We start from the raw sequence: 214,380 nt of genomic DNA on the forward strand, positions 1-214,380 counted from the left end.
AGCCAGACTGAGTAAGGGCTGAGCAAGATGATTGGCCAGAGACAAGACAGAAACTAAGCCCATTATCATAAACTGGAGACTTTGAGCCACGTGGCAGAGCAGATCTCCTGGGTTCCCTTACATGGCTGCTCTCTCCCCCGGGAACTCCCTCCCAATTAAGTCTTTTTTTTTTTAGGATTTTGGAATAAAAACCTTATCTTTATTTATTTTTTATTGCTATTTCCCCAATACATTTTTTTTCTACTGTACAGCATAGTGACCCAGTTACACATACATGTATACATTCTTTTTTCTCCAAGTCTTTTGCTTTGTCAGCATGTGTGTCTCCTCGGACAGTTCCTTTTGGAGCGTTAGACAAGAGTCCACTCTTGGGTCCTCTTCCTGCAACAACAAGACTCAGGCCATGCTATCTGGTGGCCCCTGCCTTTCTCTGCATGCTGGCAAGTTGGTCGATTGCACCGGGCCTTTGTTTTCTCATCTATAGAACAGAGATAATAATACCTTCTACTTTGTAGTCCTACCGAAAGGTTTGAAAGAAAGAATGTATGTAGATGGCCTCAGCAGTGCCTGATGCATGATAAGCGTGTCAGTGCTGGCTTTACTTTCTGGGAGAAGAGGTCAACTCCTAGCCGATGGTCCTGTATTTCTGATGGTAGCTTGTGGCTGGGCAGAGCCAGGGATGACTCAGATTGACAGGACCCAGACTCAAACTTTGGGACTCATCTCTGATTCAAGGCTGAGCCCTAGAGGCAGTGGAGTGTTGAGGGAAATAGGAGAGACCAGAGGAGGCAGGAGGACAGCTCCCAGCCAGCCTTCTAGAAAGTTCCACCATGCAGCAATAAGGCGTGGCCGGGAGATTGCACCAGCAGTAGCTGCAGTCCAGCCAGCACATAGCCCAGAACCCCTGAGAAGGAGGGAATGGGGCCTGGGGGGAGGGAAGTCCAGGATGGAGCTGGGATGCAGGGAGGGGAAGAACAATGTCACTAGGCCTCGCTGCTGGGCAGGACCCTTACCTCACACACACCCCCGCTTCTCATAGAGACATGGCAGCACTGGTTCTGAAGGGGATGGGGACACTGGGAATGGGACACTGGTGCCCAGAACAGTTCTACCTAGGTGGGTGGAACCCATCCAAGAAGTGGTCCCAGCCATGCATCCAGGCAGCATGAGGTGGTGCCAGGCTCTGAAACGTTCCTGTCACATGACACTGAGAAGGTCACCTAAACCCTTCAAATGGAGGTTGACCAACTTTGAGGTCAGAAGGTCCATTCTGAGGCTCCTGTGAATGGAAGCCCTGGCCCATGGAAAGCACCCCTCCTCCACCCCAGAGCCCCACTTTAGCCAAGGTTGGGGGTTGGTCTCCTGGCTGTGGACAGGCCTCTTTGCTGCATCAAGTTGATTCCCAGGCATCTTCCTCCCCTAGCAAGCTCTGAGTGAACTCCCCAGTAGAAACACTGACTCTTTGTTTTGGACAAGAAACTTCCAGTGTTGTCAGAAAGTGGCTGACAGGCCCCACCTGCTGGCAACAGGACAGGGGTGGGGATGGGGGCCCTGGGAGACATGGAAGCACTTGCCAGCTGGACCCGTACTGGTGGTGATCAGGGTACCTCCTCACCCAGAGCTCCCAGGGCTCATCTCTTCTTCCCTTTCAAATCCCTTTCTTTTACAAATGAGCTTATCTGCGGAACAGAAACAGATTCACAGACACAGAACAGACTTGTGGTTGCCGAAGAGGGTGGGGGATGAAGAAGGGATGGACTGAGAGTTTGGGATTAACAGATGCAAGCTAGAATATTTAGGATGGATAAACAAGGTCCTACTGCATAGCACAGGGCACTATATCCAACATCCTGCAATAAACTGTACGGAAAAGACTACGATAAAGAGTATCTATGTATAACTGAGTCACTTTGCTGTACAGCAGAAATTAACACAACATTGTAAATCAACAAGATAAATTTTTTAAAATCCCCTTGTTTCACTCATTATGAAAGCCACACTCACATGCACACATGGACGACACAAATTTAAAAGAGAAACCAAGACCGGTTTTTGCTCCATGTTAACTGCTGCGCTAAGTTATGAGCTTCCTTAATGGAAAGAAAACTCTGAGAAACTGTGAGCTTATGTTTCACTTCCGTTTCTCTGCAGGCATGAGAAAAGGCCCAGGGGCAGGGGACTGCTATGTCTGAGTTGCCAGGCAGGCAGGCTAGGAGTCGCTGCCATCTCCTTTGTGCGTGGGTCTTGGCCAGCAAAGGGAGGGGCCACTGGTAGCCAAGGACATTCCCTCCACAGTTGCTCCCCAGGAGCCTGTACCTACCTCGGCAGGGCCAAGAGCTCGAAAAGGCCAGTTAGAACAGAGGTCCTTGACCCTTCGGGCCAGAGCAGTCTGCCCCAATGACAAAGATTTGGGACTATGATGTCACAGTCGTGGGTCTGGAGTAAGTGGGCGGGGCGGGGGGAGAAAGTCTGGGATGACTATTCTTGCCTCAAAGCCAAGGCCAGCAGTGGGGGGAGGCTGGGGCCAGGCTCACCCCCTCCCTGGGCTCCAAGCCCACCTCACTTGGAGCTGCTTTATAGAAGGAGCTTCTGGGCAAGGCCGTGCTCAGAGTGTGGATCCCCAGGGTCCCTCCTCATGTGGCCTAATGAAAGTCATGGAGGAACTGGGAAGAATCCCCTACACAGGGGAGGTTCCCCGAGCTTCTTCCATGTCAGGCAGACTGATGCCTGGGTCTTCATTTTGGAGGAGATTTTCCAGCTGATGTCTTAGCCAAGGAGTCAGGGCTCAATCAGAGGAGATGAAGGGGGTGTGTGGTGACTGGAAGGCAGACAAGAGCTTGGGGAATGAGGCTGACAGCAAAGGGGTCTTCATTCTGTGTGGTTGTGAGAAGTGTCCTCTGTGAGGGCTTTGGGAAAACATGCCCTCCTGCCCTGTTTTTCAGTAAGTGTGTAGATGGCCATTTGGGAAGATGTGATAAAATATAGAGAATGACACAAAGGTGCAGGTTCACCCATGGCTGGCTCCCCATATCTTGGTTGTGTTTAAAAGACTCATGAGTTTCTTCACTTAGTATGGGGGTCTCTAGTTCCATCCATGTTGCTGCAAATGGCATTATTTTGTGCTTTTTTATGGCTGACTAGTATTCCATTGTGTATATATGTCACATCTTTTTTTTTTTTACATTTTTTTTAGGGCCACACCCTTGGCATATGGAGGTTCCTAGGCTAGGGGTCCAATAAGAGCTACAGCTGCTGGCCTACACACCACAGCCACAGCAATGCAGGATCCGAGCTGCATCTGTGACCCACACCACAACTTATGGCAACACTGGATCCCCAACCCACTGAGAGAGGCCAGGGATCAAGCCCGTATCCTCATGGATACTAGTCAGATTTGATTCCGCTGCACCACAATGGGAACTCCTATACCACATCTTCTTAATCCATTCATCTGTTGATGGACATTTAGGTTGTTTCTGTGTCTTGGCTATTATGAATAGCACTGCAATGAACATAGGGGTGCATGTATCTTTTTCAGTGAAAGTTTTGTCTGGATATATGCTCAGGAGTGGGATTTCTGGGTCATATGGTAGGTCTATATTTCAGAAAGACAAAGACAAATACCATATGATTCCACTTATCTCTGGAATCTAATATATGGCACAAATGTACCTTTCTAGAGAAAAGAAACTCATGGACTTGGAGAACAGACTTGTGGTTTCCAAGGGGGAGGTTGGGGGAGCAGGATGGACTGGGAGTCTGGGGTTAATAGATGTAAACTATTGCATTTTGAGTGGATAAGCAATGAGATTCTGCTGTACAGCACAGGGAACTATATCTAGTCACTTGTGATGGAACATGATGGAAGATAATGTGAGAAAAGTAATGTATATATATTTATGACCGGGTCACTTTGTTGTACAGCAGAAATTGATGGAACATTGTAAATCGACTATAATAAAAAATAAAAATCTTAAAAAATAAATAAAATAAAAGGCTCATGAGAAGTATGTGAATACTTGAATGCCACTTACGTGCACACCAAAAGCAGGTGCTCCTTTCCAGGCGAAAGAGAAATGAGTTCTTTGAGACACTGAACCCTTGAGGGTACCACTCAGACACAGTTGTTGATATAGGGCCACATGGCGGATCCCAAGCATCTGCTAACCAGGAGGCACAGGCTCTGCTGTGGGAACAAATCACTCTGGAATCTCACGTCTCAGTTTGGCAGTTGGGGAAGAGGCAGGCAGTGCAGAGCTCCCCTGATCCCAGAGTGGGGCTGCCTCATCCCAGATCACTTCCCTCTCCTCATCTCCTCTTTCAGAGTCAGGCCAGAAAGCTGTCAATGACCTTGACCAAGAGGTCCCTCAAGGGAAAGGTGAATTCAGAAGGTCTCCATAGGCAGGTCTCCATAGGCAGGTTGAAGAAGGTCTGCATAGGCAGGTAAGAAGAAGTGGAGCAAATAAGTAGACAGAGAATGAAATAGAGAGCTGGGCAGACCCTGAGGATTCCTTTCAAGACGTGTTGAAGATGAGTGGCTGCAGTGGCTAATGACTCAATCCTTGAAGAGCCAGATGGCAGCAAGTGACAATTTTTTAGTCATCACTTTCCAATTTGGATGTCTTAGTCTTCTTTTTCTTGCCTATTAGGTCTGGCTATGACTTTCTGTTACCCCATTTGTTGCTAAAACTTGACCTCTGTCCACTGGTACTGAATGGAAATGCGGAGACAGAGTTTTGGGCAAAGGAGGAAAGAATAGCTTTATTGCTTTGCCAGGCAAAGGAGGTCACAGCAGGCTAATGCCCTAAAGACTGTACCCTCCTTTGGGAGAGGAAAGGAGATGATCTTATAGTTTTGGGAGTGGAAAATAGGACCAACAGATAAGGGTCAGGGTAGATGCAAGCTTGCATTTTTCTTCAAAGCTGGTGTTTAGTGACCCTGGGACTTGTTCTGGTGGTCCTTGAGATTATCGGACAGTGATCTTCTTTCTGGAATGAAAAGTGCTTCATCAGGTAATTAACATCTTCCATTTGATGGGGGTTTTAGTTCTGCAGAAGAGCTCCAAGATATTTTGATATATATTCCTTGAGGATGAACCAGGACACTTCCCCAAGGCTGCACTATTTTTTCTTGACTGCTTCTCCCTTATCTCTGCATCCCTTCCCTTCCCTGATTAACAGCTGTTTGAATCTACCTTTTGGAACTCAGGGAAGCTCAAGGAAGCAGGATGAAACCTAGTTGTCACAGATGTGCCCAGGAGCTCCACAGGTTCCTGCTGGGTTTTAGTATGTTGCTTAAACTCCACCTATTTATGAAACTCCCAGTTTTCCTTCTGTTAACTGATTTCTAAATTCATCCCTTTTCTGGTCAGAAAAGATACTTTATATGATATTTATCTTTTAAAATCTATTGGAATTTGTTTTGTGGTGTAACATATGGTCTCTCCTGGAGAATGTCACTTATATACTTGTGAATAATGTGTATCATGATATTGTTAGGTAAGTTCTATTCATGTCCGTTAGGTATAGTTATTTGTTGTGTTGTTTAAGTCTTCTCTTCTTTATTTATCTGCTATATGATTATTCTATCCATTATTGAAAGTGGGATATTAAAGTCTCCAATTACTACTGCAGAGCTCTCTTTCTCCCTTTAATTTTGTAAATGTTTTATATCTGGGGCTCTGATGTTTGGCCCATGTATGTTTGTAATTTTTATGTCTTCTTAGTGAATAGACTATTTCATAATGCTCTTCTTTATCTCTTACAACAATTTTTTTTAACTTAACATCTATTTTTAGATAGTAGTACAGCTACTCCAGCTTTCTTTTGGTTATTATCTGCATGGAATATCTTCTTCTATCTTTCACTTTCAACCTTGGGCCTTTGATTATAAATAAGTTTCTCATAGACAGCATATAGTTGGATCACGTTTGTTTTTCCTTTTTTTCAATCCATTCTGCCCATTCAAAGGAAAATTAAATCCATCTACATTTGAAGTGACTATTGAAGGAGTTTTCATCATGGCTCAGTAGAAACAAATCTGACTAGTATCCATGAGGATGTGGGTTCGATCCCTGCTCCACTCACTGGATTAAGGATCCAGCATTGCCAGGAGCTGTGGTGTAGGTCACAGATGTGGCTTGGATCTGGTATTGCTGTGGCTGTGGGTAGGCCAGTGGTTACAGATCTGATTAGACCCATACCCTGGGAACTTCCATATGCCGTGGGTACAGCCCTAAAAACCAAAATAAGAAGAAGAAGAAGAAAAAATAAGTGACTATTGATAAGGAAAGACTTCTGTCATTTCGCTATTTGTTTTCTGCATACCTTGAGATTTTTTGGTCCTCATTTTCTTCAATATTCACTTCTTTTGTGTTTAGTTCATTTCGTTAGATGAATGCTTTGGTTTCTTTCAATTATCTTTTGTGTATATTCCACAGATATTTTCTTTGTAGTTACCATGGAGATTTTGTTTAAAGTACTAAAGCTGAAACAACCTAATTTCCATTTACACTAACATTTTCAATATGTATATAAACTCTGCTTCTATAATCCTTTGTCCCCTCCTCCAGTTATTAATGTAAAAAAATACATCTTTATACATTGTGTACCTAATAACACTGATTAATAATTGCTTTCCATGGATTTGTCTTTTAAAACATGTAGAAAATAAAAAGTACAAGAATAAAACCTGCGTCCTCATGGATGCTAGTCAGATTCATTTCCACTGAGCCATGATGGGAACTCCTGTCTAATGCCCATTTATTACAACCCGAAGTACTCCCTTTAAGCATTCTTGAAGGGCAGAGCTAGTGGTACCAAACTCCATCCAGTTTTTGTTTGTCTGGGAATGTCTTAATTTCTCCCTCATTTTTTGAAGGACAGCTTTGCTGAATATTGAATTCTCAGTTAATTGTTTTTGTTTGTTTGTTTGTTTGTTTGTTTGTTTGTTTTCACGATTTTTACTGTATCATACACTGCCTTCTGGTCCCAAATGTTTCTGGTGGAAAATTCACTGGTGATCATGTTGAGCATCACTACTTGTATCTCTGGTTCATTTCAAGATTCCCTCTTTGTCTTTCAAAGGTTTGATTGTAATGCATCTTGGTGTGGGTTTCTTTAAGTTTATTCTACTAGGAACTTACTGAGTTTCTTGGATTATAAATTTTCTTTCATCAAATTTGGGAAGTTTTCATCCATTATTTCTTCAAACAGTCTTTCTGGCTCTTCCTTCTGCAACTCCTATAATGCATATATTTGTCCTCCTGGTGGTATCTCATTGATGCCTTAGGCTTTGTTCACTTTTCTTCATTCCTTTTTCTTTCTGCCCCTCAGACTTGATCATTTCAGTTATTTAGTCTTTAAGTTTGCTGATTCTTTCTTTTCTCTGCTCAAAACTCATTTTTCATCTATTGAAATTTTCATTTCAGTTATTGTATATTTGCAGTTCCAGAATTTCTTTTTTGTCTTTTTTTTTTTTGCTATTTCTTGGGCCGCTCCCGCAGCATATGGAGGTTCCCAGGCTAGGGGTCAAATCGGAGCTATAGCCACTGGCCTACGCCAGAGCCACAGCAACGCCAGATCCGAGCCGCGTCTGCAACCTACACCACAGCTCACGGCAACGCCGGATCGTTAACCCACTGAGCAAGGACAGGGACCGAATCCGCAACCTCATGGTTCCTAGTCGGATTCGTTAACCACTGCGCCATGACGGGAACTCCCAGAATTTCTTTTTTAATTCTTTTTTATAATTTCTGTCTCTTTATTGATGTTCCCATTTTGTTCCCACATTGTTTTCCTGTCTTTGTGCATCTCTTCCTGTAGCTCACTGAGCATAAAGTCTTTACACAGTATTTTTTTAAGTTTTATTGAGGTGTAGTTCATTCATAAGGTTGTGATAATTTCTGCTGTACAACAAAGTGACCCAGTTGTACATAAACTCATAGCCATTCTCTCTCAGATTATTTCCCACATAGATTATCGCATAGTACTGGTTAGAGTTCTTTTTTTTTTTTTTTTTTTTTTTAAATGGGCTGCATCTGTGGCATTTAGAAGTTTCTAGGCCAGGGGTTGAATTGGAGCTGCAGCTGCTGGCCTATGCCACAGCAACAGAAATATAGGATCCAAGCTGTGTCTGTGGCCTACACCATAGCTCACAGCAATTCTGGATCCTTAACCCACTGAGCAAGGCCAGGGATCAAACCTGAATCCTCTTGGATACTAGTCAGGCTTGTAACTAGCTGAGCCACAACAGGAACTCCCTGGGTAGAGTTCTATAATTAGTATTTATCTAGTTAGTTCACCATCTGGACTTACTCAGAGAGAGTTTATATTATTTTGTTCCTTTGGATGATCCACACTTTCTTATTTCTTTGTATGACTTGTGATTTCTTTTGTTCAAAAATAGGTTTTTGTTTATTTGTTTGTTTTGCCATACCTGCAGCATGTGGAAGTTCCCAGGCCAGGGATCAAATCTGTACCACAGCAGTAGCAATGCTGAATCCTTAACCCACTGAGCCACAAGGGAAATCCAATATTTGGTACCTATAATGTGATAACTATAGAAAACAAAATCTCCCCCTTCTCCTGGGTGTGTGTGTGTTATTATAGGTATTGTTGTGGTATTTCTTTGCTGCAATTAGCCCACAATAAAAGATTTTCTCAGGTCTTTTCTGAGTCTGTGCCTTTTCCTTGGCATGCATGTAGTGACTTTGTAACACCCATCCCCCTCATCCATATTGAGTTGTCTTTGAATGTCCTAAGCCTTAAATTTCTGGATCCCAAAAGATGAAAAAGAGAAAAGAGGGGAGGAAATCAAATTCTGTTCCTTTAAATTCCCTAGAAACCACATCAGCTGGTAGGGGTTGAAACAATAGATAACACCCAGTCTCTATGCTTGCACCTCGGCAATCAAAGGCAGCCATCAGCAATCAGAACACAGAACTCTAATATTTAGAAAACAGTTTTATTGTTCACCCTGGCTCTGGCAAGCTATATCAGGAATGTGGACACAGTGGCCTGCCACAGGGTAGGGGAAGCAGGTGGAAGACACATAACCGATACCTACATTTAAGGCTGAAATTGACCAAAATTAACCACAATTTACCAGCCAAGATTTCCCTGGTAATTGCACATGTTCAAATAGACTCCAGAACTCCCAGAATAGTTGTTTCAGAATTGTTTCTGCCAGTAGAATTGTTGTCTAGGTGGAGAGATGGATTCTTGGTACTTCCTATTCTATTATTTTCCTTTAATTCATTTAATTCTTTTTTTTTATAACTTCTATTCCTTTGCTTATATTTACTTTTTCTTTTTCTTTTCTTTTTCTTTGTCTTTTTAGGGCTGCACTTGCAGCATATGGAGGTTCCCAGTATAGGGGTTGAATCGGAGCTGTAGCCACTGGCCTACACCATAGCCACAGCAACACCAGATCCAAGCTGTCTGTGACCTACACCATAGCTCACAGCAACGCTGGGTCTTTAACCCACTGGGCAAGGCCAGGAATTGAACCTGCATCTTCATGGATGCTAGTCAGGTTTGTTTCCACTGAGCCATGACAGGAACTCCCCTCTGCCTATATTTTCTACTTTTGATTTTTTCAAGAGCACTTGTATGGTGGTTGCTTTAAAATATTTGTCAAAATATTTTTAAAAACTCCAACATCTGCTTCATCTCAGTGTGGGCATCAGTTGATTTTCTCATTTAAATTGCGGTTTTCCTGGTTGTTCGTATGATGTGTATTTTCTGTTGCAGCCTGAACATTTTGACTATCATGTTAAGAAATCCTGGGTCTTTTTTCAAGTTTTTGTCTTAGTAGGCAATCGCGCTGTTCAGATTTAGTCATGCAGGTATGACCTACTTTTGTGGGCTGTGTTGCGATGACAATCGAATTTTCCAAGGCTTTGTCATGAATCATGCTTTTTTAGCCTTCTTGGTTTATCTCATGCAACTGGGGCTCCTACTGGTTCATCCCTATTGGTGATGCTTGAGAAGGAAGAAAGAACTTCCTCAGACCAGACCTCCTGGTGCCTGTAGGTGAGGGAAAGGGCTAGGTATTTAGAGTGGCAGGAGAGCAGTTCCCTTAACTTGGACTCCCCACCATCAGTGTGGCCTACTGCCCCTTGCATCTATCTCCAACTCAGGGGGACACAAAGGCTTCCCTACCAGGCACTTGTTAGGGTGGACCCTTTCTGCTGATGCCCACACTGAGATGTCCAGGTACAGGAAGGGAGGCCTGGACTTTGCAGGAATAGGGTCACTTCCTCTGCTGTTTATTGACCACAATCTTCTATCAATCCCTCTTGCCAGTCCTGCTGGTCTTGCCTGGTGCCGCTGGTGGGGTGTCCATTCAAATCAGGGGAGGAAAGAGCCTACCTGGGCCACTTCTGTTGCTAGATGGTGGACAGGAAACACTGGGCCTAGGTCATCTTTTTCTATTGGGGGAAGAGGGTCCTGTTACAGCCCACCTCTAGTCCTGGAGCCCCCGATCCGTTTGCCTTCATCTTCTAGCTGTTCAGAGTTCTCATTTGATTGTCTTTTGAGTCATTTCCAGGATTTATGATTGTATTTCACAGGGAGGAGTGGAAAGAGACAACTATGATCCATCTTGTCTAGACAGGACATTTGGGTCTGATGATTGTTTTAAGCTACTAAGTTTGGGGGCTATTGATCCAAAGGAACTGGGACACTCCTTAAGAAAAAAAAAAAGTAAAGGAGTTCCCTGGTGGCCAAGTGGTTAAGGATCCTGTGTTGTCACTGCTGTGGCAAGGGTTCTATCCCTGTCTGGGAGCTTAGATATGCCATGAGCATAGCCAAATAAAAATAGCACACTTTTGTAAATTGAGGCAGCAAAACCGTGTGCATGTATGGTAAGAGCCCTCCTGGGGCCTGGGGAGTGTCCTGGGCAGGTGACGGGTTCTGGAGGGGATGTTCCACCGGTTTCCTAGGGGATCTCTGATGTCTGTCCCTCATCTTTGAAGAGCAACAGTGGACCATTTTTCCCAGGGCCCTTGTGAGGGTGTATAAGTAATACACAAGGAGTACCAGGCACATGGGTGATTCTTGGCAAATTAGTGCCCTGTCTTTTGCTCTATGTAGGTTTTTTTTTTCCCCATGCCTGCAGCATGAGGAAGTTCCCAGGACAGGGACTGAACTCACATGATAGCAGTGATTTGAGCCATAGCAGCAACAACACTGTATCCTAACCCACTGCACCACCCAGGAACTCCACTCTTTGTGCTTTTTAAGTCTCTCATTTATATTTGTAATTAAGTATTTTATGCATGGAGTACATTTTGAGACTCTTCTAATTAAATCTCATTTTTTTTTTAATGGCTGCATCCATGGTATATGGAAGTTCCTCGGCCAGGGATTGAATCAAAGCCACAACTGTGACCTATGCTGCAGCTGTGACAACTCCGATCCTTTAACCCAGGCCAGGATCAAATCTGAACCTCCAAAGAGACCCAAACTGCTGCAGTTGGATTCTTAACCCACTGTGCCACAGCAGGAACTTCACATTAAATCTCAATTTAACCTGAGATTGATTTCACTGAGTGAGAAGCATTAGAGGCCCTTTCTATCTAGTCTACCTCATGTTCCCATTGGCGTCTCTCCTGTGAAGGATTTCTTATATATTTAGCCAAACAAATCCCATAGGGGATTATTACTTAGAACTGCATTTGAGAAAACTAGAAAATAGTGATATAACAAATGGGGTATTTTCTCAGGTAACTAGAAGCCTGGAAGTATGTGTTTCAGGGTGGAAACAGTGGCTCAGACACTCTTGGGGGCCAGGCGTCCACTGGCTCTTTGATCCACCATGTTTAGTGGCTGTCATCTGCATGCTTCAAAATCAGCCTCCCCACCCACAGGTATCAGATTGAGTCTATGTTCTGGGCAGGTAACAGGGGAGAAGAAGAAATGAAGACATAAAACATAAAAACCAAAAGGAAGATGGGCATTCATCAGGAAAGCAAAGGAGTTGCTCTTGATGCCTATCCCTAGCAGACCTCTCTTTACATCTCACTGGACAAAACAGATTCTCCCATATCAACCTGCAACGGGAGTGGGCACATGCTGCCCTAAACAAAAGCTCAATTCTGTGGCTACTAAATGGAGGAAGAGAAATGCTAGGGTAGAACTTAGGAGTGTTTGTGCAGCTGGTCTTGACAGTTTCGCTCAGGGCCGAATGACTTAGCCTGTCCTGAATCCTCCTGGCCAAAGCATCACATAGCTCCTTGTGGCTCACATGTGGTCCAAGGACCAGCAGCCTCAACATCCCTAGGAGTTTATTGGAAACTGAGTATGCAGCTCCCCAGGAGACCACATGCACATGCTGTTGGAACACTTTTGTGAGCTGGTTCATCTCACTTATTTTTCTCTTCTGAAGGACATAGAGGGGTGGTCCTGCGATCCTGCGTTCCACCCAGATCACAAATTGGAAGCCATCAATTCCACTTTGGCATTACTAACTGAATGCTGTGCATAGTTGGAAAGCTGTCTGGCTGTCCTGTCTCCTGGACATGGTATCCCTGGGTTCTGATGATCACCATCTGAATCTGCCTTGTTGGAACAGTAGAGTGTAGATGATAGGGTGCAGGTAGTAGGTGTAGACAGCAGGGTGCAGACAATAGATGTAGATGCTATGGTACAGGAAATAGGGGTAGACAATTACGTGTAGGTGGTGGGATACAGGAAGTGTGTGTAGACAGAAGGGTATAGATGTTAGCGTACAGGCAGTAGGTGTAAACAGTGGGATGTCACTGTAAATGTCACTCCGAGGCCAGTGGGAGTAGAATAAATATGAGAACACAGATAGGGTGCCAATGCTGGGCTGCATATTTTACTGTCATCACATTTTAAGCCCATGATTATAAACACAATTATTACTATTATTATTATTGTCTTTTTAGGGCCACGCCCATAGCATATGGAACTTCCCAGGCTAGGGGTCGAATCAGAGCTACAGCTGCTGACCTACACCACAGCTACAGCAAAGCCAGATCTGAGCCATGTCTGTGACCTATGCCACAACTCACCACTGGCTTAGAATTGGCCTCCTTAACCCACTGAGGGAGGCCAGGGATTGAACCTTTGTCCTCATGGATGCTAGTCAGATTTATTTCCCCGAGCCACAATGGGAACTCCTAAATAAATTACTATTAATAATTCATTTTATTCATTTATTATGTAAAAATTTAAAAATTAAGTATAGTTGATTTACAGTGTTGTATTAGTTTCATCAATACAGCCAAATGATTCAGTTATACATACATATGTTCTTTTTAAATTTTTTAAATTTTTTATTAAAGTGTAGTTGATTTACAGTGTTGTGCCAGCATCTGCTATACAGCAAAGTGACTCATACATATATATATGTATACATTCTTTATTCTTAATTAAATAATAAACAAGTCGTGTCTTTCTATTTACTTTTGTATTTCCCTTCATTTTCCTTTGCTGAATAAGCTTGTTTTGTTAGAGACAACAGGCCAAAATGGAGTCACTTGTGCCAAGCTCCTGTTACCAACCTGAGACTTAATACCTAATTTAATTTCAGTTTCAACTTCTCCCAGGAGTGGAATCTTAAACCCATCTGTCAGGAATTACTGGGTCAGCATTAGTGAGGTCCTCTGCCCAAAGGACCCCCTGTCATCCACTAAAAGAAGGTGGTCTTGCTACAGACAATCCTCTCTTTGCTAGGAATTTCCTTGTCCTGTCCCTTCTGCCTATAAACATCTTTCCTTTTGTACAAGAACCTCCTTTCTCTCTGCTGGATGAGATGCTGCCTGATTTATGAATTGTTGTACAAAACCAATAAGGTCTTTAAAATTTACTCAGTTGAATTTGTTTTCTAACCAAACACTGTCCATAGTTGGAAAACTGATTAGTTGTGCAGGGTAATACTAGCAGAGAGGGCAGCCGGACAGCTCTTTCAGGAAGCAAGTAACACCTCTTTTTTTGTTCTCATTGCCAACCTGTAACATCTGTGGGGCTCCTTGATGGCTCTTTGACTTCAGACTCCGGTATCCCTCTTCTGGCTCCTCCGTGTCACCCCCAATTTTTGTGCCTGATACCCTGAGTGAGGGGCCTAGCTCAAGGACTGGAGCTCACTGGCCCTCTACTGGCCGTGGTCCCAGGTCTTGGTTGGGGCAGTGCGAGCACCGCCCTGGTAGCCCATGAAACCCTGGAGCCAAACCTTCCTCTAGGTCCCTGGATGTCTCCACACCTCTCCACATGGGGGCACCATCCTGCCCACTGCTCTGGCTATTCTGGGGAGAGAGGCAGGGTTTTCAGGACTGGTTCACATGGATAGTGCCCCCAAGTTAAGGATCAGTCACAGCATGTGCACCTAGGGAGGATGACCAGCGCTGTCACATCTTGGGACACTTGAAGTAATGTTTCTTTTCTCCCTTTCTATCTGGGTTTCATGCCTTCAAAATAAGGCATTCCAGTAGTGGCCCAGCGGAAACGAATTTGACTAGGAACCATGAGGTTGCAGGTTTGATCCCTGGCCTCGCTCAGTGGGTTATGGATCTGGCGTTGCCATGAGCTGTGGTGTAGGTCTCAGACACGGCTTGGATTTGGCATTGCTGTGGCACAGGCCAGAGCTGTGGACCCCTAGCCTGGGAAACTCCAAGCAAATAAATAAATAAATAAAAATAAAATAAAAAGACCTAGTGCTTTTAAAAAACCCCGAGTCTTTCCTGGTCATGTCTTATATAAAATGCTCATCTGGATTTTCCTTTTTTTCTTTCTTTCTTTCTTTCTTTCTTTCTTTCTTTCTTTCTTTCTTTCTTTCTTTCTTTCTTTCTTTCTTTCTTTTTTTTTTTGTCTGTTTTGGGGCCGCACCGCAGTATATGGAGTTTCTCCAGCTAGGACTTGAATAGGAGCCGCAGCTGCTGGCCTACACCACAACCACAGCAATGCTGGATCCGAGCTGCATATACAACCTAAGCTGCAGCTTGTGGCAAAGTGGATACTTAACCCACTGAAAGAGGCCAAGGATCTAACTTGCCTCCTCATGGATATTAGTCAGGTTCTTAACCTGCTGAGCCACAAAGGGAACTCCTGGATTTTACTTTCTGATAAACAAACAAACAAAAAACAATGGGCAATATGTCAACGACCAGACTTTTTAAAGCATTCATTCGAATTATGCTGTCTTTACAATGAGCTTTTCTGCTGCTTCTTCATGGAGAGGACACAATTATTAGGTTCTGGAAAAGTTAAAAGTGGGTGTTTTCATGGATTTTGCACACAAAAATGTGTGTGTGTGAACTATGCAACCCTCAGAAAGGGGCAGGAGCCACTCTCTCACTGCACATGTCACCAGGCATCATGATGACCTTGAGCCTCCTGACTCAGGGGGACCCTCAGCTCCTTCTTGGTAGCCAAGACTCCCCCTCTGAGACATGGACCACTTTTCAGGCTCCCAGTCCATTTCCCAGTACTCACCATGATGGCCACACAGCAGAGACTCAGTGAATACCTGTTGATAGTAGAGATGAACAGAGGGACTGGTTGCTATTTGTCAAAAAATTCTAGGAGTTCCCACAGTGGTGCAGTGGGTTAAGAATCTGACTGCAGCAGCTCAGGTTGCTGCGGATGTGTGGGTTTGATCCCTGGCCCAGCACAGTGGGCTAAAGGATCCAGCATTGCCACAGCTATGGCATAGGTCACAGCTGTGGCCAGGATTCAATCCTTGGCCCAGGAACTTCCATATGCTCTGGGTGCAGCCTAAAAATATCAAACAAATTCTAGGGCATCTACTGCATCAAATTCAGCCTGCACCAGAGGCCGTGCACACGGAGGTGGGTGTCCCTGGGGCACAAGAAGCTCAAACTCAGGCTGCTCACTTGTATGGCCCCTGCCAAGGCCCTGCACCTATATATGCAATTGTCTGTAACAGTTTTCTTCAAGAGGTTGCCCTCAATTGTACAAGCTTCAGGCCTTGCTAAAGCCAGACCCACCCTTTTAGATGTACATAGAAGCACAGGGAAGGGAGGCTGCGAAGAGCAGCTGTCCCAGTCAGCTGTAAACCTGGAGTCCACTGAGAAGGTCCCTAGCCACCTCCCCCCTTCCCTGGGCTCTCTGCCTGTGTGGGTGGGGAGGACGAAACACCATGACAACTGCACCCTGCAGCACCCACAACTGTGGGTGAGAAGGGGAGGAAAGGATGGGAGATTGGCTGGCCTAGAACAACTCCACGATGGCAAATGGGACTGCAGAGCCCCTGCTCCAGCCTTCCTGCCATACCGTGTGTCCACCAGGGTCCTTGGAGGGAGATCTAGGTTGACAGCTGGCCTTGTTTCATTGTTCCCTACATGAAAAAGGCGGTGGAGGGGGAGGTTGTCTACAATCCTTTCCATGCTCCATGGCAACAGATGATAAAGTGAAACATCAGCCTTGTGGGCTATGATGGGCAGGAAAATATGATGTGGTGTGGCCTGGTCTGGTATGATATGACATCACTATATGTTATGGTACAGTATATAACATGATGCGGTGTGGTATGGTGCAATATATAACATGGTGTGTGTGACAGGACATGACATTCTTTAACTTGGAGCTTTTAGGGTGATGGAAATAGCAGCTCCATGTAGCCGGAAGGGTTTCTCTGGGATTCTCCTTGGGTGCTAATCAACCCCGGAATCCAGAGTGACAAGAGGGTCCAGTCTACACTGCCCACAGTACACCAGTCTCCTGGCAGATGATATTGAGTTGAATGTGTCTCCTCCAAAATTTTGTGAGTCCTAACATTACTCTGGTATCTCAGAATGTGAACTTATTTAGTAAGAGAGTCTTTTGCAGGGGGCGGTGGAGGCAGGGGCCCATGCCCATGGCATGTGGAAATTCCTGGGCCAGGGATCAAACCTGCACCACAGCAGTGGCCCAAGCTGCTGCAGTGACAATACCAAATCTTTAACCTGTTGTGCCATTAGAGGGTCTTTAGAAAGGTAGTCAAGGTAAAAAGAGAATGTTATTTTTTTATTTTTTGCTTTTTTTTTAGGGCTGAATATGGAGGTTCCCAGACTAGGGGTCGAATCAGAACAACAGCTGCCGCCTACCCCATAGCCACAGCAACACAGGATCTGAGCCACGTCTGCGACCTACACCACAGCTCACGGCAACACCAGACCCTTAACCCACTGAGCGAGGCCAGGGATCAAACCCGAAACCTCATGGTTACTGGTTGGATTTGTTTCTGCTGAGCTACAAAGGACACTCCAATGATTTTTTTTTCTTCTTTTTATGGCTACACCTGTGGCATATGGAAGTTCCCAGGCTAGGGATCGATTTGGAGCTGCAGCTGTGGTCTGCGCCACAGCCACGGCAACACTGGATCCAAGCCATATATGCGACCTACGCTGCAGCTTTCGGCAATGCTGGATCCTTAACCCATTTAGTGAGGTCAGGGATCCAACTCGTATCCTCACAGGGACAAGTTGGGTTCTTAACCTGCTGAGTCCCGAGAGTGTTACTTTAGAGTCGGTTTTAATCCAGTAAGACTGGGGTCCTTATACAAAGTGGAAATTTGGGCACACATGCACACAGAAAGAAAGCTGGATGAAGAGGAAGGCAGAGGCGGGGGTGATGCATCTAGAAGCCAGAAACAGCAGAGAAGCCTGAGAACCACCGAAGCTGAGGGAGAGGCCTGGACCAGATTCTCCCTCACGACTCAGAAGGAATCAACCCTGCTGGCATTTTTGTCTCCAACATCCAGACTCCAGGGCTATTGTTTAAGCCTTCCAGGGAGTGGAACTTTGTGATGGCCACCCCAGGAAACCAACACAGGGGGAATACAGTAAACCAAGGCGTCAGGCCCTATCGGCTCAGGTAAGGGCAGCAGCGGGTCTGGGGCCTTTCCTAGCACTGCCCCCCGCCCTGCTGATCCTACAAGCACTTAGGAGTCACCAAGCATCCTCCATTCCACCCACACCTCCATGCCCACAGCTGCCTCTAGGAAGCCCTGACCTAATTTCCTTTCTCCCAACATTGATCAAATGCTTCCTCTGGTCCAAGCCCCTGTGATGAAAGTCATGAGTGCAAGCTCTGGCCCCTCTCAGGGTCAGGGAGAGGGGACAATATGTGGCTCCAGTCTAGAGGAACATGTGGTCCATGTGGGGCTTCAGAGGAAAACCCAGCCAGCCAGGACTTGGAGCCTGAGCCAGGCAGCCAAGACCTCCAACTGACCCTCAGCCTCCCCCACACTGGGGTTGACCATAGCCACCCAGATGGGCCCAGACTTTGTCCCCTGTGTGTCTAAGCCAGTCCTGCTAGGTAAAAAAGCCCTGATCACCCCCAGGCTGCTAGAAACAGACTTGGGCAGCACCCTGTCCTCCTTTGAGCCAATTTTGGTGATATGTTGCTCTCCTTTGCAGGAGAAAGGACTTAACACCAACACTAGGCTAAATATTCTCTGCCTTCAGAGCCAAATTCAGGAGCTTTGTCCTCTCGCACATTCCACGTATAAAACCCATTTCTTTTTCTTCTTCTTTTTATGGCCACGCCTGTGATATATGGAAGTTCCCTGGTAGGGACTGAATCAGAGCTGCAGCTGCCAGCCTATGCTGCAGCTTGAGGCAGCACTGGATACTTAACCCACTGAATGAGGCCAGGGATTGAACCTGAATCCTCATAGAAACTATGTCAGGTTCTTAAGCAGCAGAGCCACACTGGGAACTTCCAAACCCAAGTTTCTCATTCTGGACACCAGCATTTCCACTCTCTTCCCCACATTTTAAAGGCTCACCTACAACGCCAAATTTCACATTTTGTTTTTGTTCATAAAGTAGGTGGGACTGCCCAAAATGGTGAGTGGAGGGCTGGTGTCTTCTCACAGTGAAATGTAACCCATGCTTCAGTAAATGCTTGACCTGCTCGCTCGCCTGCTCACTCTCAGGCCAACGCCCTGGGCTGGGTCATAGATGCCCAGAGCCAACACCGCATGGGGCCACTGTACATCCCTCCAGGGACTTGGAAGCAGAGTGGCAACTGGCAGCATGACAAGCCTTTGGGGAGTGGCGCTTGCAGGACTGTGGAGCTGGGGAGACACACCTAATGGGGCTGGGGTGGGGGAAGAGAACCACCTCCAGGGGTGCTATGGAATAAATTGCTGCCCCCTATATCAACTGGTTGAAGCCTCAATCTCCAGCATCTCAGAATGGGACTATATTTGGAGGGAGGATCTTTAAAGAGGTGATTAATTTAAAGTGAATTGTTTACCTTGGAGCCTAATCCAGTCTGACTGGTGTCCTTACAAGAAGAGCTTTGGAGACAGAAAGAGACACCATGGGTGCACACGGGTGCACACAGCTACACAAGGACATGGCAATGGGAAGGGGGTCTGCCTGAGGAGTCCAAAATCCTGGTGCACAGATGGGCCTCATGTCGCTGCCTGGAGTCATTCCCAAGGGCGTGCAGGACTGTCACAGACGGGCACAGCTCCCAGAACAAAGCTCAGGGACACACAGCTTTCAGCGTGAGGTTCTGGGGTTCACAGTTAGATGGAGACATCCCTCTCAGTCATTGTAACCATGCCCTAGTAGCACAAACAAATGTCAGCAAATATTTAAAAAGTCATTTTCCCAAGGGTATGCTGTTGGGAGCCCTCCAGTTGCCCCTGTTAGTCCCACAAAAGTGAACTAATACGCATGTGGCATGCTGTGCTCCAAAGCCTGAGGGAGCGGTCCAAGTCCTGCGCTGTCCCTGGGGCTGGCGTCTGGGGCAGAGCAACCAGCGCCTGGAGGATGCAAGAAGGCAGAAGAAGCTCCTGGGAGCCTACTAATAGCACAAAGTACTTGTCTCTTTGGAAAAGAACGTGTCAGGCCTGTGAACTGGTGAACTCTTTGGATGGGCAAGGTGGAGATATCTACCAAAATGTGAAAACCTAAGGAGTCGCAGTGCTGAGAATTCATCCTGCAAAAATATCATCTCACATGTAATTGAAGAGAGTCGTACAATTAGGTTGATTAACAGGAGAAAGATGTCAGAGATATATGGATAAATCAAAAAAGCTGGTTTCATCTAGTGGCTCATAATCCCCTTCAGGCAGATCGAACAGACAGAAAGCTTGCATAAGCGTCAAATATTTCTCCAAGGAGTCATGAGAAAACTGGGGCACAGTAGATGCCTCTGGGAAGGGGTCCTTTCCATCATAAATCCTTCCTTGTTGTTACTTTTAAAAAATCCACCTTTATTATAAACATTAAGAAACATATCAAGAATCAAAAGAAAGGGTGTTCCCCGGTGGCTCAGAGGGTTAAGGATCCACTGTCGTCACTGCTGTGGATCTGGTTACTGCAGTGGTGGGAGTTTGATCCTTGGCCTGGGAATTGCTGTAGGCATGGCAAAAAAAAAAAAAAATATATATATATATATATATATAAAATATATATATATATATATATAAAATATATATATATATATATATATATTATATATATATATATATATATATATATATGAAAAAGTTCCACCTTATAGACCTAAACCTTGAACATCTCTCCAGGTTGCTAAGTCCTCGCCCACAGCCTTAAGCTCAGCCGCAGCAGATTGTTCTAGGTCCCATTGGCCCCCCTGCACTCCCCCAGCCTGTAACCGAGGCTCCCCAGGTGACTCTTCTGCTGGCTCTGTGCCATCCAATCCCCAGCATCCAATCCCCAGCAGAAGGATCTCTCGTAGACACCCCTCGTGCCAAGTATGAGGGGCTACAGCACAGAGTTCTGTCTGAAGCTTTGCCTTTGCTGTTCCCAGGATCCTCCAGGCCCCTTCACTCCCCCTCCCAAATTATTCATAAAAGTCAGCCCTGCCCACACTATACTGTCATCAGCTTTGGGTGACACTGATAAAGTCACCTTGTTCTTCCCCACAGCTCCCCAACAAATAGATGTTGAAAACAGTGGGATGAAGAAGGCTGTGTCTATGGGCGACGGTGGCCCCATTTGTCATGGTAAAAGCCTGGATCATAGCAGCAAAAACTTGGGCCTTACTTTATGGCGCACCCTGCAGTTGACAAAAGACTTCCTCCTACCCAGATTGAGGGCCACTGGGGCTTTTCCTGCTACAGGAAATAAACATGCCCAAAGGCCTACAGCTGCCATGTGGCAGGGCCAGCCCAGGGCCCAGGTCTCCTGGCATAGAGCAGGCAGCTCCCTGAGAGAGCAGGGCTACCCGTCCTGTGCCCTGCAGCACAGGGGCAGGTGGGTGGCCAGATGGGCCATAGGGTTGACAAAGACCCCACCCCCACCCCTTTGGGCTGCTGTTTCAATACAGGTGATGATCCCTAGCTTCCCTTTAGGGGCTCAACTCTGGCTGGCCCCGCACGCCTGCCTTTAATCCTGATTTAGGGTACTCCTAAATGCAGGACGCTTAAGCCCCAGGGAATGGGGCAGGAGTAATAACATTTGGGCTTAGCATAAAGCCTGGAAAATGTTTACTTATTTTATTTTTGGGGAAGGTCTACAAATGAGAATCTTTTTTTTTTTTAATGAAGTATAGTTGACTTATAATGTGTTAGTTTCTGTTGTATGGCAAAGTGATACAGTTATACACATACATATTCTTTTTCATGTTCCTTTTAAATTTCAGGTCATTACAAGCTATGGGATACAGTTCCTGTACTATACAGTAAATCCTTGTTGTTTATTTTATATAAAGTAGCATGTATATTTTAATCCTAAACTCCTAATTTTTATCCCTTCCCCCCTTTCCTCTCTGGTAATCATAAGTTTATTTTCCATGTCTATAATCTATTCCTGTTTTGTAAATAAGTTTATTTATATCACTTTTTAGATTCCACATATAAGTGATATCATATGATATTTGTCTTTTTCTGTCTAACTTACTTTACTTAGTATGATAATTTCTAGATTCAGCCAAGTTGCTGCAAACAACTTTGACTTTATTTCATTCTTTTTTATGTCTGAGTAGTATTCCATTGTATATATGTAGCACATCTTCTTTATCCATTCCTCTGTCCATGGACACTCAGGTTGCTTCCTTGTCTTGGCTACTGTGATAGTGCTGCTATGAACATTGGGGTACTGTTTTCTCCAAACATATGCCCAGGAGTGGGATTGCTGGATCATATGGTAACTTTCTTTTTAGTTTTTTAAGGAAACCCCATATTGTTTGCCATAGTGGCTGTACCAATTTTCATGCCCACCAACACTATAGGATGATTCCTTTTTCTCCACATTCTCAGCAGCATTTATTGTTTGGGAACTTTTTCATGATGGCCATTCTGATCGGAGGTGATATCTCATTTTAGTTTTGATTTACATTTCTCTAATAATTAATGATGTGGAGCATCTTTTCATGTGTCTCTTGGTCTGTCTTTGGAAAAGTGTCTATTTAGGTTTTCTGTGTGCCTTAAATATTTACATTTACTGCCCACTGGCAGAAGGTAAGTCCTTGGGGGCAGGGATCTTGTCTTTAGGAATAAAACTGAGCTAGCAGTGTCTAAACAATGGATGGCATCAATCATTAGAGCTCATTCTTTCTGAATCAACCCCTCCCGCCCCCGCTCCAAGTTCAGCACCTCAACTCACAGATTCCTAGAGCTGAGAGATGGACCACACCCCCCTCCCCCAGAAGATCCTGATTTTCCTCATCAGTGACCCTGGGAAATGGACCTGCAAAATCCTCCCAGTGAACTGGGGTGAGTGCCCCCACAGTGTCACCAGGGAGACTGGTTTGCAGGCAGGGAAAGCATCAGAGGATCAAAGAAGGGACAGCTCAGTTTCCAGAGATGCAGCTATTGGATCTGTCCATCTGTGCCAAGCATAGGTTTGAGTCTCTTTGGACCAGCATTAAAGTAAAAGAAATTTATTGTTGAATACTGAGAGTCTAAAGGCAGCAGGGTTGTAACTGGTGTGTGTGTTAAGTATTTAATCATCAGCATTTGTGATTCTTAACCAGAACACACAACTGGGATAGAAGAGGAGGATTATTCCTACAATTATGCCTCTAACTGAAAACTTCAGAACCATCCATCCCCTTTAACCACTAGACAAGGTCCCTAACACTGGGTGTAAGGGGTAAGTCCTCTCAAATTCCTTCTGCTTCAACCCTTGTTTTTTCCCACTCTGTTTCAGGTTGGGGATAAACTTTTTCTTTTTTTTAACTCTAAACAAACAGGTCCCATATCATCCACTTTGCTTATTTTCTTGAGCTCACCTAGAACAAACATGATCTTTTCTTTACCTCCTTGATTCAGGGGTTATTTTGTGGGTGTTCCTTCCCAATGCCACAGGCAAAGTGGACAGTGGTCACTCTCTTGAGCCAGCCTTTAGGAAACTCCACCCAAATGCCACATCTTCACTACTCCAGAGTTGTCTGGAACATTCTGGGGTATTACCAAAATATTCAGACTCAGCGGCCAGAAAATCAACAAGGTCCTACTGTAGAGCAAAGAGAACTATATTCAATGTGCTATAATAAACCATAATGGAAAAGAATATTTTTAAAAAAGAGTGTTGTGGTTCCCGTCATGGTGCAGCGGAAACGAATCTGACTAGGAACCACGAGGTTGCGGATTTGATCCCTGGCCTTGCTCAGTGGGTTAAGGATCCACAGCATTGCTGTGAGCTGTGGTGTAGGTCACAGATGTGGTTCTGATCTGGTGTTGCTGTGGCTGTGGTGTAGGCTGGCAGCTGCAGCTCCGATTGGACCCCTGGCCTGGGAACCTCCAGATGCCGTGGGTGTGGACAAAAAAAAGAGTGTATATCTATGTATAACTGAATCCCTTTGCTATACAGCAGAAATTAATACAACTTTGTAAATAAATTATACTTCAATTGAAAAAATGAAAAATAAAAAAACAAACTCAGCAGCCTGCCCACAGGCCCTGGTTTCTCATGACTGCAGCTGGGTTTATGAGGTGTTATTCTGTAAACAACATAAAGGAAGACTTCAGAAGGTCACAGTGTCAACACTTTGGAGACCAGCTGTGGAGAATAAGCCGTAGCCCAAGGCTCTGCTCAATGGCTCCAAAGTAGGAAGTGCAGGAGACACAGACCCACCAGGACCTGGCAGGCAGGTGCCCCAGTGGTTGCAGGCTGTCCCTTTGTAAAGAGTGTCCTAGCATCTTATCCAGATACCCTGTTCCAGACACCGTGACCTAGGCTATGCATGTCCAGCAGGCTGAGCTGAAATCAGGTGGCTGCCCATGACTGCCTGCACTAGGAAAGAGGGTGTCTGACCCCTTGGCCTCTGTAGCAGCGACCAGCAACTCCTGGAAGGCAGCCCTCTAAACAAATGGATGGGAGTCTAAGAACAAAACCCCAAACTGCCCAACCACCAGTGCTGAGCATCACATTCACACCTCCAGAACCTTGCCTTCCCCAGCTGTGTCCAAGACCCCTGGTGCCTGTTCCCGCCCTTCTCTTTTTGACCTCTTCTGTTTGAACCAGAGAGGACTGTGCTGGTCTTGGCTCAGCTCCACTCTACTCCCCATTGCAGTATTATTTTTACTCAGGTTCCAGACATCATTCCTGTCAACATTCTCCCCCCTTTTTTTTCTTTATTTTAGGGCAACACCTAGGCATATGGAAGTTCCCAGGCTAGGGGTTGCATTAGAGCTGCAGCTGCAGGCCTACAACACAGCCACAGCAACAACAGATCCAAATCACATCCACCAACTTCTCCACAGCTCATAGCGACACAGGATCCTTAACCCACAGAGCAAGGCCGGGGATTGAACACGCATCCTCATGTACACTATGTTGGGTGCTTAACCCACTGAGCCACAAGGGCAACTCCCCTGCCATTTTTTTAAAGTTTTTTTTGAATTATAATTGATTTACAACATTGTGATACTTTCTGCTGTACAACAAGGTGATTCAGTTATTCAGTTACGCATATATACACCTCCATTCTCTTTCAGATTCTTTTCCCACATAGATTTTCACAGAATATTGGGTAGAGTTCCCTGTGCTACACAGCAGGTCCCCACAGGCCAATCACTCCATACACCTCATATGCCAGTCCCATACACCCAGCACACCCTTTCCCTGACCTGTCCACTTTGGTAATCATAAGTTTGTTTTCAAAGTCTTTGAATCTGTTTCCACTCTGCACATAAATTCATTTTATCCGTTTTTTAGATTCCACATATAAGTAATATCACATGACGCTTGTCTTTCACAGTCTGATCACCTTAGTATGATAATTTCTAGATCCATCCATGTTGCTGCAAATGGCCCTTTTTCATTCTTTTTTTATGGCTGAGTAATATTCTATTGTATACATGTACCACTTCTTCTTTATCCTTTCCTCTGTCAAGGACATATAGGTTGTTCCATGTCTTGGCTGTTGTAAATAGTGCTGCAGTGAACGTTGGGGTGCATGTATTTTTTTGAATTATGGTTTTCTCCAGATAGATGCCCAGAAGTGGGATTGCTGGAGTTCTATTTTTAGTTTCCCATAAAAACATATTTCTTTGGAATTCCCTGCTGGCACAGTGGGTTAAGGATCTGACATTGTCGCTGCTGTGGTGTGGGTTCAATACCTGGTCCAGGAACTTCCACATGCTGCAGGCACAGCCAAAAAAAAAAAAAAAAAAAAAAAAAACCCAAAACCAACCACATTTCTTTTCTTTACAATCACAGATTGTAATATTTCTTCTGCTCTTGCTGACAGTGGATTAAAAATACAACTCAGGACCCAAGAAAGACCTGAGATGCAGTCCTGAGCCCAAAGTCCTCAGCAGGGACACCTGCAGTAACCTTCACACCCCAGGAATCCCATGGACCTAGGGGACCCTGGGGTCCTGTCCTGTCCATTGGTCTGCCTAGTCTAGCTCCCAGAGAGGTCTAAATTGTGAGATTTGGAGTTCCTGTTGTGGCTCAGTGGGTTAAGAACCTGACATATCTCTACAAGGATGCCAGTTTGATCCCTGTCCTCACTCAGTGGGTTAAGGATCCAGCATTGCACAAGCTGTGGAGTAGGTCACAGATCTGGCTTGGATCCTGTGTTGCTGTGGCTGTGGTGAAGAATAGCAGCTGTACCTTCTGTTTGAGCCCTAGCCTGGGAATTTCCATATGCTGCAGGTGCAGCCATAAAAGAAAAAAAATAAATTGCAAGATCCTTGGAGAGACCCAGACATGACCATACCCAGGGCCTCTGGCTCTCTCACAAGGCCACTAACTCTGCCCCAGCTTCCATCCTCTGGGCTCTGCCCACCTGGTTCTCATCCACACTTTCCCAGGGGACAGGCTTCTCTGGCCTTTGCACTTTGAGGCTCTGCTGGACACAACTTCGTGTCCACCCTTCACTGTTCTCCTTGGCCTGGTATGACTTGCCCAGCCAGGCCACGGGAGTCTTCTCTGCAGGAGGGATCGGCATCATGAAGATCACAAAGCAGGACCAGGTGGAGCTTTCAGCATCAAAAGGGAGCCCCCCCCCCCAACTTCTCCAAAGAAGATAGACAGATGGCCAACAGACACATGAAAAGATGCTCCACATAATTAATTATCAGAGAAATGCAAATCAAAGCTACTATGAGATACCACCTCACGTTTGTCAGAATGACCATCATCAAAAAGTCTACAAACAATAAATTCCACAGAGGGTGCAAAGAAAAGGGTACCTTCCTTCACTGTTGATGGAAATGTAAATTGGTAAAACCACTATGGAAAACAGTATGGAGGTACCTCAGAAAACTATACATAGAACTACCATATGACCCAGCAATCCCACTCCTGGGCAGATACCCAGACAAAATTTTCATTGAAAAAGATACATGCGGGAGTTCCCGTCGTGGCGCAGTGGTTAACGAATCCGACCAGGAACCATGAGGTTGCGGGTTCGGTCCCTGCCCTTGCTCAGTGGGTTAACGATCCGGCGTTGCCGTGAGCTGTGGTGTAGGTTGCAGACGCGGCTTGGATCCCGCGTTGCTGTGGCTCTGGCGTGGGCCCGTGGCTACAGCTCCAATTCAGCCCCTAGCCTGGGAACCTCCATATGCCGCGGGAGCAGCCCAAGAAATAGCAACAACAACAACAACAACAACAACAAAAAAAAGAAAAAGATACATGCATCCATATGTTCATCACAGCACTATTCACAATAGTCAAGACATGGAAACAACCTAAATGTCCATCAACAGATGAATGGATTAAGATGTGGTGTGTATATATATATAATGGAACACTACTTGGCCATAAAAAGAACCAAATAATGCCATTTGTAGCAACATGGATGGAACTAGAGACTCTTATACTAAGTGAAGTAAGTCAGAAAGAAAAAGACAAATACCATATGATATCACTTATATCTGGAATCTAATATTCAGCACAAATAAACCTTTCCACAGAAAAGAAAATCATGGACTTGGAGAACAGACTTGTGGTTGCCAAGGGCAAAGGGGAGGGAGTGGGATGGACAGGGAGTCCGGGGTTAACAGATGTAAACTATTGCATTTGGAGTGGATAAGCAATGAGATCCTGCTGTATAGCACAGGCAGCTATATCTAGTCACTTGTGATGAAACATGATGGAGGATAAGTGAGAAAAAGAATGTGTGTGTGTGTGTGCATGCACACGCGTGACTGGGTCACTTTGTTATACAGCAGAAATTGACAGAACACTGTAAATCAACTATAGTGGAAAAAATAAAAATCATAATAGAAAAAACTAAAATAGAACTACCATATGATCCAGTAATGCCACTCTTGGCCCATCTGAAGGAAACTGTAATTCAAAAAGAAACATGCAGCCCATCGTTCATAGATAGCAGCACTATTCACAATAGCCAAGACAAGGAAGCAACCTAAGTGTCCATTGACAGATGAATGGATAAAAAGTATGGTGTATACATACATAATGGAATATTACTCAGCCATAAAAAGACCAAAATAATACCATTTGCAGCAACATGGATGGACCTAGAGGTTATCATACTAAGTGAAATACATCAGACAGAGAAAGACAAATATGGGATATTACTTATATGTGTAACAAGTGTGACACGGTAATGTGGAATAAATATGATACAAATGAACTTATTTACAAAACAGAATCAAAAAACCCCCAAAGAAATGAAAAAATGAGCCCCCAATTTTAAAACAAGGGCTAGGATGCAGGGTCAGGAGAAAAAAAGCACAGGCCACATGATGGACAGATTCTGGTAGATGGTCCCCTCACCATGCAGACCTAAGGGGCCATCAGTCAGGATGCTTTCCTGTGCAACTGCCTCTTTGTCCACAGGGGGATGCCAGGCTCAGACACTGTGGTCTGGCTGATGTGCCAAGGATGAGAGAAGGCAGAAAGATGAGGCCAGGCAAAGGCCAAGGCTCTGCATCACCCTTCTCACCTGCTTCCTTCAACCAGAAGAAGTAGGACATATGCATGGGGCACCCCTTCCTTTTCTTTTAAAGCAAAGGAAAAGACCATTTAAGCAACAGGGGCCAGTTCCTTCTCTGCTGAGTAGAAGCAACTGGGCATCTTGGAGCAGATTTTGTTTGTTTTTCAGATATTCTGCTCAGTAGTAGCCCTGGAAGGAAGCTGAACAAAGGCTGTGCCTGCCCTCCACTGCAGAGTCAAAGGTGCAGAGCAATGTGGGTGGCAAATTGGAGGGGGGCTGAGAAGGACAGTAGAAAAATCAGACTTGATATTCTGACAGCTTCCCTCAAAAAGGAAAAACAAATATGTAAAAGAAAAAATGTAAGGCGTTCTCACTGTGGCACAGCAGGTTAAGGATCTGGTGTTGTCGCTGGTGGCATGGGTTTGATCCCTGGCCTGGCACAATGGGTTAAGGATATGGCATTGCTGCAGCTGGCCTGGGAATCCCTCCATATACCACAAGTGCAACCGAAAAAAATAAAACCAAAAGAAAGAAAAAATGTATAATTCTATACATATGTAATTATTTTCTCATGACATAATACCCTAATATGCTCTATTTGTGTAAAATCAAGCAACAGGGGAAAAAAAGCAAAACTCCAACTTGACTATCCTCCCCATCCTCTCTGCCCCAGTCCTTGGCCCTCCTCCTGGGACCTACTCTTCTCAGTGGCTTTCTGGCCTCTTGTCACACATTCAGGACCAACAGAAGGTGTGTAAACCCACAGGAGGATGCAGTCTATTTATGAAAATAGTATCAAACACTTGTCCATGTACAACTTGCGTATCCAATTAAAAGTGTATCTGGGAGTTTCCTGGTAGCCTAGAGGTTAGAGACTCACCATTGTCACTGCTGTGGCTCAGGTCTGATCCCTGGCCCAGGAACTTCTGCATGCCGAGGGAATGGCCAAAAAAACTGTATCTGGGAGGCCTTTCCACGCTCAGGCATAGCCCTACCTCGATCTGCAGTTGCTGCCTAGTGTTTTAGCATATGGATATCCCACCATATACTTACCAACACTTTAGCCACAAATACCTAGGTGGTCTGCAGGTTTTTTGCTCTATAAGCAATGCTTCAATGAGACTCTTACGCATTAGCTTTGTATCCACATGTACAAACGTTTCTCGGAGGTAGATAGCCAAGAAGTGGATTTTGAATATTCACAGATGTAAGCCATTTGCTTTCTGTAAAAATAGCAAATTTCCGTGCCCATTTAAATTTTTTTCATCCAAAAATTTTTGAATAAGAGAATAAGTAGCACCTGAAATCTCAACACTCGAAGATAATAATAAACATTACCATTTTTTAGACTTACACGCACATGCATACACACACACACATTTATATTCATGGGGATTCATCAACATGCATTATAGAAACTTAAGTACCCTTTTAATGCAGTCATTTTCCTTTTGAATTTCTCTTTCCTTTCAACCCCCCATCTCCCTCAGGGACTAATCTCTTTAATCTAACATGGACCTCTGGTTAAACATGCTGGATTGAAACTATGCATTAACCTCTGCTCGCTTCCAAAACTCCACTAAAATGACAGTAAATGGATGACAAAGGCATTATCCCTAAGAGACAAAGAGATCAGCAGAATTCTGTACAGCACTCAAGAAAGGCCCAGAACATGTGGGAAGCTGGAAAGCAGCTGGATTGACGGCTGGCATTGATTTAGCAGAGTAGGGAGAGCTGAATATCTAGCTGCCTTCAGCAGGAAGCTAAGAGCACATAGCTGGTTTGTACCTGATGAACCCAGACATTTACGTAAGTGCTGGAAGACATCTAGAATCCTTTGGGAAAGTGTGAAATCAGAAGCTGCTGCTGGTCAGCCTAATAGTCAGCTCAATCTCTAGACTGTCTCCTTCACCCCTCAAGTGACTTCCCTCCCCTCTCCTGGTAGGGAACAAAGTGTTCTGTCTGAGAAGGTGGAATCATATGGCCTACAGATGTGGGGCTGGAGGAACAAGCTCCATTCTGAACACAGGGCACAGCAGATGTGATATGCTTGGAACCACTCTTCCTACAGCTCAGGGAACCTTAGCAGCCAAGCTTATCCTCCCAAGTAAGAGGCTGGAGGGGTTCCCTCAGCAAGAATTACCTTATAGAAAAGAAACACAGAGGGCAGGGCAAGATGGCAGAGGAGTAGGACATGGAGCATGCTTCCTCCCACAAATATATCAAAAATACATCTATATGTGGAATGATTCTCACAGAACATTCATAGAACATATACTGAATGCTGGCAGAAGACCTGAGGTTTCCAAAAGGGCAAGAGAACCTTCATGTAACTGGGTAGGACAAAAGAAAAAAAAAAGATAGAGGGAGAAAGGAATCAGGATGGGACCAGCATCCCTGGCAGGAAGCTATGACAGAGGAAGGCACCTCACTGGCAGAGAGACCAGCAAAGACAGAGGGGGAGCTTTGGAGCCCTGGAGGAGACTGCAGCAACCAGTCTGAAGAAGGCAAACCAGAGAAAGACCTACATAATCAGTTTACACTCCCACCTAGCACACCCCAGCCAGAAGCACTCTATCAGTGAGGTGGGTGGGGGCTTGGGGCTAAGACTCGGGCTTTGGAGGTCAGATCCTGGGAGAGGGCTGGGGTTGGCTTCTAGGAAACAATCAGGGAACTGGGATGGGATGTACTATAGCCGAGGGAGACCAGGAAGAAGCCTAGGCCCACCGGAGAGGCATGGCGCCATTGTTGGAGGGTGCGAGAGGGGAGGGGTGGGACCACGGTGTTTCTTTCTCCATCATGGGCTCTTAGGCTGCAGGGCACCACTTGCATGAGCTCCGGGGTGGGTGTTAGCCACTGCAGTCATCCTGGACTCCAGAGGCAGGAGCAGACTACTGTCTCTACTGATGGCCTCATGAGTGGGTGACAGTCACTATTCCTTCCTTCTCAGGAATGCTCAAGGCCCATTGCTGCCACTGCCCCCAGAGGGCCTGAAACTGTGACCAGTGCTCCTCTGGGGAGCACACAGGGCTCACTGCTGCTGCTCCCAGGAGTCCTGTAACAGAGCATCAGCCACTGCCCTTGGCTCCCTGAGAGCTCATACAGCCTGCTGCTGCCCCTGAGGGTTCTGTGACCCTTACTTCTTCATCAGTGTGCATGGCCCACAGCCACCACCAAAAGGGCTTGTGGCTGGGTATCAGCAGTGGCCACCACCAGATTCCAGGAGGGATTGTGTAAGCACCACCACCTCCCTCATGGACTACACCCTTAGCCATGGCCCGGCTCTGGATGTGCATGTCAGCTGCTATCACTACTGATAACTTCAGGACTAGGCACCAGCTGCCTTATTTGCATACCTACCACCAAGGGGATAGTGGCTAGCACACACTGAGGAAAGAGAAAATAACCATTCATACTAAGAACAGCCTTGCAATTAAGGAGAAAAGGTTGAAATCTCTCCTCCCAACTGTGTGAATCATGGATTTACACCTCTGCTTCCAACCTTATCAATTCATTGCTGGCAGAACATCTGAGTAGACAACAAGGGCCTCCACACTTGAGATAGGTCTGGCTTTAGCAGCTGTGGGCTTTGTGGGTATATACACTGGGGGTTGGACTAAACCAGAGTCTGAACTGTTACCATAAATCCCACAGCAGTCTCAGGAGCATAAATACTGCAATCCTGAGTCCTGACCACCATTGCACTGGTGGCCTGATGAAACAATGCCTGAGAGACACTGTAGGCATACCCACAGGTAAGATATGGGGGCAAGAACAGTGCCAACAACAGTGTAATCTGTGAACCTACGCAAGGAGGAAAATGTGACACAACAGAGCACATTTACAGGTGAACAGCTCCAGCAGAGAAATACTCAGTGCCTCCTCTCCCAGTGGGAGTACTGAAAACCCACCTACCTTGCACTGAAGATCAGAAACAGCTCAGAAACAGATCTGGGGGTTTGTATTCCAACAACTAGAGAGCAGATCCTTCCCCTTACAGGACAGTGACAATCACAGGGCAAGTAGGAGGCCCTGCTCAATATTCATTGCAGACTCTGGTCATCACTACATCAGTCACACCTCTTATCAGGGGGATAATGGCCAACACACACTGAAGAAAGAGGTGACAGGATGCCTAAAGTTGTTCTGAGCCAATAGCCACCTCTAAATATACCCCTTGACATAGCCCTCACCAGCAGAGGGACAATACCCAGCTCCACCTACCAATGGGAAGACCTCAGCCCTTCCAACCAAGAAGTCTGCACAAGCCCCAGGCCAACCTTATCCACCAGACTGTAGACACCAGAAACAAGAGAAATTAAAACCCTGCAGCCTATAGAAAGGAAATCACAGACAAAATGAGAAGACAAATATGTTTCAAAGGAACAAGATAAAAACACACAAAAACAACTAAATGAAGAGAAAGGCAATTTACCTAAAAAAGAACTCAGAGTAATGATAGTAAAGATGATCCAAGATCTCAGAAAAAGAATGGATGCACAGATCAAGACATTACAAGAAACGTTTAACAAAGAGCTGAGGATTTAAAGAGCAAGCAAACAAAGATAAATAACACAATATCTGAAATGAAAAATACACTAGAAGGAATCAACAGCAGGATAAAGGAGGCAGAAGAAGTGAGGTGGAAGACGGAGTGGTGGAAATCACTATCATGGAAAAGAATAAAGACAAAGGAATGAAAAGAACCAAGGAGAGTCTAGGAGCCCTCTGGGACAATAAACATGCCAATATTCATATCATAGGGGTCTCAGAAGGAGAAGAGAGAAAAAAAGGTCCAGAGAAAATATCTGAAATGATAATAGCTGAAAAATTCCCTAACATGGGAAAGGAAACATTCACTCAAGTTAAGGAAGCACAGAGAATCCCATTCAGGATAAACCCAAGAAGAAACACATCAAGACATACATTAATCAAACTGACAAAATTAAAAACAAAGAAAAAATATTAAAAAATACAAGGGAGGACATTCCTGTTGTGGCTCAGTGGTAATGAACCCAACTAGTATCCATGAGGATGCAGGTTCAATCCCTAGCCTCGCTCAGTGGGTTAAGGATCCAGCATTGCCGTGAGCTGTGGTGTAGGTCACAAATGCAGCTCAGATCCTGAGTTGCTGTGGCTGTGGCTGTGGCCAGCAACTGCAGTTCTGATTCGACCCCTAGCCTGGGAACTTCTACATGTCACAGGAGTGGCCCTTAAAAAAAAAAAAAAAAAAAAAAAAAACCATAACCAACCAACCAAACAAAAACCAAGGGAAAAGCAACAATTAACATACAAGGGAACACTAATAGGGCTAGAAGTTGGTTTTTTAGCAGAAACTACAGCCTGAAGGGAGCAGTTATCTAAAGCAGTAAATGGGAAAAACATTCAACCAAGAATACCCAGCAAAGCTCTCATTCAGATTTGGTGGAGAAATCAAAAGCCTTACAGACAAGCAAAAGCTAAAAGAATTGAGCACCACCAACCCAGATTTATAATAAATACTAAAAGAAAGTCTCTAGATTGAAAAGAAAAAAAAAATGCCACAACTAGAAACAAGAAAATCATAATAGAAAAGCTCACCAGTAAAGGCAAACATAAAATAAAAGTAAAAAATCATCCCACAGACAAATATGACATCAAAATCAGCAATCATGAGAAGAGGAGGGGATGAATGTAGAATACTGAAAAAGCATTTGAAATTAAAAGACTAGCACCTTAAAACAATTTTTTTTGTGTGTGTATATATCTATATATATCTATATAGATAGATAGATAGATAGATAGATAGATATACACACATATATATATATAAACTCTATTATATATATATCTCTATTATACATATATTATATATATATATATCTCTATTATACATATAGCTCTATTAAAACCTTATGGGAACAACAAAACAAAAAACTACAATAGACATACTCTATTTTTTAAAAAATTTACAATTTTCTTGTATTTTTTTCTAAAAAAGAAAACGCAACCCAAATACAAAACTAAAGACTGTCATCAAATCACAAGAGAAGAGAACAAAAGAGGAAGGGAAGAAAAAAGTCCAACATTAACAAATCCAAAACAATTAAGAAAATAGCAATAAGTACATAATATGAATAATTACCTTGAATGTAAATGGATTAAATGATCCAACCAAAAGACATAGACTGGCTGAATGGATGCAAAAATAAGACCTGCACATACACTGTCCACAAGAGACCCACTTCAGACCTAGGGACATATACAGACCTAAAGTGAGGGGATGGGAGAAAGTATTACATGCAAATGGAAATCACAGAAAAGCAGAATAGCAATACTCATATCAGACAAAATAGATTTCAAAATAAAGAAGGTCGCAAGAGACAAAGAAATAAGAACAAACAAAACCCAGTTCGAAGAAGGAAAAAAATCATAAATATCAGACAGCAATAAATGAAAGAGACAAAATAATAGAAAAGATCAATGAAACTAAAAGCTTTTTCTTTGAAAAGATTGACAAAATTGATAAATCTTTAGCAAGACATCAAGAAAAAAAGAGAGAACTCAAATCAATAAAATTAGACATGAAAAAGGAGAAAAAAGGAGAAATTACAACTGACACCACAGAAATACAAAGGATCATAAGAGAATACAACAAGCTACCATGTATAATAATGGAATGGAAAACATAAATGGACAAATTCTTATAAAGACAAACTTGCAAGATTAAACTAGGAAGAAATAGAAAATATGAACAAACCAACCACAAGTTCTAAAACTGAAAATGTTCTTCAAAAACTTCCAACAAACAAAAGTTTAGGACCAGATGGCTTCACAGTTGAGTTCTATCAAATATTTAGAGAAGAGTTAACACCTATCCTTCTGAAACTCTTCTAAAAATTGCAGAGAAAGGAATACTCCCAAGCTCATTCTGTGAGGCCACCACACCATCACCCTGATACCAAAACCAGACAAAGACATCAAAAAAAAAAAGTAAGAAATAAAGAAAGAAAGAAAGAAAGAAAGAAAGAAAGAAAGAAAGAAAGAAAGAAAGAAAGAAAGAAAAGTACAGGCCAATATAATTGATGAATTTAGATGCAAAAATCCTCAACAAAATATTAGTAAACTGAATCCAACAATATATTAAAAGGGTCATAAACCATGATCAAGTGAGATTTATCCCAGGGATTCAAGGATTCTTCAATATATGTAAGTCAGTCAATGTGATATATCACATTAACAAACTGAGGAATAAAGACCATACAATCATCTCAATGGATGCAAAAAGAGCTTTCAACAAAATTCAATACCCATTTTTGATAAAAACTCTCCAGAAAGTGGGCATAGAGGGAAACTACCTCAACATAATAAATGCCATATATGACTAACCCACAGCTAACATCATTCTTCATGGTGAAAAGCTGAAAGCTTTCCCACTAAGATCAGAAATAAGACAAGGATGCTCACTCTCACCATTTTTATTCAACATAGTTTTGGAAGTCTTAACCACAACAATCAGAGAAGAAAAAGAAATAAAAGGAATCCAAATTGGAAAAGAAAAGTAAAATTATCACTGTTTGCAGATGACATTAAACTATACATAGGAAATCCTAAAGATACCACCAGAAAAGTACTAGAGCTCATCAATGAATTTGGAAAAGTTGCAGGATACAAAATTAATACACAGAAATCTGGAGTTCCCATCATGGTACAGTGGAAATGAATCCAACTAGGAACCATGAGGTTGCGGGTTAGATCCCTGGCCTCACTCAGTGGGTTAAGGATCCGGCGTTGCCGTGAGCTGTGGTGTAGGTTGCAGATGTGGCTCAGATCTGGCATTGCTGTGGCTGTGGTGTAGGCCAGCAGCTGTAGCTCCAATTCAACCCTTAGCCTGAGAACCTCCATATGCCATGGGTGCAGTCCTGAAAAGACAAAAAAGACAAAAAAAAAAAAAAAAAAAAGAAATCTCTTGCATTTCTATACACTAACAATGAAAGATCAGAAAGAGAAATTAGGGAAATTATCTCATTTATCACACATCAGAAAGAACAAAATATCTAGGAACAAACCTACTTAAAGAGACAAAAGACCTGTACTCTGAAAACTCTAAGATGCTTATGAAAGAAATCAAAGATGACACAAACAGGTGAAAAGATGGAAGAATTCTTGGATTGGAAGAATCAACATAATTATGCCACCCAAGGCAATCTATAGATTCAGAACTAGAACAAAAACTTTTAAAAATTGTATGGAAACACAAAAGATCCTGAATAGCCAAAGCACTCTTGAGAAAGAAAAACAGAGCCTGGAGGAATCAGGATCCCAGAGTTCAGACTTTACTACAAAGTATTGTCATCAAATCAGTATGGTACTGGCACAAAACCAGAAATATAATCAGTTAGACAGCATAGATACACACAAGTAAACTCATGCACCTATGGTCAATTAATCTACAATAAAGGAGGCAAGAATATATAATGGAGGAAAGACAGTCCCTTCAATAAATGGTGTTGGGAAAAATGGACAGCTCCCTGTAAAAGAATGAAATTAATACCATATACAAAAATAAACTCAAAGGGGTTAAGGACCTGAACATAAGACCAGATACTATAATTCTCTTAGAGGAAAACAGGCAGAACACTCTTTGACATAAATTGCAGCAGTATCTTTTTTGTCCCGTCTCCTAGAGTAATGAAAATAAAAACAAAAATAAACAAATGAGACCTAATTAAACTCAAAAGCTTTTGCAGAGCAAAGGAAACCGTAAACAAAACAAAAAGACAACCTACAGAATCAGAAAAAATATTTGCAAAGCAACTGATAAAGGATTAATTTTCAAAATACACAAACATCTCATACAGCTTTACACCAAAACACCAAACAACCCAACTAAAAAATGGTCATAAGTTCTATATGGACATTTCTACAAAGACAGACAAATTTCCAAAAGCACATGAAAAGATGCTCAATGTTACTAATTATTAGAGAAATACAAATCAAAACTACAATGAGGTATCACCTCACACCACACAGACTGGTCATGACCAAAAAGCCAACAAACAATAAATGCTGGAGAGGATGTGGAGAAAAGGGAACCTTCCTACACTGTTGTTGCAAACATAAGCAGGTGCAGCCACAATGGAGAACAGTATGGGGGTTCCTTAAAAAAACCAAATATAGCACTACCAAATGATCCATCAATCCCATTCCTGGGCACATATCTGGATAATATTGTAATTGGAAAAGATACATGCACCCCCATGTTCATAGCAGCATTATTCACAATAGCCAAGACATGGAAGCAACTTAAATGTTCCTCAAGAGAGGATTGTATAAAGGAGAAGTGTACATATATACAATGGAATACTACTCAGCCATAAAATGAATGAAACAGCACCATTTACAACAACATGGTTGGACATGGAAATTATCATACTAAGTGAAGTAAGTCAGAGAGACAAAGGCAAATATCATATGAGATCACTAATATGTGGAATCTATTGAAAATGATACAAAGGAATGTACAAAACAGAAATAGACTCAAATAGTTTGAAATCAAATTTATGGCTACTAAAGGGGAAAGGTGGGGGAGAGAGAGATAAATTTAGGCGGTTGGGATTGACATATATATATTACTATATATAAAATGGATAGATAAAAGGACCTACTATATAGTGCAGGATAACCTACTTAATACTGTATAATAACGCACATGGAAAAAGAATCTGGAAAGGAATGGATATATGTATATGTATAACTGATTTACCTTGCTGTACACCTAAAATTAACACAACTTTATACGCCAATAAAATGTACTTTAAAAAAAGAAAAGATACACATATGCTGGTGTTACCAAGGCTGTTAACACAGAATTATACCCCTGCCCACCCTTAAATGGAAAGCAGTTACACTTACCTAAATTTCAGGAGGAAGCTGCAAAGAGAAAAAAACCCAAGCACTGGGTAAAACCAAGATATCATAAGATGTGACTTCCATTTGACCTTGAACCTCATTACACGCTCATTGTAATGAATTAGCTAAATGACACACCCACCAGCACCATGACAGTTGACAACTGCCATGACAGCAACTAGAAAAGCCCATACAGAGAGGACAAGATGGCGGAGGAGTAGGGGGACACGCTCACCCTCTCCCACAAACACAACAAAAAAAGCACATCTACAGAATAAATGACTCGCACAGAACAGCAACCAATCGCTGGCAGAGGAACCTAAACTCCAATAACGGCAAGAAGTTCGTGACATTACTGGGCAGAACGGGAGAAAAGAGGAGAGTGAGAGAAGGTGAATCCGAGCGGGACGGGCGCTCCCGATGGGGAACTGCGGAGGAGAAAGGGATCCCGCACCCTGGAAAGTCACCTACCGGGGGAAAGATCAAACAAACCGGAGGAATCTCCAGATGCAGAGAAGAGTGTAGCAGTAAGTTGGAGTACGGAAAAGCCGATCAAGAACCCAATGGACCATCTGAACTACAGGCACAGTCACCAAAAATTGAGACGCCTGGGTGGGGGCTGGGCACCGAATCCTCGGCTCCAGAGGTTAGTCCCTGGGAAAGGGCCGGGGGACCCCTGGGGGGGGGGGCTGGGAACCGAGACCTCGCCTCCGAATGTTAGTCCCCTAGAGGGGGCCGGGGGACGCCTGGGGGGGGGCTGGGCACCGAGACCTCGCCTCCGAAGGTTAGTCCCCGGGGGACGCCTGGGGGGGGCTGGGCACCGAGACCTCGGCCCGGAGGTTAGTCCCCGGGCTGGGGGGGCGGGGCGGAGCGGAAACTGCTTGGGAGGTCTAGAAACCATTTGACGGGGCAGAGACTGCCTGGGAGACTAGAAAACAAAGCTGTTGCAGAGGAAGGGAACAATACTCTAGGGGCGGGGAAGTGGAAAGCTGCATCAGAGGGTACCTGGGAGAAGAGCCTGGTCTGCGCCCATGCTGGGGAGGGGAGAGAAGAAGGGGTGGGTCCCCATAGAATACCCCCCACGCCACAGCAAGCTTACAGGCCCGCTAGCTAGCAGAAAGCTGTGCTTCCCAGTGCATCCCCTCCCCCCACCCCCAACACCCCCTAAGCTCTCACCGGACCTGGGGCTGCCTGCCATCCGGGAGGGCTGGCCTCAACAATTGCCTGAAGCCTACCACCGCAGGGGCTGTCCCTGCACAGGCCTGCTTGCCCTTTGGAGGGGCTACACTTCCACAGAGCAGCACCAAACACCACCAGCCCCTGAGAAAAGGCCTGCAGCCCAGAAAAGCTAGAACAAGCCTAGCCAGGCCATGAATAGATCGGCCTAATTCTCGGACGGTTTTTCTGAGTCGGGCTGCCCCAGGGAGGAGCCTCTTGGGTTTCCAACGGCCCTGCTACCCGCCCAAGTCCCCAGGGGGTGCCCTAGTGGATCAGCTGCATAGGACTGCACTCCAGGCAGGACCCCCTGCATCCCAGAAAAGCTGCAACAAGCCTGGCCGAGTCAGGAAAAGATCTCAGACGGTTTTTCTGAGTCAGGCTGCCCCAGGGAGGAGCCTCTTGGATCTCCAATGGCCCTGCTACCCGCCCAAGCCCCCAGGGGGTGCCCTAGTGGATCAGCTGCATAGGATTGCCAGCTCCAGGCAGGACCCCCTGCAGCCCAGAAAAGCTGCAACAAGCCTGGCCGAGTCGGGAAAAGATCTCAGATGGTTTTTCTGAGTCGGGCTGCCCTGGGGAGGAGCCTCTTGGGTTTCCAGTGGCCCTGCAACCCACCCAAGCCCCCAGGGGGTGCCCTAGTGGATCAGCTGCATAGGACTGCCAGCTCCAGGCAGGACCCCCTGCAGCCCAGAAAAGTTGCAACAAGCCTGGCCGAGTCAGGAAAAGATCTCAGACGGTCTTTCTGAGTCGGGCTGCCCTGGGGAGGAGTCTCTTGGGTTTCCAGTGGCCCTGCTACCCGCCCAAGCCCCCAGGGGGTGCCCCACTCCCACGGAATAGCTACCCGCCCAAACCCCCAGGGGGTGCCCCAGCCCCCTGGAAGAGCCCCTGCAGCCCAGAAAAGCTGCAACAAGCTCGGCCAGACTGTGAAAAGATCCGCCTACATTCTCAGGCTGTCCTTCTGAGTTGGGCTGCCCTAGGGAAGAGCCTCTTAGGTTCTCAGTGACCCAGATAGCTGCTCCAGCCCCCAGGGGGTGCGGCACTCCTGAGGAACAGCTTCCCAACACCACCAACCCCCTGCAAGAACCCCACAGCCTAAAAACACCAGAGCAAGCTCTGCCTGACCGAGTGAAATGTGCTACCATCGTGGGGTGGACCTCCCAGTCCTGTCTGCCCTCAGGAAGCCCTCCTTTGCTTCAAAGAAACACTGTTAGCCCCATCAACACTCCAGAAAAGCCACACTGCCTCAAAAAAGATTGACCAACAACGCCAGCCCTCAGGAAATATTCCACAACAGTGACAAGGCAAACACTGCCCAATAACGGAGACTACAACTCCCTCAGGAGAACGAAAACAACAAGCAGGATGAAGAAGCTGAGAAACCACCCCCAGTCAAACCAACAGGAGAGCTCACCTAAAGCAGTCAACAATGAAACTGATCTCTGCAGTCAGACAGACCTGGAGTTCAAAAGAGAAATAGTGAAAATACTGAAGGAATTAAGAGAAGATATGAACAGTAATGCAGATACCCTCAGAAAGGAACTAGAAAAGATAAGGAGGAGCCAAGAAAAACTACAACATTCATTTGCAGAGATGCAAAATGAACTAAGGGCAGTAAAAACCAGAATGAATAATGCAGAAGAACGAATCAGTGATATGGAAGATAGAATAATGGGAATCACTCAATCCGGTCAACAGACGGAAAACCGAATCAAAAAACTGGAAAGCAATATAAGAGACCTATGGGATAATATAAAGCGGGCCAATCTATGCATAATAGGAATTCCAGAAGGAGTAGAAAAAGATAAGGGGATGGAAAATATATTTGAAGAAATTATCGCTGGAAACTTCCCAAATCTAAAGGATACTGGATTCAAGATACAAGAAGCACAGAGGGCCCCAAACAAACTGAACCCAAACAGACCCACACCAAGACACATCATAATAAAAATGGCAAAAGTTAGTGATAAAGAGAGGATCCTAAAGGCAGCAAGAGAAAAACAGAATGTTACCTACAAGGGAACCCCCATAAGAATATCAGCTGATTTCTCTACAGAAACACTACAGGCCAGGAGGGAATGGCAAGAGATATTTAAAGTGCTCAAAGGAAAAAATATGCAACCTAGAATACTCTATCCAGCAAGACTATCATTTAAAATAGAAGGGGAAATAAAAATTTTTCCCAACAAACAAAAACTTAAAGAATACAGCAACACAAAACCCAGGTTAAAGGAAATATTGAAAGGGCTTCTCTAAACCAAAAAGAAAGGAAGGAAAGGGAAGAAAAAAGGAAAGAAAAAAAAAAAAGAAGAGGAAGAACTAGGACTGAGGAAACCGCAATCAGAGAGCAGTCACTCAAATAAGCCAGCATACAGATTTAATCATGAACATGCTTCAACAAAATAAAATTAAAAAGAAAAAAATAAAAAAGAGTCATCAAAACCATAAAATGTGGGCAAGGGATGTTAGGAAGTAAATAACACTTTTTGTTTGTTTGTATGTTTCTCTTCTTAATTTTAATATAGTAATGAAGTGTTTGAACTTACAGGACCATCAGGTTAAAACACACAATTATGGGAAGGGGTTAGCATACTTAAAAAACAGGGCAACCACAAGCCAAAACCAAATATTGCATTTGCAAAAAAAAAAAAAAAACACTCAAGCAGAAAATAACAGGAGATCATCCAACCAAAAAAAAAAAAAAAAAAAGAAAGGAAGAATGGAGAACCATAGAATCAACTGGAACACGAGGTTCAAATGGCAATAAATAATCATCTATCAATTATCACCTTAAATGTCAATGGACTGAATGCCCCAATCAAAAGACATAGAGTGGCTGAGTGGATAAAAAGGCAAAAACCTTCAATATGCTGCCTACAAGAAACTCACCTTAGGACAAAAGACACATATAGATTGAAAGTGAAAGGGTGGGAAAAATATTTCACGCCAATAGACAAGACAGAAAAGCAGGAGTCGCAACACTCATATCAAAATAGACTTTAAAACAAAAGACATAAAGAAAGACAAAGAAGGACACTACTTAATGATTAAGGGATCCATCCAACGAGAGGATGTTACTAGCGTCAACATATATGCCCCAAATACAGGAGCACCCAGATACATACAACAAATATTAACAGACATAAAGGGAGATATTGATGAGAATACAATCATAGTAGGAGACCTAAATACCCCCCTCACATCAATGGACAGATCCTCTAGACAGAAAACCAATGAAGCAACAGAGATCCTAAAGGAAACAATAGAACAGTTAGACTTCATTGATATCTTCAGGACACTACATCCAAAAAAAGCAGAATACACATTCTTCTCAAATGCTCATGGAACATTCTCAAGAATCGACCACATATTGGGACACAAAGCGAATCTCAATAAATTTAGGAGCATAGAAATTATCTCAAGTATCTTCTCTGACCACAATGCCATGAAATTAGAAATCAACCATGGGAAAAGGAAAGAGAAAAAACCTACTACATGGAGACTAAAAAACAATGCTACTAAAAAACCAATGGGTCGATGAGGAAATCAAAAAGGAAATTAAAAACTACCTTGAAACAAATGATAATGAAGACACAACCTCTCAAAATCTATGGGATGCTGCGAAAGCAGTGCTCAGAGGGAAATTCATAGCAATACAGGCCTTTCTCAAAAAAGAAGAAAGATCCCAAATGGACAACTTAACCCTCCACCTAAATGAATTAGAAAAAGAAGAACAAAAAAGTCCTAAAGTCAGCAGAAGGAAGGAAATTATAAAGATCAAAGAAGAAATCAATAAAATAGAGACTCAAAAAACAATAGAGAAAATTAATAAAACCAAGAGCTGGTTCTTTGAAAAGGTGAACAAAATTGACAAACCCCTGGCCAGACTCACTAAAAAGAGGAGAGAAAGAACCCAAATAACCAAAATTATAAATGAAAAAGGAGAAATCACAACGGATACAGCAGAAATACAAAAAACCATAAGAGAATACTATGAACAACTATATGGCAACAAGTTTGACAATCTGGAAGAAATGGACAATTTTCTAGAATCTTACAGCCTGCCAAAACTGAATCAAGTAGAAACAGACCAACTGAACAGACCGATCACTAGAAATGAAATTGAAGAGGTCATAAAATCACTCCCTACAAATAAAAGTCCCGGACCAGATGGCTTCACAGGTGAATTTTATCAAATATATAAAGAGGAATTGGTGCCCATCCTCCTTAAACGCTTTCAAAAGGTTGAAGAAGAAGGAATACTCCCAAAGACATTCTATGAGGCCACCATCACCCTCATTCCAAAACCAGACAGAGATACCACCAAAAAAGAAAAGTATCGGCCAATATCATTGATGAATATAGATGCAAAAATTCTCAACAAAATCTTAGCCAACCGAATCCAACAACATACCAAAAAAAATATGTACCATGACCAGGTTGGGTTCATCCCAGGTTCACAAGGATAGTTCAACGTATGCAAATCAATCAGCATCATACACCACATTAACAAAAAAAAGGTCAAAAATCATATGATCATCTCAATAGACTCAGAAAAAGCATTTGACAAAGTTCAACATCCATTCATGATCAAGACCCTCGCCAAAGTGGGTATAGAGGGAACATTCCTGAATATAATCAAAGCCATTTATGATAAACCCACAACAAATATAATACTCAATGGGGAAAAACTGAAAGCCTTCTCACTCAAATCGGGAACAAGACAGGGATGCCCACTCTCACCACAGCTCTTCAACATAGTTTTGGAAGTCCTAACCACAGCAATTAGACAAACAAAAGAAATCAAAGGCATCCATATAGGAAGAGAAGAGATCAAACTGTCACTGTATGCAGATGACATGATACTATACCTAGAAAACCCTAAGGACTCAACCCCAAAACTACTTGAACTCATCAATAAATTCAGCAAAGTAGCAGGATATAAGATTAACATTCAGAAGTCAGTTGCATTTCTGTATACCAGCAATGAAACATTAGAAAAGGAATACAAAAATACGATACCTTTTAAAATTGTACCTCACAAAATCAAATACCTCGGAATACACCTGACCAAGGAGGTAAAGGACCTATATGCCGAGAACTATAAAACTTTAATCAAAGAAATCAAAGAAGAGGTAAAGAAATGGAAAGATATTCCATGTTCCTGGATTGGGAAAATCAATATTGTAAAAATGGCCATACTACCCAAAGCAATCTACAGATTCAATGCAATCCCTATCAAATTATCCATGACATTTTTCACAGAAGTAGAACAAACAATCCAAACATTTATATGGAACCACAAAAGACCCAGAATCGCCAAAGCAATCCTGAGAAACAAAAATCAAGCAGGAGGCATAACTCTCCCAGACTTCAAGAAATACTACAAAGCCACAGTCATCAAAACAGTGTGGTATTGGTACCAAAACAGACAGACAGACCAATGGAACAGAATAGAGAATCCGGAAATTAACCCTGACACCTATGGTCAATTAATCTTTGACAAGGGAGGCAGGAACATCAAATGGGAAAAGGAAAGTCTATTCAGCAAGCATTGCTGGGAAACCTGGACAGCTGCATGCAAAGCAATGAAACTAGAACACACCCTCACACCATGCACAAAAATAAACTCCAAATGGCTGAAAGACTTAAATATACGACAGGACACCATCAAACTCCTAGAAGAAAACATAGGCAAAACACTCTCTGACATCAACATTATGAATATTTTCTCAGGTCAGTCTCCCAAAGCAATAGAAATTAGAGCAAAAATAAACCCATGGGACCTCATCAAACTGAAAAGCTTTTGCACAGCAAAGGAAACCAAAAAGAAAACAAAAAGACAACTTACAGAATGGGAGAAAATAGTTTCAAATGATGCAACCGACAAGGGCTTAATCTCTAGAATATATAAGCAACTTATACAACCCAACAGCAAAAAAAACAATCAATCAATGGAAAAATGGGCAAAAGACCTGAATAGACATTTCTCCAAAGAAGATATACAGATGGCCAACAAACACATGAAAAAATGCTCAACATCGCTGATTATAAGAGAAATGCAAATCAAAACTACCATGAAATATCACCTCACACCAGTCAGAATGGCCATCATTAATAAATCCACAAATAACAAGTGCTGGAGGGGCTGTGGAGAAAAGGGAACCCTCCTGCACTGCTGGTGGGAATGTAAACTGGTACAGCCACTATGGAGAACAGTTTGGAGATACCTTCGAAACCTATACATAGAACTTCCATATGACCCTGCAATCCCACTCTTGGGCATTTATCCGGACAAAGCTCTACTTAAAAGAGACACATGCACCCGCATGTTCATTGCAGCACTATTCACAATAGCCAGGACATGGAAACAATCCAAATGTCCATCGACAGATGATTGGATTCGGAAGAGGTGGTATATATACACAATGGAATACTACTCAGCCATAAAAAAGGATGACATAATGCCATTTGCAGCAACATGGATGGAACTAGAGAATCTCATCCTGAGTGAAATGAGCCAGAAAGACAAAGGCAAATACCATATGATATCACTTATAACTGGAATCTAATATCCAGCACAAATGAACATCTCCTCAGAAAAGAAAATCATGGACTTGGAGAAGAGACTTGTGGCTGCCTGATGGGAGGGGGAGGGAGTGGGAGGGATTGGGAGCTTGGGCTTATCAGACACAACTTAGAATAGATTGACAAGGAGATCCTGCTGAATAGCATTGAGAACTTTGTCTAGATACTCATGTTGCAACAGAAGAAAGGGTGGGGGAAAAATGTAATTGTAATGTATACATGTAAGGATAACCTGACCCCCTTGCTGTACAGTGGGAAAATAAAAAAATATTTTAAAAAATATTAAAAAAAAGTAAAGCCCATACAAGGACTGAAAGGAGAGATGCATCAGTTTCAGGTCCAAAAGCACACCCCAGTAAACTCATGAATATTCCTCCCACTCTTTCCAAACTCCTTTTACCTGGATCTTTCTATACATTTGGTGTCTCTGCTGGAACTGGGTTGAGAAGTTAATTTGCAACTAGGTTCCTTGATTCTCCATTCTTTGGCCATTGACTAAAGCTTATGCTGTTTTAGTCTCAGCATTAGTTTATTGACTACATGGATCTGATCAGGAAAAGAACATCCTGGGATGAGCCAGGGGGTCTTGGCCTGGGCTAGGACCCCAGCACATGTGGTTTTTTGCTTTTCTTTTGTTAATGTGGTGTATGGCGTTGATTGATTTGCATGTGTTGAACCATCCTTGTTAACCTGGGATGAGTCCCACTTGGTATGGGTATATGATCTTTTCCATATGTTGTTGGATTCAGTTGGCTAAAATTTTGTCGAGAATTTTACATCTATATTCATCAAAGATATCAGATTACAATTTTCTTTTTTTGGTAGTATCTTTGGTTTTGGTATTAGGGTGATGGTGGCTTCATAGAATGTCTTTGGGAGTGTTCCTTCCTCAACCTTTTGAAAAAGTTTTAAGAAGGATGGGTATAAATTCTTCTTTTTATGTTTCATAGAATTTGCCTGTGAAGCCATCTGGTCCTGGACTTTTGTTTGTAGGGAGTGTTTTTTTTTTTTTATCACATATTCAATTTCATTTCTAGTGATTGGTTTGTTCAATTGATGTATTTCTTGATTCAGTTTTGGCAGGCTGTATGTCTCTAGAAAGTTGTCCATTTCTTCTAGGTTGACAAATTTGTTGGCATATAATTGTTCATAGTTTTCTCTCTCTCTCTTTTTTTTTTTTTTTTTTTTTTTTGCATTTCTGCAGTATCCAAGAGATTTCTCCTTTTTCATTTATTTTGTTTATTTGAGTTCTTTCTCTCCTCTTCTGGGTGAATCTGGTCAGAGGTTTGTCAATTTTATTTACCCTTTCAAAGAACAAGCTCTTGGTTTTATTGATTTTTTCTATTGTTTTTTGAGTCATTTTATTTATTTCCTTTCTGATCTTTATGATTTCCTCCCTTCTCCTAACTTTAGGTTTTGTTTGTTCTTCTTTTTCTAATTCTTTTAGGTATTAGGATAAGTTGTTGATTTGAGATTTTTCGTCTTTTCTGTGGAAGGCCTGTATCACAATGAATTTCCCTCTAAGCACTGCTTTTGCAGCATCCGATAGGTTTTGAATGGTTGTGTTTTCATTATCATTTGTCTTGAGGTATTTTTTTATTTCCCTTTTGATTTCCTCATTGAGCCATTGGTTTTTCAGTAGCATGTTGTTTAATTTCCATGTAATCAGTTTTTTCTCAATTCTTTTCCTGTGGTTGATTTCTAATTTCATGCCACTGTGGTCAGAGAAGATACTTGAAATAATTTCTACACTCTTAAATTTGTTGAGGTTAGTTTTTTGCCTCAGAATGTGGACAATCCTTGAGAATATTACGTGTGCACTTTAAAAGATGTATATTCTGATTTTTTTGGATGTAATGTCCTGAAAATGTCAATAAAGTCAAACTTTTCTATTGTGTCATTTAGGATCTCTGTTCCCTTATTGATTTTCTGTCTAGAGGATCTGTCCATTGATGTGAGTCGGGTGTTAAAGACTTCTATTCCCATCAATTTCTCCTTTTATGTCTGTTAGTATTTGTTGTAGGTATCTGGGTGCTCTTATATTACAGGCATATATATTGTTGGTTGTAATATCCTCTTATCAAATGGATCATTTTATCATTAAATAGTGTCCTTTTTTGTCTTTCTTTATGACCTTCATTTTAGAGTCTACTTTGTCTGATATTGAGTATTGCAACTCTTGTTTTCCTGTCCTTTACATTCACATGAAATATCTTTTCCCATCCCTTCACTTTCAATTTATATGTGTCCTTTGCCCTAAGGTGAGTCTCTTGTAGACAGCATATTGTAGGCTCTTGCTTTTTTATCCAATCTGCCATGCTATGCCTTTTGCTTGGAGCATTCAGTCCATTGACATTTAACGTAATTATTGTAGATATATTTTTATTGCCATTTTAAACCTTGTTTTCCCATTGATTCTATGTTTCTCCTTTGTTCCTTTCTTTTATTTTTTCTTCTGTTTTTTTTTTTTTTGGTTGGATGATTTCCTTTTATTTTATGCTCATGTCCTCTTCTTTTTCGTTTTTGTGGATGTAATGTTTGGCTTTGATTTGTGGTTGCCCTCTTTTTCAAGTATGTTCACCCCTTCCTGTATCTCCTTGCTTTACTTTGATAGTCATATAGGCTCAAACACATTCTAAAAAAAAAAAGAGTCTAGATTTTCTTACTTTCCTTCCCCACATTTTATGATTTTGAAGTCCTTCTTTAACATCTTCATGTTTGTCCTTTAGCTGTTTCTTATGTTTATCAACACTTTTACAAATTGTGGCTTTTTTTCCCCCTTTTAGATCTTATGCTGGCTTATTTAAGTGATTGCTTTCCAATTACAATTTCCTCCATTCTATTTCTTCTTAATTCTTTTATATTTAGAGAAGCCCTTCAGCATTTCTTTTAGAATGGGTTTAGTAATGCTGTACTCTTTTAGCTCTTGTTTGTTGGAGAAATTCTTTATTTCTCCTTCTATTTTAAATGATAATTTTGTTGGGTAGAATATTCTAGGCTGCAATTTTTTCCCTTTTAGAACTTTGACTATACCTTGCCACTCTCTTCTGGCCTATAGTGTTTCTTTAGAGAAATCAGCTGATAGCCTTATGGGGGTTCCCTTAATTAACTCTGTTTTTCTCTTGTTGTCTTTAGAATCTTCTCTTTAATTTTTGCCATTTTATTATTATAATATGTCTTGGTGTGGGCCTGTTTGGGTTCAACTAGTTTGGGGCCTTCTGTGCTTCCTGTATCTTGATATCTTTTTCCTTTAGATTTGTAAAGTTTTCAGCCATAATTTCTTCAAATATATTTTGATCCCCTTTTCTTTTTCTTCTCCTTCTGGAATCCCTATTATGCATAGATTAGCCCACTTTATATTGTCCCATAGATCTCTTATATTGCTTTTGTGTTTTTTCATTTGGATTTCTGTCTGCTGTCCTGATTGGGTGATTTCCATCATTCTATCTTCCAAGTCACTAATTTGTTCCTCTGCATTATTCATTCTGGTCTTCAATGCCTTTAGCTCAGTTTGCATCTCTGCAAATGAATTTTCTAATTTTTCTTGGCTCTTCCTTGTATTCTCTAGTTCCTTTCTAAAGTAATCTGCATTACTATTCATATCTACTCTTAATTCCTTCAGTATTTCTACTATCTCCTTTTTGAACTCTATGTCTTTTAGACTGCAGAGGTCTGTTTCATTATTTGCTCCTTCAGGAGAATTTTCCTGTTCTTTTAACTGGGAATGGTTCCCAAGCTTCTTCATTTTGCTTATATTTTTCTTATTTTGTGAGTTTAGGGACAACAGCTACTATAGTCTTGAAGGGCTATTTATATGTGAGGGTTCCCCTGGATATTTTGTGAGGGCTTACTTTTTATTTTTAGTGTGCTATGTGTGCTTCCAAGAAGATGGAGGCAATGGGCAGGGCTGGTAGCCAGCGCCTGGTTGCTGGGTCCTTGACAGTGGCAAGGACCCACAAGAAGGTGGCTTAGGCTACTCCTAGTTGCAAGGCCCTGGAAAGTGATGTGCAGGCAGTGCCCAGAGTGTTTGGCAGTGGCAGCAGCAGGGCAGATGTGTTCCCAGGGGAGTGAGCAGCAATGGGTGGTGTTCGGTTGCAGTGTCCTCTTCTTTGTCAACCTCTGAGGTGACTGGGGCCGCAGGTGCTGCCTGTTCACAGACCCCTAGTGGTGGTGGCCATGTTACCCTCTGGTGTTTGAGATGACTGCTGTGGTTTGTCCCTGCCACCTCTAAATAACTCAAGAGGCACCACATCATGCTTAGCCACCTGCTGCCTTTGGCCCACACAAAAGGTGCCCCGCCACCCATAGCTGGCATAGAGGTGCCCGGTCGTCCATAGCCTGAGCAGGTGGTACTTTGCCACCCATAGCCTGCGCCAGAGGCGCCCCACCCTCTGAGAGTCTGTGTGTGTGTGCAGGGAAAGATATTCCTATGGCAGCCCATCCCTCTTCCTCTTGCCCTCCCCAACAATGGTGCCTTGCTTCTCCTGAGGACCCAGACCTCCTCCCAGGTCCCCCTGGCTGGCGTTCTACTCTCCAGCCTATGGTACACCACTCCCTAGCTCCTCAGGCTGTCTCCACACAGTCAACCCTCATCCTCTCTTCAGAACTGCCCTCCAGAGCCTGAGTCTCAGTGCCCAATCACCACCCCCCAAACATCTAAGGCTGTGGTGTCCGGGGCCAGTGGTAAAGATTGTCTGTGTGGTCTCACCTTGCTTTGCCCTCCTCAGTCCAACTGCTGTGCTTTTCTCTGCAACCTTGAGGTCCCTCTGTCTTGGCTGTTTTCTGCTTCAGTTAGGAACCCAGGGTGTGGGTTCCTTTCCTCTTTCATTGCTCCCTCTCAGGAGTACTAGTACCAACTTGATTCCTTTTCTCTCTCTCTTTTTTTTTTCCTTTTGCTCTACCCAGTTATGTGGAGGGTCTCTTGCCCTTTTTGGAGGTTTAAGATCTCCTGCCAGCATTCAACAGATGTTGTGTGCAAATCATTTTACAAGCAGATGGTTTTTTTTTAATGTGTTTGTGGGAGAAGGTGAGCACCAGGTCTTACTCCTCTGTTATCTTGATCCTTCCTCAAGAAAAGGTGTTTTTTGTTTTTGTTTTTGTTTTTTTAAGCAGAGGATCAATGTATGAGGCCCAATATCTGAAGAAGAGGAGTTCTAGAAGAAAAAAAAAAAGCAGAGAAAAGAAGGGGGAGAGAAATTTAAGATCTACCACTATAATTGTATGGCTGGACCACACTGAGCTAATGTTGTCAGCTCCATCTGCAGCCCATAGTCTAAACCCCACCCCTCCAACCTGTGTGACTCCCAAGGAGTGTGCCCAAGCCAGGTAAGTTCTCTGCCAACTTTTACCCTTGCCTTCATCTGATGCAAAATTGGAAGAATGCCCTTTTGTGATGCAAATGATTGATGGGGTTCAAGCAATGATGGTCAAGAGACCCCTGGTAAAGGAAAAATAACCCTGGTTTCTTTTGGCCTGGATGTACTTCTCCATAGTAATCAGATTCTATATTTCACTTTGGCACCTTTATATTCCCCTGTACCCCTTTCAGTGGTGCAGTGTGTAACCCTGAATGCTTCTAGATCATGGTCTGCCCATCCAACCCATATGTAGGTTATCCACAATGAAATTCATAATTATACTTTATGGAGTTACCTGCTTTGATTTTAGTCTTAAAGTTCATTCTCAGTTCTGAGGATACTATTCAATATCCCTACCTTTGAATAATAATGTTTCTTAGAACTGAATGACATCACTTTCCAGATTGAATGAACCCATTAAGTTCCCTCCATAATATATATTTTTTCAAACCATACAAAACCATACCAAGGGACATCATACTGAAATTTTAGTACACAGGAGATAAAGTAATAACTCCCAAACAGGAAGAAAAATCACATTCAAAAGATCATGAATCAAAATGGCATGGCATTTCTCAACAGAACATTGGGAGCTAAATCTAATGGAGCAAGTTTAAGAATTTCCAGCCTAACATTTTATACCCAGTCACACTATCAATCAGATATGAAGGCAGAATAAAAACATTTTCAATTACACAATATCTCAAAAAGTGTATCTCATCTGGCCTTTAACAAAAAGGTGCTGAGCACCAAGTGAGGAAGTAAACCAAGAAAGAGGAAAACATGGGATCTAGAAAACAGGATCTCGCATAGGAACAGGGTGAAGTGAAATCCCAGGAAGATGGCAAAGACAAGTCCTAGAACTGGGTAGCTACCCTAGAGAATGACAAGATTGAAGCAGAGCTGAGTCCAAGAAGAAAATGAAGGAAAATGGAAGGCATATATAACCAACTTGACAATACTGAGAGTATTATCATAGATCTGGCTTAGAGTTTAGATGCAAGTTAATAAAAAACACAGAAAACTAATTAAATGAAGAAAAGTTCAGTAAGAATCAACTTCAAGAAAAATTAAATGCTAAAATGAAATTATAGTAACACTACATGAATTAGAAATGAATTCTCTCATAGTCAAAGTAATGAAAACACTATTGATGTATTCCCAAACTGTGATATCACCCTATAAGGAAGACAGCAGGAGGAGAAATGTGTGGGGGGGGGGGGGGCGGTGGTCAAGGTTGACATACCATATATAAATCTTTTTCATATTTAACAAGTCATCAAACTGGAGCTCCCATCATGGCTCAACGGAAATGAATCTGACTAGTATCATGAGGATGCAGGTTCGATCCCTGGCCTCGCTCAGTGTGTTAAGGACCCAGTGTCGCATAGGTCGCAGACATGGCTTGGATCCCATGTTGCTGTGGCATAAGACAGCAGTTACTGCTCTGATTCAACCCCTAGCCTGGGAACCTCCATATGCTGTGGGTACAGCCCTAAAAAAACAACAAAAAAAGTTTTTTTAAATAATAAAAAGTCAGCAAATAATGTCTAAAACCTAATATTTCCTTATGTATCTGTTTTGTTTTATTAAAAATTGCATAACATTATATTAACCTTTATACATCTTGTTTTCTGTAATAATATATTATGGAAATCCTTCCAGGTCAACTGGTATTGAGCCAACTTTTTATTCTAATGGTTATATATTATGCCATGATTTATGTAACTATTTCTCCTTTGAATGACACTGATTTTGCTGCTAGGTTTTTTTTTTTTTTTGCTACTACAAACAGTGCTTCAGTTAATATATTTGAATATACATATATATTCATAAATATATAAAAATAAATATATACATATTTATACATATATACACACATATGTATGTACACATTTACATTAGATAGAGCTTTAATTTCTGTGGGACAGGTCCCAAGAGAAGGGTTGCTAGTCAAAAAGTATGTGTACCTCATTTTAATAATATAGCTAGACTGACTTCTACAAAGTACTGCAGCAATGAATGAGAATATACAGTTTTTGAAGGTCTCCTTTCATATTCTTCTATTATTTTTCTCACATACATCTTACAAATCTGCTGCCATGCTTATTCCTAGGTGGTATAATATTTCTTTAGAAATTTGATGGGAATTATTTTTTAAATGAATATGCTGGAGAATAGGAAACCTATTATTTTTTCTGTGTTGATCTAGTACTTGGCAATCTTACTGAACCCTTTATTAATTCTAATAGCTTTTCTGCTAATTTTCTTAGTTTTTTCTGGGCAGATAATTTTTCTACTCCTTTCCAATATTTATATAACTTTCCCCTTTTTTCTCATCTCACTATCTTTCTGCATGGTTAAACCCTCAGAAAAATGTTGAATAATGGCAGTATAAGGAATCTTGGCCTTACCTTTGACATTTATGAGAATATTTATAATATTTTACTACTGAGCATGACAACTCTGTATGTTCCCAGTAACTGTCATCAAGTTATGGAAGATTCCTTGTGTCCTTAGTTTGCTGAGTTTTTGTTTTCTGTCTTAATAAGGGATGATTACTAAATGTTGTCAAATGTGTTTTTCAACCCTATTGAAATGGACTATATGGTTTTGGCAACTATTGAGATGATCATATGGCATTTCTTTGTTCTTCTGTTAATATGCTTAATTAAACAAATAGACTTCTATTGCTGAGCCATCCTTGCATTCCTGAGAATAGAGGGTACCCAGACTGGTCAGATAGTGGTGTTCTTTTAGAGCAAATTCCACTGGATTCATACTCTTTATGAGTTTTCTATCTATTTTCACAAGTGAACTCACTTAAGGTGCCCTCTGCTGATCTGGCTTTGTGGTTAGGATTATTCTGGCCTCATAAAACAAGTGGGGTACATTTCCATATTTTTCTATTCTCTGAAACTTGAAGAAATGATAAAAATGGAACACAATGAGCAAAACAGATCTGGGGCTGGCCCCAGGGAGGAAGGCACACATTAGTCAAGGACATCACACATGTGTGCAGAGGCCAGTATGTAAGTGCTGCTGAGGATAAGAGTATGCTCTCCTTGATGCCCAAGGGGTGTGGCAGGCAGAGAACAGACCAGAGCTGGTGAGACTGGATGCTGCCTCAGCAGAGACTGATCCTTAGAGGTGGGTGCATCCCAAGTCCTGAGAAGTTTGAAGCAGAAGCATTATATGACCATGTATTTTTTAAAAGATGACCTTTTTAGTTTAGGTGTAGATAGAAGTAGGGGGCAGGGGTGATCACCCAGAAGGGGCCATTAGCACAGCTGTTTTGTGAGACTTCGTGGGTGTCTGGACTTGGTGCTGGGATGGTGGGGAGTAGATGGACATACAAGCTGTCCAGAAGACACAGTAAGGGGGCCTCAGGGCACAAGTCATCCCAGACCCCTGGATTTAGGCTGATATGGTGCCATCACTGAGACAGGAAAGCTGAGGAGATCCAGGTCTGAGAAATAGATCCAAAACCCATGTCTTGGATGAGACATACTAAGGTACATGTCTCAGAGCAGTGCAGATAAGAAGTCAGCTTGGGAGCCCACTATAGGTGCAGAGCCCAGAGGGGCAGTTGGGGTTCCAGGATGCCATTTGGCAATGATCAGATGGCAGTGAAGTTGAAGGCCCAGGTGGTCTCACCTGGGGTGGGGGTAAGGAGAGAGGAGGGCTCAGCACACAGCCTTGAGGAATGGAACAATTTGGGTGCAAGAGACAAGACCATCCAGGGCCTTGAGGATTTGCCTGGGGACAAGCCAGAACTCTTGGGGCTGTAGTATTCATTGCTTCTGCAAGAACAGAAATATAGGACTGGAAGCACTATTAGGTTTAGCAGCACAAAGTCTTGGAGTCTCTCTCCAAATCCATCTTGCCCACAGTCTTCTTGGACTCACTTGGGGCAACTCCATCCCTCCAGAGGCTGTGGCCCAAAGTCCCCTGACTTTTCTCCCCTATTACCTCCACGTCCAGGCCTCCACACATCCCCTTGGCTCTGCTGTTACCATGTCTCCAGGGTCAAGACACCACCTACCATGCTGCTGCCACCACCTTGCTCCAGGCTGCCACCATCTTGATGGCTGGGTTCTCTGCTTCTGCCCTGGCCCCTCCAGCTAGTCAGGACCACAGTGGTCCTTTTAAACTGCAAATCAAAGCATGCAGCTGAATAAACCCTAGATCTTTAGTATGGTTTCCCAGCCTTGTGTAATCCCCACCACACATCTGACCCCCTTTCCAGACTGCTGTGTCTTCTGGCTCTTCATCAAACATACCAAATGCACCCCCACATCAAGCCCTGCTCTGGCTGCTGCCTTGGCCTGGAGCCTCCTCCCAAATTCCTGACCAGCTTATTCTGTCACCTCCCCCAGGCCATTGTCCTTAGCTTTTCGAGGTCTTCCCCATTCAGAACTGCAGCCGTCACCACCTCTCTTGTCCTTGCTTTAATCTCCTCCCTGGCCCTTAAGGCAACTGCTCCCCTTGGTAAGGCCAGCTCCAGGACAGCAAGGATCCTCACCACCTGTTCCCTGCCAGGTCCCTAACATCTGGTGTGCATAATATGGAACTCACAGCAGGGGCTCCAAAACACTGGTTGAATGACATTCAAGGGTTGTAAGAGGAGAAGGTGGGAGCAGAGGGATGGCCCCACATGGGGGGTGTATCTTCCAAGTGAGGGATGAGGCATGTGTTGGGGAGAAGCCAGAGGTGGGCCTCCCCAAGATCCTAAGCCATTCCCCAAGAGGATGAAGTGTCTCCAAGGTCAAGCAGTCTCTTGGGATAAGAAACCCAACACCAAGGTAGAGTCCTGTTTTGGACGGGATTGTGTGGGCTCCAGAAGCTCTGTGGGCTCCAGAAGCTATCCTCTTATTGTACTGATTTAGAGCCTGTCTGTCCTTAAAGAATTCATCCATGACCTTGGGAATACATCATTGTCTTCTCTGAGACTCAGTCTTTGGGTGCAAGAGGCCAGAGTATCCATGTCTGCAGGTCATGGTGATGCCCCTGCTAATGAAGGGGAAGGGAAGGGAGGGTGGGGGACAATGATGTCGACTTTTGGACCAGCTCAGCACAGACCTATTAGCACAGCTGCCCCAAGCAGCCCACTGGGAGCACCTGCCACGTGCCCATGCAGAGCCCTGTGCCCAGACCTCAGATGCCACCTCCCTTGAGGAAGTGAAAATTCCTTTATAGGGAGCAAGCCAGGCACCCATGAAATGGCAGGGACAAAGCTGCACTCACAGGGACAGCCATCCCAGAACAGACAAGCAGTCAACATAGGATGTACACAAAAGGCCAGATTAATGGAGAGTGGGGTGGTAAGCGCACACCCAGGGCTCTGAGGGAAACAGGACCCAAGGGGCCTGGCCTTGGTGCTGATCTTGCTTCCAGACTCCCAGGTCTGGGCGCTGCCCTCCTGAGGCTCAGCCTGCAGCTGTGGTCTGCCCCGATTTGCACCTTTCTGCTCTGCACACCCAAATCCCTCCCGTGTGACCACCCTTTGCAGCCACCACTTTCTCAAAGTGGATTTACTTTCAATCACCATTTGCTAAATCTGCCCCCTCTAAAGCTTGGGGGGATGGAGGGATTAAGCCTGATTACAGATGTTATAGAAGGGCCCAGGAGTAGCGGGATGAGAGCCGGGCAGGAGGGTGGCTGGAACGGGCACCTCCTCAGCTGACCCAGCGGCCCGTGTGGCCCCAGACTCTGGACCTCCTCGCCGGGCCCTGAGGGGCCACAGTGGGGTCTGTGCCTCTGTCCCCCCAGGGACGTGGGAGGCAGGCTCATGGGCTCCTTGAGGAAGATGAGCAGCTCCTTCAAGAGGGGCTCACTCAAGAGCTCCACGTCGGGGTCACAGAAGGTGAGTGAGCTGGTGGGCTGCCTGCAGCAGGCAGGTGGACTGAAGGACAGGAGATGTTGGTTTCTCTTTGCACCATCTCGGAGCACCTGCGGTGGGCAGGGAAGGGCATCCTGTGGTGATCAGAGCTCCTGCATCAGGACCCCTTCTCAGGAGGAGGACTTGATGCCCATCACCTCCTGGCGGCCCCACCTTGCCTAGTCCCCCATAGCACACGCAGAAGGTGGTTAGGGGTGTGAGCTACGCTGACCTTTGTGCAAAGCTCCTGATGCCCTGTGGTATGGAATTTCACTGCACCCCCCACCGTGCTGCCACCACATTAGCTCTTCCATCCTGCCTCAATGAAGCTCCCCTGTGTTTTTATCTCATTTGTGGGAGAACCATGTGGACTTTGGGGAACCCTCGGGGAGGACCTGGGGCGGGCCAGGAGGATCCCAGGACTCAGAGCAGACTGAAGTGAAGCGGCTGTGATGCTCTTGCCCCTGGGCCCTGGACAGGACCTGGCAAAAAGTCTTGCTGATCTGAACCCTACATGTTCTTTTCCCATGTGACTGAACAGGAGGCCCTTATTACCCAAGACTACCTTAAATGACCCTCTGAATGCAGAGAGCCTGGACAGGCCACCCCTCCCACACTTCTGCCTCTCAGAGGGTTAGTGAGATCTACCCAGCAGCCCAGCCTGGGCCATGGTGAAGGGCTCTGGATAGCTCCTTACTCCCTGGGCTTGGTGGGGATCTTGGCTTCTCCCAGAAGGCAGAGGGCAGAGGGTGGGGAGGCAGTGGAAGGGCCTGCAGTGCAGGAGCTTGTGGCACACATCCCGCAAGTCCTCACTAGCACCCACAGGCAGGTGGTGCTCTGGGGGCTGGGGACCCGAGCCTGGAAAGCTCACTCACCTGGGCTAGAAGCAGAGGGGTCACCTCTCGGCTTACCAGGCTTCCGGCTCCCATCTGTAACCCAGGTGGGTGCAAGTCTCTGACATCCCACGGGCCTGCAAATGCAAATGGAACAAATTAAAGGCTTCCTTTTTAAATAAAGAGTTAAAACTCACCTGTTTCAGAAATTGGGCAGACCTGTCCTTTGGGGGTTCCATGGGGCACCTAACTGCTTTTGTGCATGTGCAAGTCAGCGAGCTTTTCAGGGACAGCACACACCAGTGCCTTGTGCAAATCAATATCTGCAAACCCACCACAGCATTTGGCAGGTCATGTGGCTCCATGTGACACCCTTGCTCCCCTGAACAAGCTGGCCTTACTGTTCTTGCTGATAAACTCTGAAAAGAAACAAGCTTTTGCTCTTCTTGAACTTGACGTCTCCTATTGACCTGGACCTGGCATTCTGCCTGATGCTGGTGATGGGATGGGAATGGGGGAAGCCCCAAATTATAAGGGGTGGGGTCTGAAGCAGGGAATTCAACTAGAGGGTAGGAGGAGGGAAGCACTTGAATTCTTCTCAAGACTGAAAAACAGCACCTCATTTGTACACACACACTCATAACCTTTGCAGAAGGACTACACACTGTCAGTTACAAGTCTAAGAACAAAGATGTGTCCTCCTCCCCCTTACCCCCCACCTCGGAGGAGACCCTGCCAAACTCCTGTAGAAGCTGCACACATTTGAAAGTCTTAATGGCATCATTTGCCCTTTGGCCTATTTATAACAGCCCTCAAGCTGAGGAGTAAAACTGCTGATGGAAGAATGAATGACAATAGCTATAATATACAATAGCCTTTAAGGAAGCCATCCTTAAAAGGAGGTGCTGAGAAACATCCATAAAATCACACGGGCAGCAAGTGGACTGTTATCATTGTTTTCTTGCATACTTGGCTCTCCTTTGACATCACTAGCTCAGTGCCAGTTCCCTATTTCCCAACCAAAAGCCACATCCCTCTGCCCAGTGTTCACTGAAACACCCCAGCTGCCCCTGTGAGAAAAAAAACCAAAACAAGGTACAATATGTAAAAGGCTTCTGAGGGTCATCTCCTCCGGACTTCTTGTAAAAGGCACATCTGGCCATTAGTCCTCAGCTGATCAGCCCTTCCCACCTCTGAGGTTCTTTCTGGTCTTAGACAGGGACTGCCAGCATGGCATCTTGGGCAATGAATAAAACCCAGTGGACTTTGGGGCCTCTGAAACTCCATCCTCAACTGGCTAGTGGGATGGTCCTTCTTCCAGAAAAAGCCTCCACTATTTGTGTGGGAGATGGAAAATGTGCCTGGGAGTCCTGGTCTGTACTTTCATCCCTGTGCATATCTTAATTATCCAAAAGATGCAGATGAAGTTTAGAGTCCATGACCGAAGTCTTACACCCAATTAAATAATAGTACAGCCCAGCAATTATATCCTAGAGTCCATGTTGAAAAATCCTAGCACATGTACTCAAGGAAATGTCCACCACTGTTCATGTCAGCCTTGTATGCTGCAAAAAACAGCAAGAACCAGAAGGTAAGGAGAAGCTTTTGTTTATTCAAAGGATGGAACACTATGCAACCCTTAAAATGAATAACCAAGCCACATGTATCAACATGGATACACTGAATGAAAAAGCAAAACTGGAAAGCGCACTATTTATAGAAATTCTAAAACACAAGGAAATGCCACATAAATACATGTATTTCTTTAGGGTCGAAATGGTTAGATGTAGCTGCAATGCACCCACTCTCTCTCTCTCCCTCTCCCTCCCTCCTTCCCTCCCTCCTTTTAAAGAGTGAGAGAAATATGAAGCACATATGGAAAGTCCTAACATCTATAGCAAGACTCTGGGTCTTCACATATCTGTTGTTTTAGCCTTGTCTCTGATTTTGAAATCAAAGGAATGTTTTCATGCTTTTTTAAAAAAAAAAAATTGTAATACTTTAAAAGGAGGTCACGGGGAGAGTGAGGGTAAAGCTAAGTGTCTTGACCTGGGGTTGCCCCAGCTGCTTCCATGGAGGTGGAATTCTAAATAAGGACAAAACACATTACAAAGTCAGGCTGAGGAGGGACTCCTGTGAGCTCACCAAGGTTGTCTGAGCTTCCTTCTCCTGGTCAGTGTGCTCTGCTGGCCCTCGAGCTATAGACAGGGATCTTGTCCTCCCAGGCTCACCTTCTGCAGCCTCTCCCCTCAGAGCAGTGGTGGCAGCAGCCATGTGGCCAGCTCAGGGATGGGGATCTCACCTTGAAAGCCCTTAACACTGGGACAAGATCCAGCCCCCCACGGGGTCGTGCCACCCCCCAGAGGATGTTGCTAGAACCCATTCTGTCTCTGTACACCCGCTGAATTTGGAACCCAATTGAAGGTGGAATTTCACAAGTAAATCCCAAACCGTCCCCATCCTGAAACAGGAGGGGACCCGGGCTGCCCCCTGGGCTCCCTGCTCCTTGGTGCCCCAAAGGTACAGACACCATCCCACCCTCACCCACTGCTTTACGGCTTCTCTGTCACATGCCAAACAAAATGTGAAGCCCAGTGGTGGTGAATGTGCCCGTTGTTGTCTTGTTAAATTTTCAATCCACTGCAGACCAGCATTTTCAGAGAATGTGGTAAAAATGAATTACTACAAATGAAATTTTTAAAAGGTGTACAAAATATAAGCCTTAAGGTTTTTTAAAAAAATTATTCAATTTAACAGACATTCACTGATTCTTTCAAATTGCTGCAGTGATGCTGCCCTCACTTTCTGCAGGACAAGTCTGCAGTTCCGCACTCCGAGCGCACTTTCAGTACAAGGGTCCAGGAGATGGCATATCCAACGTAATCCCTGCCCCGACCCCAGGGAGCAGGGGCTCTGGGCCCCTTCAAGGTTGAAGGAGGGTGGGAGCTTCCCTGGGGATCCTCAGTCTGAGCCCTTGGTCCCAAGGCACTGCCATCAGCTCCTTGAAAAGAGCGGCTCCAGCAGCTGGCGGGTGCCTGACCCACTAGACTCTGAGCTGGCTGGTGGGCTCCTCCCTGTGCCAATACAGGACTTAAGGGGCACCTGGGCCCAGGAACAGACCCCAGACCCCATGCCCATCCCTGGGCAGATTTCCCAGGCAACCACCCATGGGAGAAGGGGCACAGGGCCTGGGTGATGTGGGCAAGGGCCCTTGAGTCGAGGTGGGATATGCCATGGGGGCCCCAACCTGCGGACAGGCTAAGCTGGCTGTTCCCTTCACCCTGGTGACAATGGGCAGTCCCAGGAATGGTGTGCCCAGCCACTCTCTGGGGCTCCTCAGTTCACCCTACCTGTTGGCAGGTTCCAGCTTCCAGTTGACCTGGATTCTTTACTGTTCTGTAACCTCCACTTTTACCCAGTGGCAGAAAGGCCACTGTCTGGCTCTTCTCTGAGTGGCAAAGATCCCAGACTTGGCCAAGGGGTAGGAGGGAAGGCAGGGAATGGGCTCAAGGTCATGTGCCCAAAGGATACTGCCCCCTGCCAGACCAGAGAGCAGGGAAAGCACTGTCAGGGAGACAGGGAGATGTAAGGTGAGATGTGGTGGGCTGGCTGCAGGGCCTGTGTATGGGGAGGCTGGAGGGGGCAGCAGGTTTGAAGTTGCCTGACAGCACTCAGAGCCTGGGCTGATGCTGCATCCAGGCTGGCGTGAGAGGCACTGCTGGGCTGGTTAGGCGCCAAGACCTTGCCAGGACCCCTCCCCCCAATGACTGCTGAATGGTCCATCCAGCCTGCACTTACCCCTTAGGGCAAATGCTTGAGGGGAACCGTGTGACCTCGGGCAGGCCATCCCCCCAGGATGAGGGGGACGCCAGGGGAAGAGACCCTTGGAAGACAGCTCTGTGAATTCTGGGCAGGAATCTGGCCTGGAAGGTCAGGAAACATTTGGTTGCTTTGTTCAGTTGGCCCAAAAGTGAGAGAGAGGGATCACAGGCTTGAGTAAAAATCTCTGCCAAGTTGGGAGTGGCTGTAAGCAACTGAGATGTACTCTTGCTTCAGGACCTCCAAGGGGACCAGTCCCAGAGCATGCTGAACCCCAAACTAGAGGGACCACAGAATCCACTCTTAGAGATTTGAAGTTACATTAATTAACACATTTAAGGTTCTGATAAGTCCTGCAAGAAAGAAACTTCCATCTAACTCAGAATACTCTATAGAAACCATTTTCAGGGAGTTCTTTGTTGTGGCTCAGTGGATAACGAACCCCACTGGTATCCTTAAGGATATGGGTTCGATCCTTGGCCTCACTCAGGGGGTTAAGGATCTGGTGTTGCTGTGAATTGTAGTGTAGGCCTACAGCTGCAGCTCTGATTTGACCCCTAGTATGGGAACTTCCACTTTTAGGGCACGTGTGGCCCTAAAAAGCAAAATAAAAATAAAAAAAGAAGGAAAGGAAAGAAAAGAAGCCCTTTTCATGTAAAATGGGTTACCATTTCTGGAGCCCAGGTCTGAAACACCACATTAGGCTATAGGAAAGTCAGAGGTGGGCTCCTGGGGAGGAAGGAGAGCATCACCTCACTCCTGATTCCTGCCCCACCTTCATCCACACAGGCCCCGGGGGTGTGGCCATCACAGAATGCTGAAATGTTTGTAAAAGAAAAAGATTTTGCCACGAAATGTCACTATCAAATCATTGAAGTCCACCTACAGAATGTTTTTCAGTGCAGCTGACAAACTTGGAAGAGTGTCAGAAGAAAAAAAGGATTTTTATATATTCCTGGCCATCTGTGGCATATGGAAGTCCCAGGGCCAGGGACTGAACTCAAGCCTCAGCTGTGATCTGTCCTAGAGGGCTCCGTGCAGCTCTCAATCCACTCTGAAAGGCTCCAAAGATAGCACCTGGTTCTTTGGCAGGCTCCAGTTACACAGAATGTGTTATTGCTAAAATTCTTGCAAAAATGTGGTTTCTTAAAAATAGCCAGGAGTTCCCAAATGGCACAGTGGGTTAAGAATCCAACTGCAGTGGCTCAGGTTGCTGCAGAAGCTCAGGTTCCACCCGTGGCCCAGTGAGGTGGGTTAAAGGATCCAGTGTTGCTGCAACTGCAGCTTGGATTCAATCCCTGGCCTGAGAACTTCCATATGCTACAGGTGCGGCCATAAAATTTTAAAAAGGAAGGAAGGAAGGAAGGGAAAAAAATTGCCAAAGAACACTACCCACTTAATCAAAGCTGGAATGCTGTCTTCCTGGGGATTTACATGATGTAACTGGGGGAGATAGCCAGACGTGTCTCCTCAGAGACCAGGGTAACTCCTGTGGCTGCAGGGACTTCTGAAAACCGCCATCTCTTACCCATTCCCACCTCAAAGTCCCTGGCGGCCTCTGGTCTCGCACTGTCCGTTCCTGTGTTTCTCGATGCCATCCAGTATCGCTGAAAGCCGCAGCTGCAGCCCACGCCGCCAGCAACCAACCCGGAAGTTTCAGATAGTCCCCTGACGCGGAGGGGTGGGCAGAGCCCTGGGGGGAGGGCTCCTCCAGCTCCTCCCTGGCTCCGCCCTCCCTTCGCCTTCACCCTAGGAAATGCTTCCATCCTGGTCTCCCCAGCCCTCATCCTGTCCGGCACCTGCTCTCTTCCACCACAGGTCCCTCCCAGGCAGAACTGTGATGCTGGCTAGTAGGCTGATCCAGGGTTTTCCCAGCTTCCCTCCGTGAGCCATTTTCCCGTACGGGTCCAGCCACATCTTAGCCGTCAAGTGCTGTCTTCCCACTCCAGGGGTGTGTCGGGGGTGGTGGTGCAGGGGGCTGGTTCTGGTTCTAGGTGGTGTGCAGGGCATCTACAGGCTGCCTAGGACCACAGGAGACCCCTGGCTTTCTTCCCAGGGTGCCCTGCTCCCAGTGAGCCCTGGAGACCCTTAGGCCACCGGCCATTTGATAGCCTATAGGAGTGAGGCCACCCCAGACACTGGGTGCTGGTAAACAGCTGCCTCCCTGCTTTTCACAGGTTCCAAGGGGAGGAGTAAGTACCATGCTTCTGGACGTGGCTCCATCAGCATCCTGTAACAACATCAGGCCAGTGGGAGCTCTCATTCTCTGGGCTGCATGCTGGGCTTCTGAAATTTGCAGGGGAACAGCACCCACCAACTGCATTTTCATCTTTTTTTTCTCCTTTGGCGGGGGGCCTGGGAGTTTATGTGGTAGTCTGGTTTCCTTCCTTCCCAGAGCAAAACCACCCGGCCAGGCAGGAGGCCCACAGGCTCCTGACAGCTCCTCTGGACTGATTCATCTGTTCATAGGGGCTTTGATTCCCATGATGGAGAAGAGGCTTCTTCCTGACACCACGTGGGTACCAGGAGTGGCCACCCCAGGATGCCACTCCTGGTACCCACTGGAGGGTTTGCCTGGGACCTCATTGTTCCCTGACCCCAGGCTTATTAGCAGTTTCCTTCTTTCATCTGCATTTCGAAAGGTCCAGAAGCCAGGATCCCACTGTCCTTACAACTTCTGTTCTGATCCATTTCATGTGAGAATCTTTGAATGGGAAAGTCAACTGTGACTTTGTCCCTTTATTGGATCCCTGAACTTGACCTTGCCTTCCCTCCTCTTCCCTCCAAAGACATGTTGTACAGCTCCCAGGGAAGGCTGAGGACACAGCAGATAGCCCTAGTGACCTCCCACCCTCCTCTTGCTCCCTGGACAGTGTTCACTTGCTTCATTGGTCCCAGCACTTCTGCTGCACACGGCAGATCAGAAGCCATAAACCAAGCCAGTCAACAGGCCCACTGTCCCTAGAAGGCAGTTCAGTCACCACCCACCTCCCCAGGGCCTCGGCCCCTGGCCCCTGGCCTCTTTCAAAATAGCTCCCTCCTCAGGAGTTTTTCAGCTGCTGAGAAAAGTCATAGGTTCTCTACATCAGTCATTCTGTGTCCCTGGAGATGTTACCTCTTGTGAATGCAGGTGAATGTCTGGAGACAGTCTGTGTGGCCCTGAGTGGTGTTATCCCACTGCCTAACAGTGGGCCACACAGCACCTCGCATGGCCCTCACTGGCATCCTTGACTTTCAGCTCTGGAACAGTACCAGCACCCTATTTAAGAGCAGCCTGGAATGCTAGAAAAGAGCTATTTGGGAGTGGCATCCCAGATGTGCTGTGTGGCCACAGGGAGGCCACTTAACCACACTGGGCCTCAGTTTTCTCAACAGTAAGATGAGTTGGCTTTGCATGTACCTTTGCACTAGAGAAAACCTTACTTTCTACATATTTTGTGCCATTAAAAAAAACTTACAATAGGTCACAGATTTAATTTTTAGAACACTGACTGAAAGTCAAGTAAAATCCCATGATGATCAGCTAGCAAGTTGTTGATGGAGATGTGGCACAGTTCTTTGCGATTTTTCTCTGCAAAACCACAATGGTGTTTTAATAGAGACAGGTGCCCACCATCATTCACCCAGCAAGCATATGTGAGCCTTGCTGTGTGTTTCGTGCAGCAGGCCAGTTGTTGTTTGGCGGGTGTGTGTGCCTTGGAGCCAGTGATGGCAAATCACCCAGATGCCCTGCAGGAAGAGCATTCAGGCAGAGGGAACAGCCAGTGCAAAGGCTCCGGGACAGGAGGGTGTCTGGTGAGTTGAGGGGGAGTTGAAAGGGACAGAAGCAGGGCAGGAGGAGGGGTGAAGTAGAAGGAATGGAAGAGGGCATCGCAAAGCCCTCAGCTTTGTAGGGTCCTGCACAGACCTTCTCTGAAGTTGGCTTTGACCTGCTATGTTTATTGATTCAATAGTAAAAGGGAGATTGTCCAGGAAGACTGAGATTTGGGATTTGTTGGGGGCAATTGAACTAACTGTCGTTAGATTAGATTGGATTTCACTTTCCGTGGGCTTGAAAGAAATGCTGGGTTGAACAAATACAGTACAATACAATGACAATGCCTTCAATTTTAAATGGTGCTGTGACGTTTATTTCAGAGTGGAAGACAGTCCCCGTGTTCATATGGCAAACTTGACAGGGGCTAGCGGGGGAACACACATGGAAACAGAGCCAGTGTCACAGTCACTGGGGCCTCTGGAGACCCCAGAGTCCATGTCAGTGCCCTCCCGGCCCCCTGCTGCCCATCCTCCTCACCCTGCACCCTGAGGAAGCAGCAGAAGCCCCCAGCCCCCTCCCACTCTCCCTGACACAACTGGGAGATGGCCAGTGCCTCACTGGCCACACTTGGCTTATGGCTCCTACACATTCAGGCTGAAAGTATACAAACATGGAGGGGTTTGCAGGTAGTTTCATCTTTATTCCAACAGAATCACATAGTTCTCATCACTCTGCAATGTTAGTGCTCCATTTACTCTTTCCAGGAGCATCCCTACAAACCAGCAATCTTAGAGCTAACCCTGCCTTGCTTTTCTAGGCATCTATACGTGTGTACCTATAATGGGGTCTTTCTCTTTCTTTCCTGCCCTCGTCCTTCCTGCCCATTTAGCTATGTGTATGTAACATGGCCTCATTATCATGGGGCTCAAGCCAACAGGTAGTAAAGTCTGTGTTTTGGTCAGTGTTTGCTTCTAAAGATGGGATCAAAATTAATATGCTTCTTTGTATTGGGGCACAGAGAAGATTTAAGTTTCTTAAAACAAGTCCAATCTCTTCATTTGAGGAAACCAAGGTCCAGAAAGGAGCAACCTGCTGGACTTGGCTGGGCCTCCACCTGCCTCACTCCATCACCTTCAGCTCTTCAATTACACAGGTCCCAATGCTATCCCCGCTTGTCCTGCCACCCAAGGGCCTTGCACCAGCTGCTCCCTCTCGGGCCACCCTTCCCAGATGCCATGTGGCTCTCTCATTCTTGTACTCAAACCATCCATCTGGTTTGTTTATTTGTTTGTTTTGTGTTTGCTTTTCAGGGCTATACCTGGGAGTTCCCAGGCTAGGGGTCTAATTGAAGCTGCAGCTACAGGTCTATGCCACAGCTACAACAATGCCAGATCCAAGCCGCGTCTATGACCTACACCACAGCTCACAGCAATGGTGGATCCTTAACCACTGAGCAAGGCCAGGGATCGAACCCACATTCTCATAAATACTAGCTAGATTCATAACTCACTGAGCCACAATGGGAACTCCCAGGCCATCCATCTGAAACAGCCACACCCTTAATTGTCCCTCTTTTAATGACAAATCTGCTTGTCTGTTCATGCTTAGGCTAACTAGACTAAGAGCTCCATAGGGTTCCATCCACTGTGGTGTCCCAGCTCCGCAAAGCTGCAGCCCAAGTGAATGAGTTTCCCTGGTCCTTGCAGTCGGAGATCAAGTCCTCCAGTCAGCCCTGACACAGTACCCTCGGGTACCTTTTCCTTCCTCTTTTTTTTTTTTGCAACCAGATTCTTACCTTCAGCCTCTTCAGTCCTCCTGTGGCTAAAGAGACTCTCTGGGACTTCCTATTGTGGCTCAGCGGGTTAAGGATCCCATGCCGCTGCAAGCTATAATGTAGGTTGCAGATGCGTCTGGGGTGTCATGTTGCTGTGGCTGAGGCATAGGCCAAAGATGCAGCTCTGCTTCTACCCCTGGCCCAGGAAATTTCAAATTCCACAGATGCAACTGTGAAAAAGAAAGAAAGAAAGAGAGAGGGGGAGAGAGAGAGAGAGAGAGAGAGAGAGAAAGGAAGGAAGGAAGGAAGGAAAGAAAGAAAGAAAGAGAGAGAGAAAGAGAGAGAGAAAGAAAGAAAGAGAAAGAAAGAAAGGAAGGAAGGAAGAAAGAGAGAAAAAGGAAGAAGGGAGGGGGGAAGGAAGGAAGGAAGGGGAAGGGAAGGGAAGGAAGGAAGGAAAGAAAGAAAGAAAAAGAAAAAAGAGAGACTCTCTGATAACAAATAACAGCAAAATGCACCTGCACTTGAATTCCTAGCCCTTTGTGAGAAACCGGAGCTATTGGAAGTAAAAATGTCAGAGGTCTCCCCAGCCACCCAGGCCTCCTTCCCTAGCGTCTCCTGTCCCCTCAGACCCTCTGAAGAAAAGTACATTTTAATACTGATAGTGGTGGTAAATAGCAAAGGGGGTATTAGGTGGTGATTTGGGGGACTGCTCATTCAGCTGGATGACCAGTCGCCATTCTAGCACAGTATCAGGGCTTGCTGTGTAATAAATAACAAAAAGAAATTGACTGTGCCTGGTTGCTTACCAACTGCGGCTGGACAGGTCCCAGATGCCAAGGAGCGCATGGTGTCCTGGGGGATGGCATTAGGCTGGGCAGAGAAACCCCCTGCAGAGGCTACTTTGAGCCTCAAGCCTACTGCATCCTTTGCTCTTACTGTGGGTATGCTAAGCCTGCCTTTCTGCTCCTGAACCCTGCAGGTGCACCCATTGGCCTTGGCAGAGCCCTGTGTGCTTTCCCTGGCTCCTGGAGTGACTCTGAGCAGGGATGTGGGAAAGGGTGTGGGACATCCTGAGTAGGGGAGCCACTTTGGGATCCACTGAGACCTCGGGAGGAAAGGCAAATGCACAGGAGACCAGACAGCCATGGGGGTTGTGGTGCCACCTGCAGCTCCCTGGGCTGCAGAATCCCCAGCAATCTGGGGACAAGAGGCAAGGGCGAGGTTGAAGGGTAATCCGCGTAATGGCCCAGGAAGTGGGATGGCAGCTGGCAGGGCTAATGCTCCTTAATATCCGCTTTCATGTGATTAATGGCTGTGGATAAATCTTTGAACCTGGGAAAGCAGGTCCACAGCTAAGCCTGGCCAAGAGCATCACTTTGTGTTATGCTGAGAGCGGAGAGTATTTCAGCGATTTACATTTTAGCACAACTGTTTGAGGACAGCAGCCAAGCCACCATTCGAAAAACACTAATAGCAAAATAATGAAAGAGGTAGGGCTCTAAACTGGAGAGGGCAGAAAGGAGGACAGGAAGGAGAAAGGCTAAGCCTTGTGCTGGAGTGTGAAAACAGTGTGGGGCCCCAAATGCCCCCTCATCACCCTTCCCCCACACCCATTTCTGCCTCTACTGGGCTCACAAGTCTCCTGCCCCACAGTGACCATGGCCACTCCAGGCCACACCAGTAATAACACTGTGAGTATTTTACCACCATAGGGTCTGCATATCTTTCCTCTTCTTGTGGTCCCATTTGCTTCTCATCAGGACCCTGTCAACAGCAGAGTCAGTGCAGACAGGTCAGATGCCAGGCAGGGCATTAGACAGGTCCAGGAGGCCCCAGATGCACCCAGCATTAACCCTTCAGTTGCTAGGTCATGGAGAGGTGCCCAGGGTCCCAGGGGAGGCACTAGAACACCAGGGTGGCTCTGGACAATGGTTATTTCCTGACCTATATGGAGACAGCGTGATATTTTCCCACCTGGAAGTGCATCCCTGCTGAAGAACAACCTGGCCTGGTGACATGGAGGAGGAGGGTGCTTGGTTCCCAGCTCTCAGGTGAGAAAACCAAGGTTCAGAGAGCTATAGAACCTGCATGTGCCCCCACCAGAGCCAGGCACTGGCTGAATTTGGCATGTTCTCTCTCTCTTTTTTTTTTTTTTTTTTTTTTGTCTTTTTAGGATCACACCCATAGCATATGGAGGTTCCCAGGCTAGGGGTTGAATCGGAGCTGTAGCTGCTGGCCTACACCACAGCCATAGCAACATGGGATCTGAGCCATGTCTGCGACCTACACCACAGCTCATGGCAACGCCAGATCCTTAACCTACTGAGTGAGGCCAGGGATCAAACCTGTGTCCTTGTGAATACTAGTCAAATTTGTTTCTGCTGAGCCACGAAGGGAACTCCATAAGTTTGGCATGGTCTTTCCCCTCTGCCAAGTTGGCTTGCTGGAACCAAGGGTCATTGCTCCAACGCTCACACTCATTCCCCAGTGTTCTGTAAACTCTGGGTCAGGAGAGGTACCACACACAGGTGTCAGATGACTCTGCCCACCTGTCCTCATGGGAAGAGACTGCTGTCTCTCTCCCAAGAACAATGGGCTACACAGAGATGCCTGTCTCTGCCCAGGGGTACCCTGATAGCTGCTTTCACTTTGCTGGCCTCCCTGCTCACCCTTGTAGGTCCTCGGTAGCAGGCAGGGGCATTCCTGCTTCACCCGCTCACTCCCCTCAGTCAGTCAATTTTTGTGCCAACATCTAGGGCTTCCCCCAAAGTGACCACTCAGCTGACAAGAACATCTGGGCTCTCCTCAGGGTGTGTTGTAAGTCGGGCCTGTCCTTTATACCCACATCTGTTACACTATATGTTTCTCTGTTTGCATTTATAAGAGCCTGTATTATAATAGTAGTATCTGTCAATAGCATTGATTTGAGCCACTTAAAAATTGCCATTTGTATGGTCCAAAACTGTCAACTCCCAGCAATTTCATGTTGTCTGTGGAAGTTGGCAAACTAGAGTCCCTTAGAACTATAATTTCACAGATCAGGTCAGCTCTGGAGGCGACCAGTTGGGGGCAGCAAAGAGCTGAGCCCGCAGAACCGGGGTCCACTGGCGAGGCTGGGGCCAGGGCCAGAGAATGGCCAGTCAGGGGCCTGTCAGGTGACCGGCACTGCCCGGGAGCCCTTGGCTGGGCAGAACTGGAGGGTGAGCACAAGGGTGGCACTGTTGCTGGAGTACTGCATCTACAGCTGTTGGGATGGGACCTCCAGCCCACAGCAGGCTGGCTCACCCGCAATCTCCCCTGACAGCAGTCCACACGGGAGATATAAACTGGCCAAGAGCCACATGGGGCCTGGGGAGACTGACCCAGCACAGTTCTCAGTGACTGAGCCCCCGAGCCCAGTTTGAGCTTGTGTGCTTCCAGCAGATTCCCTTGCCCTCCTGCTGGAGCCCAAGGAGGCCCCACACGAGTGATATGAGGGCCTCAGGACTGGCTTATTGGTTTGAAGCCAGAGGGGCTTTCATCAGGATTGGCTACAGGATTCTCTGGGTCCAGTAGAAAATAAAAATACTGGCTCTTTGTTCAAGAATTATTAGAGTTTCAAGACAACAAGAACAGAGTGTAAGACCAAGGGCAGGGAGGGCCCCATGTGAGTCACGGGTTGGGGTCCAAGAAGCCAGCTCTGGCTTCATCATGAGCCTGGAACTTGTCCGGAGTGGGGCTCCGAGAGGGGAGGTTGCCTTCTGCCTGTCTATCTTTGCCCATCAGAGATGGCTGGGGGCGGGGGGGGGGGGTGCAGGGACAGGCTCCAAGGCTCTGGGAGCAGGGAACCCCTGGCAGGACAGTCATCATTGCCCACACCGCCCTCCCCCACCCCACCCCCACCCCCACCCCCAGTTGTGAGCAGGAAGGGAGCCTTAACCCTTCAGTTGCTGGGTCATGGAGAGGTACTCAGAGTCTGAAATAGGTACCAAACTCCAGGGGCTCAAAGGCAGTTTAGGTACCTTCCAGGGGGAATGGGGAGTGTTCACCAGGTAGGCACACATCTGTGTGACTGGCCTGGGGACAGCAGCTGGCATCCTTTAAGATTTATGACTCCTTTGGAGTAGGGCTTAGCCAAGAGAATTAGGAACATTGATAAAACAATTGATAAAACAATGATAAAACAATGCATAAAACATGCATTTCCATGAGAAAAAGATGAGAGGGCAGAGGAGGAGAGGGGCCAGATTCCACGGCAGCCTGCTGGGGTAGCCCTGGACCCAGAAATGGGCTGTTAGTTGTTTCCTTCCCACAGTTGAATATTGATTCCTGTTGCTGTGCATTGCTGAGTACTATAAATATCACTCCAGAAGGCTTGGTTCCTCCCAAGGTGAGATGGTCACAATTCCTGATGAACACATGCTGGAGCTCGAGGGGAAGAGGGAAGCCTTCCATCCTGTCTGCTCTGTTTGACAGAGTGGTCAAAGGCCTGCCTGATGAGATCCAGTTTCCTTCCTGGCTCTGCCACAGACCAGCTGTGTGATGTACACTGTCACTGCCTCCCTGGGCTAAGGCTCCTCCTGTGCAAGGAAAGAACGTCATCTTCCTTCCTCACTAGGTACAGACTGCTCCAGCCACGGGGGCCCCAAACTCTAAACCTAGGCATTACTCACTTATGATGCTTAAGCCAAATTGGTTCATTTCATATCTTGGGGGGCCAGAGTCTGCCGCCAAATGTCTGAATATCCCTGGTACCCCCAGTTTCATGGTCCCTGCCTACTCCCCTGAATTCTTGATGCCCAACCTGTCCCCCTAGAGTCTCTGAATCTCCTCCAGCTCTCGTTATCACCACCCTATCCCAAGCGTGGAACTGAACCCTTGGTGATGTGACTCACCCCCAAACAACATCCCAGCCAGGGAAGTTATGCGAGGCCAAACTGTAGTGAAGCTTTGGGGACAACTGTGAGATCAAAATGGAATGTCAGCATTGCCATCTCTCTGGGCTGAGCTGTCTCAGCCAGCTGCCATGAGGCCTCGGCCCCTCTCCCACCTCACCTGCCCACCCAGTTCACCTCATTTCTCTTATGGAACTGTCTTGTTTGTCTTTGTTCCAAATTCTCCTGGATGAGCCCTGCTCCTTGGGACCCTGCCTGCCACAGAAAATCAGCCATTTAGATGCTTTTCTGCTAAACTAAAAGCAATCTGCCTCTGGAGACTATTAGGCTGTTGGCATCTCTGTGTTGCATCCAGATGGCAGCTACCTCCAGAAAGCCCAGAGTGGCAGAGACAGGGGATTCTGTGAGATGCGCTTTGAGAGGGTCTTTCTCCCCTGTCTATGCCAGAAACCTGAGGGGTTCCCAGGTGTGGGAAACCCAAGGACTCAGCCTCACACCCTCACACACCTGCTCTAGGAGCAAACTGCTCCACATGTCAATCTTCCCATCTGAGAAATGGAGATATAACACTCTTTCCACTACCTTCTGTGATGGTTATAAGAATAAGACTAATGTATTTGTAAAGTGCTTTGAAAATCAAGTTCTCTCTCCTCTACTTACCACCTTATAAAATCTTTAGCAACTCATCCTGCCCACACTGCCAGCATCAGCTCCCTCTCTTCAGCTCCTGTCCCCCACTTCCAAGGACCTGAACTCAGAGTAAGTTATGTAGATAATTCTAACCCTGCCAAGGCTGAGAGAGTTCTGAAAGGAAGATGAGTGGAGAGGGGGATAAGTGAACGTCTGCTGCAACCCTGGGTCCTGTATGCACATGCATTGATCACAGGAGGTATCCAAAAGAGAGAGCAACACACCTGCATGCATTTTGCAATGGCTTCCTATAGTTGCTAGAGGAAATCTTTTATAAATGTATTTTCAATCAGTTTTTAAAATTGTGTTGTTAAAATCTGTACCATTCTTGGCTTTTGTTTACTTTATGATTGATTTCTAAGAAAGATGTGTTTTAATCTCTCACTATGATTTCCTCTGGTGATTCTGCCAATTTTTGCTTTGTGTATTTTGAAGCTATGTTATTAGTTGCATATACATTTAGAATTCTTAAACTCATTGGTGACTGAGTCTTTTCTCATTATTTTTTCTCTTTATCTTAACCATTCTTTTTAACTTGAAGTCTTTGGCCTGAGGCTAGTTAGGTCTTTTTCCATCCTTTTGGTTTCAAGCTTGCTATGTCCTTGTATTTTAGGTGAGTCTCTGCAAATACAAGATCATAGGGTTTTTTGTTTCTTTGTTTGTTTGTTTTATTTAATATAAAACATGAAAAGTTTGGTCTTTCCTCTAGCGCATTTATTCCATGTATATATAATATGAATACTGACATGGTTATTTAAACATAACATCTTGCTAAGTGCTTTCTGTCTCTTATCTGTTCTATCTGTCCCCCTTTCTCTCTCTTTATGCCTTCTTTTTAAATTGATTCATTTACTTCTATTATGTAGTTCCTCTCTATTGTATTAAAAATCACACTCATTTCTACCCTTTTATTGCAGCAGGTGTTCCTGACTTAACAAAATGTGGTGTTAATTAGTTTTTATCTCTTTCTAGTCAATGCAAAAACCTTAGGATTCTAACTTCATTTAATCCCCTCAATTTATGTGCTATTTCTGTCAGAACTTTTTCTTAATTACTAGAATTTTTTAGAGTAGTTTTAGGTTTACAGAAAATTGAACATATAATACAGAGTTTCCACTACCTTCCTCTCTCCCTCTTCACAGTTTTTCCAATTACTAACATCTTGCATTGTATGGTACATTTGTTACAATTGATGAACCAATATTGATATTCTATAATTAATCAAGACAGTTGATTACATCAGGGTTCATTCTTTGTGTTGTACATCCTACGAGTTTTGACAAATATATAACGCCATGTACTCAACACTACAGCATCTTCAGAGTGTAGTTTTCCTGCCCTAAAAATCCTCTGTGCCACACATTTTTATCTCTCCCAGGCCCTCCAAACTCTGGCATCCACTGATATTTTCTCTGTCTCCAAAGTCTTACCTTTCCAGAATGCCATATAGCTGGAGTCATACAGAATGTAACCTTTTCAGACTGGCCTCTTTCACTTAATAACATGAATTTAAGGTTTCTCCATGTCTTTATATAGATTGATAGATCATCTATTTTTAGTGCTTAATTCCATTGTCTGGATGTACCACAGTTTGTTAATTCATTTAGCTAGTGGAGGACATCTTGCTTGCTTTAAGTTTTAGACATTATGAATAAATCTGCTATCAAAATTTGTGTGCAGGTTTCTGTGTGGATATAAGTTTTTAATTCGTCTGGGTAAATATCTAGGAGCTTGATTGCCAGATCACATGACTGGCAATCATGTAAAAAACTGCCAAACTATCTTCCAGGGTTATATTCTGACCAACGATAAACAAGTTTCTGTTGTTTAGCATCTTTGCTAACATTTGATATTGTCAGGTTTTGTTTTGTTTTGTCTTGTTTTGGATTTCAGCCATTCTAATAGGTGTGTAGTGGTATCTCACGTTTATTATAGTGTACAATTCCTGCTATCCCTGATAACAAAAAATGTGGAGCATCGTTTCATATGTTTATTTGCCATCTGTGCATCTTCTTTGGTGAGGTGTCCGGGTCTTTTGTCCATTTTCTATTGTGTTGTTTGTTTTCCTCTTGCTGAATTTTAAGGTTCTATGTATTTGGGATATAAGTCCTTTAGCAGATGTCTTCTGCAAACATTTTCCCCCAGTCTCTCTTAACAGTATCTTTCACAGAGTAGAAAAGTTTCATTTTAATAAAGTCCAACTTATCCATATTTTCTTTCATAAATCATTCTTTTGGTAGTGTATTTACAGCCATCATGAAGCCCAAGGTAATCTGGATTTTCTTCTATGTTATCTTCTAGAAGTTTTATAATTTTGTGTTTTACAGTTAGGTATTTATTCCACTTTGAGTTAATTTCAGTGAAAGATGTAAGGTCAGTTCCTAGATATTTATTTGTATCTAGATGTCCACTTGTTGCAGCACCATTTGTTAAAAAAAATATTCTTTCTCTATTGAATTTCCTTTGCTCCTTTGTTAAAGATCAATATACTATATTTGGGAGCTCTCTATTCTGTTCCATTGATCTATTTGCCTCTTTGTTCCTACTAATACCACACTATCTTAATTATTGGAGATTTATAGTAAGCTTGAGGTCCGTCCTCTGATTTTTTCTTCTTCAGTTTTGTGCTGGCTATTTTGATTTTTTGTCTTTCCATATAAACTTTAGAATCAGTTTTTCAATATCCAAAAAAATACCTTACTTTGGGAGATTTTAATTGGGATTATATTAAATCTATTTAGACAAAGGTGATGCCATTTAGTTTTCCTATCCATGAACATTGAATATCTCACCATTTATTTAGATCTTTGATTTCTTTCATTGGGATTTTGTAGTTTTCCTCTTATCAGTCTTGTACATATTTTGTTAGATTTACTACTAAGTGCTTCATTTTTGGAATGCTGATGTAAATGGCACTGTGTTTTCAACCTCAAATTCTAATTGTTCGTTGCTGGACACAAAACAGCAATGGACTTTTATCTATAACTTTGTGTTCTTCAACCTTGCTGTTATTGCTTATTAATTCCAAGGGGGGTTATTTTGGGTGGTTTGTGGGGGTTTTTTGTTTTTGTTTTTATTTTTGTCAATTCCTTGGGATTTTCTATATAGACCATCATGTCACATGTGAACAAAGACAGTTATAGTTCTTCCTTTCCAAACTGTACACTTTTATTGTATCTTACATTGACTATAATTTCTAGTATGATGTTGAACTGGAGTTGGGAGAGGGGACACTGGTCTTCCTGATTTCAGCAAGAAAGCTTCTAGTTTCTCACCATTAGGTATGATGCTAGCTCTAGAATTTCTGTAAGTTGTCTTTATCAAGTTGAGAAAGGTTTCCTCTATTCCTAATTTGTTAACAGTTTTCATGATTTATGGATGTCGGATTGTGTCAGATGTGTTTTCTACATCTATTGATATGATCACGTGATTTTTTTTCCCCTCTTTAACGTGTTGATGTGATGAATGACATTAACATCCATCCCACTTAGTCATGGTGTATAACCGTTTTTATATTATTGGATTCAATTCACTGGTATTTTGCTGAGGAATTTTTGCATCTACTTTCACAAGAGAAATATCTCTGTAATTTTCTCGAAATGCTTTTGTCTAGTTTTGGGATTAGGATAATGCTGGCCTTGTAGAATAAGTTAGAAAGTGTTCCCTTTGCTTCTATTTTCTATTTTGTGGAGATTTGATATATTTTCTCCATTAAATGTACTTATAATTCTCCAGTGAACTCACCTGCACATTGGCTAAGCTCAGATATTGTAGTTTCCTTTGAGGAAAGATGGAGAACAGAAGGCCTTGGGCATGTTTCAAAATTGATATATTTCCTCTCCCCACTGCCAGAGCAGGAGGGGACTTTTTCTTTAATTTTCACCATGAGAATCTGAGGTAATTCTCACAGAAGTGTGGGAGCCTCCCTAAGACTGAAGCCCCTGGAGTTTTTAAGCTCTCAAGTTAGTTCAGTCAGCTTCCAGCAACTTGTCAATTACCGTTTAAATTTTCCTACCCATTTCTGGTGGAGGGGGCAAGCTGGGGGATCTAGGGAGTGGGAATTGCATGTGTCAAATAGATTTGAACCAGTTCATCTTTAAGAGTCTGTGCATCTCCATCAGTGACCCTACCTGCATGGATTTCATACTGAGTGAACATAAGGATGAATCATTTCTCCTAGCCATTCAAACTCAGTGTTGGAGCTTTTGCCCTCAAAGATGAGACTATTTAAATTCGTTTCTGGTCACTTTCATGAATTTGAAAGGTGTGATTATCTGTATTTTCCTGTCTCCTCAGTTTCCTAGGTGTCAGTTCCTATGACCTTGATTCTCTTATAGATTTAAGAAGATTTTTTCTTGTTATAAGAATGGAAATGATGACATTCAACACCTTTGCATATCCAAGCAGAAACCAGAAGTATCCATGTATATGCACACACACATTTGCTATTTTCATTGTTCTTATTCCTTTCTGTTCCATACTTCCATCTGTAATATTTGTAGTTCTGTCTGAAGAAAGCCCTTTGTAATTCTTTTAATATGTGCCTGTTATCAATAAGCCCTCTGTTATTTTTTGCCTAAGAATGAGTCTATTTTCCTTTTATTGTTGAAGGGCATGTTTACTAGGCATAAAATTCTCATTTGGCAATTGTGTCCTCTCACCATTCTGAATAGATCATTTCATTATCTTCTGACTTTCATTATTTCTGCAAAGAAATCAGCTGAGTTTTTAGTAGCTTTCTGCTCTATTGGAGTTAATCTGATTTTTTTTCTCTTCAAATTCTTATGGGCTTTCTCTTTGTCTTTAGTTTTCATTAACTTCACTATTCTACTTCTAGATGTATATATTTCTCTGTATCTATTATGGTTGGAGTTGATTGGGAGTCCTAAGTTGTGGGTTAATATCTTTCATCAGTTTGGAAAATTCTCAGCCATTATCTTTTCAGATGTTGTTTCTACTCCATTTCCTTCTGGGATTCCATAACACCATGAGACCTTGTCTTGAATTCTCTTTTATCCTCTTGTCTATGTTTTCCTTAATTTTCTGTCTCCTACTCTATTCTGAATAATTTCTTCTAATTTGGTTTCCAACTCATTACTTCTCCCCTTAATTGGTTTAATGTGTTTTTAATCCAACTACTGGATTTTATCTTCAGTTATAAATTTTTCAGTTCTAAAATGCTACTTGGCCTGTTTTTCTAAGCTGTTAAGTTACTTTTTATAGTTTTACACTTTCTGCAAAAATTTAAAAATTTGTCTTCTCTTTCATTTGTCCTGTACTATTGCATTAAAATCTGTGTCTGGTAATTTCAATACATTAAACCTCTGGAGGTATTTTTCTATTGTCTGTTGTTTCTGCTAGTTCTTTTTTATGCTGTCTTGTATTCCAAACTTTCTGGTTATATTTACTTGTGTGCCATAAATTTTATTTGAGAAATTGTTTGTAGAAATAACTTGAGACTTAGGTGTGATGCTATCTTCTTTCAAAGAGGATTTTCTTTTTCTCTCTCCCATGCACCTTGAAGCATTAGTAATCTAGGATCACCATAATTCAGTTTTAAGAATTGATATTTTTACACACATAACCCAACCTGGAGCTGGGCTACAGTTCCTTTGCAAGCTGGCTTACTCACACTTATTTGCAGCTCTTCAAATTCCCAACCCACAGCACAGGGAATTGACTATGGCCTCCACCAAGATATGAGAGTTTGAGGATTCTTCTCAACATTAAGGAGAAGAGCCCCCAGCACAGCAAAGGATCCACCCATTTCTCTTTCTCCAAAACTTTAATACTCAACAGAGAAATCCAGGCTAAACACCTACTGAGAAAGCTATCAAGGGACAGAGCAAGGGCAAATCTCAGAGTGATGCTGGTATGCCCAGAAGAGAGATAGTGCCTTAGAGCATGTTCTATGGAGCTTGACTACTCCAGCTCTCATTCTGCAGACATCATTTACTAGCTATAATGCCTTAAACAAGTTGCTTAGTCTCACATTGAGAGATGTGAGACTAAGCAACTATTGCTACTGATGTATAAAATGGAGATCATTATAGTACCTTCTTCATAATGTTGTTGTTGAGTATCAAGTCTTAATTTCTACTTCACACTCATTATAATGGCTATTATTTAAAAACAAACCAATCCCACCCCCCAGAAAACAACAAATTATTTTTGGTGTGGATATGGAGACTTTATAACTCTTGTGCATTGCTGATGGGAAAATAAAGCAGTGCAGCTTCTGTGGGAAATTTTATGGCAGTTCCTCAAAGAATTAACATAGAATCAGCATCATCTGATCCATTAATTCCACTTCTGGGTATATACCCAAAGAATAGAAAGCAGAAACTCAACCAGATATTTGTATGCTTGTGTTCATAGCAGAATTATTCATTAAAAAAAATTGTATGATTCTACCTAAATGAGGTACCCAGAACAATCAGTCATAGAGACAGAGGAGTCCCCTGGTGGCTCAGCAGGTTAAGGATCTGGCATTGTCACTGATGTGTCATGGCTTTGATCCCTGGCCCTGGAACTTCTGCATTCTTAAAAGCTCATAGAGATAGAAGGTTGAATAGAAATTGCCAGGGGTTGTAGGGAAGGGGAGAGTGAGTACAGAGTTTCAGACTGAGATAATGAAAAAGATCTGGAGATGAATAGAGGTAATGGTTCCACAACAGTGCGAATGTACTTAATGCCACGTTACTGTACACTTTAAAATGGTTAAAATTATAAATGTTATGTTGTATATAGTTTACCACAATAAAAAACTTTAAGTTAATTAATTTAGAGAACTTTATAGGAGTGCAAAAGAGTGTTGGCTATCATATTATTCTGAGATGGGGACAAAGAGGAGGAGGCAACAGTTCATCATAGAAGAGTCTCAGGGCTATTTGGACATGTCATGAGAAGCTACATGCGTCTCCTCATCCTTCCTGTCCTATTTCCAGATTAGAGTCTAGCCCATCCCCCACAGTTTCCAAAGCCACTCCATCAGGCAACTGCCCATTTCCCCATGCCCCAGGATGATCTGAGGCTTTCTGGTTGTGGTTTCCAGAGTGGCAGAGCAGACCCCTCAGAAATATTTCCATTTCTGAACCTGTACCCATAGTTCTCAGCACATACATAAAAATATTTGCAGGTTAACGAAGTAAACCAGAGCAAGTGCTATCAATTTTGCAGATGTAGAAACCATAGATAGCTGCCAGGTGTAGTAGGGAGCCTCCACCTGCTTGTGCTTTTAAAATGTTTGCACCATATGGACATGTGAACTATTGAATATTAAATCAATTACAAATAAAAGTGACTTCTATGTGCTTTCTTTAAAAATAACAAAAGTAACAAAAGGAGTTCCCTTGTGGCTGAGTGGGTTAAGGATCAAGCACTAGCTCTGGTTACAGCTGTGGTGCAGGTTCCATTCCTGGCCCAGGAACTTCCTCGTGCTGTGGGTGTAGCCAAAAAAAAAAGCAGTAAAAACAATAAAAAGACATTAATCTGATGCCACTGACTGCAATGGGGGGGGGTGTCCTCCTCTCTTGGGTCACATGTCTTAGGGAATCACAGGCAAGGGAATGGGTGGGGAATACCCCAGGCCTTCCACACCTCCCAAGAGGGCCAGAGATGGGGACCAGGAGGCACGTAAGGGTGATCCCCACCACAGCAGAGGCAATGGCACCAGGCAAGGGCCTTGGAAGAGCTTTGGCAGCCAGGTGTGGAAGAGACCCCATAAGTACAGCCAGATCAGAGCCTTGAGCAGGGTAGCCCAAGAGAGAGCTGCAGCAAATGCAGAAGCATTGTGAGATGGGAAGCCCAGAGCACAGCCACAGTGTGGAGGTGTCCCCTGGAGGTGGGGGAGGGGCATGCAGGGAATTCAAAACTCAGGGGAACATCTACCAGGCCCATGGGGACTCCTGAGCTATAATGTGTCCCTGGCAGGGGTCGTGTCTGGCAGGCAGCACAGGCCCATATGCGGTCATTCCCATCTGAGGTGACAAGAGCTAGGGAGCCAAGGAAGACACGGTCCCAGGCAGGACCATCAAAGAAGGAGGGCATCCTGCTGGGGCTGCTACCCCCATGTGGAGCCTTGCACAGAAAGTGGGATGCAAGCTTCACAAATGAACTGGACAAAATGTCAAGGGCCAGGAAGAAGGAAGGAAGAAGGGTGGTCTGAAGCCCACTGCAGGGAAAAAGGCTGGTTTGACAGGGTGAGAGCAGAACTACAGAGGCTGGGTTTGCACAGAATGCTGAGCACAACCAGTGGCCACAGAACAGTCACCAGAGCACCCTTTAAGCTTTGCTCCAGGTCCTATCTGGTAGGGGGCTCAGGAGGCAGGTGCTATCCCTTGAGTCTGAGAGGGCAAGTGTCCTTCTACTCTCCCTGATGATTTTGGGCACTTAAAATCAGGTACCATTCCCCAACTGGTGTGGGTGAGAGTGAGTCACAAGTGATTCAGACAGAACCCACATTGGGAAATGATCCCATCCCATCAAAGCCAAGGGAGGCTTCAGTGGGGATCATCAGGAAGCCAGCTCCAGACCTTCTAATGGACTTCAGGGAGGCAACTTGCTTCAATACAGGACAGTCATTGGCCCCTCAGATAATTAAGTTCCTGGTACAAGGTGGTGAGGCTTCCCAAATCCTTCCTTGTGACACTTAGGATCTTAGAGATATTCAGAGGAACTTCAGAAGAGAAGGAGGATCAAGGGTCAGATGAGTTTGGGAAACGCTGGGTTACATAAAAAGAAAGAGGTGTCTTCGTTGCAGGACTTCTCAGACACTTTCGCATCCTAACATGTGCATCTCCAAGGGGAAAATACAGGATGCAGAGTGGTCCAAATTAGTTCATGTGGGTTCATTTTTTGAGACTGTCCAAGCTCTGAGGAGCCCAATTTAGAACTTTAGAGAATGTTATTTCTGGGCAGACTCAGTTCTAGGAGGGGTAGCATCTCTGAGTTAGGAACCCCTCAAACAGAAAACATTCCTCTTCATCCCAGTGACTTTAAAAAAAAATAGCTTAATTGGTACCTTGAGAGGAGGAACTGGGCATGATGGGAAGGAGAAACCTCAGCTAAACAAAGTTTCCCAGCACTAGGGGAAATTTGGGAGTAATTGCTAACAGTCTCTTTAACCAGTGAGCTTGTTTGCTTGCTTTCTGAATCAACTGGGAAAGAAATGATGACCTGAAAAGAGTTGAATGATTCAGCCCTGAGAAAGAAAGACATCTTGCCTTTTTTTGACAACTTAGATGGACCTTGAGGGCATTACACTAAGTGAAATAAGTCAGACAAAGACTGTATGGTACCATTTATATGTGGAATCTTAAGAAGTTAAACTTTTTAGACTCTCAGAGGAACAGAGTGGTGGTTCCCAGGGTCTGGGAGATGGAAATCTTGTTGAAGGATACAAACTTTCAGTTTAAGATGAACAAGGAGTTCCCACAGTGACAAAATAGGTTAGGAATCCAACTGCAGCAGCTAGGGTCACTGCAAAAGCATGGGTTTGATCCCTGGCCCAGCACATTGGGTTAAGGTGTTGCCACAGCTATGGTGTAGGTTGCAGCTGTGGCTTGGATTCAGTCCCTTACCCCAGAACTTCCACATGCCTCGGGTATTCCATTTGCCTGAATGTTGGTAAGAGAATAGATCCTAAATGTTCTTGCCACAGAAAAAGAAATATAGGTGTTCCAGTCATGTCTCAGCAGTAATGAACCCAACTAGTATCCATGAGGGTGCGGGTTAGATCCCTGGCCTCACTCAGTTGGTTAAAGATCTGGTGTTGCCGTGAACTGTAGTGTAGGTTGCAGAGGCCGCTCGGATCTGGCATTGCTATGGCTCTGGCATAGGATGGCGGCTACAGCTCCTATTCAATCCCTAGCCTGGGAACTTCCATATGCCAGGGTTTCTGCTCTAAAAAGACAAAAAGAAAAAAAAAAGAAATGTAACTTACATGATTGGATGGAGATGACAGGTAACATTATGGTGGGAATTACTTTGCAATACATAAATGCATCAAACTGACACTTGTACAACTTAAACTTACACAATGTTGTGTGTCAATTATATCTTATAAATGTTATATGAAACCTTGGAACAGAAAAGGACATTAGATAAAAACTAAGGAAGTCTAAACAAAGCAGAATCTTTAGCTAATGATAGTATGTCAGTATTGATTCATTCATTACAACAGTATACCATGTAGTAATGTAAATACATGTATACATTTATATGATAGTATGAATATACCGTAATAATATGTTAATAATAGAGGTATACTAGGTAGATAGAAACTCTCTATACTGTCTTCTCAATTTTTCTCTAAATTTAAAACTGTTTTAAAAAGTAAAGTTTATTAAATTTTTTTTCCTTAAGTAGAATGCCAGAATCTCTCTGCTGTTTGCAGAACTGTCCCCTACCCTCCATAAGCTCTGAGCTTTCACACTTGCTATGTTCAGAGACTTTTCAGAAGATTCTTACCAAAAAGTTAAAAATTCAAAATTTCTGCTAATTAAAACAAAAGAGTCAAGGAACAATTCCTAGAACTTTTTGTTTAAAATTTTACTTGGATTTACAGGATGTGCCTAATTTTGTTTTTACTTTTTTTTTTCTTTTTTTTTTTTTTTAGGGCCATCCCAGCAGCATATGGTGGTTCCCGGCCTAGGGGTTTAATTGGAGCTGTGGCCACTGGCCTACACCACAGCCACAGCAATGTCAGACCCAGACTGCCTCTATGACCTACACCACAGCTCACCACAACACAGGATCCTTAACCTACTGAGCGGGGCCAGAGATCAAACCTCATGGATGCTGGTGAGATTAGTTTCCACTGAGCCACGATGGGAACTCCAGGATGTGCCTAAATTTTGTTTCAGTGCATTTTTTTTTTCTTTATTGGATATTGCAACCAAACTGGGTAAAACATAATTTTAGCGGCTGTGAAGAGAGAAATGACGCTGGCAGGAGATTATCGTGAAGACCGTTATGGTGGCTCCCTTTCCAATGCGCCCTGAGATAGAAATGACTTATGTACCAGGTGACAAAGGGGAGCCCAGTGTGTAATCCAAGTACATCCTCTGAGGGATCTTTCAGGTCCCATCTGTGAGAAGTCACAGCTGGTTTCATGAAGCTCATGCTCCCTTTTATATCTCAGCAATTCTGTACTTATGCAGTCAGCTGCTATAAACAAGGTCAGACTGAGGCGAAATTACTTCTTGCATGGTTCCTGCCTACGCTTCTCCTCAGAAACACAGACATCTTGAAAGAAGAAAGACAAAAAGTCACATTGACTTTCATATAATTGGACCCACATTTTGGGAGATTGGCCATTGCTCCAGAGTGAAGACTGAAGAAGCAGTAGCCTCGGGGGTTTGGAATTTGGAAGAAGTCTCCCCCTCAGTCCCACCAGAGGGCGGAAGGTTACATTCAGATGTGTGGAGAATGCAGTTCGCTGACGCGGTGGGGCGTTTTACACGTGCTTGGTGCACTTGTGGATTAACGAGGTGTCAGGAATCTGGCAGGAGAAGGAAAACCGGCTCAGAAAATGCTCCCTCTTCAGAAAATGCTCCCTCCTCGACACTTCCAGAAGGTCTGGCCGTGATCAGGTCAGCCTGAAGCAGCATCAGATACACACCCTCTTTTGCCCAGACCAGCCACCCCAATTCCTGACATTCCCACCATTGTAAGATTTCTACAAAGCTTTGACGTAGTTGGTTATTTTCACCGCAAAATCACTGGATTTCTTTTCACTATTGAGATTATTCTGGCAACTAAAAAATAGCCAATGTTTGGCTGGTGTTTTATGCATGTGCTTGTTATCCCAGCACACGTCCTCTGCCAACATTGCAACACGACCCACGGAGAAGCCAAAAATAAATAAATAAAAGAGAAGAGAAAAGGGGAAAAGGGAAAGGGAAGCTCCGTGACCAGACAGGAAACCTCTGTCCAGTTGGGATCCTTCCATTGGTCACTCCACCAGAGGCTCACCGGGCTGGTGTCCTCCACTGCAGTGTGGCCAGCAATGGAAGCAAGGTGAGAACTCGAGCTCATGCCAGCCTGGAGATGCGTGGAGAGCAGGAGGGTGGTGCAGAAAGGCTGCTGCTGCAACTATTGACAGGCCAGGTGTTCTTTGGAAAGTGACCAGCACATGTTGGCCAACCTGGCCTACCAGGAAGACCCTTTGCCTTTCAGAAAGGAGAGCCTCCCAGGTCTGCAAACCAAAGGTTTGAAGATCTTTTTTCCCTCAGGTGGAAAAATTTACATTATTTTGATGTCAGTCAGTCGAGGATTTACAGAGAAATGGAGGCAGAATTTATGGTGATCAAAGACATCGATAGACCTGCCTAATCTGATTATCCAGGTATTTGTTTTCACAATTATCCTTGATAACAACACCAAAGATCTTCGATTCCACTCTAGCCTTCCTCATTCAGAGAGCCATTGTTCAATGAAATGGGAGTTAATTGACAAAGTAAATGCATTTTTAAAATATACCTACCACTTCAGCTTCTTGATTTCAGAGATTCTGCCATTGAAGTCACTCAGGGTCAACACTATCTGGTTTTAAAATGTATGTGAAAAATTCAGAAATATGTAATGTGGAAGCTCACCCCTGCAGCCAATCCCAGGAACAAGATAGTTTGTGGCGCAGATATTAAGTCCTACCCCAAATGAGACTTTGAGAAAGAAGATATTTGGAACAGGGCTTCCATGTCAGGATTTACAAACTTTTTGAGGCGCCCTCACCACTCCCCAGGTCTCTCCCAACTAACCCTTGCTTCCCAGCCTGCTCTTCCTCTTTCACTGCCCATAACCTGCCCTGGCCTGGGAACCATCATCCAGTTCACAGTGGCTGCTGGCCTGCCTGTGGACCTCCTGTAGCCCATCTCTTGCTCTTTACCTAAAATGCCTCCTTCCAAATCTACCACCTGGACTTGTACCCAAACTACATGCTCGGTTGAAACAACTCCTCCTTCTTTTAATAAGTTCTCTCTCCCTTTATATTTTCCTATCACTTGGCAAGTATGATTAGAAAGAATCCTATAGCCTTCCTTGTATTCCAACATGTTCATATAGGCATAATCTCCCTGACTAGACTGCAAAGTATGGGAGTCATTCCCATGTCTCCACACAGAATAGAAGATGTCATGTCAGTGGGGAATTTAGTTGACTGCTTGGAGGATAGCAAAGAAGCAAGAGACCAAGGCAAATTTGTAAAGTTAAAAGGCATCTATGACAAACTGGGGGGAAATATTTGTTACTATCATAGTCACATGCTTGCCAACCTTAATATATATGAACAGCTTTAAACATAAAGAAAAGAATCCTGGAGTTCCCAGTGTGACTCAGTGGGTTAAAAACCAGATGTTGTCTCTGTGAGGATACAGGTTCCATCCCTGGACTTTAGCAGTGTTTTAAGGACCCAGGATGGCCACAAGCTGCAGCATAGGTTGCAGATGTGGCTTGGATCTGGTGTTGCTGTGGCTGTGGCATCTGCAGCTCTGATTCCACCCCTAGCCAGGGAACTTCCATATGCCACAGGTGCGGCCATTAAAAAAAAAAAATTAAGAGGGAAAAGAACCCTAAAAAAATGATCAGGGGATGTGGAAAGTTCAGAGCAGCAGAAATGCACATGGCCTTTAAACATGTAATGATCCCTGAACGCACTCATAGTAAGATAAATACACATTAAAACTACATTGGCCTAGGAGTTCCCATCATGGCTCAGTAGGAATGAACCCAACCAGTATCCATGAGGACGCAGGTTCAATCCTGACCTCGCTCAGTGGGTTAAGGGTCTGGTATTGCCGTGAACTCTGATGTAGGTTGCAGATGCAGCTTGGATCCAGCATTGCTGTGGTTGTGCATAGGCTGGCAGCTGCAGCTCTGATTCAACCTCTAGCCCTGGAACTTCCATATGCCATATGTGTGGTCCCAGAAAAACAAAAAACTACGTTGGCCTGGAGTTCCTTTGTGGCTCAGCAGGTTAATGATCTGGCATTATCACTTCTGTGGTCCAGATTGCTGCTGTGGTATGGGTTTGATCCCTGGCATGGGAACTTCATATGCAGCCAAAAACAAAAAACAAAAACAAAAAACTACATTGACCTACAGCCATCTAATAGAACACTCCACCCAACAGCAAGAGAGTACATGTTATTTTTAAGTTTACATGGAACATTCTCCAGGATAGATGATATATAAGCGATGAAACAAGCCTAAGTAAGTTTAAAAGGGTTGAAATCATACAAAGTATATTCTTAACCACAGTTAAATTAGAAGTCAATAACAGAAAGAAATGTGAGAAATTAAAAAACATGTGAACATAAAACCACATACTCCTAAGTAAACAGTGGTCTAAAAAAGTCACATGAAAAATTAGAAACAACTTTAAGATGAACAAAAGTGAAAACACAACATACTAAAACTTATCGGATGCAGCTAAAGCAGTGCTCAGAGGAAAACTTATAGCTGTGGACTATTATTCATAATAAAAGACCTCAAATCAATAATCTAATCTTCAGCTTTGGAAAACTAGAAAAAGAAGAGAAAACCAAATCCAAGTCAAGCAGAAGAAAGGAAATTAAAACTAGAGTAGAAAGAAATAATATAAAGACTAGCAATATAACAGAAGAAATTGATGAAACCAAGCTTTTTTTAAAAGATCATTGAAATTGATAAAACTGTACGTAGACTAACCAAGAAAACAGAGGGAGAGAGAGAAGACTCAAATTATTAAAATCAAGAATGAAAGATAGGACACTACTACTAATATAGATAAAAAGGATTGTAAGGGAATATCATGAAAAAACATGCCAACAAATGAAAAACTCAGATGTAATGAATAAATTCATGAAAAGACATTGATTACTGACTTGAGAGAAATAGAAAAATCTGAATAGATGTATAAAAAGTAAAAGGATTGAACTAATAATTTTAAAGCTTTCCATAAAGAAAACCCAGGCACATAACTTCTGCCAAACATGTAAAGAAGAATTAATACCAATCTTTCACCAACTCTTACAGAAAATAGGAGAACATTCCCCAACTCTTATATGAAACCAGTATTACCTGATACAAAAACTAGACAAAGGCATCAGAAGAAAAGAAAAGTATAGGCCAGAACTATACTGAGACATCATTTCTTAATAAGACAGGCCAAAAATCCAAAAAATTAACAACACATTCTGTGCATGAGGCTGCAAAGAAACAGAACTCCTATAAAATGCTGGTGGAAATACAAGGTGGTAAACCTCTATGGAGGGAAATTTTGCAATATTAGCAAAATTAGGTATGCATTTAACCTTAATCCCAGTAATCTCACTTCTAGGAAACTAGCCTAAAGATTACCGGCAAAATGCAAAAGAACATGTGGATGACTTTTTGTTGCTATGTGGTTTGTAAAGACCAAAAACCACCCAAGTGTCCATTTGGTTGAATCAACCTGCATGCATTCACTCAAGGATTTAGACTACACAGCTACAAAAAGAAATGAGATAATGGCTAAGTAATTCCCAGGAAAAGTGGAGAAGTGAAATGCAAAGAGCAAGGTGGGAAAGTGCGTAAAGTCCTCTACTACTTCTGTGAAAAAGATACATATATTTATTATATAGTATTTTGTAATAATCAGGATGTATTATTAATTTATTGTATAAATTAATATAAATATATACATTTATAGAAATTATATATTAATATAAACTCTAGATTTTATTGTGTGAATTCTATATTTATATATACACACAAACTTCATAGTTCTTCCCACTGGAAAAGACCTAGAAACAAATCAGTTCAAAAGCAGATACTGGTTTCTAAATATCACTTCCCACTAAAGGGAACCAGGGAATTCATTTATATGTATGACTGTGTCACTTTGCTGTACAGCAGAAATTGACACAACATTGTAAATCAACTATACTTTAATTTAAAAATAAATAAAAATTGGAACTGTAAAAGGAATCAGGGCTCCTTGGAGAAATGGCCAAGTCCAGGTCTAGGGGAAGAAATGCACAACATGAGCCGGGACCATCTTTCCATTCCCGTTAGCAAGGAACTTTTCATATACTCCTGGCGTCCACTAGAAGGCTTCCCAGAGCCCATGTGAAATTGGAACAATTAGAGCAATAGTAAGGAAAACTACTACTATGGATTGAGACATATCAAATATATTCCAATCCATGAATTCACACCGACACTCGGAAAAAAGAAACATGTTAGTTCCCCTTGGAGTTGGTGCCAAGGCACCAACTTATTGCTCTGGAAACAGAAACACTTTCCCTGCGCCTTTCCTGTGTGAACTGTGCTAACCAGTTTGGTCTGGGAAATCTTCTCTTCGCAGATGAATCCCAGCTAATAAATGAGGAAGGGATGGTAGAAGTAGGTCACCATTTTGCAAGTCCTAGTGATGCACAGGCTGTAGGACATTACCGTCAAGGTCTGCTATTCTTGCGCGCGAGAGAAAAGCAGTCGCCAGGTGGAAGGACACACCCCACAGGTGAGACTGCTAGGAAGTCCTCCCCGGATCCGTACAGGCTTGGAGATCTGACTCTGGGTCAGGAATTGCAGGGCACAGAGGAGCAAGAGAGAAACATGGGTTTGTCCTGGAGTCTCCCGTGAGCGGAACCCAAACAAAGCCCAGGCAGAGTGTGGGCACTGCTTCAGTACTCAGGTGCCTCTGCCAGGTTGCCGCCTTCAGAACCAGGGCATGCAGGGGAGCTCGTGGTCACTGTCCCAACTTCCCCCACCAACTGTGACCCTGTGACACAGGCAAGCTGCTCCCTCCCTTGGTGCCTGGACATCCTCACTCCTCACCCAGAAGGAGAGGTACCCTACCTCCGTGGCTGGTAAGGACTGAGTTAATTAATTCTCAAACTGTCGGACCTGGTCCCAATTAACTACCTGCCCAGTAGTTAACTTCACAGTCACTAGTCCTAGCGCCGTCGTCGTTGGGTCAGATCACTCACTGGACACGTAGTAATCCGTGCACACTAACAATCTGCTCATAGCTCATGGGTATTCTTCCCAAGCACCTGGTTGTTGCAGGTAGGGGACACAGAGGATGCCTTATGAGAGGGGAGGTCCTGCCCAGAACCCCTCCCTCAGCAGCTCTGCTCAGTGCCAGCCAGCAGGAGTATAATATGAGCTGAGCCACCAGCCCTGGGTGTCCTTTTAAATTTTCTAGTAGTCACTTTTCTAAAAAGTAAATAGAATCAGGTAAGAAAAAGTTAGTAATATGTCTTATTCAACCCAATACATCCCAAATATCATTTCAACATGCAATCAGTAAAAAAAATAGTATCACAAGGAGTTCACACCAGGGCGCAGTGGGTTAAGAATCTGACTGCAGCCACTCCAATGGCTGCAGAGGTGTGGGTTCCACTCTGACTCAGTGCAGTGGGTTAAAGGATCCTGCATTGCTTCAGCTGCAGCTCGGATTCAATCCCTAGCCTGGACACTTCCATATGCAGTGGGTGTGGCTATAAAAAAAATTGTATCACCAGTCTTCATCATGTCCTATTTTTTTGCTCTCAGAGCACTTTGCACTTCAGACTGGCTGCATTTCAAGTACTTGGTCAGCAGCCAGACCTGGCTCAAAACACCCTGTTACCGGTGACAGTCCCAGAGTGCTGACATCACCAGTGCTGGCCTCAGGGAGGAGGGAGGTTTGCCTGCAGAGATTTAGGGAGTCCATCCCCTCTGTTATCTGACCCTGAGAAGGGACCTATGTGATTAATGGCAGTCATGTCCTCTGGCTGGAGAGGCACTTACTGTCCAGCTGGGATGGGCTGCCCCTTGGCACTGAGCACCTGGCTTCCCCCTTTTGCTGCCATGACAGGCCATGGAGGGAGCCACAAGGAAGGCGGAGGCTCGTCTGCCCACTTGGGCCTCCCTGGCCACTCCCAGTCTGATTCGTGATGCCCCGGAAATGCCCTGCATCCATAAATCTGCCTCAAACCATGCAGTCAGACCTACAGCCACCCACAGCATCCCCTCTGCACCCAAGGGACTCCTGCTAAAAGCCGTGAATCTGTCGGGCCTGTGGTAAGCACCATCACCAGTTTACAAGGCAAACAAGCCCCAACCCCTTGGGGTATGTGTTGGCCCCAGGCTTAGGCTGCACCCCGGGAACACCCTGAGCCAGTCAGTTCCCAGCCTGTGTGTGCTGACAAGGGACCGAGGAAGTAACACCTCACCCCCCACTGCCTGTGCACCCACTCTGACACAAGTTTGTCAACCTTTGGTGGGCACAGACTGGAGAGAAGCTGGTGAGAGCAAAGGATGGACCCTCCTCCCCAGAAAAAGGCCCAGCCCACCCAAACAATCCTGCATCTATCTCCAGAGCTCTGGGGCTCCTTGAGCCCCTGAGGGTCCCCCAGGCATGGGTATGACCTCCTGCAGCTTGGGGGAAGGACTGGCTGCAGGCTCAGGCTTCACCCCATGGAGCACTCTGGGCCAGTTGGTTTCCTGTCCCACCTCCCAGGCCCTCTGGGCAAAGCAGCCACTTGATTCATGGGAGCCTCAGTGTTCTCATCTGTAAAATGGAAACTGCCTTAACAGCCCTTGCGGTCAGCCTGTCTGCATTTCTACTGCTCTGTGATGGGGGAGGCAGCCAGGGCCAAGGGGACTTGCAGGTGTATGGGGAAGCCCCAACACCGTGCATATAGGGTCATGTAGGGGAGAATTTCAGGTTTGGCATTTTTCTCTCCTGCTAGGCTGAGAAGCTCACTGAACACTGGACTAGCCATGTGTATTGTTATAGCAAACCCCAAAGCTCTCATCAGGGCAGTTTGGGGGTGACTATGAGTATAGAGCACTCTGGCTGCTGCAGGAGTGGGGACAGTGGGGATTTGGAGCTCCTAGACAGGAACACAGTCACATGGGACTCATGCTGCCCACACACCAGAATTCACCTCGACCTCTGGCCCAACCTCAGATGCTCTGAAAGGGATGAGGGATGATGAGTGCCATGTGCTGCCTTCTCCCAGCTCCCCGGGGCAGGGCACTGACCGCGTGATGGGGGCTTCTGAAAGAACCATTATGTCCAGTTGTCTCAATTATGCAAAACATTTCTAGCAGGGGAATGGCTGGCTGGGGAGAGAGTCACTTCAAAGGGAAAGTTCTCACTTCCCTTCCTTCTCTCAGATCCCAAGGCTGCTTTTATGGGATCCCCCATGGAACAGCCTGGTGTGTTTGGCCATGGTTTCCTTTTGGGGCCTGGGAGTGAGGTCATGAGACTGTAGCCTCAGCAGGATCACAAGGGCTTGGAGCAGGCCATCACATGCTCCTTGTGAGGATGACCCCTCTTAAAGGGTGGGCCCTCCTCAGCCAGCTTCCTGTCTGGCCAGAGGAGGAAGCCAGAAGAGTCAGGGCACCCACTCTGTCCCATCACTGCGGCAGGTAAGCTCAGGTGCAGATAAGCTCAGGTGTGAGTAAACTCATTGCAGGTAGGTACAGGTGTGGGTAAGCTCAGGTTCTGGTAAGCAAAGCACAGGTACAGGGCTCTGCTTCTCTGGGTTTCCAGCTCTTCTCCTGCTGAGGCTGGCTAGACAAGGTCATGTGGGAATGGCCAATGAATCGTGTGGAGCTGGCCACCACCAGGCTCCAGCGTCTAAATGCAGGTGCCAGGAGGCTGCTGAGAAGCCTCAGCTCCAGGGCTCAGCCTCCTGGCCTCTCATCTTACCTCCCTAGCATCGTACCTCCATTCCTTTGCTTCCTGGAGGATGTGACTCTTCCCAAGAGCCCCACGGTTCCTGAAATTCCTGGCGGGCTTATACCAGTCGATATTTTACCTATTAGTTAAAACCTCAGGGGAAATTGTTGGCTGTGAAGGGAGATAGAGACACTTTCTTACTGCCAGCAGCAGTGGGAGCTGGTTTCTGGAAAGCAGTTTAGCAGTAGGTGCCCAGGTTCAACAACTCCACATCTAGGGATCCACTCACAGGAAGTAATTCTGAAGGTAAGCCAAAACTTACATTGTTCAGTACAGTGGGACTAATCCAAATGCCCCAAATAGAGGACTGGGCACATAAATCAGAGTCTATCCACAAGATGAAATATAATGTAGTCACTTTTTAAGTAACAGAGAAGAAGGCATAATGACAATGTGCAGAATGATCGTGTTTTTCATTACACACACACACATCTAATCTATTCATAGGAAAAAGCCGAGGAAGACATTAAAATGCTAGCCATTATTTTAGATAAAGTCTTTATGCATGAGGTTTATTTATTCCTCTTCTTCTTTTACTTTAACTATATTCTATAACAAACACATTTTCCTTTGGTTACCAGAAATTGTACCTTTTTTTAAACCTCAGTGAATATTAGCAGAAATAGGGGATGTGGGGAAAGGATGAAAATATTCACAGGAATTGTTCTTGGCTGGCCAGGGATAAGAGATGAAAATAAAAGAGAGGAGTGGGGGGAAAAAAGACAAGACAGATTCGCTCTGCTGGAATTAAATATTTAGGGAGGATTCAAGAAGGGAGATTGACCTAAATAATATGGGTTTGATTTGGGGGAAGGGTTTTCTTCAAGAATGTTCACCAAATATCATTTCACAAACTATCTAGCAACATGCCATTGGCAGTTTCTTAGCCTAAAGTTGTCACTCTGCAGTGTATCTTAGGCCCTACAAAATGAATTGGAAAGGTCGACGAATGTTGCATGTGTTTGCTGTCATGGTTTATGTTTTATTGGTTATTTTCCAGGAGAAGTCTGGAATTTTGTTTGGTTTGGCTCTTTGCAACATAATTTATTTGCTCTGCAAAGTTGATAAGTACAAGAAACAGAATGACGCATTTTAAGTGGCTCATTGTCTTCATTCTGAACTAAGTGAAAACAAAACAGGCTTTCTACTAACTTAACCACCCTCTCACTTGGATATTTTTAGAAAATTCTCTTTTGCTTTGTTTGAAAATGTTTTCAAGATGTCTTATAACTTTGTGTGTGTCTGTGTGACTATATGTGTATGTTATGTCTTTGTGTGTATGTGTGTCTGTGTCTGTGTACCTATGTATGTATGTCTTTATGTGTGCATCTCTGTGTGTGCATTAAATTCTGGGAGTTCCCGTCATGGCGCAGTGGTTAACGAATCCGACTAGGAACCATGAGGTTGTGGGTAAGGTCCCTGCGCTTGCTCAGTGGGTTAATGATCCGGCGTTGCCGTGAGCTGTGGTGTAGGTTGCAGACTCGGCTCGGATCCTGCGTTGCTGTGGCTCTGGCGTAGGCCGGAGACTACAGCTCCGATTGGACCCCTAGCCTGGGAACCTCCATATGCCACGGGAGCGGCCCAAGAAATAGCAAAAAAAGACAAAAAAAAAAAAAAAATTCTGGATCTGGGAAAATAGAAGCTCTTACCCAGTCCCTGATTGCCTCCCTTGACCTAGAGTTAATGCAGTTTCACATCTTAACACCTCCATTAAAAAGACAGTAGCCAGGGATAGCTTGATATGCAGAGGGATCTGACCTGCCATGCCCCTCTTTTACTTTTCTTTCTTTCTTTTTTTTTTTTTTCTGCTTTTTAGGGGCACACCTATGGCATATGGACGTTCCCAGGCTAGGGGTCGGTCTAGGGGTCTAATTGAAGCTACAGCTTCCAGCCTACGCCACAGGCACCGAAATGCCAGATCCCAGCCGCGTCTGCAACCTACACCACAGCTCATGGCAACACTGGATCCTTAACCCACGGAGAGAGGCGTGGGATCAAACCTGCAACTTCATGGTTCCTAGTTGCATTCATTTCCGCTGCGCCATGACGGGAACTCCATGCCCCTCTTTTTCTAGCTTTAATCTTAGACTCAGCAATTAATGAATGAATTACAGCATCCATTGGGAGCAAACAGCATCCAGGTAGCAATTGGTCTATTGCCCCAGGCACACATCACACATCACACATCACAAACAGAAGCAAGTTCCCCAGGATCTCATGGAAAGCATCTAGTAGAATTTCTCTTTCTGTTTTCTAGAAACTGTATCTTTTTTTTGTTTGTTTTGTTTTGTTTTGTTTTGTCTTTTTAGGGCCTCACCTGTAGCAAATGGAGGGTCCCAGGCTAAGGGTCTAATTGGAGCTACAGCAACACCAGATCCGAGCTGTGTCTGTGGCAATGCTGGATCCTTAATCCACTGAGCAAGGCCAGAGATCGAACCCAAAACCTCATGGTTCCTAGTTGGATTCGTTTCCACTGCGCCACGACTGGAACTCCAAGAAACTATCTTCAGTTGCTATCCAAGTGAGGGGAAGAATGCATTTACAATGCTAGAGATGCTTTAAGAGAACAAGCTAGTGTCAGCCCCAGAACTCCCTTCCACAGCTGCGGGCAGCTGCTGGGGCCTTCTTGTGGTGGGGTGCCTCCCTACCGCCCCCCACTGCTTCTGGCCCTTTCCCTTCCGGCCTGCACTATCCATGAATGTGGTGAGGACAGTGAATCCCCTTCTGTTTCCCAAGGGTCGGTCATGCTCGATATGCCCCAAGGTTAAGGGCATTTGGCAAGTGGCCTCACTCTGTGAGCCAGGGCCTCCATGGAGACAGGGCATGGGAGTGAACAGATTCATCAGGCGTGGTGAGGTGAAAAGCATGGAGCCAGGGATTGTGGCAACAGTGTCTTTTTTTGTTTGTTAATCCTTGTAAAGGTGATAGATGAATATGTAAAGTTGAATAAGCTCTTGGAAGAGCCAAGTCTAGATCCTACTTCACATATTTTCCTAATCTCCACCCCCACTGCCGACCATAGTTGGTGGCTGGACTGATGTCTGCTGTTCTAGACTAGCATCACCCAATCACCTGTGCCATGGACACTATTTTACTTTATTTATGTTTTATGGCTGCACCCACAGCACATGGAAGTTCCCAGGTGGGGGACTGAATCTGAGCTGCAGCTGTGGCAACACTGGATCCTTTAGCCAACGGCACAGGGCTGGGGAGGGAACCTGAGACTCCATAGTGACCCAAGCCACTATAGTTGGATTCTTAAGCCACTGCACCACAGCAGGAACTATTATATTATTTTATTTTATTGATTTTTTTAATCTACCCTTTAAAAATGTTTTACTTATTTTATTTTTTAAGGTTTTATCAAAGTATAGTTGACTTAACCTATATTATTTTAAATTGTAAAGTGGTTGCATCCAAAAAAGTAAAGCCATGTTAAAAATAAGTGAAATTAATGTAAAAACTTAACTCCATCTGTCCCCAATATTATCATTTCAATATGTAGTCAATATAAAACAATGGATTAGTGAGATAGTTTATGTCTTTTTTTTAATATGGAATCTTCAAGATCCTGCCAAACTTTTTTTTTTTTTTTTTTTTGAGCTCTAGTGTTAGACATAACAGAGGGTACTTTGCTGTCTTACAGTTAAACTCATAGGACATCTCAGCTCAGATTGGCTGAATTTCAGATGCTCAATGGCCACATACAGCCAGTAGCCACCATGTTGGAGAGTATAGGTCTAGACTCTTATATGTCAATGTTCGTTCTCATACCGGCTGGATCACACCAGAAGGATCTTACTACAACTTTTTTCAATTAATAATAGAGATAGTTGCACCTTAGAACTTAGAGTTCTATTTTAGTCTTTTTAACAGATGCATAGTCCATGATTTGGTACATTGTAATGGATTTAACTGGCCTCCAATGTAGATGAAAAATGGGAGCTTGCCAATTTTTTCACTCAGTTCAGAAGATACCCCAACAAACTCCATATATGGCCTTGTACATGGAAAGGCATTTCCAGATTACAGGTCCCTAGAAGTGATGTGCTGGGTCAAAGGGGAGGTGCACTTTGAGAGATATGCCCAACTCCTCTATGGGCCCAGGGGTCTGTGAGAAGGAAGCCAATTCTCATCCAAGCATGCCACCAGTGGGCCTTGGGGGCCCCTTAAAACCAAAGTAAAACCAAAGGGTTGGTCTGAACCCTTCTTGGTTCCTGAATGCCCAGTTCCATGGCTTCAATGGTGTGGTTCCAGCCTACCCCTTTGGTGCACAGAGTGCTGTAGGGTGAGAGCTACCTGCTCCATCTTTAGCAGAGTTGCCTTGGAAGGCAGGCGAACAAAACAAGCTCCCCTGAGGTCAGCAGACAACACTCAGCCAAGCTCCTAACTCAGTTATTTGCACAGATATGATTATACTAATTCATTAATGTGGAATAATCTATCTAGTGTTGTCACAGCAAAGGGGCAGCAGGGCAAGGGGCAGCCCCAGCAGGCTGGCTCCTTGGCTGGTAGCCTCAGGCAGCATGCCGAGCTATGTGCCATCCAGTATCCCTCCCCACCCCCGTGGCCCCAGCTGACACCACAGTTTTGGAGGGAACAGGAGTGCTGGCTATGCAGGGTCTAGGGCCTGGGCCTGTGTTCACGCATGCCACCTCTGCAGTGGGCATCTTCACAGGTCCTAGGAGTCCTGGAAGAGGAAGCCCAGGGGACAGGAACCTGGAGGGGTGGTGGAAGATGGAGAGCACCGCCAGGGCCAAGTGGGCATGGAAAGGCCAGCCTGGTCCTGCCATCCTTTCTCCTGTGGGCACAGGGCTGCACCCTCTCAGCCACTGACAACTAGACCAGCCTCTTGGGCAACTTCAGGGAGACACTGTACACAGTACTGTCCCAACTTACTCGCCCTTCTAAACTAGGCGGCCGAGTGATGTTGGCCAAACCAGGAAGGGGAGCTGAGGGGAACTGAGGAAACTTGTCTCATCTCCAGGGTCCCAGACAACCAGGGAGGGGCTGGTGAATGGGAGGAAGGGAAGATTGCACCAAGCATCCTTTCCCTGCTACGTGATTCTGTTTCTCTGGCCTCCTTTTGTTTATTCTTTTAAAATAGTTTATTGTGAAATGCAGTATTTATAATTGTATTACATATCTGCGTACAGTTTAAAGAAGAATAACAATGAAAATCTTTGTGTATTAGCACCGAGACCCCTCTGACTCTTTTGTTTTGAGTTTGATATGTTTTTAATTAAAAAAATAATTTACCGAGATGAAATTCATGTAACATCAAATTAACCATTGTAAAGTAAACAACTCAGCAGTATTTAGCACATTCACAATGTTTTGCAACCAAAACCACCTCTATCTAGCTGACCAGAACAGTTTCATCACTACAAAGTAAAACTCCGTACCTGTTAAGCAACTTCTTGCAGTTCCCCGTTTCCCTCACCCCCTTGGAAACCACGATTGTGTGTTCTGTCTTTATAGATTTATCTATTCTGGTTAATCATTAATCTAAGAGGAATCATGCAGTAAGTGACTTACTGTGTCATTCAGCATAACATTTTCAAGGTTCATCCACATTGTAGCATATATCAGTACTTCATTCCCTTTTGTGGCTGAATAATATTCCATTGCATATATAGACCACAATTTGTTTATCCATTCATTCATTGATGGGCTCTTGAGCCATTTCCACCTTTTGGCTTTTGTGAATAGTGGTCTTTGAACACGAGTGTACTTGAACTTGTTTGAATACTTGTTTCCAATTCTTTGGGGTATCTACCAAGAAGTCCAATGGGTCATGTGGTAATTCTATATTTAACTTTTTAAGGAAATGCCAAACTCTTTTCCAAAGCAGCTATACCATTTTACATTTCTACCAGCAACATATGATCCTTGAACAATGTGGGGTGATTAGGGACGCTGACCACCCCCCACCTCCCAGAGCAGTTGAAAATCTGCATACTGCTGTCTCTGTTTTGGCAACAAAGACATTGACTCACCAAATGCAGGAAGATCAAACAGTTTGGCTAGAATCAGAACTCAAAACCCTAGTTCTTTTGAGTCTACATATTGTGATCTATAATCATACACAAACTTTGCCCCCTGTGTGGTTAATTTAAAGCTATGTAAAATGAAAATATGTACTCATCGAAAAAAATCTCCTATAAGCGGACCCATGCAGTTCAAACCATTGTTGTTCAAGGGTCAGATTTACTGCTTTTCATTTTGGGGGGCTTTTTTGTTATGGCCATTCTAGTAGAGGTTAAATGATACTTCGTGGCCTTGATTTGCACTTTCCTGATGATAATTGATGTTGAATATCTTTTCATGTGCTTGGCCATATGTATATCTTCCTTGGAGTAATGTCTATTCACGTCATTTGGCCATTCTTCATTTTGATTATTTCTCTTTGTTGTTGAGTTGTGAGACTTCTTTGTATGTTCTGGCTACTAGATTCTTGTCAAATATATGATTTGCAAATATTTCCTCTCATTCTGTAGGTTGTCTCTTCACTTGGTTGATAGTATCCTTTGGAGAACAAACATTTTAAATTTTGATGAAGTCCTTTTTATCTATTTCTTTCTTTTATCATATGACACCAAAAGCAAGAGTCTATGAATCTGTTGTCAAAACCAAGGTTATGAAGATTTACCCCTATGTAGAGTTCGATGGTTTTAGCTCTTACTCCTAGGACTGGTCCCCCTTGAGTTAATTTTTGTTTATTTAGGTCTTCTTTACATTCTTTCAGTTAATAGTTTTCAGGGTAAGTCTTTCACCTCTTTGGTTAAATTTAATTCCAGATATTTTATTCTTTTTGATGCTATTATAAATGGAATTGTTTCCTTAATTTTCTTTTTGGATTGTTGATTGCTATTTATTATAACACAGCCGATCTTTTTTTGTTTGTCTTGTACTCTGCAACTTCTCTGAACCTGTTTCTAGTAGGTTTTATGTGGATTCTCTGGCAGCTTTACTAAGGTTTTATTTTGGACTTCGTATCCCCATATAATACATTGTTTTAGCCTCAACTGATCTTGAACTTTGTATAAATAGAATCTATGTGTCTTTAGTGACTTGTTTCTTTTGCTTTGTGTTGTTTGGGGAGTCATGTGGTAGTTGTAGTTTGTCTATTTTTATGACATATAATATTTCCTTGTGTGAATATATGGCAATGTAGGGAGTTCCCTTCATGGCTCAGTGGCAATGAACCTGACTAGTATCCGTGAGGTTGCAGGTTCAATCCCTGGCCTCACTCAATGGGTTAAGGATCGGACATTGCCCCGAGCTGTGGTAAAGGTAGGTTACAAATGCAGTTCAGATGCTGCATTGCTGTGGCTGTGGTGTAGGCCAGCAGCTTCAGCTCCAATATGACCCCTAGCTCAGGAACTTCCATATGCCTCAAGTGCGGCCCTTTAAAAAAAAAAAAAAAGATAAAAAAATATGATGATGTAGTTGTCGATCTCACTGCAGCTAAGCATCTGGGTTGCTGTCCCTTAGGGCTCTCAAAAACAGTGCTGCTGTGAAGACATGCGTGGGATGAGATGTCTTCAAATGAACTGGTGCACATGTGCATGGGCTTATTTGGGGTAGGCCTCTGTGCTGAACTGCTGGACCATGGACCATGAACCTGCTCCATTTCCCCAGACAATGCTGAACAATTTTCTATCCTCTTTAAAGGTCGGACCTCAAAACCATCTGTCCATTTTGGACAAAATTTTTTTTCCTTTTTTAGCTTTTTTTCGGGGCGGGGGGGCTATACCCGTGGCATATGGAAGTCCCCAGGCTCGGTGTTGAATCAGAGCTACAGCTGCCAGTCTATACCACAGCCACAACAATTTGGCATCTGAGCCGTGCCTGCAACCTACACCACAGCTCAGGGCAATGCTGGATCCTTAACACACTGAGCAAGGCCAGGGATCAAACCTTCATCCTCATGGATTCTAGTTGGGTTTGTTAATGCTGAGCCACAAAGGGAATTCCCTGGAGAAAATATTTTGAATCTGCCAGAGGAAACAAATTTGTAATGAGAGGCAGAGCCATGAATGGGGTTCGGGCCTGGCTGCCCTGCTATGATGCTGGCCAGGGCTGGGGGTACCTCCATGAAGCTCTGTCTCCTGTGTGATGCCCCCTCACCTCTCAGAGCCCCTCCACCTCCTGTGTCCTCATTTGTAAAACCACAGTGAGGGAGCACATAGTCTTTGTGAACCCCCACTCCACCCCCACTGCATCTCAGCTCTAAGCAGCAGTCACAGTGGCTACCACAGCAGAGAAAGGGGGTCTGGCATTTCACCCTGTCTCTGTTGTTCCCTCTTCCAAAAGCACTTCTCTCTCCATCACTCTTGCACCTAATGGAATTCTCCTCATGCCTGGAGGATTAGCCAGATACCCCCTCTCTGCCTGCCCCATCCTGAAAAGCCAGCAGAGCCCACCACATCAGGGGTCCACAAGCTAGTGGTGTGAAACCCTTGAATGCTGGCCCTTCCCCCTGACTCATAGATGGCCCTTGGATTTTTGAAGAGCCCTTTTCTCTGGCATAACCCTCCTAGGTTCTAAATTCCAGGTGGTGTGCGGGCACACTTATTATAAATACACAAGCAGCCCAGACGCTGGCAGTGAGTCACCACAACCACACTAGGAGGACACAGCAAACATATGAACCTAATTTGGGAATCCTGGGCCACACCCCCTCCAGGCCCAGCCTCCCGCCCAACTCTTCCCAGCTCCTCCCACCTCCTCAGGAGTGCCCACCACTGTGGCTGCTTTTGTCCCCCCTCCCATCTGCCTCATTCTGGCTCTCAGTCCTGCATGGTTGATTCTTGCAAAAGGGCCAGTCAGCTGCACAAGAGGTGATCGCGGGCTGATGCGTGTGCGCTGATCCCCAGAGCCCCAGGAAAGCAACTTGGCTTGGATGACACTGTCATCACACTGAGCTGCTGAAAGGACACAGTGGGAAAACACTGGAGCAATAAAGCCTGGGAGAAACACAAACCAAGTTTATGTCCAGCATCATCAGGGCTGATGACTGGACCATGAAATCTGTCTCATTGAAGTGTCCCCAGATCTGCAACAGCTGGCTAGGCCCTGGCTGGACTCTCAGCCCTGCATATCAGCCTCCCACTTCCTCTGCCATGGGCCAGAGAATTAGAAAGAGTGTACCCACCTGTCACCCCACTGACAGGTGCTGGACATTCACAGGGACACTGAGACCTAAACTTGCTACCTTCATTCAACTAATGCTTATTTAAGAGACTGGGAAACTGTTTATTGAACATGAGCCTCTGTTCCTCACAAGCACCTACCTTACAGAAAAGGTGATCAAGGCTCAAGAAATTTAAATAAGGTCCTAAAGATAAGACACGGTGACTCTGGCCACTGACTCATGAATATCCAAGTCCAAGGTCCTTTTCTTTCCACCCTGTCATTTACTGTATTCCGACCTAGCCTCCTTCCTTTCTCTCCCTTCCTCCTCATGCCAAGCCATCATCTTGGTTCTGACAGCTGAGTTCTGAGAGTTCACCTCTTTGCTCCCTGGTTCAGCACAGAGCCCTCAGGAGGAACATGCTCCTTGTGCATTAGACCTCGTTCAGGACTGGTGTGGCTGTTTAGAGGGTGGGAGGGCTAGAGAGCTCAACACACCGCCTGTTTTCCTTTCCTCTCTGCCTTCAGCTGTCCGAGATGAGTGAGTGCATGGGTTAGTCCCACAAAGCCTTCCTGCTAGGATATCGAAATATCGTTTTGGGTCTGGGGTCTGTCCCTGTGCCTGTGAGACCCAGAGGTCTTTCCCACCAGTGGTAAAAAATGAGGAGCAGATATCAAGGACAGTGGCCTACACCCAGGGACCGTCCGTGTGGCTGGCCCAGCTGTGTAATTATCTGGATGACTCTAAGGCCACCGTCCTTTTCTTTCGCCTTGGTTTAGATTTTTCTCCCAATTGACTAGTTCCACTTGCTCAGGGCTAACTCACAACCACCCTGCATTCCACCCACAAGGCAGCAACCCCGGTGAGGTGGGCTTTGAGGCAGATGTGTGGGAAGTGTATCTGGCATCCTCTACCACAAACACAAAGTTAACAAGCTAATGCATTTCTTTCCTTTTCTCCTAGCCTAATTCCATGTGTCCTTTAAAAAGAAAAAATGGGAGTTCCCACTGTAGCTCAGCAGGTTACTAACCTAACTAGTATCCATGAGGATGTGGCCTTGCTCAGTGGGTTATGGATCCAGCGTTGCCATGAACTGTGGTGTAGGTCGCAGCTGTGGCTTGGATCTGTCATTGCTGTGGCTGTGACACAAGACAGCAGCTGTAGCTCCGATTCAACCCCTAGCCTAGGAACTTCCATATGCCTCAGGGGGAGCCCTAAAAATCATAAAAGAGAGAGAGAGAGAAAAAAATGTCTTCATGGCACTCTTTTTGGGAAGAGAGGGCACATGTATCTTTTTTAAAATTTTTATTGCAGTATAATTGATTTACAATGTTGTGTTAATCTATGCTGCACAGCAAAGTGATTCAGTTATATACATATTCTTTTTCATAGTTTTTTCCATTATGGTTTAGCACAGGATATTGAATATAGTTCCCTATGCTATACGGTAGGACCTTGTTGTTTATCCATTCTATGTATACTTGTTTTCATCTGCTAATCCCCAAATCCCAATCCATCCCTACCCTATCCCCTCTCTTTTTTGGCAACCACAAGTCTGTTCTCTATGTCTGTGAATCTATTTCTGTTTATTAGATAGGTTCCTGTGTATTGTATTTTAGATTCCACGTATAAGTGATATCATATGGTGTTTGTCTTTGACTTACTTCACTTAGTATGATTATCTCTAGGTCCATCCATGTTGCTACAAATGGCATTATTTCAGTCTTTTTATGGCTGAGTATCAGTATTCCATTGTATATGCATATCACATCCTCTTAACCTATTCATCTATCAATAGACATTTAGGTTGTTTCCATATCTTGGCTATTTAAGAAGTGCTGCTAAAGGAGTTCCTGTCGTGGCTCAGTGGTTAACGAATCTGACTAGCGTCCATGAGGATGCAGGTTCAATCCCTGGCCTTGCTCAGTGGGTTAAGGATCTGGCATTGCCGAGGGCTGTGGTGTAGGTCACAGATGCAGCTCAGATCCCACATTGTTGTGGCTGTGGTATAGGCCAGCAGCTACAGCTTGGATCTGACCCCTAGCCTGGGAACTTCCATGTGCCTCTGGTGCAGCCCTAAAAAGCAAAAAAAAAAAAAAGAAAAAGAAAAGAGTGCCGCTATGAACGTAGAGGTGCATGTATCTTTTATAATTATAGTTTTGTTTGGATATATAACTAGGAGTAGGATTGCTGGGTCATGTTAGTTCTATTTTTAGTTTTCTGAGGAAATTCCATACTGTTTTCCATAGTGATTGTACCAACTTACATCCCCACCAACAGTGTAGGAGGGTTCCCTTTTCTCCACACCCTCTCCAGCATTTGTTATTTGTAGACTTTCTGATGATAGCAATTCTGACTGGTGTGATGTGGTATCTCACTGCAGTTTTGATTTCATAGCAGGACTTGCAATAGCCAAAGAGTGGCAACAACCCAGGGGCCATTAATTGATAAATGCATGATGTGGAATATTACTGAGGCATAAAAAGGAATGATACATGTGATAGCATAGACAAACCTTGAAAACATGATACTCAGTGAAAGAAGCCAGACATAAAGACCACATATTATATGATTCCATTTAAGAAAAATGTGCATAATAGACAAATCAGAGACAAAAAGTAGATTCGTGGTCATCAGGGACTAGGGGTAGGAAATGGGGAGTGAATGCTCATGGGTACTGGACTTTTTTTTAGGGATGATGAAAGTGCTCTTGGATTAGATAATGGTGATGGTACACAATGTTGGGGACATAATAAAAAGCACTGACTGACACTTTAAAAGTGAATTTTAGGGAGTTCCTGTCGTGGCTCAGCAGATTAAGGACCCGACATTGTCTCTGTGAGGATACAGGTTTGATCCCTGGCCTCTCTTGGTGGGCTAAGGATCCAGCATTACCACAAGGTGTGGTGTAGTTTGCAGATGCGGCTCAGATCCAGTGTTGCTGTGGCTGTGGTGTAGGCCAGCAGCTGCAGCTCTGATTTGCCCCCTAGCTTGGGAACTTTCATATGCCACAGGTGCAGCCATAGAAGAAAAAAAAAAAAGGATGAATTTTAGGGAGTATGCATTCCATCTCAATTGTGTAAAAAAAGAAAAGAAAGAGAAAGTAAAAAAAGAAGGTCATTTCCTCTGGCCTAAAAATCCAGCTCTTTTTCTGGTCCTCCATGGTCTGGAAGACCATCTAATGGTGTGGCAGGGAGGATAGAGAAGAGGGCTGGGGACTTGGTGGAGAGGGAGGTGGCCCAGCAAAGGAGGTGGGCTGTGACAACCTCCAATGTTCCTTGCAGGCCAGCCCTGTCACCTCCTGGGGACAATGACAATAAAGCACAAATGTTAGGTCTCAAACCTCATACAAACCCTAGTACATCATTCAAGTATGTTATCTTTATTTTACAGGTGTGATAACTGAGGCCCAGCGGGATGAGCCTGGGGCCCTTTGCTATTTGGGGCAGTGGAGGGGGGTGGGGGGGCCTGTCTGACCCAAGAGTCTCCCTGAGAGGCCAGAATGAGGAGTCTCAGCCAAACCACCCCTTTGGCCAGGGCCTCCCACAGTGGTGGGGGTGAGTGGGTGGAGGGTGGAGCCGGAAGGAAGGATTACGGACCTTTAATTCTTTGTGCACATGAGGATGAGTGGTTTGTGCCAGTGCTTTGGTGAAGAGGTCATTTCTGTCTCTAGGACAGAGAGTTCCCAGACACACAGGGCAGGTGCTGCCACAGGTGGGGCCCCGGGCTGCTTCCAACTGCCAGGCAAGAGCAGGTCTGGGGTATATGGGGACCCAGGGCCACCTGCAGCTGTGTGGGAGGTCAGCCAGAGTCACCACATCCCAGGGGGCTTTTCCAGAGAAGCCAGAAGTCAAAGTTTTCACACAGGAACCTCCCTCTCAATTAACAATGGCAGCTGACTCTTCTCTTGATATAAGGGTCAAACTAAGTCCACGTGTGGGCCCCATGCAGCAGGGGGATGAGCGTGTGAGGCATCTGCTCTAAATAGATACATGAGACCAGTGGTTTCTTTCAGCTAAATTGGTCCACAGATCAGTCATTTCACTGTGGAGTTTGCTGTTAATTTTGGCCTAAGTAACAGGGCCACTGGGTAAACAGAGACTCCTCTAGGAGCAAACCAGTTCTTAAGTTCCGAAGCCACTTCCTGAGGCTGAGGCCCAGGCTGCCCTTTGAGCTGGCCCCCACCCTCTGCCCAACTCCACCTTCTCCTGGGTGCCCCCCTGCAGCCTGCTCCTGCCTCCTGCACCCTCCTCAGGGCCTCCCCTCCACTACTTCCCTGCCTCCCTTCCCAGGAACTCCTTTTTTAGGCCTTGGCTCTAAACCTCCCTAAAAATCCAAAGGATTATCCAATCATGAGCATCCAGGTAACCACCACCCAGACCGTACAGGGGTTACCTGAGTCATGTTTGTAGCAGGTACTTCTTTCATTTCTTTCCCCCTTTCTTTAAAAACAAAAACCAAAACCAGCTGGCAGGGCAGTTCCCACACCCATCAGCTCAATCCCCTCTGAAGTTTGTCCCTCCCACAACCTGGCTGGCCCTTCACAGACACAAAGGCCTTCCTGGCCTTTCCTCCCCAACCCCCTCCTCTGTTCCTCCTGGCTCGGTGATCCCTGGGTGGGCCTCGGGATAGGGGCACCCCTCCAACCCGCCTCATGCACGCTCTCAGCTGGAATCGTAATCCCAATGAAGATGCTCTTGTTAACCATTTCTGATGGACAGGGATATTTCAGATCAAAGCTCCAGACCTAAACTGAGGGGGTGGAGGAAACCGTTGGGTTTATGAATGAACCACACAAGGCTTTGCTTTCATTTTGCAAGGATTCCACACCCTCTGTTAATACCTTGGCATGACTCAGGTCTGGCAGCCAACCCAGAGGGGCAGGAGGAGTGTTTACTGAAGGGCCCTCCACCCAGCCCTCTCACCTGCATCCATGCCTCTGGGGCTAGTTCGCCCCAAGTGAACCGAGGCTCTTCCCAGAGGACCTCCCTTCTGCTCTGTTTGCACCACTGGGCAGTGGGGGCCTAGGGACAGGCCGCTGCCCGCAGTTCTGGCAGTGCTATTTAAACTACCTGGGCTATTTAATCATTTCCTTAGTCACCATGGGCTAGCGGGCACCTCCTCTCTGCCAGGCACTCCTGCAGAGAACTGAGCAGGGCTCTGGTTTTCGTGGCTTTTGTAGGAGGAGAAAGGGCAGAGGAGAGAAGGAGGGGATCAGCAAAATGGGGTGTAGGAACTGGATGCAGGGGCTGGGGGATGGGGATTCAGAGAGCCTTCTGGAAGAAGGGACATTTGAGCAGAGACTGGAAACGGTGAGGCATGATTGCAGGCAAAGAATTGCTCTTAGATCTCCTGTTTATCCTCAGAAGATTCTAGAACATAGCTGAAGACTAAGTGGAACTTGGAATTTTGAACTAAGGATACTCTTAACTAAACTTCAAAACACTCAATAGTTAATACTGAAGCAAAGCCTTAGTCACATGCTAGCTTTTTTGTTAGAAAAAAAATGGATTTTGAGTGAAGCAGAGGGAAGTGGGTTGGACCTGGAGCAAAGTGGACACCAGCTGCTTCGTGTGCCCAGGGCCACAAGCCAGGGCTGGTGCTGGGCTCCCTGAAAAGCCCCCGTCCGAGTTAGAGGGGCAAAATGCAAGTCCAGTGGTCCAGAAAGGGCCATGGATGCCCTGCACCTGGATGAGGAAGGACTGAGGGCCCTTGGTGATGGAGGTGTTTAAATGCTGCCTATGACAGAACAGACATGAATAAATCAGAGGCGCATCACTGCTATCCACGCTCCTTACCCACCTCAGCATATTAAATCCTAGAGGGCAGGTGGCATTTCCCCCTTTCGATGATATGAGACCTGTTCCTACTTGTTTAAAGGGCTGGACTCTGGCTTTCAGATTTCCCACACCATGTTGTTAAGAGTTTCCTGGGAAGTGCCCACCTGTTGGTTTCTTACGGTGGTGGGGTAGGGTGATGGGGACTGAGAGGAAGAGCCCACAGGCCCAACAGGGAAGGCAAGGCCTAGAGAGGGGTGGGGGGGGGGTAGGGCCTGGAAAGAGAGAAGGGGGTGTGGCCTCGGGAGGGACTGAGACAGGGGCCAGCAGGGCCAAGGGGGAGGGGCCAAGGGCGGGGCCAGAGATGGAAGGGCCTTCCAAGTCGTCTCTACAGCCTCTAGAACAGTTCCCTAGTCTTTAGATGTCTTTCACAGCCTTGACGCTGTTGAAGAGTATAAGTCAGTTATTTTCTAGGACTCCCCTCAATTTGGTTGTCTCTGGTTTCCTTATGATTAGATTCAGCTTATACGTTTTTGGTCTTCTCAGTGCATTTCATTTGGAGGCTCATAGTGAGTGGTTGTTTCATTGCTGCTCATGTGCACTCTGTTTCAGGTGGTGTTCACCAGATTTTTCCACTGTCAAGTTACTTTGAGATTACAAAAATGCGTTGTTACTCTTCAATTTTACCCACTACTTGTCGCTTTCATAAAAGATTCTTGACAGATGCCAAATAGCAATTTTCTAATTCCATCATTCCTTCCGCATGTATTAGGTGACTTTCCACTGGAAGAAAGCTTTCCCATCTATGTATTTATGTGTGTATGAATTGAAACGAGTGGATTCATGGGTCCTTATTTCAGTCAAAATTTATCATTCTTGGAGTTCTCTGGTGGCTCATTAGGTTAAGGATCTGTCATTGTCATTGCTGTGGTGTAGGTTTGATCCCTGACCTGGGAACTTCTGCATGTTGTAGGTGTGGCCAAAAAAAAAAAAAAAGATTATCATTCTTTATTGTGATCATTTAATTTCATGCTTGAATCACCTCAGATAAAGCCAGTGAGAGCCCCTTCAAAGATGCTTCTGTGTTCTGACAAGTTCCCATGTCGAAAGTAAACACTTCTTTACTTTCTGGCACAACAAGATATTCCAAGCTTTTCTTGTACTTTCTCTGCCCCAGGTCTGGATTCAGTCATTTGTCCAAGAAGCCCTGGCTTCTTTTAGTGGAGAACGATATTTAGAAACAAATATTTGAGCATTAAGTATACTCAGTGCTCTCAAGAATGTTTTTAGGCCCTTTCGGTGGAGAGAGCCAGGAAATAAATATACATGCATGTGTGTGGGTTGCAAGCATATGACCTCAGGAATCCCAGCCTCCTGAGACCCATGCCTTGTGTAATTGCTGAGGTGGGCCCACCCTAGTAATAGTGAAATTCCCAGCTCGGAATGCCCAGGGCACTTGGCCAGGCCTGCATCACTTGTAGGGAGCCCTGCAGACATTGCCCCCACTGGGACTAATTTTGTGGCTGGACCAGCCCTTGTGGTTCTTATTATGATTGCAAGACACACTTCAGCAAAAACCAAGGGAACTTTGAGGGACAAGATTTATTACTCACAGGTCCTGGAGGGTATATGGCATACCTGAGGGAGGGCCACACAGCAAGATCGTCGGAGGAGAGAAAAATAGTGTGAGCCCGGATCTGCCTTTATTAGGGTCCAAGCATGGGGTGTCTAGAGTCTTTATTGGCTAATTTAAAGCATGAGATAGGGAATGGGGGGGCAGGGCAAGAAGGGAGAAGTGTGGTCATCAAGGACTTTTCAAGAGAGGGGTGGGGGTGGCCCAGCTCCTCATCTGTTTTTTTTTTTTTTTTTTTTTTTTTTTTGGCTAGTACCTGTGTCCAACAACAGCGAACAATCTGTACATTCGAGACAAGTGTCTTTTGGGAGTTCCCTGGTGGCCTAGCGGTTAAAAGATCCCCACTGCTGCCAAGAGGGTGGGGGCAGCCACTATACACCCTGGATTATAGGTTGAAGGTCATGCTGTGATGCTCTGCCTGGAGGCTGTGGGAGAGGACCAAGGTTGCAGGGCTCTGCCCACTGCGGTTTCTCCAAGGCCTGACTCTGCAGTCTTAAAGAGTTTCACATGTGCCTGACCACCTACCCCAATACAACCCCAGGGACACACAAACCTTGTATGCATACCACATAATACACAGCACACACGCCACCTGTATAACACACGCATACAGACCTCACACAGCCACATACATCACATAGGTACATATACGTTCGCACATTGCGGGCCTCAAAAGATCCAGGGAAGGAAGCTGGCTCCCCAGTGAGGTGGATGGGTTTTCTCCCTCCTCCCTCTGCCCCAGAAAACCCTAGTCCCTGTCCTAGGACTGCTGGCCACTTCAGCATGAGCTCTGTTCACCCCTCACCTGAAATTTCCAGGCAGTGGGTGGAGCTTGCCCTGAACTATTTCTCCTTGGAAGTCCCCACTGCTCCCAGCCTAGCACCTTACACAGGAAGCATCTTCAACAAACAGATATAGATGAACTGTGGTTCAGCAAACAAAAAATGACACCACTTCACGATGACAGTTATAGGACTATGGGGAATTTTTTTTTCTTTTAAAAAAAATTGTTTCATTTTACTTTTTCCATTCAGGCAAACTTTTTACATTGAGAAATAGGTAAGACATCTACATAATTCACATTTTCAAAGGGGAAAACTTACAGTCCACGCAGAAAACTGTACACAGATATTTATTGCTTCTTTATTTGTAATTGCCGAAACTTAGAAGCAACCAACTTCATGAGGTCAATGGATAAATAAATTGTGGCCCATCCAGTCAATGGATTATTATTCAGCACTTAAAAAAATGAGTTATCACCCATAGAAAGGCATGGAGGAAGCTTAAATGCATATTATTAAGTGAAAGAAGCCAGTCTGAAATGTCTTCGTACTGTGTGATTCCAACTATACTACATTCTAAAAAAGGCAAAACTATGTGGACAGTAAAATGCTCAGTGGTACCAAGGTTTAGGAGGGAGCGGGGGGATGAAGAATAGGGGCACAAAGGGATTTGAGGACAGTGAAACTACTTTGTGCAATATTATAATGACAGATACATGTCATTATAACTTGTCAAACCCATAGAATGTACAACACCAAGAGTGAAGTAATGTACTCTATGGACTTCCAGTGCTAATGATGTGTCAATGTAGGTTCAAGCTTGGTGATAAATGCACCAGGCTGGTGGAGAAGATGGCTAATGAGGAATGGAAGAGAGGATATGGGAAATCTCTGCACCTCCCTCTCAGTTTTATTGTAAATCCAAAACTTTTCTAAAACAACCAAGTCTTTAAAATAAATTGAGAAGGGCCACCAGGTCCCCAGGGCCTCCAGATCTCCCTCTGTTCCTGCAGAATCCTTCCCAGTATGTGGTGTCTATTTTCCAGCAAGAATATTTGCATATTTATATTTCTCGCCTGAGAACCCTGGAAATTATCCCATCTCCTGCTTTTTTCACTTATTAGAGCTGGGTGATTTTCTCTAGTAATAGAGAAGAACATCTTATTCTTTTTTTTTTTTTTTTCTTTTTAGGGCTGCACCATGGTATATGGAAGTTCCCAGGCTAGGGTTCAAATTGGAGCTGCAGCTGCAGGCGTATGCCACAGCCACAGCAATGTGGGACCCGAGCCACATCTGCGAACTTCACCACAGCTCACAGCGACGCTATACCCTTAACCCACTGAGCAAGGCCAAGGATGGAAACTGTGTCCTCATGGATACAAGTCAGCTTCATAACCACTGAGCCACAACGGGAGCTCAAACATCTTATTTTTTTTTTATTTTTTATTTTATTTTATTTATTTGCTTTTTAGGGCCTCACCTGTACCATTTGGAAGTTCCCAGACTAGGGGTCAAACCAGAGCTGCAGCTGCCAGCCTATGCCACAGCCACAGCAACGCCAGATACTTAACCTGCTGAAAAAAGCCAGGGATCCAACCCACGTTCTCATGGATAGATGGGTTCATTACTGCTGAGCCACAAGGGAACTCCTTATTCTTTTTTTTTTTTAAATAGTCACAGAGAATTCCACTGACGACTGTTCTACGACTCAGGTAACAGTCCTCTGCTGGTACGCAATGACCAGCCTTTTGATATCCTAAACAGTGATGCAGTACATCACCTGGGGCATGTGCCAATTTGTTCAGGCAGATCTGTAGGATAAAATGCTAAAACCTTTGTGACTGTAACAAATTACTGCCAAACTACACTTGCTAGAGGGTATACCAATTTCCAGCCCCAACAGTGATGTTATATGCGTACCCATTTCCTCACAACCTCCAATATTTTTAATTATAAAAATATCATTCAGTGACTCTAAGCACCAGCTAGAAAAATTACTATGATGTGAGGGGGCCTGGGAGTCTGGAGAAAATAAGGTTCTTGAGAGTAAATCAAAGATATAATCGGAGACAGGTCAACTTTATCAGCTTCTCCAGTAACTTGAATCCATACATACTAGGCTCCTCAGAGCACTGGCTTACCCCAGGGCCATCCTCATTCCCCCCTTTGCAGACTTCAACTCTCATGCAAAGCCTGCATTTTGCAACCCTCTGGAAACTACAAGCACATACTTGTGAACTGTTTCTCTTAAAAGGAACCAGAGCTAAGACCCTTATGGGTGCATCCACCATCCTTGGAGCTGTCTATTCAGATGTTTTGGACAGACTTCCTGTTAATATTCATTTTATAAAAGTAAAAGAATGAACTCTGAGGATGTCTTGGGACTAAATCAGTCTAACTTCCACTTTTTTTCTCTTCCAGGGACAGAAAGCTTGGATAGAAAAAACTTTCTGCAAACGAGAATGTATCTTTGTCATTCCCAGCACTAAAGACCCTAACAGGTAAATTGGAAACCATAAATTAAAGTATTGTTCAAACTAGCTCTTTTCCCCCAGTTGCCAGCAACTATTCTGGTGTTTGTGAGAGAGGGTGGAGGAGTCCACAATGGCCCCACATGAGTCATTAGCCAGGGAGTCACTTGGGCTATAAGCTCCCTGTTAGGATGCAGACAGCCTGGGGAAGAGGTTCTGACTTTTGCTCACTCTGGTGTGAGTTCTCATGCACACATGGGCCCACAGTTTCCTCACAGTGACATCAAGGAGCTCAAGGGCTTTAGACATATTTCCAGGGTATCTTCTGGCCTCTTTGTTAGTATTTCATGATGTTATAACACACTGGGAAGAGAAGAGCAAACTAGTCCTAAAGGGAGGAGAAGCAAGGAACTAAAAGACTAGAACGGAAGTTAATGAAATAGAAAATCTTAACACAATATAGAAAAGTCAATGAGATTAAAAAAAAAAAAAGCTGCTTCTTGGAAAAGATCAACAAAATTGACAAACTTTTAGCTAGACTGATGAAGAAAGAGAGAAGACTTAAAATACTGGAATCAAAAGTTAAGAGACACTGCTACCCATCTTACAGAAATAGAAATGAGTATAAAGGATACTATGATGTGTGCACTAAGGACAATAAATTATATAAATTAGATGAAATGGACAAATTCCGGAGTTCCCGTCGTGGCGCAGTGGTTAACGAATCTGACTAGTAGCCATGAGGTTGCGGGTTCGGTCCCTGCCCTTGCTCAGTGTGTTAACGATCCGGCGTTGCCGTGAGCTGTGGTGTAGGTTGCAGACACGGCTCGGATCCCGCGTTGCTGTGGCTCTGGCGTAGGCCGGTGGCTGCAGCTCCGATTGGACCCCTAGCCTGGGAACCTCCATATGCCGCGGGAGTGGCCCAAAGAAATAGCAAAAAGACAAAAAAAAAAAAAAAAAAAAAAAGAAATGGACAAATTCCTAGAGAGACCCAAACTACCAAATTGATTCAAGAAGACGTACACAATCTGAAGAGAACTGCAAGAAGTGAAAAGACAGGACTAGTAATCAAAAATTACCTCCAAAGAAAAGTGTAGGTCCAGAGGGCTTCGCTGCTGAATTTTACCAAATTATTTAAAGAAGAATTAATATCAATTCTTCACAAGCTCTTTCAAAAAACAGAAAATGTGGAGTTCCCACCGCGGCTCAGCAGGTTAAAAACCCAACATTGTCTCTGTAGGGATGTGGGTTCAATCCCTGGCCTCTCTCAGTGGGTTAAAGATCTGAGGGATCCAGTGTTGCTGTGGTGTAGGCCTGCAGCTGCAGCTCCAGTTCAACCCCTAGCCCCAGGAACTTCCATATGCTGCAGGTATAGCCATAAAAAGAAAAGAAAACAAAACAAAAATGAGAGAATACTTTCTACCTCATTTAACTACCAGAACCACTATCTTGACATTACAACCAGACAAAGATAGCACAAAAAAGGAAAACCATAGATTATTATCTCTGTGAATATGGATACAGAAATCCTGAAAAATACCATCAAATCAAATCCAGAAAAATATAGAAATAATTACACACTATAACCAGTAGAAATTTATCCCAGGAATGCAAGGTTGTTTTCACATCAGAAAATCAATTAAATGGATGGAACTAGAGACTCTCGTACTGAGTGAAATGAGTCAGAAAGACAAAGACAAATACCATATGATATCACCTATAACTGGAATCTAACATCCAGCACAAATGAACATCTCCTCAGAAAAGAAAATCATGGACTTGGAGAAGAGACTTGTGGCTGCCCGACGGGAGAGGGAGGGTGTGGGAGGGATCAGGAGCTTGGGGTTATCAGATACAACTTAGAATAGATTTACAAGGAGATCCTGCTGAGTAGCATTGAGAACTATCTCTAGATACTCATATTGCAACAGAACAAAGGGTGGGGGGGAAAATGTATACATGTAAGAATAACTTGATCCCCATGACGTACAGTGGAAAAAATTTTAAAAAATTAAAAAAGAAAATCAATTAATGTAATGCATCACATGAATAGGATGAAAAAAACAAAAATCACATGATCATCTCCATTGACTCCAAAAAAGCATTTTACAAAATCCAACACCATTTTATGATTTAAAAAAAAGAAAAAGAAAACAGGACAAGAAGAGATCCTCCTCAACCTAATAAAGGGCTTCTATGAAAATTCCATGACTAACATCATACTCAATGGCGAAGGACTGGATGCTTGCCCGTAACAACAGAGACAAGACAAGAACATTCACTCTTAACCACTTCTCTTAACATTTTACTAGAGACATTTTTTCTAACCAAGACAATTAGGTAAGAGAAAGAAATAAAAGGCATCCAGGAGTTCCCATTGTGGCTCAGCAGAAACGAATCCAACTAGCATCCATGAGGATGAGGGTTTGATCTCCAGCCTTGCTCAGTGGATTGGGGATCTGGCATTGCCATGAGCTGTGGTGTAGGTTGCAGATGCCGGTCAGATCCCACGTGGCTGTGGCTGTGGCTAGCAGCTGTAGCTCTGATTTGACCTTTAGCTTGGGAACTCCCATATGCTTCGGGTTCGGCTCCAAAAAGCAGGGGGAAAAAGAGGGAGGGGGCATCCATATTGGAAAAGCAGAGGTAAAACTATCCTTATTGGCAGATGATATAATCTTGAATACAGAAAGTCCTAATGAGTCACTAAAAAACTGTTTTAACTAATAAACAATTTCAGAAAGTTTACAGCATGTAAAATCAATATATAGAAATCACATGTATTTCTATATGCTTGCAATGAACAGTATGAAAATAAAACTAACAAAACAATTCCATACACAATTTCGCCAAAAAGAATTAGATACCTATGATCGATGCGGTGATGTGGCGCTCTCCTGGGCCCGGGCCAAGCCCAAGCCCCTCCAGACGAGGGACCGCCCTTCATGGCGAACTAGGCGGCTCTCCTCCTCCTGTCCCCGGGCCCTTCCCACTCCTCCCCCGAGCAGGTGGCGTGGGGAAGGCAGGGGTTTGGCCTCCTGCCGACCCTCAGTCTCCCTCATGCCTCATGGTATCATCCAGACGCTGGGGTTCTCTGATGCAGCAGACACTCTAGCTTAGCCTCTTTGGCTTGTGCCTGGGGAGCCGCACTCCCAGAAGTGGGGAAGGCTTCCCTCGTCGCCACGTTGCGCATCCCGGTTGGTGCGTGAGCAGTGCCTGGCCGGGCCCTCTGTGGTGCCCCTGGAATGCTTTGGGTTGTCGGTCAGGTGCCCACTAGCGTCGTTTTCCTCTCCCAGCGACGAGCCCCTTGGGTCCCTACTGTCGTGGTGTGTCCTGTGAGCAGCTTCCTAAGCCGGGGGGCAGGTGTTGGAGACCATAGAGCAAGTGAAGCTTGTGGTCCCTCCCAGGGGACTTAGGTGGACGCCTTGTCATGGGTCTCCTTCGCTGTATGCGGGTGGGGACAGACCTTGGCCCTGAGCACATGCCTCGTGCTTCTCCCTTGACCAGGGGCTGCACATGGTCGTGACAGCAACTGTGGTGGGCAGGGAGATGTGAAGGGGGGCCCCCCTCAGGCTTTTTCTGACGCGCGTCCCCCATCCACATAAAAGTCTGAAATGCAAGCCTGGCGGCAGCATAGGCCTCAACCTCCCAGCTCTGATGGTGGATGCTCGCATTGGCCCTGTGCTTTACCCATACCACAGACCCGCTCTGACTCTGCTCTTTGGGAGTGCATTGCCCCCCACGGGTCCTGAAAGGGAGAGATGGTGTGTGGGGCACTATGCCCCTAGGTGAGAAAGCCTTCTCTAGCAATCTGAGAGGGAACCTTGGGGTACCAGACCCCCAGCCACCGCTCCTCTAACGTGTGCAGGCAGTAGCTGCCGGGGCTACTTGCCACAGTGTGTGGGCAAAAACCGCCCTTGCCCTCCGGCAAGGAGTGCACCAGCCTCGCCATGGGGCCAAGTGCTGCTCTTCTGCCTTATTTAAAAAAAGAAAAGAAAAAAAATTAGATACTTATGGATAAATGTAACAAAAGAATTATAAAACATATCTGAAAAGTGTAAAACTGTTGAAAGAAATTAATGAATATTTAAATAACTGGGAAATCATTCCATGTTCATGAATTGAAAGGCTTAACGTTATTAAGATGGCAGTATTCCCAAATTCATCTACAGATTCAGTGCAATCTCTATCAGATTTCCAGGTGACTCCTTTATAGAAATTGACAAAATTGTTAATATGGAATTGCTAGGGACCCAGAATATCCAAAATAATCTTATAAAAGAAGAACAGGAATTCTCTTGTGATGCGGTGGTTTATGGATCCAGTGTTGTCAAGGCAGCTGCTTGGATTACTGCTGTGGCATGGGTTCAATCCAAGGCCCAGAACTTCAACATGCTGCAGGCACAAACCCCCAAAAAAAGAACAAAGTAGGAGGACCCACGTTACTTTCTTCCAAAACTTACTACAAACCTATGCTAATCAAAATAGTGGGTAGTGGTGTAAGGATAGGCACAGAGACCAATGGAATAAAATTGAGAGTCCAGAAAGAAATCTGTGACCAACTTATTTTTCAGCACATTTGCCTAAAACACTGGGGAACCTCAAAATGTATCAAATATAAGATACAAGAACTAAAACTATGAGTTCTTAGACAAAAACATAGGAGTAAATCTTCATGACCTTGGATTTGGTAAAAGATTCTTTGAAATGACACCAAAAGCATGAGCAGTAAAACAAATAAACTTTCAGTGTCACTTGTATAGAGAAATGTTTTACTAAACAATAGAATTCAACAGTAATCTTATAAAAGAAGAACAGGAATTCTGAAAAGTCCTTGCAGGTCAATTCTATGTCCAGAGGACATGATTGCACGTTGTCACAGAATGTCCAGTAATTGATGCCCATAGCCATGTTGTCGAGACATCAAAGAGTGAAAAATGTGTTCACTGAGGAAGGGCAGCCATCCAATGTGTTTAAAATAGTCTGGCATGAAAATAGATATGCATTGATTATCTGGAAAAGGACATCATCAGGAGTATTTCTGTCCCCAGTAAAGCTGTATAAGGAAGGTGTTGGCCTGCCCCTTAAGGAGAAAAATGTTACAGAAAGACTGAGTTCTGTCCTTATTTTCAGGTGTTGCTGTGGCCAACTCACCAACCAGCATATCCCCCCTCTGCCAAGTGTAACGGCCAGCAAAAATGGAGAGGAAAATAAGCAGGTGGACACGCAGCCTGAAAAATGGTCTGTTGGCAAACACACCCAGAGCTACCCAACAGATTCCTACGGGATTCTTGAATTCCAGGGTGGTGGCTACTCCAATAAAGCCATGGTAAGAGAGTCCTGAGAAGGGATGCCCTTGAGCCTACAGCCTCTATCAGAGGCCTAGCCTCCCAGACTCCTGGACTGTAGACACCTGTATCTTCTTTTGGGGGTGTGGCTCAATCTTCCTAGATATTTCATCATAAAGACAAGAAATATAGCGGTGCACTCGACTTGTTAGCCATGAGGTTTGGAAACTGGGCATGTGGTGTCCTTGAAACCCACACCAATATTGTGAGTCCACAAATCACAGTCCAGCCTGACTTTGCAACCATACTCAATACCCCATCTCCAGGGAGATGAATTATGTCATCTGTTTTTCAGGGTGTTTGGGGTTTGCTTTTGTTTTTTTTCTAACTGTGGACATTTAACCTCCCTTAAATCAGTTGGGAGTGTCTGGAAATATTTCCCTCTGAGGCCCATCCACAGCCTCCCTGGGCCTGAATTCATTTGGCCCCAGAAGCCAGAGGTCTTTCACATTTGCATGTAAACCGGGAGTGCCCTCTGCCTTTCTGACATGCCCTGCCAGAGAGGGGAGGCATCAGCACTGTGGTCCCTTTCAGCTCACTCTGAATAATACTCCCACGTGCCCAGTCAGACCGTTTTTGCCATTTCATTTTATTTCACTGGCCCAACATCATTGATGAAAAAAAATTCAGTTGTGTTCCAAATCCCACAGCACAGGGGCTTCCGAAATGGCACCCTGCACGCTGGCCTGGACATAAAGAAGTGATTCATAGGGGCCAAGGCATTGGGCCATTAACCTCTTCTCCACTTTGAGGTGAAGGTCCAGCCCAGAGGTTGGCCCCTCATCCCAACTCCCATCCCCATTCCCTCCACAATGTCCTAGCCAACCTCTGGAGCCACATTCCAGCTGAGCCAGCTTTGGAATTGATGCATTCAAGATGAGAGCTGCCAGGTGAAATATAAAACACCCAGTTATATTTCAAGTAAACCACAGATAATTATTTAGTATAAGTATGTCCCAAGTGTTGCAGGAGACCTACCTATCTGAAAGCATTTTTCATCGTTTATATGAAATTCAAGTTCAGCTGAGAAGTCTGTGTTTTCATTTGCTAAACCTGGCAACCTTCCAAAATTCCCTTGCATCATTTGGCCAGAAGCACAGAAAGGACCCCAGAACCCCTTGGGAGAGAAGGCCAAGCAGCTGTTGCTTGGACAGGAGCAGTGGCCCTGTTCCCTGTGACGCAAGAGTCAACACCAAGAACAGGTGATGAGGGCCACACTCTCTTTTGCAGTATATCCGGGTATCCTATGACACCAAGCCCGATTCACTGCTTCATCTCATGGTGAGAGACTGGCAGCTGGAGCTCCCCAAGCTCTTAATATCTGTGCATGGAGGCCTCCAGAACTTTGAGATGCAGCCCAAGCTGAAGCAGGTCTTTGGGAAAGGTCTGATCAAGGCTGCTGTGACCACTGGGGCCTGGATCTTCACTGGGGGAGTCAGCACCGGTAAGAAAAGGCCCTCTTCGTGGCTGTAAAAGTACACATGCAGAGCTCATCGTGCCTTTAGGATAATTAAGATCAAAATCCAAAACATGCTGCATCCTGAAAATATTTATGGCGGAAATGAAATCTTTATTCAGTAGCTCATGTTTTATTTTGGTATGATTGTGATAATGGTCCCCAAACTGAGCCCTGGGCAAGCCTCATTTTCACTTAGGCTCTTGACAATCCTTTCCCCATCCTGTGGGAGAGGAAACCGAGGCACAGAGAGGTTGAGGAACATGGCAGGAAAACTGAATCTCGACTTTAGCTGGATGCAGCCAACCGTGTCACTCCCACCCTTAGGTCTTAGAAAGTTGTCAAGGAAACCCTGCACAGTTGCTTTGGTTTCTGGTTTTGTTTCTACTTTTGTAGGAGTTGATGCAGGATGACTAGCTCTTATGAGGCCAGACTTTCAGTGTGCTTTCTTGATGAATGTTATCATGTCTCAGCGCTGTAAAAATTACAGTGGCTCAGAGGGGTCCCTAAACTTCATGAATAGTGGTTCGATGGGAGGTAAGGAGCTTACCAGTGTGACTTGTGGCTGTTCACAGGTGTCATCAGTCACGTGGGGGATGCCTTGAAAGACCACTCCTCCAAGTCCAGAGGCCGGGTTTGTGCCATAGGAATTGCTCCCTGGGGCATCGTAGAGAATAAGGAAGACCTGGTTGGAAAGGATGTAAGTGTTTTCTCCCCAATTTTTAATTTTTTTTTAAATTTTATAATGATTTTTTTCCATTATAGCTGGTTTACAGTGTTCTGTCAATTTTCTACTGTACAGCAAGGTGACCCAGTCACACATGCATGTATACATTCTTTTTTCTCACATTATCATGCTCCATCATAAAGTGATTAGATATAGTTCCCAGTGCTATACAGCAGGATCTCATTGCTTATCTACTCCAAAGGCAATAGTTTGCATCTATTAACCCCAAATTCCCAATCCATCTCACTCCCTCCCCCTCCCCCTCCCCCTCGGCAATCACAAGTCTGTTCTCCATGTCCATGATTTTCTTTTCCATGAAAGGTTCATTTGTGCCATATATTAGATTCCAGACATAAGTGATTTCATATGGTATTTGTCTTTCTCTTTCTGACTTACTTCACTTAGTATGAGAGTCTCTAGTTCCATCCATGTTGCTGCAAATGGCATTATTTTGCTCTTTTTATGGCTGAGTAGTATTCCATTGTACACACACACACACACACACACACACACTCACACACACACACACCTTCTTAATCCAATCATCTGTCAATGGACATTTAGGTTGTTTCCATGTCTTGGCTATGGTGCTGCAATGAACAAGTGGATGCATGTGTCTTTTTCAAGGAAAGTTTTGTCCGGATATATGCCCAAGAGTGGGCTTTCTGGGTCATATGGTAATTCTATGCATAGTTTTCCAAGGTATTTCCATACTGTTTTCCATAGTGGTTGTACCAATTAACATTCCCACCAACAGTGCAGAAGGGTTCCCTTTTCTCCACACCCCTCCAGCATTTATTTTTTGTGGACTTAGTAATGATGGCCATTCTGACTGGTGTGAGGTGGTACCTCATAGGAGTTTTGATTTGCATTTCTCTAATAATCAGTGATGTTGAGCATTTTTTCATGTGTTTGTTGGCCATCTGTACCTCATTAGAGAAATGTCTGTTCAGGTCTTTTGCCCACTTTTCAATTGGGTTGTTGGCTTTTTTGCTGTTGAGTTGTATAAGGTGTTTGTATATTTTAGAGATTAAGCCCTTGTCAGTTGCATCATTTGAAACTATTTACTCCCTTTCTGTAAGTTGTCTTTTTGGGGTTTTTTTTGGTAATGATTTTTATTTTTTCCATTATAGCTGATTTACAATGTTCTGTCAATTTTCTACTGCACAGCAACATGACCCAGTCACACATACATGTATACATTCCTTTTTCTCACATTATCATGCTCCATCACAAGTGAGCAGGCATATATATATATTTTTTTATGGTTTCCTTTGCTGTGCAAAAGCTTGTTAGTTTGATTAGGTCTCATTGGTTTATCTTTGCTTTTATTTCTGTTGCTTTGGGAGACTGACCTGAGAAAACATTTGTAAGGTTGATGTCAGAGAATGTTTTGCCTATGTTCTCTTCTAGGACTTTGATGGTGTCTTGTCTTATGTTTAAGTCTTTAAGCCATTTTGAGTTTATTTTTGTGCATGTTGTGAGGGTGTCTTCCAGTTTCATTGATTTATATGCACCACTTGCTGAAAAGTCTTTTTCCCATTTTATATTATTTCCTCCTTTGTGAAAGATCAATTGACCGTAGGTGTCTGGGTTTATTTCTGGATTCTCTATTCTTTTCCATTAGTCTGTCTGTTTTGGTACTGGTACCACACTATCTTGATTACTGTGGCTTTGCAATATTACCTGAAGTCTGGAGGAGTTATGCCTCCTGCTTGGTTTTTGTTCCTCAGAATTGCTTTGGCATTTCTGGGTCTTTTGTGATTCCATATAAATTTTTGGATTGTTTGTTCTAGTTCTGTGAAAAAAATGTCATGGGTAATTGGATAGGGATTGTATTGAATCTGTAGATTGCTTTGGGTAGTATGGCCATTTTTACAATATTAATTTTTCCAACCCAGAAGCATGGAATATCTTTCAATTTCTTTGAATCCTCTTTAATTTCCTTGATTAAAGTTTTATAGTTCTTAGCATATAAGTCTTTCACCTCCTTGGTCAGGTTTATTCCCAGGTATTTGATTTTTTTTTGGGGGGGGTGATTTTAAAAGGTATATTTTTGTATTCCTTTTCTAATATTTCTTTGTTAGCATACAGAAATGTGGCTTATTTCTGAATGTTAATTTTACATCCTGCTACTTTGCTGAATTTGTTGATCAGTTGGAATAGTTTTGGGGTTGAGTCCTTAGGATATACTATCATGTCTTCTGCCTACAGTGACAATTTTACCTTTTCTCTTCCAATTTGGATTCTTTTTATTTCTTTTGTTTGTCTGATTGTCATGGCTAGAACTTCCAGTACTACATTGAATGAAAGTGGTGAGAGTGGGCATCCTTGTCTTATTCCAGATTTTAGTGGGAAGGCTTTCAGCTTTTCTCCATTGAGTATTGTATTTGCTGTGGGTTTGTCATAAATGGCTTTTATTATGTTATGTTCCCTCTATACCCACTTTGGTAAGAGTTTTTATCATGAATGAATGTTGGACTTTGTCAAATACTTCTTCTGCATCTATTGAGATGATCATGTGGTTTTTTTACTTTTCTTGTGTTAATGTGGTGTATGATGTTGATTGATTTGCATATATTGAACCATCCTTGTGAACCTGGAATGAATCCCACTTGGTCGTGGTATATGATCTTTTTTATATGTTGTTGGATTCGGTGGGCCAAAATTTTGTTGAGAATTTTTGCTTCTATATTCATCAAAGATATTGGCTTATAGTTTTCTTTTTTGGTAGTATCTTTGTCTGGTTTTGGTATTAGGGTGATGGTGGCATTGTAGAATACTTTGGGAGTGTTCCTTCTTCTTCAAACTTTTGGAAAAGTTTAAGGAGAGTGGGTATAAATTCCTCTTTGTATGTTTGGTAGAATTCACCTGTGAAGCCTGTACTGGACTTTTATTAGTAAGGGGTGTTTTGGCTATATATTCAATTTCATTTCTAGTGATTGGTCCACTCAGCTGATCTATTTCTTCTCGATTCAGTTTTGGCAGGCTGTAAGTCTCTAAAAAGTTGTCCATTTCTTCTAGGTTGTCAAATTTTTGGCATATAATTGCTCATAGTATTCTCTTATTTTTTTTTTTTTTTGTATTTCTGCAGTATCCATTGAAATTTCTCCTTTTTCATTTCTTATTTTGTCTATTTGGGTTTTTTCGCACCTCTTCTTGGTGAGTCTGGCCAGAGGTTTGTCAATTTTGTTTACCTTTTCAAAGAACCACCTCTTGGTTTTATTGATTTTTCCTATTGTTTCTTGAATCTCTGTTTTATTGATTTCTTCTCTGATCTTTATGCATTCCTTCCTTCTGCTGACTTTAGGTTTTGTTTGTTCTTTTTCTAATTCATTTAGGTGGTGGGTTAAGTTGTTGATTTGAGATTTTTCTTCTATTTTGAGGAAGGCCTTTATTGCTATGAATTTCCCTCTGAGCACTGCTTTTGCAGCATCCCATAGATTTTGAGTAGTTGTGTCTTCATTATCACTTGTCTCCATGTATTTTTGTTTTGTCTTTTTGTCTTTTGAGGGCCACACCCACAGCATATGGGGGTTCCAGGCTAGGGATCTAATTGGAGCTGTAGCCGTTGGCCTATGCCACAGCCATAGCAACACTAGATCCTTAACCCACTGAGCAAGGCCAGGGATTGAACCCACAACTTCATGGTTCCTAGTCAGATTTGTTTCTGCTGCACCATGATGAGATTCCTCGAGGTATTTTTTAATTTCCTTCTTGATCTCCTCATTGACCCATTGGTTTTTTAGTATCATGTTGTTTAGTCTCCATGTAATTAGTTTTTACTCATTTTTTTTCCTGTGGTTGATTTCTAGTTTCATGCCATCGTAGTCAGAGAAGTTACTTGAAATAATTTCTATACTCTTAAATTTGTTGATGTTAGCTTTGTGCCCCTGTATGCTATAGATCCTTGAGAATGTTCCATGTGCACTTGAGAAGAATGTATTTTCTGATTTTTTTGGATGTAATTTCCTTAAAAATGTCAATTAAATATAACTTTTCTATTGTGTCATTTAGGATCTCCATTGCCTTATTGATTTTCTGTCTAGAGGATCTGTCCATTGATGTGAGTGGGGTGTTAAAATCTCCTACTCTTATTGTATTCCCCTCAATTTCTCCTTTTATGTCTGTTAGTATTTGTTGTATGTATCTGGGTGCACATATATTAGGGGCATATATATTGATGATTGTAATATCCTCTTCTGGAATGGATCCCTTTACCATTAAATAGTGTCCTTCTTTGTCTTTCTTTACAGCCTTCATTTTAAAGTCTATTTTGTCTGATATGAGTATTTCAACTCCTCATTTCCTGCCTTGTCCATTGGCGTGAAATACCTTTTCCCAAACCCTCACTTTCAATCTATATGTGTCCTTTGCCCTAAGCATATGGGCACTGCCTGGAGCAATCGGCAGTGGCAGCAATAGGGCTTGTGTGCTCCCAGGGGTGTGAGAACAACAACAGGTGGTGTTTGGTCACAATGCCCTCCTCTTTGTTGCCCTTGAGGTGATTGGGGCTGCAAGTGATGCCTGTTCACGGACCCTTAGTGGTAGCAGGCCACACCCACTTCTGGAGTCAGATAACTGCAGTGGTTTGCTCCAGCCACCTGTAGCCCATGCAAGAAGCACCTCATCCTGCTAAGCCTCCACAGGAGGTGCTACACCAGCTGCTCCTAGCTTTAGATTCCTGGGAAGGGACAATGATCAAGCATCTGCGCACTGCCCAGAGTGTTTGGCTGTGGCAACAGCAGGGCAGGTGTGCTCCCAGGGGAGCGAGAGCAACAACAGGTGGTGTTCCATCCAAATGTCCTCCTCTGTGGTGTCTTCTGAGGGGTTTGGGGCTGCAAGTGGTTCTTGTTTGGGGATCCCAAGTGGTGGTGGGCCACGCCCACCTCTGGAGTCAGAGGTAACTGAGGTGGTTTTCCCCCACCACCTGCAGATCACACAAGAAGCACCCAGTCCCAATTAGCCATGCAGGCTAGTTGTAGGGTCTTGGGAAGGAACAGTGATCAAGCACCTGGGAGCTGCCCAGAGCGTTTGGCAGTGGCAGCTGCAGGGTGGGTGTGTTCCCATGGGGGTGAGAATAATAACGTGTGGTGCTTGGTTGCAGTGCCCTCTTTTTCGCTGACCCATGAAGTGACTGGGGCCTCCAGTGGAGCCCATTCTCAGGCCCCCGGTGGTGGCAGGCCACACCTCCCTCTGGCCTCTGAGATGACCACCATGATCTGTCCCTGCTACCTGTAGATCATGCAAAAGGCACCACATTGCATTTAGCCCCCCACTGCCATTAGCCCACACAAGAGGTTCCCAGCCACCCGTAGCCTGCACAAGAATTGCCCAATCTCCCATAGCCCAAGCAAGTGGCTTCTCACCACCCATAGCCTGCACCCGAGGTACCCCACCCTCTGAGAGCCTGCTACATGCATGGGTGCACAGGAAGATTCCTATGGCAGTCTCCTCCTCCTCATCTCCCTCCCCAACAGTGGTGCCTTACTTCTCCTGTGGGCCCAGACCACCTCCCTTGTTCCCTCTGCTGTAGTATTCCACTCCCCAGCCCTTAGCACACCACTCCCCCACCCATGGCACAGAGCTTCTTAGCCCCTTAGGCTGTCCCCAAGCAGCCAACCCTAGTCCTCTCCCTGGGACTGACCTCTGGAGCCTAAGTCTTGGTGCCCAGCCCCTGCCCAAGCATTTCAGTCTGTGGCAACTGGGCCATGGTTCAGATGATTCACACAGCTCTCACTCTGCTTTGCCCTCCTCAGTCCAACTGCTGTACTTTTCTCAGCAATTTTGAGGTCCCCCCAACTCAGCTGATCTTTCTGTCAGTTAGGTGGCTTGAAGGGTGTGGGTTCCTTGTCTCCTTCACAGCTCTCTCTCAGGAATGCTGGTCCTATCCTGATTCTTTTTCACTCTCTCTCTCTCTTTTTCCTTTGTTCTACCCAGTTAAGTCAAGAGTTTCTTGCCCTTTTTGGAGGTTTAAATTCTTTTTTTTTTTTGTTACTCAATGAATTTATTACATTTGTAGTTATACAATGATCATCACAATCCAATTTTATAGGATTTCTATCCCACAACCCCAGCTCATCACGCCACCCCCCAAACTGTCTCCTTTGGAGACCATAAATTTTTCAAAGTCTGTGAGTTAGTATCTGTTCTACAAAGAAGTTCATTCTGTCCTTTTTTCAGGTTCCACATGTCAGTGAAAGCATTTGATGTTGGTGTCTCATTGTCTGACTGACTTCACTTAGCATGATAATTTCTAGTTCCATCCATGTTGCTAAAAATGCCAGTATTTCGTTCCTTTTAATGGCTGAGTAATATTCCATTGTGTATATGTACCACATCTTCTGGATCCACTCCTCTGTTAATGGACATTTAGGTTGTTTCCATGTCTTTGCTATTGCAAATAATGCTGCAATGAACATCGGAGTACATGTGTCTTTGCGAGTCATAGTTTTCTCTGGATAAATGCCCAGGAGTGGGATTGCTGGACCAAATGGTAATTCTATTTTTAGTTTTCTGAGGAATCTCCATTCTGTTTTCCACAGTGATTGCACCAATTTACAATCCCACCAACAGTGTACTCGGGTTCCTTTTTCTCCACACCCTCTCCAGCACTTATTATTTGTAGACTTTTTGATGATGGCCAGTCTGGCTGGTGTAAGGTGGTACCTCAGAGTGGTTTGACTTGCATTTCCCTAATAATGAGTGATGTTGAACATCTTTTCATGTGTTTATTGGCCATCTGTATGTCTTCTTTGGAGAATTGTTTAGATCTTCTGCCCGTTTTTTGATGAGGTTGTTTGTTTTTTTGGTATGGAGCTGCCGAAGGTGTTTATAAATTTTGAAGATTAATCCCTTGTCAGTTTTTCTCCCATTCTGTGGGTTGTCTTTTTGTTTTGTTTAGGGTTTCCTTTGCTGTGCAGAAACTTTTCAGTTTGATTAGGTCCCATTTGTTTATTTTTGTTTTTACTGTCAATACTCCAAGAGGTGGATCTGAGAAGATGTTGCTGTTGTTTATGTCAGAGAGGGTTTGGCCTATGTTTTCCTCTAAGAGTTTCATAGCGTCTGGTCTTCTCTCTAGGTCTTTAATCCATTTTGAGTTTATTTTTGTGTATGGTGTTAGGGAGTGTTCTAATTTCATTCTTTTCCAGGTGGCTGTCCAGTTTTCCCAGCACCACTTATTATACAAACTGTCCTTTCTCCATTGTATATCCTTGCCTCCTTTGTCATAGATGAGTTGGCTGTAGGTGTGTGGGTTGAATTCTGGGCTTTCTAGTCTGTTCCACTGATCTCTATTTCTGTCTTTGTGCCAGTACCATACGGTTTTGATGATTGTTGCTTTGTAGTATAGTCTGAAGTCCGGGAGCCTGGTTCCTTCAGCTCCATTTTTCTTTTTCAGGATGTCTTTGGCTATTCTGGGTCTTTTGTGCTTCCAAACAAACTTTAAAATATTTTGTTCAAGTTCCGTGAAAAATGTCCTTGGTAATTTGAGAGGGATTGCATTGAATTTGTAGATTGCCTTAGGTAGTATAGTCATTTTGATAATATTAACTCTTCCAATCCAAGAGCATGGTGTGTCTTTCCATCTATTTGTGTCATCTTTGATTTCTTTCATCAATGTCTTATAGTTTTCAGAGTACAGGTCTTGTGTCTCTTTAGGTAGGCTTATTCCTAGGTATTTTATTCTTTTGGATGTGATGGTAAACAGGATTGCTTCCCTAATTTCTCTTTCTGCTCTTTCATTGTTAGTGTATACAAATGCCATCGATTTCCATGGATTAATTTTGTAACCTGCAACTTTGCCAAATTCATGGATGAGCACTAACAGTTTTGTGGTAGAGTCTTTAGGATTCTCTAGGTATGGTATCATGTCATCTGCAAATAGTGATAGTTTTACTTCTTCCTGTCCAATTTGGATTCTTTTTATCTCTTTTACTTCTCTGATTGCTGTGGCTAGGACTTCCAGAACTATGTTGAAGATTAGTGGTGAGAGCGGACATCCTTGTCTTGTTCCTGATCTCAGCAGGAATTCTTTCAGCTTTTCACCATTGAGAATGATGTTTGCTGTGAGTTTGTCATATGTGGCCTGTATAATGTTGAGGTAGGTTTGCGTTATGCCCACTTTCTGAAGGGTTTTTATCAGAAATGGGTGTTGGATGTTGTCAAAGGCTTTTTCCACGTCTATTGAGAGGATCATATGGTTTTTATTCTTCAGTTTGTCAATATGGTGTATCACACTGTTGGATTTGTGGGTATTGAAGAACCCTTGCATCCCTGGGATAAATCCCACTTGATCATGATGTACAATCCTTTTCATGTATTGTTGGATGTGGTTTCCTAGTATTTTGTTGAGGATTTTTGCATTGATGTTCATCAGTGAAATTGGCCTGTAATTTTCTTTTTTTGTGGTATCTTTGTCTGGTTTTTGTATCAGGGTGATGGTGGCCTCATAGAATGAGTTTGGGAGTATCCCTTCCTCTGCAATTTTTTGAAATAGTTTCAGAAGGAGAGGTGTGAGCTCTTCTCGAAATGTTTGATAGAATTCGCCTGTGAAGCCATCTGGTCCTGGACTTTTGTTTACTGGAAGTTTTTTAATCCCAGTTTCAATTTCAGTTCTTGTGATTGATCCATTCATCTTTTCTATTTCATCTTGGTTTAGTCTTGGAAGATTGTACTTTTCTAAGAATTTGTCCATTTCTTCTAGGTTTTCCATTTTATTGGCGTAGAGTTGCATATAGTAGTCTCTCATGATCCTTTGTATTTCTGTGATGTCTGTATTACTTCTTTTTTCATTTCTAATTTTATTGATTTGAGTCCTCTCTCTTTTTTGCTGGATAAGTCTGGCTAGGGGTTTATCAATTTTGTTGATGTTTTCAAAGAACCAGCTTTTCATTTCATTGATCTTTTCTATGGTTTTCTTTGTTTCTATTTCATTGATTTCTGCTCTGATCTTTATGATTTCTTCCCTTCTACTTTAGGTCTTGTCTGTTTTTCTCTCTCAAGCTGCTTCAGATGTAAAGTTAGCTTGTTAATTTGAGCTTTTTCTTGTTTCCTGGGGTGGGCTTGTATTGCTATAAACTTTCCTTCTAGAATGGCTTTTGCTGCATCCCATGGGTTTTGGAGTGTCGTATCTTCATTGTCATTTGCTTCTTGGTGTTTTTTAATTTCCTCTTTGATTTCTTCAGGGATCCATTGGTTGTTTAGTAGCATGTTGTTGCGTCTCCACGTGTTTGTGTTTTTTGCAGTTTTTTTCTTGTTGTTGATTTCCAGTCGTATAGCGTTGTGGTCAGAAAAGATGCTTGATATGATTTCAGTTTTTTAAAGATACTGAGGTTGGATTTGTAGCCCAGGATGTGATCAGTCTTAGAGACTGTTCCATGAGCACTTGAGAAGAATGTGTATTCTGTTGCTTTTGGATGCAATGTCCTGTAAATATCTATTAAGTCCATCTGGTTTAATGCATCATTCAGGGCCTGTGTTTCCTTATTGATTTTCTGTCTGGTTGATCTGTCCATTGCTGCAAGTGGGGTGTTAAAGTCCCCCTCTATTATTGCATTATTGTTGATTTGTCCTTTTAAGGTTGTTAGCAGTTGCGTTATATATTGTGGTGAATCTATGTTGGGTGTGTAGATATTTAAAATTGTTATATCATCTTCTTGGATTGATCCTTTGATCATTAGGTAGTGACATTCTTTGTCCCTTATAGTATTCATTTTAAAGTCTATTTTGTCTGATATGAGTATTGCTACTCCAGCTTTATTTTGAGTCCCGGTTGCATAAAATATTTTCTTCCATCCTCTCATTTTCAATTTGTATGTGTCCTTAGAAGTTAAGTGGGTCCCTTGAAGACAGCATATATATGGATCTTGTTTTTGTACCCATTCGGTCAGTCTATTTCTTTTGGTTGGGGCATTTAGTCCATTAACACTTAAGGTAATTATTGATATGTATGTTCTTATTGCCATTTTATGAATTGCTTTGGATTTGTTTTTGTTGCTCTTTTTTCTTCCCTTCTTCTCTTTTTCTCTCCTCTTGTGGTTTGATGACTATCTTTAGTGTTGTATTTGCATTGATTTTTTTGAAATTTTGTTTTTTTAATTTTACAGAATAAAATACATATATTTAAACACGATTACATTCACACAGATTATTATATCATGGATCTTAAGAAACAGATTAAGTGACTCCCTCTGGAGAAGTGGAATGGAAAATATGCTGAGACGAATAGGAAATTTATTCTATACTTTATCCCATTTTGTATGGCTTTCATTTTTACTATTTAGTATTATCTATTACATTTCAATTTTTCTTTAAAAATTAGCATTATATTAAAATTGTGTATATTGTGCAAGTAAAATTTATAAAGAAAGCCTTATATATCATTAAATATTTTACATAGCATAATAAAAAGAATAACTTAACTGGTACGAATAACAAAAATAATATATCCTCTGAATATAAGTAAAATATAAAATGCATAAATTGGTTAAAAAAACAGTGTAACTATATAAATATGTCCTCACAATTTGTTACATCTGTTGATTCTTCAATATAGGCATTACACCATTCTAGGTGATGTGATAAACAAGACATTATAGACCTTACATTGTACCATGAAGAGAAATGGTTATTAATAACACAATTATAGAACTGTATTATTTAATTGTACAGTTGCATTATTTAGTTATAATTATCATAAATTCTTTGATGGAGAGGAAATCAGAATCAGATGTAAGAAGACTTTGGCATTCCAAGAATGATTTCAAATGACCCCCTTCATGGTGGATTATGCATTTATTTACTATGAGATATATTTCTTCTCCTGAGATTCCTTGTTTGTGTATCAATTTTAGATTTTTGGTTTGCGGTTATTCTGAAGTTTTGATGTAAGAGTCTGTATGTATATGAGATTGCTTAAAGTTGTTGGTCTCTTAATTGCAAGTTCATCTCCAGTGTCCTGCATTTGTACCCACCTCTTCTCATGATTTCTGATTTTGGTGGCACAATTGTGCATGGATGATTTTGTATCTACGTATATATACCTTTACTGGTGAGCCTTGTCATTTGTGGAATTTTTTTTTTTCCTGTTGCTGTCTTTTCTTTGCTGCCTAGAGAAGTTCCTTTAGTATTTGTTGTAAGACTGGTTTAGTGTTGCTGAATTCTCTTAGCTTTTGCTTATCTGTGAAGCTTTTGATGGAGGCTTAAGTTCTTCTTCCAGCATTCAGTGGATGTTCTGTAGGAGTCATTTTACATGTAGATGTGGTTTTTTGATGTGTATGTGGGAGAAGGTGAGCGTGACCTCTTACTCCTGTGCCATCTTTATCCCTGTCTCCTCCACAATTTTTAAAAAACCAAAGTCTTTACTCTGATATTATTGTAGATTTCTCCTGCAGTTGTAGGAAATAACAGAGAGGTCCCATATAACCTTTCCACTTTTCCCTAAAGTAACATCTTGCAAAAGCATGTACAGTATCTCATCCACAATGTTGACATCAATCTGGTCAAGATGAAGAACATTTCTATCACCACTGGGATCCTCCTTGTTGCCCTTTAATATCCATGCCTGTTTCCTTCCTGCCTCCACTTCCTCCTTAACCTGAGCAACCACGCCTCCACTCTTCATCCTATAACTGTATCATTTCAAGAATGTTGTATAATGGGGTCATAGAGTATGCAACCTTTGAGGACCGGCTTTTTACATTCCACTTAATTCTCTAGATATCCATACAGGTGGCTGTGTGTATCAGCAGTTCACTCCTTTTTATTGTTGAGTAGGGGTTCCGCAGTATGGATGTACCACAGGTTTTTTTAACCTTTGATCTGCGGAAGGATATCTGGGTTGTTTCCAAATTGGCTATTACAACAAAGCTGCCATAGGGCATTCCCTGGTAGCCTAGCAGTTAAGGATCTGGCATTGTCACTGCTGTGGCTCTGGTTACTGCTATGGCACGGGCTTGATCCCTGGCCTGGGAACCTCTGCATGCCTCCAGCATGGCCAAAAAACCTTTTAAGAAATAAAAAATAAATTTAAAAAAATTTAAAGGCTGCCATAAACACTTATGTACAGGATTTTGTATTCATGTAATTTTTCACCCCTACGTTGGTATCCCCCCCCCATCTTTAAGGGATTAAAAACCCCTACAAGACAATAGGGAGGGGGCTCTTCTCCCCCCTCCCAGCAGTCCTGGGAGCTATTTGCTTTCCTGTAATAAAGGCTATGCTTGCTTGCAAAAAAAGAGAAAGTTTTCACTTCTCTGCAATAAGTGCCTGGGTATGCACTTGTTGGGTCTCACAATCTAAAATGCTGGCTTGTTAAGATCTCAAGTAACTTTTCTAATTTAGCATTAAAATTCACAAAATAAATCCTCCAACAGAGAGGCTGAGGAGAGTGGGTAAGTCAAAGTCCACAAAGAGGTGGAGCAGTCGCTATGTGTACATGTTCTTGTTTCCCCGTTAGCCTGGCTGTTGATGTTCAGTGGCTCTGACTTGTGCATTTTGCCAGGTGACCCGCGTGTACCAGACCATGTCCAATCCCCTGAGTAAGCTCTCTGTGCTCAACAACTCTCACACCCACTTCATCCTGGCCGACAACGGCACCCTCGGCAAGTACGGTGCCGAGGTGAAGCTTCGGAGACAGCTGGAGAAGCACATCTCTCTGCAGAAAATCAACACGAGTAAGTTCTGAGGAGGAGTTCCATAGCAGGGCTGTGGGTTAATGATCTGGCTTGTCTCTGTGGAGGTGCCAGTTTGACCCCCGGCCCATGCAGCGGGTTAAGGAACCAGCTCAGATTCAGTCCCTGGCTAGGGAACTTCCATATGCCTCCAGGGATGGCCGGAAAAAAAAAAAAAAAAAAAAAAAAACCAAAGTTCTAGGGAAGGCTTGGGCCCTGGGTGGCTGCTGCTGCTGCTGCCCATGCCAGGAAAACTGAGCCGAAAAGGACACTGCCCCAGGGCATTTAGAGTCTTCAACTTGATTCCTCTTGGATCATCAAGACATGACTTAGCAAGACTCTCTACCTTTGCTACCTGCCAAATCACACTCCTAAGTTTACAAGGAGAGCAATCCTGAGAAACTGCCCTGCAGCAGTTTTCATAGGGATGGCATTATTTTCCAGTGGTTCTCATTCCTTGTAATCACTGTAGTTACTTTTTCATCTTTTTTTCCCCCTTTGGCCATGCCCATGGCATGCAGAAGTCCCTGGGCCAGGGATCAAACCCAAGCCACAGCAGGAACAACCCTGGATCCTTAACCCATTGAGCTACCAGGAAACTCCTACAATAACTTTTTAATGTCTGAATAGGGAAAAAATTTCTCAAAGACTTAGTGTGATTCCTTCTCTCAACTAAGTGCTTTGTTTTTTTGTTTTTTGGTTTTTTTTTTTTTTTTTGGTCTTTTTGTCTTTTTGTTGTTGTTGTTGCTATTTCTTGGGCCGCTCCTGCGGCATATGGAGGTTCCCAGGCTAGGGGTCTAATTGGAGCTGTAGCCACCGGCCTATGCCAGAGCCACAGCAACGCGGGATCCGAGCTGCGTCTGTAACCTACACCACAGCTCATGGCAATGCCGGATCGTTAACCCACTGAGCAAGGGCAGGGACCGAACCCGCAACCTCATGGCTACTAGTCAGATTCGTTAACCACTGCGCCACGACGGGAACTCCCCTCAACTAAGTGCTTTGTGATCATTAAAATTAAATATCTCTGTAGCTCTGGATCTCACCCAGACTGAGATGGGCCAGGTAGGGAAACCTCTAGAGAGGCCTGCTCCATACTGGTCCAGAGAGCACAGCCCTGCAGGGGAGCCACCTCTGTTGGGAGGATGCTGAGACCAAGTTAGAAAGGAATGAACTTTAATCAGGTAAAACCACTAACAAGTGGTTAGAATTAAAATAACTGATACTATCTCTTGGGACATGTTCATCTCCTAGCAATTCTTATTGTCAAGTAATTGTGGAATGATCTTTATTTTGTCATAAGCATTACTGGTAAGATTGCAAAAGATGATTAAGGTCTGGGAAATGGTCTTTATAAAGCATAATTAAAGGGACCATGAGGCTTAACACGTGGTTAGAATGACACAGCTGCTATGAGAAGTTATGGATTTCTGAGAATCAGCTCCCTGGCTGATGGCTCCCATTTCACTGTCCGTGCGTTTTCACACCACCCTGCCTCCCCTAGCCATGTGACCTGTGGGCTTCCCTTTGTCATCCTTTGCCCAGGGTTCTGAGTGGGGCAGGGACAGCAAAGGGGTGCTCAGTCGTCACCTTCCACAGCTTGGAGATCCAGGGGTCCAGCCTAAACCATGAAGAACCAGTTCTCCTCTCTTTCTAGAAAAGAAGGAGATTTAGCCACTGAGGTCCTGAAGATCTTGAATGCCAAGCCTTGCTGGGGTTGGAAATTTCAAGGAGAGGGTCTTTGTCATCTTGGTCCATTTCTCAAGCATCTCTTGGCCAGGGCCTTCTTGGCACAAAGCAACCTCTCAGTGCAAAGCTACTAACATGAACACAACTGAGATTACTCTGGGAGGAGACAACAAAGTTGTTAAATGTATTTAAGAGCTCCCAACTATAGAAATGCATTGTGGAAGCAAGCCAGAAACTCTGAATTTCCCCACTTGAAAATCGTCGGCCACTTTCTCCCAACTGTGCTGGCAGATTTTATCCGAAGGCCTTCAGAGCTCTGAGGCCCCTTGGTCTCCCACTCACCGTCTGCTAAGATTGATCAAATAACTCCCATCGCATCTACCAGACACCTGGGGAAACATGCTCAGAACGTAGTCTGCCATGGCCAGTTTGGGGTGAAAGTGCAAAGGAGACAAACTTGTCTCTGCCACCTCTTCACTCCCAGCCTTCTCTCTCAGGAATCCTCTGCCATCTCCTGCTTCCCGAGCCCACCTTTCCAGTTCTGCCACCAAAAGTTAGTCTGTCCTACCATGTTCCTGAAGAGTCCTGCATCCATAAAGATGGAGGGAGGATTCTGGTACCAAAGTATTAAGTGATGGGCTAGTGGTGGTCCAAGGATTTGCCCTCCTGGACCTGGAGGCAGCATCAACTACAGCATTGCACACCTGCATACCACTTGCAGCTTACAAAATACCTTGATACCTGAACATTTTCTTATACTCTATATCTATTGCTCCTTTAGGAGGTAGAGGAAGACCTGTGATGACTCACCTTTTACAGATGGTCCTCTGCAGTTCAGGGCAGCCTGGTGATTGGCCCTATGTTTCAAGGTTAAGTGAGAGGCCAGGTGTTGAATGGAGCTCTGCTATCTATGGTTTGCATACATTTCGCTGCATTGTTCTTTAAGGGACAGCCATCCAGGGAGGGAATTTCACCTGGGTAGAACAGCAGGGAGGTGTTCTTTTAGCGAGAAGAATCTTTAGTGTTTCTCACATCTCACCTTGAAGTAGCCTGTATGCTACTTCAGGCGAGTTATACATGGAGATATACATGGAGTTTAACCACATGTGATTCAGAAAGTTCGGAATTTTAAGGCTCTGGTTTTTCCAACAAGGCCATGATATGGGATTTGAATAAAAGAAGGTAAGCAGTCATCACCTCCCGAGTTCCTTCATGTCTCCTGGTAAACACTGACTCTGTATAAAGCATCTGTCCAGGCATACATTTCAAGAACTAGAGTGAGTGTGCAGACAAAGCCATGACCGTGGTCTGAATGCAGATGTGCTGTGTGTTGCAGGGCTGGGGCAGGGTGTGCCCGTCGTGGGCCTCGTGGTGGAAGGGGGCCCGAACGTGGTTTCCATCGTCCTGGAGTATCTCCGAGAAGACCCTCCAGTCCCCGTGGTGGTCTGTGATGGCAGCGGCCGTGCCTCGGACATCCTATCCTTTGCACACAAGTACTCTGAAGAAGGAGGGTAGGATTTCTGACACGTTACAAGGGGTGGGGTTTTAACCGCCTTCTTGTTAGTCCCAGAGGAAATCACGATCCGTTTTGCCACTCCAAAAATGTAAAATAAGGACGATTTACTGGCTCTCCTCTCCTACTTTCGTGGGTCAGCAAGTGAGGGAGCTCTCAAGAGCCTGATGTTTCTTACAAATTCTTTCTTGGAGGGAATTCACTCTCTTCCAACTTCATTTTCCCTTATAAGGTTTTCAGCAAGCCTGGAATTTAGGACAAGTGTGAGTGCAGTTTTTGACTATGGTCCCTTTTTGTCTCCTGTCCCGGAATACCCTCCAATGGCGGAATTTCAAATCAACACCAGACAGGCATAGCGATGTCTGATTTATTCATGTTTGAATTTCACCCATATTGTTTCCTTCTCTTTCCCATGTCCTTTGAATAGGATCATCAATGACTCCCTCAAGGATCAGCTTCTAGTTACCATTCAGAAAACATTTAATTACAGCAAGACACAATCACATCAGCTGTTTGCGATTATCATGGAGTGCATGAAAAAGAAAGAACTCGTAAGTGTCTTGAGTTAATTTCTAAATCAGCTCCACAGAGAGAATTGTGTTTCCTTTCTAATTCTGCCCACGTGTGTAGGATGGAGTTGTTCCTAGTTTCGTTTGCCCTTTTTCCAAGAGGGAGTTTACAGATTCTGACCCCAGTGGCAGTTCCGTACATGTGAGGGAAGCAGACTAAGCACAGACGAGCTATTTGGAAGAGGGACCCAGTGCTTTCAGCTCCTGTAAGCGTTAGGGGACACCCAGCCACATCCCACCAATTCTGAAACTCAATATCAATTAGATTTAAAGCATCAATGAATGATGCTTTTAGGTGTGCTTACAAAAGTCCACCAAATACACTCATTTCTCACTTTTTGCCTCCTTAATTATGCTTACAAGACATGGGCACTATTGTACACATAAGACAAACTCTTTGAAATTCTAAGTGGACAAGTTTCCTCCAAAGATATTGACCTGAGTAGAGATGATTTTATCATCTGCAGTAGAGGTCAGATATTGGAGTGGACATCCTGCCTGGGCTCCCTCAGCTCTCAATGGGGGTAAATAATTAAATAAGATCCAGGCAAGGATTCAAAATCAGGAAGAGCAGTGTAATCCTTTCTGGATGGAAATCAAAAGCGCCTGGTGTAAAATCATTTCACTCTCAAGGATGGTCACAGCATTATCAGCCTCTGTGGTCCTTTTTTAACCCCCCCCCCCCCCCGCCGCCCCTTGTTTTCCATTTTGCTTTACTCAGTCTTTCCACGATTAACGTTTTCAGGTCACTGTGTTTAGAATGGGTTCCGAAGGTCAGCAAGACATCGAGATGGCAATTTTAACCGCCCTGTTGAAAGGTAAGCTCTCAGGAAACGACCTCCCTGGAGCTCTGCTTATAGCGGGAACATCCCTCCTGCTCTGCTCCTGCCAGGAACTGTGTCTATTGGGGATGGAACCCCGAGCCAGCCAGGGCGCCTAGAGGTATCTTGGTATAAAGCCCTGGTAAAATGATGAGGCTTAAAATGGGTTTCTTGGGAGGGAGACTTTTGGGGGGTGGGGTGAGGATGGGGGCGGGCAATATACTGTGATAGGCTGAAGTCAAAAACCAGTTACCATTTGTAACTAGTTCATAGAGGTTTGAATTCCTAGAGGGTAATTGTGAAACAGTTTTTCACATGTGATCCCTGCATCCCAATTTCCCCGGCCCACTCCTAATGACAGGTTGCCACCTGGCTGATCATGGGGTCACCTCTGTGCTCCACTATGAAGGGTAGGGGGCAGAAGGAGAGGGGAGCAGATGTCATGTGGGTTGGCTGCCTGGAAGTGCTGAGCTGGTCCTCCTGCAGTGGAGGCTGGCGCCCCTGGGCTATGCTCCCCTTCACCTGGGGCCTGAAGGAGCAGTGCTCCTAGGCCTGGCCTGGCAAAGGTCTGGGCGGTCCCAGGGCTCCTGCCCTCATGTGGAGGAGCGTCCTAGAGTCACTGGCTTCCTCCTCTGTCTATGTTGAGCTGGCAAGAAAAGAAGTTGCCTCCACTCTCCTTCCGAGCAGCTCTTTGAGGATACGGAGTCCCCAGTTTGGGGGCCTGAATGATCCCCCAGGGACAGCAGTGCTTAGTCCCAGGCCCATTATGAGCCTGGCCTGGGGAAGCCCAAGCTCCCTTCCCAGCCCCTGCCACCCCCAAGGTCCAGACAGGGAGTGAGAAATGCCCCATTTCTTGCCTTCCAGGAACAAACGCATCAGCCCCAGACCAGCTGAGCTTGGCTCTGGCTTGGAACCGTGTAGACATAGCTCGAAGCCAGATCTTTGTCTTTGGACCCCGCTGGCCGGTGAAACTTAGTGTTTTTCAATTCATACCATTTATCATGACTTTGTACAGATGATATATGTTCCCCCTTGTGTCATGGATCTCAGGAAGTTATCTGGGGTTTCTGATGAGCCAGTGTAGAATTATCAGGTTTATTAGGAGATGCTGCTATTTAATTTCAAAGAACTAGCAAGTAAGAGCTACTGGTACTAACAGATTCAAACCAGGGCTCTTAAATAAGTGATCACTAAATATTTTATCATTCCTGGTGAACATGGGTTTTTACCCTTTGAAAGAAAAACTAGAAAGAAATAAGCTCTTTAAAATGAAAGACTAAGATTGCATTGACAGCATTGATTTTTCAAATTATGTTCCATGAAACCCCAGAGGCCTTGGTAGCTCTGTGTGTGTGTGACCTTTGTGTGTGGTCTTTGGTATATGGTGCGTGATGGTATATTGTGTGTGCGTATCTGCATAGCATGTGTATAGTGTGTGTAATGTGTGTGTGGGGGTGTGGTGTGTGATTATGCCAGAGTTTAGCGTGCATGCATGTGTGTGTGTGTGGTGTAAGTCTGTGAGATCTGTGTGTGGCACAATGGGTGTGGTATGGGAGTGTGTGTATGCAGAATGGCCATGTGTGAGGCATGTGTAAGGCTAAGCAGCTCCTAACCTCCCCCTCCTTCAATCAAAGCAGTTTCTTTGATGGGTTTTGTAGACTGGGACTCAGAAAATTTTTATTCGCAAAAAGGGCTCAGCTGCTTTAAAAGGGCTTTGAAATACCTAGAGGGATCATGCCAACGTTAAAAACCGTATTTCTCAAAACAAGCCTGGCATAACCCTGCAAAATGCATTTCATTTTTCACTATCCTTTCTCTGATTAGTGTGAAGAGTTTATGGACTCCAAGGAGTGTGTTCAAGGAGTAAGATACAGGGTCAAGGGGGAGGCTTGCGTGTGTTGAATTATACAAATTAAGAAGAACAATATACCTTAAATATTTTAATTTCCTTTTGAATGTCCTTGTTTTTCCAGTGTTGGTAAAGGACTTCCGAACGAAATTAATTGCTCCATGGGTAGTTGTGAGGCAGACTCTGCTGTGGCAGAGAATCTAGGAGAGTCCATGCAGGATTGCAAGGGAAGACTCTGTCATGAGAGACCGTCTTCTCAAGAAGAGGGGTCCCAGCCCTTGTTTGGTTTTTTCTTTTTGAGGCTAGCTTTCTGCAGCTATACAGAGAGAGCCAGGCTTTCAGGATTACAGAAAGGACCTGACCCAGGGAACATGCCACACATGCAGGCCTTGCCTGGGGAAGTGATGGCCTGCATCTACCTTCTTGTTACAAAAGCAATAAGTAATTTATAGACAGTATAGAAAATACAGACAAGCAAAGGGAAGGAGACAAACACTCATGACCATATCACTGTAGAAAAACTTGGCACAATCATATGAGTTATAATTTTATTTTTCAGTCTTCTTTTGAAATTGAAGTATATTCAACTTGCAAAGTTGTGTTGGTTTCAGGTGTACAGCCAAGTGATTCAGTTATGCACATATTTTCTTTTCATCCTCTTTTCCATTATGGTTTATCACAGGATATTGAATTAATTCCCTGCACTATACAGTAGGACCTCGTTGTTTCTCCATCCTGCATATAAAAGTTTGCATGTGCTAATCCCAAACTCCCAGTCCTTCCCCCCCACCACCCCTCCCCTCGGCAACCACAGTCTGTCCTCTATGTCTGCGCATCTGTTTCTGTTTTGTAGATAAGTTCATTTGTGTCATGTTTTAGATTCCACGTATAAGTGATGTCATATCTTTTCACTCTCATGCTGGCACTAAATATTCTGTAACACCTTTTTCTTACTACTTAGTGTTCTTTGCTTTCCATTATCCAGTTAACATGTAAATATAGTTTGAAAAGCACATAGAAAAGCATAGCATGCAATGAAAAGCAGAGCCCTCATGCCCTGCTTCCCAAAGTCACCTAACTATCCCTGAGTTGTGGTTTCCTAGCAGTGGCCACTGTGCGTTGACCTAACACATTCTATCACTTTATCAATTAATCACGTGTAGATGTGTTCTTCAATTCTTCACTCAGAAAGAGAAGGAAGTCCCGGATACGATAACTGTCTGTTTATTTCTTTCATTGGTTATCCTGATGGCTTTGAACCATCTACTCGCTTCATCAGTGGTAGACTCCCATGTATAAAACGAGATTAGTAGCACTTTGCTCCAGCTTCCTTTCCACACACAGTGAAGTTCCCAATTCAGTCAGCCTCACCTTTCACATGATGGAGATGGTTAACAGTCACACGTTGTTCTGTAATCCTCATTCAGGTCTGTTTACATCCCATTGTTTAATCATCATGTTTTCATAGGAATCTTTTTAATTTTTATTTTTTACCAGTTGATGGATATTTGCTTCCAGTTCTTGACTGAGAACAAGTGAACAATAAATAATGTTTCTGTGAACATTTATGTGCCAGTCCTATGTAGACATACGTAGCCATTTCTTTTCAGATACCTAGGAGTGGAATTACTCTGTAGAATGGAAAATGTATGCTTATCTTTTTAAGAAACTACTTGTCTGTTTTTCCAAGGTGGGTGTAGCATTTAACATTCCCACCTGCGATGTAGGAGAATGTCTCCTTGTCCTTGGCAACATTTGGTATTGACAGATTTTTTTTTTTCATTTTATGGGCTCCACACATCATATGGAAGTTCCTGGGTCAGGGACTGAATCTGTTGGCACTGTGACCTACACCACAACTGTGGCAATGCCAGATGCTTTAATCCATTGTGCCGAGCATCAAACCTGAACCTCTGCAGCAACCTGAGCTGCTGCAGTCAGATTCTTAACCCACTGCACCATGGAAGAAGCGCCCAGACAGATTTTTTTTTTTTAATTTTAGCTATTCTAGTGATATGTAGTATTATCTCATTATGGTTTTTTTTTTTAAATTAATTAATTAAGATATATTTTTTATTCTCAATAAAGTAGGGACAGACTTCAAACAAATTCCTAATGTAATTCTCATTAAAAATATGTACATTTTAAAAAATTGAAGTATAGTTGATTTACAATGTTGCATTAGTTTCAGATGTATAGCAAAGCACTTCATATACATATAAATATATAAATATATATATTCTTTTTCAGATTATTTTCCCTTAAATGTTATTATAAGATATTAAATATAGTTGTGCTGTACAGTAGGTCATCACTTATATTTTATTTTTTAATTGAGATATAATTAACATATTACATATAAGTTTCAGGTATACAATATAATGATTCGGTATTTGTGTATATTATGAAATGATCACCACAAGTCTTGTGAACATTCATCACCACACACACTTAGAGTTTTTTCTTTTTTTTTTGCCTTTTAGGGCCGCACCCACAGCGTATGGAAGTTCCCAGACTAGGGGTCAAATCAGAGCTACAGCTGCCGGCCTACACCACAGCCACAGCAATTCGGGATCCAAGCTGCATCTGCGACCTACACCACAGCTCAAGGCAACGCCAGATCCTTAATCCACTGAGCAAGGACAGGGATCAAACCTGCGTCCTCATGGATACTAGTCAGATTCATTAACCCCTGAGCCATGATGGGAACTCCAGAATTTTTTTTCTTGTAATGAGAACTTTTAAGATCTACTCTCTTAGCAACTTTCAAATACACAATACAGTATTATTAGCTATAGTCACTATGCTGTGCATTTCATCCTTATGATGCTTATTTTATAACTGGAAGTTTATATCTTTTGACCATCTTCATCCATTTCACCTACTGCCATCCCCCAAACTAGGTGTTTACACTGACTCTAAAAGTGGAGAAACCAGCAGATTTTACTGTATGTACAGATTGTTCCCTGCTGGACCTAGTTATAACCCTTATTATGACTGAACCCATAATAAGGAAGGCCCTGGCTTAGTCCCCTGGGTCACACAAAGGAAAATACAAGTATCAAGGTTCTTACAGTCCATCAGTTGTTTAAAATTATATGACCTTTTAGTTTCCTATGCATTTGGACTATGACCTATTTAAATAGATAGATATTCGCTTTTCCTTGCATTTCTAATTGATTCTTTTTTCTTCTCAGCATATGCCTTATGCCATTAAGACTATCTAGTCTCCTAATTATTACTGTCCATTGAGTGGAATTCCCCTTCTTCCTGTAGAGTTTTCAAAACCTCTTGTTTTTCTGCTTGCTCTCAAAATGTACTGCCCAGCTGTCCACATCAGACACCCCTGCACTGTTCTCTATGACAGGTTCATTGCTTCCTCCATTCCGGGTCCTCCTCTCTCTAAGAGCTCTTCTTCAATTGGCTGAAGTATATCTTTAAGTAATTTTTTCATAAAAGTGGGTGGGAAGATAACCATTTTTTGTCTTTCTTATTTCATTTAATTTTATTTTTTAAAACTATAGTTGATTTACAATATTGTATCAATTTCTGCTGTACAGCAAAGTGACCCAGTTTTTTATATATGTATATGTGTGTGTGTCTGTGTATATTCATATATATGTGTATGTATACATATATACACATTCTTTTTCTCTCCCCCATTATGTTCTATCCAATGAGAGTGGATATCATTCCTTGTGCTACACAGTAGGACTTCATTGCCCATCCTTTGGAAAGATAATAGTTTGCATCTACTAACCCCAAAGTCCCAGTCCATCCTACTCCCTCCTCCTCATCCTTGGCAACCACAAGTCTGTTCTCTATCATTCTTTGTCTTTATATGTCTGGAAAAACTCATATTGCCATGTGATTTGCCTCCAACCAAGGATGAAATACATCTTCCCCCAGATGTATTTTGAGGTTTGCTCTTTTCTGCGGTGTTTATAAATTTCGCAAGGACACATCTTCTCCTTCAAACAAATGAAAGTGAAATGTGCAGAGAATACAAACGCAAGGACTTATCAATCACTGTTCATGTGGCCATTCATTCTGCTTGGCTGTCAAAAGCCCCTTTATGCTAAAGACCCCGGTCTTTACTCAGCTCTGTACTATTTTCTTCTTTGGCTTCTTTGAGTATTTCAACATTAGTCTTCTCTCTCTTCCCATGGAATTTCTATTAGTTAAGCAAATGTTGATTCCCCCGGGTTCATCCTCCATTTTCTCCTTTCTATTGCCCTGTCATTTTGCAGGATGTTTTTGGACATCCCAACTTTTTCCTTAGCTTTTTTTTTAAATTGTTTTTTAAATTTTAGGTAATCATATGTTTTATAGCTAAGAAAGCTTTCCTCTTTCCTGATGGTCTCATTTTCATGTCAGCCCATTTTCATCTCATGAATATAGTATCCAAGGGTAAAAAAAAAAAAAAAAAAAAATCAGACTTTTTGAAGTCCTCTTCTGTTTCCTGGATTATCTCTACTTTTTCCCTGGTTGGCTGTTCATTTTGTCCTTTTCTGTAGCAGATCCTTGTTTGCCCATCCCCATTTTAGAATGATGAACAAGACTAAGTATAAGAAGCCCATTTTCCCGGTAAGTTTTTCTCTTTCCTGAGAAGACTGACCAAAAATTCCCCACTAGGAGGGGTTGTGTCCGCTGAACAGCTTGGCTTTGCCCTGAGCAGACTGGAGCAGGCTGGAGCTACTGTGCTGGACCTTTCTATGCAGACCCTCCAGATTCTTCAGCAGACATTCTTCTTGGTTTCGCCTGGGGGTGAAGCCCAAGAACGCAGCTGCTCTGCACCCCCCCCCCCACACTCCCCTACCCTCCACACTGGGGAGGTGGTATAGGCATAGGAGAGGGAGTGGGTGTCTCCGGCTCTGTAGACAATCCTTTATTAATCATCATGCTTTCTACCCACCATTAACTCTCATTCTTTGGAAATCTAGTCCCACCTCCACTGGTCCCCCCACATTACCCATTCTGGGCTTCAGCTCACTCTCCACAGTTTTAACTGCCCAACAGTATTTCCAGAAATGTGTTAATAGCTCTGGGTTGCCTCTTCTCCCTGAAATGGATTTTTCTTTTCCATAGTCCTCTACTCTCACTTCCATGGGGCAGGGGGGAAAGCAGGAACACATGATCAAGACCACAACCTGGAGCCAAAAGGTTTTCTTTGTCTTCCCACAATCAGGTATATGGTCTGCAAAGTTTTCCATTAATAGTTGAAGTGCTCCATCAACTATATGCCTATGGCCCTGTAGTCCGTCTAGAATTCTGGATATAATAGAGTCTGTGGTAGGAAGGGCTTGGGAATTACTGTATGATAAGGAGTTACTGTTGTGGCTCAGTGGGTTAAGGACCTGATGGCACCAGGGAAGACCTTGCTGAAAAAGTGGTGTTTATACTGACACCTGACGAGTGAATAAATGCTGACCAGGGACAAGAGAAGGAGAAGCACCTTCCATGGAGAGAGAGGAACATAAGAGGGGCTGAGGCAAGAAAGAACTGGATATTTTCAACTTACTGACTGAAGAGAGCGGAGAGGCTAGTATGGCTAGAAGGCAGAGTGAGAAGAGGGTAACTGGGGGGAGGCTGCAAGCTAATCAGGAGATGCACACTTCAGAACACTGCAGGCCAACCCTGGACAGAAAGAACTTGGGGATCCACTTGCGGACTTTCTTTTTTTAAACAACAATAAACATGTACTATCTCACCCAGAGTCTGTGGGTCAGGAATTTGGGAATGGCTTGCTGGGTATTTCATACTCAGAGGCTATAGCCCAGCTGTAGGCTTAGGGCTACCATCATTTGATGGCTTGACTGGGGCTGGAGGATCCAATTCAGGATGGCTCACTAAACTGAGGGCAAGTTGATTCTGGCTGTTGGCTGAGGGTCTCAGTTCCTTCCCATGTGGCCGCTCCATCAGGCTGCTTGATGTGGCCTTCACAATGAGGTGGCTGGCAATTTTTGCTTTTCCTTCTGGTCTCTTCCATTTGTTTTTTTCCCAACTGCTGTATAATCTTGTTGCTTTTTTCCCAATTTTTTATTGTGGTAAAAGATATTTAAGTAAAAGAGTACAGCTCAGTGGGATTAAATAATTGACATTGCTCTGCCACTATCACCACCATCCATCCACAGACCACTTTCTGTCTTGCAAGACTGAAACTCAGCACCCATTAAACAATAACCCTCCCACTTCTTCCTTCCCCAGCCCTTGGCACCTCCATTCTCTTTTTGTCTCTATGAATTTCACTGGTCTATATACCTCATACAGGTGGAATCATACAATATTTATCCTTTTTGTGACTGGCTTACTTCACTGAGCATAATGTTCTCCAGGTTCATCCATGTTATAGCAGGTGTTAGAATTTCCTTCTTTTTTTAAGGCTTGATTATATTCCATTATATGCAGAGATCCATTCAGTCATTGATGGGCAGCTGGTTGCTTCTACCTTTTATCCATTTTGAGTAATGCTGCTATGATGATGGGTATACAAATGTTTCTTTAAGACCCTGTTTTAAATTCTTTGGGGCATATACCCAGAACTAGAATTGTTGGATCATAGGATAATTCTATTTTTAATTTTTTGAGGAGCTGCTAAATTTTTCCACAGCAGCTGAGCCATTTTACATTCCCTCTAACAATTGTACAAGGGTTCCAATCTCTCCACATTCCAGCAAAACCTCATTGTTTTTAATAGGGTCATCCTAATGAGTGTGCGGTTATATCTTATTGTGGATTTGATTTCCATTTGCCTAATGATTAGTATTTGAAGCATCTTTTCATGCGCTTGTTGGCCACTTATATACCTTTCTTCAAGAAATGCCTGTTGAAGTCATTTGCTCATCTTTAAATCAGGCTGGTTGTTTTTTGGCTGTTGCGTGTTACAAGTCCTATAAATTCTGTATTTTAGTCTCTCATCAAGCATATAATTTGCAAATATTTTTACCATTTGGTAGGTTGCCTTTACTCTGTTTATAGTGTCTTTTGACAAACAAAAATTTTTGATTTTGATGAATTACCATTAGTCTATTTTTCTTTTGTTGTCTGTGCTTTGAGTGTCATATCCAATAAATCACTGCCAAATGTAATGCATGAAGCTTTTGCCCTATGTTTTCCTCCAAGGGTTTTATAATTTTAGCTTTTACATCTAGATCTTTGATCCATTTTGAGTTAAGCTTTGGAGGTGATATTAGATAAGGGTTCAACTTCATTCTTTCACACATGGATATCCTATTTTCAACACACCACAGCTGAACACTGTGTCCTTTTTTGCACAAAGGACCATAATGGTCCATTTGTATGAAGAGTCAGCCAGGACACTATTTCATCCACTTCTCTGTGTGGACCAGGAACCACACAAACATGGACGCTGCCTTCCGTGCAATCTCTGTCCCATCCTACTGAAGGATATTAAGCAAGAGTTGCATGATTCCAATTACAGCTTAAAGATCACTCTAGACCTAATGCATTATTTAGAAGATGCATTAAGTGTGTGCAATGGCAGTTGGGAGGAGTCCTGTTATTGAGGTAATTCAGGTGAGAGACGCCCCCTTGGGCAAAGGCCGAGAAGTCAAGAATTAGGATTCAGCAATGTTTAGCATTAATCATGACTGCACTTAGAATGGAAGAGGGGCATTCCCATCGTGGCACAGTGGAAACAAATCCGACTAGGAACCATGAGGTTGCGGGTTCGATCCCTGGCCCTGCTCAGTGGGTTAAGGATCCAGCGTTACTGTGAACTGTGGTGTAGGTCGCAGACGTGGCTCGGACCCAGAGTTGCTGTGGCTCTGGTGTAGGCCAGTGGCTACAGTTCCAATTAGACCCCTATCCTGGGAACCTCCATAAGCTGCTTGTATGGCCCTAAAAAGGACAACAAGACCAAAAAAAAAAAAAAAATGGAGAAGGCATGTGGGGGGAGCCAGGTGTCAGCCATCTCCCCAGTTTTCTGGGTTACCACTTCCCTGAAATCAAGCACCAGAAGAGGAGTAGGTTGAGGGGAAGATCCAAGTGTGGATTTGGACATCTCAAGCTGAGGGAGCCTTTGAGACATGCACGTGGAGGTGCTAAGGAGGCAGCAGGAACTTTGAGGAGAAAGGGGGACCAAAGGCAGGAAGGAGAGGTCACGTGCAAATAAATGGGGGCTGGCAGTGTGAGCCTAGATGAGGCTGCTGAGGGAGAGGAGGGTGGAAGGAAGAAGACCAAGGACTGAGCCCTGAGGAGCCTGGACATTCACACTTGCACTGAGAAGCCATGGTTGGATGGGAAACCTGGAGTTTCAATGCCGAAGACACCAAGAAGAGGATTGAGGGGGAAGCTATCATAGTCAGACAGGTTGGCCTGGGAAACACCCAGAAGGTGGCACCAGCAGGGCCTCAAGTACCACACTTGGAGCCCTGGACAACAGCAGAGCATGTGGGGAACAGGGAAGGGGTGGAGGGGAGAGATACTCTGAGTGCGGACCAGTTTGGCTGGAGGAGAGGGTAAGTCTGGCAAGATAGGACAGCAGCTGGGGGTTCGAGGTCATTTCATATCTCAGGGTCTGCACCAGCACCACATTTCCCCTGATCCCCAAGAGACCAGGTCCTTCTGAGTACAGCACCATCTCGCCTTGACCATCCAGCTGTCACCATGCTGGGTGCCCCCAGGAGACCTCTACCCACCATCTACATACCATGGTTTTCTCCTGTCTCCATGGGAAGCTGCAGGCACTTCTCTTTTGTGCCTTTGAACTTACCTCCCAGCATCCTTTCCTTTGGGTAAAAACACACTTCAATGAAAATGACAGCCACTTTAAGTACACGAATGCACTTGGTCAAGCACATAAGTAAGAGTAGGTCACGAGATCAGCACCTTCGTCAGACACCTGGCCTGTAACAGCTGAGTGTGGTGTGCATATGAGTGCTCATGGATTTACAAATACATATGCCTCTGTGTGCCTGCATGCATGTCTGTGCATGTATACTCATGTTTGCACGAGTGTGTGTGCACGTGTAACCCTGTGTGTGAGTGCCTGTGCATGAGCCTGCAGAAGGGAGGGAAGGTCCATGCGCTTATTCTGGGACATGGGGTGGCTTTAATTCCTTTCCTAACTCCAATTGCTGTGGACTGCAGCCCTTGGGAAGTCTGGCCCCCCCGACAGATAGCAAGGCCATGGAGAAGGAGAAGAAGCCTCCCACAGCGACCACCAAAGGGGGCAGAGGAAAAGGCAAAGGCAAGAAGAAAGGGAAGGTGAAGGAGGAGGCGGAGGAAGAAACTGACCCCCGAAAGCTGGAGCTGCTGAACTGGGTATGTGGGACATCTCCACTTCCTTCATGGGCGCTTGAGGACCTTGGAGCCCATTCTCCTTCTTCAGGGAAAGAAGCCATTCGTACTGCCTTTGCTATGGCCCCATGCAGGGCCCCGAGCCCATGAGGCAGTGGGCAAGCTGATGGGATAGTGTCAGTATTTCAAGTGGCTGTCAGGGTGTCACAAACAGCAAACATTCCTGCTGTGGAAGAGAATGAAGTCACTCAGAAGGGAGGCCCAGGCCACCTTGCCCAACAGTGGCTCTCTCTGCCTGGCAGACACACAGATGCTTGCTTCGTGGTAAAATGGGAAACGAACCAAGCGTTACTGAATAAATGCAGTTTGAGAACAAAAGGCAGAGCCTGTGATTGGGGTGTGGGGGTAACTGTAGTCCGCTGGGCTGGAGGCTGGGCCACTCATCACCCCTGGTTCCCGCCTGGCTGCTGTCAGGACACAGCAGGACAGGGCGCTGGGCCTGCACACTGACGTGACTGGCATCATTACGTCACGTCACCCTGGTAGCACGCGGTGTGCCCACGGGAATTCTCAATCAAGGAAATAATCTCTCTCATGCAAAATGTCACATTACACTGAGTGTGGTCATTTCCACCATTGTTAAAGGGCAGAGACATAAATGATAATTAATAGTATATAAGATGTTATAATCTACCACCTCCAAAAAAAAAAAATTGGAGATGGGAGTTTGGAGATTCACGTACTGATTGCAATTTTATTTTGAAAAGAAGGCTACAACTTACATGGTTTTTCTTTCTCATGTTCATGTTACAATTCTTTTTTTTTATTTTTCTTTTTTTTTTTCTTTTTTTTTTTGCTGTATCCATGACATATGGAGGTTCCTGGGTTAGAGATCAAACCTATAATCTGAGCCATAGCAGTGACAATGCAAGGCCACCAGAAAACTCCCAATCAACTCTATTTTGAGTAATAGTAATAAAAAAAAAAACCTGGACACTGGAGAGCAATACCAATTTGGCTGTCATTTTGAATCCTTTTCACTTTGAAATCTTTCAAATTTTTTTTTTTAATAATTGCATCAGATTTATTTCTGGTTTCTTTTTCTTTTTTCTTTTTTTTGGTTGATTTACAATGTTCTGTCAATTTCTGCCCTACAGCAAAGTGACCCAGTCGAATATATACATACACATTCTTTTTCTCACATTATCCTCCATAATGTTCCATCACAAGTGACTAGGAAATCTTTCAAACTTTGATGGTTGGATAGGACACATAGGGACAAATGGAAAAGGAAGAAGAGGGGCAATGGGGCATGGTTACTCACAACAAAGGGCAAAGAGAGCCTCCTTCAGGATGCTGTATGTCAGGCGTGGGAAGATGCCTTCCAAGAGCTCCCAGAATCCCCCTGCCCAGTACTCATGCCACTGTGCTGGGCTCGCACAGGTGAATGCTCTGGAACAGGCCATGCTGGATGCACTGGTCTTAGACCGTGTGGACTTTGTGAAACTCCTAATTGAAAATGGAGTCAACATGCAACATTTTCTCACCATCCCAAGGCTGGAAGAGCTTTATAACACGGTGAGTATTCCAGAAGCGGGGAGTGGGTGGAGTGGAGCTAGCCTTCAGTATATGCTTACCAAGTGTGCATGTGATGCAGAAATGCACTCAGAAGAGCATCCCCATCAGAACACAGGCTTCAGCTGCAGCGCCTTTGTTTCACAGGTGACTGCTCTCATCTGCCACGCGCCTGGTGGAGGGTCCCAGCCTCACAACCTCTGCCAGGCTACCAGCCATCCCATCTGTAGTATTAACTCAGCTATCGGGGGGGTGGTCCACAAGGGGCTAGCTTATATAAAGAAAGAGTCCAGTTCCCCGAGTCATTAGAGGAGTGAAAATTTCCCAGGGTGGGCTTCCTTTGTTCCTGGGGACTCCCACTTTTTAGGAGACTTCAGTGAAAAATGTAAAACTGAGTCTGCACAGCAAGGAGCTCCTGCCATTAAAATGGAAGTGTTTAGATGAAATCCTCCTGGCCTGTATTATTATTGCAATATGAATCTTGAGAATTTACTTTTCCTTCCCCATTCTTCTTCTTTTTTTTTTTTTTTTTTTTTAGGGCCACACCCACGGCACGTGGAGGTTCCCAGGCTAGGCGTCTAATCCGAGCTACAGCTGCCAAGCCTACACCACAGCCACAGCAACACCAGATCCGAGCTGTGTCTGTGACCTACACCACAGCTCACAGAAATGCCGGATCCTTACGAACCCACAACCTCAAGTTTCCTAGTCAGATTTGTTTCCACTGTGCCACGACTGGAACTCCTCCTTCCCCATTCTAATATTTTAAGTAGCCAAAGTGGTCCTGGGCGGTTGCTTGCTAAAACTTGGTGAACTTTTAAGACAATATTGTACCTCATAAGATGCTCTTTAAAATAATTCAAGGAGTTCCCTGGTGGCTCAGTGGGTTAAGGATCTGGCATTATCACTGCCATGGCTCTGGTTACTACAGTGGCAAAGGTTCAACCTCTGGCTCAAGAACTTCTGCATGCCGTGGGTGCGGCCAAAAATAAATAAGTAAATACTATAATATCATTAGATAAAAACATATTTTAGAACATATTTAGGGATACTTCCTACCCATGACCAGTCCTGTCTCATAATAGAAACAGGCTGACAGTGGGTTACCTCCCAACTCTCACAATTCATTAATTTTACAAAGAGTTGAATTTTGCTCCAAGAGTTGAAGAGAAAAACATATTCACTATAGCTGAATGCTTCTCTTTCAGAGACTGGGTCCACCAAACACACTTCATTTACTGGTGAGAGATGTCAAAAAGGTCAGTCTTGGTTTTACAGTCCTTTAGCTATGGACATCTTTATTTTTTAATTTTTTATTATAGTTGATTTATAATGTTCTATCAATTTCTGCTGTACAGTGAAATGACCCAGTTTTATATCTTTTTCTCATATTATCTACTATGTTCTATAACAAGTGATTGGATATAGTCTCCTGTGCTATACAGCAGGATCTCATTGTTTATCCACTCCGAATGCAATACTTTGTATCTGCTAACCCCAAACTGGACATCTTTCAATAAGATACTTTTTAAAGCAATTTTTAAATGTCCAAATGTGTTGTCCCCTTAGAGGCATTAAAAAATCATGAATTCCTTTCTCCGTAAAGAGTTTACTTTAAAAAAATTTAATCTCCTTTAAGTGCTATTTTCATTTCTCATACAGTGGGCTTGCGCTGGATGACTATTTGATTGAGGGCTGGCACCGTTACCCAAGCAGGGGCACCAGCCAGGAGACAGGCTCCTTACTGCTGCCCAGGGCCTCCGTGCTCTGCATGTTTAAGAGCTGCCCCTCACCGTGCCTCTTCCTAGAAGTCCTAGCAGGACAGGCCTCGTGTCACTCTGCATGTTCGGTGAAGTGAAGCAGTTGTTCTTGGCCCTTTCTGTTTCCTCCTTAGTAGGTGATGGGTGCCTTCTCCGCTTTGCAGCGCGGCTAGTGACTTCCAGCTTGCGTTCTTGTAGGATCTTGTCGGCTTCCTGTTCCACCCTGGCGTTTCTTGGGTCCTGTCACCACAGGCTGGAGGATCAGACTGGGTTAACACAGGATGATTCATTCTGCCAGAATGTAGTCCCTGGCAGGCAGCTTGCAGAGCAAGTATTCATGTTCTGGGCAGGAGGAAATTACTCAAAGGAGGGAGCAGGGCCTTCAGAGTCCCAGATCGCCAGGCCATACTTCACATAAATGTCTGATTCTAATAACAGGAGAATGTGGCTTTTACTTCAGCATTCATTGGCTCAGAGAAGACTCTGTGGATCTGGGAACCAAGAGGGATCCAGTGCCCTTGTTTCTTGATTTCCCAGGTTTCTTTGATTAGGGACCGCTCACATTCAAAAGCCACAACTACTCAAGTTCAGACGCAACCACGTCTCACCTAAATGGCCTCAACAATCTTCCCTCCCACCCTTCAGAGACACGAGGAAAATCCTTCACATCTCATGAAGTCCCAGCTCCTTCTAGGAAACTGGCACCCACTTAGCCTGTTGAGTTCCCACCATGCAGGATACAAACCAGACGCCCACGTGTTCTGTCCCAGGGCCATGCCCTGGTCCTGTCTACAGTGTTTTCCCCCTTGTACCCTGCACCCCTGCTCTGCTCATTCCTACCTACCCAGCCAGTGTCACCTTCTCCAGGAAGCCCTTTCTCACCTTCCCAATTGGCCACCCAGGAAAGTGAGGGCCTGTAGATGCTATTGCATGAGGCTATTAATGGCTTGGCCCTTCTGCCCCGAAACTGCAAGCTCCTTAAACAGCTAAGTGTTCCTTATCCCCTCATGGAACCCTGAACTCGATCAAGAATCATGTTAGGGACTGAGCAAAGGGGCAATGCCTGAGCAAAGGATTTTGTCCTGATGCAAAGGGAGGGCATTTAAAAGGTATCATCGCCATGGCATGGACCCCAGATCTCTACCATCATTCCAGCTGTAGGAAATTTATCAAGCAGTAAATAGCATGTAGCATAAGACCCTCATAACGGACCAATCAGTTCTGCCTTCTGGATAAGCCAGTTGGCTGAGCATGTGAATGACTTCCAGATGCCTGAATGTCCTTCTCTGCCCACACACTGCCTTTATCTCAGCACACCCTCTTCCCTTCTGCAGTGGAATTCTGCCCCTTCCCCAGTCCCAGTCACATCAGTAGTTTGTAGCATTTGTGTTCTCACTGAAATCTAAGGGGAGCCACAGAAAGACATGGAACACTGTGTGGTGGTTTCACTAGAAAAGTCCCAGCCCCAGGGGTATTCTGTCCTCCCACTGCCTTCCATGGAGTCCTCCTACCAGTCATACTGGTCACTTCCTCCTTCTGCAGAAAATCAGGATGCCAGCCCACTAGCCCACTTCTGAAGCCAACTTCTCCCCTGCAAGCAGCTATCAAAGGACTTCTCAACAAAACTAACTTACTCTTTCAAAGGAAGTCTCCACCAGCTACCCCATCTTCTTCTTTTTTTTTTTTTTTTCTTTTTCGGTCTTTTGCCTTTTGCCTATTTAGGGCCACACTTGTGGCATATGGAGGTACCAAGGCTGGGAGTCAAAATGGAGCTGCAGCTGCCGACCTACACCACAATCACAGCAACGCCAGATCTGAGCTGCGTCTGTGACCTGCACCACAGCTCATGGCAACGCCAGATCCTTAACCCACTGAGCAAGGCCAGGGATCAAATCCACATCCTCATGGATACTAGTTAGGTATGTTAACTACTGAGCCACAGTGGGAACTCTATACCCCATCTTCCTTTAAGTTTACCCATACATCTATAAACATTCTGTCCAAGCCCGCAGGCTAGCCTGGTCCTCCTCCACCCCCAGCCTGCTACAGCCTGATGGGTTTCTTCCTCTTCTTCTTGAGAAATTTAATCCATTCTCTAAAACTTGGCTTATCCCTGTCTCCCTCAATCCTAGGGTAATAGACTGAAGATTGTTTAATGTCCTGTTGGTTACACTTAACTCCTACATCAGAGGCCGGAATGACCACAATGCTGAGGTGTGTGATGAAGTCCACCCTGCAGGTACAAATTCTGAGGGCCTGAGACCCAGCTTCTTTTTTACAGGGCAACCTACCACCAGATTACCACATCAGCCTCATAGACATTGGGCTTGTGCTGGAGTACCTCATGGGAGGCGCCTACCGTTGCAACTATACCCGCAAGAGCTTCCGGACTCTTTACAACAACTTGTTTGGACCCAAGAGGGTAGAACTCAACACATACATGGTGTTCTGTGCTTTCCAGAGTCATATGTGGTCCTTTGCTACCCTTTCCAATAACTCAGCCTGTTAAAAGCCGAGCTCATTGCCCCATCCCCAAGCACTCTTGCCTGTCCTCCTGCAGTATGAGGCGTCATGTCTCCCGGACACCCAGGCTTCCCCACTTGCCTCCATCCCTCAGCACATTGAGCTGCACAGCCCATCACTTGCATCTGCCCCCATCCTTTGTCCTGGTTGTTTCCTCCTGAGCTCCCTTGTCTGTGCCCTCTCCCATCTATCCCACTGCTGGGGTCTTCCAAAACCAGGGGCCCAACAGGGCACTTCCTGCTCAAAAATTCCCAAGGCTCCCCACTGCCTGAAGACCCTCTGTCAAGTTCATTACAGCATCTAAGGCACTCTCCCTGCTGACCCCACCCTGTTGTGGGAGACCGTGTCCCTCTGGCAGAATTGAACTGTATTAATATCAGCCATGTCTTCCCCCACCAAAACCCTGTGTGTATCACAAGCCCAACTCATATGTGAGATCTTCCATGAAGCCCACCCCCCGCCCCCACTCAGAGCCCCATGACTCCTGCATTTCTGTGAGTGAACTTCTCTGGTTCCACCTGGAATGAGGGTCACATGTCTGCACATCTCTCTCCTCCCCTGACCTGTGCTGATAAGAAGCAGAGATTCCTCATTAAAGCATTTCCTTTCCTTGGATAGTGTGCTTAGTTGTTAACAATTCAAAGTACTTTTACGTTATTATTATAGCCACTAACAGTATTACTAATGTCAACTCAGTATTATAACATCTGATTCCATTGACTTTTTTTCTCTTCTTTCATTATGCAGCCTAAAGCTCTTAAACTTCTGGGAATGGAAGTAAGTCAGATTTTTTTTCCAATGGCTTTATGATATCGTGGTCAAAGACATGTAGCCCTCTTCATTTTGTACTTGTTTAACATAAAATGGAATGGGCTGGTTTTCCATGAATAAATCCGCCACACCACATACCAAAATGTACTTGATTTAGTCAAATAATATAAAAAGATCATGAACATTTTTTTAAAAAGGTAAGAGCCATCCAATTCATTTTAATTAAAATCAAGTCAAGCACACCCATTATTGTTGACATCATTGTTATCCCCACAGTTTTTAAAAACATTCTGGAAATTGTACAACATGAAAAAATAAAGGAAGAATTCATAAAAAGGGGAGAAAATTATTATTGGCAAAAATATTTTGTCTTTAGAAAGCCCAGGAAAATCACCAAAATTCCCTCATAGTAGGACAAAAGTATCCAGAAATAACCTTAACAAGGAAACTTAAGAACAAACCAATAGACATGAAAACATATGAGTGGAAGGAATATCATAACAGAATATTAAGACTGACTACTGTGAAGACTCTTCTCAAATAAATTCATGAGTCAAAGAGCACCCCACTTTCTATATGGATTCACGGTAGAAGGTTTCATTCTGTGTTCACAGTTGAGGCCAACCTTCATAACTAGAAGGGTTACAATTTGCAGCTTTCTATTAACTCCATATTCTCTCAGATTCACTATATCATGTTGGGTTTATCTACTGAGTGAAGGTTTGGTGGGATTCTCCTGTAAAATAGCCTGGTCCCAGTCCTGTTTTTAGGGGTATATTTTTTACTATCTTTGTAATAATATTTATAATATGAGTTCATTGAGCCTTTCTATTTTCTAGAGTCAACTTTGGTCAATTATATTTTCCTAGAAAACAATGTACTTCATCTAGACTTTCAAGTTCTAATTTTATATAATATATTATGTTCTAATTTTTATATAAGATTCTATTTTTTTCAATCTCCTCAATATCTTTAGTTGCTTGCCATTTCTTTTTTCAGTTTTTTTTTTATATTTATATCTTCTTTCTTTTTTTTTCTTTTTTTTCTTAACCATACTCGCCTTCAGTTTGATGGGTATTTTTGCTTTATTAAGCAACTTTCTTCTGTTTTCTATTTTATTAATATCTTTTATTTTTATTCATTCTTCCCATATTCTTTATATGGAACTGCAAAGTATTATTTTTATTGACTCAGTTTGAAAGTGAAGTTTGCCCATTTTCAATCTCTTTCTATTTCAATAAATGAATGAAAAGTGTACGTTTTTCTCTGAGCATTGTTTTCATGGTATCCCACAAGTTTGGGTAAGTAGAACTTTCATTGCCATTCATTTTTAAATAGTTTATAATTTCCTCTTTAACCCAAGAGCTATTTATAAGTGTGTTTTAAATCTTCCAGATACAGATTTTGTTGTCGTTGTCATCCTACTCTTGTTGATCTCTAATTTTATTCCTTGAATGTAGACTACATGATTTCTAATATCTGGAATTTGTTGAGATAGAAAATATGGAAAGAATTGGGGGGAGTTCCCGTCGTGGCGCAGTGGTTAACAAATCCGACTAGGAACCATGAGGTTGCGGGTTTGGTCCCTGCCCTTGCTCAGTGGGTTAACGATCCGGCATTGCCGTGAGCTATGGTGTAGGCTGCAGATGCGGCTCAGATCCCACGTAGCTGTGGCTCTGGCGTAGGCTGGTGGCTACAGCTCCGATTGGACCCCTAGCCTGGGAACCTCCATATGCCGCGGGAGCGGCCCAAGAAATAGCAACAACAACAACAGCAAAAGACAAAAGACAAAAAAAAAAAAAAAAAAAAAAAAAGAATTGGGGGATAATGCCAGGTGGATTTCTGTTAATGACCCATGTGTGTTGGAAACAAATGTGTATTCTCAGTTTGTTGGGTACAATTCATATGTTTCTCTCATATACAATTCATATACAAGTCAGATCAAACTCGGCAATTTTATTATTCAGTTTGATTCTGTATTACCAATGTTACTACAATGTCAGTTTTTGACCTACATAGATCAACCTTCCCTAAATTACTGAAACTATAGTTTTACTAGGACGAATTATAAAATCAGAACAAAAATATTTAAATGTAAGGCAAAATATGATAGTTTCAATAAAAATGTTATTAACAACTCATAATGAGCTTGTAAAACTTGGGTTAGTCATGAACAACATGTGATAGGAATTGGAGAGCCAGTGTCCCCCAGCCCAGCCACTCCGGCTGTGCAAATGTGGGCAAGTTATTCAGACTTTGGGCCACAACTTCCTCATCTGAGGGAATGGAAGGAATTCACAACCTCTCAGCAAGAATCGAAGTAAATCATTGATGAGAAAGCTCTTTGCAAAAGAGCAAATATCCATTTCTCTTATTCCACTGGGTACTGAGGTCTTAGCCTGGAATAGTCAAAGCCCCATATTTTTCTTGCCACGCCCAAGTTTCACCCCCGAATCTCCCAGTCATGCCATGCCTTCCTTTTGGATCCTGCTTCACTTTCAGAATGGTCTCTCATAATCCCTTTAGGAAATGGGAAACACAGGCCTTCCATTTATAGCACATCCACCAAAAGACAAAGCTCATTCAAAATGGGATGTTTGCTTCCTTAAAGCACTGATAGGGAAACCTAAGACATTTTTCTCCATCCCCTTTTACATTTTACCTATTAATCTCTTGTTCAGCTATGTCTGACAAACCAGTATTGATGACTTGAAGATTTCCCTAAGGAAACTGGTTGTGGGCTTTAGCTCTCCCATGGTATAATTCGTATTTAAGTGTTTTCTCTGTCTTAGTTTTGCAGCATCTCTTCAATTGTTGGAGGCTTCTGAAAAAAAAAAAAAAAGCACCAATCTAGGGATATAAAGTCTTCAAACAGTAGTATGCCTTTTAAGCTCATTTGGTTTTAATGGTTTACTTCTCACAATAAACATGCATCTTTTCAAAAGAATTAATATACTGAGTGGAAACCACAGAGGTACTTAAGGAGTCTTTATTCCTTTAGACAAAGAGGTGTTCCTTATTCCAGTGGTCCTGAAATCCTTGGCTGCACATTTGTGGCAGAATCATGGGAAATGTGCTTCTCTTCCCTTAGGATGACGAGCCTCCAGCTAAAGGGAAGAAAAAAAAGAAGAAGAAAAAGGAGGAAGAGATTGACATTGATGTGGATGACCCTGCTGTGAGTCGATTTCAGTACCCCTTCCACGAGCTGATGGTGTGGGCCGTGCTGATGAAACGCCAGAAAATGGCAGTTTTCCTCTGGCAGCGAGGGGAGGAAAGCATGGCCAAGGCCCTGGTGGCCTGCAAGCTCTACAAGTCCATGGCCCACGAGTCCTCTGAGAGTGAGCTGGTGGACGACATCTCCCAGGACCTGGACAACAACTCCAAGTTAGTGTCTGGAGGGAACCTGAGAACCAGGAGAGATGATTGTCCTAAGTCCTGTCCCCTTGCAGGCAACAACAGCAAATGTATTTCTCACTTAAGTCCATTCAAGGCTAAAGCTTGTTTGTAAATTGCTTGGTCCATCATGTCAATATGCTTCCTTCTGTCTCTCTGACGTGTTTCTGGACTTTCACTGTTTTTGTCCACTACCTTCTGGTGCAAACTATGGAAACAATTTTTTTTGAAAAGTTCTCTTTTTTTTTTGGTCTTTTTAGGGCTGCATCTGCAGCATATGGAAATTCCCAGGCTAGGGTTTGAATTGGCGCTGCAGCTGCTGGCCTACACCACAGCCACAGCAACACACGATCTGAGACTTGTCTGTGACCTACACCACAGCTCATGGCAACGCTGGACCCTTAACCCACTGAGCAAGGCCAGGGATCAAACCCACATCCTTATGGATACTAGTCAAGTTCGTTACCCCTGAGCTATAATGGGAACTCTGCTTATTTTTTTTTAATTAAAGTATAGTTGATTTGCAATGTTGTGCCAACTTCTGCTGTACAGCAAAAGTGACCTAGTCATACATGTATATACCTGCACTTTCTTATACTATCTTCCATCATGTTCTATCCCAAGAGATGGGATATATTTCCCTATGCTATACAGTAGGACGTTATTGCTTATCTATTCTAAATAGAATAGTTTGCATCTACTAACCCCAAATTCCCAAACCATCCCACTCCCTCCCTTCCTCCCTTGGCATCCTCAAGTCTATTCTCTATGTCAATGAGTCTGGAAACACAATTTTAATGCAAAATCAATGAAACAGATTTTCATAAGGAAGCACACACTAAGAGGAGGACAACCTTAGTGAACCTAAGCCCTTGGACTTCACCTTCACAAGTACCTCTGGCTTTCTCCCCCTTAGGTGGACAGGATGGCTGTAAGGGGCTAGAGTTTGGAATTCCCCCCCGCCACTCAGTAAGGCTCTGATAAAATACCAATAGGTTAGGTTCTGGTTAGCTAGATTCCCCTAACGTCAGGCCTTATTAAAAACAGAATGTTCTGGGACTATTTCAGAATGGATCCATTCCCCTTCCCCAGATGGCAGCTTGAGGGAATGTTTCTCCTATCTTCTCTATGAGAACTTGGTCAGGCTCCTGGAGATAAAACTCACAAAGGTGTGGACTCACTTCTCTAAGACTGCCCCCAACCCCAGGAGTTATTAACTTGCAGACTTGTCTTCATGGGACCTCTAGCAATCCATAAACTACAGTTCACGTTTTCCTACCTGGGACTAGTTCGAAGGGTTTGTGCTCATGGTTTCTGCTCTGGTAAGCTGTGATTCTTAGTGTCTTCTTTCTGCAGTCTGGGGGACAATCATTTGCCCTGTGACCTTATTCTTGGATGAATCTGGAAAAGGTATTTGAATGTTTTAAGCTTTTTGCTTGTTGTTAGGATGGAGTGGTAACTTCCAAGTCTCTTACATGGAGTCCCAGTGCAACTTTATAGAAACATGAACTTGAGTCATACACAGGCCCCTCTGCCAACATATAGCATCTTTGTTTTGTGAAGCACATTGCTTTTCTTTTGGATTGGGTTTCTAAAATCACTAGCTGATTTTTAAATGTCAAGTATTCAAGCATCTCTATAAATAGGGAGGCATTCCCCTGCATTCTTAACTGGCATCAAATATTCTATAAAATGGAAAAACAAAACAAAGCAGGGTGGCCACTATGGGGTTGCAGCTTAACCACAATCCACACAAAATGTTGAAGGAAAGGGGATGTTTGTGATTATCATTAAACACTTAAATCAGAGTTGTGTGCAAGCAAATACATCTTATGTTCACAATTCAGCTGCCTCACCTTCTCCATCCACCACTCGACTCCCATCACCTGCCTCCCACCCCCAGCAACTGAATCCTCCCTGCTCTAGGTCTCCTTGGCATCTAGACCTTGTCTCCATGACAGCACTGAGTGTTCTTGTAAACCATACACTAGTGATGCATTACCCCTGTACTGAAAGAGACATGTGTGAAAAGCATGCAGAACACACCAGTATGGCCAATACCCCCCAAGAAACAGGACCCTATCGATGCAAACTATTGCATTTGGAGTGGATAAGCAATGAGATTATGCTGTATAGCACAGGGAACTATATCTAGTCACTTGTTATGGAACACGGTGGAAGATAATGTGAGAAAAAGAATGTACATACATATGTATGACTGGGTCACTTTTCTGTACAGCAGAAATTGACAGAACATTGTAAATCAACTATTAAAAAAAAGGAAAAAAAAAACAGACCCTACCTATGCAACCAGCCCTCCTGGGGTCCCCTTTCAAGGTTCATCTCTCCCTTCCAACAAGGATGCCACTGTTCTGACTTTCAGCCTCACAGGTGCTGTCTTTAAACTCCCTTTTGCCATCTTTCCCATCTGTGCCCCTGCTCCATGAATGTTTGAGAGAAGGGACTTTGTCTTTGCTCTGTCCCTTGAGCCTGAGGGACAGACTTGGGGTCCACCTAAAACTCCATCTGCAGCAATAACAGTCAGCACTGAGCGTGGACCCTCACTCCTGGTCGCCCCTACCCTCCACATGCAGACATCCCTGGGAGCTTCGGCTTGACTGTGTCTTGTGGTTCCATGATACACGCCTCTCTAACAAAAGAGTGTGTGGCCTCCGCAGCCTCACCCCTCTTCCAACTCTCTCCTGCAGAGACTTTGGCCAGCTTGCTGTAGAGCTCCTGGACCAGTCCTATAAGCATGATGAGCAGATTGCCATGAAACTGCTGACCTATGAGCTGAAAAACTGGAGTAACTCAACCTGCCTCAAACTGGCTGTTGCAGCCAAACACAGGGATTTCATCGCTCACACCTGCAGCCAGATGCTGCTGACAGACATGTGGATGGGAAGGCTGAGGATGAGGAAAAACCCTGGCCTAAAGGTACGTGTGATGTGGAGGTCCAGCAGGTAAGGGCGGTATAGTGACAAGTGACACCTGTGAGCTCTGACTGTGCTTGGCTGAGCCAAGCACTTCATGTGGATTATTTCATTCATTACTCTGAACAACCCAGGAGGGGAACACTGTGACAATCCTTATCTTACAGATGGAGAACCTGAAGTTCCAAGATTAAGTGACTTGCCCAAGATCTGAGCTGTAAGGTGTGGGTCCAGCACCCAAATCCCGGTGGTCTAACGCTAGAGCCCAGTCAACAGCATGACTGGCTTGCAGGCTTAGAGTCCACCCTAACTAGTCATGCAGCCCTGGACCACCCACCTGCCACTAAAGTGGACACCTGAGCTCTATTTCTATTGATTCCCTTATAACTCTGATGTTTTAATTGGCGATGTTTTCATACAATGGGGTTGATGAGAAAATATGAAGTTATAAAAGGGTTTGAAAAGGATTTAGTGGATAGAAAATTGTCCTGGAATTCTCTGGCAGTGTAGCAAACGAAGAATCCAGCATTGTCCCTTCTGCAGCTCAGGTCACTTCTATGGTGTGAGTTCAATCTCTGGCCTGGGAATCTTCTAAGGGCACAGCCAAAAAAGAAAACTGTTCTGTGACCAAATCTTAGCTCTGATGTTTACTACTGTTAACTACTAGGTTATCTTATTTATTTATTCATTTGTTTTTATTGCAGTAAAGTTGATTTATAATGTGTTAATTTCTGCTATACGGCAAAGTGATTCAGTCATATATATTCTTTTTTGTATTTTTTCCATTATGGCTTATCACAGGATATTGAATAGAGTTCCCTGTGCTATACAGTAGGACCTTATTGTTTATTCATCCTATATATATTTGTTTACCTCTGCCAATCTCAAACTCCCAATTCTTCCTTCCCCAATCCTCCCTCCTCCTTGGCAACTACGAATCTGCTCACTGTGTCTATGAGTCTTTTTCTGTTTAATACACAAGTTCATCTGTGTCTTATTTTATTTTTTTATTTTTTATTTTTTGCTTTTTAGGGCCACACCTGCGGCATATGGAAGTTCCCAGGTCTAATCAGAGTTACAGCTGCAGGCCTACACCACAGCCACAGCAATGCCAGATCCAAGCCACATCTTCGACCTACACCACAGCTCACGGCAACGCTGGATCCCTAACCGAGGCCAGGGATTGAACCCACAACTTCATTATTCCTAGTCAGATGCGTTTCCACTGCACCACGACAGGAACTCCTATGTCTTACTTTAAGAGTCCACGTATAAGTGACATCATATGGTGCTTGTCCTTGTCTTTCTGACTTACTTCACTTAGCATGATCATCTCTAGTCTATCCATGTTGGCTGCAAGTGGCATTATTTCATTCTTTTTTTATGGCTGAGTGACATTCCATTGTATGTAAGTACCACATCTTCTTTATTCATTCCTCTGTCAATGGACATTTAGATTGTTTTTATGTGTTGGCTATTATAAATAGTGCTGCTAAATCATCCAGAATTTTAAAGAGCAATATTCAACTATAGTATCTACAGCAGTTGTGCAAGAGAAATAAAAAGTAAGCCACAGATGTCACTTCAAACTTTCTAGTTACAAAAGTAAAATTTTAATAATTATTAAAAGTTTTTAAAATACATTACAGAAAGCAAAATAAGAAATAGTTGAAAATAATTTTTGTGTGTGTGTGTGTGTGTGTGTGTGTGTGTGTGTGTGTTTTTAGGGCCTCACTCGTGGCATGTGGAAGTTCGCAGGCTAGGGGTCTAATTGGAACTGTAGCTGCTGGCCTATACCACAGCCACAGTAATGCGGGATCTGAGCTGAGTCTTTGACCTACACCACAGCTCAAGGCAATGCCGGATCCTTAACCCACTGAGTGAAGCCAGGGATTGAACCCAGATTCTCATGGATACTAGTCTGGTTCATTACCACTGAGCCACAACAGGAACTCCTGAAATTAATATTAATAACATGTTTATTTAAATCCATATATACAAAATATTGTCATTTTAACATGTTTTCAGAAGGAAAAAAATCGCTGAGATAGTCCATATTCTTTTTTTGCGCTGTCTTCAAATTCTGTGATATTTTTATATCGCTTCTTTTTTTACCTAATGCTTCTTTTAAATATAATGTCTACCAAAATGAATAAATATTTGTAAGCATCAAATTTCCTTGTAAGCACCTTTAATTCGCAACATAGAAACACAATTATTTTAAAGCAGGGATTTTTGGATTGTTCTTTTTTAAATTTAATTATTTGAATTGGTAATATGATATGCACATATTAAAAATTAAAACTAAAAAAAAAAAAAAAAAATAGTTACCATCGTGGCGCAGGGGAAACAAATCTGACTAGGAGCTATGAGGTTGTGGGTTCGATCCCTGGCCTCACTCAGTGGGTTAAAGATCCGGCGTTGCCATGAGCTGTGGTGTAGGTCGCAGACACGGCTTGGATCTGGCGTTGTTGTGGCTCTGGCGTAGGCTAGCAGCTGTAGCTCTGATTAGACCCGTAGCCTGGGAACCTCCATAAGCCGAGGGTGCAGCCCTAAAAAGACAAAAGACAAAAAAGAAAAGAAAAATTAAAACTATTTAAAAGTATGAGTGATAAGTCTCTCTCCCAACTCCTATCCCCCACATGGCCTCTTCCACCCAGTGGCAACTACTGATATTTGTTTTTTGTGTATAATTTTGTGTACTTTTATTCATAAAGTTACTATGAATAAATATCCTACTTTTTTTTCTTTTTCATAAGAGTTGGCAATATCAAGGTCTTACTGTATAGCATAGAAAACTCTAATCAATATCCTGTGATAAACCATAATGAAAAGAGTACGAAAAAGAATATATATGTAATATACATATAGCTGAATCATTTTGCTATATAGCAGAAATTAACACAACATTGTAAATCAACTGTACTTCAATAATTTTTTTTCAAGAGTTGGCATAATAGTTTTTTGTACCTTCCTGTTTTCACTTCCTCTGGGAGCTCTTTCCATGTTATTACACAGAATATTCCTTCATTCTCACCCAACTTCCCAGGCCTCCTTTATCGTAGATGGTGGGCTTACCTCGCCAGTCCTCAGTGAGGCTGTGGAGGTCGCTCCTGCCTGGTGATGTTATGCACATGGCCACAGTGAATGCTCTGGGACACATATCGTGTCTCAGGTATCTGCTCTAAAAACGTCCAGGAGTGGAACTGGTAATCCCATGGGAATATGCACCTGCAGTTTTGATAGTTGTCCCTCAGGGGAAGCGTCCCAATTTTGACTTCCACCAATAGTGTAGGGGAATGTCTTGTCTCCCACAATCCCATCATTACAGGGTATGAGCAAACTTTGGAATGTTTCTAATATACTGGTAAAAAAGAAGATCTCTGGGTAGTTTCTTTAAATGTATCTTTTTCTTTCTTTCTTTCTTTTTTTTTTTAGGGTCACACATGGAGGTTCCCAAGCCACAGCAATGCCAGATCTGAGCCGCATCTGTGACCCACACCACAACTCATGGCAACGCCAGATCCTTAACCCATTGAATGATGCCAGGAATCAAATTTGTGTCCTCATGGACACTAGTCAGATTCATTTCTGCTGTGCCACGATGGGAACGCCCCCTGAATGTGTCTTATTATGAGTGAGGATGAGCATATTTTCCTGTCAGTACAAATGTTTCTAAGTTCACTGCTTTTGCCCATTTTTCTGTGGGCAAAAGAATTTTTCCTCTCATCTTCTGAGAGATCCTTTCTAATTAAAAAGACTAGCCCTTTGCCTGTCACATGAGCCACAAATATTTTTTCCCATGAGTTGTATTTTACTTTGTTTATGGCATTTTTTTTTTTTTGCTATGCAGAAGTTTTTGATTTTTTTAAAGTATCCAGCATATTGATTTTTGTTTTGATTACTTCTTGATTTGGAAGCATAATTAGAAAAGCCTTCTCTTATTCATCCACTTATGCAAAAATTCTCATGTGATTATTGTTCGTTGTTTTATCTTCTGTCTGTCCCCCTCCCCCCATTTTTTTCTTTCATAAAATATTTGATTGAGATGAAATTTATTCTGGTGTATATGTAAGATATGTGTCCAACTTAATTATTTTCTAGATGATTACCCAGTTTTGCAATACCATTTATTAAATAGTCATCTTTACTCCTCCAATTGGAAGTGGTATTTGTATCACAAGCAAATTACCTATGTATATTCCAATTCTTTTTCTGAATCTTCTGTTCTGCTCCATTGTTTGGTTTATTTGTGTACCTACCTGTACCATACTGTTTTAATAATTGATATTTTGTCATATAATTTTTAGTATATGGTAAAAATAGCTCTTTTGTGTTATTCTTGTTTTTTCTTTTTGGTTGCTCCTGAAGCATGTGGAAGTTCCCAGGCCAGGGATCACCCCATGCAACAGCTGTAGCCAGAGCCTCAGCAGTGACAACATGAATCTTGAATCTGCTGAGCAAGTGAACTTCTCTTTTATTCCTTTTTTTTTGTGTGTGGGGCCATACCCAAGGCATAAGAAAGTTCCCAGGCTAGGGGTTGAATTGGAGATGCAGCTTCTGGCCTACGCCACAGCCACATCAGATCTGAGCCACATCTGCGACCCACACCACAGCTCAAGGCAAAGCCAGATCCTTAACCCACTGAGCGAGGCCAGGGATCAAACCCACATCCTCATGGATACTAGTCAGGTTCATTTCCACTTCGCCACAGCAGGAACTCCTCCCCTTTTATTCTTAATAGTTGGTTACTGAGGGGAAATTTTTTAAAAATGAACACTGAACATTGGGAGTAGAGGTTAGTATTGGAGACACACAACACAGGGGGCTGGTAAAAATGACAAGGGTTGGAGCTCCCTAGTGGTTCAGCAGGTTACAGATCCAGCATTGTCAGGGTTTGATCCCTGGCCCCAGAATTTCTGCATGCCACAGGCTCTGCCAAAAAAAATTACAAGAGTTTCTGTCTATAGGCTGGCCCTGCTTTTGTTATCTAGACTGAGCCAAATTATGTCTTTCTTTCATGAGAAAGAAAAGACACATTTATCTTCCAATTCTTTGTCCATATATTCACATTTACAGCTAAGTTATTTCTGTATAAAATATTTTGGGGCTACTTCACTAAAGGTACTATTATATTTTATGTATTTATACCATTAAATTTTACTTTAAAAATTGATCTGCTTCAAAACTCAGTGTAATATCTTCCCTTTTAAGTTCAGGATTCCACACAATACTGCTTGCTACTCATCTAGAAAATTTTGGTGGATGTTCTTAAATTCCTCATTGTCGAAGTTCCTACTGTGGTACAACAGGATTGGTGGCGTCTTTGGAGTGCCAGGACACAAATTCCAATCCCTGGCCCTGCACAGTGGGTTAAGTATCTGGCATTGCCACAGCTGCCTCATAGGTCACAATTGCAGTTTGGATTTGATCCTTGGCCCAGGAACTCCATATCTTGCAGGTCAGCCAAAAAAGGGGAAAAAAAAATCTCAACATCTGCAATTCTACCAATACACCAAACCAAGTAAGCCATAGAACATCAGAGCAGAGATAGCTGCATTCCAGAGCTGCTAGATTACTGAATAATGCTGAAGGTCATAATTTAAAAATTGTACCCATACTGGGAAAATTGTCAAGAGCTGCCATAGCTTGAAAATTCGCTCTGCTTGTTACCTAGGTTATCATGGGGATTCTTCTCCCCCCCACCATCTTGTTTTTGGAATTTCGCACATCTGATGATTTCTCATATCAAACATCCAAGGAAAACGAAGACGGCAAAGAAAAAGAAGAGGAGAATATGGTCAGTGACACCCTTGCTCGTAAAAGTATCCATTTCCTCTCATTTTCGAAATGGTTGTGATTTCTCTTGCCATGAATTTAGAAACTGCAGTCACTGGGGACATTTTGATCATCTATTATTTCAGAAGGTGCCAGTCTGTTAAATATTGGGTGGGGCAGGTTGCCCTGCCCGCCTGGCAGTTGCTTGCCATGTGCTGTGCTCTTTTTCTAGGACACAAATGCAGATGCTGGCTCCAGAAAAGGGGATGAGGAGAATGAACAAAAAAAGCAAAGAAGCGTCCCCATTGGGACCAAGATCTGTGAATTCTACAACGCTCCCATCGTCAAGTTCTGGTTTTACACAGTAAGGCTTCCCCTTAGCATTTGCCATTTAGCATGTTTTGACATTTAGATCTGTTAGAGTCAGGAAAAATGTCATGGGCTTGAAAAAGTGTTTGTTTGTTGTTTTTTTTTTTAAAATCACTGATTTAAAATGAATTACATGGGAGTTCCCTGGTGGCCTAGCAGTTAAGGATACCAAGTTGTCACTGCTACAGCTCCAGGTCACTGCGGTGGTGCCGATTCGATCCCTGGCCAGAGAACTTCCGCATGCTGCAGGGTGTGGCAAAAAATAATAATAATTTCAGATTCCCTGCTGTGGTGCAACAGGATCAGCAGCATCTCTGCAGCACCAGGACACAGGTTCAATCCTGGCTATCACAATGAGTTAAAGGACCTGGCATTGCCATAGCTATGACGTAGGTCACTACTGCAGCTTGGATCGGATCCCTGGCCCAGGAACTCCATACACCTCAGGGAGGCCCCCCCAAAAAAAAAAGATTATGAAAACACACACTCACAAAGAATTATGAAAACAAAGCTGGGACTAACACAGATCTTCAGCTAAAATTGGATCTAGACCAATATCTTGCCATGTGTTTAAATGTATGCAGAAAAAATGGCCATCCTAGTCCCAAAGACATCATTTCATAAAGCAAAATAGTCACATTTGCTTAAGATGAAGGATTTTGCAGATTTCTTTAGTAACATAAACTTAGGGAAACATGGTTTCATTTAACAATGAACAAAGATGACCGGGGATGCAGAGAGCAAGCTCACAGATGATGATGCCATTTTTCAGGAGGCTGGGAGGGTCGCCAAAAGAGTGCGGTTGAACCCAGAGCATGAAGTCCTGGAATAGAGGAGCAAATCAAGGCCTCTCCACTCTAAAAGGCAGATCTTACTGACTGCTTGGCCATACACTCTCCTCCAGCCCCATCAGTGGCCACTGTCTGGACAGTTTCAGAAGAGCGGCGTGCCTGGATTAAGGGCGATCCCAGCCCTATGCATGCAGATGGGCAGGAATCGTGGGGCAAGGAGACTGGCCCAGCTGCACATGGTCCCAGTGGGGGTGACAGACAGGCCATGGCTCCCTAAACCTGCAGTCTGGGGAAGGGACAAGACTACCCATGAAGTCCCAAGCACCAAGCTGCAGCCCATGCCAGGCAGGTCCTAGCACTGCGGTTCCGTTAGTGACAGGCAAGCAAGAAGCCATGCCCAAGGTCATGGATGTGACAATGAATGGGGGTGGGCAACAGAGGCAGAGCTTTGGGGCACAGCACAAGGGGCTGCCTGTGGACTCAGGCCAACCAGGGCCTGACACTCAGCTGCTTTTGGCAGCCACAGCTGGTGATGTGGCCAAACCATGACTGCCCACATGTTCTACTCAGAACCAGCTGAGGGCCAGGAATGTACCTGGTCTCCATAGATACAGATAAGGAGAGCGGGGTAGGGGTGGATGGGCATGTGATGAGTGCCAGCGCAGTATTCTCAAACTTGGGCCTCCCTCCAAGGCCTCTAAATTCTGCCTCTGGGTGTGGGGGAGGAGTGCCTATGTTCTGTAGCTTGCCAGGGGTTCCCAACACAGTGTAACTTTGAGAACTCTTTCTCTAGTCCTCCTGCAAAGACTAGGGGACACATGGGATGTCATCCTGGTAAAACTTAAACAGGAGGGGGACACCTTAGTAAAAAAAGATACAGACTGCAAATCACAAATACACGGTTGCCCCACTCCTGGAGACTTCAGAAGGGGCCTGAAATGGGGGGGTGGGGGTGGGGGCTGAAGATGAAGATTCTTCCTCTTCGAGTGAATCAACCTTAGTCATCTTCAGGAGTTCTCTGGTGGCTCAGCAAGTTAAGGACCCAGCATTGTCCCTGCTGTGGCTGGGATTCGATCCCTTGCCCCGGAAGTTCCGCATGCCTCAGGCAAGGCCACAAAACCAAAAAACCTCAGTCATCTTCAGATCAGCTCCCTCCACTTCATAGCTCTTTCCCGTCTTCCTCCAGACTCTACATGCCAAGAGATGGGGACGCTGTTGTGGGCACAAACATGTCAATGCTTGTTGAGGGGGCTCAGGACAGCCCCATGTGCTGGGCAGACCCCTCATCTCACCGTCCTCCCTTCTCACTTCCCACAGCCATCAGTAGCATAAAGATTCAAGAAGGAAATTTGCAAGTCAGGGGAGAGTCAGTAACATTTTCCAGTTTCCAGGAATGTTGAAGAAGACACACCCATAAACTACTAAAAGTTTCCCTATTTATCATAATTTCATGCAAGTTCATAATTTCCCCTTGAGGAGAGTGACAACAAATGTACGTTCCTTTAGAGAACAGATTTATCAGCACCCGTGTTGTGCTAAAGCACAAAGTGCCTTCCCACTTGCCTCAAAGTTCTCTGCCTGTCCCAGGTATGTAAACAGTGGAAATGTTCTTCTGAAGGAATCAATCTAGGAGTTCCCGATGTGGCACAGTGGGTTAAGGATCTGGCTTGTCTCTGTGGCAGCATGACACAGTGCTGTGGGGCAGTGGATCAAGTCCACAGCATTGCCTCAGCTGTGGCATAGGTCTCAGCTGCAGCTCGAATTCAATCCCTGGTGCACAAGCTTCCATATGCCACGGGTGTGGACCAAAAAAAAAAGGAAGAAAAGAAAAGAAAGGAGTCAGTCCACCTGGAAATAAAAATTTGTTTTAGAAGATTTGTCCACCTGTAATTAGGGTTTCGAAGGCCTGTCCCAGCCCCACCAAGCACTGACTTCAATTCAGATGTAGCTTCCTTTTATTCTTTTTTTTTTTTTTTTTTTGTCTTTTGTCTTTTTAGGGCCACACCCACGGCATAACAGAAGTTCCCAGGCTAGGGGTCTAATTGGAGCTCTTGCTGCCGGCCTACACCAAATCCACAGCAACACCAGATCCGAGCCTCGTCTGCGACCTACACCACAGCAATGCCGGATCCTTAACCCACTGAGCGAGGCCAGGGATCAAACCCGCAACCTCACAGTTCCTAGTTGGATTTGTTTCCGCTGCGCCTGGACAAGAACTCCCAGATGCAGCTTCTTATGGGAAAAACATATCGCGTTTGGGTGGTTTTTTCCAGCTCATGTGATCCGACACTGTTACGGTTTCTGCCTTTCAGATATCCTACCTGGGTTACCTACTGCTGTTCAATTACGTCATCCTGGTGCGGATGGAGCGCTGGCCCTGCCTCCAGGAGTGGATCGTCATCTCCTACATCCTGAGCCTGGCCTTGGAGAAAATTCGGGAGGTGATGCTCCCAAGGCCTGTCCTAGCCCCACCAACCGTTGACTTCAATTCCAGTGTAGCTCCTTATTGCAAAAACATGTCATGTAGATCCCAAGTGCCATGGAACTTTTCTTTCAAGGTGTCCCAATCCCAAGTGGATTCCATGCCCTTCCATGCCTTCTGCTTCCAACTGAATTTAAACTTGGAGATCAAAATGTGAGGCAAAGAAAATGATGTTTAGTCATTACAAAAGCAAGTCTGAGTGCCTATAAAAGTGGCAGGAAATGTTCCCAATGACTCGAACAGGGTACACATATTGGCTGTTTTCTGGGAATTGAAAGTAAATGGGCAGACATAGGAAGTGACACTTTTCCTTTAATTTAGGACTGTGGGCCACACTGTTCTAGCTGAGCCTCCCTACACCTGTGCAGGTGGTTTCTTAAAAGAGGGCTCTAGAAAGAGCAGAGAGAAGGAGCAGGATGGATAGGCTAGGAGAGAGGACAGGGCTAAGCAAGGTGTGGCTTTGGTGGAATCTGGCCCTGGCCTCATCTTGCAGGGGACTCTGAGTATATTTAATACCTTAGAGTCTGTCCCTCTTTGAGCAAAGGAAGTAGAGTTTTGTACCCACATCAGCCAGCCACAGGCACCTCTGGAAAAGGCCCTCCTATTGCAGGTGGGGGCAGAAAGGCAAGGCGGGGTCTGCAGCAGATAGGGTCTGGGCCACCCACCGGGCAGGTCATCTGCTGCAAACAACGGAAACAGGATTTTCAACTAAGTGTCCAAAAAAGAACTACACCATGTCATGTCACAGGGGACTTTAACATGGAACTCTAAGCGGGCAACCTCTGCAGGCAGCAGAGGAATATAGGCCAGGCACTTTTCTTTCTAATATCATCTGCACGTTTTAACACATTCTATCAGCTTATAAAGGGAAAGCTTATGTGCAAGGGAAAAAAATAACAGAGAAGCACACAGGGGAATTTCATATTCTTTCTCCAGCTGACAGAAAACCAATATTATTAGTTTGCAATCATTACTGACCCTTTCACTGAACTTCTTCCCAGTAAAGCTAATCTGATGATGTCAGTATAATGAGAGCCAGGAAAACCAAGAGTGCCAAATCTACAATGTGACAACCCAACTCCTATCATCTCCAGTGCCACTGTGGTCTTAGTGGGAGTCAGCCATATGTAAAACACTGTTCTTTACCCTCAAAGGGCTCCCCGACCAGTGACAGGGAGGGAGCAGCCATCAGCCAGAGTACTTGAATTGTTAAACTAGTGAATGCCTTTTGTGTTGGGCAATAAATAGCCCCCACTCCACCCCACCCCCAGAGTCCCCAGGACCTACCCAGAGTCTCTATAGCTAAAGGGGCACCACCTTTAAAGGCCCCCACTCAGGTGCACACCATAGCTGCATCCACGGGGCTTGCTCTGTGTGTGCCTGCACGTGCTGCTTGTCACATATTTTCAATTTTACTCAGAGGAAGTGTCCTTTTAATCAGTGGTGATCTTGAAAGGATAATAGCTCAAGTAGGAGAAAATCAAGTTCAACTTTCCTGTCACTTCTCCTCTCTGAGTTACAAAGGAATTTTGGCAAACATTTCCTATCTCAATTCTGCCATCCCCTCTGAGCGGATTGTCCCCTCTGTGGGACCACACAGGTTTATCTCTACTCTAGAGCTTTCCTCCTGGACTAACTCCAGAACATGGGCTCCCAGGCACGTGTCCAGGGAATTAGAAAAGAAGTCAAAAGGCAGCTTCTTTAATTACAGCCAGAGGGACATAATTTAAAAGGCATTTCCTGAGAGTCTGTGAAACACCGAATCTAGAATACAGAGGATTCTGTGGCATTTCCCTTTCTAGATATCTTTTGCTGCCTGAAGTGATTAGTGCTTGGAAGTCTTCAGCAGGAAAGGGGACAGATGCCCTGGAATGCTGCTCCAAGTCCCATCATCCCAAGATTCCAAGAAGACGAGGCTCGCAATACCGAGCTCCCCTGTTTTTTGTTCTTCGGCGTTTCTTTTTTCAGATCCTCATGTCAGAACCGGGTAAACTCAGCCAGAAAATAAAAGTCTGGCTTCAGGAGTACTGGAACATCACAGACCTCGTGGCCATTTCCATGTTCATGATTGGAGCCATCCTTCGCCTACAGAAGCAGCCTTACATGGGCTATGGCCGTGTGATCTACTGTGTGGATATCATCTTCTGGTACATCCGTGTCCTGGACATCTTTGGTGTCAACAAGTATCTGGGGCCATACGTGATGATGATCGGAAAGATGGTTAGTGCCGACCCCACTTGAGTGACTGGAGACACCAGGGCTGTGGTCAGGACTGGAAGCCAGATCTGTTACATTTCATTTGATCTTTCCTTTGCAGCTGGTTTCTCACAAGTAATGTTCTTTGCTTTAAGAGACATAGTTCTACATATTGACAATTAAATCCAGTTGACAAACATGAGTTGAGGGCCTACTTTATACGTACGTATTTCTGGCAATGACCTGATGGATAACCTCCTAACATGCAGTGGAAGCTAGAGGCAGAGGGAACCCAGAGTCACTCCCCCACCCCCACTCCAGACAGTCTTCAGCCTATGAGCTCTGGTCTGGAGTGAATACAGGCAACTCATATGATTCCGTCAAGACAAATCCATGACAGCATTAACCCCAAAACTGGCTGTAGAATATAAAACTAAAAATGAGCCAGCAGGTCATCCTTATCTCACCTAAAATAGCCTGAGTGTTAAGACTGGTCCCAGAAGAAAGGAAGACTTATAAGCTTAGGAATAACTCTTTATAAGGCAAGTAGTTTTGAGGCAAAGGGATATATGGTTTAGCTGATCCCAGCAAAGGCCCTCATCTTCAGAGATGTTCAAAATTAGGAATTATGCAAGTTCAGTCTCTACAGTAACCTGAACATTGCTCATTGTATCTACTCGCTGTCTGTATAAGGAATGAATAAATATCTGTACATACTCTCAACTCATTACCTCCTTAGATGTCTCCCCCTCTTTTCTCCTTAGTTTCCCCTACAAATTCCTCTAGTATCCCATATGTTTTCTTTCTCCATTTTCAGTTGTAGTTATTAGAGGAGTTTGTTTATAGGTAACAAATAGAGGAGAAGAAAGATCGAGAGCAGGAGAGGGACGGGCACTGTTCTAGAATAAGGTGTATGCATTGCATGGAGTATAAGGACCAGTGGCCCAAGGATGGGATGGAGAGAGGGAAACAAGCTTCCTTCACTCTAATTAAGCATTCATGAACTCTTTGGGGAGCACAATATAACAGATCAGATGAACTTGCTCCGTGAATTAAGACAGTGAGGGACCTGGAGTTCCCTAGTGGCTTGGCAGGTTAAGGATTCAGCATTGTCAATTCTATGGCTCCAATTGCTACTGTATCTCGTGTTCGATCCCTGGCCCCAGAATTTCCATATGTCATGGGCACAGGAAAAAAAAAAAAAAGACATTGAGAGACCCATTTCCTCTCTCCCCAGATGATTGACATGCTATATTTTGTGGTCATTATGCTGGTTGTGCTGATGAGTTTCGGAGTTGCACGTCAAGCCATTTTGCATCCAGATGAGGAGCCGTCTTGGAAACTGGCCCGAAACATCTTCTACATGCCCTACTGGATGATCTACGGGGAGGTGTTTGCAGACCAGATAGACCGTAAGAATAGAATTCATAGTAAGATTCTCTTCCCTGCTTCCCGAGGCAGATGATCAGTTCCAAATTAATGGAAGAGCCCATGTTACTTTGGGAATAAAGCATTTTTTTTATTCTGCCTTAGGCATCAAATTATTTTATGAAGAAATAAGTAATAAGTACATATTACAAGATATAGATTTTGGAAGCATCAGTCATCTCTTCTACTGTGAGAACCACTAACTAGAGCTCCGAGTCTCACATCACTTTAGCACATCCCGCCGCATGAATATAATTCTGAAGCCAAATCCTAATTTATCTTTCTTCCCCAAGATCGAGCTGGTAGTGTTGTTTCAGGCGAATGAGACAGTGAGCATGATGAGGGTGATTGGTGCCTCATATCATTATCCAAGCTTCACAGCCCATTTTCTACACTGCTATCAATTTCCCCTTCACTCCTGGAGTGCTATTTTTGCGCTATCAACAGTAATCTAGATATTGGCAGAGGAAATGCGCTGCAATCCTGCATGGATTTCTGAGGAAAGCAGGCTCCAGCTCTCTCCAGGGTGAGCTGGTGGGTCACATTATTTCTTGTGTGAGAAGAAAAGTTCACATCATCTCACTATCTCTTATGTGGGGGAAAAAAATCAAATGCTTGTGTACTATTTCACCTGGACAGTATGTCCCCACTAGGCAAGACTGAATAACCAGTTCACACAATGCCTTCCACCTACTAGCTTTCATCATGTGATTCAGAACGCATTCTTATCATGGGTATCTCAAGGTCAATTAGTGACTGTGTTTGTAGCTTGGGAAACCAGAACATAAAAATCTAATTTGGTTTGAGAAGAATATTAGCTTAGGTAAAACACACACAAATGCTGAAAGTCCTGGGATCCAGACAGAAGTTGTAGTATTTTTTTTAATTAAATTGGGAGAAGATAAAGAGGCTATTTTCAGTAACACCAGGAAGTGTAGGTTTTCAATTCTTGGTCTGGTCATTTTAATAACTTTGTATTTATTTATGCTTATGAGGTATTTGTGTTGGGATACAGGGAATGCTATATTGGTTAATCTACATGTTAAAATGATCATCTGCCAGTAGCCTCTTTCTTTTTCACAGTTTTTTAAAACTAGTGAGCTTTTGCTATTGCTTATGACATATAATAAAATAAATATCCATGAAATATATAAATATATATTTCCTCGAATTAATAATGTGTACAATACTTCTAGATCACTGTTTCTAAGCAAGAATCTGTAGTTCCCAAGCTTGAACATGTTGCATTTCTTGACAGCAGAACAGTTCTTGTGTTGTTCATCATTTATTTGGCTTTTCTCTAAACTGTCTATTTTCTTTTTTTCCCCTCCTGTCGAAACTAAAAAAACATAAAATGCTGCTTTCCATCATGATGTAGTCTACGCCATGGAAATTAATCGTAAGTTTACACACAACTGATGACTCTTGTCCATGAAATGTGTGTATTAATTAGTCTCTTCCTCTGCAAATTACCAGTAGCCCCTACTAGTTTCAGATATTTCTCTTGTTTTCCGATATCAATACTTTAAAAGATAAGGAAGTAAAAAGTAAGTAACTTTTAAATACACAGACATTACTTCACTAATGACTGTGAGGATCATTCTATTTTTTCTTCAGAAAATAGGTTCCCATATGATCAAAGTGACATTGCAGAGGAGCAGAGAGAGAAAAGATTATTTTCTTCAAACATAACTCCAGAATAGTTGATTAATAGATTTGAGGCTAGAGGGGGTCATTACCTCCTACCTCACTGTAAAATTATTTTCAAAGTTAATGTACAAATGACCAAGAAGACAATATAAGCGCATTTTAAATAATTAGAAGATATAATAAGTTTTGAATGGATAGTCATAAAGAAACCATAAAGATAGATGTGTATGCCTAAAGATTATGAACTTTTTTTTTTTTCCTTTTTGGCTGCCTCTTGGCATATGAATTTCCCAGGCCAAGGATCAGATCTGAGCCACAATTTCAACCTAAGCTGCAGCTGCGGCATCGCTGGATCCTTAAACCACCACTTTAAGCCAGGGTTCAAACCTGCGTCCGAGCATTCCCAAGACACTGCTGATCCTGTTGTGCCACAGTGGGAACTAAGAACTTCTGTATATGAAAAACACAACAAAGAAATGAGAAAATGTTTACAAATATGACAAGAATGACTATCTCCGAGTGTAGAAATGAGTTTTATATCACCTCTGTATGAGTTGATATTTTTCACATGGAAAATTATTGTTTACGAAATCAGAAAAAAACATATTAAAAAAGAAACAGGGGCATTCCTACTGTAATGCAATGGGTTAAGAATCTGACTGCAGGAGTTACCATTGTGGCTCAGTGGTAATGAACCTGATTAGTATCCATTAGGATGCAGGTTCAACCCCTGGCCTTGCTCAATGGGTTAAGGATCCAGTGTTGCCATGAGCTATGGTGTAGGTCACCAGTGTGGTTCAGATCTGGTTGCTGTGGCTGTGGTGTAGGCCAGCAGCTGCAGCTCCAATCCAACCCCTAGCCTGGGAACCTCCTTATGCCACAGGTTCGGCCCTAAAAAAAAGCAAAAAATAAAAGAAAAGAATCTGGCTGTAGAGGTTTGGGTCACTGTGGAGTTGTGCCTTCTATCCCCAGCCTCATGCAGTGGATTAAAGGGTCCAGCACTGCCACAGCTGCAGCGTAGGTCACAGCTGGGGCTCAGATTCAATCCCTGGCCCAGGAATTTCCATATGCCACAGGTGTGACCTAAAAAACAGAAAGGAAAAAAAAAAAAAGAAACAAATCCTTTAAAAGTGTGTGTCAGTTATTTATTCTTTTCATTCTGTGCAAAAGTCAAGCCCAAAAAGACCAACTTCTATTTCAGCTCCTTGTGGTGACAACCAATATGACGAGGAGGGCAAGCGGCTCCCTCCCTGCATCCCGGGTGCCTGGCTCACACCAGCCATCATGGCATGCTACCTGCTGGTGGCCAACATCCTGCTCGTGAACCTGCTCATCGCTGTTTTCAAGTACGTGTCACGCCTGATGACCATTTAATCTCTGAAGGCTCCTATGCTGCTTTGGATTTACACAGAATTCCACTAACAGCTTTCAAATGTGCAGAATTTTTAGTCTTTTCTGTTAAATGTAATCAGCCTTCATGTATTCATAAATCAAGACTTGATACTTTAAGGAGTTTCCCTTCATGGCTCAATGGAAACGAATCTCACTAGCATCGATGAGGACGCAGGTTTGATCCCTGGACTTGCTCAGTGGGTTAAGGAGCCAGTGTTGCTGTGAGCTGTGGTGTATGTCACAGAGGTGGCTCGGATCTGGCATTGCTGTGGCTGTGGCATAGGCCGGCAGCTACATCTCTGATTCAACCCCTCACCTGGGAACCTCCATATGCCATGGGTGCAGCCCTAAAAAACAAAACAAAACAAAACAAAAAAAGAATTGACACTTACATACATTTAAATTCAATCTTTGTTAGTATTTAGCATTTCAGCATGTGTTTTAATCTAATAAAAATATTTTCTTTCTTTCTTTTTTCTTTTTAGAGCTGCACCAACACTATATGGAAGTTACCTGGCTAGGGGTCGAATCCAAGCTGAGTCTTTGACCTACCCCACAGCTCACAGCAAAGCTGGATCCTTAACCCACTGAGCGAGGCCAGGGATCAAACCCGCATCCTCATGGATACTAGTCAAGTTTGTCACTGCTGAGCTACAACAGGAACTCCCTAAAAACATTTCCTTAGATGAACTCCTGAGATAGAGATTTATCAAGTTGAGACTTTAATTATCAGAAGAAAGCAAAGTTAATTGCATGGGCTGTAACAATCACTGTAATATAATATTAAAAGTGTTGGGGGAAAAAAACTAAGCTTCTAAAATGAAAAATATGAGGGAAAAATCCTTCACGGAAATATAGAATCTTAGAGCTGACCAGGGCATTGGAAAGAATCTGGAAAAAAAAAAAAAAAAGAAAGAAAGGATATACATTATGGAGTTCCCGTCGTAGCTCAGTGGTTAACAAATCTGACTAGGAACCATGAGGTTTCGGATTCGATCCCTGGCCTAGCTCAGTGGGTTAAGGATCCAGCATTGCTGTGAGCTGTTGGTGTAGGTCGCAGATGTGGCTCAGATCCCATGTTGCTGTGGCTCTGGTGTAGGCCTCGGCTTCAGCTCCAATTAGACCCCTAGTCTGGGAACCTCCATATGCCGTGGGTACGGCCCTAAAAGGACCAATTAAAAAAAAAAAAAAAAAAAAGGAAGAATGGAAAGAATCTGGTTACACTCCTGACTTGAAAGGTGAGAAAATGAAGGTCAATAAGAGGTTAACTGGCTTTTCTAAGATCCCCATGTAGACAAAACACTTGATCAGGATTCCAACAATCCCAGGCTTACTGCCCACCCCACCCCTACCCGCCATTGGAGACTGAAAGAAGACAAAGATTGTACTTACCCAACATCCAAAATAACATACCTTCAATCAAAATGCTGGGTCAAAATTAATCAATTCACTTTCCCAAAAATAGTCAACAAGTTTTTTGAATTTAAAGTGCTTAGTAGAATGGCTCATATATTGGAATACATGAAATAAAATTTCCTAAGCAGTCCTGAGGCTGGGGTGTGGTTTTTTCCAGAAAACAGTATGTAGCAATTTCAATACCTTAATTCTTAATTATTTATATGAGTAAATTGAATGCAGATAATCTATGTTGATAGATAAATCAAAAGATAGGGTCAGCTAGGAGGCAGTTCTAACTCCTAGCATGGCACCAAAAGGTCAATTCATTGTATGTTGTCAATTCTGATTGCTCTGGAAAATCACAATCAAAAGCATTTAGTAAACTAACTAAAAATGTATTCTTTTTAAAGCAATACCTTCTTTGAAGTAAAGTCGATATCCAACCAAGTGTGGAAATTCCAGCGATACCAGCTGATAATGACCTTTCACGACCGGCCAGTGCTGCCCCCACCAATGATCATCCTAAGCCACATCTACATCATCATTATGCGTCTCAGCCGCCGTTGCAGAAAGAAAAGAGAAGGGGACCAAGATGAGCAGGATCGTGGACTGAGTATGTGTGCTTCTCTTCCGTTTCTACTCTGGGCAAGTTTTGGAAGTGTGTTCCAATTGGATAACTGCTTAGAAATCTCCTTAAAGTATTTAAATGTGTGAAAACACAATACTCTGGTCCAACTGCTGTTCTTTGCAGAATGCTTCTCATTCTGTGTTGATCTTACTCTAGTATTGTTAATTTATTAGTAATTAATCTGCCCGAAAGTCCACTCATGAAGAGATGAGAAATCGAGAGTGTTCTCTTTCCTTTTGTCAATTTTTAAAAAATTTTATTGGGGTGTAGTTGATTTATAATATTGTATTGGTTTCAGGTTTACAGCAAAGTGAATCAGCTATACACATAAATGTACCTTTTTTCTCCATATAGGTTATTATAGAACATGGAGTAGACTCCCCCTATACATCAAGTCCTTGTTAGTTAAGTGTTTAAAGGTTCTTGAAAATAACTTTTCTCTATAAGTCCAATGTTCATTTTAACATGTTTTAATGTGTTGCACCTAAAGAGAATGGGAAAATCATCATGTACCCTTGACCCTGTCCATAAAATATATGCAAAATTTTTTCCAGAAAATCATACTTTGTTTCACTTTCTGAACATCTGTAATTTTTAAATTTAATTTTATTGGTGGATAGTTGATTTACAATGTTGTATTAGTTTCAGGTGTACAGCAAAGTGAATCAGTCACACATATAAATATATCATTCTTTTCTCCCATATAGGTTATTACAAACTATTGTTGTAATAGATTTGATTGTTATTCTTTGTAATAGATTAGATTAGATCATTTGTACTAGATTTGATAGTTATTTTTTGTAATAGATTAGGTAGACTCGATTGGCCACACCCGAAGATTATGGAAGTTCCCAGCCCAGCCACTGAATCCAAGCCCCAGCTGCAGCAATCCTTAACGCAATGCACCAGCTGGGGATGAACCCATGGCTCGGCACTGACCAGAGTCGCTCCAGTCAGGTCTTTAACCCGCTGCACTGCTGCAGGAACTCCCAAATATCTGGGATTTTGCTTTTTGTATTGAAAAGTGAGCCATTTAGCCCGGGAGGAAAGATGATCACTGCGTATTAGGAGTCTGTGTGTGATAACCAAGGTGCTTCTGCAAGTGATAGGGAAGGGCTGTGAAATTTGCAAAGACGCCCCTACACACTTATGTGGCTGGTTTCTCAGTCTTCTCACCTGGCAACCGCTCCTGCCTTTGCACAGAGCTGTTTCTCAGCGAGGAGGAGTTGAAGCGGCTGCACGAGTTCGAGGAGCAGTGTGTCCGGGAGCACTTCCAGGAGAAGGAGGACGAGCAGCAGTCGTCCAGCGAGGAGCGCATCCGCGTCACCTGCGAGAGGTGCGCCGGGGCATGGCCCCTGCGGGGCACCAGGCACAGGGTCAAAGGGGTGCCAGCGCCTCCTCTAAAGGAGATAAGCTCATTTAAACATTCACTCAACTTTGGCTTTTTACATGTCCCCTGCCCCCAAAGAGTGTGACAATTCCAGATGATGGTTATATATTGTGTATAGAAGTGAATGATGACATTTCTTGAAAATATTCCAGGCCCAAGCCAAACCAAACCAACAACAAAAACCCCTGACAGTTCTTACCCACCCCCAAAGTGGGAGCTTTCACAATACAATACATGGAGAGAAGAGTCAGCTGCAGGGCTGTCTATGTTACAGCTGGGGCGTTTCTCCCACCCTTGACATATGTTGTTGCCTGGCCAGTGGTGGTCTCCCCTGGGGACTGATTTCCTCATCCTGCCTTGTGCTCTTGTAGCTCCAGTACCAACACCTTCCCAGCCTCACAGAGCAGAGGTACAGGAGAGGCAAAGGCGTTATGTTCCCCAGATGCCTCTAAGCTAGGGCAGGATCAGTATTTCAGACACTTTTACATGCTGGATACCTAGCTAGATCAGAATCAACCAGATGGCCATGCTTAATACATGCAGAATGAATGACTGCCTGCATGCAGGAGTGGGTGAATGAGCAGATGAAGTCAGGTCAAGGAGGGACAAAAAGGATGACATTTTTGATACCTCATGGCTGTGCTTTTCCTGCAGCTGCAAAAGGCAGAGCAACCAGCCAAGGTAGCCTGGAACAATCAACCTGCCCAAAGGACATTTTTTGAATCATATAATTTTTGAGAACCTCAGTGTTTTAATAAAAGCAATCTAAGCTTGTTAAGGAGCATGAGAATTGATGAAATAGTATTCAAAGAGTTTAACCAACAATGCTTATAGAAGGGTGAGCCAGTGAGGAAGGGTAGTAAAGGGAATTCTGGAATATCATTCTATCACAGGGTCCTCAGCATTGACATTTTCTGCTATCATGGGTGTCACATCTGATATACTTGTGTATACTAAGAGACAGAAAAACATGGTAGGACTTCAAAAGAATATTTCAGCGCGTGATTCCCAATCAGGACTCCCAGCAATTACAACAGAATTCACGATGTATGTTGAAGTCCCCTTGGTGAATATTCAGGCCAGTGCCCCTGCCTCAGCCTGCAGAAGGGACAATGCCCCTGGAAGCTGCAGGGCTGTGCTCCCTTTCTCCTCCTAGACCTAGTCACCTTGTAATCCTACCAGCCAAACTCAAGGGTTAGCTGCACCAACATTTGGCCTTCATATGGTACATTTCTTTCCTTCTTTCTTTCCTTTCTTTCTTTTCTTTTTTTAGGGCTGTATTTGCAGCATATGGAAGTTCCCAGGCTAGGGGTTGAATCAGAGCTGCAGCTGCCAGCCCCAGCCACAGCAACTTGAGATCCAAGCTGTATCCCTACACCACAGCTCATGGCAATGCTGGATCCTTAACCCACTGAGTGAGGCCAGGGATCGAACCCATATCCTCATGGATACTAGTTGGATTTGTAACCTGCTGAGCCACAATGGGAACTCCAATAAGACACATTTTCAATAAAACTTTGAAAGCTTCTTTGCTATTTTGCTAGTAATTACTAATCTTTCAAGATATAAAAATGATTTCTTTATGAGAAAGGTAAGGTGCCTCCATCTGGATAACCTAATTTCCACTTTTTAGTTAAACATTAACTGGAATGTCATCACAGCCAGTAATTTACCATGGAAATTGTGTTCTGCTTCCCTCTGCCTCCTCCCCTCCTCCCTTCCCCAGCATTGTTCAGATTTTTACCATTCTTGGACCAAGGCTCCAGGAATGTGGTTATCAGGTCGCTACCAAATTGCATTTTCCTCCTGGGGCTCTGAGAACACGTAAAAGGAACGAAAGTGTGCAGGGCAATAAAAACACGCTACTTCCCGTTTCCCTTGGCTGAGATCTCCAGGGGTGACTGGAGCACATTCCTGCCCCTCCGCTTCCCTTTGTGGATGCTTTCTTGGCTGAATCACAGGTGAAGGCCAGCAACAGAAAGAGGAGGAAGTCTGGGAGAAGGTAGATCTCCTTCATCTTTAATCAGGATAGGTGGAGAGTAAGAGAAGGTGGGAGAACAGGAAAAATTAGTTATTTCTACCTAACTGTTGGCACCAGTGATGGCCTTTTTCCTTTTTTTAAATTGAAGTGTAGTTAATTTACAATATTGTGTTAGTTTCAGGTGTACAGTTAATTTATGTTATTGTATACATCACTTTTTCAAATTCCTTTTCCTTATAGGTTATTATAAAATATTGTGTAGAGATCTCTGTGCTATCCTTAGGTCCTTGTTGTTTATCTCTTTTATATACAGTAGTGTGTATATGTTAATCCCAAACTCCTAATTATCTATTTTTTGTAGTCATTTTTTAAAAAATTATGGTTAATTTACAATGTTTTGTGTGTACAGAAAATTGGTTGAGTTTATATATATATATATATATATGTATATATTCTTTATAGGTTATCATAGTGTATTAAATATAGTTCCCTGTGCTATACAGTAGGTCCTTGTTGTGTACCTCTTTTATATACAGTAATGTGTATCTGCTAATCCCAAATCTCTAGTTTATCCCCTCAACCAGTGATTACTTTTAAAATCAAATTTTTGAGTACTCAGACATCTCTGCCATTTCTTTAATCTTTATAGATTTTATTTCTTTTATTTTTCATCACCATTTGCCATTTGATGATTTTCCTGTTCTCCTCTCAGTTGGACCAGCCCCAGCACCATGGGACGGCAGGATCTGGTTGGGGGTGACCATCTCCAAAGGGCACTGTTTGTGTCTCTCCCTTCCTAACTCCCTATTATCCAGGAAGCTTGCAAAATCTGGGCTGGTGATTTACAATCCACACAGGAAGTTTGTACACTTATGCTCCTCCATGCAAGGTGCTTTGAGGGCTTATGTTAAGGAACCAAATTCATGGCTTTCCCCTATTGCTTGGAAAGGTATATATAAAATTCTAACTAATTAATCATTTATTTTTATCACATAATTTCAACATTTTCTAAGATTCAACAGCAAGAGATTTACAGTGTGGCTCAGGTTTTAGTTAACACAGCCCTGGTTGCAGCATGGCCTTTAACCCAAAGCCCCAGCCACCTGCCCACCTTAGCTGTCTCCAGGCACTGCACCCAGGCTTTTCCTCTCAAATATGGACATTCCCCCTGGGCTCACCTCCATGAGTGTCATCACTGCCGTCTTGTTCAGCAAGACACACTCTGGCAAATCATTTCCACATCTCCCTCTTCTGTACTAACAATCACCAATTTATGACCACTTCCCCTCATGAATAAATTGTGATCCACTCCCTTCTTTCCTTGTCTACACCAGTGCACAAGTACAAGCCAGCATCATTTTTCGCTTGGGTTCCTACAGTTGTACCCTTAGAATTCAGTCTTCAGGATTCAGTCCTGCTCTTTTAATCTATTTTGCACTGGAGAGACTCTAACCAGCTCCTTCATCCTTGCCACCAGCTCATCTGAGAAGCCCCTAAGTGGCTCCCACAACTCCCAGGCCTACAAGGCCCTGCAATCTGTCCAACCTCACCCTGGACAGTCCACCCCTCAGGCTCAGTCTTCCATCTTACTGACCTTCTTCCTTCTCAGGGCCGTTGCTTTCTTCCTGCCACAAGGACTTTGCACATCTTCTTCCCTCTGCCTGCTCATCCTTTGACTCCCCACCCAAATGCCAACTCCTTTGGAAAAACTTCCAGACTACGTCACACCTTAGACAGGGTGAGGCCCTTAGGCTCCAAGTTCCCCAAGGGCAGGGACCATGTTCAGATTCCATTTACCCTGGTGTTCCCAGAGTCTGCTCATCGCCACATAGCAGGGGCTAAATTTTTTTGGATGCATGGATGACTCAAAAGTTTATCTCCTAATCTGAATGCAAATTTCTGTCCTATACTCAGTAAGTTTCCTCCTGGAATGTCAAATGGGAAACCAACTCAGCTCCCTCTGGATTCAAAATTTTGGTTTTACTATTAGAGACGAGGAACAATCTCAATATGCAAGGATTCTGGCCCTGTAATTATCAGGAAGAATCCTTAAGATCAGCAACACCAAAACAAGTGTTGGTGTTGGCCTGTATTGCCTCTTTGCCTGAAAGAATAACATCAGATAACCAAGAGGGCTGGTGCAGGTAGAACATTTTATAAATAACTTCCACCAGCACAACCAAGGTAGATAGAACTGATCAACACAAACCATCTATTCTCATCATACCAGGTTAACAACTGGTAACAATTATCCCTAACAATTGAAGCCTGAAGCCCATCTCTGTGTCTCTTGAGAATCCACTGTTGAACCCATCATTCTTTTTGTGGTTTGACATCCCCTATCACAGGTCCACAGGTTCAAGAGAAATTGAGTAGGAAAGAATCTTTTCCGAAAAAATTTTTCAGAGATTCAACTTCCTTTTTTATCAAACGAGAATTATGTAATCCAGTATGATTTCCTTTTTTCATGGCTTCAAAGAAGCTTAGCACCAAATTTGGCATTTAATTTTAGCAGATATTTTATTGTAGTTTTTTGGAATATGTGGTATACATTGCCTCCTTATTTCCTCTACTCTTTCGTATTTTATATTCCATTTATAAAATTATTGTATATGTCTGATATTTCAAAGTATGCAGGGTATAGCTCATATAAAGTATACATTTTAAATGCAGTTGGTCCTATACTTAAGGAGCTATAGGTGTTAGACTAGCCAAACCTATATAGTAGGTTCTGATTCCCCTGAAACATTCTGGGTTAAGTGGTTTTTGTCATATTTATGGATCTGGATTAAGGTTTCAGGTTTCCAGTAGGCCTGATGGGAAACTGACAATTGATCTTGAGATCTTGTTTGGTGTCCTCTTCTTGAATGACAAGGAAGAGAAGAAAGACCCTAACAAGAAAGACAAGGAGAGGAGTTCCCATCGTGGCTCAGTGGTTAACGAATCCAACTAGGAACCATGAGGTTGCAGATTCAATTCCTGGCCTTGCTCAGTGGGTTAAGGATCTGGCGTTGCCATGAACTGTGTTATAGATCGCAGACGTGGCTCAGATCCCATGTTGCTGTGGCTCTGGCATAGGCCGGTGGCTACAGCTCCAATTAGACCCCTAGCCTGGGAACCTCCATATGAAAGAAGGAAAGAAGGAAAGAAAGGCAAGGAGAGAAATAAGATAGTATATAGAAGGAGACCTGAAAGAAAGTTCAGTCTTAGAAAGGAAGTGGTGATTCCTCTGATGTGGAGAAGGCCATCCGAAGACACACACAGGGATGGGAAAGGCTGGGAGAGAGCTCATCTGAATGTCTTAACACACTGATAAGATGCAAGGGTGCTTGGATGATGAGGAGGGAGTAGGATTAGTGTTGACATTTTAATTTGTCTAGTAAGTGACAATTGTGTTCCTTACCTTTGAGAGCCAATTCAGAGATAGATGCAGATATCAGACAGAGATTTTTTAAAGATCTCTGCTTTATTAATAATAAATGTTGGGCTAGAGGGTGTGGTTCAGTTCTTGACAAACGCACACCCCAGAATTAGGCATACCACTATCAACCCACCTTCTCTGCTAAGATGACCCAGACAAAATGAGAACCCACACTCCATGCAAGCTTCTGGCTCCCAGAGACAGAAAGAAGCACACTTGTGTCCAGGTCCCAAACTCCGACCAGAAAACCAATTCTCCTCAGGAGCAAATAAAAGGCTGGAGAGAGGCCAGGAGCTTCATATTAATAGAAAATTCAGACACATAAGAAGAAACAATAGGAATTGGGGGCGGGGGGACATCAAAGATTTGAAGCCAATAGGGAGAATCTGAGTTTGCCTTTAGGAGAAATGTGGTAGGAAAGTTGCTCCCTGAGAGATTATCTGCCCAGAATAATGGCAACCCAACTATGCTTTGTACTGGGCCAAATCTGTGTGGCTCCAGGAGACATGTTACGGCCCCAAGGTCAAGGATACAGAAAGTGAATGATGTATGAAGCACAAGGATGGGGAGGCTGCAGGAGACCTAAGTTCCCAAGAACCAGTCAGTGCAGGTGCCATGGTGATGTCAGGATTTGCAAAGGGCAGCATAAACATACTACAGCACCTTCAGCCACCCTTTATCCTGCCCAGCCCTGGGGTCTTAGTTGTGATCCATAAAGGCTTAGGGATTATATACTCCATTTGTTGGAAGCAAGGAAGAGAGGACCTAGGATATCAATAAGCCCTTCATTGAGTGGCCAGAGCAGAAAGTAGAACATAATAAGAAAAAACTAACGATGTAGATGACTTGGATTTCAGAAAGCAAGGCAGTTGGAGGTGAGGCCATGTTGGTGTGTATAAATGATGCAGCATGGAGGTAAAACCCCAGAGAGCATGATACTCTTTCAGTAACTACTCAGTCTTTCGCTCACTAAAAATAATGACAGAAGAGTTAAGACGTGAGTCTTGTTCTTTGTTTCTTACATATAAAAACTCTGTAAGTAAACACAGCCAGTTTCTACCCTGGATGTCCTCCCTACAATTACTAAATTTAAAAGGTAGCCCCAAAGGAAGAAGTAGATGGAAATTAAAATAGCTAAATGTAATATTTGGACTGGATGAGACAACCTTCTGATCTATAGACCTGGAATAAAATAACAGGTTAGGAGCTGTCTTAGAACTCAAGGTAGAATACCAAGGCATCTTAAAACATAGGTTTCTTCAAGTATGAACTGGACCTCGTTCTTCCACTAACATTATGTTTTTATGTTAACATTTAACTCCATCATTAAGGCAATGTTCCCATGTAATTTATGAGATGCCTTGAAGGTAAAGGGTGATCATTGCACAGGAAATGATGACTGTATATAAAACAAGTTTTAATGACTGGCTTACTGCAGAGTTCCCAAAGTCTACCTTCTGTTCTTAGCAAAGACACACAGGAGTTTTAGCCTGAGAACATAAATTTGGGCCTTATATTTAACAGATGATCTATGGAAGTCCGATGAAGTTATGCCTTACATAGGTATTCTCTTGGAGGTTACTACAAAAGTTCCACAAATTTATATAGTAAGCCTATTATTGGAATTAAGCAGAAAACTCCTCACTTACAAAGATAAACGTACACGCTCCATGTGAATCAGCAATTCTACTCTTCAGTATTTATCCTAGGCAAATGAAAACTTACTGGTTCAGCCACTATGGGAATCAGTATGGAGTTTCCTCAAAAATTAAAAATAGAGCTACCATACAATCTAGCAATCCCTCTGGGTATTTATCCAAAGGAAATGAAGAGCGTTTACCAAAGAGACACACACATATACACCCATGTTTATTGCAGCCTTATTCACAAGAGCTAAGACATGGAAACAACCTATTGTTCATCCACACCATGTAATACTACCCGTCATTAAAAAAGAACAAAAGATTAACACATGCAACAACTTGCATGAATGTCAAGAATGTCATGCTGAGAGGAGCCAGTCCTGAAAGCTTTCCTCCTGTATGATTCTATTTATTTGACATTCTTAAAAATATAAAACAATAGGGATGAAGAACTTATCAATGGTTTCTAGGATTAAGGGTGGGGGAGGGTGTGACTATAAAGGTTCAGCTCCAAGAAGTTTGGGGAGGGTAGAGTTACTCTGGATCCTGATCATGATGTTGGTTTTGGAAATTTACACACATATTAATATCCATAGACCTGTATACCAAAAGGAAAATAGTCAATTTACTGTGTGACAGTTTTATTTTATTTTATTTTATTTTATTTTATTTTATTTTATTTTATTTTATTTTATTTTATTTTATTTTGGCTCACTCACGGCAGGTGGAAGGTCCTGGACCAGGGATCAAACCTGTGCCATAGCATTGACACCAGATCCTTAACCCACTGCACCACAAGAGAACTCCTCTGTGTAATAGTTTTAAAAAGAAAACATGAGTTTTATGGTGTCTTATCTTACATCTTTAAGCCATTTTGAGCTTATTTTTGTGTGTGGTATGAGGGTGTGTTCCAGTTTCATTAATTTGCATGTAGCTGTCCAGATTTACCAGCAATTCTGGCTGAAAAGACTGTCTTTTTCCCATTTTATGTTCTTGCTTCCTTTGTCAAAGATTAATTGACCATAGGTATCTGGGTTTATTTCTGGGTTCTCTATTCTGTTTCATTGGTCTGTATGTCTGTTTTGGTAACAGTACCACACTGTCTTGATTACTATAGCTTTGTAATATTGCCTGAAGTCTGGGAGAGTTATGTTTCCTGCTTGGTTTTTGTTCCTCAGGATTGCTTTGACAGTTCTTAGTCTTTTACGGTTTCGTATAAATTTTTGGATTGTTCTAGTTCTGTGAAAAATGTCATGGGTAATTTGATAGGGATTACATTGAATATGTGGATTGCTTTGGGTAGTATGGCCATTTTTATGATATTAATTCTTCCATATCAGAGCATGGAATATCTTTCCATTTCTTTGAGTCCTCTTTAATTTCCCCAATTAATGTTTTATTGTTCTCAGCATGTAAGTCTTTCACATCCTTGGCCAGGTTTATTCCTAGGTATTTAATTTTTGGGGTGTGGTTTTAAAAGGTATTATATTTTTATATACCTTTTCTAATATTTCCTTGTTAATGTACAGAAACACCGCTGATTTCTGAATATTAATCTTGTATCCTGCTACTTTGCTGAATTTGTTGATCAGTTTGAGTAGTTTTTATGTGGAGTCCTTAGGGTTTTCTACATATAGTATCATGTCGTCTGCATACAGTGACAATTCTACCTCTTCTCTTCCAATTTGGATACCTTTTATTTCTTTTGTCTGTCTGATTGCTGTGGCTAGGACTTCCAATACTATGTTGAATAGAAATGGTGAGAGTGGGCATCCTTGTCTTGTTCCAGATTTTAGCAGGAAGGCTTTCAGCTTTTCTCCATTGAGTATATTTGCTGTGGGCTTGTCATAAATGGTTTTACTATGTTAAGGTATGTTCCCTCTATACCCACTTTGGTAAGAGTTTTTATGATGAATGATGTTGGATTTTGTCAAATGCTTTTTCTGCATCTATTGAGAAGAAAACATCAGCAAAACATTTTCTGACATCAACCGTACAAATATTTTCTTAGGTCAGTCTCCTAAGGCAACAGAAATAAAAGCAAAAATAAACCAATGGGACCTAATCAAACTGACAAGCTTTTTCACTGCAAAGGAAACCACACAAAAAAAAGACAACCTATGGAATGGGAAAAATAATTTCAAATAATGCAACTGACAAAGACTTAATCTCTAAAATATACAAACAACTTATACAACTCAACAGCAAAAAAACAAACAATGCAATTGAAAAATAGGCAAAAGACCTGAATAGACATTTCTCCAAAGAAGATATACAGATAGCCAACAAGCACATGAAAAAATTCTCAGCATCACTAATTATTACAGAAATGGAAACCAAAACTACTATAAGGTACCACCTCACACCAGTCAGAATGGCCATCATCAACAATGCAACATATAACAAATGCTGGAGAGGGTGTGGAAAAAAGGGTACCCTCCTGCACTGTTGGTGGGAATATAAATTGGTACAACTACTATGGAAAACAGTATGGAGGTACCTTACAAAACTATACATAGAAGTACCATATGGCCCAGCAATCCCACTCTTGGGCATATATCGGACTTTCTTTGAGAAAGAAACATGCACTCATATGTTCATTGCAGCACTATTCACAATAGCCAAGACCTGGAAACAACCTAAATATCCATCAACAGATGAATGGATTAAGAAGATGCAGTATATATACACAATGGAATACTGCATAGTTACTAAAAAAGAACAAAATAATGCTATTTGTAGCAACATCGATGGAACTAGAGACTCATGCTAAGTGAAGTAAGTCAGAAAGACAAATACTCTATAATGTCATTTATATCTGGAATCTAATATACAGCACAAATGAACCTTTCCACAGAAAAGAAACTCAGGGACTTGGAGAACAGTCTTGTTGTTGCCAAGGGGGAGGGGGAGGAAATGGGACAGACTTGGAGTTTGGAGTTAAATGATGCGAACTATTGCATTTGGAGTGGATAAGCAAGGAGATCCTGCTGTATAGCACAGGGAACTATATATAGTCACTTGTGATGGAACAGGATGGAGGATAATGTGAGAAAAAGAACATACATATATGTATGTATGTATGTATGTATGACAGTGTCACTTTGCATATAGGAGAAATTGACAGAACACTATAAATTAACTGTAATTTAAAAATAATAATCAAAAAGGAAAGCATGAAATTAGAAATATGACATATTAGAAATATGTCTTTTCAACAAATGTCACCTGATATCACTTATATGTGGTAGCTACAATATGACACAAATGAACATATCCACAGAGCAGAAACAGATTCATGGACATAGAGAACAAGGAGGAGGGAGTGGAAGAGGGATGGAGTGGGAGGTTGGGATTAGCAGATGCAAACTATCATATAGAATGGATAAACAACAAGGTCCTACAGTGTAGCACAGGGAACTCTATTCAATGATAAACCATAATGGAAAAGCACATGAAAAAGAAAATATACATATATAACTGAGTCCCAGAAATCGACACACCATTATAAATAAACTATGCTAAATAAAATAACTTTTTTATAAAAAGGTACTTGTCTTTTAGATGAAATCAAGTTTAATGAGAAAGCCAAGCAAATCACTTTGGATGTATTTTGTTCTGGGCTGAAAATATATTTAATTCTGTGTTGAAAAGAAAGCAAAATTAAGGCACTGAAATCTGGGAAAGCTGACATCTCACATGAGCTCTGTCATAAATGATTGACTTCTCTTAAACGTTTTCCTGCCATTTGGTGTGTAAATAGATATAGAACTCTTGTCAAATTGTTTCCTACATAGCTTATCTTCCCCATCTGAAATGGAAATCAGTCCTTGGATTTCCACCTGTGAATGTCAAGATTTGTGAATCATGATTTAAGCATTTATGGGAAGTCACAAAATAAGCCTAGCATAGGAGACAGTTCCTCATGTGTACTTTTTGTCAATCATTTCATTTACGAGTGAGCCTAAATTTTTTTCTTCTTCTTTTTTGGCCACATCCGCAGCAGATGGACATTCCCAGGCCAGGGATCAAATCTGAGCTGCAGCCGCGGCATAGATGACACCTGCAGCAATGCCAGATCCTTAACCCACTGCACTGAGCAGAGGATCCAACTTGTGCCACCTCAGAGACGACACTGGATCCTTAACCTGCTATGCCATAGCAAGAACTCCAAAATTCATTTTTTTTTCTTTCTTTTTCACATACTCTAAAAGTTCAATACAAGTTCCCTTGATTGGGCACAGCCGTCTAAAATGTGCTCTCTCCACACTTTAGCATTTACGACAAGCTTGAAATAGCCTCTGACAATTTTTTTTTAACCTAAACCACATCACAAAGCTTTGTTTCTTCCACAGCTTCAACTAAGGGAGTGGCCATAGTGATGAGAAATTTAAGGGACACTTTAAAAGAATCTTACACAGAGCCCTTGGTAACTTATTCACTGCAGCAGGGAGGGGAGGTCAGGAATTTAAGAGAAGCTACGAAACCGGGTTTGAGGTTTCTTTTTTCTGTGTGAGTGGCCAGCAATGCTGTTATCTGGAGTAGGTCACACAAGGGGAACAAAATAGGCAGAGAATTATAAACGATTTGAAAGGGAAGATACTCATCTACATTTTACCAGCTTCTTTATGTTTGAATAAGTTTGTGCAGCTGCTTTATCTCTAAATGTTGTGTTTGTTAAAGGATCTCAAGTGTGTTACAGAGGCAATGTGGTTTAACATGAAAGGAATGCATTATGGGACAATAGTTTTGAAGTAAGCCGGGAGATGTTACATTTAACCAAGAAAACCAAGACATACTTGAAGTCATGGAAATGAAGAGTGAAATGTTCCTCTGTTGATCCCTGAAACACAGGAGGAGGAAGAACCATTGGCATCTGTCTTCAAGTCTCCTGTGGTGGGGAAGCTTTTAAAGCAGAAAGTCAGGACTCCTTATCCATGGCAGATTTGGCGAAGTTGGTCCTCCCTTTGGCAAACTTCTAGGAAGCCAGACCCTTCCTGCTCAAATGATGTGGTTTCCTAAGGGGTATAAAAATAGTCCTCTCCCCATGCATTAAGAATAGAAGCCAAGGACCTTCCCACACATCAGGGCCTAGCTGTCAATGCTGCCAACAGAAGTACATCAGCAAAAGTCATTCTAGGACAAGGGAGAGCAAGGTGGCTACAGAAGCAGCTGGAAGTGCATAGGAGATGCAGTCAGGCAGAGGGCAGAAACTTTGTGCCAAGAAGAACAGCAGGGAATCAGGAAGTGGGTGAGAGGAAAGCAGGAGCAGGAGGGCAGGATTTAGAAGGCTGTGCAGAGAGGGGAGCAAAGCCATACTAGACACAGACTCAAAGCAAACTAAAGACCGCCTATACATTTCCACAAAAAAAAAAAAAAAAAAATAGAAAGGTGGAAGAAGATCAAAGCCTAATAAACCCACACTAAAATATTTGCTTTCGCACACGTATGAACTTGCCAAAACAGAGTGCCACACTGCTGTGGACCCAGAGGCTCCAAAATGGAAGTCAGAATCCCCTCTGCCCAGCCACCCCGGGGACAAATTCAACTTTGAGAAGGTAGTCCCAGGTCCTGGGCATAACTTTCTGCCTTTTAAAGTTTGCAAACTGATGGAAAGAATTCATGCTATACCTATTCTTAGAAATATAAAATATGTCTATAAAAGCAGGTTTTAGTTCAGGTAATATTATGGTTTTATAGACTGTTGCCTGATCTTCTAGGAGCTAAAAAAAAAAAAAAAACTAATAGCAGATATTTATAATCTGTCATACTCTTTCTTTCTTGTACCCCCATTAAGGGAATACCAACTATTAAATATAATGAACAATTTTAAGTTACTGGTATCCTTCAGACAATTAAATGACTTCTTATCCCTGAAGTTAACCATGTGATCACCTGAACTTAATTTTTTGTGCGTATTGGCACAATGTTGTAAATCAACCATACTTTGATAAAAAATTTTAAAAAAGGTTTTTTCTTTTTTAAAATTTATTTTATTGAAGTAGTTTGATTTACAATATTGTGTTAATTTCTAGTGTACAGCAAAGTGATTCAGATATAGATATATCTATATATAGATATATATATCTATATATATACACACATTCTTTTTCATATTCCTTTTCCTTATAGGTTCATCACAGGATATTAAATAGAGTTCACTGTGCTATGCAGTAGAACTTTGTTGTTTATCCATTCTAAACATACTAATTTGCATCTGCTAATCCCAATCTCCCAATCCTTCCCTTCCCCACTCCATCACCCTTGACATCCACAAGTCTATTCTCTGTGAATCTGTTTCTGTTTCTTTATTTTATTTTATTTTTTAACTCAATTTTACTATATTTATAGTTGTACAACCATCATCACAACCTAATTTTACAATATTTCCATCGCAAACACCCAGCCCATCCCTCCTCCCGGAAACTGTCAACTTTGGTTACATGGGTTTAATTCTGGGCTTTCTATCCTGTTCCACTGTTCAAAGTCTGTGAGTGAGTTTCTGTTCTGCAAATAAGTTCACTGTATTCTTTTTTTAGATTCCACATATAAGTGACAGCATATGATGTTTGTGTCTCACTGTCTGACTAACTTCACTTGGCATGATAATTTCTAGGTCCATCCATGTTGCTGCAAATGCCATTATTTCACTCCTTTTTATGGCCGAGTAATATTCCATTGTGTATATGTAACACCTCTTCTTTACCTACTCCTCTATCAATGGACATTTAGGTGGCTTCCATGTCTTGGCTATTGTATATAGTGCTGCAGTGAATATTGGGGTACATGTATCTTTTCAAGTCATCTGAATAGATGCCCTGGAGTGGGATTGATAGATCATATGGTAATTCAATTTTTAGTTTTCTGAGGAATCTCCACACTGTTTTCCTTAGTGGTTGCACCAATTTACATTCCAACCAACAGTGTAAGAGGGTTCCCTTTTGTCCACACCCTCTCGATCATTTGTTGTTTGTAAACTTTCTGATGATAGACATCTGGCTGCCATCGATTTCTGTGTATTAATTTTGTATCCTTTAACTTTACCAAATTCATTGATGAGCTCTAACAGTTTTCTGGCAGTGTCTTTAGGATTTTCTAGGTATAGTATCATGTCATCTGAAAACAGTGATAGTTTTACTTCTTCCTTTCCAACTTGGATTCCTTTTATTTCTTTTTCTTCTTTGATTTCCATGGTTAGAACTTCCAAAATGTTGAATAGTAGTGGCTAGAGTGGACATCTTTGTCTTGTTCCTGATCTCAGTGGGAATTCTTTCAGCTTTTCACCATTGAGAATGATGTTCGCTGTGAGTTTGTCAAATGTGGCCTTTATTATGTTGAGGTAGTTTCCCTCTATGCCCACTTTCTGGAGGTATTTTATCAGAAATGGGTGTTGGATTTTGTCAAAGGCTTTTTCTGAATCTATTGAAAAGATCATATGGTTTTTATTCTTCAGTTTGTTAATGTGGTGTATCACACTGATTGATTTGAAGACATTGAAAAATCCTTGCATCCCTGGGATAAATCCCACACAATCATCTGTGTGATCCCTTTAATCACACACATGATCTGGGTTTGGTTTGCTAGCATTTTGTTGAGAATTTTTTCACCTATGTTCATTAGTGATATTGGCCTGTAATCTTTTTTTTAATGGTATCTTTGTCTGGCTTTGGTATCAGGGTGATGGTGGCCTCATAGAATGAGTTTGGGCGTGTTCCTTCCTCTGCAATATTTTAGAATAGTTTCAGAAGAATAGAAATTATTTTTGATAGAATTTGCCATCTGGTCCTGGACTCTTGTTTCTTGGAGGTTTTTTTATCACAGTTTCAATTTCAGTACTTGGGATTGGTCCATTCGTCTTTTCTATTTCGTCTTGGTTTAGTCTTGGAAGATTGTACTTTTCTAAGAATTTGTCCATTTCTTCTAGGTTGCCCCCATTTTACTGGCATGTAGTTGCTTATAGTAGTATCTTAAGATCCTTTGTATTTCTGTAATGTCCATTGTAACTTCTTTTTAATTTCTAATTCTATTGAGTATTCTCTTTTTTTCTTCATGAGGGTGGCTAAGTGTTTATCAATTTTTTTGAGCTTTTCGAGAACCAGCTTTTAGTTTCATTGATCTTTTCTATGATTTTCTTAATTTCTATTTCATTTATTTCTGCACTGATCTTTATGATTTATTTCCTTCTGCTAACTTTGGGTTTTTGCTGTTTTTTTTTTTCTCTAGTTGCTTTAGTGTAAAGTTAGGATTTTTTTTTCTTTTTTTTTTTTGTCTTTTTGCCATTTCTTGGGCCGCTCCCGCGGCATATGGGAGGTTCCCAGGCTAGGGGTCGAATCGGAGCTGTAGCTGCCAGCCTAAGCCAGAGCCACAGCAACGCAGGATCTGAGCCCATCTGCAACCTACACCACAGCTCATGGCAACACTGGATCGTTAACCCACTGAGCAAGGGCAGGGATCGAACCCACAACCTCATGGTTCCTAGTCGGATTCGTTTACCACTGTGCCACAACAGGAACTCCCAAAGTTAGGATGTTTATTTGAGATTTTTCTTGTGTCCAGGAAGCTTATTGCTATAAACTTCTCTCTTAGAACTGCTTTTCTGCATCCCATAGGTTTTGGATTGTTGTGTCTTTGTTGTCATTTGCTTCTACGTACTTTTTTAAAATTTATTCTTTGATTTCTTTAGTGTTGCTTTGGTTGTTTAGTAGCATCTTGTTTAGTTTCCATGTGTTGGTGTTTTTTGCAGTTTTCTCTTGTTATTGATTTCTAGTCTTAGAGCATTGTGGTTGGAAAAGATGCTTGATATGATTTCAAATTTCCTTTTTTCTTTTTTTCTTTTCTTTTCTTTCTTTTTTTTTGTTTTTTTTTTGTTTTGTTTTGTTTTGTTTTGTTTTGTTTTTTTTTTTTTGCTTTTTAGGGCCACATCATTGCAGCATATGGAAGTTCCCAGGCTAGACATCAAATCAGAGTTACAGTTGCCAGGCTACACCACAGGCACATCAATGCGGGATCCAAGCCACAGCTCACAGCAATGCTTGATCCTTAACCCACTGAGCAAGGCCAGGGATCCAACCTGCATCCCCATGGATACCAGTCAGGTTTGTTACCATGATGGGGGTTTGAGCCATGATGGGGACTCCCAATTTCAATTTTCTTAAATTTACCAAGGCTTGATTTGTGGCCCAGATGTGATTTATCCTAGGGAATGTTCTGTGTGCACTTGAGAAGAATGTGTTCTGTTGCTTTGGGGTGGAATAGTCTATAAATATCAAAAAGTCCATCATGTCTAATGCATAATTTAAGGCCTATGTTTCCTTATTGATTTTCTGTCTGGATGATCTGTCCATTGCTGTAAGTGGGGTGTTAAAGGCCCCTGCTATTATTGTGTTATTAACAATTTCTCCTTTTAGGGTTGTTAGCAGCTGCCCCATATTTTGAGGTGATCCTATGTTGGGTGCATATATATTTACAACTGTTATATCTTCTCCTTTGATCATTATGTAATGTTTTCTTTGTTTCTTACAACATTCTTTATTTTAAGGTCAATTGTGTCTGAAATGAGTATTGCTACTCCAGCTTTCTTTCGATTACCATTTGCATGGGATATTTTCTTCCATTCTCTCACTTTCAATTTGTATGTGTCCCTAGAACTGAAGTGACTTTCTTGAAGACAGCTTATATATGGGTCTTGTTTTTGTATCCATTCAGCCAGTCTATATCTTTTGGTTGGGGCATTTAGTCCATTTACATTTAAGGTAATTTTGATATGTACTTATATGTATGTTCTTATTACCATTTTATTAATTGTTCTGGATTTGTTTTTCTTGGTCTTTTTTCTTACCTTTTTCTCTTGTTCTCTTCTCTTGTGATTGCTGACTTTAGTATTTAGTGTTGTGTTTAGATTGCTTTTTCTTATTTGTGTGTGTATCTGTTGTCAGTTCTTCATTTGCAGCTACCACGAAGTTTTGATATAGGAATATGTATATATGTATGGAATTTTTTATGTTGCTGGTCTCTTGATTGCAAATGCATCTCCAGTATTCTGCACTTGTACCCTCCTCTTTACCTGATTTCTGGTTTGGGTAGCATATTTGTGTGTGGATGATTTCCAATCTTTATATATATGCCTTTACTGGTGAGCCTTGTCATTTGTAATATTTTTGTTTCTAGCTGTGACCCTTTCTTTCCCACCTAGAAAAGTTCCTTCAGTGTTATTATAAAGATGGTTTAATGGTGCTGTATTTTCTTAGCTTTTGCTGCTCTATAAAGCTTTTGATTTTTCCTTCAAATCTGAATGAGAGCCTTGCTAGGTAGAATAATCTTGCTGGAGGTTTTTTCATTTCATGCCTTTTTTTTTTTGTTTTTTTTTTTTTTGTTTTTTTTTTTTTTTTGTTTTTAGGGCCACACCCAAAGCCATATGAAAGTTCCCAGGCTAGGGGTCAAATTGGAGCTGTAGCTGCCGGCCTACACCACAGCTACAGCAACTCAGGATCTTAGCCATGCCTGAGACCTACACCACAGCTCATGGCAATACTAGATCCTTAACCCACTGAGCAAGGTCCTCATGGATCCTAGTCAGGTTCATTTCTGCTGCACCACAATGGGAACTCCACTTTCATCACTTTAAGTATATCATGCCAATCCCTTCTGGCCTGCAGAGTTTCTACTGAAAAATCAGCCAGTAACCTTATCAGGGTTCCTTTGTTTGTTATTTGTTTCTTTTTCCTTGCTGCTTTCAGTATTTTCTCATTGCCTTTAATTTTGGTCAGTTTGATTAATATGTGTCTTTGGGTATTTCTCCTTGGATTTATTTTTTATAGTACTCCTTGTGCTTCCTGGATTTGAGTGAGTGATTCCTTCCCTATGTTAGGGAAGTTTTCAGCTACCTCTTCAAATATCTTCTCTGGCCCTTTCTCTCTCTCTTCTCCTTCTGGCACCCCTGTAATACAGATATTGGTGCATTTGAAGTTGTCCCAGAGTTCTCTTAGATGGTCTTCATTTCTTTTTAATCTTTTTTTTCTTTTTTGCTCCTTGTCAGTGATTTCCACTAGCCTGTCTTCCACCTTGTTTACTCCTTCTTCTGCATTCTGCTCTTTGTTCCTTCTAGTGAATTTTTTATTTCAGTTATTTTATTTTGCATCTCTGCTTGCTTAATCTTTACATCTTCTATTTCTTTGTTCAGTATTTCTTATAATTAATCAATCTTTGCCTCCAATTTATTTCCAAGCTCTCAAATCATCTTTGCTATCATTAGTGTAAAGTCTTTTTCATGGAGGTTGGCAATCTCCAGATCACTTAGCTGTTTTTCTGGGGTTTTTTTTTTTGTGTGTGTGTGTGTCCCTTTATCTGAGTCATAATTCTTTGCCTTTTCATTTTGTGTAGATTTTTAGTGTGGTCTCCTTTTTGTAGACAATAGGGTTGTAGCCACTCTTGCTTCTGATGTGTGCCCCCTTTGTGGCTGAAATTGGTACAGGGTCTTGCTACAGGCTTCCTGATGGGAGGGACTGGTGCCTACCCAGTGGTAGGAGGAGCTGATTCTTATCGCTCTGGTGGGTGGGCCTTCATCTCTGGGCATTATTAGAGGCAGCTGTGTGCCTGGGGAGGGGTCTTTAGGCAGCCTGTTTACTGATGAGTGGTGCTGTGTTCCCACACAGTTTATTGTTTGGCCTGGGGCTCTTCAACTCTGATGAGTAGAGACAGATTTTTCCAAAGTGTCCACCTCTAGAGGAGTTCACACTGATGATTATTCCCAAGACCTTTGCCTCCAATGTCCTTATCCCACAGTGAGCCACAGTCATCTCCTGTCTTCCCAGGAGATCCTACAAGAACCGTAGGCAGGTCTCACCCAGATTCCTGCGGAGTCTCTGCTTTGCCCTGAGACCCGGTGGACATGAAACTCTGTGTGTGCCTTTCAAGAATGGAGTCTGGGGAGTTCCTGTCGTGGCTTAGTGGTTAATGAATCCGCCTGGGAACCATGAGGTTGCAGGTTCAATCCCTGACCTTGCTCAGTGGGTTAAGGATCCGGTGTTGCCGTGAGCTGTGGTGTAGGTCACAGATGTGGCTCAGATCCCGTGTTGCTGTGGCTCTGGCATAGGCCAGTGGCTTCAGCTCCAATTAGACCCCTAGCCTGGGAACCTCCATATGCTGTGGGAGCAGCCCTAGAAAAGGCAAAAAGACAAAAAAAAAAAAAAGAAAAGAAAAGAAAAGAATGGAGTCTCCATTTCCCCCAGTCCTATGGAGCTCCTGCACACAAGCCCTGTGGCCCTCAAAGCCAAATTCTTTGGGGTCTCCTCCTCCCAATGCATGGCAGGCAAGGGGACCTGATATGGGCTCAGAACTCTCACTCCTGTTGGTGAGCCTCTGCAATATAGTTACTTTCCAATCTGTGGGCTGCCCACTGGTGGGTATGAGGATGCTTATATCACATAATCACTCCTCCTACCATCTTGATGTGGCATCCTCTTTGTCTTTTGGAGCAGAGTATCTTTTTAGATAGTTTCCAGTCTAATTTTGTTGAAGGTTGTTCAGCAGTTGGTTATAATTTTGTTGTTTTTATGAGGGAAGCTAAGCTTTAGTCCTTCTACACCGTCTTAATCCCATCCTTCTTTTTCTGTTTTATAGATAAGTTCATTTGCATCATATTGTAGATTCCACATATCAGTAATGCCATATGATATTTGTCTTTCTCTTTCTGACTTCACTTAGTATGATCATCTCTAGATCCATTTACATTACTGTAAATGGCCTTATTTCATTCTTTCCAATGGCTGAGTAGTATTATTTTGTATGTATGTACTACATCTTTATCCATTCATCTGTTGATAACACATTTAGGTTACTTCCATGCCTTGGCTATTGTAAATAGTGCTGCAGTGACATTGGGGTGCATATATCTTTGAATTATAGTTTTTTCCAGATAGATGCCCAGGAGTGGGATTGTTGGATCATATGGTAGTTCTATTTTTAGTTTTCTAAAGAATCTACACACTGTTTTCCATAGTAGTTGCACCAACTTACATTCCCACCAAGAGTGCACAAGGGCTTCCTTTTCTCCACATCCTTTCCAGCATTTATTATTTGTAGACTTTAAATAATGGCCATTCTGACTGGTATAATGTGGTATCCCACTGTAGTTTTGATTTGTATTTCTCTAATGATTAGCAATGAATCTGAATTACCAGCAATTCATTTTCTGAATCCCTTGAACTTCAAATAAGGGGTTTAATTCATTTATTGTGTCATCATAACCATTCATTGCTGACAGAGTGAAAACTCAAAAACCTAAGTGCCTTTATTCTCAGAGGCATTGATAAACCAGCTAAGAGACCAGAGCTGGAGCCAATTCTGGAGCCACTCTAGGCACCTTCAAATCCCGGCTCCACTGTTGCCACCCATATGTCCTTACTTGTGTACTCCATGACTTGATTTACCCATCTGTAAAATGGTCATGATGACAATAATGCCACCTCATAGGGCTGGTAGGAGTTAAACAAGCCTGGAATAATTACCTCTGTGAGGGCTTATTAATGAATACATCAGGCACCAAGAGCAATGAACGGCAAATAGAACTCTGTTAACTGTATTTCTATTATTTTCCAATGTGCCTCATGGTAATTTTCAGTGGTTATATTAGTGAAGTTCAAAAATATGCCCAACCAGCCCCATCATTCCCAAATGCCTGAAAAAAATCACATAACAGCAATAACATTATATGTTGTTTTTTGGTTTTAATTTAGTTCATCTTGGTTTAATAACCCTATCCCTTTGTATTCACCAGAGTTGAAAATATGTCAATGAGGTTGGAAGAAATCAATGAAAGGGAAAACTTTATGAAGACTTCCCTACAGACAGTCGACCTTCGGCTTTCCCAGCTGGAAGAACTTTCTAACAGAATGGTTAATGCTCTCGAAAACCTTGCAGGAATTGACAAATCTGACCTGATACAGACTCGGTCCCGGGCTTCTTCAGAATGTGATGCAACATTTCTCCTAAGGCAAAGCAGCATCAACAGCGCCGACGGCTACAGCCTGTACAGGTACCATTTTAATGGGGAGGAGTTGTTGTATGAAGATACTTCTCTCTCCATGCCACCAGGGACAGTGTTCAGGAAAAAAGCTGGCTCCTTCTGCACGCAAGAAGAGAAGGACCAAAGAACACATCTGGCCCCAGAGCTCCAGGGCAGCCTTCACCTGCCACCTGGCACACCAGCAATCCCAGATTGTAGTCAGCTTGCTGAAGACCACATGAAGATCACCTCTGAGCTGAAATTAGATCCAGATATTGGGATTTCACCTAAAGACGATGAAAGGCAGGCCAACTCTAAAAGAGAAGAAACTGTTTCCCTATGTTTAAATGAAACAAATGTCCCACAGGGACAGAACGAGTTTGATTTTCCCGGCACTCAGCTAACAGTGGAAACAACAAAGATGGAAGGCACCACTTCTTATCCCTTGGAAGAAGCAAAAATGACACACTATTACCCTGATGAGACGTTCTGTGCTTGCAAAACAATGAAGTCCAGAAGCTTTGTGTATTCCCGTGGAAGAAAGCTGGTCAGTGGCGTTAACAACTGGAATGCAGAGTACAGTGAGGTTGTGGGCCAGCCGTGCCCCTCAGCAGTTCAGCAATGGACCACAGAATGGAAGTATCAAGTTCACAAGATTACACGTTCTCAAAGTACAGATATCCCTTCCTTTGGGTCGGAAGCTGCAGCATGGGCCGAGCACAAAGGACATTGCACAGACACTGAAGATGAAAACTGTGTTTCTAAAACAGCCCCTGAGAGCTCTCCTTTGTCTCTAGCTGTTACTGACAGAACTGACAAGGAAAACTTACTGTCTGTGCAAACAGACAGGACTTTGGGATTCTCATCTTTAAGGTCAAAAAGTTTACACGGCCACTCTAGGAATACTAAAGCCATTCAGGGCAACTTAGAGAGATCTGGACATGCCAGCAGTGTAGGTAGCTTAGTAGTTGTGTCTGGAATCACAACTGAAGAACAGAAAGGTAAGCAAGAGAAACCTTCCACAGAAACTGAGTGCTAATGTGTTTTGTTTATTTGATGTTTAAATCAGAACCATGAGTGAGTCCATATTGGTCATCTTAAACATCAGCAATTTCTGAAAACATTTTCACTAAAAATGTTGGTGATTTGGACTTGTTAATTTAAAGTTTAATGCACTAAACTTTAATATTTTGTTAGCATGTGTGACTAAACCTAGTTTTTTTAGTTGGAGTAGGACTAATGAAAGTGATAATACTCCAATCATGATAAACTGCCTAATCAATACACAAGATCCTACAATCTCTTTATTTCTGGGGGCAACCAAATAGCCTAAGAGATGACTTTGAGTGCCACCAATAGGTTACTTAAGGGAGTAAGCAATTATTTAAGAAAGGGAAATTAAAAAGAAGGCAAATATGAAAACAGGAGGGGTGAGAGAGAAGAACAATAAAAGTATAAAGTACAAGAAGTGAGAATTGGAAAGGATCCATAAACATACGTTCTTTATGGGTTTTGTTTGTTTTACATTTTAATGTTTTATGCTTAAAGTTACACGATAAATAAAAAAGTGCACAATTATATCCAACGTCACTTTGTAATAGGGTAGGGTGACCAAGAATTTTGTTAATGTGTAAAAATAAAGTATCCAACATGAATTTTCCTGTTGTCATGTAGTCCCAGCTGGCAAACACCAATGAATGGTACCTCTGTCTCTGCAATAGTTTGTGCAAAGCTAAAGGCTACATACTCAGGGCGGGAACTGTCAAGAATCACAATGATGATTCATGGCTGAAAACACAAGCTGTGCTTCAGTTTGTAAGTTCAAAGACACAGCAGCACCATAAACTGGCAAGGGAGAGACAGACAGACACAAACAGATTGATTCACTGCAGTTATGCTGAAGGTACTGACCAGAGACCTCAGGAGACTAAGAGTTTAGTAGCCAGATTAGAATCCCTGAACTGGGCTGGATTTATTCAGAAAGCACTGGTATACCATTGCATGGTTGGTAGGGCTTTGAAATTTAATAAAGGATACCATTTATTTAATAAGGAAAATGATTGCTTATTTGTCTATTGTTCTGATGAGACTTTGGGGGGTTTTTTGGGGTGGAGGGGCACACCTGTGGCATATGGAATTTCCCAGGCTAGGGTTCAAATCAGAACTGTGGCTGCCAGCCTACGTCACAGCCACAGCAACACCAGATCCAGGCTGCATCTTTGACCTACACTACAGCTATGGCCATGCTGGATTGTTAACCCCCTGATCAAGGCCAGGGATCAAACCTGCATCCTCATGGATACTAGTCAGGTTCTTAATCCACTGAACCATAATGGGAACTCCCAAGAGCCTTTTTTTTTTTTTTTTTTTTGGTCTTTTTGCCACTTCTTGGGCTGCTCCCACGGCATTTGGAGGTTCCCAGGCTAGGGGTTGAATCGGAGCTATAGCCATTGGCCTATGCCAGAGCCACAGCAATGCGGGATCTGAGTTGCGTCTAAAACCTATACCACAGCTCACGGCAACACCGGATCCTCAACCCACTGAGCAAGGCCAGGGATCGAACTTGCAACCTCAGGGTTCCTAGTCGATTCGTTAACCACTGAGCCACGATGGACACTCCAGTCTTTTTTTTTTTTTTTTAATGATTTTTTTTTTTCCATCATAGTGAGACTCTAATCAATCCAGCTACCTGTGTTATTTGACCCAATGCTTAACCTGTTCCATTTAACCTCATTTCTGAATCTCTGCTTTTGGGGCCAAGAAATCTTTCAACCCTTTGCCACATCCTAGGAAAACAGATTTTTTCGGAATAAGCTGGAGAACCTTAGACAGCTCGAAAGACCAGGTCCGAAGAAGGCCAAGCTTCTCTTTGGAATTCTCGACCTGCTACTCATTACAGAGCCCCCTTTTCTAGGTCACTCTCACTTTGTCTCAGGTATGGGACCTGAGTGTATTCCTGAAAGTTTCACTGAATCTCCTGTCCAAATGTCGGCTGAAAGGTATGTGATTTTTTTTTTTTCTTAAGCTGTTTGTCTTGTGGATCCAAATGAGTATATTCTAATGGTGGAATTTCAGAACCTGTGGTAGGGACCTTTCTTGCACATCTGGAATCATATGATATAGCTATTTATGTGCTCTTCCAACCCAATACAAGTCAGATATTAAGGGGCTAGACTGCTTGTTATTATATTATTATTAATCCAATGTCATTCCAATTTTACTAAAGATAGGAGACTAAATATTAAGGACATCCAATCTGATCAAATCAGATATACTGATTAATAGTATATCTAGCAAATTAAAATGGAAACACTGCATATGTTCAAAGCATTTAGTATAGACTATTGATGAGAGTGTAAATTGGTGCAGCCACTCTGGAGAATAGTATGAAGTTTCCTTTAAAAATTAAAAATAGAGTTGTCACATGATCCTGTAATCCAACTCCTGGACATATATCCAGAAAAGATGAAAACTCACTAAGTCAAAAAGGTACATGTACTCCAATGATCACTGCAGCACTATTTACAATAGTCAAGACATGGAAACAACTTAAATGTCAGTCAATAGATAAAGAAGATTTTGGATAGATAGTTATAGATATAGACATAGACAATGGAATATGACTCAGCCATAAGAAAGAATGAAATAATGCCATTTGCAGCAATATGGATGGACCTAGAGATTACCATACTAAATGAAGTATGTCAGACCATAAGATACCACTTAAGATACCACAAATACCATATGATATCACTTATATGTGGAATCTAAAATATGACACATGTGAACTTATTTACAAAACAGAAATAGATTCCGAGACATAGAAAACAAACTCATGGCTGCCATAGGGGAAAAAGGGTAGAGGGATAAATTTGGAATTTGGGATTAACAGATAATCACTGGTATGTATACTGTATATAAAATAGATAACCAACAAGAACCTGTGTATAGCACAGGGAACACTACTCAATATCTTGTAATAATCTATAATGGAAAAGAATCTGAAAAAGAATATATGTGTTTGTGTGTGTGTGTGTTTGTGTATGTGTATAACTGAATCACTTTGCTATATACCTGAAACACTGCAAATCAACTACACTTCAAAAATATACATTTTTTTTTTAAAAGCATTTAAGGAGTTCCCATTGTGGCACAACAGAGATGAATCCAACTAGGAACCATGAGGTTTTGGGTCTGATCCCTGGCCTTGCTCACTGGGTTAAGGATCTCGTGTTGGCATGAGCTGTGGTGTAGGCCAGCAGCTGTAGCTCCAATTCGACCCCTGGTCTGGGAACCTCCATATGACAGGAGTGCGGCCCTAAAAAGCAAAAAAAAAAAAAAAAAAAAAAGCATTTAGTGTAGAACTGTCTTAGTAAATAAATTAGAATTATATTTCTATTATAAGTAAAACAATAAGTAACATAAGAAACTTTTTTTTTTTTTTTTTTTTTGCCTTTTCCAGGGCCACACCCACAGCATATGGAGGTTCCCAGGCTAGGGGTCTAATTGGAGCTGTTGCTGCCAGCCTGCACCAGAGCCACAGCAACGCCAGATCTGAGCCGAGTCTGTGACCTACACCACAGCTCACGGCAATGCCGGATCCTTAACCCACTGAGAAAGGCCAGGGATTGAACCCACAACCTCATGGTTCCTAGTAGGATTCATTAACCACTAAGCCACAACAGGAACTCTAAGAAAACTTTTATACCTTTTTTTTTTTTTGGTCTTCTTAGGGTCACATCTGCTGCATATGGAAGTTCCCAGGCTAGAGGTTGAACTGGAGCTGCAACTTCTGGCCTATACCACAGACACAGGAATGCCAGATCCAAGCCACATCTGCTACCTACACTGCAACTCATGGATCCTTAACCCACTTAGTAGGGCCAGGGTCAAACCCATGTCCTCACGGACACCACTCAGGTTCATTACCACTGAGCCATAATGGGAATTCCAGAAGCCTTTTATTCTTGTATCCCATAAACTCTGCCACACTCATAAATGCTATGATGAGATGTTTGATACAAACTTAAAAAGCTCTTTTAAATTTCAATAAAGGGGAATTAAAAATTAAACTACCAAAAGACTTCATCATAAGCAACTTTCTCCTTTGAGACTATATGACTGCCTACTTTCTGCACATATATTGCATCACAAGGTTTCCATAATTTAGGTTTCAAAATTTAAACTGTTAATGTTCTCATATAGTTATTCCATATCAAAAATGCATTTGACTGGATATAAATTGGAAATAGAAATGAATTTATCATCTTGCTATCTCCTACATAAAAAAGACAATTTTTATAGAAACATTTTTTATAAAATAAAAGATACAGGAAATCACACAAAACAAATATATGTCTTAATTAAATATCATAAGATGGACATCCTTCTAATCTCTACCCATTTTTATAGAATGTGCCAGCCACCCCAGAAGTTCCAAAATATCAGTCTCGACCATCTTCCTCCCCACAAAAGTAACTGCTGTCCTTTTCTGGTAACCACCTCCTGGCTTTAAAACAATGACTACAAAATCGAATGGCGGAGTTCTCGTCGTGATGCAGCAGAAACAAATCCGACTAGGAACCATGAGGTTGCAGGTTCGATACCTGGCCTCACTCAGGGGGTTAAGGATCAAGTGTTGCTGTGAGCTGCAGTGCAGGTCACAGACATGGCTCAGATCTGGCATTGCTGTGGCTGTGGCATAGGCCGGCAGCTACAGCTCCAATTAGACCTCTAGCCTGGGAGCCTCCATGTGCCACGGGTAGGGCCCAAAAAAGATAAAAAGACCAAAAAAAAAAAAGAAAATCAAATGGCTTAAAACATCTATTTTGGAGTTCTCATTGTGGCTCAGTAGGTTAAGAACCTGACTAGTATCCATGAGGACACCAGTTCAATCCCTGACCTCACTCAGTGGGTGAAGGATTCAGCGTGTAGGTTGCAGATGCAGCTTGAATCTGGCATTGCTGTGGTTGTAGCACAGGCCGGCAGCTGCGGCTCTGATTCAACCCTTGGCCTGGGAACATCCATATGCTGCAGGTGTGGCCCTAAAAAGAAAAAAAATCTATTGTATTATGCTCATGAATTCTCTGGGTCAGGAATTCAGAAAAGGCATAGCAGGAAAGCCCCTGATTTGTAGTGTTTGCTGATTCCCATGGTGTAAATATTCCTACCCTGGCCAGCTTCAAGCTGACATCACTGAATGTGGCATTGAGAGGGAAATGCTAATGTAGTACAAACTAGCAATGGGGAGTTCCCATCGTGGCATAGCAGAAACAAATCCAACTGAGAACCATGATGTTGTGGGTTCAATCCCTGGCCTCACTCAGTGCGTTAAGGATCTGGCATTCCCATGAGCTGTGGTATAAGTCGCAGATGTGGCTTGGATCCTGGGTTGCTGTTGCTGTGGTGTAGGCCGACAACTGTAGCTCTGATTAGACCCCCTAGCTTGGGAACTTCCATATGCTGCCGTTGCGCCCCTCGAAAGCAAAAAAAGCAAAAAAAAAAAAAAATCAAACTGGCAATGGCACATCATTTTGTCTCCTCCACATGTTTGAGCTGGGAAGACTCAAAGTCTGGAAGGGCCTAACAGCTGGAGGCTGGAATCACCCAGAAGCATCATCCCTCACATGTCTGGGAGTTGATCCTGGCTGTCAGCAGGGATCTGAATCTCAGCTAAAGCCCATCTGCCAGACCACCAGTGCAAGCCTCTGAGTGTGCACTGGGCTTCCTCACAGTATGGCAGCCTCATAGTAATCCGGTCAGGGTTCGAAAAGTAAGCATCCCAGTAAGCAAGAAAGAGATGTCACTATTTCTTAGGACCTAGCTTTGGAAGTCAGGCAGTGACACTTACACTGGATTTTCTTGGTCACAGGGGAGTCAGTAAGACCAGATTCAAGTAAAGGGGTCATATGTGGGAGGCATGTTTAAAACTTGCAGACATGCTTTAAAATCACCATACTAGCATTTCATGATAGCTTTATCACATGAATGTTCCACTGTAGTTTAGTATCCCTCTTTTTTTTTTTCCTTTAATTTGCTGGTTCCATTTCTATCCCTTTCTCTTTCTTACAATTCATCTGTTGAAGAATGTGGGCCATTTGTCTTGCAAAGTTTTCCATGGTCTAAATTTTACTGGTTGAATATTTATATTAGATGTGTCCTACTCTGCCTGAAAGTTGATGGGAGACTTCAGAGGCTTGTTCAGGCTTGGGTTTAATGCCTCCAGCAAGGCTACTTGGGTGGTGTTGCTTCTTTCATCATGAAGCATATGTCTCCTTGTCTCTCTTTTTATGTTGTCAGCAGCTGTTCATACTCAATACCTGGATCCCTTAATTCATAGGAGGTTGAAACTTGTATACTCAAATCCTATTATTTCTTTTCCTTTCATCAGTTAGAATACTTTGTAAAGAGACAATCTCTTTCACCTACTATTTGATTACACAGGGGTACAGTTCATACTGTACAACAGAAACAATGGTTGATTGTTCCCATTTATTTGCCAGTTTTCAAGATAATGAATTGGTTCTCTATCATCCTCCAAAGGTGATTGATATATTTTAAATATATACATATATGTATACATATACCATTATGATTTCATATCTGATATGTTTCAATACATTGTTGTTACTAGAGTACTCCACAGCAATGACAACACCAGATCCTTAACCTGCTGCACCATAAGAGAACTCACTGCAATTATTATCCTTTTACATTTTCCTTCCTTAAATATCTTAAATATGTTACTCCATTTTCTTCTTTCTTCTGGCATAAAGCATTGCTGTCAAAAGGTAGATGATAATCTAATTTTTTCATCTAAAACTTGTCTGCTCTTTTTTGTGTAGATACCCAAAGAAATTTTCTTTATTTTTTCTTTAAAGTCCAGTAGTTTTACAAGAATATATATTAGCACTGGTAACTCTGGCTCAGTATTCTCAAGTGTAGTATATTCTCTCGATGTATAGTTTCAAAAGCTTTTTTTTCAAGAACATTTTCTTAAAGTATAGTTTGTAGTATCTGTTCTGTTTCCTTATTCCCTACCCTGCTTTTTCCTCAAGGGTTCCAGTTATCTGTATGCTGGATCTCATTTGCCTATCCTCAATATTTGCCATTTTCTTGCTTATCTTGTTTAATCTCCACTGATTTTTTAAAATTTTTCTCCTTTTTTATCTTTCATTTCTCTTTAAGACCTAAATAATTGGGTTTATTCACCATTGGGTTTCTTTTGGTTTATCTTCATTTCTGAAATGCTGGGTGTTAGTTTTGATCTGCGCTGAAGGCATGTCTTTCTGATGTGCTTTTATTGGCCATAGGAGCTCAAATCTGTTCTTTTTCGTTATAATAGTTTTCTATGGGATTTGATGTCCATACTTTCCTTTGACTATTTTCACGTGGAATTAATTTTCTCAAACTTTTTGAAGGAGGCAGTTGTCAGAATAGCTTTTCTAACTTCACAGAGAACCTTTTCTTACATTCTGGCATTGCAATTTTGTAAAGTCAGCTTACTTTCAGAGCTTTCTGGGTCCTCCATTTTTTTCTGGCCCTCCTCTTTTCTTTGTCTCAACTTGCCTCAAGTTTGTTTCCCAGCAGTTTATCCACAGCGTGCTTTCCTTTCTTTGAAGGAAGCCTGGTAAGTTAGGTTCAAGAGTTCCTACAGCAGTATTGTTCCATCTCCCAGACCTTGCTGTGAGCCCTTGCCTCTCAGGCCATAGCAAACACAACTGTCTAGTTTGCCTGCTCCTCTCAACTTGACTGGCTGGGCCAGTAAATACCTTCTTTATATTTTTGGATCCTCCATATACCCTTTTGCTGATATCACAAAGGTCTTGCTATCGGTTTGCTCCTATGTGTCTATACTTTGGAAATCATGGGGATACCGTTTCACTTAGATATGTGATCAGTGCTGTCTGTGGGGTTTTGTTTCCTTTGTCTTTTTTCATGGAGAAACTGAACAATTATGCTGCTATTGTTAACTTCGCAGAACAGATTTTTTAAATGACTTAATAGTCATGTTAAAGGACCATGTACTCAGGCGATAGCATAGCTTTGTAGACATTATATATAACCACCATGCATTGGCTCTTCTGTGGCTACCACCTCTTTTATCCAGACTGTTATAAGAGCCTCCAGCTAGTCCCACAGCTTCTACCATGCCATACCTCTAGAGCAGGAATTACTTTTTTATTTTATTTTATTTATTGCTTTGCAGGGCTACACCTATGGCATATGGAAGTTCCCAATCTAGGGATCAAATGAGAGCTACAGCTGCTGGCCTATGCCCCAGCCACAGCAACTCAGGATCCAAATGTGTCTGCAACCTATACCACAGCTCATGGCAATGCCAGATCCTTATACCACTGAGCGAGGCCAGGGATCGAACCCACAACCTCATGGTTCCTAGTCAGATTGGTTTCCGCTGCGCCATGACAGGAACTCCAAGGAGTGATTATTTTAAAACGTCAGATCACATCATTCTTAGCTTGAGATATTGCAAAAGCGTCTCGACTTTCAGGCTCTATGTGATTTGGGTTGTTCTTTTTCTCTGACCTCTTCTCTCACTGGACTAGGCTGCTCTAAACACACAAGGCAATTCTCACCTCTGGGCATTTGCACTGCTAACCCCCCATCCTGCTGATTTCCACCTGGCTTGCTCCCTTATTCCCTTTGATCTCTGCTCAAGTGTCATCTTATCACAAAGGCCTTCCCTGACTACACTCCATCTCCCATCAAAAAACAAAACCCTCATCCTCTTCCCATGTTTTATTTTTTTCATGGCACTTATACATCAATTTTTACATCTTTACAGCCATGGTGAAAATGCCAGGAAAGTAGATACATTGTCTTAGTGACCCAAGTGGTTTTTTAGCACAGTTAGCCCTCAATACAAACATAGTAACTGAATGAAATATATGAACTACCTAGCATCTAATAGATATTCAAAACATGTTAGCGCTTTTTTTTTTTTTTTCCCTCTCTACAAGGAAAAGGAAATGATCTGTAGGGAATGTCACTATCCCTCAAGAAGGAAGAACCAGTAATGGAAACAGTCAGAAAAATAGATCAAAACCATGACATTAGAGCCATAAGAGATAGTCAGCTATTCCAAACTTACTGAGCATCAAGCACTGAGAAGAAGCTATAAGACCAGTGCTAGGAACAGCACTGTGTTCTCCCAAAAGTCATACACTGAAGCCGTGACCCCCAAGGTGACTATATTTGGAGACAAAGCCTTTACTTAAAGTTAAATGAGGCCATAAGGGATGGGATCCTAATCCAACAGGATTAATGTTCTGTGAGAAGAGACACCAAAGTGAGACACTTTACTCCCAGGTCTCTCCACTGTCTGCAAGCCAGGCAGAGAGCTCTCAGCAGAATTCCATCTTGCCTACATCTTGATCTTGAACTTCCTAGCCTCCAATACTGTGAGAAATAAATTTTTGTTGTTTAAGCCACTTGGTTTGTGATATATCATGGCAACCCCAAGCAGACTAATACAATTAGATACCTGGAAATGTCCTAAAACTTAGGGTAGGTCATAACAAATCTGGAAATCAGAGTTTTTCCATATTGCAATTGTATGGCCACTTATTAGAGTTGTAATACTAAGAAAACCTGTCTGGCAAAACCCAAATCACACTAAGCCATTTAGTATAAATCAAGATCCACATATTCCCTGATGAGTATTTATGGGGGAAAAAAATCCTACTTTTTCCAGTTTTATTGGGATATAATTGACATACATCACTTTATTTTTTTAGAGATTAATTTTATTTATTTATTTATTTTCGCTTTTTAGGGCCACATCTATGGAATATGGAGGTTCCCAGGCTAGGGGTCCAATCAGAGCTACAGCTGCCAGCCTACCCACAGCCACAGGAATGCAGGATCCAAGATGCGTCTGCGACCTACACCACGGCTCACCACAGTGCCAGATCCTTAACCCACCGATCGAGGCCAGGGATCAAACCCGCAACCTCATGGTTCCTAGCAGGATTCATTTCCACTGGACCATGACGGGAACTCCGACATACATCACTTTATAAGCTTAGGGCATACAGTATAAAGGTCTGACTTGCACATACTGCCGAATGATTATCACAAGTTTAGTTGGCATCCACTATCTCATACAGATACAAAGTTTCCCTTGTGATGAAGACACTTAGGAATTACTCTTAACAATTTCCCTGTATATCACACAGTAGTGTTAACTATACTCACCATGCTGTACATTACATCCTAGGACTTATTTACCTTGTAACTGGAAGTTTGTACATTTTGACCATCTTTCTCCAATCCCCCCGCCGGCCCCCCACTCTGGTAACCACAAAACTGATCTCCTTTTCTATGAGTTTGTTTTCTTTAAATCCATTTAATGTAGTGAGATCACAGACTACTCATTAAAAGGTTTTAAATATGTGTGGACAATAGTACCTTTAAACCTATAACTCACTGGGCTTAACATTTTAAAGTACAATTGTGGTTCCTGAGAAAAATGGAATCATATGTTACTCAAGTTAACCAGAAAGATCAGTGGAGTTCTGGATCCAGGACCCAAGAAAAAGTAACTTGTGAATCTTAAACACTTAAGTTTTTTTAGTGTTTCCATTAACATTTGTCAGTATGATTCATATGGCCACATTGGAGCTTCCTGGTGACATTTTTTATAAAACGTTGGATTAGGGATTTATTCTTCAAAGTGTGAGAAGAATCTAGTCTCAACTAAGATTTACAAGAAGGTAACATCACTAGCCCCCTTCCACCAAAGGCTGCTTCAGTTCGGAATTCTGTTAAAGAGTTCAGAAATGGCCCGTGCTTGATGTGCAGAAATTCTTCTGCTCTCTGCAATTAATGGCCAGAATATTCAGGCCATAGCCTAAGGAAGCCCTTCACACCGCTAAGGACTCATTCTTGCTGAGCTTTTAATCATTTATCTACTTGCTGTACCTTTGCATGTGAGGATAGGCAAGAAAAAACAGGAAGGCGACTTTCTTAATATCTGTTCACACTTAAGTTTAACAACGAGGCTAGGAGTTAAAATAAACTGAGGTGTCCGGGTTGCTGACATCGTCCTGTGTCAACAGCGCCCATGCCCACGCCAGCCTCAGCACCCCACGGAATTGAGCAGCAAGACATCTGTCACAAAGCTTCACGCTAAAACAAACAGACCAGGTGAAGGAAGAAAGTCTTCCCTGGTGTGGGACCTTGAAGGGACCGAGCTGACCGTTTTATCCCGGTCACTGTCAGCTGTCCTGGGCCACTTTCCCGGGGCCCGTCCCTCATCCGCTGGGCGCAGACAGCGTGACCCGCTAAGCCTGGGGCTCCAGAGTTCTCTGTCCCTCACCCCCACCCCAGCTCCTCCCAACGACTGAAAACAACAATCCCCGCGTGAGCACGGTGACTAGAGACCAGCAGTGGAAGGTGCTGTCTCAGGAAGAGCGGAACTGCGGCGCAGTAGCTATCAAAGGGAGCCTCCAGCTACCGCCGTGACCCCG

At 43.2% G+C, this 214,380-nt stretch overlaps 1 protein-coding gene and 1 long non-coding RNA gene across 2 annotated transcripts; one reads left to right on the forward strand and one right to left on the reverse strand.

Annotated features, from left to right (window-relative positions):
• Positions 1-51,017: 51,017 nt before the first annotated feature.
• On the reverse strand, positions 51,018-61,527 carry LOC106509043 (uncharacterized). The gene is made up of 3 exons (XR_001306249.3): positions 61,420-61,527; positions 58,112-58,206; positions 51,018-51,151 (listed from the first exon to the last, which is right to left on the reverse strand). It is a non-coding gene; the product is annotated as an uncharacterized LOC106509043 (long non-coding RNA).
• Positions 61,528-65,596: 4,069 nt separating this feature from the next.
• TRPM1 (transient receptor potential cation channel subfamily M member 1) lies at positions 65,597-203,916 on the forward strand. The gene is made up of 27 exons (XM_085013924.1): positions 65,597-65,683; positions 112,435-112,514; positions 117,615-117,810; positions 119,060-119,273; positions 119,861-119,985; positions 132,515-132,686; positions 135,709-135,883; positions 136,313-136,436; positions 137,200-137,272; positions 138,140-138,240; positions 148,236-148,409; positions 149,829-149,963; positions 151,169-151,219; positions 154,002-154,142; positions 154,991-155,020; positions 158,106-158,398; positions 161,116-161,344; positions 167,018-167,140; positions 167,351-167,482; positions 170,591-170,719; positions 172,729-172,980; positions 174,194-174,368; positions 175,763-175,783; positions 177,236-177,380; positions 179,235-179,437; positions 180,656-180,788; positions 201,662-203,916. Exons 1-27 carry the CDS (start codon positions 65,597-65,599, stop codon positions 202,926-202,928), a joined length of 4,980 nt encoding a protein of 1,659 aa, XP_084870050.1. The 3' UTR covers positions 202,929-203,916.
• Positions 203,917-214,380: the final 10,464 nt, after the last annotated feature.

This window comes from Sus scrofa, chromosome 1, assembly GCF_054392235.1.
Source record: "Sus scrofa isolate SSC_HxYL_T2T_F1_AM1 chromosome 1, Sscrofa_HxYL_maternal_Yorkshire_Landrace_v2.0, whole genome shotgun sequence".
Lineage (NCBI taxonomy): Eukaryota > Metazoa > Chordata > Mammalia > Artiodactyla > Suidae > Sus > Sus scrofa.

What these genes read in the sequence shown, in the direction of transcription:
- TRPM1 (XM_085013924.1), top strand. Translation starts at nt 65,597, where the DNA reads ATGGCAAATCACCCAGATGCCCTGCAGGAAGAGCATTCAGGCAGAGGG. An exon ending in GGAAAAACCCTGGCCTAAAG is followed by an intron (nt 161,345 to 167,017) that starts GTACGTGTGATG and finishes CTTGTTACCTAG; the next exon opens with GTTATCATGGGGATTCTTCT. An exon ending in CTACGCCATGGAAATTAATC is followed by an intron (nt 175,784 to 177,235) that starts GTAAGTTTACAC and finishes CTTCTATTTCAG; the next exon opens with CTCCTTGTGGTGACAACCAA.